Source organism: Suncus etruscus, chromosome 5 (assembly GCF_024139225.1).
Source record: "Suncus etruscus isolate mSunEtr1 chromosome 5, mSunEtr1.pri.cur, whole genome shotgun sequence".
NCBI classification, from domain to species: domain Eukaryota; kingdom Metazoa; phylum Chordata; class Mammalia; order Eulipotyphla; family Soricidae; genus Suncus; species Suncus etruscus.
Genome location: NC_064852.1, coordinates 27,078,662 through 27,335,058, shown reverse-complemented (window position 1 = coordinate 27,335,058; position 256,397 = coordinate 27,078,662). Strand labels below are relative to the sequence as shown.

The window sequence follows — 256,397 nt, the reverse complement described above, 5'->3', positions numbered from 1 at the left end:
GCTGGGCATAGACTTGATGGCCTCTGCTTCCTTCCACCCTCCAAAAACATTAAGAAAAAAAAGGTTCATCTTTGCTAAGTGAATGAGAATTAAACAGAAGGGGTTTGTCTTTTCCCTACAATTAATCGACATTTCTGCCTAGTTAGGTGTCAAATAGGAATTCTATTATTCATTAGTTTGCTCAGTTAATTAAAAAAATTTTTTCAGGCATGTGTCCGGAGGCCACGTTTCATCTTGTACCCCCTGAGTGCCCAAAATTGTGTGAGCACTGCTTTCACCACCGCTCTGGCCCGACAGTTCATCTTTCTAAAAAAAATTTAAGTTACAGAAAAATTATAGTGTTTTATTTTATTTTTACTTGAAATTGTAGTTTCCTAAAAAGTAGTTTGACTTCCAATAAAACCAGAAGAATCAGTGATACACAAAACTTCACTTTTAGTTTCAGTTTCTGTTTTATATATATGTATATATATGTATATATACCATGATGTACAAACATGACTGTAGTTTCTGGTTTTATATTCTTAATTAAAAATGATTCCCAGGGCCTGGAGCAATAGTACAGCAGATAGGATGCTGGCCTTGTACGCAGCCAGCCTGGGTTTGATCCCCAGTATCCTATGTGATCATTGGGCACTTCCAGGAATAATTTGTGCAAAGACAGGGGTAATCTCTGAGCACCACTGGATGTGGCCCAAAAGTAAAATAAACTTAAGAATAAAAGACTCCCTTTGATTTTTTTTTTCTATATATTACCAGCTTAGTTTTCTATTTTCTATATCTAATTATATCTAAGTTCTTTGTATTAGAAGCAAAGTGAGCCTTTGCATTCTATATTGCTGTTTTGTGTTTTAGGAATATACGTAGACACGTACAGTTGGAGTCGATGCATTTGAAATTTTAATACATAGATAGAGTATCTGTTTCTATAAAAAAGGCAACAGATGGTAGATAAAATGGAAATTTGAGCAAAGTATTTAGTAACCTCTCCTACAATGGTTGTATTAGCCATTAGGAAAATAAATTCAGAGCAGAATTGGGGCCAGAGAGCTCAAGAGGCTGAAGTACAGGTATTGTGTGCAAGAGACCGAGTTTGATCATGGGCACCACGTAGCCCCCTGGAGCACCACCAGTTGTAACCTCTAAGCACTGATCTGGTGTGGCCCCTGAGCATTGCTGGGTGTGCTTCTTTCCATCATCATCATCATCATCATCATCATCATCATCATCATCATCATCATCATCATCATCATCTTCAGTAGGGACAATGGAAATCGAAGGGAAGATAACTGAATTATGGAAACTGGGAAGCTGAAAGAGGAGTACATCTGACTAGGTAGACAAGGAAAGACAAATAACAAACTAATAGTGAAAATTAAAACAGACCTGTTGAGACTGTTAAGACTTTGGGATGTAGTCAGTGAGCCTTTTTCTCTGCATGTGAATAAGGGATAATATGCGCTGTTTTGTAATCCATCTTGCTAATCAGTTTATATCATTTTAATGGTTTGTCCTTTGTTCTGTGGCTCTATTGTATATTTTAAGAAACTTACCAGGATTCGAGAGTAGTAGAGCAGGTAGGGTACTTGTCTTGTATGGGGCTGGCCCAGGTTTCATTCCTGGCATCCAATGTGGTCTCCTGAGCCCTACCAGGATTGATCACTGTACTGAGCACTGCTGGATGAGTTCCCCCAAATCAAAGAAAACAAAAACTAAGCTTAAACAAAATCCCTATTTTTTTTAGTATTTCAGATTGTTTATTATTTCAAATATGAATACAAAGAAAATCCTAGACTTGTTATTAAAAGAAAAATATACCTAAAATGGAATTGTTGGATTAAAGTCTTTTTTAAAAGTCACTAATAAAAGTTATGATACTTTCTCCCTGCATCCACACCAGCACTGGTTGTTGGTTTTTTTTCTTTTTCTTTGTGATGCGTGCCAGTCTCTGTGGTGTGAGATGATACCTTGTTGATTTTTTGCTTTGCATCTCTCTGATGGCTAGTGATGTGGAGCATATGAAAAACTGCTCTGTATTTCTTTGAGGAAATGTTTGTTCATTTCTTCTCACTTTAATGTAGTCCTATTTATCTCTGCTTCCATTTGCTTGGACAGAGATGTTTCTTCCTTGAAGATGCCTTTAGTCTCAATGTCATGTAGTGTTTTGCCTATGTTTTCCTCCATGTATCTTAATGGTTTCAGGTCTGGTATCAAGGTCTCTAATCCACTTGAATTTGACTTTTATGCATGGTGTTAAAGAGAGGTCTGAATTTGTTTCTTGCATGTGACTGATCGGTTGTCTCAACGCCATTTATTGAAGAGGCTTTCCTTGCCCCACTTTGTGTTTTTTGTCCCTTTATCAAGATTAATTGATTGTATGTCTGGAGATCATTCTCTGAATACTCAGGTCTATTCCACTGATCTGAGGATCTGTCTTTATTCCAGTACCATGATATTTTAATAGCTATTGCTTTGTAATACAATTTAAAATTGGAGAAAGTAATGCCTCTCATATTCCTTTTCCCAAGGATTGCTTTAGCTATCCGTGGGTGTTTATTGTTCCAAATGAATTTCAGTAGTGTTTGATCTACTTCTTTGAAGAATGTCCTGGATATCCTTAGAGGGATTGCATTAAATCTGTATAATGCTTTGGGGAGTATTGCCATTTTAATGATGTCAATTTGCCTAATCCATGAAAAAGGTATATATCTCAATTTCCTTGACTCTTATTTCTTGAAGCAGTGTTTTTTAGTTTTCTTTGTATAGGTCTTTCATCCCTTTAGTTAAACCTCAAAGTTAACCTCAAAGTACTTGAGGTTCTGTGGCATTATTGTGAATGAATTGTTTTTTTTTAATGCCTATTTCTTCTTTCTCATTCACTTCTGGTGGGAATGCCATCTAGTCCAATCTTACTGGAAAACAATATGGATATTCCTCAGAAAACTGGAAATTGGAGACCAGAGAGATAGCACAGCGATAGGGTGTTTGCCTTGCATGCGCTGATTCAGGACAGATGGTCGTTAGAATCCAGGCATCCCATATGGTCCCCCGTGCCTGCCAGAGCAATTTCTGAGTGCAGAGCCAGGAGTAACCTCTGAGTGCCACTGGGTGTGACCCCCCCCCCCCAAAAAAAATCAACCATAAAAACCTGGAAATTGATTTCCCATATGATCCCGCAATACCACTCCTAGGGATATACCTTAGGAATGCAAACCCACAATACAAAAATGCCCTCTACACTCCTATGTTTGTTGCAGCACTACATACAATAGCCAGAATCTGGAAACAACCCAGGTGCCTGACAACAGATGTGTGACTAAAGAAACTGGTACATGTACACAATAGAATAGTATGCAGCTGTTAGGATAAAATGAAGTCATGAAATTTGCTTATACGTGGATAGACGTGGAAATTATGCTTGGTGAAATGAGTCAGAATGAGAGGGATGGACATAAAATAGTCTCACTCATCTTTGGGATATAAGAAAAATAAAAGTGTCATAATAATATCCAGAGACAATAGAGATGAGGGCCGACAAGACCAGCTCATGATATGAAACTTGCCACAAAGAGTGGTGAATGCAGTTAGAGCACTAACTGCACTGATGAACCACCAATTCTAGTGAGAAAGAGGTAGAATGCTTGTCCCAGAAACAGGCAGGTGGTGGTGGTGGGGAGGAAAATGGGGGACATCGGTGGTGAGAAAGTTGTTCTGGTGAAGGGCAAGTGTACATTCTATGACTGAAACCCAGCTATGAACATTTCTGTAACCACAGTGCTTAAATAAATTACTTTTAAAAAGTCCTCCAGATAAATATACCAAGTTATATTTGTGCCTTTATATCACTAATACAAGTCATTTCTTTTTATCTGAGAGCTCTGCACTATAAAATAAACATGCATACAAACACACATTTGTCAGAAGTGGAGGATTGCTGTTTCAGGGGACTTTATTAGCTTCAGTCTTAATGAAAGTGAAACTCATGTCCTGCTCTCTGGTCGTATTCACAATGCTATTTTCTCCAAAGAAACGAGCCCTCCTTGGATTAATGACTAATCCTGTGTCTAGTGAAAGAAATGTACAAGAATCTAGAAAACAACTCTCCTCTGAGGTCAAGGAAGCTTATTTAGAAGTCTATTAAAGATATTCAGAAACTCTCTGGCATTAAATTGGTCATAGCTGAGAAAACGGTTGTACCAGTGAGGATATGGAAAAGATTGAAGTTCACATTGTATTTTACTGTCTTGTGTTAGTAATACTAGTCTACAAAATTCATGGTTTGGGACTTTGGGAAATACTCTGGGACCAGGGAGATAACTCAGGACGGAAGCACCTTCTTTGTAGGCTGACTCAGAGTCTTGTGTTCATCCCTGGAGCTCCATGTTCACCCACGCCCAACCCAGCACTGCCAGGAGTGACTTCTGAATACCACTGAGTGTGGGCCCCCCCAAAAAAAAATCCAGAAAGAAAAGGAACCCAATTAGTCAGTTTAATATATTGTTTTTATTTATTTTTTAAATTGTTTTGGGTTTGGTGGCCACATGTGCCAGCGCTCAGGGGTTACTCATGGCTCTGTGCTCAGATATCACTCCTTGCAGGCTCGAGGGACTAATGGGATGCCAGGGATGGAACCCGGATTGGTCCTGGTTTGGCTGCTAGCAAGGTAAATGCCTTACTGCTGTGGTATCGCTCTGGCCCCAATATTTTGTTTTTAAATGATGAATATGCTGACACCTACCAGTTGCAGTTTGTGTTTATTAAGCCACAGCTAGGTGTAAGCCACTAGTGTCACTGTGTTAGCGATCTAGACAGTGATCACCCTAGTGATGACTAATATCTTGAAGCAGTCAAAAATGTGCTTCAGGCGCTTTGCCACTGAGTCATATCCCCAGTAACCTCTAAGAGGATAGACCTCTTAAGAAGTGATCCAGCCAACTGTCAGATGTTGTTCTAATCAAGCCTTTTGACTGTCCATCTCTTCACTAGAAGTAGAGGAAAAGAGAACATCGTGTTAAGTGAAACCACAGAAGAATCAGCAAGATGCAGATTGGAAAACTACAGGACAAACGGTCTTGCTTATTCAACAACTTGAGCTGCAAAGAAAAAAAGATGTATTAAAAATCCACCTACGGATATATCTAGGAATACAATTTTTTGACTAAATTTGGATTTCAATTTGAACAAACAGAAAAGCAAAAGGATATTAATTGATATGAAAAGGAAACGAACAGGATATTGGATGATCACGAGGATTTTTGTAATTATTTTAAGGTGTAAGAATGGCTACCGTGGTTATATTTTTTTAAAGAAAATCTAAATGGACATACTTTGAAAAATGAAACATTATCTTAAGATTTGCCTATGAGTTGATGAGTGAAAGCAAAATTAAACAAGATTAATCATAAATTGAGAATTTTTTGAATTGGGTAATGGGTTCTTGGGGTTCATACTATTTTTTTTTTCCCTCTTGGGTGGTGGAGGTTTAGGCCATGTCTAGTTGTGCTCAGGAGGACATGTACTGGGAATCTAAATGGAGTCAGTAGCATATATAGCAAGTTCATTACCCACCACCTGACTCTTATCTCTTTGGCCCTTATTTATTTTCTATGTTTATGTTTGAAACTTTTCATGAATGTTTTAAAAAATGTAAATCAAATTACGTAGAATCTCATTTATAACTGTTTATAATAAACTAATAATTTTAATGTATTTTTTGTAGAATTAAACTTGAACAATTTGAGCTGGCATAATTGCATTCGGCTCCACTTACAGTGAATGATTAATTGACTTTAACAGTGAGGGTGAAGGATTCAGAGCTGTCAGTCATTCAGTATCCGCAGCAAAGCAGGCCATTGCATCCTTTGTTTTCCTACCTTTTGTGGGGCTTCCTATTTGAGGAAAATATTTTCTGTCACAACATGCGAGGGAGACTGATCAGGTTATCCACATGGAACCTCTATATTGGGAGCCTGTCTCTGTGTTGCAATAAATGTTAAGTAACTCAGTTCACTAGACTACATTCTGCTCTTGTTCAGATAATGATCCTTGGAGGTATAAATGTATTTTTTAAAAGATATCCTGGAGTTGTTCATTCTCAGTGTGAAGAAATGAGAATAATCAATAGTGTGGATTGTTGAACACTTTAATGGAATGAGTTAGAAATCATTTTGGAAAACTGAAGGCTGGTTGGTAATATTGAAGAAACTAAGCAATTTATTCTCCCGCATTGCCTTTTGGGTCTTTGTATTTTTAAACTCAAAAGTCCACTTTTTGTTTTTCTAGTAGCTCCTCTGGATAAAGTAACCTGTCAGTTTTTTTTTTTTTCTTCCTGGTTATTGAAATCTCTCAGCATCTATGCCAAATCCTTCGTGGCATACTTATGCAGTTCTTTGATTTTGCTTTTGGATCACAACCACTTTTGCTCAGGCCTTACTCTGACTCTACTCAGGAATTATTCTTGGTGGGCCTGGAGGGGCCCTATGTAGTGACAGGGCTCAAACTTGAGTCTAGTGCATGCAAAGTAAGGGCCTTAACCCTTCTTAGCACTTACTGTGTTAGCAATTCTGCACCGCAGTGGTGGAGGGAAACATGCCTTCCTGCAGTTCAAAGTCTTTAAGGGGTGAGAAAGATTAAATGCATGTGTGAAAACATGTACAGTACATGAATACATTCCAGCCAGGATAAAGGCTATCAGGGGAGACTTTGGGCATCCTAGAGCTGATTGTTTAGAGAATGGAACCCAGTCAAGAATGTCAATGAATGCTCCCACGAGACAGTGGCAATTAAGTCCAATCTGAAGGATGAAGGAAAGTTGAATAGGTCTTGATGTTGAACATTATCTGTTGGGCACTAATAGCTCCTTATTTTTTCAGTGGAGTAAAGGTAATTTCACTCAGTTTTATTACATATACACCCAGGTTTCTTTGTTGATTTTTTAAAAATGCTTAATAGAGGTTTTTGGTTAGTATTGCTCTAATTTACTAAAGACTTTGTAGAGTACTACTTGACTGTTGTTCAAATACCAGCCTATCATTTTGGTTTGTTTTTATCTGGATTTTGGGCCACACCTGGTAGTGCTCAGAGCTTACTGCTGGCTCTGTATTGAGGGGTCACTCCCGGTGGAGCTTGAGGGAACCATATGGGGTGCTGGGGAATGAACCTGTGTTAGGAATGTGCAAGACAAGATCTCTACCCACTGTCACAGCAAGGAAATTATTCAACTCTGTCAGGCCATCATACTTTCACACTAGTGTGTCCCCTTTTCTCTGTGCCTCTTCCTTTTTATTCTCCAGGATCACACTTTTTGATCTCCATTTTTTCTTTAAATTTTGGCTCTAGTGTTTTGGGTCCAGAGTGATAGTGCCACAGGGCATTTGCCTTGCACTCAATGATCCAGGACAGACCTCGATCCTCGGCATCCCATATGGTCCCCCAAGCCTGGAGCGATTTCTGAGGCATAGCCTGGAGTAACCCTGAGCAATACTGGGTGTGCCCCCACAAAAAGAAACCAAAAAATTTTTTGGGGCTATAGTGTTTTAATAAATATTTGTATTTTAACAAAGGTTGTTGTTATGCTGAGTTCACAAGATAAACAACAACAAAATAGCCTCACCACAATTCATTGTTGAGATCTATCACTTTAACTCTTTTTTTTGGTTGTTGTTTTTGGGCCATACCCGGTGGTGCTCAGGGGTTACTCCTGGCTGTCTGCTCAGAAATAGCTCCCTGCAGGCACGGGGGACCACATGGGACACCGGGATTCGAACCAACCACCTTTGGTCCTGGATCGGCTGCGTGCAAGGCAAGCGCTGCTGTGCTATCTCTCCGGGCCCATTTCTTTCTTTCTTTCTTTCTTTCTTTCTTTTTTTTTTTTTTTTTGTTTTTGGGCCACACCTGACAGTGCTCAGGGGTTACTCCTGGCTGTCTGCTCAGAAATAGCTCCTGGCAGGCACGGGGGACCATATGGGACACCAGGATTTGAACCAACCACCTTTGGTCCTGGATCGGCTGCTTGCAAGGCAAACGCTGCTGTGCTATCTCTCCAGGCCCCACTTTAACTCTTAACATTTCTGATTTTATATCTCCTAGCGTCAATCCTTCCTCCCTTTGCCTATGAAGAGAAAATTTCCTTCAGAGCCTGAAGTATGTGCTTATATTTATAGACTATCAAACATAACCTTCAGGTTTCGCATAAATAGGAAAAAGCACAGCTTAGCTGGAATGTGTAAGCAACAAATTATAACTCCTGACTAAAAAAATAAATTCAAGAAGCAGAAATTAGAATTGAATGGGAAGCCCTCACTTTTTTTATATGTGTAGACAAATCCTTTCTTTAGCTCAATTGTCGATGGTATTTTTGATTCAACTATTTCATACTAAAAGTGAAATTCAACATTTTGGAGATGCTGTTTTTCTGCAGCAAACCTGCAGGTGGACATTTTTCTATCAATTTTTTACACCTGGGCCTGGAGGAACAGCACAGGAACTTTGTGTGTGCCACCTTGCAAGAGTATGGTAAGAATTCAAATTTCTTGCCCCATTCATGACTGTTGCACAAACCATTTCCTTGCTGTACTACAGCCAGGTATGTGTAAAAAGAGGGGCAAATATCACAAGGTGGAGAGATAAGTTAGGAGGGTGTGGAGATAAATTCCAAGGTCATATTGAAGTTGCAGTAAGACTGGTTTTTGGTTTAATTTTGACTTTGCTTATTGGTGACATTTTTTTCTTTCTTTAATGAGGTACTTTTTTGTTTTGTTTTGAAAGTGCTCAGGGCTTACTCCTGGTAGGGCTCAGGGATTCATACGTGGTGCTAGAGATCCACCCATGTTAATTTTTTTGCAGACAAGAGTCCTCAGTTCTATGCTTTCTCTTCAGCCCTCCACCCCCACCCAGGATAATTATTCTAGAGCCTCCAAAAATGCTGATGCTGATTGTGATTTCTAGAAGGGTGTTTTTTGTTTTTGTTTTGTTTTGTTTTTTTTGGGGGGGGGGTCACACCCAGTAGCGCTCAGGGATTACTTCTGGCTCTATGCTCAGAAATTGCTCCTGGCAACCTCGGGGGGACCATATGGGATGCTGGGATTCGAACCACTGTCCTTCTGCATGCAAGGCAAACACCCTACCTCCATGTTATCTCTCCGGCCCCTCTAGAAGGGTTTTGAAGTGCTTCCAAAGTAGCTAACTTTTTTTTTTTTTTTTTTTTTTGGTTTTGGGGCCACACCCGTTTGATGCTCAGGGGTTACTCCTGGCTATGCGCTCAGAAATCGCCCCTGGCTTGGGGGGACCATATGGGACGCCGGGGGATCGAACTGCGGTCAGTCCTACGCTAGCGCTTGCAAGGCAGACACCTTACCTCTAGTGCCACCTTCCCCGCCCAAAGAATAGTTTGTTTGTTTTTTTTTATTTTCGGGCCACACCCATCTGATGCTCAGGGGTTACTCCTGGCTAAGGGCTCAGAAATTGCTCCTGGCTTGGGGGGACCATATGGGACGCCGGGGGATCGAACCGCGGACGCGATCTTTCCTTGGCTAGTGCTTGCAAAGCAGACACCTTACCTCAAGCGCCACCTTGCCGGCTCCTAACTAGCTAACTTTTAAGTTCTTTTTTTCATTGAAGAAGTCAGTTCTTCAATGTCAGGGAGACAATTTGAAGGGTATCTGCAAAGCTCTGAGCTTCATCTCCAGCACCATAAGTCTTCCAGCAATGCCAGCTGTAACCTTGCTGGTCCACAACATTTCTGGGGAAGCCTTGAAAAACAAAGGCTTGGGACACCAGAGAGATAATACATTGGTAAGATGCTGGCTCTGCCCATGCCCAACCCAAGTTTGATCTCTAAAACCAAATAAGTTTCCCCATGAGCACTGCCAGAAACAGTTCCTGAGTGCTGTCAGGAGTAAGCCCTGAGTATGTGGCCCCAAAACCCAAAAGTAAAAAAAATGCCTAGTTTCTGCAGAAACATATCGGGATTGCTGCTTAAGTAGTAGAGAAGCACTACATTTGTAGCATTCAGCCAGGAACAGGTTCTCATTTCTAGGGAACCTCCTGAACTTGGAGTTTCATGTGTATTACATATGGCATAGGAGACATGGATTTGCAGGCTCAGGACAGGGCTTTAACGTGCTCTTAGCTCTTTCACTCTTCATCTCTCTTTTGCTGCCCCGACTACATCAGCTGCTTGCGCAAGTGGTCCCCAAATTTATTGATCTTGTACTCATCCTTATAAATCTTGAGTACCCATTTCTATATGATAATATTTACAAATTGACAAGTATATTATTGCACCATTAATTACTATATTTTAAAATAAACCTTTAAGGAGGAAGTTAAAAATTAGTGGAAGCTGGGGTCAGAGCGATAGCACAGAAGTAGGGCATTTGCCTTGCATGTGGCTGACCCAGGATGATCCTGAGTTCAATTCCTGGCATCACATATGGTCCCCTGAGGCCGAGATTTCTTTTCTTTTCTTTTTTTTTTTGTCTTTCTTTTTAACCACACCTGGCTATGTTCAGGGGCTATTCCTAGCTTTGCTCAGGACACCTTCCTGGTATGCCATGTGGGATGCCGGTGACTGAACTCAGGTCGAGCACGTGCAAGGCAAGCGCCGTACCCGCTGTTCTATCGCTCAGGCCGAGATTTCTGAGTGCAGAGCCAGGAGTACTCCCTGAGTGTCTCTGGGTGTGGCCCAACCCCCCAAACAAACAAATGAAAATTAATGGAAGCTATATTCTTGTGATCTAGTGGGCCATTCTGCCTGGATACACCTTAGTATGTGCACAACCCACCTAGTAAACCTTTAGATGTGGTGAGTCTCTTTATGATACTATTTCTGTCAACATCCAGGATTTCTGCACAAGGTTCATTTTCCTTGGCAATACTAGAGCCTTGATGTGGACTGTTAAGGAAGTCCATGGCATAATAAATGTTTATAAATAAATACATGTGATCAGTACCAGAGCAATAGCACAGCAGGTAGGGTGTTTGTGTTACATGTGGCCGACCTTGGCTCAATCCTGGTATCCCATATGGTCTCCTGAGTCTGTCGGGAGTGATTTCTGACCGCAGAATCAGGAGTAACCCCGAACACTGCCAGGTGTGCCCCCCAAACCAAAAATAAATAGAAAAATAAGTAAATACACGTGGTCTGATTTCTTTTTGTTGTTGTTGTTGTTTTTTGTTTGTTTGTTTTTGGGTCACACCCGGCGGTGCTCAGGGGTTACTCCTGGCTGTCTGCTCAGAAATAGCTCCTGGCAGGCACGGGGACCATATGGGACACCGGGATTTGAACCAACCACCTTTGGTCCTGGATCGGCTGCTTGCAAGGCAAACGCAAGCTATCTCTCTGGGCCCGTGGTCTGATTTCTTGTGTGTAATTTTGTTTTACATTTGTAAAGATATAGAAAATGTCTACCTTGTGCCTTAAACACATTTCTGAGCATTGAAATTAAGGGTTTGGGAAGAGTGAGGGGATTTTACATTTAAAAAATTTTTGCAAGTTAAGTTCTCTTCTGAGCTGTATTTCTAACACTACTCTTTTCCTTTTTTTTTTTTTTTTAAGAACCTCTTCATTTTCCATACTGCTTAAATTGTGAGCTTGGATTCTTTTTATAATAAATAATTTAAAAATCATTAAAAGCACTATGGCGTCTGATATTACAGTGAGATCTGTTGTGTTGATAATAATGACTGATGCTGTGTTTGCAGCACTCATTATACTGTTTCTGCTGGTAGATGTATTTGAACATTTTCATATGAAAAAGTAAAGATAAATAAAAATAAGTTGGACTACAGAAATAATCTCCAATTCTAGAACACATGTTTTTTTCATATTGAAGTCTGGGTTCTATCCTCAGCACCAAGTAATCTCCCAAATCCAACAAGTGACCTTGAGCAGCGAGCCAGGAGCAATCCCTGAGTATCATTTGGGTCTTGCCCCAAACACCAAATGAAATACAGTGTAGTGCAAAAAAAAAAAAAAAAAAGGTTATTAGGAATATTCTATATAACTAACAATGATTATGTTGGGAGTGAGAGAATTTGAAATAGAATTTAAGGTTCAATCTCCCACCTCCCACTCCTATATTTCCTACAAGCATGTATTGCTTCAATAAAGGGGAAATGCTTAGATACTCATTCCAGTCTTCCCAGGCCAAGGAGTTTCTCGTGAAGAGATGGAGTATATCTGCTACACGTGAAGATCTCAAGGTTTATTTTATTTTTTAATAAATGGTAAAATTATGTCCTAAGAGTGTCAGGGAGAGCTGCAAGTGGTGCATGCTGATTGCTATAGTTCCTGGGCTTTCAGATACTAAAGCACATGTTAGAATAGGTCATGGGTGCTCCCACATGGACCAAGGGAATCATGGGGAGGATGTTGTCTGCTGGGCAGTTGTGTTCACCGTGGGTTATGGTTATAAGAAGGGAAATGATGGTTCACTAATGAGTCTTCATAAAAACAAAAACAAAAAAACAGCAACAACAACAAAAGCTGAAGCTCTTAGAGCATCATCTGTGAGACATATTAGGGACAAAAAGTGGATGCAATAAAATGCTTTGGGCAAACCTTTAGGGTGGTATGTATCCTAATGCTAGCCTAGTCCCATTTTTAGGAAGCACTGCTTTGCAATATTCCCTCATGTTGAGTGTCTCTTCCAACAGTTGTGACCAGTTTTTGACTGAACCCATCACCCCTGCCACAGTGAGGAATGGGCATGTTGCCTGGGCTGGTCAGGAAGAAAGATCTGTTCTGTCTCTTTCATGAGTGGGATCATGACCAGGTCTGGAATCTGGCTGACTTGCATGAAGACAGCATAGCAGAGATACCTGAGAGAACCATCATGTTGGTGATATTATGGAGCAGTAAGTTGACCATCTCTGAAACATGCCTGCCTGGAGACACACATACCTGTGTGTACACAAATGTGTTTATACAATATGGACACAACTACATACATGATCACACATCCCTGCCCACTTGCACACACCCACACAAGTACAAACATTCTTCGATCCATTTTGAACCTCTCAAAACCTGATCAATAAAACCTGTGCCAGGGATCTGGTGGGATATTGGCACAAATTAGTCATATTTATTGAGCACTTGAGAACGCAAAATTAAATAAGAAATCTAGGCATTCTAAATGACAAGGAACAAGAGGTTCTTGAAAGCAACGGAACACAGCCTGCCTCTTCCATCTGCCAAGGAACCATCTGCCTCTCCCAGAAAAGCAGCTGCAGGGGCCCTGGGAGAAGGACGTCTGGGATGAAGGGGAAGCTCTGGAAGAATCTGAAGAGGGATCCTTTTCTCAGGGGGCACCCAGAGGATCTGCTATGAAGACACCCTGGTTCCTGGGGAGTAGAAGAAATATGCTGAGTGTCTTGACTGAGCCTAAAAGCTAAGAAGAGCAGGAAAGACAGGCTGGCAGGTAAGGACCAGGGCAAGAGTCAGGGCAGTGATCAGGGCAGGCTGACACCTGTTCTTCCCCTGCCCTAAACTTTCTTTTGGGAGGTTAATCTCACCTGGAGAATGAGACCCGCCCACACTTGGGGTGGGCAGGCTATTTTGAATAAAGGATATGAGAGTCTGGCTGGGGATCAGTAGCAAGGGAGACAGACAGAGTTCCTGAGAAAAAGACGTGAGTTAGGCAGACCTGAAGCAGAGGCTCATGGCAGAGAAGAGCCATGAGGGAATAAAGCTAGCTGACTCCAATGAAACTGTAACTGACAGCTTCTGAATTATTTCTCTGCTGCTACTACCCTTCATCAGACCTGTCCACCTGAACGGTTAGAAACATGGTGCCTTGGGCAGCCTCATACAACATGTGAACTTTATACTTTATATTTTATTTTATTTTTAGTTTTGGGGTCACACCCGGCCGTGCCCAGGGTTACTCCTGGTTCTCTGCTTAGAAATCGCTCCTGGCATTCTCGGGGACCATATGGGATGCCGGGATTCGAACTACTGTTGGTCCTGGGTTGGCTGCTTGGAAGGCAAACGTCCTACCGCTGTGCTATTTCTCCGGCCCCTATATTTTATTATTTTAATAAACACCCAGTGAGCACTACAACAGTGAAGGGAAAAGAGGAAGGAAGGGAAAACAATTTAATAAATTGAATAATATTCAATAAATTGAATACAATTTATCAAGATACTTCAATGCCTGGACCTCAGAGAGCCCTCAGTGAGAAAGCTCTGAGGTTCCAACATCTATTGAACAATTAGAAACAGAAAACCTGATAGAGAAAAAAACTGCTGATACAGATTATTTATTTACGTGTAGTATGCATACACACATACACAAAACATCTGTTTTTTGAGAGGAACAAGATTTTGAGGTAAAGGATTCAGAGATGGGTTGAAAGAGAAAGTGTTTGTTGTGGATGTTTGAATAGAAGTCCTAGAAGAGACCCAAGAGATAGAGTAAGCAGAGAGAATACTGTCCTTGCACATGGCCAACATAGGTTTGATTCCCTGACATGAAGTATGGTCTTCCAAGCTATGTCAGGAGTAATTTCTGAGTGCAGAGCCAGGGATAAACTCTGAGTACTGATGGATGTTGCCCTTTACAAAGAAACCACATATTAAAAAAAAAAACAAACCTACATGTAAGAAAATGGGAAGAAGGAATGAATAAACTGAGCTGGGACTAAGGAAATGTAAGTGTTTAGCAGAGGAATTCATGAAGGGAAGGTCTTGCATTGCCAACCACAGTGACTCCCAACCCTTTTTTCTGGTAGGAAGGATGTGCATCCTCTTGGGTATCCTGGTGGTGAACTATGACTCATGCCCAGCCTTGGATTCCAGTTGAGTTGTCATAAGGGACTTGCTTCCATCTAGTTCTGGCTCTGGCTACTGAAGCAAATGTTTCCTGCTTAGAGAGGAAAGAGTATTGTTCTGTATTTATTTGTTTGTTTTTGTTTTGGGGCCACACTTGGTGATGTTCAAAGGTTATGCCTGGTTATGTGCTCAGAAATCGCTATTGGCTTGGGGGAACATATGGGATGCCAGGGATCAGCCATCCTGGGTCAGCCGCATGCAAGGCAAATGTCATACTGCTGCACTATCGCTCTGGCCCCTGTCCTGTATTTTTTTTTTAGTCAACTAAACTTAAAATAATGAGGTATAATTTATACTTGTGATTTTGTTCTTTTTCTTTTGGTTTTTGAGCCACACCTGGCACTGTTAAGGGATAATACTGGCTCTGCACTTAAGAATCACTCCTGGCAGTGTCTGGGGACCATATGGGATGCTGGGGATCAACAGTGTTGGTTATGCCTTACCTGTTGCCTTATCTGTACTATCACTCTATATTTCCAGCCCTTCTTGTGACCTTTAAATCTTACTAATTTTATACTAGCACATAGTTATAGAAAATCTAACAGAAAAAGGGGCCGGGCGGTGGCGCAAGAGGTAAGGTGCCTGCCTTGCCTGCGCTAGTCTTGGACGGACCGTGGTTCGATCCCCCGGCGTCCCATATGGTCCCCCAAGCCAGGAGCAACTTCTGAGCGCATAGCCAGGAGTAACCCCTGAGCATTACCAGGTGTGGCCCAAAAACCAAAAAAAAAAAAAAAATCTAACAGAAAAAAAATGTGCTCATTAAATGGTATTTTTTAGAATCTTTTTTTAAAGAATGCATCAGATATCTTACTGTTACTTTGCATTTCCTAAATTAGAAGGACTAGTTTATGGATGTGTTGTATGTCATTGTAAACAATACAAATAAAAAAATCTCATTCTTACTCCATTTAGAATTTCAGGGTATAAGGCAGTAAATTTGAAGGATGTTCAAATAGTCACTAACAATGCAATGAATGAATGTTCCAATCTCTCAGAAATTACAAGAGCATAGAATTACTATAAATGTATTTTCTAAAAGGATAATATTTGAACACTTTTATTTTTTAAGAAAAAGCATCTTTAGGAGTTGAAGGAATATTAGCTATTTCCAATAATCTTTCTTGAGTGTTAACTATTTTGAAGGATTTTCATTCCCCCTTTGTTGATTATTTGTAATTTTATGTTGCACAGAGCATGAAAAAGGTTTCCTGTGGCTTAATCATATTTTCTACAAAAAATGGCAACATCTCTTTCAGTTACTGTAGAAAAAATGATTAGAATTTCTGTTTGTGATCTTTTTCCCTGCAAAGTGCCTTTATCTGCTTATTGTGATCATATATAACTTTGTTTCTCTCTTGCTCTCTCCCCCTTGTATGTCACAAAAATAATTTTAATAAATGTTTCATGCAATAAATAAGTAAAAACTGAAAACGTAAGAATATTACATGTGCAAGCCCCAAGGACCAGATGGTTTCACAGCTGAGTTTTTCTCCAATTAAAAAAAAAACCCACAATATTATCTAAACTATTTAAGAACATAGATGAAAGCTGAAGAATATCAAAGCATAGAAGAGAAAGTATCCCTCAAATAGGTGGAGTCAGTTTCACTTATGAAACACCATATAAAATTCAAAATAAAAATTTATCAAGGTCCAGCATGTTCCCTAGATATAGAGTCTAACAGTAACTATAATAAGATCCAGAAGGACCTTATAACAAGAATGCAAATATGAGCTTCAAATAATGTATCAGCTTAACTTATTTATGAATAAACCCAAGAGAAAAAGACATATATTTCCAAGGCATTTCATAAATTTCAGTACCTATTACTAATAAAGACGTAAGAAAATAATGAGATACTATAGAGCTTTCTTGCCAAACTAAAAATAAAAAGAGAAATATATAATAAAGGACATGATATTCAAGTTTTTTTTTTTTTTTTTTTTGGTTTTTGGGCCACACCCGGCATTGCTCAGGGGTTATTCCTGGCTGTCTGCTCAGAAATAGCTCCTGGAAGGCACGGGGGACCATATGGAACACCGGGATTCGAACCAACCACCTTTGGTCCTGGATCGGCTGCTTGCAAGGCAAACGCCGCTGTGCTATCTCTCCGGGCCCGATATTCAAGTTTTTGATTCATATCAAGAACAAAACAGTGGTCACCATCTACCAACATTATTGATGAACATTTTCTGGTAAATTCTAACAAACCCAGTAGGTTGTGAAAATAAAACAATGAATTCATCTTTTTTTGGTGACAACACATTCACCATTCATGTAGTACAATAAGATTTAAGTAAATTAATTAAATACATTTTTTAAAAAAAATGACAAAGGAAGATAAGTTGATGAAGCATTAAGAGGGGCAAAAGGCTAGAAGCAAAGTGAAAGTGCTCAGTATGAGACCAGTGGGAAAATCAATTTGTTAAAAAGCATATGTGACCTAATGACATTTTTTGCAAAATGCCAACTATCTAAAAAAGAAAGTGTGCGCATATCAGGGATTATGGGCATGGAAAAGTTTTGGTTCCCTTCCTCGTTGGTAGCACAGATCCAAAGGACAGCGCGCTGACCTGAGCAAAGAGAGTAAAGGAAAGATTAACTACTTCTTCCACATGTCTAATTCTAATCATGTAGAAATTAAAAGATTTCTTTCAAGTCACTAAGCAATCTCTACACTTTGGTTCTACTTTGGTAGAAAAACAACTCAAATAGCCTAGCATGTAAAGAATTGCTTGCTTCTGGATGTGTGAACGATTCAGCAGTAGACTGCTTCTGTTCTCTGTCCTTGCTCTCTGGTCTGGGGTAGGACCAAGAGCTCTGCCTTTTTTGGGGGGGGGTACACTCAGATGTTCTCAGGGGTTACTCCTGGCTCTGTGTTCAGAAATCGCTCCTGGCAGGCATGAGAGGTGCTGGGATTTGAACCACCATTGGTCCTGGATTGCCTGCTTGCAAGGCAAATGCCCTAGCGCTATGCTATTTCTCCGATCCCAAGAGCTCTGTCTTTACGCACCTGTTTGCTAATGCTTTCATTCCTTTGTAAAATGTCTTCAGAATGAGAAATTGGAGGCTGGAGAGATAGTACAATGGGTAAGATGCTTGTATTTCATGGGATTGACCTGGGTTTGATCCCAGGAACCCCAAAAGCTCGGAGCTTTACCAGGAGTAACTCCTCTGAATGCAAAGCCAGGAGTAAGCCCTCACACTTCCTTCATAAAAGAAGAAAATTTGGGGGACCAGGGAGTTAGCTCAAAGATGTGGAATAATTTGCCTTGCATATTCACAGCCCTGAGTCTATCCCTGGCACTTTGTGCACCAAGCTCTCTCCAGCACTATACTTAGCTTTCCCCAGCATTGCTGGGCATGTGCAGCATTGCGTTGTGTGACTGTGTGGACTGAGTACTGAATGAGTACAGGTGGCTTCTCAGGATCCTGCATATAGCTGGGGACCCTCCCCCTAACCCCAATAAATAAAATGAAGAAAAAGAAAAAACTTAAATTTACAGCAGCCACAAAACCCAACTCAGTTCCTCAGTACAGAAACACCCAGTCTAGTTTCAGAAGTTCAAATAGTTGAGGCATTCCTCTCGGCTCAACACCTTCTTGGGGAGACAATGAGAAAGAGGTATTTAAGCTAGGAAGATGCCCTCTATGTGGGGAGCATTTTTTCTTTAGGGGTCTTGGTCTCATGCATGACATCCATACTCCATGAGAAAAAAACTGAGCAAAATCAGCATTGGCTGGTTTCTCCTGAGATTTGTACAACCCTCGCTTCCAATTCTGGGAAAAGAAGAAGAAATCTCAGGGCTCAACTTTCAATTCTCTGAAGAATTAAAAGTAAGCATGGTAGCAAGTGCGGGTGTTGGGATAATCCTGGTGAGATTGTTATTGAGGGAAGAACACAGGGGCTGAGCTTGGAAACAGAGAGAAAACTATGAACAGGAGGTTGAGTAGGGAAGAGTTGTGGCAGGCCCAGGGCCTGGGCCAGTCTTGCTAGCTTGAAAGAACTGTAAATGAATGAGGTCTTTACGGTTTTCAAACACAGCCCATTCTGGCCTTCATCAGTATCCAGGCCTCACCTTGGACCAAGTAAGTCAAGACCTCTAGGGGTGAGACCTAGTCATCAGCTTTAAAGATTCCAAGGTAGTTGCAGAGCTGCAGCAGGCTGGGCTCCCAGAAATAGCTGTCCCCACAGTGTGTGTGTGTGTGTGTGTGTGTGTGTGTGTGTGTGAACGTTGGTGGCTGGCCGGAAGCCTGGGTAGATAGGGCGATTATTTTGAACTTTCCTGAAAGCATTAGGAAGTATTGAAGAACTTCAGGCAAGACAATGACATGGTCTTGTTAAGGTGGAAGTGGAAAGGAGGGGCACCAGGTTAACTAGTTAGTTGAATGATAATTGTAAATATTTTGAATTTGAATTTAAATTTTTTCTTTTTATTATTAATTTATTATTTTATTATCTAGATTTTGAAGCCATGCCTGGTTGTGATCAGGGATCTCTGGCAGGGCTCAGAGATTAAACCTGAGTCAATGCCTTTCCCACTGTACTATTTCTCTGGCCCCTAACTGGTCATTTCTATCTTATCCACTGAAAAGGTGTCCAGAATAGACAGGTAATGGAATGGCTGGGGGTGGGAGATAGTAGGTAGTAAAGAGAAACCCTTGTTCACTCACTCTTTTTTGCCCCCTCACCTATGCCCAGACAGATGCAGGACAGCAGGGATCTCATCCATTTGCAAGGATGGGGTACAGCCAAGAGAGGCCCAGTAACAGGTCCCAGAGCAGTGGAACTCAGCAAAGAAACACAGAGACCAGGGTTCCAGCTGCAGATTAGGAAATACACATTGGACAGAGAAAGGTGGAGGGACAAGACCAGGTCATTGGAGTAGGTAAGTGACAGTAGGTAAGCAGTAGGTAAGGTAAGTAGTAGGTAACGGACAGGTCTAGGGTGTTGTAATCTGGACTAGGCATAAAGGAACAGGACTAAATGATGTACTTGGGCTAATGGATAGGCCTGGACACCAGGGAGGGACCTGAATCCATCTACTTGCACTGTATGATAAACTCTAACTACATAAGTACCTGAGTTTTGTCTGCAAATCTTTTCTATAATTCTCAAGCACCTTGATTTCAGGAATGAAGCCCATAAAGCAATCTGATTTCACTCAGAGTTACTCTGGTTCCCATGCTGAAACTAGCTCAACAGAACAGTGGCCAAGAAGATGGAAGATGGCCGAGAAGTGGAAGACGAAACAGCTGGGGAGAACATGCAGCACACGTTTTGGACTGGGAGAAGGTGCAAAGGTGCAAGTTAGTTATTATTCTGCCATGAAAGGTCACAGGCCTAAAAATATCATGGAAGACGGTGTCTGACCCTCCTGAGTGACAGAGCAGGCACCTTGGGGAGGAGAAGGATGGGGTAGGCAGCTCAGAGTCTTCTGAGTGTAGAGTGCAAAGGGGAACTTTGGGGTGGGATCAGGGGACTGTGTGGGAGCACCCCAGGTTGCAGCTATAAAAGGGAAGGAGGCTAGTCTGTAAGGGACATGAATAAGGTGATTAGGAGGCTCGTTGATGTACTGGGCATACAAAGTAACCAGAGCTGCACCCCATCCAGGGACTGTGCTGGCTGGGAAATAAGCGGCAAAAGCAACTGGGGCTGGCCAGGAGATGGGGCAGGGATGACCTAGCAGGATGCAAGAAGGAGAGAAGAAAAGGCAGAGAAAGAAGGAATGAGTTGTGTGAGATGTGTCTCACCATTCAGCATGAACATAGCACTGGGATGTAAAAGGAAGTTGCAGATGTGTGAAATGCAATTTCAGGAGGATGTTGACTTCGGGATTCACTTCCTTCACCATGATCCTCTTACTCATCTCTTTTCCTGACTTTCCTCTAACCTGGACTCTGGAGGAGAGCTGCCCTGGGTAGCTTGCTTCTTTGCTTAATGCACCCTGTTGAGTCAATTGACAATCAAAGCTTCCATCCATATGCATCAAGGTGTGAGTGGAGGAGACTGCTTTGGGAGGGCTGAGGTGTGTGTCCATTTTAAGTTGGAACTTCTCTCTGAATCATGCACTGTGAGAGCCCAGCTGCAGAGTAATTCAAGCTGTTTCCTTCCTAGAGCTGTCTTAGGACAGGCACAGACCAGCTTCTGCTGAAAGACAAGCTGCCAGTATGCTCTCTCCTGCATGAGCTCATAAATACACATTCTTTGGAGAGAGGTGCGCATAATCAGCACTGTAGCCCGCGCTTTGCATGTGGAATGGCTGCATTATTCAGTTTCCCTATTTGACTTCCCTGCGCAGAAGCACTTCAGAGAATGTGCTGTCAGTGAAATATGTCTTCTCGAGTAAAAAGCATTCAAGCCAAGAAGAGTCTCAGATGTCTGGGCTGACCATTTGTCATAGTATTTATGGCACTCTCTACCCCAAATGTTAGGACTTAATGTGTCACTTCAACTTTTCCTAGTAAAGATGAAATAATTTCTAATTGGATTCCACAGAAAAATATTAGGTTTAAAGGCTCTTTGATGTTTTTTTTCCCATGTGGTAAAAGTGACATTCCCAGTAAAAGCAAGAGCATGAAATCAGCATTTTTATTACTTTTCATATCTATATCTACACTTTTTTTGTAGTTTGTTTTTGGGCCACACCCGGCGGTGCTCAGGGGTTACTCCTGGCTGTCTGCTCAGAAATAGCTCCTGGCAGGCACGAGGGACCATATGGGACACCAGGATTCGAACCAACCACCTTAGGTCCTGGATCGGCTGCTTGCAAGGCAAACACCGCTGTGCTATCTCTCTGGGCCCATCTACACTTTATTTTATATTTGTTTGGGGAGTCACAGCTGGTGGTGTTCTTAGTGATTAGGGGTAACTCTTGCCAGTGCTTGGAAGATCCTATGGTATCAGAGGATGAACCCAGGGTCCCTACGTACAAATAAGGTGCTTTATTTCACTATACTAACTCACTGGCCATATATCTTCACTATAAAGAGTGACAATAGAGCACATATGTTTCATGCATATGTTTCACGTTTTCATATGTTACATATGTTTCATGCTTACCTGGAAGTTCCAGGTACATGCCCTGGACACAATGCCAGGTTCGAGTTGCACTACATTGAACTTTCTGACCTATACAACCGAACTGAAATAGCTATATGTAGTTGTTTGAACCCTCTGAGTTCTACCTGAAAGTAACTTCTCCACTCCTCCCCAAAAAGGTTATAAAAGTAAACACCTGGAGGCCAAGTAGTAGCACAGCAGTAGGGCATTTGCCTTGCATGCAACTGACTCAGGATGGAGGTGGGTTTGATTCCGAGCATCCCATATGGTCCCCCAAGCCAGGAGTGATTTCTGAGTGCAGAGCCAGGAATAACCCCTGAGTGCCACTGGGTGTGGCCCCAAAACAAAACAAAACAAAAAGTGGGCACAGAGATGTGTAACTGTCATCTGGAGGGAGGACAATCTTGTCGGCACCTGGATCTCTGGTAAACACCTCTCTTCCAAGAGTTATCATGGCCTCAACGTTTCAGAGCATTTTTATTGTTCTTCTTTAGATCTGCACTAAGACTCTGTCTGTAATTATGCCTTCTAGTTTTGCTGGTATTAGAACTTCATCTATTTTTGTCTTTGTGAAAATATATAAACCATTGAGTACTTTTCAAAATGTGCCTTAGATGCCCCTGACTTCATTCTGTAGTCAGCTTTAGTCTTGGGTGCAGCTTGAGTCCTGTTTCATCTTGCTTCACAATATTTACTAAAAACTGACTGCAATTCATTTATACCTTGCACTTCTGGGCATATGTATTGCTACTACTTGTCATTTTGAGGTGGACAGGAATATTCTGGGTGTTTTTTAGTTTAGTTTTTTTTTTTTTTATTTTTGGTGCTCAGGAATTACTCCTGGTGGCCTTGGGGAACCATATGGGGTGCTGATAATCAAACTCAGATCAGTCGATATACAAGGTAAATGCACTGCCCACTGTACTATCACTGTGATCTTAGGAACATTTTTTTGTTTGTTTGTCTGGGGGCCATACCCAGAAATTCTCATGGATTACTCCAGGCTCTGTACCCAGGAGTGTACCTGGTAGTGCTTGAGGGACCATATGGGATGCTGGGGATCGAACGAGTTGGCTGCATTCAAAGCAAGAGCTCTACCCACTGTACTATTGTTCCACCTCCCCTCAGGGATATTTTTAATATACCTCCTGCAGTACATGTGTACCTACCCTCTGGTGTATAAAGCAAACAATGTCTTAATGGTACTGTTTTGATTTTGAAGCCACATCAGTGGTGCTCAGCAGTTTCTTCCAGCTTGATCCATGTGATGCTTGGGATATAATCCAAGGCTCTTACGTGAAAAGCCTGTGCTTCAGTCCAAGTCATCTCCCAGATCCTTTAAATATTATTATTATTTTTGGGGCGGCCACACCTGGTGGCACTCAAGGGTTACTTCTGCCTCTGAGCACAGAAATTGCTCCTGGGACCATATGGGATGCTGGGATTCGAACCATCATCTGTCCTGGATTGACTGTGTGTGTGCCCCTCTTTAATTATTTTTAAGGTTATATTTTCAATTCCTTCTGAATTGAATGACAAGGCATCAAACCAATGGAAATATATTTAGTGTAAAATTTTGGTGTTTTAGACACAATGGCAAGTATTGTTCATTTTTCACATAATTTTCCTCTAGATAGATACTCGCCCTCGAAGGGTACTCAGCTACATTTTCAGGGAAGATAGTGTGGGACTCAATGCAACTGTGAGTCTTTTCAAGATAAATTAGGAAGGATTTTTTTTTTTTTTAACTTTTGAATCACACCCAGCTGTGCACAAAAATTACTCCTGACTCTGCACTCAGGAATCACTCCTGGCAAGCTCGAGGGACCAGATGAAATGTGAGGATCAAAACCAGATCGAGTGGGCCGGAGAAATAGCATGGAGTTAGGGTGTTTGCCTTGCATGCAGAAGGACAGTGGTTCGAATTCTGGCATCCCATATGGTCCCCAAGCCTGCCAGGAGCGATTTCTGAGTGTAGAGCCAGGAGTAACCCTTGAGTGTTGCCGGGTGTGACCCCAAAACCAAAAACCAAAACAAACAAAACCAGGTCGACTATGTGCAAGGTAAACCCTATCCACTATACTATTGCTCCAGCCCTGGACAATTATTTATTTACTTATTTATTTATTTGTTTGTTTGTTTTTCAGGGGTTACTTCTGGTTTTGTGCTCAGGATTACTACTGGCGTATTCTGGAGACTTCGTGCAGTGCTGGAGTTTTAACTAAGATTGGCTGCATTCAAGGAAAGGGCCATACCCCCTGAACTATAGCCCTGGAAATTTAAATGAATTTAATCAACAGTTTACATCTTTTCAGCAGTTTTGCTGACATCATCCTGTTCCAGTGAAGAGCACTCATCTAGAGGATGCAAATGTTGATTGAGTTGGCAAATGGACACAGTATGTTCCTCTTCTTACAGTGGCTTAAAGTAGCCACTTAAAATAGGTTTGGAGATACACAGATGTGGATAACACATATCCAACTGATAACCATATATCTAATATTTGCTTCCTATACTTTGTGATAATATTTGCTTGTCAAAACATCAATTCACTTCTTGGAGAATTTGAGTTAGTTAGTTTGTTTGTTTGTTTTTAGCTTTTGAGCCATTCTCGAGTGCTCAGAAATTACCCTCAGCTCAGTGCTGGAGGGTTTCTTCCAGCAGTGCTGGGAGACAACATGGTGCTGGCAATCAAGCCAAAGCTCTTGTATGCAGAGTATGTACTCTGACCATTGAGCTCACATTCTAGCTTCCAGTTTGAGGTTCAATATTTAATTCGTTGAGAAAGTCCAGGTTTTCTATTGCTGCTGCAAGTGATACAATAAAAGATAAAAATTGTATTTTTAAAATAGCATTTAGCTTTTAAATTTTATTTATTTTGGGCTTGGGTCCATATGATGCTCAGGAGTTATTCCTGGTTTTACACTCTGGAATCACTCCTGGTGGTGCTTGGGGGTCCATAGGAGATGGCAGGGATCAAATTTAGGCCAGCTGGGGCCGGGCGGTGGCGCTAAAGGTAAGGTGTCTGCCTTGCCAGCACTAGCCTAGGACGGACCGAGGTTCGATCCCCCGGTGTCCCATATGGTCCCCCAAGCCAGGAGCGACTTCTGAGTGCATAGCCAGGAGTAACCCCTGAGCGTCAAACGGGTGTGGCCCAAAAACCAAAAAAAAAAAAAAAAAAAAAAAAAAAAAAAAAAATTTAGGCCAGCTGCACATGCAAACCAAGCATGCTGCCCTTTAAACTATCACTCAGGCCTAGAAATTTACTTATTAAAATGAGCAAATTTCCAACAATTTTTATTGTTAACAGTTTTAGGAGAATTCTATATCTACTTGCCTCTGTGATATAATTGTATGATTGATTTGATGGCAACCAATTATTATTATTAAATTAGAATTTTATCTGAAAGGATATGTACTTTTAGAGAGTAATTGGAGTTTTACTTTATGGAGCTCTAGTTAAATAATAAAAAAGAATATCTCCATCATCATTAAATAGCTGATCAAAATAAACTACCGAGGAACCATGAGAAATTTGATTTCACCGTAAAAGACATTTAAAAGAAGAACAACAGATCTAAAATGGCTGTTATATTTATACTTATTTGCATACATTATCATTTAATCAGAGACAGAATTGGGAGCCTTCCAGTTACACCAATATTTGCATAGAGTTATATAATATAGGTTTTAAGAGCTTAGTATGTTAAAGAGTGAAATGAACTTCTCTTTTCAATTTTATTTAAACTCCATGCGCCATAGTTTTCTGGAAAGACCTTCCAGATCCAATAAAGATATCCAATAAAGATAGTTTATTTTCGGCACCAGATCTTCATCCCAGTTCATCTGGTTTGCTTCTTATTTTTGGAGTTTACCTCACAGTCCACAAAGGTCTTCTCTTGGGTTGGGTGCAGTTGCAGGTCGTCCTTGCTTTGTGAACAGAATGTCATTCTGCACAGAGACAGAACAAACAGCATTTCAATTTTCGCTATGGTGTTTTGGTTTGTTTCAGTTTTCCTTTAATACTTACCCTGTGCAACTCACGTTAAGTGTGTTTGGCTTCTATTTTTCACAATGAGACCATAATGTTCACAAATATTCTAACTTCAGAAAAGAAAAACAAAATCTATGTTGGTGAAAGCAGTCTCTGCCAGCTGGTTAGTAGGAGCTGAAAGTCTGCATTGGTTCTCTCTTGTACTGTCCAGTTCAGACAGAGGGAAATGGCTGATCTTTACAGCACTATGCTCTGAACATTATGGGCATCAGGTTGTTCCCACATCCTGCCCCAAAGCAGCCACTTTTTCTTCCCCTGTCCTGGGTTCTGGCTGCATCCCAGGGAAGGACACGCTGGGTTGCTCCTGGAGATCAACCACTGCCTACTTCGGGACGGACCTGAGTTTGGCCTAAGAAGCTGTTTTGTGTTACTAAACTTGGACTTCACCTATTAAAAGAAAACTATCTGCTGCCATAGAAAATTCTAGCCAGTGTCTTTTTTTTTTTCTCTCTTTGAGGGGTGTATAAGATAGATGTTTTACAAGTAAAATCAGCTTGTTAGTGATTTCATTGACTCATAATACTAAAGTGTGTGTGTGTTCCTTCATTGACCATTTACCCACCCCTTCACTGGCCTGCTAGACTAATGGTCATCTGCAATCGTTATTTTATAGGTGGCTATTTTGAGTTTCTATCCCAGTGTAGAAATCTTAATGTTTGGCTGCTCTAGTACCAAGATCTTGGTAGAGTAGATAATTCTCTTTAGTCCCAACTGACTTTTTTTTCTTGTTTTTTTTTTTTTTTGGGGGGGCCACACCCGTTTTGATGCTCAGGGGTTACTCCTGGCTAAGAGCTCAGAAATTGCCCCTGGCTTGGGGGGACCATATGGGATGCCAGGGGATCGAACCTCGGTCTTTCTTGCAAGCTAGCGCTTGCAAGGCAGACACCTTACCTCTAGTACCATCTCACCGGCCCCTGACTTTCTTTTTTCTTTAATAACTTTTGGGCCACACCTGGTGGTGCTCAGGGGTTAATCCCTGCTCTGTGTTCAGACATCTCTCCTGGCAGGCTCGGGGGACCATGTGGGATGCCAGGGATCGAACCCAGGTTAGTCCCAGGATGGCTGCGTGCAAGACAAACACCCTACTGCTGTGCTATATCTCTGGTCCTCCCAACTGACTTTCATCCAGGATTTTTGCCTTTGAGTCAAAGTGGGAATCTCCTCATTAAATCCCTCCCTTAGAGGCACCAAGCAAAAATTTAATCAGTTTCTTTCTCCTCATGATGAATCGAATAAGAGAACAAAATTCAGTTTGTTTTGGGCTCTGGGAATTTGAACTGTGGAGTTTCTTAAACACAGGCAGGAGTGATTAGTTTCAGAGTAGCTGTTGTAATTCCAGTCTCTTTAGAGAGAGCCATGCATGCTTTGTAAAGTGGAGATGTGAAAACTTGGGTTTAGGGCTAACTGGGGCCTGCTTCACTAGATTCTGCCTGCACAGGGCTATATTTGCTGCTGCTCCTTTGGGGTCTCCCTGAACTAATGTCTTTCTCCTTCAACTTTCTTGTCCATGCAATTAAATTGCTCTGGCCTGAGCACCAGCAAACTTTGAAGCACCCAGGAGTATGTCACAGAGGCTGCATGTTCGGCCTCAGCCAACCCCAACTTTCAGTATGATTCCCCAATGATTGGTGAGCACATTAAGGATCGAGAAGCCTCAGGAGGGAGTACATCATTAGCAGAATTAATGCATCTGCTTTTTCTAATTGGTTCCTGGATTTTTTTGTGCTAATAGGCACTATTCAGATATTTTGCTTTTGGGACTGTGGTCCCCTCTGGCACTTTATACTTTGATGACACATAGGGGGCAATTGCAAAGTGGTATTTTGCAATAAGGGGTCCCTGTATCCATTTTGCTTCTCATTCTGGGAAGGCGTCCACTGCCTAGTACATAGATCTGCTCAGTTAGGCTCATGAACTGTAGAATAAGAGACCAAGTCTAATGAAGGAAGCGATGCTTGGAGACATTCATGCTCTGTGCAGCCAATGTGGACAATAAATCAGAGAAGCCTGAGTCATCCTCTGCTAGGACTACTAGTAGCCACATTCTGAGCCATGTCACTTCTGTGACCTGCAATTCTGAGTTCAGTGGTCTTTGCAGGGTTAGCAGACCCTACACAGTATAGTCAGTGTCCATAGGAATTGGATCTTTTTCCTTCCTGTCCCTCCTCCTCCCAGCCATAGAGGCATGCTTCATTAAAATAGGGAGGATTTCTGGAGTGATTGACAGGACAAGACATAATGGGCAGGCACCCCAACACAGGAACCACTCTTCCCATCTAAGTACTAACCAGGCCCGACCCTGTTTAGCTTCTGAGATCAGATGAGATTGGTTGTGTTCAGGGTGATATGGTTGTAAACTCAGGAATCATTCTTGAACCCAGAGAACAAGAGGGGAGTGATGCCCAAAGGAGCTGTTCTTAGAAGCAAAAAAAATTATGCAAGAACCTCTGAGCATCTAGAGGAGAAAAGTGGTTTTATCAACCTTTCCACTTGATCAGTCAGTTCAGATTGATCTCGTGGAAAGGTCACCTGGCAGAAGGCAGAGTCAGCACCCTCTGGACTGGCCACAGGATCTCTATAAGCCCCTGGGTGTGAGAGGAGGAGCTGGGAGGTGAGCGCCTTGCAGATTTTTCTCTCTGTGGGGATGAGCCAAATACAGAGGTGGCTTCCTAGCAAAGGATGGCAGGAGTGCACTGACGAGCCTTTTTCCTCTGAGGAAAGTCTACAGAAGTGTTTAGTTCTCTTTCCACAGGAAGTTGTGAAACTCTAGAAAAGTATGATAATATTGACAAGCAATGACCCCATTTGCTCTCTGGGGGGTTTCTTCAAAATTTTGATTTTCAATGAGATCTAGGGGCCACAGGAGAGAAAATTAATATGTTTGAAACAGAGGAGCATCTGTTAGGATGACTCTGTTGGACAACCTTGGGATTTAAGGGCTCTTTCTGGGTCGGTCGTGAATGACTATGAACCAGGGGCTCATCTGGTGGCTAGAAGTCAGTGGTTCTTCCACATATTCAGCTTAAAAGGCAGTGCCATTTTACTTTGCAATCAAGAGCTCTTAAAAGAATTCTCTGGGTAAATCATGAAAAAGGAAAGGTACCTTGCAGATGCTGGCCATGAGCTATGGTCCAGAAACCTGGACAATGCTGGTGATCTGGTGACCCACGGGAATTTGGGAAGTTCTGGGCTAGTGATCTAGGTCTCTAAGACCAGTAATATCATTGGGTAGCACCACATGGGAGGTGAGAAGGGATAGGCTAAGAATGGGAAGTGCTGGGACTAATCCTTTTTCTTCTTAAGGATGGTGCATAGCATCTCACCTACTTGAGCAGTTATGCTCTATTTCTAGGATATCATAAGCCCTATGACATCAAGCCAGCCTGAGTGTGAAATTAGGCACAGGCTGCTTCATGGGACTCACTGACTATGAGATGTGAGGGATGATCAGAAGTAGTACTCACCTTTTCTGGGTCTCTCCTGACTTGAACTTGATGGTCCTTAGAATCAGACCCGAATATAGGGGCCCTTTACCCCAGGGGATTATGGTCTGGACAGTGTTCCATACATTGGCCCACACTGCGCTGTTTTCCCACTTGAATTTAATCATGAAGATGTCACCGATATCCGAATCCAGAGTGATAAGAAAGGAATAGGTTTTATTACTGATGATACCTTCACCCCTGGAAGACACATAGAAAACAGCTTGTTGTTTATTTGTCATAGCAATGTGCTGGTTGGGCCCATCCAGGTTAATCTGAATGATGTGGGATGGGATTTGGGGTTCAATCATTCCTAGAAGCAACGATAGGGCTGGAATGATAGTCCAGAAAGGCTTTTGCCTTGCAAATGGATGACCAGGGTTCCATTCCTGGTACCACACAGGGACCCCAAGATCTACCATCTGAATGACCTCTGAGGACAGACCCAGGAGTAACCACCCTGAACACTGCTGGGTGTGCCTCCAACCAAGAAAACAGAGATAGAGGTAGGTGTACCCAGATAACAAGGGTTTTCCATACAAGGAATCATTGGGAAACCACACTACATTCATTAAAAGATGGTCAGTGAAGTGTTTATTTGGGAGAGGCAGACTTGTGGAGCACACATAGCTGTCGAGCTATCTGAGAGTTTCACAATAATGAGCCCCATTAACTTTGTCTAGTGCAGGCATGGTAGATACTAAGTAAATCAATCAGGAAAATCCCAGAAGAGAAAAACCCAGAAGACCCCTTTGGCAGGGGCCTTGGGACAGCTGGTTTGTAGGTCATTGTGACACCTAGAACCATCCCGCTCTCAGCAATACTCCTTCCTTTCCCAAAGACCGCACAATGCAATAGTAAGATAAAAGCCACAGATGAAAGATGCAGTTTGGAGCAACATTTACTTGTAACCTTAAGTATGAGATGAGCTACTTGTCTCACTAATCTCTAAAATGAAGACACAGGCAACTAGATGCACTCTTTAGTATTTATGCCAATTTGGGTAGAGATGTGGGGCAGTGCAGAGGAACACTGAAAGTCAGAGGTACAATCACAGGGGAGGCTCTCTTAGCTCAGCAAATCACATCTCTTCTTACAGTTGGTTGTAAAGAGCCTCTGTCCCACATATTCCAGACACATGTGTCCTGAGGGCAGACTTTTCTTATTAGGACCACAGAGCACCAACAAATGCCTGAGGGCTTAGTGCAAAGCTCAGACCCAGGGCAACCTCAGAGCAACTGAGGAGCCCCAGTTGATGGGCTGATAGGCTGGTGGCACTTCCTGTTCAAGGAACCCCAGGCTGAAGAGCAAAAAAGGCACCGAGAAAAATATTTGACCATGGAAACCCCTACTCCAGGACAGATAAAGATTGGAAGTGAAGGCTGACTGGGATGGGAATTTATGCCAAGTTGGATGTTCTTAACTTTGGGGCCTCACTGAAAGGGCCTTCAGGCACTGCCTATGTACAGCTTCTCCGCCATCAATCCCTTCCCTGCTCAGACTCCCCATCCCACCAGGATTGGATCCATCACATCCCACAACTTTTATGTCGGCGTCCTTGTAAAGTGGGGTGGTGGGGGGAGCGACTCTTCATAGGTGACTTATGTGGGGCCTGTGGGGCTGAGAAGTTCTTCGAGGTCACAGGCTTTTGGGGTGTTGAAAAGAAACTGAGGGGATTAAGTATTGTCCAGTATCATCAGAAAAAACACAGAATGTGTCCCCTTGGCCAGTACATGAACTACATCGTGTACTCACAGAGTGATGGGGATTTTATGCATTTCAGTTTTCATTCCGAAGAGAGACATAGAAAAGGTTGGTTCCACAGGCTTCTCAATTTGGTTAATGAACTGGATCTTAAACTGGTAATGATAAACTATGGGTGGGGGAGAGAAGAGGAAAAGAGAATTGAAATTTAATTTATTAATTGCATTATTTTTTTCTTGTTTTGTGGGGCCACATTCGGCAGTGCTCAGGGCTTATTCCTGCCTCTGTGCTCAGGGATCACTTTTGGAGGGCTCAGTGGACCATATATAGTTTTGGGAATTGAACACCGGTTGACTGAATCTAACTACCTGTTATAGTATTGCTTCCACCCCAACACAATCTTATTTAATATAAGTAAATGCCTCATCTTAGGCAGGAGCCCTTAAGCACGATTGTTTCACTAATTCTGTGCAACAGACCTTGGAGATAGGTATTGTTATTACCATATCTATTTTATTCAGAAAGCAGGAGAGGGGAAGAGATAGTCTCACACTTTCAGAGCAGTCTATAGAGACTGGACTTACTGCTGAGATTCTTAAGATGGCCATTGCCATGACAGCCAGCTATGCATTGTTCCATACCCCACTCACAGCCAAATTGCTGTGTTCTTGGATGTCCTCCTCTTCCTTTTCTTTTAAACCATCTAGAATTGTTTGGCTGCAAGACTAAAAACAGGCCTGATATGTCATGCCAAACCCAAATGATTGATAGTGACATTGTAGAACCCACATGTGGGGTCTTTTGTGGTTACATACTCTTGGAAAAATCAGTGTTTTCCCTGTGCAAATGATAGGAGATTTTAGTATTATTGTTGCTTCTTTGCCCTTCTTTTTCTGGAGAACGATTAATTCACTAATCCTGAGAGTGTCTTGTAAATAGTAGGTGTTTAATAAACTTATGTGGGATAAATACACTGTTACAGTTTTCTTGGGAATATCAGGATATATATTAGCAAGATAGGAATCCTTTCTTAGAACTTAAGACTGGATTTCAGGTTTTGCTACAGGAAAATTCTGACCAGAAGACATCGATAATCGAACTAACCACTGAATTATCCCTCCCATGCATTTAGCATGTGGAAATTCATTCTCCTGAGTAAATCTCAAGTCTTAAATAAGTCTCAAATGCTGTGCTTCCTATGGGGGTTGCAGTTCCACATAGACCAGGCATCCATTGCTGTGAGTGGCATGTTGCCTACATTCCAGCAACAGTGTCTCCAGCCTTTGGGGGACATTATCCAATGTTGTGGAGAGGCCTTACACTCTATGAGGTCTGCAAGGAAATTTTGTAACAAGCTAACAGCATTATGGATGAACTGAGGCAAAGAGGAAAGGTCCTCCCAAAAATACTGGCCATAAGACTGGGGGAAGGGAAAGATGTGGCTAGAACTAGGTGAGAAGATTGGCTTGGGGTCTTATGGGCTTACTTGACCCATTGGCTTATGGGTCATGCATCTGGAAGATACATACCTTCCAGAATGCTCAAAGAATGCTCATAAAAGCCAACTTTCAGTTCAGTTCGATATTAGTAACTGAGAATCTGTATATAGTCAGCTCTGTGCTAGAGACAAGTTAGAGACAAGTGAGTAAAAGATAAACACGATGGGGCCGGCGAAGTGGTGCTAGAGGTAAGGTGTCTGCCTTGCAAGCGCTAGCCAAGGATCAGGACCGCAGTTCTATCCCCCAGTGTCCCATATGGCCCTCCCAAGCCAGGGGCGATTTCTGAGCACTTAGCCAGGAGTAACCCCTGAGCATTGAACGGGAGTGGCCCGAAACACCCCCCCCCCCCCGAAAAAAAAAAAGATAAACACTATCTGGAGAGATAGTATAGGGGATAGAGTGCTTGTCTTTCACACAGACAACCACGATTCAATCCTCAGCAACCTATATGGTTCTCTGAGCACTGTCAGGAATAATTCCTAAGTGCAGAGTCAGGAGTAACCCTTGAGCATTGGTAGGTGTGGCTCAAAAGCCAACCCTCACAGGGCCGGAGAGGTGGCGCTAGAGGTAAGGTGTCTGCCTTGCAAGCGCTAGCCAAGGAAGGACTGTGCTTCGATCCTCCAGCATCCCATATGGTCCCCCCAAGCCAGGGGCAATTTCTGGGCGCTTAGCCAGGAGTAACCCCTGAGCATCAAACAGGTGTGGCCCGAAAAACCAAAAAATAAATAAATAAATAAAATAAAAGCCAGAATATGATGAGACTTAAGTTAAAAAAAAGTTACAGCAGAATTATCTGAGTAAAAATAATCCAGAAACATGCTAAATAGTCCCTCCCAGCAAAATGAATGTGGACTCAGAATGACAATGATGATAACTACCATTTAGCTCCATCTGTACTGTGTCCCAGACATTGAGCTAATGGTTTGACGTAATGATCTCATTTCTCTTTGCAACACCCTTTCAAGACGCCTTTTCCTTCTCCCTGATCATCCTGTAACTGCAATGGAAACTCAGGAAAGCAAAGTAATTTGCCTGCCTCCCTGCAGCTGAGCCTGGGTGAAGCCGCCACTAGCTGTTTCTGTAGTAACTGTTGTAACCACGTGATTCATTCTTGTGAAGGCATTGCAAGGTATTTTGGAATGCTTTAAATGTTTATGAAAGAAGATAAAAATAATCAACCCCCCCAAAGCCCCCCAACAACCAAGATACAAACTGGATATGTAACATGAAACTACCTATAAAACCAAGACAATTTAAGCAGACGATTCACAAAAATTTTAACAGTGCTTATCTCTGGAGAGGAGACATTTCTCTTTTTCTTTTCTTTCTTTTTTCTTTTTCTTTTTTGCCAGTTTCACATTTTCTACAATAAACATGTATTCTAATTAGATTTTTTTTCTTTTTCAGTGCTGAGTTCAGACCCAGGGCCTTTTGCATGCAAGGCATGCGCTCTACTCCTGAGCCATACATACTTCAGCCCATTATTAGAATCCTATTTAAAAAAAAAAAAAAAAGCTTTTAGCACATTGAAAGAGAAAACAAGATAATCTCTGATCCTAGCTTTGGAAGGACTTCCAGCTGGGAAATAATGTCATTCTGGTGACCTCTGTGACATTGTTTTTTCTTAGACTGTGGTTGTGCACTTCTTTCTCTCTCAGAGGTAGTCTTGGGGTCATGCTAATGCTTGTATCTCCACACCTCAGAGCTACCAGGCATCAAAGAAGAGTCTCAGGGGCTCTGTGTGTGAAAATGGGACAGGACCCTAATTGTGAACAGGAATATGATGTAGAGATCCCAGTGTGCGTTGGGCTTTGTGCTAAATGTTCATTCACTCACCACATTTCTGGTCTCCATAACAAAATTCTATGAGAATCGAAAGCTGTTTAGGGTAGCACAGCAGGGAGCGCATTTGCCTTGTATGTGGCTGACCTGATTTGATCTCCTCTGAGATATGCTCCTCTGAGCCCACCAGGAGTAATTTTTGCATGCAGAGCCAGGAGTTACACCCTGTGCACAGCCAATTGTGGCCCAAGAACCAAAAACAAAGCAAAAAAAAAAAAATGAACAAACAAAAATACAACAAGCCCCCCCCACCAAATCTGGTTGAAATCCCTTTTTAAATTAAAATTGCTTATTTATTTATTTATTTATTTATTTATTTATTTATTTATTTATTTATTTATTTTTAAGATTTTGGGCTATGTGGGGCTGCTCCTGGCTTTCCAGTAGGAGATATTCAGGAGACCATATGGGATACTGGGGTTCAAACTCAAGTAGGCTTTGTGCAATGCAAACATCCTGCTGTCTATACTATCTCTCTAGTCTTAAAGTCAATTTTCTGTTTTAGGAGGCAGTACATTCAGCAGTGCTCAGAGGTTACTTTTGGGGTGCTTGCATATGGATTCTATGTGACTCTAGGGATCCAACTGGATTTAGCTGTCTGCAAGGCAAGTGCCCTACCCATTCAGGCCCCTGAACTTCATTTTCTGTTACACCACCTTCTCTCCCTCCCCCTACCCCACTGTTTCCCATCTACTCTTCTGGCATGCTCTGAAACTTAGAGCATGACCTTGGGACCCATCTCGAGGCTACCTTGTAGGATAAACATCAGTTGGAGTTGAACATGCGGTAGCCACAGAGGTCAGAGTAGAAGGGGCAGGAGTGGCACCTGTAAAGAGCACCATTTATTCAGCTGACCTGAGCTGTCTCCTGCTGAGACTGACACAAGGGGGTCAGTTATAGGGGTGAATTACACTTTAGGGAGCAGATTGCAGTCACTCAGAGGATTCCAGGCAGGACTTAATCCACATGCCTGCCTGATTCCTAGGAAGTCCCCCCACTGTCTTGGGGGCTCTAGTACTGGCTCTACATGCCCAATCAGTCCTTTGGAGGAAATTCCATGAGTGGGCCAGAGAGATGGGGCAGGTATGCTTTGCATGCAGCAGATCCAGATCTGATCTCCTGACCACTACTGACTGTGGCCTCCAAACCAAAAAAAAAGAAAAGAAAGAAAAGAAGCAATCTATGAAAGAGAAGTTGTCTGGTATAAAGCCAACAAAAGACATGACCACAGCTTCTGCCTTGGGACAGTGGGTTTCTGCCACTGCTCACCTACTTCCTCCCTCATTCTTGTGTCCAGCCCCTGTATGAGGACACATGGTTTTATCCCTGTGCAGAGGTGGGGTTTTGTGTTTGGATGTGAACAAGAAGAAATAGTTTTCCCATCAACAGATGTCATGTTTCCACAGTTCAGGGTATTGGTGGCCCCCAAAAATCTCGGGCTGGGTCAAGATGGTGGTAAAGGTCCCTGGAATCCCCAAAGCCTCCAAATAGAATCCCACATGTCCAGTGGGATCTACCTGGAGTGAACCTTTTTGGGATAGTAGAGCTTCTAACCTGGGTTAGTCTGGAGGAACGGAACCTCAGTCAGCACCAAAAGATTGAATGTTGTGCAGGGCCAGTGAGTCTCTATCAGTAAAAGCAGGACTCAGCTCAGTGACAGCCCAGTACTACTGTATCCTCTGCAGTAGGAAAGATATTTCTGGAGCACAGTCTTAAAAGGGGTGAAAAAATATGAAGAGACAGTTCTTACTGAGAACTGAAGATTATTTTAAAAAATTAGTTTTGATTTCTGTGTTTTCCTTCATGCTCCTTCTCTTTAGAAAAATGATGCTCTTACAAAGATTAAGGAGGAAAGTGTGCTCATTCCTTCTGTCAGGATTAATAAGGATTAAAACAAATAACTTGGAGAAAATGCTTTTCATTCTGTGACTGCTGAAAGGCAGACACAAAGGCATTCTTCAGTGCAGATGAAGAAGTAATCTCAGATTTTAAAGATGATAAAAGAGAGTTCATTTGCCCTGAAAGAAAGCTGGCAAAATCCCCCAGGAGTATTTACAGGAGACCTCTGGAGATTTCTCTCACCAGAGAGTCCTCAGGGGGTTTCAGGCCCCTAACAACCCTGGGTTCTAATCTTATGTGGCTCCCACCGTTTCCCCTAATACTTGAGTTCCTTTTCACAAGACAGCCCTCGTGAACATCAGGTTGGTGGAATTTATGAAAAGAGAAACTGTTCTCTTTTTCAGTTTCAAGGAAAAAAATGCAAGGACACAAATCATCAGCTTATTGGCTCTGGAAGTTCTATTGTTAACTCTCTAGGTCAACATGAAAGAGGCCTTTCTGCCCCTGGGGTATGTGTTTTCTGTGGATAAAAGAGGGAAGGGCTCTCTTGGACGTCTTTGCAACACCACAGGCTCCTTCCCTGACTGGAAATGCCTCTGACGCAAGAGGGAGTTTGAAGATCCTGGGACCCACCAGTCTGACCCACCCATTGAATTCAGTGGTACCGTCCTGTTTATAGAAGACTGGAGTTACACAGAATGGATATTTATGTACCCTGTGGGTAGGGCAGGCAGTGTGTGTGTGTGTGTGTGTGTGTGTGTGTGTGTGTGTGTGTGTGTGTGTGTGTGTGTAAATGTGTGAGTGTGTAGGTAAGGAAATGTGTGTGCATCTTTGTGTGGTTATAAGTTGAGGCATAAAACAAGGTGTGTGAATGTGTAGAGTTTGTGTACATGTGAGGGGTAAGGATATGTATGAGTGAAGGAAAGGAATATGTGTGTAGTGTGTGTGAGGGCTGTGTCCATATGTGAAATGTGAGGACTAAGTGTGTGAAAGATGTGTGTGAGGATTCTGCGTGTGTGAGAGGTGCAGTGCTGTGTTGTTGGCACTCAGCTGCATTTGGATGGCAATAAAGCCTTCACTGAGATTGGGAACTCAAGTCCTCTGAGCCACCTGCCACCATGCATCATGTATACAGAAAGTCTCTCAAGCACAAAACAGGCAATAAATGCTCCCAGGGTTGCCATAAGGAAGGGAGGTATTGAATGATGTAAAAGTTCCTGTCTTTTAAAAGGCATTAGCCAGCTTTTATCCATTTCTCTTCAGAATGTCAGATTCTATGGTTCACCCCCAAATTTAAACACACACAATCACTTTGTGGCTGAAGAAATGAGGCCCAAATAGGTTTGGTCAGTAGGTTAAAATCAAACCTTGGTTGCTGGTCACCACAATCCCAAGCCTCGCTCTCTTGACTCTCTCTATAACAACTCTGGAAATCAGTGAAAATACTCCAAAGAAGTAACTGAGAATTGCTGAGGATGGACAAACTCCCCCATGTTGCTGTTTGGCCAGTCAAGACCATGAGCAATGGAAGAATAGTGGGGCTGGTAAACATAGGGTTCAGGAAGGCTAGGGCAACTTGGGGGCCACATCAGAGGGGAGGTAGGAACATACCTAAAGTAAGACAACACTTACTCTTTTTTTTTTTTTTTTTGGTTTTTGGGCCACACCCTGTGACGCTCAGGGGTTACTCCTGGCTATGAGCTCAGAAATCGGCCCTGGCTTGGGGAGACCATATGGGACGCCGGGGGATCGAACCGCGGTCCGTCCTATGCTAGCACTTGTAAGGCAGACACCTTACCTCTAGCGCCACCTTCCCGGCCCCAACACTTACTCTTGAAGTGACATGGTGCCTATAAGTAGAAGCAGGTTGAGAAACTGGAGTGACCCGAGGGCTTGACTGTGCTTGCTACTTTGAGAAGATAAGAGAACCTAAGTCTTGACTGGGAAACTCAGCCTAATCCATTAATCAACTCCAAATCTTCCCTTTCTCCTCATTTACATGATAAATGAGGTCTTTTGTGTGGCACATCCAGTCCAGCAGGATGCCTGGTCAGGATATTCTCTCAACCAAGAGGCTCCTTCCTACTTACTTTGTCCCCTAGGGTAGATTAGGTGCTTGCAGAGCTCGATTCACTCAATATCGGTTCCCTTCTCTCTCTTATCCCTCCAAAAAGAGAAAAACAATGAAATCACGCAATTTGCAGCAACAGATGGAACTAGAAGATAATATATTAAATGCAGTAAGCCAGAAGAAGAGCAAATTCAGAATATCACTTATAGGTGATATTTAGAATAACTGCATGAAGAAATGTAATGGTCTAAATGGGAGTTGTCTTGAACACTCTTAGCCCGAGAACATAGCAAGGAGAAGAAAAGAAACTGATTGGAAGAGGAGAAACACAATTATGAAAGGACAGGGGCCAGGGTCAAATTGGTCTCAGGTGCATTGGTGAAGAAAAAAAAAAAAAAAAAAGAACAGAACTAAATATCCAAGCCAAAGTCAACAACAATAGAATCAAGAGACCCAACCTCTAACAACCTAAACTTTAAACGGGCCTGTTATACTGGAGGGCAAAGGGTGGTGGTTGGGATACACTCTGGGAACATGGTGGAGGGAGGTTGACACTATTGTTGGGATTGGCCCTTGATTCATTGTATGTCTGAAACCCAGTTGGGTTTCAGAAGGACTTTGTAAATCACAATGGTTTCAATAAAATAAAATGAAATTTAAAAAAAGAGGAAAACAATGGGTTCCCATAATGGGTTTCATAATTCTCTCATGAAAGAGAGCGAGGATTATAGTGCAATATAAATAGTGTCTGTCATCTCAGAATTGATTCCCAGTCCTCGGTCACGGCTAATCTCCTCTCCCTGGATTCACCCTAGGAAATAGCTGCATGGATGGTTCTGTGAAAATGTATGGAGAAACATAGGAATGAGGGCCCAGTCAGTCAAGCTCCGGGAGACAAGAGCAGGAAGGCCCAATGAATTGGCTTAGCCAGGCTTTGCCCTCATGTATATGATACAGTGAGGGAGTCCAGGAAAACAGGGTTCCTTGGAACCAGGATCAGACAAGTCTCTTCTTGTAAGCATTTCTAAGTTAATCAAATGCCAAAGGTAGCCAGTGAAAGGGGCTTTGGAGACCAGTCAGGATAGCTATAGTCACATTGTGTGTGTAAGATTGTGCCGATGGTGGCTTGAGTTAGAAGCTTCCTGGTGTGCCTGCCAACAAGAGAACTGTAGTAATATGTAATATGAATGACATGGCAACTATACAGCCTAGCAACTGAGAGGTGGTTAGTGTGACTAAGGAATTGAATTCTTGTCTGGATTTAGTTCAGGTAAATCTGTGTGGTGGTACATGGTTTACAGCCACCATCTTGGATGATGTGGCATGGAACAGAGTACAGCTCTCCTATCTCAAGAGGCGATTTCCAGTCATGCCTGGTGTACCTCAGGGCTGCTGCCTTTAGCCAGCTCCTTAAAAGGTATGGGAGTTCAGGGTAAGGGAGGGTTTAGGTAGAGTTCCACTCTGTGCTAGAACCTCAAACTGGGCTGGAATGTTGAGAGCTAATGGTGGTTAGTGGTCCTGTCTCTCTCACAAGTCCTCTAGGTCCTATTCTCTGTTTTTTTGGGGGTGGTCACACCGGCAGCGCTCAGGGGTTATTCCTGGCTCTATGCTAGAAATCGCTCTGGCAGGCTTGGGGATAGGTCCTATTCTTGCTGTGTGTCACTGGAGCAAACTTAGCAGAGGGCAGTGGAGAGATCTAAGTGAATCTGAGGTATATATACATACACATACATACATACCTTCTCTTCCTTCCTTCCTTCCTTCCTTCCTTCCTTCCTTCCTTCCTTCCTTCCTTCCTTCCTTCCTTCCTTCCTTCCTTCCTTCCTTCCTTCCTTCCTTCCTTCCTTCCTTCCTTCCTTCCTTCCTTCCTTCCTTCCTTCCTTTTTTTTTTCCCTTTTTTTATGGGGAGGGTAGGTAGAGATTTGAGACACACCTGCTGATTCTGCTTTCAGGGATCAAATTCCTCCTGGTTGGGTTGAACCAGGTTTGGTTGTTTGCAAGTCAAGTACCTTAATCCCTATACTATATCTCTGGATCTCATTTGCATTTTGAATTTATTTTATTTTATTTTTTTCCTTTTTTTATTAATATCTTTATTTAAACTCCTTGATTACAAATATGATTGTAGTTGAGTTTCAGTCATGTAAAGACTACCTCCCTTCACCATTGCAACATTCCCATCACCAATGTCCCAAACCTCTCTCTTCCCCACCCCGCCTGTACTCTAGACAGGCTTTATACTGCCCTTATTCATTCATTGTTATGATAGTTCTCAGTGTAGTTATTTCTCTAACTGCACTCACCACTCTTTGTGGTGAGCTTCATGTTGCGAGCTGAACCTTCCAGCCCTCCTCTCTTTGTCTCTGAGAATTATTGCAAAAATGTCTTTTATTTTTTTTAAACCCATAGATGAGTGAAACTATTCTGTGTCTATCTCTCTCCCTCTGACTTATTTCACTCAGTATAATAGATTCCATGTACATCTCACACTACAGAGACTGGTACACATCACAAAAAAAAAAAAAAAAAACAAGAACAATCAGTTCTGGTGGGGATATGGGGAGAAAGGAACTCTCATTCACTGCTGGTGGAAATGTCATCTAGTCCAGCTCTTATGGAAAACAATATGGAGATTCCTCAAGAAACTGGAAATTGAGCTCCCATTTGATCCAGCTATACCATTCCTAGGAGCACAAAAATCCAATACAAAAATCCCTTCCTCACACCAATATTCATCGCAGCACTTTTTACAATAGACAGACTCTGGAAACAACCAAGATGCCCTTCAACAGATGTATGGTTAAAGAAACTGTGGTACATACACACAATGGAATTATGCAGTCATCAGGAGAGATGAAGTCATGAAATTATCCTATACATGGATGTACATGGAATCTATTATGCTTAGTGAAATTAGTCAGAGGGAGAGAGAGACACACAAAGAATAGTCTCACTCATCTATGAGTTTTAGGAAAAATTAAAGACATTGAAATAATTCCCAGAGATTAGGGTCAGAAGGATCGGCTCAAGATATGAAGCTCAGCACAGAGTGGTGAGTGCAGTTAGAGAAATAACTATGCTGAGAACTAGCATAACAATGTCAGTGAGTGAGGGATGTAGAAAGCCTGTCTTGAATACAGGTGGGGTGTGGGGTAGAGAGGGAAGAGATGGGGGCATTGGTGATGGGAAGGTTGCATGGTGAAGGGGGGTATTTATGTTATGACTGAAACCCAACTACAATTATGTTTGTAATCACAGTGTTTAAATAAAGAAATTATTGGAAAGAAAAAAAGAAAAGAAATCCCTCCTGGCTTGGGGAACCATATGGGACGCCAGGGAATCGAACAGTGGTCTGTCCTAGGTCAGCTTCAAGAAAGGTAAATGCCCTACTGCTGTGCCACTATTCCTGCCCCTTATTTTATTTTAAATTTAAGAGTTTATTTTTTTTAGGGGGCTCACACCCAGCTGTGCTCAGGTTTTACTGCTGTCTCTGCACTCAGGGATCACTCCTGGAAGGCTTAGAGGATTATATGTAGTACCAGGGATGGAATTCAGGTTAGCCAAATGCAAGGTAAGTGTCTTACCCATTGTACTATCTCTTCATCTCCTTGCTAATGTTGGGGTCAGGGATCAGTCCCTCTCTCTCGAGCGGCGTCTGGGGGGTTTCAAGGAGATGTGGGAGCCATGCAAATTTGCAAAGGGTGATTTATTTTCTGGTGCTACTTGGCACCAGGGTCAGTGCCCAGGGATGAACCTTAGAGCAAAGACCCTGAACCATCACTTAAGCAGTGTTTTCATAGAGCACTTTTCCAAAGGGACAGCATATGTCACGGAAGTAGAATTCCCTTTGTTACATATTACTTAGGAATACAGCACAACTCAGTTAAAAGAAAGAGATATTTAGTAAACAAAGAAACGATCGTTAAAGCCTAACAGACCACCACTAAAAGTTACACAAAGAGACAATTGCTAAAACTTAACAGACCATCACTAAAAGTTATATTTTGATCCTACAGGAAAATATTAAACTTAAGGTTACATTTCTTTACCTTAAAGGCTGGAGGTGGGGGTGGCCGCCTTACTCCACCTTACTAAAAGTTTTGCAAGCAAAGATAACAGAAAGAAAGCATGAGCAAATTGGGCGTATACTGCCCTCTTCGAGTAGAGCCAGGTTCTTATCTCTTTCAGCCAATGCTAACCTGTGGCTCTGAAGGTTATGAAACAGGACGCCTTGGAAACTCAAACTTAAACTATAAAAAGCAAAACCTTGGGCCTGGAGAGATAGCACAGCAGCATTTGCCTTGCAAGCAGCCGATCCAGGACCAAAGGTGGTTGGTTCGAATCCCGGTGTCCCATATGGTCCCCCGTGCCTGCCAGGAGCTATTTCTGAGCAGACAGCCAGGAGTAACCCCTGAGCACCGCCGGGTGTGGCCCAACTCCCCCCCCCCCCCAAAGGCAAAAACTTCTTGTCCCTTTCACTATGCTTTATTTTATTTTATTGAAACAATTTTGATCTACAGAGTCCTTCAAAGTTGAATTTCAGATATACAATGAGTCAGAGCCATTCCCAACACCAATGTCAACCTCCACCAATGGACCCAGATGACATCCTATACCACTACCTTTTACCTCCAACCTGCCAGTATAACAGGCCCCTTTAAGTCTAGATTGTTAAAGTTTAGGTCCCTTGATTCTACTATCGTTCTAATATCGCTTGGATATTTAGTTCGTCCTTATTAATTTCCCTGCCAATGCACCTGAGACCATTTGGCCCCCCCCCCCGCCCCCAGCCTTTCTTTATTCCTTTCTTCTTAGTTTCATAAAAAAAATGTGGGAATATGTGTTAAAATAAGGCAATCCATGTCCCAAGGTTCTATGAAAAAGTAGGAGCTCTAATGTAAAAGATAAGAGATTAAAAAATACAATAAACTAAAAAAAAGGTGTGTATGGCAATTGTTTTTTGTTTGTTTGCACAGGCACAGCAAAATATGGGGAACTCCTTGCTATTTTTTTTTTTTTTTTTTTTGGTTTTTGGGCCACACGCAGCGATGCTCAGGGGTTACTCCTGGCTGTCTGCTCAGAAATAGCTCCTGGCAGGCACTGGGGACCATATGGGACACCGGGATTCGAACCAACCACCTTTGGTCCTGGATCGGCTGCTTGCAAGGCAAATGCCTCTGTGCTATCTCTCCGGGCCCTCCTTGCTATGTTTTGAACTCAATGGTGCCCAGGGCTTACTCTTAGCTTTGTGCTCAGAGATCACTCCTGGTGGGACTTGGGGGACCATATGCAGTCCTGATATTATACAGGGATCAGCTACTTGCTAGGCAAGTACCTCTTAACCACTGTGTATCTCTTTGGCTCCTTTTTACTTCTAGCTTTTTATTGCCATATTACTTGGAGATACCTTTTGCAAATAGAGTAAACATAATTTGTTCTGTTTTATTTATTTATTTATTTTTTGTTTATCAAGTGGCCATCAGGCGCTTGAGCCCCTTCTGGTGCTTTTTGACCAACAAAGCTGGCACTTTAATGCAAGGCTGAAACATATGGAGCAGCTTGTAGACAGGGATTATCCAGTGACCCCAGTGGTGTTCAAGGTCCTCAAGGTCATGACCAGCAGTATTGGGGACTTCCAAGGTTGCACCCAGCAGTATATGGTGCCATTTATTTAACCTGCATCCACCACATGCAGAGCCCTCTGCCATTTCTCTGAATCCTTGGGAACTTCTATGTCTAACTCCTTTGATGTCTAACTCCTGGCCATACTTACTCACCTTTGAATGGAGACTGGTCCCTGGTGACCAAGAAGAGCTTCTTATTCTTTCTGCCATGTGAATCTTGTCGGGTGTGGTAGCCTAAAGTGTTGCACTGGTTCTTCTTGCAGCTCAGGCACAGACCCTGGGAGAAGCTGTCCATGTCACTGCACTGGTAGGCTATGCTTTGCTTGTTGGGGTAGAGTAAGGAGTCGATGAAGAGGTGTACAGAACGCTCATGAGCACATTTGATTGTCTGGGCGAGAGCTGGAACACAGGGCCAGAACATGTTAGCACCCTTTCTCCCCCAAAGGACTGTCAGGTTCTCAGCTTGGATTAGCAGCCATGTTGGAGGAAGTATCATGGCAGCATCATGTGACCACTCAGCTCTCCCAGTATGTGCTGAAGATAAGTCCTAGGCACCCTGAGCTGCTGAGTGTTAGATTATACCTGAAACAAAGACTTTGTTTTACCTCTTTCCTTTTCCTTTTCACCCACTCCTTTTAACATAAAAAAAGCTCACCTAAACTAGATTATCTCAAGATAATAGTCTGTCACTGGATCTCCCACTCTCAGTTGTGGATTGAGCTAGTCAATAAAGAGAGGTCAATTTGCAAGGCTTTGGGCCATGAGGCTGGAAGCCCCCTTGTCTCTATGCTTTTCAATCAAATGAGTGTCTTGATTTATTAATTCTCATGGTGACCCTGCTTCAGACCATTTCTCCTGGGGTTGGATTATGGCAGGTGAGGCCAAACATCTGGTGCCTGAACAGGGACCTGAAAACAGAAACCTAAGAAATGGTGAGTGAGATACAACATGACCCTCTGATGAGTCATTGCCGTGATGGCCCCCTCACTGGACTGAAAGTGTTGTGTCCTTTATCAGAGTGGTGGCATATATAAACCCTTCTGAGCTGCATCATGTTGCTCTGGTGCATTTATCTGCATTTTCACTCCAGACTGTATTTGCTAGGTTCTCTAAGATTCTCCTACACACATTCCCCAAGAAGGAAGGGGTGCCTTCCCAGTAGTGATGCTTTCTCGATCTAAAGGCCTTCTCAGGGACAATAATTTATCATTTACTACTGGTGTCAAACCTGAGAAACCCAAGTCTCCAAAGAGACTGTGATATAGTAGGAGCTACAACTGGAACTCTAACCAACTAGGGAAATTGCATTACTTAAGAAAACAATAGATGGACTGGAGAGAAGACAATGGGGAAGGAAGCCTTTGCATGCTACCAACAAAGGTTTATGCCTCCACATCCCTGAGTCCTTCCAGGACTGATCCCTGAGCACAGACCTGAGCACAGTACCATGTGGTGTAGCCTCCGAATCTCAAAACAAAACAGCAAAGAACTGCTTCTCGTGACTGTATAGCCCAGGCAGTGGCTTGGAAGACATGCAGCCTGCTGGCTGGATGCCAATAATGCTCTTTTTATATACCCAACTTATGTCTGTCTCTCTTGTCAAGTGGCAACTTCACAGCTGTACACTCTTGGGTCATGCTCATTGGTCCCATGAAGGTGGGGGGTGTCTAATTTTTTTTGGGCCACACCCTGTGACACTCAGGGGTTACTCCTGGCTATGCACTCAGAAGTCGCTCCTGGCTTGGGGGACCATATGGGACGCTGGGGGATCGAACCATGGGCTAGCGCTGGCAAGATAGACACCTTACCTCTAGTGCCACCAAGCCAGCCCCATGGGTGTCTAATTTTTTTTGTTTGTTTTTGGGCCACACCCGGTGAAGCTCAGGCTATGTACTCAGAAATCGCTCCTGGCTTGGGGAACCATACGGGACGCTGGGGAATCAAACCGCAGTCCATCCTAGGCTAGCGAGCAAGGCAAATGCCCTACCGCTGCGCCATCGCTCCAGCCTGACAGTGGGGTCTTGACCCGTCTGTCTCTCCCTGTCCTGATAAAGCGGTATGGCCTGTGTGGGGATGGGCTGCTGAGGCTGTAACTCAGAAACCTGCTGAAAGCAATACATTAGGGAGGTTTATGTTTGTGGATTTTGACATTTTCTTTTGAAATTCACTACATTCAAATCCAGTTTCTAGTGCATTTTCCCCCCAGAGTGGTGAGTTCAGTTAGAGAAATAACTACACTGACAACTATCATGACAATAGTAGTGAGTGAGAGAAATAGAATGCCTGTCGCAAAGACAGGCAGGGGGTTGGGGAGGAGAAAGATGGGGGGCATTGGTGGTCGGAATGTTGCACTGGTGAAAGGGAGGGTGTTCTTTTTATAACTAAAACTCAACTGCAAACATGTTTGTAACCATGGTATTTAAATAAAGATAAAACATTTGTAAGTGGAAAAAATATATTTTAAGTGGAAAATTTGAAAAGAAAAAAAATCCTCCCTAAGTCTCTGCCAGAACACTTTTTGTTATTGTGCTTTTGATTTTAGGACCATGCCCAGCTGTGTTTAGGCTCCTGAGATCTGTATTTAGGGATTTTCATCCATGTCCAGGATGGGATCAAATCTGGGTCAACCATGTGTAAGGAAGTGTCCTACCCACTGTACTATTGCTCCTGGCCCTTGAGCTGTTATTTTGGTCCTTTATCCTGTGCATACTATCAGTGTGTGAAGTGATGTTTTGATTTTAGAAGAGAGAAGCGTGGCTCACACCCTAAGCACTGTCAGGTTGCATTTCTACTTTAAGAAAAGGGCACACACACACACACACACACACACACACACACACACACACACACACACGACAGCTGTGGAGCTGAATTTCATAGGGGCAGCTCTTCAATCCCATCCTGCAGTATTGAAGGGTTCAAGTCCATAATGGTGGAGGGTTGTTTGCACTCAAGCTGAGACATGAGGTCACAAAGCCCAAACTTTTAAGGACTATTAGGGACTTCCTGGGCCCTAGAAGAGAGCAAACTCCCACAGTGAGGTAATTTCTGGAATTGGAAGAATAACCACAAGCTTCAGCATCCCAGTTTCAAAATAACCAGAGCCTAGGAGGGACCTGTTTTGGGCAGTCTCAGAAATGCGGATTCCAGGTTGTTCCCTCAGCTCAATCTCAGAGCTTGTATTCACTTCTTAGCCTGCCCAAAACAGGTCCCTCCCGCTCACAACAGTCTCTCTAGCTGGACATACTTTGGACACCCTTGTCTATGCTGGGGTAGATACCTCAAAGGCCCTGTGCCAGTGTGGAAAGTTCAGGTTCAGGTGCTCACCATTCATGCCATAGTTGGCGATGTGCTTGTAGAGATCTAAGAAGTGACAACCAGGCTGGAAGGAACCCCCATTGGGGTAGAAGTCATAGTGGCCAACAGGCTGTTGGATCCCCACACTCAGACCCATATGCTCTCGAGTGAATGTATGGATGACATCCACAAATTTGGCATCATCTGGTGAAAGGCGGTCGCTGGGGGAAGAACCCTCAAACAGAGGGCCAGCAGGGTCCATTCCTGAGAGAAGAGAGAAGGTACAAGTTAGTGGGAGATACAAGGGGATGGGAGACTGTATAAATTATAATCTATACATTATAGATTTTCAATGTTATCATGCACTCATGAGCTAGGGGGGAAGTAGCAAATTCTTGGGACATAATCCATCTCTAGAAAAATTTTGCAGCAATCTTTTTGCAGTAAACCACAATAATTTATAGTGCTGAAAATGATTGGGCAAAGAGGTTTGCTGGAGAAATACAGTTATGAGGGAGCGCTTGATTTACTTAAGCAAATCAATTTTATTTTTTGTTTTTGGTCACACCTGGTGCTGTTCAGGAGTTATTTTTAGCCCTGCACTTAGGAGTCACTCCTGGCAGGTTCTTGGAATCATATGAAATGCTGGGGATCAAGCCTAGGTGGGTTGCGTGCAAGGCCAGCACTTTAACCGCTGTGCTATTGCTCAGGCCCCAAGCAAACCAATTTTAAGTGCTCCTCCAGCTACTTTCAAGAATATCTGTACACCCCAACCTGCTGCACTGCCTGCCTACTCAGACCTACTCATCAGAGCAAGCATTGATCACTTTTGCTGGGGCTCGGAGTACCCTATGTGCTGCCAGGCATAGAACCCAGGTCTGCCATGTGTAATTCAAATGCCCTAATCCTATATCTCTCTGCCCCTAAATATTCTTACTTGATCAAATAAAAGTCACAATAATGCTTTAATTTTCTTTGAATTGTTTTAATGAAATAGTACCTTAGCTTGTCAGGTGATTTGATTGTTTTTGCATTTTTTTATTTTTTTTTTTGCTTTTGCAATGCTGTGGATTGAACCCAGTGCCTCACACATGCAAGGCATCTTCTTTACTGCTGAGTCACGTTCTAGGTCCAGTCAACTGGGTCTTGAAGGTTAAGGAGGGGATTGAAGGGGGTTGGCTTTAAGCCAGATAGCTGAGTGGCCATTGGCTCTTCAGAGTGAAGGGGATAATATTGAGAAGGTCTAGAGCCCATGGATGTGATGTGAAGACAGTGTGGTGTGGAGGAAACCAGATTGCAGGAGAAGTTGTAAAGCTTCAACATCCATCCTCCACTGAGAATCTGAACACTGCTGTGTCTCATTAAGACCACTCAGGACCTCTGCTGCTGACTGCTGTATTTTCAAACATCTGACTGCTATCTCCCCAACGTTACCTGAGAGGTAGTGAGAGGGGCAAGGTTCAGGCCTATGGTAGAGGCTTTTGGATTGGTTCTCATATTGCCTTCTAATTAAATGTCTCTCAATTGGATTCTTTGGTTTTCCTGTTAAAAAGATGCTTCCCCATTTCCTCCTCATCTGGCTTTCCCCCCATCCTCTTGGGTGTGGGCTTGGTTTATCCCAATAAAGGCTGCTCAGGAGGCCTGGGAAAGGAACTGCCATTTAGGCTTGCAGTTTCACTTGGTGGAGCGACTGGCTTGTGGGCGAACAGCTTGTGGTGTGAGTTTCTGGCCTGCTATACCTTTCCAACTGTGTGTGGATTATTTCCTGCATCAGAATTGCTGCTGGATTGGCGTCTCTTGTCTTACCCGGAGAGAGAGAGCATGGGAATCCCTTTCCCTCTCTGAGGATTGTGGAATGTACAACCCACCATTCAACACAGGCCCACTACCAAGTTAATACTTCCTTGATCCACTTGGGCCCCAAGGATGAGCCAAGTGTTTCCCAGAGGTGGAGATAAGACAGGAACACAGTGATGAGGCATCAATTTCTGGGTTCTCACAGGCAGTACCACTTTGTGCATAAATTGGGCTTTTTAACCTCGAGGTTAAAGAGAGAGATAGGACAGTGGGTGAGGCTGACCTGGTTCCATTCCTGGCACTTTATATGGTCCCCTGAGCTCTGCCAGAAGTGAACCCTGAGTGCAAGAATCCAGGAGGAAAGTCTGAGCACTGCTGGCTGTGGCCCCCAAAAGAAAATCAAACAGGAAAAGAACCCACAAGTATTGGTTAAAAAAAACCACCATGCAAAGCCCACTGGCCAGGTGATAGACTCATCTAACTCTTGAAAAAGAGGCAGCAAAAACACATGAATAAACCTTTTGTAAATATTTATTTATTTATTTATTTATTTATTTGGGGCCATACCCGGTGGCGCTCAGGGTAAATTTGGTAAATTTTCTTTTAATAAAGTTTTTTTTCAATAATTTAATTACCATTTAGTTTTACCAAGCAATATTAAGTAAATTATTCATACCTGCCAAATGGGCAGGCTTTGGGGAGGTTGGGATACAAGGGACAAAGATATAGGGAATGTTACACTGGTGGTAGGAATGGTGTTGACATATTCTATGCCAGAAATAACTGTGTTATGAGCAACTTTGTAAACCACAGTGCTTAAAATAAAGAAATTTAATATACATATAAACAAGAACACCATCCAGAGGCAAGAGGGCAGGGTGAGTGCATGTCCTAGGTTAGTTTGTTTCAGGAAAGATAATTATGAAAACTGGGCTACACTGGTTTTTTTCAACATAGCAACCAAGGGCAATGGCCATGTCTGAGTTGGTACTAGGTTTCCCTGCCATGTTCCACATGTAACTCCACCCTGGATTTAGGTGTAGCTACCTGAGACCCATCCATTTCTGGGAGGGGTCTTGGGAACCAGATATTATGTGTGACCTTACCTGCAAGATCCCGCCCATTCCTGGGAGGGGTCTTGGAAAAGGTAGATAAGCCTTTGAGACAGGGGATCAGAGCATCTGCCCTGCTGGGCTCTCTGGCTTTTGGGTCTCTGCGTTCTGGTCTTTGACCAGCATGGAGCCCAAAGGGAGATGGCTGAAAGAAGTTAAGATACAGGGCTAGCTAAGAATGGCTGTGCTTGAAAGGTTATAATAGAGACCACACCTGTGGTGGATAGGGATGAATAAAGCTAATGCTTCTTGATGCCTGTTTCTGGATGAGTCTGATTCTGCCGTTCACCTGGGCCTGGGACCCGCCGGCTGGATGGGGGTTGCGGAGCCACGTGGCCTGGGATGCCATCCACTTCCATCCAGCCCCATCGTTAATTATTTGATTCTACACCACAGAGCTCCAAAGAAATGGTGGGTGACTGGAGGTGGCATGGGAGCATTAACTCTGCTGCTGTGGAGATGTCGGGGATCGTGGTTACCTGTGATTCTCCCAATCTTGTGTTTGCTGCCCAGGTAACTGCCAGCAAATCCTGCGACATGAGCCCCCAGGCTGTACCCAACTAGATGAACCTTGTTTGGGGAGAATTGAAGTGAGTCCTGGAAGAGAGCAAGAGAACAGCCTGAGTGAAGCTTTCCCAGAGACAAGCTTGTTTGGGGCACCCCCTTTCTCCTTCTGTACTGTTCTTTGTGCCTGATTGCAAAGGAGGTGCTTTATTCCTACTCAAATCTGACTTCTCCCCTTGCCCTGGGTTTTCTTTCGTTCCCTTCAGGCTCAGCTCTCTAAGATCTTGCCTGGCACCCCCTACCCCCATCTCCTGTCTTCACTTAGACTAGAGCCTGCACAAGTGTGTTCCATTCATGGGGGTGGAGGAAGGGGAGGGTTTTTGTATTATGTCTAGATTCAAGGAGGCAAACATAAAAGGACAAGGTGGAGAAGATGGATCTGTACAAAAGGGGTCCAAGAGAGACATATGAGGAAGTCCTTAGGGTCCAGTCTTTATCCTGTGCCTTCCCTATTTATCCATTTGCCTTCCCTATAGGCTTAGCAGTTCTTTTGTCTGGGTTGTTTTAGAGACCAGCTCAATTCACTTTTCTTTTTTTTTTTTTTTTTTAGTTTAATTTTTGTTTTTTTGGGCCAATAACGCTCAGGGATTACTCCTGGCTATGTGCTCAGAAATTGCTCCTGGCTTGGGGGACCATATGGGACGCTGGGAAATTGAACCACCGTCCATCTTAGGTTAGCACTTGCAAGGCAGGTGCCTTACCGCCTGCGCCACTGCTCTGGCCCCTCAATTTTTATGTTTGCTTTTGGACTACACCTAGTGGTGCTGGGAACCATGAAGTGGCAGGGATCAAACCTGGAATTCTTGCATGTAAAGCCGACCTAATGCTCAGGAAGTCATGTGAGATTGAAGATAAAACCAAGGGCTCCTGAACTCTTCCCAGCCCTAGCAATCCAGTCTTTTTTTATTTTGCTATGTTTTGTTTCGTTTGGAGGGGCATATCCACTGTGCTCAGGACTCCTCCCTTACTCTGCTCTCAAGAATCACTTTGGCAAAACTACAGGACCCTATGAGGTGCTGGGAATTAAACTGTGTTTAGCTGCCTGCAAGGCAGGTGCCTTCTCTGGTCTAGCTCTTGGGCCCAGGGATGGAGACTTCATAGTTTCCTTTTAGAGGAGGAGCAGACATGGGCTGGGGAACTCTCACCTCCAGCCACCGAAGCAGAGCAGCGATCTCCTGGCCCACAAGGCGGGTGTTGCGGACGGCAAGGGCATAGTGATTGTGTGCCAGGCTCACCCATTGCGCCAGCCCCACATTCACGGGTTGGGCTGGCCCAGTCTTGAGAGCCTTCACCATCTGCCAGATCCAATTCTCCAGTAGGCCGTCCATCTGCAGGAGGGTTGAGGGCAGTGAGCTCCCTGGGAGGGACGGGGAAGTGCTGCACTAGCCTCTCTCTCCCCCTACTCACCTCTTTTTCTTCTTCAACACTGGGATAAGGCTGCGTCCTCTCTCTGAGATAGGGCTTAAAAAGGAGGTTTCCCACCTCAGTACTTTGATTTTTATTCAGCCAGATCTTTTGTTGCTGTTGTTGTTGTTGTAGGGGTTGTCCTGTTCACTGGGGAAGGATTAGCAGCACCTGACTTCTAACACCACTTGCTTAGGAGCCATCCATCCCACCAACCCCTGTCCCTGTTTATACAAACACAAACTGTTTCTAGACTTTGCCAACTGTTCCTAGGGATCCACTCCCACCAAAATCTCCTGTCTTAGCATTTCCCTCTTTAAGACTTCCCAAGCTTTCAATGGAAAAGTCGGGCTGAGCTAGCCTCCCCCAGGAAGCCTGTTCTGCTTTGTCTCCGAATACTGCCCACCCCTCTGGCTCCAGGAACTAGATAGATTGCATCAGAGATAGGAAGGTATAAGTGGGAAGACTGCTCCTGCTTGGAAACTAACTGGCTTGGGACACACAGCAGAGCATTTGGGGAAACATCTCTTGATGGGCAAATAGGGGTTCCTTAGAAGAACAAGGAAGCTGTGACATTGATGTTGTGTACTTGTGTGTGAGTCCAGGTGGGCCCATGGAAGGAGAACAGCAATGCAGAGGTACAAAGTAGAAGAGGGAGTGGAGGTGGGGATGCCAAGTGTGATTTGAGGGGCTGATCTCACCCCTGAGGAACATGTCCATGTGATACAAGCCCCCAGGGCCATGAAATGGATGCCCACTTGGGGTTCAAGCATGGTTCTCCTGGGCCCCTGCTCTGTGCCTTGATCTCTTCTCTAGCAAAGTTGGTGATAATGGGGTTTTCCACTCAGCTGGGAGAGCTAGATTATGAGGCCACAAAGCTCCAAGAACCATGTCAAGAATGGGGAGCATTGGGGAGGGACCCTTAGGGACAGAAGGAACTATTCTGTCCCTGAGGGGAGGTTGTGGGTGGAGGAAATTGCACCTCAATGAATTTATCGCCTAAAAGATACTTTGCTCTTTGATCCCTTTTGTGTATATCATTTCCATGAGCTGCCTGGAAAAGAGATATGATGTATGGCTGTACTCTAGCTATATTTTCTGCACCATGAGAAAGAGGCTCACAATCTCTGGATTCCAGAAGAGTAATCTGTAAATAAACTGGATCCTTGAGGGCGTCATGAGGTAATGGCCTCATGTTAGGGCATTACAACATTACATCACTCTAGATTCATATATGAAATGGAAAACTAGCTTCATTCGAACCATTGCTGGGTGGGGGGTTCTCTTAGTTACTGACTCAACGCTGAGAGACAATCCTTGGGTTTCTGCCTCCACTGTGAAGCAAGGTCTCCTGTGGGTCCTCTTATGGGTCCTCCTGTGCTCTGTGACCTTTCTGAGCGTTTGTGGAGAGCATGATGCTATTCCTGCCCTACTTACTTATGGAATCAATAACCAAATGGGGGAATGTTTGGGGAGGAAGTCATTGGGAAATGAGACTATGCATGAAGTTTGATCATCAGTTCTCTATTGGTTTAAAGTGAGCAGTCTGGGGAGAAAGACATGAAAAGCAGAGAGGAAAGGCATGCCAGCATCTCCTACCGCCCAGCCGTGGATGATCATCACCAAAGGGCGGGAGGCATTGAAGCCGCACTGCTGAAGCGTGTCGGGAGCATGGAGCCGGATTTGACAGCTGTTCTCTGTCTCTCCAGGGAAGAGCAGGAATCGGGTTGTGGTCTCTTGAAGCACTGTCTTGCCTTTGACAGCTGCAGGCCTCCTTCCTGCTGTTTCTGAAAGAGAAGGGGGACAGTGCTTACTTTGGCATCTGGCTCACTTCTCTGGGATAATGCAGCCAGTTCTAAGAGCATTGGGTGGGTCAAGCTTATATGCAGATGCAGCTTTGCCTCTGACAAGAGCATTTCTGGCAGAATGAGCAGGAAATGATGGACAGAGACATCGGAGGACCCAATATGAGAAAGAATCTCAGTCTCTCTGACTCCTTCCTTCTCCTCTGCCAGGGACGAAGGGAACAATTAGGGCATTTGGAAGGGGCCTTGGGCCACCCTCTGCAAGCTAGGAGCTATTCCTGGCTCTGTGCTCAGGGATCACTCCTATCAATGGTCAGGGATTTTTTTGGATGTCAGATCAAAGCCAGTAGGGCCATAACCCCTTGTGCTGGCTCTCTTGCCTGTAAACCCACATAGTGTTCTGGTAGCTTAGCCTCTTCTCTCCTCCATACATTGGGGCATAGAAGTCTGCATGCACTAGGGTGGGGATGACTGTAGAGGGAGTGAGGACATGTGTAGCATTAATTAATTAAAGATGGAACTGGATGGTGAAGGAGGCCTTGGTCCTTAGGCCCCGGCCACGTGGCTTCATCCCCCATGAACCGGCGGGTCTGGGGTCCAGGAAAGCGACCGGTATAGAACTCACTCACAGGCAGGCACCAGGAAGCATCAGCTTTATTCATACCCTATCCACCACATATGTGTGGCCTACATCATAACCTTTCAAGCATTCAGCCATTCTTATCTAGCCCTGCATCTTAACTCCTTTCAGCCATCTTCCCTTTAACCTCCATGCTGGTCAAAGACCAAAAGAGGCAAAGACCCAAAAGCCAGAGGGCCCAGCAGGGCAGAAGCCCTAATCCCCTGGCTCAAAGGCTTATTTACCTTTTCCAAGACCCCTCCCAGGAATGGGCGGGGTCTTGCAGGTAAGGTCACACATAATATCTGGTTCCCAAGACCCCTCCCAGAAATGGGTGGGTCTCAGGTAGCTACACCTAAATCCAGGGTGGAGTTACAGACATGCAGATATGCAGGGATTCCAGAGATGGCTTTCAAGGGGTACTAATTCACCTTGATAGCTATGTGTGTTAGTGTATGTGTCTGACTATATGTATATATGTGTATATGAAAGTGCATGTTTCTGAATGTATGTATTCTACATGGTAGAATCATTCCTAGACTACTGCAGGGCAGGTTGGGGTAGGGGATGATTATCTTTAATCTTTCACTTCAAATCCTCCTCACTCACATCTTTTGTTTTGTATCTAGGGGAACATGACCCTCTTTGGAGGCACATGAGTGACACCCAACTCTGCAAGCAGGTTCCAGGATCTGTTAGAGCCATAACTCCTGCTCAAGAGCCTGTGGAGTAAGGAGAAGCCTTGCTTGCAGATCGTGGCCCCTCTGGGTAGATGAAATTTCTGCCAGAAGGAAAAACTTGACACTTCCAGCTGAGGAACACTTCTATGTGGTCATGGGATAACCTGACTGTGGGTCATCTGTAGCTGTGGGTCCACTTCAGCCTGCTTGCTAAGCACCCTAATCTTTCTAAGCACAGAGTCATTCCAGAATTTTTCCAATAATAAGTTTTGGGTTTTTGGTTTCAGGGGACAGAGATGATGAACCTACAAAGTGTAAGGAGCAGTATTAATACATCCAATTTTTCTACTCAAAAGTTATTAATTTCCAGCAAAGGACAATGATATTTCACCATAATGACAGAATGAAACGTATCATAATTTACTAAAAGGAGACATGTAATGACTCTGAATAATTTCTCTGAGATATTGAAGAAAATCTCCTAACACTCAGTTTGGCTTTCCTGACTTGAAGGTTGCCTCAGTTTGGCCTCAGGCCCGCATGAATAGGTGCGGAGCCCCATTGCCTTGAGATGGAAAGGCATTGCTCTGCTCTGGGACTGAGTCAGAAACTGGATGCTGTGTGCAGGTCATAAGGCCTGGAGTTTGGGGGCTGTGCAACTTCCCCCACCAGACTGTGAATCTATGATAACAAAGATGGGCACAAATTATGCCCAGTAAACGCTCAGTGAGAGATGTGGCATTCAGAGCATCCAGGTTTCATAGCAAAGGTTAGCCAGGAGGATAAATGTAGATAATTTTCTTTTCTTGAGGGATAAAAATCTACACTTCCTTCTTGGCAGGGGTGTGACCATAGATGCTGAGAGCACCAGGTGAGCTAAAATGAACCAGAACCCCATCACTCTGCCTCATTGCTTCAGGCTAAAAGTGGCATTTGTCAGGAGCTCGGAACAATGACAGGCACACCATGAGCTTCCCTGCCAATGTGATTGTTGTTTGAGAAAGTAGGGATCAGAGCACCCAGCATTCTGTGTTTGTCACCTGTGAAATCCTTTATATTCTGGGGAAATTGAACTTAGTTGCCTTCCCAGGACCAGTTTTGTCTTTTGTGTTTTCCTGGCAGACTAGGTGCTGGCCTGGGGTACAATCCTATTGAGGTGAGTCATCTGGAGAAAGAGCTATTTGGAAAAGGTCACAAACCATCTAAAAGAACTGGACTCTCCCTTCCTTCTTGGAACTTGGCTTGCTTTAGCATGCGTAGGAATGAGCAAGTTATATGCGTATAAATATTTATTTGCACAAGGATGACACGCAAATTCGTGAAGCGTTTCATATTTTAAAAAAATATTTATTTGTCTTTCCTCTCTCTCTCTTCCTCCCATCCCCTCTCCTTCTCCCATCTTCCTTCCCTTCCTTCTCCCTCCCTTACTCCCTCCCTCATTTCCTTCCCTCTTCTTCCTTCCCTTCCCTCTCCTTCCTTCTCTCCTCCCTTTCTTCCTCCTCCCTTCTTCTGCCCTTCTTCCCTCCCTCCCTCTCTCCTTCCCCTCTTCCACCCTTCCTTTCTTCCTAATATAGAATGTGGTTGCTGTACATGGAGTAGTACATGTTCTGTCCTGAATGAGAGTTTGAGGAGTTCTACCAAGTTAAGATGAGGTCTCAGTTGAGTCTAGAAAAATAAAGTGTGCATATGTACATGTGTGTATGCATGTGCACATGTATGTTGCTAGGTCTTGAACCTAGTAGGTCTCAAACATGCAAGGCAAGTGCTTTACTACTGAGCTAATGTCCTGGCCAGAAAGTTCTTCAGAATTCAGAGATATAGTATGAAATGGTTGAAAATGGGTTCTGGTGGCTACAAAAAACCTGGAGAAGGATATAAGGGTGGAAGGTTTACTGTGGGGCAGGGAGTGTAGAATTTTTTGGGCGGGGGTAACTTTAGGAAACAGAAATGGAATCAGGATGGGCATGGCAGAGCAGGAAAGGTGGACTTAGGGAGATCATGAAAACTCAGTTGATGAAACTGGGCTGAAGTGAAATAAGAACAGAAGGAGAACAAGAAAGTGAGCAGGTCAACAGGCCAGTAGTTTAAAATGCTCACAAGCTGATTGCCTGTGGCAGTTGATGGGCCGCAGAACGATCATTTCATGGGCCAGATCAGGAGAGAAACAGGAGGCTGTTAGTATTCCTGTCTGGTCTCTGATGTTTGAGATTGTTCCCTCTGGGTTATTCTAAGAAAGATCACGGGACAAAAAACAGCCTCTGTCTTGAAGCAAGAGTGAAGAGGCTGCTGGAATGAGCTGTGTTATCTCCAGCAGAAGTTACAGTCTCTGTGAGTCTTGAGTCTGGAACCACTTGTGGTCACTGTTGGGTGGGAGGAATAGGGGTCCTGAAAAATAGAGCCCCAGAGCATAAATGCTCTGAGGAACACAGACCACTGGAACCTCTTCCATCTTTCCACGGCTCCCAGGATGCATCTGTACCCACACTCTCACTTCACCAGACTCCCCAGCCCAAGCCCTGCACACCCAGCTCTTGTCTAGGTAACTCTTCTTGCACATCCTTTGGGCAAATGGATTGATTCTCTTTCCCTCCAACCTGTCCTTCTTTTTTGATTTCTTCATTTTCTATCACAGTAATTCCTAAAACTATCATGCAGGCCAGAGCTGGGCTAGAAGGCACCTTTCCAACTGTCCTTGTCTCCTTTGTGTTCCCCTGGGGTGAACTGCCAGGCACTCAAGTCATCACTGGCCCACCTAGAATCTCATCCTTCATGGTGAATTCTCAACTCATGTGTCTATCTCTCTGTGGAATCAAAACACCTCATTGTACACAAACAATGTGAAAACTACGGAAATGACTAAAAACTCAAACTGCTCAAACTTTTCTCACTTTGGAATATTTCCTTCCAATTTTCTATATGGAGATAATGGCACCATAGATTCTTATGTGGTTGGCCTGTCATTGAGAGCATACTTGAGAACGGATCTATAACTCTCTTTATCTAGCATGCTAACTTAATACATTAAAAGTCTTTCAAAATATGCTTTTGGAACTGTCATAATTTATGTATTCCCTCCATTACTGTTAAACAGTAAGTTGTTTCCTAGAAAATCTTTTTTTTCTTTTCTTTCTTTCTTTCTTTCTTTCTTTCTTTCTTTCTTTCTTTCTTTCTTTCTTCTTTCTTTCTTTCTTTCTTTCTTTCTTTCTTTCTTTCTTTCTTTCTTCTTTCTTTCTTTCTTTCTTTCTTTCTTTCTTTCTTTCTTTCTTTCTTTCTTTCTTTCTTTCTTTCTTTCTTTCTTTCTTTTCTTTCTTTCTTTCTTTCTTTCTTTCTTTCTTTCTTTCTTTCTTTCTTTCTTTCTTTCTTTCTTTCTTTCTTTCTTTCTTTTCTTTCTTTCTTTCATTCTTTCTTTCTCTCTTTCTCTCTTTCATTCTTTCTCTCTTTCTCTCTTTCTCTCTTTCTCTCTTTCCTCTTTCTTTCTTTCTTTCTTTCTTTCTTTCTTTCTTTCTTTCTTTCTTCTTCTTTCTTTTTTCTTTCTTTCTTTCTTTCTTTCTTTCTTTCTTTCTTTCTTTCTTTCTTTCTTTCTTTCTTTCTTTCTTTCTTTCTTTCTTTCTTTTCTTTCTTTTTCCTTCCTTGCTTCCTTCCCTTCCTTCCCTCCCTCCCCTCCCTCCCTCCCCTCCTTCCCTCCCTCCTTCCCTCTTCTTCCTTCCTTCCTACCTTCCTTCCGTCCCTTCTTTCTTTCTTTCTTTTTTTATTTTTTCTTCTTTCTTTTCTTTCTTTCTTCCTTTTCTATCTTTCTTTCTCTCTCTTTTCTTTTTGTCTTTCTTTCCTTCTCTTTCTTTCTTTCTTTCTTCTTTCTTTCTTTCTTTCTTTCTTTCTCTTTCTTTCTTTTTCTTTCTTTCTTTCTTTCTTTCTTTCTTTCTTTCTTTCTTTCTTTCTTCTTTCTTTCTTTCTTTCTTTCTTTCTTTCTTTCTTTCTTTCTTTCTTTCCTTTCTTTCTTTCTTTCTTTCTTTCTTCTTCTTTCTTTCTTTCTTTCTTTCTTTCTTTCTTTCTTTCTTTCTTTCTTTCTTTCTTTCTTTCTTTCTTTCTTTTTTTGGTGGAGAGGCACACCTGGGTTAGCTGTGTGCAAGGCAAATTCCCTACTCACTCACTGTACTAGCTCTCGGGCCAGGTTTTCAGCACTTTTTAAAACTAATACTTAATGAGTGATTTAATAAGTGTTCCAGAAACTTTACCAACAGTCTTATGTGATTTAAGACTTTGCAACAAGCACATGAACATTGTGTGGCAAGAGTTTGTCCTAAATTCTTCTATTCACTGACCTGACTTGTCATTCTCTTCTTTGAAAGAGAGGATTTGCCAAAAATAAGAAACTGGATGAGGCTGTGGTTTTGAGAGGGCTTTACCACGATTTAACCTTGGTTTTACCTGAGGCAAACAGTCAAATTCTTCAAGACAGAAAACACTGTTAACCTGCGGTGAATTGATGGGAAGTTAGTTTTGCTCTTCCCCACATCAGTCAAGAGGAGAAGGTAGTTTCAGACATTCCATATTTCATATTAGTTTCTTTTCAGCCAGTGATTTTTCTAAACTTGTCAGCTCCATTGTAGGTTCCCTAATATTTCATGCAAGAACAAATTCTTGAATTTTCTGCTAAAAGGCCGTCATCAGGTAGGGGTCCACAGGCAAGGAGGTGACATGAGAGAGAGAACCAAGGAATGTTGCAGGAATCTTACCCTGGCTTGTGGTACCTGATCTGGGGCCATTATTCAGTTCAATGTTGGTCAAGTCTCCCCTGTGTATTGAAGGTGCTGATACAGCCATTAATTACTTGAGACAGGGACCACCAGGGTGATTTGTAAAGTATCTTCAATTCACAATTTAGTTAACTCTATATGTGTGAGTGTGCAAGGGTGTGTGTCTATATGTAGCATCTGTGTGAGTACAGCACGTGAAAGTGCACCTGTGTATTCATTGTATGTATGAGTGCATATCTTAGTACGCACATTGGGAATGCATGCACATTTGTATGAGTTTGTGCATGTGAGTGGGTATGGATATGTGTCAGTATATGGGGTGTGTGTGGATGTATACATGCATGAGCATGGAATGTGAGTATATGTGAACATATGTGGGTACATGAAAGCACATGCCAGCAAATACATGTGAGTGCATGTATGTGTGTATATGAGCACATGTGTGAGTGCATGGCTGAATGCTATATGGTTTTTCTTTTCTTTTTTTCAGGGGGGGGCACACCTGGTGACACTCAAGGGTGACTCCTGACTATACACTCAGAAATCGCTCCTGCCTTGGGGTACCATATAGGATGCCAGGGGATCAAACTGTGGTTCGTCCTAGGCTAGCATGGGCAAGGCAGACGCCTTACCCCTTGCGCCACCACACCAGCCCCCATATGGTTTTTCTATGTAAATGTGTACTGATGAAAACATTCCCAGACTGGAGCCCAGCAGCATGATCCTCTGGAACATAGTAATTTTACCATGTCTAATGTCTTCTGGTCATGTCCTCTAATCAGAAAAAAAACTGATCTTTGAAGGAAACATAGCGCTACCTTTGTCCCTGCTTGTTGTGGTCAGATAATACTAACATCAGAATTTCTAGGACTCTGGTAGGATATAAGAACTTGAATTTTCTTAGTACTGAGCCTTTAGTTCAGTTCCCAGCTATTGCTGAACTTTGGTTAAAACGTTCTCCAATTCCTGCCATCTTGAATTTTATTTTATTTTGTTTTGGTTTGGTTTTGGGCCACACCCGGTGGCACTCAAGGGTTACTCCTTGCTCTGCACTCAGAAATTGCTCATATGGGATGCTGGGGATTGAACCAGAGTTCGTCCTGGATCAGCAATGTGCAAGGTAAATGCCCTACTGCTGTACTATCGCCCCGGCCCCTTGAATTTATTTATTTATTTATTGGTTTTTTTGGGGCCACACCCGGCGTTGCTCAGGGGTTACTCCTGGCTGTCTGCTCAGAAATAGCTCCTGGCAGGCACGGGGGACCATATGGGACACCGGGATTCGAACCAACCACCTTTGGTCCTGGATTGGCTGCTTGCAAGGCAAACGCCGCTGTGCTATCTCTCCGGGCCCTTGAATTTATTTTTGACTAGACAACACACCTTTGAAAAAAAAAATTTCTCTGTCTCAGTTTCCCAAATTCTTATAATTTTTTTCTATCTCTTGTGCTTGCTTCAGCAGCTATATACTAAAATTGGAACAATACAGAGAAGATTAGCATGGCCCCTACACAAGGATGACACACGAATTCATGAAGCGTTCCATATTTAAACAAAAGATTTTTTTTATCTCTTGTGACAACCCTGTTTCACCTCATTGTAATCTTGGATGCCATTAACCAGACCATGTAAACTGCTCTGATAGAGAGAATGAAGTGCTTTTTCAAGGGGTGAACTTCTTAGGTCATTTGGACGCTGTTTTGAAGTTAGCAGAAATTCCCAAATATTTTTGAGGATATTTATTTTACAAGTGTTCTTTTAAAAGGTTTTGGTCTCTGGAGCTGCTGCAATACTTTAGATATTTTGGTTGCTGTCATCCCGTTTTCTTTTACACAACTATTTTCACCTCTGCTTTTAGTTTGTTTGGTTTTGTTATCTTTACCATTTTGCTGTTGGATAAGGTGATGAGATAAAGAGGGGAAGGGAATTAAATACATCTTCTTCACTTTGGTGATATTGCCATGATTTTGGCCATTCTGTAAACTTGAGACCAGAGCTTCTCTATTTTTTTTTTTTCAGAGAAAAAAGATACTGATGACTGTGTTTTCTTACTTATTCCTTAGACTTTATTTCCTGGCAATTCTGTCTAGAATATGAATGATATTTTTCTTTCAAGAAATATGTTTATGAGATTTGTAAATGGAGTCTTCAGGGAGGATGTAGAGGGAGAGGCTTACTTTCTAAAAGTAGTTTCAAGGTCAGGGCCATGTTCTGCCCATAAGAGGCTCTAGGTTGACTATTGATGTACCTGAGACTGAAGTGAGTAAACCATAAAACAGAAAAGCCCCACATAAATAGAGGAATGGAGAGTCTCATCAATTCAGGAGCAACTTAATGAACAGCCGAAAAGAGAAAAAAAATGTATTAAGCTTCTGTTTTCTATCGATGATCATTTTGAGAGACATTTTGTGTGGTTGATCTGTTTTGGGACTATAACAGGTGGCACTGGCAGCTATTCCCGGCTCAGTGCCAGAACTCATGTGGTATCTGGGATTGACCCAGATCTTCCACATGCACAGTATGTGCTCTAGGCTTTGAGACAATTAATTTCTTGCCCTCTTAGAGTTTCAGTCTTACATCGAATGTGCTACAATCCAAGTTTCTTCCTAATCTTTGACCTTTATCTGGCATGTTCCACTGTTTTTCTGTTTGATTAGCGAACACTTTTTCTATTCTCAGCTCAATTTTCATTTCCTCAGGAAAAGCTTGTCCAGTCCTCCTGACTTGGTCCTGTCTCCCAGAGATTTGTTCTCTTCTGCACTTTTCCACTTGTATTGTTCTAGCTGAATAATCTTTTTCCAAATATCTGTCTCCCCAGCTTGATGCTAACCCTAGGCCTTGTTTTTCTCACATTGACACTTTGGTTAATAGCAAGAGACTGCAAAGTCTAATGTGGGGCCACTCAAACGGAAACTGGGTTGCTTGGGTTTGAAGTTCATTGTAAATATTTGCCAGTTTTTAAGTAGATGACTCTAGTTTATGATATATTCAACTTCAATTTGTCATTGAACTGATATAAAGTTGTTATTCTAGTGCTTATCTTCAAGAAGCTTATTAAGTTTGAATATATGTATTAAAGTATATTTTAGAGAGGTCAGTTCATATTTTGCTACAAGTTTATATTTTATTACTATTATCTCTTTTAGGACAAATGACAAACTCTTTTTTAAATAATAATTTCAACAGAAAACAAAACTGTATCATGTATCTTCATAAACAGAATTTCATACATGGTAAGTATGAGATAGTCATTTTTAAAAAAAGCCAACACAACTATTTACCAGTTTTGTATACTTGGATAAAATTGCTTTAACCTCTGAACAATTCAATTTTTCTATCATATAATCTTTAAGATGAAAATAACAGTACTCTACTAGAGGGTTGTTTTGAGGATTTATGAGTTAGTATTGAAAAATCTTGTAAGTGCGCCAATTATTAATATGTGCTATAGAGTCCTCTACTACATTAGCTAATAATAAAAAATATATAGACATTTATTTCTGGATTTTAATTGATTTTTCAATATGGTAATTTATTTTACATAGAGTTAATCTCTATGTTTTTGGCATATAGGTACCACACATCAAACACCACCAAAATGCTTAAGCTCTCCATTAATGTCTTTATATCACTTTAAGTCTTTCCTTACTGTTGTTTTTTTTGTTTGTTTGTTTGTTTTTGTTTTTTGGGTCACACCTGGCATTGCTCAGGGGCCACTCCTGGCTCTACGCTCCAATTGACCCTAGAAGGCACAGGGGACCACATGGGATGCCGGAATTTGAACCACTGTTCTTCTGGACGCAAGGCAAACGTCTTACCTACATGATATCTCTCAGCCCTGTCCTTACTGTTCTAACTTAATCCCCACACCTGTAACCTCAGTTCTGTTGTCAAATCTGTTGTCCAATATATATATATATATATATATATATATATATATATATATATATTGTTGTTGTTGTTGAAGGGGTGAAAATTATCTTGAGATAGGCCACAAGCCTAAACTTAGAAGCCTTATATTCTGAAAAGTTCTAGAAGAACAAAAGAAAAAAATCTTTATATATTTTTATTTATATATTTGAACAGGCAGTTCTTTTACTTTTCTTTTATTTTTTTTTCAGAATACCAAGACCACAAATCACAAAACAAAAAAACAAAACAAAACAAGCAACACACCAAAAAAATTACCCAAACAAAAACACCTTGATAAGTTATATACTCTGCCTTTTGAAAGCTCCCACTGAGTGAGTGAAAAGCCAAGCCAGACTATGATAAAGTATGAAAGAGCACAAGCATCTGACAAAGCACTGGTGTACAGACTACAGAAAGAATACTTAAAATTCAAGAATAAAAAGACAGGACAGGGGTTGGGGAAATGGCATCAAGAACTGGACTGTGTGCTGTGCTTGAAGGAGACCTGGGTTCAGTTCCTGGTACTACATTGTCCCCTAAGCACTTGCGGAGCACTAAGCATGGAGCACTGAGCCAGAAACAGCCTGTAGTTATATCTTGTTAATTATACAACACCCAAGACATCTGAATACATATATCATAAAAGAAGATATATAAATAGTACGCAAGCATATGAAAAGATATGCAGTGTCATTATTCATGAGGGAAATAAAATTTTAAACTGCTATGATAAACCACATCTCCCCTCAAAATGACTAGAAGTGACAAACACTACCAAGTGTTCATGAGAATGTGGGGAAACTAGAGCTCTTATGCATCACTTGAGGTGATGAAAATATTCTTAGTGTTCTAGAAGACAGTTGAACATTATCTTTTATGGAGGTAAATGCACACTTGCCCAAAGACTCAGATATTCTCAGATTTCATATAAATAGAATAAAAATGCGTAAGAAACTTTCCAAGAGACATGAAGACCTATAATCACACAATGAAACACACACACACACACACACACACACACACACACACACACACACATATAGCAACTTTATTCCTAATTGCTCCAAAAGCATAACACCCCAAATATGCAATGTGGATAAAGTTGCGGTGGTGTTGCAACAAATGAGATACTACACAGCAATGAAACAGTGCAAATCAAGAAATGCATGCAACAGCAAGCTGACTCAAGAGTGCAAGATACCAAATGAAAGAGGCCCAACTTCATAGCCTGCCACGGTATGAGTCCACTTCCATGACATTCAGGAAAAAGCAGAACTTCAGTGATTGAAAGTGTGTCTTGTTGGTTCTGCATGTAGCCCCTTTATCTTCCTATTGGCAGCTCAACAGAAAGAGCAGGTCAGGATGGCTCTTCCCAACAGATCTCAGCTCACGAGTTTACTGAGTTTACTTGGTAAAAAAGGATACAAACCTGCCTTGTTTCATGTAGTTGTTCAGAGCCCAGCTTTGGTATGGCTTCTCTAGTCACTTATTCCCTGTTTACACATTCACTCTTCTCACTCCCAGAGTCCTCCCAGGCAGTAACCCCACTCCCCAAGAAGTCTTCTCCAGACAAATTATTTCTGGAGCAAGAATCACATTTTTTTGGGTACCACACCCTGGGGTGTGGTGCTCAGGGGTTATTCCTGGCTCTGCACTCAGAAATTGCTCCTGGCAGACTCAGGGGACCATATAGTATGCCGGGGATGGAACCGGATTCTGTCCTTGGTTGGCCGCATCCAAGGCAAATGCCCTACCGCGGTGGCCCCTAGAGTCACATTTTTTTAAATTTATTTTTTACTTTTTTTTTGATTTTTGATTCACACCCAGCAGCACTCAGGGGTTACTCCTGGCTCTACGCTCAGAAATCGATCCTGGCAGCTCGGGGGACCATATGGGATGCCAGGATTCGAACCACCATCCTTCTGCATGGAAGGCAAACGCCTAACCTCCATGCTATCTCTCCGGCCCCTAGAGTCACATTTTTGACCTTAAGTAATTTTATTTATTTTTGATCCATGAGATTACCTGAGTTTGATCCTCAACAGCAGTTGCCCCTCACCTCCCTTAGCACCATGGACCTGATCACCAAATTATCAGACTGAGCATCTTCCCTTGACAAATGCTAGAAGGTATTTTGCCATAAAGAACAAAACTCAACAGCTCCTTGGCCAAATGATAAAATTTTATTTTTCTGCAAACCGATTTTTTACCTAATGGTGCAACTATAACTGCTTTTTGTTTTGCTTTGTTTGATGTTCTATAACAAACATCCTTCAGTGTTCCTACTATGCTCTATAAAAACATCCTTCTGGGTTCCATTTTTCAAGGCTAAATAGTATCCGACCGAGGATCTATTCTGCCGTGTGCGTGTACCTCTTTCCCTTTCTGGAACAAATGGTGGATTTGCTGTTTCCACCTTCAGAAGCAGTGAGTTTATAAAGTGAGTATTTTCCGCTGATTCTTTTAGAGGGCGATTGTGATCGGGCTGAGAGATCTGGAAGGGAATGACTTGGCAGCACAGCAGAGATTGTTTTGCTGACACAAGAGCTGTAAGAATTTTACAAGACTTTCCAACAGTGCTTGCTCAATGATCTCCACCCAGAGAGCTCACTAAAACCCTGAAAGGTCTTATTAAAGATGAAGCTAGAGAGGGGGAAGAGTCAGCAAGGCTGGAATATTTATGTGGCTGCTACTAGTGTGTGTGTGTGTGTGTGTGTGTGTGTGTGTGTGTGTGTGTGTGTGTGTGTGTGTGTATTTGGGGTTACACCTTCTAGTGCTCAGGGGCCATGTGGTGTTGGGAATCAAAGCAGGATCAGCAGCTTGCAAAGCCTTCCCTCTAGCCCATAGAGCTCTCTTTCCAGCTTTTACTCCAAATGCCTGTTTTTGGGTAATTGCCACAATCTCAATGAGTAGGTGAATCCCCAAAGGAAACCAGGTCACATAGGAAATAGGTAAGGCAGTTGGACTCAGATCTTCCCCAATATCACTACTTCTCCAGCTGCTGCTTTAGCCCATTGTGATAAATCCTAGGTATGTACTTTATAAACATTCGATGCCATCCTCTCAATGCTGGGCACTAAGTGCTACAAGTAGTGATTCTTCCTTTTCTTTCTTTCTTTTTTTTTTTTTTGGAGAAAAAGACAGACAGAGATAGAGAAAGAGACACAGAGAGAGAAACAGTGTTTGTGTGTTTGTTTGGGTCAAACCTGACAGTGGTCAGGCATGGGGATGGGTTTGTTTCTGGTGGTGCTCTGGGGGACATAAAGTGCTGGAGATTGAACCAGGGCTCCCACATATGAAACATGGGCTTTGAACCATCTCCCTGGCTCAATTACCACCTTTTAGTAGCTGAGGGCCTCTCATCCAGAGGTCCTAGAACCTAGAGAAGCCAGAGGAAGAGCTGGAACCAAGTGGTCCACATCCTGGACCCATAATCTGAGGCTGTCAAATGCCCACTGCTGTTGAAGTTAAAGTCACTTCTGAGGACACACAGAAATCTGCCGGGAGGGCTAAGAAGTGTCACAGTGCCCTATATTTTTGGAAATTAGTCCTTAGGTAGCCACACTCCTGTGCCCAAGAGCAGTGCTGCATTTAGTTGAACCTGCATTTAGTCGAAAACAAGAAGTGTTTTTTGTTGTGCATATATGTTTTGGGCCTCCCTGGCCTTGACAAGTCACTGAAGTTTCAAGTCCTCAGTTTCTCATTTGGAAGGTGAGTTTGGACCTTTCTCTTTTAGCCCCCGAGTTTGGTGCTATAGGAATGTCCTTGGCTCTACAGTATCTTCTCTAGACCTGACATCTTTCCCACAACCAGCTGGACTTCAGTTTCTACCTCCATAAAGTTCAGGAAGCAGAAGATCTTGGGGTCCTTTGGGTCCTTCTTTGACTTTCAAGAACACAAAAAGGACTAGGAGAGATTTTTTTTTAGGTCAAAATTAATCAGGCAAAAAACCAACCAACCAAACAACAACAACAACAACAACAACAACAAAAAAAAAAACAGTGAGAATTGGAGTAGTAATGGGGAAACCCCTGCCTTAATTTTTTTTATTCTAACATGACTTACAAATATAATATAGTCATTTTAGGCATTAACTGCTCAAACACCACCAATCTGACATTTGTGCAATGTCTCCAATTTCCCACTCACTACCATAACTTCTTTGTAGAAACAAATTTACTACATATTATTTCTTTTTTTTTCTTCTTCAAATACTATTCCATAGACTAGTTATATGGACTATTCCATATAAATAAAGTTGCAGATTAGTGGTTTTCAACTTTTTATTTCAGATTTATTTTGAATCACTGTGACAAAGTTACCAAATTATTCATGACTGAGTTTTGGTTATATAATGTTCAATGCCCATTCCTTTACCAGTACACATTTCCCACCCCCACATTCACAGTTTGCTTCCCACACTCCCCCTCTGGCTTCCCCGCTGCCTGTCTCTTTGGCAGACAAATTTTCTTCTCTCTCTTTTTCTCTCGTTTCCTCTCTATTCCCCCTCCCCTCCCTGTCTCCCCTTTCCCTCTTAAACACTGATATACAATATGGTTATTAGGGGTTACTTCTGTGTGCTAACTTTGCAGCTGGCCACTTTACTATACAAATCTATTGTTTCTAGAAGATTTTTTGTGAAGTCTTTAGGGTTTTCAAAAGTATAGTATCATATTATTCACAAATAGGGAGAATTTGAGTTTTTCCCTTTTTATCTTGGTGAGAACTTGAGTTTTTCCCTTTTTTTTGATTTTTTTGTTTTTGTTTGTTTTTGGGCCACACCCAGTGATGCTCAAAATTTACTCCTGGCTATGTGCTCAGAAATCGCTCCTGGCTTGGGGGACCATATGGGACGATGGGGGATTGAACCGCAGTCCATCCTAGGTCAGGTGCATGCAAGGCAAATGCCCTATCCCTGCACCACCACTCTGGCCTCGAGTTCTTCCCTTCTTATCTGGATGCCCTTGATATCTTTTTCTTGCCCACTTGCTATGGCAAATTCCTTTAGCACTATATTTAATAGAAATGGTGAGTGTGGGCAGCCTTGTCTTGTGCCAGATATTAGGGGAAAGACTTAGTTTTCCCCATTAAGTAAAATGTTTGCTGTGGTCTTGTGGTAAATGGCTTAGACTATATTGAGGAAATTTCCTTTAATTTCATCTTGTTGAGAGTTTTTTTTTTTTTTTTTTTACATGAATGGGTGCTGGGCATTGTCAAATGCTTTCTCTGCACTTTTTGATCTGATCACGTGATTTTTATTTATTTTTAAATTGATATATGTATAATGTTGATTGACTTATATATGTTAAACCATCCTTGTATTTCTGGGATAAATACTACCTGTCATGGTATATAACTTTTTTGATAACTTGTTGTATTCTATTTGCTAGTATATTGTTGAGGATCTTTGCAGCTGTGTTCATCAAAGATATCAGCCTGTAATTCTCTTTTTTTTTTTTTAGTGGTGTCTTTGTTTTCTGTTGCAACTGTGTTCATCAAAAATATCAGCCTGTAATTCTCTTTTTTTTAGTGGTGTCTTTGTTTTCTGTTGGCATCAGGGTCATTATTAGCTTCATAGAAACTGAACCTGTTTCTGTTTCTTTAATTTCCTGGATGAGTTTGAAAAGGGTTGACATTGTCCTAGTAGACCCTACTTTACTATAGCTACACTCATTGCTCTTTGTGGTGAGCTTTCTACTCTGGGCTCTACTCTGCCTGGACCTCCTGACCTTTGTCTCTATTGTCTCTAACTATTATTATCATACTATCTCTTGCTTTTCTGATGTACCACAAATGAGTGAGATTAATATATTTATTTCCCTCTGGCTCATTTAACTCAATCACCATGCCCATCCATCAATAGGCACTGACTTCATTTTTTCCTAATAATTATATAGTATTCCATTATGTAGATATACTATTGTTTCTTTGGCCATCTGTTGTCAGGCACCTCAATTGTTTTCAGATTCTAGCTATTGTAAATAGTGCTCTGCTGACATAGGAGTGCAGAGGGCATTTTTGTTTGTGATTCTGTGTTCCTGGAGTATATCCTTAGGAGTGGTATTATTGCATTATATGGAAATTCAATTTCTAGCTTTTTGAGGACTATTGTTTTTCAAAAAGGTTGGACCAGTCTGTATTTCCACCAGCAGTGAATAGAGTCCCTTTCTCCTCATATTCTCACCAGTACTGGTTGTTCTTTTTTTTTTTTTTTTTGGTGATGTGCTAGTCTCTGTGGTTTGAGATGATAGCTCATTGTTATTTTGATTTGCATCTCTTGATGATTAGTGATGTAAACATTTTTTCATGTGTCTTTTGGTCATCTGTATTTCTTCTTTGGGGAAATGTCTATTCATTTCTTCTCCCCATTTTTTGATAGGGTTAGTTTTATTTCTTGTTAAGTTCAATCAGTGCCTTTTATATCTTAGATATTAACCCCTTATTTGATGGCTATTGGGTGAAAAATTTCTCTCATTCTGTGTGGGTAGTCTTTGTGTGCTATTTCCTTTGAGGTAAAGAGGCTTCTGAATTTAATGTAGTCCTATTTGTTTATCTTTGCTTCCACTTGCTTGGCCAGTGGTGTTGCATCATTGAAGTTGCCTTTAGCTTCAGAATCAGGGGATGTTCTGCCTACATTTTCCTCTATGTATCTTATGGTTTCAGGTATGATATAAAGGTGTTTGACCTATTTCAATTTGACCTTTGTGCATAGTGTTGAAGAGAGTTCTGAGTCTTTTTTTTTTTTTGCATGTAGTTGACCAGTTTTTCTAGCACCACTTGTTGAAGAGGCTTTCTTTGTTCCACTTTGTATTTCTTTACCTTTGTAAAAAAATTAATTGTTCATAAACCTGTGGGTCCATCTGTGGGTATTCAAGTCTATTCCATTGAGGGTTTACCTTTATTCCAATACCATGCATTTTTTTTTATGACTACTGCTTTATAGTACAGTTTAAATTTGGGGAAGTGCTTCCTCCATCTTATTTTTTCCCAAGGATTGCTTTAGCTATTCATGGATGTTTATTTCTCCATATGAATTTCAGGAATGTCTGATTCATGTCTTTGAAAAATGTCATGAGAATTTTATAGTGATTGCATTAAATCTGTACAATACTTTAGGAAGTATTGACATTTTAATGATATTAGCCTTCCAATCCATGAGCAGGGCATATGTCTTCATTTTCTTGTGTCCTCTTTTATTTATTGAAGCAGAATTTTGTAGTTTTCTTTATATAGCTCTTTCACCTCTTTAGTTAAGTTGACTCCAAGGTACTTGATTTTCTGAGGCACAATAAATGGGACTTTAAAAAACATCTTTTTGTTCTCTTTTATCATTTGTGTATAGAAAAACCATTTGTATATTAACTTTGTAGCCTGCCACTTTACTATACAAGTTTATTGTTTCCAGAAACATTTTTGTGGAGTATTTAGAATTTTACAGTATCATGCCATCTGCAAACAATGAGAGCTTCATTTCTTCTGTTCCTATATGGATGTCCTTGATGTCTTTTTCTTGCCTAATTACTCCAGTAAGTACTTCTAGTACTATATTGAATTGAGAGGAGAAAACCTTGCCTTGTGCCAGATATTAGTGAAAAGGCCTTTAGTTTTTCTTCATTGAGTATAATATTTGCAATATAAACAATATTGCAAATAGTTGAAACTGATAGCTGTGGACAAGAACTTGGTGCTAAAAGTGGAGAAATTAACAGACAAGGCACCCCTCCATTAACAATAGTACAAACCACAGTGTCAAAAAGCAAAAAGAGAGAGACAGAGAGTGAAAAAGGGGAGAGATTGACAGAGAGAATGAGAGAGAAGGCAAATTGTCTGTCCTAGAGCAAAGCATGAGTGGGGTGGGGGAGATGGGAAATTTCAGTGATGGAAAGGGTGAAGGATGATGTACATTGTATGACTGAAACCCAATAATGAACAATTTTGTAACCATGGTGCTCAAATAAAGCTATAAAAATTAATCTTAAAATGTGATGGCATTTTTGTATTGTATTTTTGTGTTCCTAGGGTATATCCCTAGGAGTGGTATAGCTGGATCATATGAAGCTCAATTTTCAGTATTTTTGAGGAATCTTTATATTGTTTTCCATAAAAGCTGGACTAGATGGCATTTCTACCAGCAGTGAATGAGAGTTTCTTTCTTTCCACATCCCCTCCAGCACTGATTGTTCTTTGTGATGTGTGCCAGTCTCTGTGGTGAGAGATGGTACCTTATTGTTGTCTTGATTTGCATCTCCCTAATGATTAATGATGTGGAGCATTTTTTATGTGCCTTTTGGCCATTTGTATTTATTTTTTGGAAAAGTGTCTGTTCATTTTTTCTCCCCATTTTTTGATGCAGTTAGATATTTGAGTGCAATTAGAGAAGTGACTACACTAATAACTATCATGACAATGATAGTGAGTGAGAGAAATAGAATGCCTGTCTCGAACACAGGCAGGGGGTGGTGGAGAAGGGAAATGGGGACATTAGGGGTGGGAAGGTTGTACTGGTGAAGGGGGGGGTGTTCTTTTTTATAACTGAAGCCCAACTACAAACATGTTTGTAATTATGGTGCTTAAATAAAGATATTATGAAAAAATTAAAATGTGATGGCAAAAAAATAAATTAGAGTCAATAAACACAAATGTCTAAAAGAACCATATAAATGAAAAGATAATACATTTTATAGATCAGAAGAGATATATTATCAAAATGTCTACTCAAAGCATTCTACATATTTAATGTAATCACTATCAGAATTACCCTGGTCTTCTTAAAAGGAAATAGATTCTGAATAGATAAGGCAATCTTGAGAAATAATGAAACTGGAAGTATCACCTCTTGATTTTAAAGTATATTACAAATCCATAATAATCAGAGCAATATGATACTGGCTTAACAATAGTCATATAGAAAGGCCCACAAAACAGTTGAGATCACAAAATTAAAGCTATGCATACACAATTAAATAATAGTCAATAAGGGGTGGCCGAAGCGGTGGAACAAACTTTAAGGCATCTGCCTTACCAGTGCTTGCCTAGGACAGTCCGGGGTTCGATCCCCTGGTGTCCCTTATGGTTCCCCAAGCCAGGAGCTATTTCCGAGTGCATTGCCAGGAGTAACCCCTGAGTGTCACCAGGTGTGGTCCAAAAACCAAAGAAAAAAAAAAGAGAAAGAAAAAAGAAATTTGCTTATACATGGATAGGCATGAAGATTATTGTGCTGAGTGAAATGAGCCAGAGGGAAAGGACTAAACTAATCTCACTCATTTGTAGGATATAAGAAAAAACAAGAGATAATATGGTAACAATATCCATAAAAAATAGAGATAAGGGTCAGGAGGTCCAGCCCATGGTATAAGCTTGCCACAAAGAGTAGTGAGTGCATGTAGAATAAGGGTCCACTATGATAATGATTGTTGGAATGGATTACTCTGGACAAGAACTCAGTATTGAAAGGAGAGAAAGTGACATACAAAAATCCCCTTTACAAAAAATAGTGCAGGGGCCGGAGAGATAGCATGGAGGTAGAGCATTTGCCTTGCATGCAGAAGGGCAGTGGTTTGAATCCCAGCATCCCATATGGTCCCCGAGCCTGCCAGGAGCAATTTCTGAACGCAGAGCCAAGAGTAACCCCTGAGCGCTACTGGGTGTAACCCAAAAAACAAAACAAACAAACAAAAACAAAAAAATAGTGCAAACCAAAAAGGAATGAAAGAAAAAGAGAAGAGAGAAAGAGAAAGAGCAAGAGAGAGAGAGAGAGAGAGAAGCAAATTGCCTGCCCTAAAGATAGGCTGGGGTGGGCGGGAAATGGTAGACATTGGTGGGGGAAAGAGTGCACTGATGAAAGGTGGAGTATATTTTATGAATGAAACTCAACAATGAATAATTTTGTAACCACGATGCTTAAATAAAGCAATTAAAATGATAAAATAGACTTGTAAGGGGTCAATGTCCAAAATATACTTAGAACTCATAACTCAATTAAAAATAAACCAGCCAGGTAAAAAGTAGTCAGAAAATTTAAGCAAACATTTTTCCAAAGAAAATATACAAGGGGCCAGAGTGACCGTACAGAACGTAGGGCATTTGCCTTGCACGTGGCCAACCGAAGTTCAATTTCCAGCACCCCTTATTGTCCTTAGCCCAGAGTCTAAGACTAGACTAAGCACTGAGCACTGTCATGTTTGGCCTACAAGCCAAAAAGAAAAATAGAAAAAGAAAAAATACAGATGGCTGGCAGATTCATGAAAAGCTATCTGCCCAATGTCATTAATCATTAGGGAAAAACAATTTAGAACCATGATAGGATATCATATAATTTCTCTTAAAATGACTAACATTAAAAATTGAATATCAAGTATTGACAAGAATAGAGAAAATAGAAATGTACACTTTTGGTGGAAATATAAATTGATATAGACACTGTGGGAAATAGTATGGAGGTTCTCAAAAGAGTAAAGATAAAACTTCTACTGATACATTGTCCTACACTGGTTATATATATGGGTATATATATATATATATATAAAGTTTATAAAATATTTTTCAAAGCAATTGTAGCATTGTTTATAACAGCCAAGATATGGGAACAACATAAGCAGCTGATGACAGAGGAATAAAGAAAGATATGCATGTTGTTTACATATGCGATGAAATATTAGTCATCCATAAAAGTAAATTTTGCCATCTGTGACATTATGGATGAAACTTTCAGGCATTCTGCTGAGAAAAATAAGTCAAAGAAAGACTAATAGTGTATAATTTTGATTATAAATAGGCCTTAAAAACATTGAATTCATAGAAATATATAGAATACTGGTATCCAGAGACTAAAAGATGAGGGGCAAAAGGAGACATTGGACCAAGGGTGCAGACTTTCAATGATTGACTTCTGGGGAATCGAATGTGGGATCCTGAAACATGTATTTGGAAGTTGTTAAAGTAATTGAGCTTTAGTGGTCTCACCATAACAACAATAAGATAGTTATGTGAGATGAATGATGTGCTAGCTAATCTTATTGTGGGAAGTATTTTATAATATATGCATATCAATTCATAACACTATATACCTTAAATGTGTATGATGTTTTATGTCAGTTATATCACCAGAAAAGAATACAAGTTTGGGAATTAGGCAAAGATCCAAATCTTGGCTCTGCTACTAATGAGTTGCAATTCTGGCAAATTTACAGATAGTTTCCTTGTGAGGTTATAAATAAATAAGATAAATATGTAAAGTGCCTCCGACCATGCATATACTCAAAAATGAGAAGTAACTTTGGTGGTACTGTAGTGTAGAAGCAATGATGTTACGGCTAATAGTAGGCCATTTTCTATCAAGGTCCTTCCATATCTCACCAGTTATAACAGACCAGTAGCAGATATTGGACAGTAGAACCTTGTATTGAGATGATCTGGAATCCTTGTCAACTCAAAAGATGGATGGGCCACAAGATCAGGGCTGGGAATTTACTCTGCAAAAGTTTAGATTCCCTGAAGTTGTCAGATCTCTACTTGATTTTCCCCCAACTTTCTTGCTCCCTAAGATTTGCATGGATATACCCTACTGAGACTCTCTCAAAAGGATTTTTGGGAAGTTAGCTGTGCTCGTTTGGATGATTTAGATGTTCTTGACTCTTTACTGGCTAGAAGCCCACTGGTCTAGGCTAGCATTTTTGTAGGTAAGAGTGAGCAATGAGAAAACCCCAGTGACAGGGCTTGCTTGTCAGTAAACACCAATAAAATACTGAAACAAAACACAATAACAGAAAACAAACCCAAGGGAAGGCTAGCTAAGGTAGATAATAAATATATCATGAAGATTCAGGCTTGCTTTCTCAAGTCAGTATCTTTGCTTGCTTGCTTTTTCCACTCTGGGAAAGCTCATGTTCTTTTTGAACATCTATTTCCTCTTTTTTCCCCCTCATATCTTACTAGGTAAATTTTGTTCAGTAAAAACTACCTTGTTACACACACACACACACACACACATTAATGCATGTAATACATAATAGTTTATGTAGCGATATGTAGAACAAAGAAGAAGAATACGAATCTAGGACATACAGGAATTCAATATAGGATAGAAGTCATACTTCAAATCTTTGGGATAAAGATGATTTTTTAAACAAACAACATTGGAAGACCTGGGAAAAGGTGGGAAAGATGAGTTTGGTCCATTATTTTTCATTCCACATACCATAAAAGACTTCAAAGCAAGCAATTATTTATTTTTATTATTTTTGGGTGGGAGGTTTAGTTGCCCTCACTTCTGGTACAGTACTTGGGCATTGTTCCCCCAGATGCAGTAAGGATCATGCAGTGCCAGTGATCAAACTCAGACCTCCCACATGCTAAACTTGTGCTCTAGCCTGTAGAGCTATCTCTTAGGCCCACGATACTTTATTTATTTATTTATTTATTTATTTATTTATTTATTTATTTATTTATTTATTTATTTATTTATTTATTTATTTATATTTTGGGTCACACCCAGAGGCACTCAGGGATTACTCCTGGCTATGCGCTCAGAAATCTTTGCTCCTGGCTCGGGGGACCATATAAGATGCCGGAAATCAAACCCGTGTCCATCCTGGGTCAGCTGTATGTAAGGCAAATGCTCTACCACTGTGCTACCACTCTGGCCCATGATAATTTTTTTAAAGGGATCATATAAATAATAAAAGGACAAACCTCTTTGTAACTATGTGAACAAAGGTTCTTTTGACTCAAGATTTTGAATCTGTCAATTATCAAATTAGATTATAATTGAAAACAAATAAAATATGCCTATGTATGTGTATAAAACATTATGTGTGAAGCCAAAAGGTGAATAATAAAATGAGGAAAAGCAATGATTGTAACTCATACATAGCACAAAAGACTTAGCACCTGATAGATTAAGAGCACCCAGAAATTGAGAAGAAAAAAAATAATACCCATCAATTCACAGAACATGGGGTAGGAATATAGATAAACTAAATAACAAAAGAAAACATTTCATAGGAAAAGAATAAAAATAATCCTTTAAATAACCTCAAACTCACTCAGAAGAAGGTAAGTTAAGATTAAAACTACATTGGGATACTGGCTTCTCTCTTAGATTGATTAAATAATCACCTGTGAGCCTGGGCAAGGCTAACAGCAATACTCAACAGTACAACCAAGGGCAGGGTAGGGTAGGGCTCCAGCCATCCAATATACTCTGCATTTGCATTCCTCTGCTTTTTCCTTGTAGGTGTTTGTATGCATATGAAGAAGCACAAGCTTCTTCACTATCGTGCTGCTGCCCCTAATAATAAAATATTGGAAACATCTCAAACGTCCACCTGGAGACCAGACACTAAGTTGGACATGTTTAGGTAATGTACAAATGCTCTCTACCAGTTTGAGAAGATTGTGATGATGTATAGTTAAGTGACCAAAGTTAGGTAAAAAGTGCCTTGAGTTGAGTGCAGCGCTCAGTACTTTAGATGGGTTGTTGGATCAAATCTGGGTCAGCTGTGTGCAAAGCAAGCACCTCATCCATGAAACTCTCTTCAGCTCGCAATTCTATTTTTGCTTGTTTGGGGTCACAGGGATTGAGGGCTGGTCACTCTTAGTCCTCCAGGGGGCTGCAGGAATGGGGGCGAATTATGCAGGATTGAGCCTGGGACTCAAACACACAGAACATATGCTCCAACCCTTTGAACCATGTCCCTGGCCCTCTATTTTGACACTTTTCCTTTTTTTTTTTTTTTTTTTTTTTTTTTTTTTTTTTTTTTTTTTTTTTGCCACATCGGGTGGCTTTCAGGGGTTACTCCTAGCTCTGTGCTCAGAAATTGCTCTTGGTAGGCCCAGGGACCATATGAGATGCCGGGGATCGAACCCAGGTTGGTGTTGGACTGGCTGCATGCAAGGCAAATGCTCTACCACTATGTTATTGCTCTGGCTCTATTTTGACACTTTTTTTGTGTGTGTGGTTTTTGGGTCACACACGGCAGTGCTCAGGGGTTATTCTTGGCTCCAGGCTCAGAAATTGCTCCTGGCAGGCACGGGGGACCATATGGACGTCAGGATTCGATCCGATGACCTCCTGCATGAAAGGCAAACGCTTTACCTCCATACTATCTCTCCGGCCCCTATTTTGACACTTTTTAAAGAGACTGTCATGCTGTCTAGAGTGCTAATGTTCTCTAGTGAGACATCTATTTTATATTCTTTAATTTGAGCTCTGTGAATGTTTTACTTCAGAAGTAACTTTCCTGAGAAAAGAACCTGTGTCCTGTTTGTTCCTTGCAGGAGTTTGCTGCATCCTTGCTGCATGCCTCAGGCCAGGCTTGAGAGCTTCTCAAGTGAGGAAAACCCAGAGCACACATCTCAGATCAACATGTGGGCAAATCTCCAGGGTGGAGAGTGTGCTTCAATTGCCCTTACAAAATTGGGTTTGTAAAATGGAATTTTTCCTAACATGCCCCCCATCATGGCAATGTCTGTTGCTAGGGCATTGGTTGTCAAGGAGAAAACCTGGAATTCTTGTTTGTTTGATTATTTATCTTAATTTTTTGGGGGCATCCCTTGAAGTTCTCAGGACTTAACTCCTGTCTCTGTGTTCAGAAATCATTCCTGGTGGCCTTGGGGGACCATGTGGTATGCCAGGGATTGAATCTGTTGTACTATCTTTCCAACCCATAGCCTGAGTTCCTTGATGGTCTTTTCCATAGGCTCCTTCTTTCTTTTGTTTACTTTTTTTTATGGGGCTGGTGCAGGAGATAGAAGGGAAGACACACTGAAAAGCCTGAAGGTGCTTGGGAGCTACTGTAGCCTCAGCAGTGCTTGGGGATCATATGGTGCTGAGGCTCAAACTTAGGCTTACTACATGCAAAGCTTTCAAAAGTGGAGGGCCCCAGAGTTTTCACTCAAAGAAGGTGAGCCCACATAAATGCTCCAGATAGGCAAATTCCTCTCTGGCAGAACTGGGCAGAGTATAAAGAGACAGGGGAGCCAAAATGTGGGGATTTCCTTCCTTCCTTCCTTCCTTCCTTCCTTCCTTCCTTCCTTCCTTCCTTCCTTCCTTCCTTCCTTCCTTCCTTCCTTCCTTCCTTCCTTCCTTCCTTCCTTCCTTCCTCCCTCCCTCCCTCCCTCCCTCCCTCCCTCCCTCCCTCCCTCCCTCCCTCCCTCCCTCCTCCCTCCTTCCTTCCTTCCTTCCTTCCTTCCTTCCTTCCTTCCTTCCTTCCTTCCTTCCTTCCTTCCTTCCTTCCTTCCTTCCTTCCTTCCTTCCCTCCCTCCCTCCCTCCCTCCTCCCTCCCTCCCTCCCTTCTTCCTTCCTTCCTTCCTTCCTTCCTTCCTTCCTTCCTTCCTTCCTTCCTTCCTTCCTTCCTTCCTTCCTTCCTTCCTTCCTTCCTTCCTTCCTTCCTTCCTTCCTTCCTTCCTTCCTTCCTTCCTTCCATTGTATAGGACCATCGGCATTTCTGGGAAGGCACATTTCACATAAAGCTGTGCTGGGCTCTGAAAATAAAGTGAATTCTGGAGGCAATGGGGAGATTTTCAAACGTATAACTCCCAGATGTGGTGGCTTTGAGGTGGGACTTGCAAATGAATACAACTTCAAGGTCAGGAACAATGGGGAAAACAACAAGGCAAGTCTTGGCAGGAAGGCAAGGCCATTGTACCAACCAGCAGGCTCAGCAGAGGCTGGTAAATGGGGGGCTGGCAGGAGGATGAGCAGAAGGGACTGGGGGCTCAAAGAGCTGCCCACAGGCCAGGCCAGGCCAGAGTCCAGAGGGAAGCCTGGGGCCTTGGCCCAGAGCTAAGCTGTAACAAAGTTCTAGTGTGATTGTTTGAAAGCAGCCTAGGGAGTTGTTCCTGGACTTCCAGTTCCACCCCACAGGGTAACAGGCCCTGGAGTTCTCTATCCAGCTTGGCTTTGTTTTGTGAGAATGTGCTTCTCTCCTGGTGCCAGGGTGTGGTTGCTTGGGAGCTGGGGTGGGGAAAACTTAGATCCATATACTGTGAGCCAGGATGTGGGCTGAGTACTGGTGGAAACTGCAAGATCCTTCATTCTTTTTGCTCTTCTTGTGGAGGGTTTGTCAAGGTCAGTCCATCTTGAGTAGGGATCTGGGGTGGCAGGAAATGCTAGGCCCCTAATATTCAGCTGTCTTGGCTTCTGCTGTGCCCTAGCATTGAGCAGGAAAAGCAGAGAAGTGGAACATTTTGAATGCTTTACATCAAGGGGTATGCCCTTATCTCAAAGTCTCCCAGACTCCAAACTAATCTTCATTTTTCTTTTCCTTTCTTTTTTTGAATAATTCTGCCCTCATATCTAACCTTAAAATTGGTCATAAAAAGGTGCTTTTTTTTCCCTGGGAGATTTGGGTTAATTTCAGCTGTGTTCAATGCTTATTCTTGATTCTGAGCTCATCAGGCATTCACTTCTTTTGGTGTCCAGGCTACCTACCATTCATGGTGCCAGTAATCAAACTGAGGATAGCAGAGCTCAAAGTATTACCCTCTGTATTATCTCTCAGAACCCCCCAAACAGAAATGTTTGTCAGAGATAAAAAAAAATGGGAGTCTATTAGGGGAAAAGTATTTTGGGATCAAATGAACTTGGGACTGGTTAGTAAAACTTCTTGTAGCTAGACAGAGCTGCAAGTGTAGATGTGAGTTCTCACTGTGAGTTTGTTCTCCAGTGAACACACAATGGGCGTGGTCCTTCTCCAACTTGTTTGCTTTAAAGCTGGCAACCATGACATCTTCCCCTACCACCTATATTCCTCTTTGTGACAAAGTGTTCTGGTGACAGGTAACCCATAGGACACCTGTGAGGAATACCAGTAGGATCTGTGGAGCTGTGTCTCTCTGTGTGTTGGTTGTGAGGGGTGGTCCTTTTAGCCCCACTGAAGATCCTCATTGTGGGGCAAAGGCCTGGGTTTCCTCAGGCATTGGTTATGGAAACAATAGCATACTGATTCTTATTACTAGGGAGGAACCAGCTCTGGATATTTTTGCAGTGTGGCTGGTTCTCATCAACTGGTTTGCATAGGCCATGGTCACAGTCCAGATGGGAGATGGGAGACTAATGGCACTCTGTAGTGTTCACATAGCTTGGAGTTGCCCAAAGATACACTTTTCCTTTCAGTCCCTCCTCTGTGGATATGTGTCCAGGAGGAGCTTACATGCTATCTTAAAATACAGAGGGTCAATAATTAAAATGTGTGAATGAACAGAAATGATACTGACCTAGAAATTATTTCAGCAGACTTGGAAAAGATATTTTCTAAATTGACAAATATTTAGGGCCTGTGTCCCTAAACATGTTTAGGACACTATGGAGGTGAAAAGGGAAATCAGCCCCCCCCCCCCCACCAACCTTGGTGGGTGCCCTGCCCCTTAAGGAAGTCGTCACTGCCTCGGCCCCACCTCTACCCCTACCTCACGAATCATTGGTGTTATCGTAGCGGAAGTCCAGCCCTCAAGGACTCTTCTTCCCCTCCCACTTCCCATCCTATATAAGGGGGTAACGAGGGACCCACGAGGTCTTTGATTCTGGTGGGAATTCATAGACCCTGACCATTCATAATGGTCAGTATTAAAAGCACTTTTTAAAGCATCTGCTGGAACTCATAAGCCTCTTCATTTCTTTGCGCCGGGCAGCTAAAATTAGGACTTCCGGACCTTTCATTTTGGCGAGCCACCAGGAGTCCTCACTCATTCTGCCCGGCACAAAGCTATGAAAAGGTGTCTGGTGAGTTCTGATGTGTGTATGTGTGTGTGTGAGCACGCTTTGCTTCGTGTCTGTCTTAGTCTGAGATTATGTTGTATTCTGTGTCCAGTGGGAAGCTAGCTTTGTGGTGGTTTGGCAAATGTTATGAGCTCTTTGCTCGATGTGGAAACCGAGTAGAAGCAGACTTTGTTTCATAGGGGGGTTAAAGTCCCCCCGGGTGACTAAGGAATCTTCCACCTGATGCGTTTCCAGGTGTGTGTGGTTCCCCGTCTGATGCGTATACCAGATGGGCAAGAGGTTGACGAACTTTGGCTGCTTAGGTCACGACCCTGGTGGTACCCCAGGGGTTTAGTAAGAGCAGCTGGAAGACGTTCCGAGCTGCAGAAGAGGTTGTCTGTCTGTGATTTTTGGAGCTCAAGAACTTGGTCATTGGCATAGTTGTCTGTCTAGGATTTATTGTGGAATGCAGAGATTACTTGAACGCATTTTGCTTGGTTATTTGTGGCGCCACGCTGTCTGTTTGTCTGTCTGTTTCTTGTCTGTGTGTTCTATGTTTTTTTTTTTTGGTCTGACCACGGGACGCAAGCCCGACCCCCTCTCAAGGGCCGACCCCTGGGGAAAGGGGCCGACCGCCGGTGAGCCCGCGTCTCCCTCGCCCGTCAGTCGTCCCAGCAGCGAAACGCGCAACCCCCGCTGCCCGCGGCGCGGCGAGAGGGCGCCCGAAACCCGCCTAACCCGCTCCCCACCCAACCAGGAAGCTGGCGCATGCAAGGTCCACACTAGGGACTTGGCGGGGGGTGTTGGAAATTGCAAATCCCAGATTTCTCAAATGGCCATCGGGAATAAATTTTCCTGGAGAATTTCTGAACTTTGCAATTCCCCAACTATCCTGCCATGCGTTCAGGCCAAAAAGAGCAACTGGCCGTTTTTTTTCTAGCCGAAAAAGAAAAAAAAAATGCTTTTTAACTCACCACGTGGTGAAGAAATTCACCACGCCCCAGGGCAAACTATTGTCCTCCCAGCTCCACCTGGCTGAGGAATGTAGGTCATTTACATATCAAAGAAAAATCTAGCAAATGGTTTGGAAGTCAAAAAAAAAAATTTTTTTTAAGCATTTAAATTTCTAACTTAAAGGTTTCTTAAAAAAATTAATAAGAAAATGTTGCAAATTACTGTTGTTATTTTTGTTTGTTTTTCGGTGCACATGAAAATTTTTAGCAGCGAAACCACTGCAAAAAAATGAGTGGCGAAGCTTAAAAAAAAAAAAAAAAAGGGGGAGAAAAAAGAAAGGAGCCGAATGGTAGGGCGTTTGCCTTGCATGCAGAAAAAAAAGTGGTGTAAAAAAAAATTAAAAATGTGTAATAAAAATGTGTATAATCAATCTAAATAATTATTAATATGTCTCTAGGTTAAAAAAAAATGTAAATGTTTTTAAGCATGTTCTACCAAAAGTAGTAAGTATTCATTCTTTCTGGTTTTCAACATTAATTTGTGTAACGTAAATTCCTGGTGTTTTCTGTTTAAAAAACTAAGTGAATTTCTATATTTAGAATTAAGCATAATTAAAATATTATTTTGCAATTTTTCATTATATGTTACCAAGAACATTAATATTTGTATCACAGGAGGTTTTATAAAATTGGTCATGGTTTTATTTAAAAATGTATAAAATGTTTCGTTGCAAAAAAAAAAAAAAAAATTCTAAAATTATCTAAGTAATTTAAGTAATATTTGCTTTTTCTCTTCTCCCAGAACCTTTTAGTACCATTTATGTCATGGCATCATGTTGCTTTGCACAGAATACAAGCAAATGGCTTTTCTCTCTGCATGGGGAGTAGTCCTCATGCAAACAGAAAATCAAAAAAAATTAGTAAGGGAACCCCAAAGCCCTCTTTCAGAGGAATAATTGGAGTTGAGGCGGTGTAACAAGCAGGCACCGGCGAGAAACTGAAATAAATGGCCTGAGTAAGGAAATTGAAGATTTTCCTAGAAGATTATCACAGCCTGTGGGCCCTGCTCTCTCCCTCAAGCTCAGAAGAGAATTCGAGGTCAGTCTCTTCCAAACCTGGAGAGGAGTGGAACAGACAAGTCACCTCTAAAAATTCCTGCAGAGGGTGAGATGCCCAGCCAGAAGAACCTCATGCTGAACCGACCAACTCATCAGCCAAACCTGAGTGACTGTGAAAAACCTGCAGTGTCCACAACCTATCCTCAAAAAAGCTCTGTAAGTAATGGGGGTGCCCCAGATGGAGATTTCTCCAACAGTGCTGTATATGTGCAAAGAAAAAAGCCAAGTTATTCAAATACCGGGTAAGGTACAAGGTAAAGGTGGAGAGAAAAACCATTTTTGGTAGCTAATTAAAATTCTAGTGGGCCTAACTTAAAACCCACTTCTTTAAAGTAACTCATGTAAAAATGCTCTTACTAGTTGTATTAAACCAAATCATAAATTGCAAATGCAAATGTTAGTCTAACTGAAGTAACTCAAAACTGTTTATTCATAATGCTATTATGCTTTGTTTTCTGTTAATTAATTTGTGCTATCATTACAGACAATAAGAACAGCTATGCCATTCAAGTTGTGCTATTTACTGCTCCAAGGCCTGAGTGGGTTAAGTAATATTCCCCTGTATAATTAATCTAATCCTTTTCAGGTGTTAAAACTGTAAAAGTAAACCAGTTAACTGCTCCTTTAGGGAAATATGAGATTTCACCCTATCTAGAGATTGAAACTGCAGTCCCCTGTCAGCCTGAAGTAGCTACAGAAGATTGATCTTCGACCACGTTCCCTCTAATAACTTCTAGGGTAATGAAATCTCTAAAGCAAAATGGTCATCAAAAAAAAAAAAAAAAACTATAAGGGGAAAATAAAGGCCGCAGAAATTAATAAGCCAAGTTAACTACTAAGAATAACATTATGCCTATCTATCCCAGAGGTTAAAGCAGGTAGCAAAAATTATGCTTCTCTTGGTAATGTTAAAAAGTAAAACAGTCATTAATAAAAATAAAATTTCTTCATTAGGGCTCTCTACCCCAACAGCTGTTTAAGTTGCAAAAATGAAGAAAAAAAAGCAGAAACCTCCTTATTTTCGTTGTGGAATTCACAGCCTATGTGAAAAGAACTGCTGTCAAGGTGAACTGCATGCTTCCTGGGTTCACGCCTTCCATCCAAAACCTGAAAAGTGAAGCACACTGAGGATCCTCTCAAGATACGGGTCTGGCGGGCACACTTCAGCCCTAATGCACTCACTAACTCTGAAAATGCTCTCCCTGGCACTTGCTAAGGAAGGGCTCGAACTGCTTACCTCCGGTCCTCTACTTCCCATGTGTGTGTTTGGGGGGCCAGAATGGGTGTGTAAAGCAAAACCTCAGCCTTTGCCTCCCTCTTGGGGGTGGGGGAAATTGGCCTCTGGCTGTCCCTGTCTCACTAGGTAATCTAACCTTTGCTTCTTCTACCTGTACTTATGTCAAAAGGTAATCCCGTTTAGCTTTAAATCTTCTGTTTGCTATTCATAACAGCACCAAATCTGTAAACCTGGGTCAGGTAGAAGGTACTCAGTGCTCAAAAGTCCTGCCTGATCCCTCTAGCCCAGGGTATTTACCTCCGAAACGGATATAAATATGTGGTAAAAATTTGGCTTATGCATCCCAGCATTAGTGCTCCCCAACATTAACATCATCCCAGGAACAGAGCCCATCCCTCTGCCTAGCATACATTTCTTAGGCACTCCTAGGTCTGAGCACTCTACTGGTAGGGCTCAGAAGTTGCAGGAAAATTGGTAACTGGAAAAGCAAAACTAGCAGGGCTAAACAGAAATAACAAACTCTCACAAAAGTTAATTTCAAATGTGTAAAACAAAATCAAGCACCATCAAGAGTAGCTGGCCAAGATACAAAGCTATTAAATGGTCCCTTATGGTCTTTATGGCATGGAATTCTCCCCTATCTAATACTCCTACTGGGGCCCCTCCTAAGCCTTTTTACTTCTGGTAGCCATTGGCCCATGCAGGGTTAGCTCATGCAAATAATTATGACCAGTAATATCAGAAAGTAAAGGCCCCAAAATCACATTGGCTTCTAGGATTAGAAGCCTCCAGTACAAGAAGTGGGGATTGAAAAGGGAAATCAGCCCCCCCCCCCCCACCAACCTTGGTGGGTGCCCTGCCCCTTAAGGAAGTCGTCACTGCCTCGGCCCCACCTCTACCCCTACCTCACGAATCATTGGTGTTATCGTAGCGGAAGTCCAGCCCTCAAGGACTCTTCTTCCCCTCCCACTTCCCATCCTATATAAGGGGGTAACGAGGGACCCACGAGGTCTTTGATTCTGGTGGGAATTCATAGACCCTGACCATTCATAATGGTCAGTATTAAAAGCACTTTTTAAAGCATCTGCTGGAACTCATAAGCCTCTTCATTTCTTTGCGCCGGGCAGCTAAAATTAGGACTTCCGGACCTTTCAGAGGCTGTTGGTAGCTGTGTGTGAATGTGGGGTGTTATCAGCAGTGAGGTGAATCTGGGGTGCAGAGGACTTGGCAGATTCCTCATGTTTTCTGCTGCTTTGTAGCAGATCTTTCCTGTCTGTTCCACAGTCACACATCTAGGTCAAGCCCTTCATTTAGTAGATGAAGAACACAAAAATTAAGAATGGTAGAGAAGTTAAAATGCCTGTTCATTGCCCATGTTCTGGATCCAGAGCCCATCAGACAGGCATACCATCCTGCGTACCATCATCAGACATGCCTGCTACATATGCTGCTTATGCTGCATTTGTTGTTTTCCTTCCGACTCAGCCAGTTTCCATAGAGAAGAAGAAAAGAGAGAAAGAAAGGCACACATAGTGGTGAAGATACCATGGTATCTTCATGCTTCACCAAGAAGCAAGGGGGGCTAGGGAGGAAAGGTTCAGAGCAATCCCATCTGTTCCTCATTTACTCTGTTTTGATGCATTTCAGATTCTCGGCCTGAAAAATGAAAAGAAGTAAGGACTATTTCTGCCAAAAATAACTCAAGGAGACAGTACAATACCCCAGTCTCCAGTGAAAGCAACTGTTTAATCAAAACTGCTGTGTTCTGTAAATATCCCGTCTATTGATGAAGAGCTTGGCAAACAGTGGCAGCTCATGAACAAGCCCCTGCAAAGAATTTGGGAGTTGCTAAAAACAGAGAATAATGGCAGAACAGCCTATCTTAATGGCAGGGCTGGGAGGTCCCTAGCAAAGGGGGCTATATTGAGACTTTATGTATCAGGCGCATGTGTACCCTGTAATCAGTTCAATGCCAGGTGGGTGGACAAGGGGGCCACTGCAGGGCTTCAGAAGACCTCTCCCCACTTTGGCTGACTAGAAGTGTGATTCCTTGCATTACAGTGAAGCTGATGGTTGCTGTGCACTTCCTGGGCCTAAGCAATTTGCTACACTCCACTGAACACTTCAAAGTAGCGAGAGTCAACCTCAAAGCCAGGCATTTTGGTTCCAGAGCTGACACCTCCTCTTCTCTGCTTTCTTTTCTGTTGGTTTTTTTTTTTTTAAGACACCAGGCAGTGCTCATGGCTTCCTCCTGGCTCTGTCTCAGGGTATCACTCCTGGCAGGGATCGAGAGACCCTATGCTGTGCCAAGGATTGATTGAAACCAGGTCAGCTGTATGCCAGGCAAGTGCTTTAGCCCTTACATTGTTTGTATTTATGCAGTAAGGCATACAAATCCCAAGTCCACACACCTGCAAGTTTTTAGGTGGTTACAAGCAGTGAAGCCACCCCCCAGAATAATACTCACAGCTTTTCCAATTAGATGGTACCTACAAACTTGTCTCTCTAGGCAGTACCACTCAAGAAAGGACCCTGGATCTGACCTCCCTCTCCTGATATTCCTTCTGCTATGATTCACCTGCAGGATTTGTTCAGCACATGTTGTTTGTACCCCAGTGCCTCCCCTCTGTACTCTGTGTGGACCAGCCTGTGGCCCCATGCCCACAGTCTACATTTTTTCCAGTGGGGGCCAGCACTTAGGGGGGGCAGTGCCACTGGCTTGGGTGGGAGGAATGAAGACCACTTCTGGGGATGCTCAGATCTAAGGAACCTCGTGGTTCAGTGCTTAGGGGACACTAGGACTATATATCCAGTAGAAATCAGGGATGATGGGTTTGGGATGTCATTCTGGGCCAGGAATAGAATGCAAATCCTTCCAGATGCCGATTATGTGCACCCTTATTTAAGCTTCCATCTCTCCCACCTTACTTTTAGAGCTAGTTGCTTCTCTATTATGTCATAAGCCTCTAGTCAGGCTAATTCACTCTGATTGCCTCCCTGAAGTGCCTTCTTGGGAAGGGAAGTGGTTCAGGTTTGCAGTGTTGAATGAACCTGAGAGGTAGAATGAGAACAAAAGGTTACATGGAGGGGTAGCCAAGAACAGAAGTCTTTAGGGAACTCCAGGGCACCCTGTGGCTTTCTATCCCTCATTGCTGACTTCTGGGGTTCAGCAGCTATGGCAAAAAACACAAGTACTTTTCTTGCTCTCTTTACAGAACATTGTCACTTCAACCTCCTCAAACGTGTGGGCAGTGTTCTTAAGCATCCCTGAGGGAAATGGTTTTCCTTGAGGGAGGTGAGGAGAGATTTGTTCTTTATTCCCTCAGATCCCTCCAGTCCTCACTGGGGACATCTGATAATATGGCAACATGGATGGAGAGATATTTTTGCTTATTAGAACTTGGGGAGGGTGCAGCTGGCATCTCGTGGGTAGAGACTGTAGAAGCTGTGAACCATCCTACAAAGCCCAGGATGGCCTCCCCATAGAATTATCCAGTCCCAAATTTCAGTGGAGCTGCAATTCACAAAGGGAAACTGGAAGGTATTCCCCTTTCCTACATAAAAGAAAAAGGAGGAGATGGTGGAAAGAACTCTTGACAGGGTGTTAGGAGACCCCTCGAAGCTCAATACCCCATACTAGCCATCTCATCTTGTTATTCCTCGCCCTCTGCCAGGTTGGTTGGCATTCCAGATCTCTCCATGTGCTGCCTGCCTCTCCCGCTTAGGGGCTGGTTGTCAAGATTCAGGGAGAATGTCAACAGAATTGCTTTAAAGTGTCAACCTGTGATTATTTTATTTGACAGTGATGGCAATTCCAGCTACTATGGGTGTTGTTGTGTCTAATGTCAGAGCAAGAATATTTTGCAGCCGGTTTCTATCTCCCTGTGTCCAATTTCCAGGCTCCTAGCCTCATTCTCACAGCTGCGTGGGAAAGGAGCTCACTACACAAAGGGGGTTTCCTGGAACTGTGGGCAGGCCTTCAAACATCCCTACACTCTGCTCAGGAGACTGTTCTCCACACTGCAACTTGCAGGCTAGAAAGTCTATCTGCGATTCTTGCAAGAACTCCAGAGAGATACCCTCCAAAATAGCAAGGTCGTTTTCATGCCAGACCTTGGCCTTGATAGTGCCATGTCAGGGGTTGAGGACTAGAGGTTTTCCTGGGGAAGGCAGGGTAATTGTGAAGACATTTGTCTCATAGAGTATTGCTCAGCTTAGTGTGCTGTGAATTCAGGGCAGAGAAACCTGATCTGTGCAAAGCTGTTGCCAAAGAAACACCAGGGACCATTCAAATGCTAGAAGTGCCACTTTGTGAGTAAGTAAGAGAATGAGGCAAGGCAGTTGTACACAAAGGCAATGTTAAAGAAGACAATGTGGTAATGGAGAGGGTGGGATATGAATAGTTTGTCACCAGGTGCAACTATTGAAGGGATAAATAGTAGTGCTTGAAATCTCAATGCTGGGTTGAATCCCTTGAAATAAGCAGTCTCAAACTCTGTAATTCAAATTCTGTAGCCCAAGACTTCTACTTCCAGTTGAGATGGAATCAAAGTGGTCATCTCACATTTGCATCATCTCACGTAAACAACTAAGTGCCAATTTTCTGCAACAAACATCAACCACTGTTCCAACATGGGACAATAGCAGTGTAGAATAGTGGGCTTGAGAGAGGAAAAAGGATGAAAACTCATCATGCATGGCCACAGTTCTAGAGAGACTCTCATCTGATAGAAGGGGAGAAAAAATTAAGAGCCAGACCCCAGGGCTTGGGTGTGGCACAGTGGTAGAATCCTTGCTTTGTATATGTGAGACGCTAAGTTCTATCCCTGCCCCACCCCAAATTCATCGCACAATAAGAGGAAAATCAATCAGTCAGGAATCAATCAATAGGAGCCTAAAATATACAATTCTAAAATGAGTAGATATTGGAGATTTTATAGTAAAAGAAAAAAAGGGAAAAAATCACATGAGGAAATGATTGTAGAAAAAATAAATTTTCTAAAAACCATAAATACATAGATTCATGAAGATTAAAACTAAGAAATAAGAAAAGAATCTATCACGAAGGCACAATATAATCAAACTGTTTGATACAGAGAAAATATTCAAAGAAGAGTAAATAATCACATTATGTTCAAAACAAGAATTGAATAGACACATTCCAGGAAGTACTCAAAGCTAGAGATAGTGAAGTAACAGCTTAAAGTAGCTGTGAAGCCTGTGCTACCATTTTTTTTTTTTGGGTCCAGTGAGAGTTGATGGGGTTTGATATAGAATTGCATCTCTCAGGTCTTACCCTGGGTCACTGGGAAAGGAAAAAAAAAAAAAACTGCTGAAGCAGCTGGTTGATGGAGGGAGGACTAAGCAAGTAGAACACAAAAAAATGCTTTAGGTACTGAGCTAATTAGATATTTAGAATGGAGGACACACATTTTTGCACACTCTTCAAAATTCCTGACACAATGTAGTGTGCCATATCCCTGTTGTAGGGTTCTAGACCACACAACTGGAATAAAGTTTAATACTTTAATCCATCTGCCAACAAGACCCCCAGTCTGGCCAGCCAGGGCCAACCCCCCAAGGAGATGAGCCCCACCCAAGATCATGAGGAAGATTATATAGGGAAGGGATACAAGGAGGTTCCATGTTTCTGATGATCCTTAAAATGATTGACTCTTGTCTAGGTGTACCTTCCTACTGCTCCCTTGTCCTTCTCTGATAGGCTACCTGGTATGGCCAGGTAGCTTGGGGCGGGATCTATGGAAATAGGCTTGTGAAGACCCAACATTGGCTTACACCATGTAGTCTTTACAAAATGGTGTTTCTTTCTGCTCAGAACCTGAGAAGAAGTCAGCCATGTGGCCTTTACAAAATGGCGTCCCTCCTTGATCAGAATTCAGGTCCCAACACTGTATACTACAACCAACTGTATATGTGAGCTCCAGTAAGCACTGCAACCAAGTGTATACCTTCTGGGTCCTGCAACACCAAAAAGGGGGAGGGGAATAGAATGAAAGGGAGTCTAACTAGCATCATTTAAGCACAACCAAACAAAACTAAATGGGTTGTCTTCAGCAGAACAGGATTAGGTGAAAGAGAAACTGGAACATAATGATTATATCCTGCCTCTGCAATGTCCCACATCCTAAACTCTAGCACCTCTGAAGGTGCTGGTTACCTTGAATAGGCATAAGAGACTTTGTAGAGATGCTTTAGTTAAGAGCCTTGAGAAGCAGAGACTGAGTGGTCCTAAGTAAGTGAGACTCACTCATTCACGCTTAGCTGGGTGTCCCATGTCCCCACATGGGGCCTTAAGAGAGACAGGCAGTAGAACTAATTCAGGAAGGAGATAGAAAGATGCTTGTTTTGAGATACTGCTGACCTTGAGTTACAGAGAAAAGCAAGAAAATAGATTTTACCTTGAATTTAGGATTTTGCACACACACACACACACACACACACACACACACACACACAAATAATAGTTGGCACATCAGCTACCAGTGCTGGGGCCAGTGTCAATGATGGAACTCAATGCCTGCACAAACTGAGCACATACGTTTCCACTTAAGCATCACCTACAGCTCTGATTTAAAATTTTTGTACTAATAGAACCCTAAGGTAATAATTTGTGTTGTTTTAGGTCATTAGATGTGAAGCAATTTGTTGCAGAAGCAATCGGAAAGTAATGCACAGTCTTTGTTTCCTCCATTAAGTGTTTATTTTTATAGGGAAAGACATTCAACCTTTCTGGGACTGTTTTGCTTTCAGGCAAATAGTTTTAAAATGACACATAATACTGGTTAAAATAACAAAAAAACTCTTCTAATATTAAAATTAATACTTTCAGCATTGCTTTGAGGGGTAGGCAAATGCCTTAAAGATAGTATTTCATTAAGACACCTGAACAATTTGATGAACGGAATCTACTTTAACGAGGTGGAAAACCAGGATCAGAAAAGTCAGAAAGGTTGTTTGGGGCCACTGCCTGGGTAAGAGTTGGAACTGGAGTCTGTCCCAGTAAAGATAACAAACTGGGCTCATGAGGCTTATTTGTCATGCTGGCAATTATCAATCTGATAGGGACAGAGGTCATGATGATGATGATGATGATGATGATGATGATGATGATGATGAAATGACTGTACCCCAATCCCTCATCTTCTTTCCTGTAACAGCCTCTGGTCATTCATTCCACAGCTCCTGTTCTCATTTGTTTCCAAACTGCCACACCAGTGACTGAAATGCTACCACTTCCAACTGGGCAAAGTAGGGGCCAGAATATCATGCAGCAGTAGGACATTTGTCTTGTATGATGTTGATCCAGTTTTTATCCCCTAATATCCAATATGATTCCTGAGCATCTCCAGGTGAGACCCAGAAACCAAAACCAACACACACATATACACACACATTGACACACACACACACACACACACACACAATCATGCACTTTAATCTGAGAGATTGAGATCTCTACTCCCAACCCCTGCCCTATTCTTTAGCTTCCACAATCAGGAGAAAGGTAGGTGCTTATGGTGAGAACTGTTCTTAGTCCAGGTGAAAGCTCTCTCTTAATCTCTCAGGTGTGCAAAAGTGAACTAACAAGGGTTTTTTTTTTTTTTTTGAGGGGTTTGGGGTTGGGCTTGGGGAGCTCCTAAAAAAGGTTTTAAGGGCTCCTGGCCAGGATGTTCAATGCTTCAGTCTTTCAATAGCCACACCCAGCAGAGCTCCCTGGAAGGAACTTGGGAGTTCTGACCCCAGTAATCTTCCTACCTCCCCTCTCTTATCCTTTGTGAAAGCACAGAAAATGAAGCCAATGCTAATTGCATCCCCCCCTTTTTTCCAATCCTCCTTCCCACTCTTCCATTTCCCCTTTCCTTTTCACCTTTGATTTTTCACATTTCCCCCCATTGTTTGAGGTCTATTTGTGTTTAAGGGGTTGACTTGGCTAAAAGGAATTAAGGCCAAAGGGGCCAGCTCTGCATGAGCTCTGCTCTCTGGAGCACAGAGGAGCAGTTTGCTTTGAAGATTGTTGAGAATATTTGGATTAATCACACTCGGTCTAATATTTTCCCTCGTTTCTGATCATCAAAGAGCTAGGAAAGGTTTGAGCTGGTGCAGAATTTCTTCTAGTTTGTCCTTGGGAGCAAGTGTCTGGAACAGGGTTGATCTAAAAATGTTTTCTGAGTGAAGCCTTGTTAATGGAGCAGGCTGCAAATTCACATCAAGGGAGTGTCATCTTTCAAAAACAGCTTCTTGGCAGAAAGAAGAGAAGTTGTAGAGAAGTTTGAATCTGTAAGCTTCCATTAAATGAGCTCCTTGATTCCAGACTACACTGATCAGACTCTGGGACCCTGAACTGTGAGATGTGAGTGGGTTCAGTACATGGCGCCTGGTGGCCCCCACCAGGCAGGGTCAGACGATTGGAGGGAATTTGGGGGAGGACCAGGGTTGCTGAGAGAAGTCGCATCTGGCAACATGCAGAGTCACATGTGGCTGTGGATGACTATTTATTTTGTAGGAGCTTACAAAACAGCATTCAGGGGACTGGCACCATTTCTGGTGATACTAGTTTGGCTGTGCAGGCTAGAGGGTTTAGTGCCTGGGCTTATGGTATTTGGGGGCTCCCAATACTACACCTGGCAGTATTGGGGCACCAATGCAGGACAATAGCTGAGAAGGGTGCTGATAAATATGGATGGGAGGGGCCGGAGCTATAGCACAGCAGTAGAGCCTTTGCCTTGCATGTGGTCAACCCAGGACAGACCTAAGTTTGACCCCCAGCATCCCATATGGCACCCTGAGCCTGCCAGGAGTGATTTCTGAGTGCAGAGCCAGGAGTAACCCCTGAGCACCACCGGGTATGGTTCGAAACCAAAAAAACTAAATGTGGATGAAAAAAGACACTGTCTGAACCCAAACCATCCCAAAGACTCAAAGACCTTTGAGATCTATACCCACTTGAGGAACCTAGAAAACCTAAGATGCAGAATTCCAGGCCCATAGTATGGTTGGACACCTGGGAGGAGAAACTCCAGCTGAACAAAGGCTAAATGGGGCCAGATATAGCACAGTGGCTAAGGTTCTTGCCTTACAGAGGGCTGAACTAGGTTTGATCCCTGGTATCCCATAAGGTTCCTGAGCACCACAGGGAGTAATTCCTGAGTGCAGAGCCAGGAGTAATCCCTGAACATGCCGAATATGGCCCCAAAAACAGGAGAGAGAGAGAGAGAGAGAGAGAGAGAGAATTAGAGCATGCACATGCACCTATATAATATAGAGAGAAAGAGAAAGGAGAGAGACAGAGACAGAGAGAAACACAGACAGAGAAATCACATCAACAATTTTAGGCTGTTTTCTTCAACAACACCCTAGTGTAGACATTGTGGATGGTTTGGGAAAATGGTGTAAAAGTAACTTTGCAGGGCAAAAGCACATTTCTTCAAATCTGAGATGACTCAGTACATTCTCTCTCTTGGTATTTGAGATGTGTACTTGGATTTCTCCACTCTGTAGATACCTACATTCTCTTTTGAGCATAAAACTCTTTCTCATCCTTCATGTTTCCCAAATAAACTCCCCCTACTTCACAATCCATTTCCTTTTTGAAATTTGCTTTCTGTGGAGTTAGGCAATGGACTGAATGGACTGAACAGAGATTTCCTTTTCTAGAAAAGATCAATTTCTCACTCTAGGTTGACTTCCATGCATCACCAAGATATGGTGTGGGGAAGGGATTACTTAGATGCAGTTTGACACCTGTCTTGTAGAGTTGATGTGATGCAAGGCTTATGCCTTGTGGGTGCTCAGAGAAGACTTCATTAATCTTAAGCTTCCTGGATACTTCCCTAGAAAATAGGGGGACAGAGAGTAAAGAGGGGGATCCCTCCCTGGAGTCTTCTCTTCACATCAGTCCCCTGCCATAATAAACTCAGGGCTTGACATATGCCAGGGATGTGCTCCATTCAGACTTTTGTGTTATCTCCATAACTCCTTAATTCCTGTTGTGCCATTTCATGTAGTGTGAAAGAAAAAACAAACAACAACAACAACAAAAAAAAACAAGGTGAAAAGTCAAGAATCTTGGGCTCTGGTTTTTATCTCAGACCATGGAATGGTCTGTTAAACTCTTGAAGTCCAGTTTCTCATGTGTAAAATACATATGGCTGTTGAGTCACTGACATGAGTGGTGAATATAAACCCATGGGCTACTATACTTCATACAGGAATGTGCTGCTCTCCTTCTCCAGACCATTGGACACATTATCATCACTGAGTCACTCTTGCAGGGTGTCAGGGTGATCCCCCAGAGTTCCATTGCCAAATGCAGAAACATTTGAAATGAGACGAAAGGGCTGGAAGAACGTATTTACGTACATGACAGAGGTTCAGAGCCTGTTATCTCCACCAACTTTGAGAGAGGAGGGCTATGGGAGAAATGATTCCAGTGCCCTTGTGACCTTTGCCAAGTGAGGGATGATGGCCCAGTGGAACAGCCTATTAACTGTGCAGACTACTGTCTAGGCATTTTGGTGAGGGCAGGGACAAATGGAAAACAAACAAACAAACAAAAAAAAGTGAGAAAAGCTGTAAATGCCTTGGCACTATGGGGAGGCCAAGGTAGAGGTTTCATATACATCAAATAGCCCACGTAGTGTTTGGAAAGAACTGACCAAGTCTAAGCAGAGAATGGAAAGATTTCCTTCATTTGTGGATCATAGAAATATCCCCCTACCCTGGGAAGTACATTCTGCTCCTGGAAGTATATTCTACCTGCCACCTTCAGATCATTCCTACAGAGTGTGTTTCTAGGACACAGAGTAAATTCATCCAATGCTAGCATTTGTAGGAAGGTTATCTTGGATCTAAGGAGGACAGTCCTCACAGGCAGGTTCAAGACAAGAAAGACCTGTGGTGAACTCCCTTAGGACCACTCTTGCTTTCATTTTCCCACCATGGGGTTTCGAAAGGCCTGCCCTAAGAACTTTCTGGGTTTGTGTGTGTGTGTGTGTGTGTGTGTGTGTGTGTGTGTGTTTGGCCACACCTGGTGATGTTCAGGCCACACCTGGCTCTGTACTCAACAATTGCCTTTATCAGGCTTGGGAGACATATGGGATGCTGGGAATCAAGCACTGGTCCATCCCGGGTTGGTTGCATGCAAGGCAAATGCCCTTCCACTGTGCCATATCTCTGGCATGCCTAAGAACTTTCTGAACTCCATCCCTTTGCTTCCTTGGGAAACACAGGCTTTACGAGGGACTAAATCAGAATCAGCAGCCCATCTAACAGCCATTAGAACTGTGATGTTATTCTGAGATCTATGTCACCACTGTAATTGCCTTCTTTGTCACCTCTTGCACATTTACAGAAGATAATCCATTTGAGTTAGGTCTCTTAGAGTACGTTTCCCACAAGTTGAAAATTTTCCCTCAACTCTGTCTGTCATCAGATAACCATGTTAACCATGTTAACAGTCCCGGGTGTTGGAGATGGGCTTGAGGAATAAGCACATGTTTGGAAGGCATGTGCAAGACCTTGAGACTAATCCACAACACTGATTGCCCTTGTCTCCATTTTCAGCAGCAACTATGGGGTAGGGGGGATCCTGCCGAAAAAAATTCTCGCAGAATATAGAAACTTTTTCCCATCTCAGGATATGTGCACTGGTGCTTCTCTTTGGAATGTTTTGCCAGGCATTTGTAGCACAGACTTAACTGGTCTACCCCTCATACCCTTATTATAGTGTTCTCTTGACTCTTACTATGCCAAGAATAGTATGACAAGCCATGGTTTTATACACTTCCAAAATGGGAAAAAGAAATTCATAAATTAAAGAGTAACATAATTCTTTAATGCTAGCCCTGAGTCTAATCCTGAATTGGTCACATAGTTTCCCCTTGCTCTCATCACAAGTTGCTTTGCTTTGTGTGTGATGGACAATCTTTTGCTTATACCTCATTAAAGCATGGATTCAGTGACCTTCATCCTATAATTTTCTACAAAATAACAAACAAGGGTTTTGTGGTCCCTTCTTCAAGGATATGTATAAAATGTAAAACTTTTATTGTCATGACTTTTGACATACAAATAACACATGTTTCAAAAACAGTTAAATTGGCAATTAAGCTTGGCTTATATGACCTCAGCAACAAACATAAATCCAGAGGGTTATGTTTGGGGAGTGCCTGATCAATGGTATCACTATGGTCTATCCAACGGCATTGGTGGACTATTTTCCAATTTTAATCATACTTTAAATGTGGTCAACTTTGTACTTTAGGGTGAAATGAACTGTGTCCTCAAACTCAGATTTGAGCTATTATCAATTGTATTTGCCATTGTCTTCTGCACTTAGTGCAGTGCTGGCTTACTGACGATACTCAACTAAAGGGTTCAATGATGGGGCTGAAAAGTTAATACAGGAGTAAAGGTGCTTGCCTTGCACACAGCTGACACTAATACTGCACGTATTCCCCTGAGCACCACCAGAAATGATGCCTGAACACAGAGTCAGGAGTAAGCACTGAACACTATTGGGTGTAGCCAAAACCTAGAAACAAAACAACCGAAGTGTCTATGTCCCTTCCTCAATTCCATATGCTAAAATCACCTGGATGGTCAGACCTATCCACAATTGGGAGAGATCTTTGGTTGATAGTTAAGGTGTTGCCTGGGAGAGGGAAAGAAGAAGAGGTGGCAATGACAAAGGAAAGAGAAGGAGGGAGGGAGAGAGCATCGAGAATGGATGGAGGGCAGTGAAGGAGGCTAGCATAAGAGCCATAAGGGGAAATGCACATGGTGATTAGGGACGTCAAAAAGCTGGGTATCGGGCCCGGAGAGATAGCACAGCGGTGTTTGCCTTGCAAGCAGCCAATCCAGGACCAAAGGTGGTTGGTTCGAATCCCGGCATCCCATATGGTCCCCCGTGCCTGCCAGGAGCTATTTCTGAGCAGACAGCCAGGAGTCACCCCTGAGCATCGCCGGGTGTGACCCAAAAACCAAAAAAAAAAAAAAAAAAAAAAAAAAAAAGCTGGGTATCTTCTGAAACTTCAACTGACTGTCTATGGATCATTTCTTTACCATTATCCGCTGAAGGGACTACAGGCGCCAGCCGAGCCGAGAAAGGCCTCACCTGCTTCCCCCAACACTAGGACTCTATATTTTATATTTATACAACAAGAGATGCCTGGAGATATTTTTTACATCTTATTAATTAGAAATTGATAATGTAAATAGAATAATATATATCCATCTTTTGCTATTTCTGAAAATGCTTTTGTTTGAATCCAGTTCATGTTGACACAAAAAATAAAGATGGCAGTTCTGACTGGTAGATATAGTGGTAGATTTCTATTGAAGAAATTCTCATTGTATTATGAAATAGTTTTATAATACTTTTTTATTTGTAAACTCAGCCAGGCTGTCACTGGTGAGAAAGAAGTGATCACCAAGTGGTGGAATGTAGGGAGTATAAGAGACAGAGCTGCATTCTTGTAAAATACCACACACACAGTCCCAGTTTGATGTAAAATGGCAAATAGTGTTTGTGGTGTAAGTGGCAAATAATGACTATTGTGCTTCAGAAAAGTGTTCAAGAGTAGGGCTGTGTTAGTGGTGATGGGAAATGCTTGTGTTACTGTTAGGCAGCAAATACTCTGAGTACTTACGGAAGCTCTCAGATTAAGTGCCATTGCTTTATTTTGCAAGTGGGAATATAGAGACCCAGAAAGAATACCAGCCTGAACTAGTGGGGCTGGACCTGAAATTCTAGAGTTGGTGCAAAGTCTAATGTGAGGCCAAGCATATTCAGAAAGACATGGACCAGTACCAGAATTAGAAATGGAGAATGGGTTTATCGTCTGGAAAAAAGACAAGGGTCTTGAATTGGATGAGTTCATTCAATTCAACAGCTCTCTACCTGAACAATTAGCATTGAGCTGGTAGCAGTTACCAGACAATACTGAGAAGAGTTAATTAATGCATTAGACAGAATAACAGAAAGAAATTTCTGACAACACATCTCCCACTATTTCATGCTATATTCTCTTTACTGCACTTAGCTTGGCTTATTTTTGTTCTTTCAATCTTTTGGCAGTTGCTAGAAGATGTCTTCTATAGGGTCTGCTTTGTGATGGACACCATTATTGTGGACAAAGGAGCCCAAACTACTTGAAGAAAAAAAACTGGGTAGGGAATAAAAGGAGATGTCTAAAGGAACAGTGAGAAAAAGTAGCAAGAGTGAAGGTAGAAAACCTCTCTGACCTTTCACTGAGGCCAGATCACTTTGAGTGTTTGTTCAGCATGGACTTAACTGTATGTAAAACAGAACTGGGAGAAAGGTGGCACTGAAAGCAAGTTAGGGCCTTGTTGACAGTCAGCCTTAATGACAATGGAAGTCCTGGGCCTGCATTCTTGGAAGGACATAACTTTGTTTCAAGCTATGGTGATACCACTTTGCTCACATTGGGCATAGAAAATCTGAAAGGAATGTGCTAGGGTGAAACAAGAGTTAAGGTTCAAAAAGCCACAAGCAAGGATGTAGCCGAGAGTTAATTTCTAGTTAACAGAGTGTGAGTGCTAAGCCCCTCATCTCCATAATGACCATGGAGCCATTATGTCTGGAACATTCATCATGAGAGGTGCAGACCTGACTTCATTGCTTTCTGGTGGTGGAGCTGGGTGACTCTAGGGAGGTAATGACTGGTAGATTCTGATTTTTAACCTCACTGGTCCATTCTCCTTTCTCTTTTCTGGAATTTTGAAAGTTGAATTTGGAGCCACACTCCCTTTACTGTAGAAGAGACTGCTTTAGTGAATGCATTTGACTATCTGGAGCCAGGCAAGAACTCATTTATTATTTTTTTGCTGGGAGGAGTTCTAATTTAAAGGAGGAACTCAAACATAGAAATGTCACAGGACCTGCATGCAGATGACTGTTCCCATTTCCAGAACAAGGATGATCCTATTTGCATGTTTAATGAGCTAAGTCAAGTCAGGTTTGGCCTCATATCTTTTTTAAGGACAGAGGAAAAAGAAATCATACTCTCTCTTTTTCTCTCTCATAAGAAAGACAAGTGAGAAGATAAGATATGGGCAGGAAGAACAAATTCCAGTTTTGTCAGTTTTGTCACGGTGAACCATCTTTCCTTGAAGGACAAGGTGGAGGAGATCTAGGAGCTCAGGTATCAGGCACAGAGCCCGTATTGAGAAGATACAGTCTGAGCCTGCCTCTAGGCAGATTGTTGGTGTTTTACTGAAGTGACTGGCCTGATGCATCAACATTATGTGGAGAAACAAAAACATGGAGACTGCCTGGGCCTCTAAAAAGCAGAGGTTTGGCACTGTGGATCAAACTGACTGGGAGTGAAGGGAACTAGCTGCAGGTGGGCCCTAGGTGGGCCCCTTTGCTGTATTTTTCCTCCAGTCCTCACCTTCCTCAAGAACCCACTCCCGGCTGTGCCTGTCCCTGAAGCAGCTGGTCCTCAGTGGGAACCTGCCCTTTCAGTTGTGGTGAGAAAAATGAGCCCCTCCCAATGTGCCACCCACAATGGACTGGGGGTGGCTTCTATTCCTGGGCTCTGGCAGAGCTGTGGTTTTAGAGATCAAGAAAGACAACAGAACAGTGCCCTGTCCCTGAAGAAGCCACGGGCAGAAATGAATATACAACCTTCTTCTGAGTGTGTTTCTCCTCTTCTAACTGATGGGAGCTCCCTGTAAGACACAGGTTCTGGGACCAGTAGAACCCTTGACCCCCAAGTGTTCACAGGATACCAGAGCAGGGCAGAATTGATCCAGAGGGGCAAGTGCATCCTATGCAACAGGAATAAGATACAGAATTCAGCTGTTTTTCATCATTCCCTCAAAGGAAGCTTTTTCTAGATGGGTAAGGAGAGAGTGAAGTCAGTCATTCCCTCAATTTGAGACCTGCTGGGATTGTCAATGCAGGTTACAGCAATTTTCTGTGAGGAGGGAGTAAGAGGAGCATGGTGCAAGCTTCCCCACACCTGAGTGGTACCCTACAGCCCTGAGATCAAAGTCAGAAGGCCCAGGAATGGAAGTGAGATGGAAGTGATGTGGTGACAGGTGATGATATGATGGAGGTGATGGGGAATATGGCGATGAGGTGGTGTATGTAGCTTTGCTTTCTTCATTTGGATGAAAATTGGATTTAGATATGAGTTATTTGGCAAGCTGAGCTCATTTTGAGGAGCGTGACCAAAAAGGGAGGGGCTTGGGACTCATGCCATCTATAGGCCAGTTGAAGAACTATTTAACCAATGATGGTGGTTAATCGCAGGGATAGCCTAGTGATAGAACACTTCCCTTGTTGGCCCTATGCCCTGAATTTATCTCCTGCACTGCCCCACATGCTGAGAACGATCATGCTAGGGCCACTTTCATTGGGAATCTTATGAAAAAACATGCAATGATTATTGTGTGCTGCATCCCAGCAAGTGTGCAGGAGCACTGCAACTAGAATGTGTGTCCTGCTTATTGCACCAGAACAACAAGAGGCAGGCAAGGGGAGCAATGGAGAAATGTTGCCATTAGCTCTTTCCTGTGGGAGAGGTGACAACCCATTTAAGACCTCAATAACCAACCAGATCTGCTGTACAGGAACCATTGCTGTTGGTAAATCCTGGGGGGCTTTAATGGAATTCAGAAAGAGCTCATATTTCTAGACAGACTGCCACAGGGCTGGCCTTTTGTCTTGACATATTGGATGAAGACTTTAAACTGGGTAATAGAGTTCTGATGTCAAAAGGATTTCAGCAGACTTTTCCCCCTCCTGTCCATTTGGAAATTATGTGCTGCCAGATATTCAAGTGCATCAAGGGCTGAGCAATGTGGTTCTTAAGAAAAGTACCATCCGGGCCCGGAGAGATAGCACAGCGGTGTTTGTCTTGCAAGCAGCCGATCCAGGACCTAAGGTGGTTGGTTCGAATCCCGGTGTCCCATATGGTCCCCCGTGCCTGCCAGGAGCTATTTCTGAGCAGACAGCCAGGAGTAACCCCTGAGCACTGCCGGGTATGGCCCAAAAACCAAAAAAAAAAAAAAAAGAGTACCATCCAAAGGAAAGGATGGGCAGTGTTTGTGTGCATGTGCATAAATAAGCCTACATGTGTGTATATAATGGCTCCATTACATATGTGTCTATATGTGCTTGTGTATCTATGTGTATGTATATATGTGTGTAAGCAAAGTCTGTTCTGGTTTTTGGGTGCTCTGACTGGAGAATCACAGATGGGACTGATCCACTCTGATTTCTTTCTGCTCTCTCCACTCATACTGGCTTTCAGTCATTGCTCTGTGTCTTGTTTGATTTGGTACAGAGCCAGGAGGTTGGCATTGGCAGCAGCATGTAAGAAGTGTCATGGAGGTGATGGATTCTTGCTCTGAACTTGATGGCACCATGGCCTGTTTGACACTCACAAGCCCATCTTTCCTGAGGAAGTACTTCTTTGAATGGCAGGTAGAATGAGAACTGGGATAAATGGTGGACAGGACCAAGGTCAGATTCTTCCCAGATCTATAAAAGCTTTCCTTCTCTAGATTCTGATTCATGGTTACCAAGGGTTTACAATTGATCTCTGGTCCCAGCCCTAGGCCCCCACTCACTCCTTGTCTAGTCTAGCCCACGCCTCTGTTATCTTCCTCTATACTCAGACTAACAGCAGAAAAGTCTGGGGATAAATTATGATGAGGGGGCGCAAGTATGCCTGTCATGGGGCCAAATTAATTTTGGTTCTACTATTTAACAGGCTGTTTGACATAATGACCTTTTCTAAGCCTCAGTTTCCTAATTTTTGTCTGGAACTATGACAAAATGTTCTCACTTCATTAAAAGGATTAGAAAAAAAAATCTATTTGAATGACAGATCAGTATACATCATACATTATAGAGCTATTATAAAGGTGGTAGTGAACATTTATCAAGTGCCTATATAAATTGTATACTATGTTTATTTACAATTTTTATTCATGCCTGTACATATGATGTAGGCGGTTTTATATTTATTTTCAGGCTGAGAGAAGAACTTCAGCATCTCCTGGCACATTGATTGGTTGTTGGATAATTAAGGAAGGTCTGTAGACCTTCTCAGAGTTTCTCAGGGGTGCTGGTTGCCACAAATTATTCATCTTTATGTTCCCAAAGTGCAGTAAGTGTCTCGGTGCAGGGAACAGACTGCAAGTTGCTATTGAGTTCACAAGTAATAGATGAATGTGCCAACTAGTTTGATACCTTCCCCTAAACACTGACAGTCTTCATTTTAGAAACTTTCCTTCAGCTTTTTAAATATTATGTCATGCTCTCACACAAAGGGTTTGGAGTTAACCACGTTGATATGCATGACCTTGAAACTAGAGTAATGATTTAGTATTTTTATATTGCAAAACAGGGAATACTATCTTTAGAATCAAATACCACCTTTCTGCATTTTGATTTTGTTTCTGTTTTTGTGGGTCATACTCAGCAGCACTCAGACTTAGGGGACCATATGTTGTTCTGGGGATTAAATAGGGTAAGCTGCATGCAAGACAAGTGTCCTGCCTCTTGCTCTGGTTCTTGAACAGTACATTCCGATGTCCAAGTGCAGAAGTCAAGGATGGTGCACCACAGATTTATTTTCCTTTTAATGGAAAATGTCAGCATTCACTGTATGCAAGGAATACACAAATGTGGGTCACAAGAGCAAATGCTCTGGAGGGGATGAGGGGGAATTTCTGTGCATTAAGAGAAACAGAAGTGCAGAACATCTGTAGAGGACTGGATGGTGCTATGGGGCTTTAGAGAAGTTCTGGATAGGGCTGAGGTGTTGGATGAAGAGAGGAGAGGGAGACAGTGAGAGAAAGAAAAATAGAAAGAGAGGAAAGGATGTGGGAGGGAAGGAGAGAAAGAGAGAGAAATGACATAACATGCCAGCTCCTTCTGCTGTACTGGCATAAAAAAGCTCATGCCAGCCTTTCACTCACTGAAACTCTTCAGCTTGGCCTTCAGTCTAGCCCTGAGCATCTCCCCCTTATGCTTCTCTCAGCCCACATACCGCAAAGATCCATTAAATTCTAATCTACCCAGGAGTGGAGCAGAGCTGGGATTTTACTCCCACCTTCTAACACCAGGAGCTATAACAGATGTCTGGTCTAGCTTTTCTTCCTTGAGTTTCTCTACCTACTGTAGGTTGAAAACACTCCTGAAAGGAGATAGTGACTCCAAGACTGAAGGATATCTGTATATAGAATTACATATGAAAAAATTTCAGGCTAAGAAAGAAATTTTAGTTTGCTTAGTCTAAGAAATCTTAGTAGGAAAATTTCCACATGAGAAAATCAATTTCTGCAGAGATTTTTTTTTAAATGCTATTGTGAAAACCGGTAAATATATTTATGGCAATTTAATGGAGCCTTCCATCTTGTGATTAGACCCAGTAAGATGTCACATTCCAGTTCAACCAGCACTGATGGAAGTTATAAAATTTATATAAAAGCTAAAGCTAATTAATTTGCCTTCTCTCTTCCCCAACTCCTTCTTCCAACTGTGATTTCTTTGTTTATTGACATAGACATTAAAATTAATATAAAATGTTTCTAAAATATTTGTCATTTGAGAAGATCTGTTGGCACAAAGAAGTGCTAGAATATCAAGTCTAATAGAATTAAACTGTTTCTCATAGTGATTCAATGAAAAATTTATTAAAAATAAATAAATTGGGGCCAGCATGATAACACAGCAGGGAGAGCACTTGCCTTGCAAGCAGCCAACCTGGGTTCGATCCCTGGCATTAAAAGATCCCTGAAGCCTGCCAGGAGTGATTCCTGAGTGCAGAGCCAAGAGTAACCTCTAAGCATTGCTGAGTGTGGCCCCCAGACCCATAAAAAAGGCTGCAAAACTGAGGATCCCTCCCACTCCTGTACCCCCACTTCCTGCAGTGCCCCTCCAGTTGGGCTTCAGAGTTAGAAGAGGAATAAAAAAAACTCCCATTGGGTGGATGGGTAACTGGGGACAATGGCAGAGGGAATATTCCACTGGTGGTGGGATTGGTATTGGAATATTGAAGACCAGAAACAACTATATTATGAAAAACTTTGTAAACCACATGTGTGTTTAAATGATTTATAAAAAAAAGAATAGATAATTTCAAAACTATCAGGTGCAAAACCTGTACATGACAGTCTCAGAATGATCACTCGGGGTGAGGGTAGAGGTTTAGAATATACTCAGGCTGAGCAACTTGAAATCTTTTTCAGAAAATTTATGTATACAGTGAGGTCATATAGAAGGAGATGGTAAAGACCCAGATGAAGAGTGTGACTGTACAGATGGAGAGGAGGGAGGACTGTGAGAGGCATCTTAAAGTCAAATCAATAGGATTCAGACACTGATAAATGATCAGCAAAGGACGAGAAAGGACAGAAGGACTAGAGTGGCAAGTTGATAAGCCACTCCAATAATACCTGTGCTGAAAGATAGGGACAATAAAAACTGGTGAGCTAGCTGGACCAATGCCTCACTCAATGTACCAGTGGTTGTGCCCGAGTGTCCTTGAAGGAGGGATGCTTTGACTTAGTGTTCAATGCTTGACTTTGTTATCATAATTTTGTCACTGACTTGGATAACAATACAGAGTTTAAGTTGATCAAGTTTCTGATAATAGGAAACTGGAAGCGATAACAGAAACAGATGGAAAAAGACAAATTTGGATAAGAATTTACTTGGATCCTAAGCCTGATAGCGTTAGAGGACAATGAGCTCTGGCTGATCAGCAAAACCCAGGGAGAGGCTGGGTTTGTCTGATTGTCATTGGACAATAAATAATGTTTAGTAATAGACAGTATTTCCCCCAATCCTAACTTGACTGCTGAGTTTACTGGCGTAATATGCATGCATTTGGGAAGTAGGAGGTGACAATTCTCAGTCTATTTTGGGGACACTCACAGTAATGGTTACTGGTGGCTCTGCACTCAGGAATCATTCTTGGTGGTTTTCAGGGGGATCTTATGAGTAACTGGGGACTGAACCTGGGTAGGCTGCATGCAAGGCAAGCACCTTACCTACTGTACTATCTCTCTGGACCTAGTTTTGTTTCATTCTGAGCTAATTAAGTGATATCCAGCTACCAACCCCAAACAATGGAGCATTGTATTTGATTGTGGACACAAACTATAAGCCACCTATGTACATAAAAGAACAAGCACAATGGAGAAGAGACTGGGCATACTTCTCCTATCTCAGTTTGACATCACATTCTACTGGTTTGTGCTTAATCTCACTCCATTTTTGTCACAATCAAGGCATAGACATCAATTCTATTGTATAGTATAGATAAGGGGACTAAGGCTCAGGGGATAATGGCCCTTGAGAGATGCTTCCACAATTTGCATGAGGAGATGGATGCCCTAAATTTTTTCTCTCCAGGCCTTTTCACTGCCACCTTGACATCACTCTCTGAGAGAATACTGGGGGAATCTGGGAATCTGGGCCTCTCTAAAGTAATCCTTGTCTTTGTTGGCAAGAAATACCTTGAAGATACTATAGGTTCTATTTAAGGCCACTGAGATAATGACTATTACAGTTAATCATATTACATACATTTTTCTTTACTTTTCCAGTACATAGAAAAGTTACATGTAGACCTCCCTGTAGTCTATAAAGTGTGCCACAGACATTGTCCAAATTAGTTTAAAGGACTCAGTGAACACACACTTGTTGCAAGAGACTCGCAATAATCTTACAGGATTTCCCCAGTTTCCATTAGCAAAACACTCACTGTCTGCTAAGGGCACATGAGATGTGACCCCACTTTCCTTTCTCCAGCAACATCTTACTTCTGTGTCTTCTGTACCCACTGACATCTTTGCCCCATAACTCTGACCCATCCATTTTGCCTTCTGAAGAAGCTTCAGCCTAGAACTTTGACCAGTCTTATTCACAGGAAGTTGTCTGGGCCTTTCTTAGGCAAGGAAAGTGTGGAGTGGATCTGATAAACCAGTTAATCAGTGACAGTCAGTGCCTGGGAGAATCAGAGAGGACAGGCTAAGGCAATCAATCTTAAATCAAAGCGCTGATATGACAGATGGTTCTATGGTTCTCAGCAGTCTTTCTTACAATAGAATAATCAGGAAAGTCCATATGAAGGAAGCATCATGGTCCTCCCAGTGCCACTTGTGATTCCTATCGAGCTGTGTGACTCCCTCAGCTGCACCCATTCAACTCTCCAACCCTATATAAACACTTGCCTGTTATACCGAAGGGCTCTTTGTTGGGAAAAGTTAGGTTCTGGGTCATTGAGCCAATTCAGGAATCCTCTTTAAGGATCCCGAAATCATGAACACCAGATGAGTTCAGGACTGGGGAGTGCCTTGGAAAGGGTCTCTAAAATAATTAATTCATACTGTAGGTTAGGTAATAGGCCCACAGTATTGTTCATGTTTGTGGTATTGATTTTCATAGTTGCTTTATAAACCCACCACTAAAGTGCCCATGACCTTTCATCAATGTCCCGATGTTATCTCTGGTTCATTCCCCACCCTATTTTTAATTGATAGCTATGATTTGGGGGTATCCTTTTTCCTTCCCTTCATACTACCCCTGTGCTTCAGACCTTCCACCTGGGTTACTTCAAGTCAGTTTCTTGATTCTCTTTCTCCTTCCCCACAGACCTCTCACTCTATGACCTGTATTTTATTATCCAAGATTTAATATAGATTGATGTTGCCAATAATTGATTTTTTCTTTCTATACCATGGAGATATGCAATCATTCTGTATTTTTCCTTCTATTCTCTGGATTATTTCACTCAGTATATCTCCAATTTCATCTAGGTTGCCACAAACTGCATGGCTTTATTTTTATTTGTAGCTGAATAGTATTCCATCATGTATATCTACTATAACTTCTTTTTTTTTTTTGGTTTTTGGGCCACACCCGTTTGACGCTCAGGGGTCACTCCTGGCTATGTGCTCAGAAATCGCCCCTGGCTTGGGGGGACCATATGGGACGCCGGGGGATCGAACCGCGGTCCTTCCTTGGCTAGCACTTGCAAGGCAGACACCTTACCTCCAGCGCCACCTACCCGGCCCCTACTATAACTTCTTTAACCTACTGGTGTTGGACACTCGTGTTGCATATCCTGTTCATATCCTGGTTGTTGTACCAAGAGCTACAGAGAACATAAATGTTCACAGATCTTTTCAAATTAGTATTTTTGTGTTTTGGGGGTAGACGTCCAGGTGTGAAAAGACTAGGTCAAATAGGAGCTCTGTTTGTTAGGGGCATGTGGAGGCTTGACATGGTACCAGGGGCTGAGAGAGAGGCCTAGGAGCAATGGACATGCTTTGAGAACTGAATCTTTTCAACTCAGAGCTGGAGAAAGCATCCTGGCAGGTGTCATTTGGGTTTTGCAAGAGGCACCTCCTTAGCATTTTTGTTAGCATTGGCAGGAATCATGCTAAAGTGTTTTTAAGGTATTTGGAGCTTATTTCCATCTGGAGAGATGGGTCTTATTTCAAACACTCAGTCATGTGTCTTAAGAACAGAGGTCTTGATTGATAGTGTTTGTTTTCTCTGTCAACCAGGGAAATCTGATTATCATTTTGTTTTATTCTCTTTCCTTTTTTATTTATCTCCCTCTATCCTCCTTCTCTCTGGGTTTCTGTTCCTCTCATTCAGCAAATTTTGATTCCAGACCAGGCTCTCTGTTGGGCACTGGAGTCAAAGAGGAAGCCCAGTGTATAATAAGGGATCTCCATGACAGTCCCTCATTAGCTGCCAATTTCACCTCTTTAGTATGAAAACCAACAGTGTCCCTCCCACACTATGCCAAATGTTATAGAATGAGAGACTAAATAACTCCTCTGAAGGATGGAGGATGCTTTTGATTGACCTCCAGATGGGGTGGAATGGTTGGAAACAACAGCTAAGATCAACCTGCTTCTTTTTCTTTTGGAGGGTGAAAGTTGAGCAAAGGGTCCTCCTAAGTCCTCTGAGAAGTTTGACTCTCTGTATGTGGTAGCACAGTAAACCATATTTGCTGAACAAGGAGAATTTAATACTTAAAGGGCCTAGGACCTAAATCAATGATCATAATCCATCAGCAAATTATTCAAGATGCAATGTGTGAAAGACAGGTGGAGAAAGGAGTTAGTTTTGTAGCTGTTATTGTTTGGGCTTACTCCTAGCTCAGTGCTTAGTGCTCAGGAATCACTCTAGGCACTCTATAAGGTGATAAGGTATAAACTGTGGTCAGCCACCTGCAAGGCAAATGCCTTACCAGCTGTGCTGTCTCTTTAGCCGAAGGAGTTAGTATTAAAAATGACTAATTCTGGTATATAACTGTATTATATCTTTGCATTCTGCCCTTCCTTATACAGGCTTGGTTCATACTCTCTCTGAGTCCTGGTTTCCTCATCTGTAAAAAGGAGATATGCTATATATGACATCAGAGTCAAGGTGTCTTCCTAGGAGTAAGATAACTGGGTCAAAAGGGAACTCTTGTGGTTGGGGACATATAGGGATTTGAAGAGAGGCCTGGTTCAGAGTAAGTGTTGAGTAAGGGCTAGAGGGGTCAGCTGAGAAGACTGACCTGAGTTAACAGCATGGTTTATAACATGCTCTATGCCTACTTTTGTGACATACTGAGAGTCTTACCAGTTTTTAGAAGAGAAGAAAGCCTATGGGGAGTAGGCAGGCAGAGCTGTGCAGGGCACCACCAAAGAAAGAATATTTTCTCTTGGTGGATAGGCAATGAAGGGAACATTAGTGAAGGCTCAAAAATGCCCAAGGAATAGCAGATAGGCTCTTTAGGACTTGCATGGTCAGTCCTAAATTTCTCAGGCAGTTAAGTGGGCTGCACATTGCAATACCAGGGACGAGGATTCTAACATTTACCTAGTGTTTTCCTTGTCTGATGAGTGTTGTTGGGGGTTTATCTTGAGGCACCCAGTACAGAGCAGGACCAGGGCAAGGGAGGTTAGGAACTGGGTCTCAGTGGGGTATCTAAGACTCCAGAGTAGACATTAGGGGACTTCTTGTATCTCAAAGTGGGCCTGCAGTGATGTTCTCCTTCACAGATCATGTGAAACAGAAAAAGCAGAGCTGCTAGTCAATGGCTAATGAAATGGAGAAATTGTACATGGGAAAAACAGTTGCTTTGGATAAAGAACCAGCAAGAACCTTCGGCTTCCTGTGTGCTTTCAGACGAGGAGCTAATTATAAACCAGTTCCAATAGATCATGATGGAGGCAGGGCCTGTCCAAGCTATATTTTACAGCACTCCATTACCTGACAGGGAATATTGGCAACCTGAACTATGCACTGGAACTGATTTATACAGGTGAGTATGTGTGTATGTGTGTGATTTATGTGCAACTGTGTACCTTGGCTACTGATAAAAACAACCAAACTAATGCTGCCGTACTTTGTATTTTTATCAGAGTTGCTAATTCCCAGCAACTCCGCTATCTGACCTTGATGTAATGACAAATATAGGCATCATGAGGCTGACTTGTCATTATGACTGGGTCAGGGCACTTGCTAACTGTTGGCTGCTCCATGCTCTGCCTTCTCCTTGTAGCTGGTCTCCAAGATGGCCCTGTAGTTTCCTAGTTTTTGCCATCTCCCACCCCCCACTATTGAAATTGATCTGTGTGTGTCAGAGCCCATAGCAGAAGTGAAATATGGGTATAGATGGACAGGTGGGTCTCCCATCTCGAGTTTTCTCTTTCAGACTCTATCTATCCCTGGAACACTAGCTTCAGAAGCCATGGAAAGTTCTCATTGACAAGGACCCTTCCTCCAGCAAGGGACCAACTGGCGAATGAGCATGGAAGGTTGTGTCATCCCACATGAATCTGGAAATGCTGTCATTGGTAACGTGACTCTCATAGGTGATCCTGAACTCAAGTACAACCTCAAAGAAGATCTTGAGTTTCAACTGTTGAGAATATGGTACCCAAGTATAGTTTGCTGCTATTATTTATGTTAATATTTAGGACATAATTTGTCACAAGATGGGGCCGGTGAGGTGGCGCTAGAGGTAAGGTGTCTGCCTTGCAAGCGCTAGCCAAGGAAGGACCGCGGTTCGATCCCCTGGCGTCCCATATGGTCCTCCCAAGCCAGGGGCAATTTCTGAGCACTTAGCCAGGAGTAACCCCTGAGCATCAAATGGGTGTGGCCCAAAAAACAAAACAAAACAAAACCAATTTGTCACAAGACAATAGAATCACATATTATGAACCAAAAATATGGCTCCTCCAGTGTCCTTACCACTCACAAAATTTTCCCCCTTAGGATGCTCTAGGACACAAAATTCCGGTTTAAGTAATAGGTTTCTTTGTATCCTTTCACTATGATCTCTTGGAGGTAAAAATGCCAGTGGGAGATGAATAGCTACTGAAGAAGTATCCTTTCAAATGATACTGAAACATTTTTATGGACATAACTGAAGAGAAAGCTCAAAGGCTGGAGCTCATGCCTAGAATGCACCTGGCCTTGAGTTGATCCCTGTCATTGTTCAGCACCCCCAAAACCACTGGACAGATAGGGCCCTGCTGGGCAGTGATGCATCTCTGTCCTCAGTATTAAACTTCCAGGACCCCCTGCAGATGAGTCACTGTGAATAGCTTTTAGAGCTCCCAGCCACACTGAAGAAGCCTCTCAATTAATTACTTAAAAAAATAAGAAAAAATCTAAGAGAAAATAAATATATTTCCTGTAACAAAAAAAAAAACAAAAACAAAAACAAAAGTATATATGATCCTTGGGGTAGGGAAAAATATATCTGACTATGTCTTTTAAAATTAGAACTCATATTTCTCAATATGCATATTGTGATAGACTCAGGTATGGAGCAAATATATATGTATGTAGTTGTTTGCTTTTCTGTTTTTCTTAGTTCCTCCTAATACCCTAATTGGAGGGCATGATTTTCACATGTCACCAAAACAGAGCAGCTCATAGTGATCTGCTAAGTCTTACCACAGCAGATTCTCTGAGTTGGTGCTAGCTAGCCTGTGGATTGTTGAGGGAGAAAGGGACCGCCAAAGAACAACCTCCTTCCTGCTTTTGCTGCTCATCAGAGCTTCCACATCATGTGGATTTTATTTTCCTAAAGAATCTCCGTGGAGTTTTATGATGAGGATGTATACTATTTTATGGAATCATCCCTAGTGTGAAATTATTGATCACTTTTCTTTAGGGTTGCATCAAAGGTCAGGATCAATGGGGGAACTGAAAAACATGAGAAATAAGAGGTGCATGAGAGGGAAGTAAACCTTGAAAAAGAGCTGAAATGTCTAAAATGGCTTTATAAGTGAAGTCCCACAGATCAGGTATTTTAGGTGCCACACACAGAGGCCCTTTGTGGCAAGAACAATTTGCTGGCCCTAACCTGGGTTTCTAGAATCTTCCCCTGGCAGTCACAAATTGGGGTTTGGGGTGTCCACATGTAAAGAGCCGACTGACATAGGTCAGACTGCCCGAGTGTGTTATTTGGGCTTTTACAGACTTTTGGTCTTGGCCAAACTAATTAGGCCCTCTGGATCGTTTGAATCTATAATGGAATTGAGGTTTGGATCTATAGGGACCAAGGTTCAGATCCTGAATGTTCATGAGAGGTTTAGAATAAGATAAGGCTTAGTGCAGACTTGCCATAGAGCAAGAATAAAGGTTCACCAAGACAGCTCCACATGTTTAATTTATAGCTGCATATATTGCAGTAATATATGTATATCCATACAGATATTTTTGGTGCTCATAGTGCTCAGGGCTTCCTCCTGACTCTGTGCTCAGGGATCACTGCTGGTGGGGCTCAGGTGACCAAACCCATGTTGGCTGTGTGTACAAGGCAAGCACCTCATTTCCTGTCCTATTTTTGCCATCTCTGGTCCCTATCTTAGTCATATTAATTCCAATAATCCTATTAATTTCTTGGGGTTTGAGGGAGGGATGGTGGAGACAGCAGGTTGTTTGTCCTCTTGAGTGGTGGAAGTCCTCAGGGGCTACTCCCTGTTTGTTGCTTGGGGAGTCCTCTTGGTGGTGCTAGGAATCCCACCTGGGGCCTCCTGCATTGAGAAAAGCAAGCACTCATCCCTGAGCTCTTTCCAGCCTCTGTGCTTGTGCTCTGGAGGAAAAGGACACTTGTTCCTTCTCCTTCAGAGTCTAAGGAATACTGCTGTGAGTTTTGCTATTTCAGGAGCTAGCGCTCTTGGTGGCAGTGAAGCTGATGTCAGTTTTCCCCCTGGGTGTAATGATAATTCCCCCAAGCTTCTCAGTTTTATTCTCTAGGCTGAATGTAGAGAAACCTTCCCTTCCCCCTGGGCTGAAAACGTCTAGGTCAAGTCTCTACCCCCTCCCAAGCCCTCCTTCCCCACCCCCTTGAACTCCCTCTAGTCTAGCTTTGGAGGTAAGTCACTCCCTGCCCACCAGGCCAGGAGTGGAGAACTGGAGAGGGTGATGCAGAGGGTGTAATGTTTCCTCCATCTTTCATTGTTGTGTTTTAATTTATATTCATCTGGAGAGTGGCAGATTAGAGGTTGCAAAGCTATCGGGAGAAAAGCAGCTTCTAAAAATATCAGTGTGGCTAGCCTGGTGGGCCTGGGTTGAAAGGAGGCCTCATTTTCTCTGAGGTGGGAAGACAACAGTAGAATTCTCCAGGGAGCAGAGCTGCCACCCTCCCTCTTCACCTCCCCCCCCTTCAGGATCGTGGTGCCAAACACATTCCTGAGGCCTCTGCACCCACTCAGCCACAAAGGGGCATTTGAGTGCTTTGCACGTAAGGCTTTCAGATGAGCTGGGCGGACATGCTATTGCAGAAAATGAACCATCTTTATTTGACTCCTAGGAGGCACTCATTGTACTCCTGAAGGGTGTTTGGGAGCTGGAAGAAATTGTGAAGTGGGTTGAACTGAGGTCTGTTCCTGGCAGTAATCTTGCATATATGCCTGGACCTACCATAGGCTCCAGGCCTGTCCACACTGAGGTCCTAACCCCATTACTCCTGCAGCTTTTCTGCAAATTTCCTAAAATATTTGACTTACTTTCTCAGATTTTAAGTTGCACTGTCTACTAAAAAGAGTGCTTGCTTGTTGGTTGGGGGTAAAAACTAAGTTCAGTACAGTTAGGGTTAGGTCACTGCAAAGTTCCAATGAAGACAGTATTTCTTCATGATTTAAGCCTTGAGGGCCCATCTGGCACTTAAGTGAGCCACAAAGAGTTGAATTTCAGAACCTGGCACAGATATTATTTTTGGCAAGTGAACCTTCCTGGAGGTGTTCAAATGCTGCTAGATCTTGATTTTAATTTCCAATAAGATAGAATTGGGGGGGTCATAGACATTGGGGAGTCTGTAGAGGGGAACCCTGGTATTCCCCAAAGGAGTTAATAAGGGCAGGAGGCTGTTTATTCATTTGTAGAATATGTAAAGTGCCTAGCACAATAGGATCAATTTTGGGAGAAACAGAACAGCAGAGAAAACAGGCAATAAGTGGCCACAACCTTCCCCTAAAAGCACTGCTGAGAATCTTCTACCATCTGAGTTAGAAGGAGCCTCTCTGGCTCCTTAATTTACCTGTGAGAACACTGAGGCCCAGAGCTATAGAATGATCTGCCCACTGTTTGGCCACACTGTTTGGGGTCAGAACTTAGGTTTTCCTGCCCTCTGGTCATCCTATCACAATTCCACAATGCTCCTGGACACCAGATTTCATAGTGAATCAATCCATGGTGGATGCAAAATTACCTCAAACCCCACAAATATCTCATCTGACCTTCTTTAAAATAACTGTTGTGATCAACTTAATGTGCTAGGCACTGGGGATGTGGTGGGAGAAAGGAAATCTTGCTAAACCTGCTAATTGCCCATTAATTTCAGTCCCAATTCCTGAGAAAGCTGCTTCTGCGTGATTGCATGCATTCTGGAAGTGCTATAATTAGGGAGTCTGTTTGGACCACATTGATAGGGAGCAAGGGCCATGAAGTGGGGGAAATCATAAGACTGATAAGCCATCAAGAAATGAAAATGAATTAATTTTGCATGACAAGTCACTGGAAGCTGAACCTGCCTTTCTTTCTCTCAGTTATATGGTGAGATACCTAGTTTGAGTCAACAGTTGTCTGTGCCACCCCTCTCTTCCTAATATATGGACAGTGACTTACAATAATATCAATGATAGTTTTATGTAGACTTTGTTCGAACACCACACCCTATGCTTTCCTCAACCACTGCCTTAAGAGCCTCTCCTACCCTCCCCTGCTTCTTTTTTTCAGTTAAGATCAGTTTGTAGCCAGGTCTCATGTTCAGTTTCTTTTCATTATTTGTTATTATCTTTATTAATATACCACATATAAAAGAGATTATTCTCTGTCCTTTTCTTTGGACTGACTTTACCCAGCATGTAACCCTCAAGTTCTACAAGAATTTTATAAATAGGAAACAGTTGCCTTTTATGTTTAAAAGAAAAGAGATGCTGCTACGTCCATTAAAAATGAAGACTAATGTTCACTGAACACTTAGTATGTACCAGGCACTTTGCTGAGGATTTTATTTCATTTTTTTTTTTTTTGCTTTTTGGGCCACACCCAGTGATGCTCAGGGGTTTTCCTGACTCGGGGGACCATATGGAATGCCGGGGATTGAACCCAGGTCTGTCCTAGATTGGCAATGTGCAAGGCAAATGCCCTACCGCTGTGCTATCGCTCCAGCCTCTGCATTTCATATTTTTCACCAAATCCTTACACCAAACTCCAAGGTGTAGGTAGCTGCCCATGGCTCCTTTTACATAAGAGGGGAATTGCAGCTCTGCGAGGTGAACTCATTGACCATCTAATTGGAAGATGCATAGCAGGACTTAACCTCAGGGGGAGTTGGATTCCCAAGATGTCTAGCCTCAGTCGTGAGGGCCCAGTGTCAGTACCTGTATGTAGGCAGAACTACCTTCAAAATCCCTTCATTGCTTATTAGATAAGTGCAACACTCACAATTTCCCCTCAGTGGCCAGTAGGTGAAGGTATTCCTTCAAGTTCAGAGAACAGAATGTGTGAGAAATGGGTATCTTTTTTGGTAACACCAATTTCAGCTCAGCACAATGCTCCTATAAGAAGGGAGGAGTCCCTCAGTGACCCCTGTGTATATAGTCCACAGTGCTCATCATGGAGCCCAGCAAGAAGAGCTAGATCTCTCATCATCATCATCACTATTGCCAGTTTTTATTATCATTGTCTTTCTCTCCATGCTAGGTCACTATTCAGCTGTTTGCTACCAAGCACCTATAGTTGAGTTTTTTTTACATTAAATGCACCTAAAATGTAGTTCATGAAATCTAGGGAAAGATTCCATTAAAGGATCCTCTAACCTTTCAATTGGCAAATGAAATAAATGAACAGAACCCAAATGGTCTCATTGATTTTCATTCAGTCTCAGAACAAACTTTTTGTTGAAGCTGCCTAAACGGAGTTCCCTGACAATTTTCTGTACTTTCTTGGTTTGTGGTGGTTTGACCCATCTGCCATATTCATTAGGACTCTATTCATTGTGCATCAGTATGGACAGATATGAACAGTGCCCGCATGGATCAAAGCAGGACTTCATTTCAAGGGGTCACAACTACTTTACTGAAGAGCACAGAAGAGAACCAATGAGTACAAGACAGTTTGGACATTTTCTGGTTGCAATCAGTTAAAATAATCCAAACACTAACAAGATTATTTGATTGTCCTGGTGCAGTTCAATGTAGCACTAAAGCCTACAACCCAGGGAATCCTTAGTCTCTGCTAACAGAGACAGTTGGTAAATCACTTTACATCCAGTCTAAGGAGGCTGTGTGTAAACGATCTCTTAAGAGATCTCTGGAGATCCCTAGAAGGGACAGAGAAGAAGCAAGGTAAAGGGACTGTGGATAGAGTCCATATCAAGGAGTGAGAGGAGAGAAAGAGCAGCACCCTCCTTCTGGAAACAGAGGCCCAAAATGTGTGCTCAGTTATCCTTCGGAGTGCCTGTTTATTGGGTTCTCCTATAATAGAACAGGGAAACCCCAGTACTGGATGTATGAGCTGCTCTTTATGGAACTCTGGAGACAAAGGGAAGTACTGTTCCTCCTGGTGAGAATCCTATGGTCCTTATCTGTACCTTTCACAAGGCCCTTACACTCTCCAGGGTATGTGTCTTAAGTTCTCTTCTCTAGTCTATCTGGAGTCACCTCAGAGCCCCTGGGTCAAATTCATCTTTCCTTCAGTGTCATTGCAGAGGTAACGCTGGGTATTCTTGAACTCTTCCCATCCCATCTGAAGGAATGGCCAACCAAGTTTCAGGAACCTACTAATTAGGAATGACAAAAGCTTCCTTGCATGTGTAACTTCTGAGTGCTGCCAGGTATGGACCAAAACCCAAAAATAAACAATCAGTAAAACCCAGGTTATGGAAACTACACAAATATCCAGTGATAGACAAGTGGCTAAAAAAGTTGAGGTCTATATACCATATATAATTTTCTTTTTTGGGGAGTGTCACACCCGGCAGCGCTCAGGGGTTACTCCTGGCTCTGTGCTCAGAAATCGCTCCTGACAGGCACAGGGGACCATATGGGATGCCAGGATTTGAACCACCATTCGTCCTGGTTTAGCTGTATGCAATGCAAAATCCCTACTGCTGTGCTATCTCTCCGGCCCCTATATACCATATATAATTATATATAGCAGTAAGAAAAGATAAAATCATGCAATTTGCTACAATGTGGATGGAACTGGAGGGTACCATGTTAAGTAAAGTAAGAGGGAGAAAGACAAATACTGGATGATCTCACTCATCTGTTGTCTACAGAGAGACAAAACAAGGGGGTAGATAATATTAGACAATGACAAATCCTTGGCGTTGTATTACAAAACTGCTTAGCAAAGAGAATGTATAAGAGAGTTTGGGAGAACTGACAATCAGAGAGGAGATGACATAGAGACAGTAGTGGAGGGTCTTGGGCACTTTATTGGTGTTGGGGTGCATTAACTTTGTACCTCAATACTCTAAACTTTCACACTATTGTAACCATCATGCCTAAACTATAATACTTTTGTTTTTGGCCACACCGACGGTGCTCAGAGGTTACTCCTGGCTCTGCATTCAGAAATCACTCCTGGCAGGCTCAGGGGACCATATGGGATGCTGGGAATCAAACCCAGGTTTGTCCTGGTTTGGCCACGTGCAAAGCAAATGTGCTATCTCTCCAGTCCCAATACAAATATTTTTTTAAAGAAGAATATTGCATAAGTAATTGGGACAATAGCCATGTACATGTCTTCTAAGGGAGCAATGTTCAAGCTGAATTTTGGGTGAATTTTCCAGTGAAAAAGGAGGAAAAGGGCACTCAGGGACTGGGCCCTGAAGGGCTGGAGAAATCTTATTACTAGCGCAGTGCTGATACTATTGTGTGAGAACTTACTCTGACCTTCACTCTCAAGCAAACCTATTGCCTGGGCTCCATATCCCCTGATTGCTAGATTCTTTGGAATGCTCATTGATGCCTTCCTCTCCTCATCATTCATAAGCCACCATCAACTTTTCATGTTGACGTTTCCTTACAAATCTCTTGGGAATCCATGCTCACCCACACCCAGCTCCAGACAAAAGGGACATCACCTCTGTCGTGATAACACATGATGGAGAAGAATTAAAATTCCAGAGAGAGAAACAAATATCAGAGATAATTCTGTCCTTTTTTTTTTTTTTTTTTTTTTGGGTAAGGTGTTGGTGTCAGGATGGAATCCAGGGTCTCCCACATGAGAAGCCTGCCTTGAACTGCTAGCCACTTCTCTGATGCCAAGTTTGCATGTCTATTTGCTTGTATACTTTAGAAAGACTAGAGGTGGACTCTCGTGGGTTTTATGACCTGCCCTCTTGAATAGATTGAACACTGTTGAACTTCCGTAAACATTTCCTCGGCTCTCAGGAACAGAGCTGCCTCTCCTAGACATAAATTTAAAGCCAGACAATAAAACTCAAGGAATAGCCTGGAATAGCCAGAAGCTTCACTTTAAATTAACCTTTATAAGTATGGAGGGAATTAAGATATTTGATTGTAACAGATAAATTTCCCGGGGAATACATTAGAAAAGACTCATTTTTTTGTGCTTCAATAATGCTTTCTACAGCGTTATTAACTCACCAATACTGAATAGGATAAAAAAGAGAACTCATTAAAGAAATTGATTCAGGACAACTTGTTAAGAGATATTTTTACTCAGGGAGCATGGCATTATTGGAAACAGCTGTGCTCTCTAATGCTCTGAATTTTATAGATGGAGAACCATCTTTATATGTCATATCTGTGATTTTTCTCAAATGCTTAAATGTCTATATGCTTAAATGTGGTACATAGTAGTAAGGAAAAGAAAGGTCAATCAGTTCTATTCTGCCTTTGTCTTTACAGAAATGTGTGTGTGTGTGTGTGTGTGTGTGTGTGTGTGTGTGTGTGTGTGCATATAAATTGTGTGTCTGTATTGGAAGAACCTAAGAGTGTTCCCTCAACTGAAATTTCTGAGTCTGTAGAACTTTTGTAGATAGTGACAACCTGTTTGTTTGTCCAGCAGTGCTGGGACTGAATCCAGGGCCTCATACATGCAAGATTTATAAGCCTATATTACTGAACTTTAGCTCTGGTCTAGAAAGGTTATTTCTGAACTCTTCCTAGTTCATCTGATTTGCATCATTTCACTAGTCATAAACATGAGTTAATTCCATAGATACAAAAATGGCTTAAAACATTTTTCCCTTTTGGGAAGCATTTAGTTGATCACAGTTGAAGAATTTGGTCAATGTGTGCCTGATTATACTCACAGTTTTTAATGAAGGGAATAATCACTTGGGTTGGAACTCACATCCAATTGAGACTTATCCAACTACCCTCTCCCTGAGCTAAGAACACTCCAGTCATTCTTTGTGAGATCTCAAGGCTGGTCAGTTCTTAGAAACCATCTAAACAACCTGGGAAAGTCTTAGAACAATAAATGATTGCTCAAGGGGGCCCAGATGGTGGGAGAGGCAGAGGTGAAAAAAGAGGATCTCTAACCTTAACTCTACATCCATGGTGAGGGATTAATGTTAATCATTTACCACCACATTTTCCTGCTTGTCTTGGATGTTTTCCATAGGATGTTTCTTTAATATGCATTTCTTAATGTGTTGGAGAGGGGCATTCAGGAGTGTTGTGCTTCTGGAAGCAGAAAACTCAGAGTGGATTGGCCTGAGCAAAGGACAAAGCTAGAGTTCAATGTTCCAGAGCTGCAAAACCTGTAGGCACTTGCCAAGTGAATTGCTGACTTGTTTTTTTTTTTTCCTTTCTTTTTTTTTAATCAATATTTTTTAAATTGGATCGCTAGGAGATACACAGCTACAAGGTTGTTCATGGCTGAGTTTCAGTCAACAATGTTCCAACACCCATCTCTTCACCAGTGTACAATTCCACCAATGTCTCCAACTCTACCCTCTCCCCACCTGGTTGCCTACCTCTTTGGTAGACATGGTTCTTCTCTCTCTTTTCATTTTAGGCACAGTGGTTTGTAATATTTTTACTGAAGGAGTAGCATGCATATCAATTCACCTCCTTTCCACACCCAGTTCTTGTCCAGAGTGATCGTTTTCAATTATCATTGCCATAGTGGTCCATTCTTTACCACTCTTTATGGCACGCTTCCTGTCATGGACCAGTTTTCCTGTCTCTCATCTTTATTGAGTAGAGTATCATTACCATACTATTTTTTAAACTTATCATAAATGGATATTAAATTAAATATACCATAAATGAATACAGTTATTCTATGTTTATTGCTTTCCCATTTTCATTTTACTCAGTATAATACTCATATCATCAATGAATAATCCATTGTGTAGATATACCACAGTTTCTTTAGCTACTCATCTGTTCTCAGGGACTTGGGTTGTTTCCAGATGCTGCCTATTTTGAATAGTTTTGCAATGAACAGAGGAGTACGAAGAGTTTTTCTGCATTGTGTTTTTGGATCCCTAGGGTATATTCCCAGGAACAGTATTAGTGGGAAATTATGGAAGTATTATGGGAGTTCAATGTTTAGTGTTTGAGGAATATTCATATTGTTTTCCAAAACAATATGCAGACCAGTATACATTTACACCAGGAATAAGAGTCCTTTTTATCCTGTACCCACACTCCTGCTGGCTTTCCATTAACGAACTATTTTTTTTACCTTTACCTTAGATATAGACCTTACTCACATCTGGTGCAGATGAAGCAATAAGGCTGAGATGGATTAGGTAATGCATTTTCGTTTGTTTGCTTTTGGATTACACTTGGCAATGCTAGGGCTAACTCTTAGCTCTGTGCTTAGGGTTTCCTGACGGTGCTTAGGAGAACAGATGCAATGCTGGGGACCGAATCCAGGTTGGCCAGGGGTAAAGCAAGTGCCTTACCTGAAGTATTCTATGGCTTGGTAATTATTTTTAATGTTTTGGAGTCATATCTAGTAGTGCTTAGGGGAACACATAGTGGTGTTGGGACTCAAACCTGGGCCTCCACCATATAAGTTTTGACTCCTATTCTTTGAGCCATTTCCATGACTTCCTGTTAGGTAATATTTTTATTTGTTATTATTATTTTTGAGCACATCTGGTGCTTTTTTAGGGTTTAGAAATGTCACTGGCACTGCACTTAGGAATCAATCCTGGTAGGCTCTGGGACCATATGGGATGTCAAGGATTGAATCTGGGTCAACCGCATGCTAGGCAAGTACACTACCCAGTGTACTATCACCCCAGCTCCAGCTCTAGTTTAGGTAACATTGAAGACTTCAGTCTGCTTGACTCTAAAGCTATTACCAAAGCTCCATACTAGTAGGAATAGGGCAGTGGTCGGCAAGCCATGGCTTGCAAGTCACATGAGGCTCTTTACACTTTTTAATGCGGCTCGTCTGTGTGCTGGGCTTTGGCTCCAGGAGTCAGGACTCTGCTCCTAGCCTCTGTCAGTGCGCGCCCTGTGTGGCTCTCAAAATAAATTTCAACCGTGGTTTTGGCGAGATTTGGCTCAGTTGAAAAAAAAAAGGTTGCCCACCACTGGAATAGGATATCTAAACGTTGAACCACTTGTGCGGAGATGAGAGAGACATAGCTGGAGAGGAAAAATTAGATTGATGGAAGCTTTCCTCAAGTTTTTTTTTTTTTTTTTAGGAGCCCATAAAGGGCTCCTAACAATTTTCCTTTGAGGTAGGAATTGGGAGCCTGGGGATTGCACTGTATATAACATTACAATGTTATCACAATGTTTTGTATATTTTCACACATTACTTTAAAAACTACATTACACTTGAAAAAAGGAATTAAAGAGAAAGGATGCATAAGAACACTAAAATATTTAATCTGTATGAAGGCAGTTCAGAACACAGATTCTCTACTGCTCCCCCCCTGCTCCCCATCTGGAAGACACCTCAGCCTCACACAGTACATAGGGGCACATGCCCTTTTTATAAAATGCAAATTAGATGAGGGCCTGCATATCTGGTGGCATCTTAATATACTAAAGAAACTATTCCATATCATAGATACAGGCCTAAAGGCTGTATCATACTTTTTCCTGTGCAAATGTACCATATTTTCCTTAATCACATCCAGTAACAGATATACAATCTTTCCTATTTTTCAACAATATCTAAGTCAACACTAGTCCTAGTAAGTCTTTCCAAACCATTTTTTTTTGTACTCACTGCTACCTCAAAGTAATTTGCATGCCATTAAAAAATATATACATGTAGTTTAAGATGGGAATGGTATTGCCATATTTGTCCCCTATGGAAGTCACACGAAATCCACAGAGCTATCTGTCATTTGACAACAAAGATTGAGACCTGGGGAGGTGAAATGACTTGCCCATGGTCACTCAGCTAGTGAATGGTCAAATTGGGGCTTTGGCCAGTCCAATCACCTTATGTCGCCTGGTCCTATTGTGATGCTTTTTTCTGTAGCTGCTAGAGAAATAAAACAAAAATGCCTGGGATACAGAATTTAGGTCATGCTATGAAAGAGGAATTGGGCACCAGACCTGAGGTCTATTCTTGTTGCCCAAGCTGTAGACTCTGTAACAAAAAAACTCTGTAAGAAAAGGTGACATTTCTGTGGTCTGAAATTTCACGCTTCATGCAAGTGGTGTTTATTTTTTCCTGCAAATTACAATCTGCCATGGCATTATTAAGGAAATCACATGACCCTAGCAGAAAATGAAGAATTCAATTGATTCTTTTTATTGCTGTAGAAGTCCTTTGTAGGCGGGCTGGGCAGAGACCCAATTTCATTTGCTTGTAATATTGCAAACGCTGCTAATTGCCTGTCTTTAGTAAAGGATAGAGACAAAGGAACAATCAAAGGTATTTATTAGAAATTCTGTTTGGACAAATTAACTTCACATTTCAGTGGCCTTCATCTCAGTGCAGTACACCAAAATTCTAAGTGTTAATAAACGACAGTCCTGACCTCATCTTTCTTACTGCTGGTACATTTGTTTTTGGCAATGTCTCTGAGTATCACAGCATGGTTATTTTCAGACTATTTTTTTTTCCTGTAGAGGCTGAACTATCAATGAATTGCCATTCAATTTAATTTAGTGGTTATGACAGTTGAAATAACTACATTGCATCTTAATGTGTGTGTTTCATACATAAATCACATTATTTGCCAAGAAACAATGAGGAGAACAGCTGCTAGGAGACTGAAAATCAGTACTCAGTAGCTCAGCAGATCATATTGGCTGAGGAAGTGTGAATTCAATAAACATTAGAATGTCCAATGGAGCTAGTTTTCAACCCTGGGGCCCAGAGCCCAGTGCCACATGGCTGGTGCTTTCTTTCTCTTTTCTTTTCTCTTTTATCCTTCTCTACTTGTCTTTCCACTTTCTTGTTTCCACTGCTCTCTTCTTTTCTCCTCTCCTCTCCTTTCCTTTTCTTTCTTTTTCTTTTTGGGCTATTCTCTGCAGTGGTCAGGGCTTACTCTTAGCTCTGCACTCAGGATCACTGGTAGTATCAAGGTATCAAGCCCAACTTGACTGCATGCAAGGTAAGCACTCTACTTACTGTATTATTACTCAGTCACTAATGCACCTCTCTTGACATGATATCATTTTAATGTTGGTCAAAGCTGTTTAACATTCTAGTGTGAAATGTATTTTATCATTCATTAGTTCACTCACTCATGTGTTTGTTCTTGGGAACTAATGCAGAATTTCCCTCTGTGGGTTTTGTGCCCTTTAAGTTGGCATGATTAATTTTTCCTCCTTCACCCCTACCCCCAATTACTGACCTAGAAAGTGCTTCTAGCGCCACCTACCACCCTCTTCCAGTCCTTTTGCATTGTATCTTCAAGTCCATTTCCCTGATCAAGGACCCAGCCAGAGGACTTTTTGGGCTGCTGGGACTCAGCCCCTAAGGCATGATATCATCTCCTCTTTGCCTTTTTCTTCCTCTTCTTTCCAACTGCAATGGTGCATGGAGCCTCAGAAGCACCTGAGGCTACCCAAGGATATATCTTTTTTGTTTGTTTGTTTGTTTTTGGGTCACACACTGTGGTGCTCAGGGATCACTCCTGACTCTGAGCTCAGAAATCACTCCTGGAAGCTTAGGGGACCATATGGGATGTGGGGATTCAAACCACCATCCATTCTGTGTTGGCCGCGTGCAAGGCAAATGCCTTACTGCTGTGCCATTTCTCCGCCCCCCCCCCCCAAGGATATATCTTGACAGAGAAAATGGAAGCAGATTCTGTTTAAAAAAGGAGGAAGATGACAAAGCCCCATTCCTCCCTGCAAGAAACTCTACAAACTACAGGCTCAAGCACCAAACACTCGTGGATACCAGTTGATGGGAAAATGTCTTTACAAAATAAATGAAAAAATTTTTTTAGAAGGGTGGCAGGGTGCAAGGGAGGTCCCACTCAGAGCTTGACAGACAAAGGCCTGGAACCTAGCATGATTATCCAGCTATTCTGAGATGATTGGCACATGATGATTGCGATTGAATAGGAATGAGTCAGATTATTATTGGGGTGCTGGGGACACCCTGAGTTCAATACAAGTTGGACAGAAATGGAAACAGCCATGAATTCCAAGGCCAAGTAAGCCTTTTTCTTAACTAGTTGCTAACAGGAAGAAGTTGTAGAGCGTTTTGAGGCTTGGAAATAAACACCCATTTGATGCTGAGTTCAGTCCATTAGAAAGGAAGCTTCCATCTTGTTTCCTCAACAAGGAAATTGAAGTTCAGAGGGGCTAAAGAACTTGTCTAGTAAATCACAGAGCAACCATCTGGCAGAATTAGAGGGACTCACTTTCAGCCTCACTCTTCACCAGGCTATTGTACCTACAGTGTAGGTGCAGCTTGGCCCAGATGCAATACTTTACATCATGCTCTGCAGTCATCATAGTAACTGTGCTTCAGTGTTACAGCTGCACACAGGAGATATGGCTCCAGCCACTCGATGGCATGAGAAGAAATTGAGAAAAACCAGTCAAGCCTTGCTATCTGTGGGCCAGGCAGGATGTGTTGTAAAATGTGCTATGAAACAAAAACAAGACAGTAAAGGATACCTTACTGGTCTGGAAGTAGTATAGCAGGTAGGGTTCTTGCCTTGCATAAAACTGACCCAGATTCATTCCTGGCATCCCGTAAGTTTCCTTTTGTACTGCCAGAAGTGATTCCTCAGTGCAAAGCCAAGAGTAACCATCTGAGCATCACACAGTATAGCCTAAACCCCTCATCCCCTAAAAAAAGAAGAGCAAAGTAAAGAACTGGTATGTGGGGCTTACTCCTATCTCTGTGCTCAAGGGTTATTCCTGAAAGTATTAGGGAATCATATGTGGTGTTCGGGATTAAACTGGGGTTGGTCATGTGCAAGGCAGGTGTCCTCCCTTCTGGTATATTTTTGACTCCCTCTTAGTGGATTTTAAAGCCAGTGACAAAGTCTGTCTCCTGGATTCTAGGAGTAGAGGTGGGTAGAAACTGTAGGTAGAAACTCTTGCACGTATGCAGGGAAGAGGTTTATAGAGAGGGACATGGCTGAGAGACATAAGAGAGTGAGGTTACCTAGATATAGTGCTGGCCAGATGTGGCAGGTTGGAGCAAGAAAAAACCCTCTACCTTCCTGGGCCTTGTTGGGAGAGATCTGAGCAGAGACCATGGGAAACATAGTTAGAGGAATTCTTGTTCCCCTGCCAGGCAGTTAGTAGGTGGAAAAGGGCTGGACAATAGCCCTGAGTCCACAGAGACCTGCTCCCTAGCACTGGGAGAGTCCTGAATTTATGGGAGCCTGGCTCACCAGACAATTTTCTATGCCCTGTGTCAGGATAGCATTGTTTTCAGCTTGGGATTAGGATATTGTCCTGAGGGTGGGTGGAAGGCAGGAGAGGGGTGAGAAAACACCTGCCTCCTATCTTCTTCACTTTGGCACAAGATCTGATTCTGCCTGTTCCTGAATATCAACTCAGCCTTATGCCTTGGTAGCCCACAAAGGTGCTCAATCTGGGCTCTGGATGAAAGAAACTTTATTTTCTTGTTTACAAACACAGTGCTCATAGTCCACTTCTAGGGTGAAGGAGAATAGCTTGAGAAGTGCCTCTAAATCACTCTGAGGGTCCTGGAAGGGAAGATGGACTGCCTAAGAAAGAATGCTTCTGAAGGAGCTGTTTCCCCCATTTTTCTCCTCCCTAGGTTCCCTTGGCTATCCCAATTTCACACACATACTACTCCCTGGAACTCTTAGCAGAGGAGGATTGGACTTCTCAAGAAAGAAGGGCCATGAATACCTTCTAGCTTCATCACAGAGGGACTTATGGTATGACAACTGGGTGTTTAAGCCAATAATGAGTCAATAAAGAGAAGGTAAGTTTCATTTTTTTTTTTTTTTTTTTACTTTTGGCCTACAAAAGTAAATGTTCTCAGGGCTCACTCCTAGTTACGTATTCAGGCAATACTCCTGGTAGGACTTGGAGAACCATAGACAGTACTAGGGATTGAACCTGGATTGGCCAAGTTGATAACAGTGCCTGTCATGACTTGAAAGTACAGTAGACACTGTATTATTTTTTTGACCCTGAGTTTCTTTTTAATCACATGTGCCTTGATGCAAGACAAGAAAACAAAAACACTAGATGCCATAGTTTCCTAGCAGACTGGGACCGAGCCACTTGCCTGATCTTTGATAAGATGGTAAATATCCTGAGTTCCTCTGATGCCAATGTTTGACACATGAAGAGGAAGAAGGGATTTGGGGTAGGGGACACTTGCGAAGAGACACTATTTTTGACCCTTGTGACCCTGGACAAGTCAGTTCAGCTATAAGTCTTTAAGATTGTTCCTTTTCAGCTTTGTTTCTAGAATGACAGGAGAGACTCTCATGCAAGTATGCATAAAGTATATAATAAATACACAGGAAGTTTTAAGCAAAGCTAAAGCTGAACCTGCCTATGTGTGACAGATATGAGCTGGAATAGTTTCTTCTTCTCCTACTTCCTGGCTGCAAATTCGGAAACTGTCCCCAGACATTTCCCATGGAGTTCCACCATAAGTTGTCATTTTGCTGGCTTATATTGCATCCTCTTCAAGTCTCACTAATGACACAGGAAGTGGGTGGGTAATGGGCTTCTCTGTGGTTCCGGTGATCTCCCAGTGAGTTTATCTGTTTTGCTTTTCTCCTCATGGGGGCTTCTTACACCCTCTAATGACTGTTTTCCTTATAGCATTGGCATATTTTTAGACAAAAGCATTTCCTGTGGCTCTCTTCTTCTCCCAACAGATTTCTTTTTTTTTTTTTGGTTTTTGGGCCACACCCGGTAACGCTCAGGGGTTACTCCTGGCTATGTGCTCAGAGGTCGCTCCTGGCTTGGGGGACCATATGGGACGCCGGGGGATCGAACCGCGGTCCGTCCTAGGCTAGCGCAGGTAAGGCAGGCACCTTACCTTTAGCGCCACGGCCCGGCCCCTCCCAACAGATTTCTGATTTCTTCAGTCTCCCTGCTCTCATGGTCTTGTGAAGTTTATCTCTGCAGCCAGCATACACAATACTCCTGGGCTTCCATCTGTCTTTTCTTTGAAAGATGCAGTGTTCAGGTGAGGCCTTTCAGACACTGCCCTTTTTTATTTTTTACTCCTGCCTTTTAATTAATTAATTAATTTAATAATATATTTATTTAAGCACCATTAATACAAACATGTTTGTAGTTGGGTTTCAGTCATCCAAAGAACATCCAACTTCATCAGTGCAATTTATCCACTACCAATGCCCCCCATTTTCCTCCTCCCCAACCCCCTGCCTGTATTCCAGACAGACATTCTATTTCTCTCACTCACAACTATTGTCATGATAGTTGTTAGTGTAGTTGTTTCTTCTAACTGCACTCACCACTCTTTGTGCTAGGCTTTATATCATGGGCGGGTCCTTTCTGCTTTCATCTTCGTTGTCTCTGGGTATTATTAATTTACTGTATTTTTTTCTTAAATCCTACAGATGAGTAAGAATATTCTGTATCTCTCACTCTGACTTATTTCACTCAGCATAATAATTTTCATGCCCATCCATATATAGGAACATTTCATGACTTCATTTTTCCTGATGGCTACATAGTATTCCATTGTGAATATGTACCACAGTTTCTTTAACCACTCATCTGTTGTCAGACATCTGGGTTGTTTCCAGAGTCTGGCTGGCTATTATAAACAACACTGTAATGAATATAGGTGTGCAGAAGGCATTTTTTTATTGTGGTTTTGTGTTCCTAGGGTATATCCCTAGGAGTGGTATAGCTGAATCATATGGTAGCTTCAAATTTCATTCTTTTGAGGAATCTTCATAAATCTTCCATAAAGGCTGAACTAGACAGCATTTCCACCAGCAGTGAATGAGAGTTCCTTTCTCCCCACATTCCTTCCAATACTGATTGTTATTATTTTTTTGTCATGTGTTCTAGCCTCTGTGGCTAGAACCTCATTGTTTTGATTTGCATCTCCCTGATGATTAGTGATGTGGAACATTTTTTCATGTGCCCTTTGGCCATTTGTATTTCTTCTTTGAGGAAATGCCTGTTCATTTCTTCTCTCCACTTTTTGATGGGGTTAGTGTTATTTTATTTTATTTTTTATTTTTAAGTTCTGTCAGTTCCTTGTATATCTTAGATATTAGCTCCTTATTTGATGGGTATTGGGTAAGTTTCTCCCATTCTGTGGGTGGCCTTTGTATCCTAGTCACTATTTTCTTTGAGGTGCAGAAGCTTCTCAGTATAATATAGTCCCAGCTGTTTATCTCTGCTTCTACTTGTTTGGACAGTGGTTTTTCTACTTGAAAATGCCTTTAGTCTCAATGTCATGGAATGTTTTTTTTTTTTTTTTTTTTTTTTTGGTTTTTGGGCCACACCCCGCAGTGCTCAGGGGTTACTCCTGGCTGTCTGCTCAGAAATAGCTCCTGGCAGGCACATGGGACCATATGGGACACCGGGATTCGAACCAACCACCTTTGGTCCGGAATGTTTTACCTCCATGTTCTTCTATATACCTTTTGGTCTGGGTCTAATACCAAGGTCTTTAATCCTTTTGGATGTGACCTTTGTACATGGTGTTAGGTGGAGGTCTGAGTTCACTGTTTTGCATGTGGCTGACCAGTTGTCACAACATCACTGTTTGAAGTGGTTTTTCTTGCTCTGTTTTGCATTTATTGCCCTTTTTTTTATTTTTATTTTTGTTTTTTTGTTTTTGGGCCACACCCGGTGATGCTCAGGGGTTACTCCTGGCTATGTGCTCAGAAATCACTTGTGGCTTGGGGGACCATATGGAATGCGAGGGGATCGAACCGCGGTCCATCCTAGGTTAGCACAGGCATGGCAGATGCCTTACCGCTAACGCCACTGCTCTGGGCCCGATTTGTCAAAGATTAATTAATTGTATGTCTGGGAAACATTCTCTGAATACTCAAGTCTATTTTACTGATCTGAGGGTCTGTCTTTATTCCAATACCATGCTGTTTTAATGACTATTGCTTTGTAGTACAATTTAAAGTCAGGGAAAGTGACGAGTTTCATCTTATTTTTCCTAAGGCAGACACTTCCCTTTCTGTTGATAAAGGAGAATAGATGATCACTCATTTCTGGGTTTTGTCATAGTTCACCCATTTGGTCCCCATCTCTGGCGTGTTAGCTCTAGATGGTTTGTATGACTCTCTAAGGCAAGCCTTCATTTACTGCATTCACTATGCAATGCCCCTAGACACCATACAAAGTGTTACCCCCAGACTGGTCTCTCCTCCTCCTGTGACTGGACAGACATGGTTAAAAGATCAACACACTCTCCTTGCTCAGGCAGTTCTCAGCTCCATTTCTTCACATAGCAGTCATCTCTGATAGAATAAAACTGTTGCTTCTGCTAAAAGCTTCTTATTATCTTGCTCTAGGTATTGATATCTTGCTTATTATCTAAGCTCTAGGTATATTTAAAGCTCACATGTGCTTCACCAACTCAGAATCCCTTGGCCCCTAGTCCCTGCCCCTGTCCCACAGTACCACCATACCTTCCTTTTTTTCCTTATGGATGCCCCTTTCCAAAGCACTGCTAGAAAGTTTAAAGATGAATTCTGTATTAGGGAGATGAACAAAAGGAAGGCAGAGAAAAGCACAAGGCTCCATTATTTGCTTAACTCATGTTTGGAAGGGTGGTCAAGTTCAGCTTTGAGTAATGGGTTGAATTTTTGCATTTTTATTTGGGAACCTTTGGGAGGATTTTGGAGGATTTTGTAGAGCACATGCCCCTGACTTACACTGAGTTCCTGCCTAAGTAAAAAAAAAAAAAAAAAAAAAAAACTCTTAAAAATGTGTTTTATTTAGAAAAATTTCAGTCATCACCATGTATCCTTTTATACCCTCTAAACAATAGATAATACTATCCTACTTTGTGAATAAACAGATCAAATAAGTTAAAAGCTACTCATTGTGTTTGTATATGTGAAATCTTTTCTGCTGATGAATTTCCCATGTTAAATGTCAAAGAATACATTCCACAAAGATCACGAAGATGAAGCAATCATTTCCAACTTTGGGAAGGATGTTCATCTGGGTCATCAATAACAAGGCTTTGCATGCCAGCTTTGTAAGTAGGAGTCCTGGGTCCAAGTCCCAGAACTCATGGTTCCTGCAACAAACAGAGTCCTGAGCCCACAGCTGCATGAAAGTCCCTTCCCTGCCCTTCCCTTTTCTTTCCCACTACTTTGCCTTTTATATTTCTCTTACTTTTATTTTATGTTTCTAGTTTTTCCTTACCACATTGACAGTACTCTGGGATCACTCCTGGTGAAGCTTAGGAGACTATATGTGGTGAATTCTCTGTATATGAGAATTAAACTGTGGATGGCAGTGTGTAAGACAAATAAGTACCTTAGCCCTGTTCTATGTTCTTTTTCTTCTTTTTTGTTTCTGTTTTTTTTTTTTTTTGGGGGGGGGGAGACACCCAGCAGCGCTCAGGGGTTACTCCTGGCTCTATGCTCAGAAATCGTTCCTGGCAGGCTCTGGGGACCATATGGCATGCCGGCATTTGAACCATCGACCTTCTGTGTGCAAGGCAAATGCCTGACCTCCATGCTATCTTTCCAGCCCTTGTTTCTGTTTTTGATATTGGGTCAAACCTGGAAATGCTCAGGGATTACTCCTGGCTCTGCACTCAGGGATTACTTCTGGTGTTTGCTTAGGGGACCTGATGGGATGCTGGAGACCAAAGCCAGCCAGGTCAGCAGCATGCAAGGAAAATGTCTACACACTGTACTATTGGGACCTAGATATGTTTATTCTTACACTTTACAGACTCAGTCTCATTTATGTATATGCAGGGTAGGTCTCTCCTCCTCTGCATATGTGGGACTTCACACCACCTATTAACCCACAGGAGTTAATGAAGAGGGAATACCTGCCTTTCTCAGCCTTTTTCTTTCTTTGGCCACAGGACCAAGCCAAACCCAACTCTGGCTATTGGGAGTAAGAAAAGTTTCTATTTTACTATTTCTTTGGGAATCGGTCTCCTTGGACAGTTGTGGCTCCTGTGGATCAGGACATGATTTAACTCATGAAGAAACTCATAAAGCTATTTTTCCTTTGACATTATTATAGAGAAATCAGAAGTAGGGTGGGTCAATGAGTCATGTTTATCCAAATGTGTCATAAGCTCTTTTGACCCAGCAGACCAGCCCAGGGTGTGGAAGGGCAGTCAGACATAGCTCTGTATAAATGTTAGCAGCTGGGCATATAAGTGGAATTAGGGTGGAGGGGTTGATCAGGCAGACAATCTAAGGTGCACAGCAAGAAAAGAATCAGTTTATTGTTGTGAATGGTGAAGTTCATATACCTGAGTGAAAATATTTCTAGTCATCAAATTCCACAGACTTCCACAACTTCTCAACCCAGCTGTCTCCAGATGAATCATTATCAGAGTGGATTTTGTGGCTTCTTTTTGAGGAAAGAAGGGGACGAGGCCACACTCAGAGGTGTTGGTGGGTATAATGCTACTGGGAAAAACCATGTGTGGCGGGCTTCCTGCTTGCAAAGTGTGCACATCAGCCTCCCTAGCTGTAGGACTTTTATTTTTTAAGTTTCTGAAATGATCTAATGAATGTCCAGAGGGTAGGGCCATTTTCATCATGAATATTATTGGTAAGTATTAATCATAAATCCCTGGCAAGGATAAACCCATGAAACTAGAAAGCTAACTCAGTGCTGGCCACATACATGGGCCACCCATCTGAGGAATTATTTCAAGGGACAAATGATTACTTCAGTCTTGAGTGGATGTGTCAAGCATGTTAAAGCTTGAATAGTAAAAACCTTAGAGAGGATGATGAAAATTAGATGAGATGATAATGACAAAGAAGAAGAAAAAGAAAAAAGCAGCAGCAGCAGCAGCAATGCAGTGCTGGTAATGGAGCCCATGGTCTCAGACATGCCAGGAAAGTGCTTGTCTACTGAGCTCCTCAACCCCTCCAGAGACTTTGGGTCATTAGGTCTTTGACCCTCCAAATGTCCCATCTGATAAGAACCAAGTTACTGTTGATGCTGTGGATCTGAATGAAGTCTGTATGGAAAACCCTGTGCAGAATAATAGTGCTAAGGAAGTGAAGTGGGAAGGGAGGTCAGAATGTGATGACTGAGGTTTAGGTACTGGCATTTCCCTGGCTCCTGTGTGTCTGAGTGGTTGGGAGGCCTGTGGCTTCTATGAGCTCAGCGTCCTCTGGTAGAATCTGGGGGTTAGGTGTGATACTAGAGTCTTTCCCAAGAGTCTGTGAGGGCACTCAGTGAAAACTCATTGAATATATCCAATACTGAGCATTTTCCCATGCCTTATTTCTATTCTTTTTCCAAACATTACCATGAAGTAAGTCCTATTGTTTTTAGTTTATAGGTTTAGAGATGGAAATTTAGGAACCTTTGGTACCCAGTTAAAAGCATTAAATCAGGGGTTAGGGAGATGGCTCAAAGGGCTCAAGCAAAAACCTTATATGCAGGAGACCAGTGTCAATCTCTAGCACTCTGTTCTCCCTTTAGCACTCATGAGAGCAACACTACCTTTTGTGGCCCTCACATTAAATAACAACAAAACAAAAGAGTTTTGTTTCAGAGATGTCTGTTCCAACTGACCCCAGAGATCAGGTTTCAGCCAGAGCTCTCTTAACTCTGAGACTTTCACAAAAACCCTTAGCTATGGTTTTCTAAGAGGGGATCAAGATTTTGATGTAAAGACTTCCTGGTGAGTGACTCACAGTGCAATAGTGTGAAAACTCTGATTAATTAAAGTGGGGGCGATGGGAAGCGTTCTAGAAGAAAACACAACAAAACATATCAATCACTGGTTACTCTGCCTGAGAACCAGAGCTTCAAGAAGCCTGGTCTCTAATAAAGGAGGTGAAGAAGCAGAACAAGCAGTCAGCAGGAAGGCTAGAGGGCTCCTGAAACAGTCTGGCCTCAGTTCAGGAAAGTCATTGCCCAGAAATTTGACATCTGCTCACAATGGTGGCACCAGCTTGGACATTGTAGGGAATAGAGCAGCTTTGAAGAAAGAAAGAAAAAAGCAGTCCAAGACAGAGAGAAGCCACTAAACGAGACTTAATATGTCTAAACAGGAATTGTATTCAAGAGTGAATAGGGGGTATAGGAAGGTGGCGCTAGAGGTAAGGTGTCTGCCTTGCAAGCGCTAGTGTAGGACGGACCTCGGTTCGATCCCCCGGCGTCCCATATGGTCCCCCCAAGCCAGGAGCAATTTCTGAGCATATAGCCATGAGTAACCCCTGAGCATCAAATGGGTATGGCCCAACCCCCCCCCCCCAAAAAAAAGAGTGAAATATGTTCCTTGTGCTCACTGGGGAAGAATTTCTGGTCTAAGGGTGGATGGACAAAAGATGCTTGAAGATCATTTTAGCTACTTGTTTCTTTTTATTTGGGGAGGGGAGAAAAGGAGATTGTACCACACCAAACAACACTCAGCACTAACTCAAGATGCTCAGTCTTGAGTTTAGGGATCATTGCAGGAAGCTTGGGAAACCATATGGGGACCAGGGATTGAACTGGGGTTGGAGCATGCAAGGCGAGCACTTTATAATCTGTTGGATCTCAACTCTTAGTTTCAGTGACCTCATACATATGATTTATGCTTGGTTGGTTGATCAGGTATTCTTGCAGTAAGATACAACGAATGAGAAAAAACTATTAATTGGATTAATTTTAATTCTAACATTTACTAGGGAAAATTTGTTACTATAATTACACATGGCTAGGAATGTTGTGTACCAAATTAATTAACAAAAAATGGGATTGTTGGGAGGAGTCAAATAAGGCAATGGGCATCTAAGTGGTATGAAAACTGAAATTGTTATATATTTGAGTAAGGACCTGCACGAAAATTGGGATACTTTCCTAAATGAAAGTGAAAAGTGACTTTACTGAGTAATCACAAGTACTGTAAAATAACTTTTTTATGAAATGGAAAGATGAGTGCATACATTATAGAAGGAAAAATAGCAGATGGTGATGAAATGGACCATGTAAAAGTGCATGCAAAATCTGACTTTCAACGTGGAAGAGATAATAGTGTTATTACCAAAAATTTATGCAAACAACTTATAAAGTGTTTGAATGAATACGGAAGCAGAAATTTTCTCTATGCAGCCTCTTTCTCATTTGCAATGTTACTCCGTAGAACTTAAAGTAGATCTGAAAATAATGCATTATTTTATTGATCATTTAGTTTCTCAGGATGATTATGGTTATTAGTTTTTCATGATTCATTCATACTTATTGATTTTCCTAAGTCCTTAAAGAATGTCATCAAAATTTAGATTGGAATTGCCCTGGATAATAATACTAATAATACTTTAGCTAGGATGTTCATTCTGACAATAGTAATTTTTCCAATCTATGAACACAGAATAATTTTTTATTTCCTAAGCTATTTCTCTATCTCTTTCTTAAGTTATTTATAGTTTTCATATTGTAGATCTCTCACATCTTTTTTTAAGTTGATTCCAGGTACTTGATGTTTTTGGACACTATTTTGAATAGAGTAAACTCTTTGATCTCTTTCTCTTCTATGCATTATTTATGCATAGGAATGCAGCAGATTTTTTTTGGCATTGTATGTGTAGCTGGCTATTATTGGTTAACCATTTCTGAATGGCTTTTAGGTGACTTTTAAAATTCTTTATATTATCATGCCATCTTTAAATAGTGTTAATTTAACATCTTTTTCAATTTGTATTTCTTTGATATTGTTTCCTTGCTTAATTGCTGTTTCTAAAACTTCAAATATTATATTGAATAAAAATGATTTTTTGGGTTTATTTTGGGGCCACACCTGGCAGCACTCAGGGGTTACTCCTGGTCTTGTGCTCCTGGCAGGCTCGGGGACCATATGAGATGCTGGGAATCGAACCCAGGTCTGTCTTGGGTTGGCAACATACAAGGCAAACACCCTACTGCTGTACTATTTATCCAGTTCCATATTGAATAAAAGTGAAGACATCTTTGTGTAATACTCAGAAGAAATGCTTTTGGTTTTATTTTTTTATATTTTTATCATTAAGAATGATGGTATCTGTGGCTATTTTAGGTGGCTATTTTTAGGTGGCTATTACTATTGTGGGAAAATTTCCATAAACTCCTATTTTTTTTAATTTTGGTTTTTGGACCTACCTGGTGACTCTCAGGGGTTACTCCTGGCTATGTGCTCTGAAATTGTTCCTGGCTTGGGGGACCATATGGGATGCCGGAGATTGAACCGCAGTCCCTCCGAGGCTAGCAAGTGCAAGCAGACACCTTACTGCTTGCACCACCGCTCCAGCTCCTCAACTTCTATTTTGTTGAGTTTTTTTTAATCTTAAATGAATGTTTGATTTTGTTGAATGCTTCCTTTGCACTGATTGATATGAAAATATTAGTTTTATTTTACTTTGATTTATGTGGTGTATTTTATTAATTTATTTGCATATGTTGAACCATACTTGCAACTCTGGGATGAATCTCATTTGATCTTTGAGTATATGTTTTTTGATAAATTGTTGAATTTGGTTCACTACAATTTTGCCACAGATTTTCACATCCATGTGAAAATGTGTTTCATGTGTTTAGGGAAGTTGAGCTGAAAAAAAAATTTAAAGATGTATCTCTGGGGCTGGGATGATAGCACAATGGGTGGGGCATTTGCCTTGCCAGGGGTAATTTCTGAGCACAGAGCCAGGAATAGCCCTGAGTACTGCCCAATGTGTCCCCTCTCCAATAAGAGGTATTAGTTTATCTGCTTTGGTTATTAGGTTAATGTTGGCTTCACTGAAACTGTTTTTATTTTATTATTTTATTATATATATTTTATTAAATATTCATATTATTTTAATATTTTTAAAGAGCTTGAGGAATAAAGTATTAAGGAATAACATAGTAAGCATTCTGTGAAAATTGCATAGAAGTCACCAGTAAACCCATCTGAACCAAGGCTTTTGTCTTGGGGAGATTTCTTCATTTACCCTTCAAGCTCCTTTCTTGTGATTGGCTTGTTCAAATGTTCTATTCACTTACTGCTCAGTTTTGGGAGGTTACATAATTTTAGGAATCTGTCCAATTCTTCTAGGTTCTCCAATGGAATAATATAAAGTTGTTCATAGTAACCTCATGTTATCTTGAATTTCTGAGAGGTCTGTTGTAGTTCATTTTCTTTCATCTTTGATCAATTTATTTAGATGTTTTCTCTTTTTTTTTCTTGTAAGGATAGCCTAAGTTTTGTCTATCATGTTTATTCATTCAAAGAACCAAGCCTGAAATTTGATTGACTCTCTGTATTGCTTTGATTTGTATATTATTTATTTCTGTTCTAATTTGAAATTATTTCCTTCTTCCTACTACATTGCATTGGAAATTCATTTGTTGTTCATTCTCCAGGTATTTAAGACTTTTGTTTAAATTATTGATGTTTTTATCTTTTCGTAACATACACCTCTATTACTATAATTTTTCCTCTCTACATATAGCTTTTGCTATGTCCTACATATTATGATAGTTAGTTTCTACATTATTGTTACTTTCAAGGAATATTTTTATTTTCTCCTTTATTTTCTTTGTGATCTAAATTATTTTTTCAGCAATGTCATGTCCAGCTTCCAGGTGTTAGAATTACCTCCCATCATTATTTTATGATTAATTTCTACCTCCATGGCATTCTATTTTCATGGTATGAGAGAATTCTTGGTATTATTTCTATTTATTTTACTGTCTATACTTTTTTTAGTTGTTGGGCCATATCCAGAGGTATTCATGGGTTACTCTTGGTTCTGCACTCAGAAATAACTTCTGGCATGCTCAGGGGACCATCTGGATGCCAAGTAGACTGTGTGCAAGGCAAATGCCCTATCTGCTGTACTATCACTCTGGAATCTTATTTCTATATTCTTAAATATTTCTATGTTAATAAAAGTATGTATTCTGAGTTATGTCATAATATAATATGTGATCTATCCTGTAGATTGTCCTTTGTGCATTACAGAAGAATATGTATTCAATATTTTTTAGGATGAAGGGTTCTATATGTGGCCATTAATCCAAGTTTTTATAGCTCCCCATTTAGGGCTCTTGTATCTTTACTGATAGTTTGTCTGGTTGATCAGTCTAGTGGCAAAATTATAGTGTTGAAGTCTTCCATTACTACTGGGCTTCTGACATTATGTTTCTTTAGTTTTGTGAGAAGCGTTCTAAACTTTTCTGAACCTACATTTAATGCACATATATTGATGAGTTACGACTTTATCTTTGTTCCCATGAACAATATCGTCTGTTCCTTATTTCTAATTACTTTCTTTAGACTGAATGCTATTTAGCTTAATTAAATGCTAAGTATGTCATGGCTGCCCCAGGATTTTTCTCAGCAGTTTTTTTTTTTTTTATTATTTTCCATTCTTCCATTCTGAATCTGTATTTACCTTGTGGATTTAGACATCTTTTCAGTAGAAAATAGATGTATTTGGTTTTCTGATATATGCAGCCACTTGATGCCTTTTGTTTTGTGACGTTAGTCCATTGACATTCTGAGAAATTATTGAAAAAAAGGGCTGTGTTGCCATTTGTGTGTGTGTGTGTGTGTGTGTGTGTGTGTGTGTGTGTTTTGGTTGTTTTTGCAATTAACCATTTCAGGCTTTCAGTAATTCTTTTTTTTTTGGGCCACATCCGGCGGTGCTCAGGGGTTACTCCTGGCTGTCTGCTCAGAAATAGCTCCTGGCAGGCATGGGGGACCATATGGGACACCGGGATTCGAACCAACCACCTTTGGTCCTGGATCGGCTGCTTGCAAGGCAAACGCCACTGTGCTATCTCTACAGGCCCTGTTGTTGTATTTTTGAGCCTCTTGAATCTGTGAATAAGTTTCCCTTAGAAGATGGGAAAGTTCTGAGCCATTATTTCTTCCACAAGTCATTCTACCATTTCTCATTTGACCTTCCTTCTGATATTCTTATAACTCAGGGACTATTTATAAAGCATCTTCCATTCTTTTAGTTCTCTTTTCTTTTGCCACTTTTTTCATTAGTGCTGGTTGGTATTTTGTCTTCAAGATTGCTAATAGGGCTCTCCACACTCAAAATTCTGTTGCATTGGTTCAGCATTATATTCTTAGCTCCTTTAATTCCATTTAATTCCTTTCTTTTATATTTTTAAAGCAATTCTTCTTTGAGTTAATTGAATTTCTCTTCCACTGATTGCTTAATTTCCAATGCCATTGCATAGAAGTTTGCTTTGAAGTCTTCCTTCAGGTTTAAGAGTTTTTAAAGAACTGGAGGATTTGCTTGAACTTATGTTCCTATTTACCAATGGAGCTGAATTTCTTTGTTTTCCTGTGTTCTTAAAGTTTTGGGGGTACTGACAGTGGAGCTTTAGATTCTTGGTAACCTGAGTATTAGTCTGATTTGTTATTGTACCCTAATAGGGTACTGTATATATCTATTATTTTGACTATTTCTATTAATATGGAACAGTACTTGAATGCACTGGCAAGTGAATATCAAGTTTCTCTCAGTGAGTTGTTAGGGATTCTGGCACTGAATTAAAACCAGGTAATTTTTCCACCTTCCCTTAATGTGTGTGAGGTGGGTGAAGCATAGCACTGTGCAAAAGTGTTAGAATCTGCGCAGTACTGGGTATCTGCTTGGTCCCTAGGAGCTGAGACTGTGTTTTTTCCATTGCAGTCAGAAGGGGTGGGGCCTCAGATACCATCAGTGCACATGGATTGGTGGAATTGAAATTCACAGCAACTGGCACATATTTGGCTGTGTGTCTGGAGTCTCTGGCATAAAAAGGCTTCTAAAGTCTGTGTGGTCCTTGGGGACCTGTGGCTAAGTTCGCGCCAGTATTAGAAAAAATTTTAATTTCATAGGAAAGAAGAAAAGTGAGACCACAGAGACAGGTAGTTTGTTCAAGGACCTATACATAATAGGAAAATACATTGTACACAAGGCAGAAAACATTAGATTGCCATTTTATGCCTGATAGAAGCCACTTTTCAGGTGCCAGAAACTTAGTACAGCAGGTAGGTCAACTTGCCTTGCACTTGGCTGATCCAGGTTCAAATTCTACTACCACTCTATGCACCACTCCAAGCCCTACATCTGGGTGTGGCTTAAAAAAAACAACAAAAGACTGCCTTACAAAGTAAGGGCATTTTCAGAAACTTTTATGTTGATGAGGCAGAAGGTTGTCCAAATGTTATTTCAAAATGTTCCCTGCAGGGGCTGGAGAGATAACACAGCAGTAGGGCATTTGCCTTGCATGCAGCCAATCCAGGACAGATGGTGGATTAGTCCTGGCATCTCATATGGTCCCCTGAGCCTGCCAGGAGCGATTTCTGAGTGCAGAGCCAGGAGTAACCCCTGAGCACTGCCAAGGATGACCCCAAAACAACAACAGCAACAAAAACAACAACAACAACAACAAAAGTGCCCTGCATTCCTATAGAAGACAAATTGTTGAGGTGGACAGAAACCCCATGACCGGTAAGATTTTCTACAGATTTTTTAATAAGATTCTTTAAAAATAATTATTAATAATATTATATTATTATATACTACATACTATTAATAATTAATAATATCTAATGATTCTTTAATAATAATTTTCATACAGACAGTGAGAGCATAAATGAGTTTAGAAAAGGAACATTGTTGACAATCCAAACATCTGTTGGTTTGGGGAGTGAATTTTCCTATTTTAGGACTGGCCTCTATACTTGTCAGAGATGACTCAGTTGCACTGGTAGAGGACTTTGGATTCTGTCTTGAACTTCAGTAACTTTCTAGAAGCACGAACTTCTGATTTAGGCTTCTGGTATTCCTCCTGATTTCTGTATCACTCTAAACTTGTACGTCACATCCACCCTGACCTGGAAGTTTAGTTCTTTATTTTTTCTGTCTATTCTGTCTTGCCTGTCAGTAGTTTCCTGTCATCTTTCTTTAATGATTACTTGACCTTTTCACTTGAAGTCCATTGTTCATGTGGATTTTATGAGTCTTTAAAATGTCATTTAAAAAATTTTACATCTTCATTAGAACTAAGTGAAACCATTGGCATTCCTAAGTACCAATGGAAAGTAAATAAGACCATCCATAACTGCTTCAAAGGACAAATAATTGAAGTCCAGGGAGAGGGAGATGACTCTTCCGGATTGGAAGGCTGGGAGTAACAGGGGCCAGAGCAAGAAAGCTTGACTCAGAGTCATCTTGCTGCTCTGGTCTCAGGAAAGATAAGTCTAAAAAGATCCCTGGGGCTGAAGTAATAGTACAGCAGGAAAGGCCTTTGTCTTATATGCAGCTGATCTGGATTCGATCCCTGGTACCCTATTTGATCCTTTGAGCACTACCAGGAGTGATACCTGAGCATTACTGAGTGTGTCCTCCATCCCCACCCTCTACCCCCAAAGCCCAAAAAACTCTAAAAGTCCAGAGAAGAGATAGAGCTGAAAATGACAGAATTGTTCTTGGTCCCAGTGCAAGCCAGTGATAGAAGATTTTTTATTTGAGAGGTAAATATCTGTTTTGATTTCCAGCGAAGCCATGGAAAGTTTAGAATAAAAAGAAGTTTAAAGAAAGTTTAAAGAAAGTTAAAGAAAGTTTAAAGAAAGTTTAGAATAAAAGAAGCCTGGGAAGGACCAAGTCCAAGAAGGTGAAGGAAAACTGCACAAATCTGAGCAGAACCAAGGAATGGCTTAGATAGTAAGAAACAGAAACTAGAGGGAGGGAAGGAAGAGAGAAAGAGAGAGAGACAGACAGAGAGAGACAGAGACAGAGAGAGACAGAGAGACAGAAACAGAGTCAGACAGAGACAGTGACAGAGACACAGACAGAGGCAGGTAGACAGACACAGAGACAGAGCGCAAACAAGAGTTAAGGTGTTGCCTTGCACATGGCTTAACCAGGTTTGATCCCTAGCACTACATATGGTCTCCTGAACACTATCAAGGATGGTCACCTGAATACAGAGCCAGGAATAATCCTGAGCAAAACTGGGTGTGGCCCCCAAAACCAAAATAAGAAAAAAATGGAAGTTAAGAAATACACTTTCTGGGGCTGGAGAGATAGCATGGAGGAAGGGCGTTTGCCTTCCATGCAGAAGGATGGTGGTTTGAATCCTGGCATCCCATATGGTCCCCTGAGCCTTCCAGGAGCAACTTCTGAGCATAGAGCCAGGAATAACCCCTGAGTGCTGTCAGGTGTGACCCAAAAATCCAAAAAAAAAAAAAAAAAGAAAGAAAAAGAAAAAGGAATACACTTTCTGATATTAAATGATTACCTGCCTTCCAAACTTGCTTTGAACAAAGTGCTTTATTTGTAGGCATTGTTTGTTTCTATGTACCATGTTGGTGAACAGCTCTGCTGAGTGTGTGAAGCAGACTGGCATCTGCCTTGTCTTACCAGGAGTCTGTGAAGGAGCATCCCTCAGGTACCCGTATTAGAGATGCAAAGAAACAAGACTAAAGGGGTTGCAAATTCAAGTAGGCAGTTAGTTTGGGTTTCTCTAATCATGATTCCTTTAACAAAGAAATAGTATTTTTGGCAATTATTATTTTCTCAAACAAGAAAAGCTTTTAAATTTCAGATGGATTTACTTGCTTCTTTTCGCTATTCTCTGTGCTGTTTTATTTTCTGATCTCTGACTTTCATCTTTCAAACATGTCATTGTGACTCAGTCATGAAACTATCCCTCCGAAAGCTTTTTAATCTTTGGGCCAGAGATGTTTAATTATAGGCAATTGGAATGATTTTACGTGTATCCACCACAGATTAGAGAGTCATGGAGGATGTACTCTGTGATCAAGTGGGCAAAGATAATGAATGCTTTGAATTTTTTTTTCCTCCCTGAATGAGCTCAGAGTTGGCGATTCCTATGGGAGTGATGAAGTACTGGGCTGCAGGGAAGATTCTGTGTTGGATTCCAGAAGGCAGAGGTTAAAGAGATGGATGAGTAGAGCTTAGACTCAAGGCAAAGAGGAGGTTGTTAAGTGTTTTCTCCTTTCCTTTTGGGTGGAGGAGCAGGGCTGAGGCAGGCTGGTTGCAGGGAAGAGAGGACTTGGGGCAAGAACTCTCTGTGGTTGGAGGGTTAGCCAGGGGCAGGCAGGAAGTTGAGTGGGTGGTGCTGAATGAAGCTACACAGCAGGAAGCAAGGGTAAAGAGGTACAGAAATAGAGCCAGAGAAAGGGCAGAGATTCTGAAAGCTCAAGTTGGTCTGACTCGAGGTTCCTGAACTTATTTGACTAACCGCCTCCCTTATGGAAAATAATTACTTAGTGTCTCTACAAATATACTTTCTTTTAGTGAACCAACAGAAAGTGCTTCCCAATTGCACCTGAGGTTACTACTGTTCCTCCCCCATCTTTCCAGTATGCTCTTAGGACTGGTATTGCCTACTCTGGAAACTCAGCACATAAACTCCTTCCAATGGGAGCAGGGGTTTTGGTATAGCCTTTTCCTGTTTTTGTTTGTTTGGGGGCCACACTTGGCTGTATTTAAGAGCTTATTTCTGGCTCTGTGCTCATGGATCACTCCTGGTAGAGTTTAGGGGGATATATAGAGTGTTGAAGACAAAATCCAGGTAAGTTGTAAGGTAAGTAAGTTTCCTACCCACTGTACTATTGCCAGCTCCTGGTATGGCCTTTTCTAAGACCTTAATAAAACAAATTAAAAAACTAATTAAAAAATGGGACTGGAGAAGTAGTATAGATGATAGGGCACTTATCTTTAATGTGGACAGCTTGAGTTCAGTTCTCAGCACCACATTTGGTTCCCCAAAATTGCCAATAGTGATCCTTGAGCACAGTCAAGAGTAAGCCTTGAGGTCTGGCTCAAACCACATGCCCTGCCCCCTCACAAAAATGGGCCTGTAGCAATGGTAGAGAACTTGTCTTGTAGGTGTGAGTCCCTGGATTCCATTCCTGGCTTTGCCATTCTTCCCGCCATATCTCAAAACATAAAATACAAAATTTTAATTAAAGTATTTACAGCAAAATTTCTGGGAGCAGCCATCTAAATTATTAGAAACCATAATCTAAACTTCAGTCTCCCTTTATGAGCGTTGGTCTCCACAAGCTTTAGTGAAAAAGACAAAGGACTGGAATGAGAGTGAAGATCCTGTGGGACAGGACAGGAAAGGAGTAGGGCCTTTGCTGGGACTCCTTGATCTGGGCAGTGAGCTGGCATGATTCAGGAAGGCAAGTTCAAACTCAGAGCTGCAGACTTGATAGATAGCACATCTTTGCACTGACTTTGAGTCAGGAGCCTTACTCAGAAGCAACCAATTCTGAGTAAGCCACATAAGCTGTTTGAGCCTTAGTTTCTTCATCTGACAAATAGGGATCCTTGGGAAAATGACAGACTCCCTCTCAGGTATGGGCTGCAAGTCACATGCTTCTTGGAGAATTGGAGGCCTCCTGGAAGAGATGAGGCCTGAATCTCATCTCTGCATAGTGTTGAGGCTTGAGGGAAAGAAGCTCCAAGCAATAAAGTAGAGCGAGCCTTGTTTGCAGCAGAGGGTCATGAATGCAGTAGGGGCCAGGGCTCTAGACTTGGATCAGAGAATATGGTGAACATTGGTTGGGAGCAGGTCCAGCTCTTCCTCAGGTCAAAAACATGGTGCCCCTGGTGGTGGTGGTGGTGGTGGTGGTGCAGTCAGACAGCCTAACTGAGAAGACAATACAGCCTTTGAGACAAAAATGACCCCTTAGCAAAGGGCTGGATCCAAGGCTGGCCATATAGTGAATATGTGTGTGTGTGTGTGTGTGTGTGTGTGTGTGTGTGTGTGTGTGTGTGTGTGAGTCAGTGTGTGTTGATGTGACGATTTGAGGGTGTGGTATGGGATGGTTTACAGGATGCTTTCAGGGGGTGTGAAACCATAACGGCATTTCCTTACTTTCCTCTACATCCTCCCAGATGCAAAACAGACCTTCACACCCATAAAATAAATCAAGAATTACACCGGATGTTGAACCTGGATTACTGCCAAAGACCTTCAGTTCCCATTTGGGGATCTGTTGTCTGTGAGGTAGCACAAGCCCCAAGATACTCGACACTTCCCTTCTTTTCTCTGAAAGTCCCTAAGGTCCTATCTAAAATGAGCCAGTAAAGCACCTGCTTAGGCACCTGAGAGCCACAGCCCTGGGCATGGTCCTTGGTTCTTTGTCCCTCCTGTATGAGCATATGAGCAGCAAGGGACTCATATGCTCCTGGGCAGCCCAGACCTTTATTCCTGCAAGCTGTCCTCTGTAGGGTGCCTGCAGAGTGGAAGAGAGTGGAATCAACCTTTTCTTTGAAAGTTAGTGGGTAGGGCACTTGCCTTGCACAAAGCCCATCCAGGTGTGAACTCTGGCTTCCCAAATGGTTCCCTGAGCACTGTCAGGAGTGATTTCTGAGTGTAGAGCCAGAAGTACTGAACATTGTGGCACCCAAACAAAAATCCCAAATAACCAAAAGTCCCTGAATTCTGCAGTGTTCTGAGGACCACTTAGCAACAGGAATCATTCCAGACTATACACCAGTGCTGAAGAGGATCTGGAATAATTGCTGACCTGGGTGGGATTGTTCTTGAGGATTCTTTGAAGAGGCCAGAGCCCAGCCAGAATGTGTTCTTCACCTGACAAAGGAGTGGGGCTCATTGGCAGAAACCTAAGGGCCAGACTGTGGCTCCCTCACACTCAGAGCAGGGAACTATATCAACCAATCAGCAGTGACCTTCTCAAATAAGCTGAGGGCCCACCATGATGGCTTTTGCTTCACTTTGGCCTCCTCCATTACCATTTTTGTGCTTACTGTTAATTTGTCTAGGTGGGAACAGTAAAGGGTTGCAGTCATTGATGAGTCAGAAGTATTCCTCTCTTGAACCTTGATGTTTAATCATCTTTCAGTAAATTATGTTAATTTCCTCATCAACATATAGTCACACTTGATGAGGAAATGAACACCCAACCCAATCCAATGAACTAATTGGGAAATGCCCTGAATGAGGGAAATCCCACTCACTTAGTGGTGGTGCCAAGGCCTCAGGAGCTTGGGGCATTAAATATATAGAGTCTCCTGAAGTTCTTAGAAAACTTCTAGAATAGACCCTGCAAGACTGGAAGATGAAGGGGCTGGAAGTTGCTGGTCTTTCACCAACACGGCAAGATGAACACGTTGAGGTTGAGGAGTGGGGTGGGGTTGGTTTTCCTTTCTTAGAAGAAAGGGCGTTGCCTGTTCTTTCTAGGTGTGAGCCAGCTGCTCCCTCATTGATAGTGCTTCTCTCCGAAGGACCTAATAGGCAAGTCTCCTCTGATTCCTTCCCGTGACATCTGTCCTTGAGCCAGTTCAAAGTGCATTTAGCTTGAGGCTGCTTCTCAGACCCTCACAACCAAACCCAATTTGAGAGATGTTTATTTGCATTCTCCTAAGTGTCAGAATGGATTTAGTAACTCTGGGGAACACGGAACACCTGTTTGTTGGTCAGAATTCATTGTGTTTATCTTTTCCGGTTTTAGGATCGGGTGGGACTTCCTCCAGCAACAGCTATTTTCCTGAGAACCTGCAGCAGCAAGTCAAGGACTTTTAATGTTGTTTTGACTTGTATTTGATTTATGTTTGCCTGATTTTATTATTAGTTTTCAAAAAAGAGACCCCTAACGGAAAAACAAAATACCAAAACCTCACCAACAATAAAGCCAAATCTTCAAAGAATTTGTAAAGATGGGCTCACTCAAACTTAGCAAAGGACTGAAAGGCAACCTTACCAGCGAGTATTTGCCATTCATTGAGAACTATGTAAACCAGAATCTCCAATAAGATCTTTCTGTGAAAGACTAGAGGTCAGCTACTAGATTTATTTTTTTAAAGAACTTTTTATTTTACTTGATTTTCCAGCAGTCTTATACAGGAATCACTGACTTCCAAGGCTGTTTTTGTGGTAACAGAACAGAATTAGCAAGTGCACATAGCTCTTAAAAAATAAGAATCAAGATTTCATGTCTCCCTCCTAGAATCTATTACAGCCACAGCAGAGAGGAATTCATGGCCCTCTCAATATTCTATGATCTATTACCTTCTCTTCTTAAATATTCTTAAATATTCATTAGAAAAATAATGAAGTCAAGGGCATAAGAGCCTCCAGGATGTTATTAGTGGCAGACTTTGGGGTTGACCTAATGCACAACTTTAACCATCTGCTAAGGATCAGAGAGGTGGTTGGAAAGGGGCCACAAAATTAGTTCTTCCCTTTATTTTAGGTCCTGGGAATTTAGGAAAAGAGAAGGAAAGACATAGGTACCAAGGTGGGTGTGGCTTTGTGTATAATTCCTAGGCCATAAGGATCATACAGATTATATTGGAAAGAACTGGGAGATAGAGAAATAAATGTTTGCTTTCTGAGCTTTTCTCACAGGGAAAAGAACTCCAGAGTGTTATTATCTCTGGTGGAAAGTCAGTTCAAAAGCTGAAAGCACCAATCATCAGAGGATAAGGGGTGGGAAAGCCCCAATGAGGCTTATTTTTGATATGGTATCATCTAGATGTTTTGACTTGGTGGTAAGAGTTGGGGAACAGAACTATCTTTCCATTATAGATGACAATAGTAGCCACAATGATAGAAAAAGCAGCCCAGTTCTTATTTTCCTCTTTTCCCTTTCCATCATTGTTTTGGGTTACACACTGCATTGCTTGGGAGTTCTTTTTAGTTTAGTGCTTGAAGGTCACTTCTGGAGATGTTTGATAACCATGCCGTGCTAGGGATGCAACCCCAGACTCTTGTCCACATAGTATTTGCTCAGTCTATTGAGGTATATCTTTAGCCCTCTTGTGGGCAAGTTTAAAAGAATTGGGCCACACCAGGTGTTGCTCAGGGATTACTCCTTGCTCTGCACTCAGAAATCACTCCTGGTAGTGTTTGAAAAACCATATCCAGGAATCCAACTTTGGGTTGGTTGTGTGCAAAGCAAGCTCCCTTACCCACTGTATTACTATCTCTCTAGCCCTACTGGTAGGTTTTAATTGGCCCCAGACTCAGTTACCTGAGTGTGGGAAGCATAGGAGAGTCTCTATAGATGGATTCTCCATGGATGGTTTGACCATAGCCTATGCTGATCCTATTAGAGGAAGTTTATATCTAAACTTTGAGCTCAGTTTGTGAGCTTTACTTTTTTGTCTGTTTGTTTGTTTTTTGGGCCACTCCCAGCGGTGCTCAGGGGTTACTCCTGGCTGTCTGCTCAGAAATAGCTCCTGGCAGGCATGGGGGACCATATGGGACACCGGGATTCGAACCAACCACCTTTGGTCCTAGATCTGCTGCTTGCAAGGCAAACACCGCTGTGCTATCTCTCCGGGCCTGAGCTTTACATTTAGAAAAACTCTAACGGCACCATTGACAATTTTATTTTATTTTTTTTCAAGAGGTCTGGCACAGGATATATGAGCACAAGTTTTTCTCTATGATTTTTGCCACTTCTGTAGGAGTGAAGAAACTGAAAGAGGTGCTTATTTATTTATTTTTTTAAAAGCTCTTCAGCTACCGGGAGCAGCCAGAAATTTCCATTTAATTTTTATTATTATTCAGCTCATGAAAATGTATTTCTTAATCCCCTGACTACAGATGTTCCTATCAGGAAAAAGCATTAACTGATATGCCCCTGTTCTCTAGGAGTGTATGATTTAAGACTAACAACATGGCACATATACAGAGAGACATGCAGAAAATCCCCAAAGAGCCAGCCACAGTGGCAGGAAAAAGATGTGGGATGTAGCCCAGGAGGGAGTGGAAAGAGCTGTGTGAATCACGGAAGCTGCTAGGTACTTAGGTGCAAGATGAAAATCCTTACTTTATAACCAGTTTCATCCAATTTATAGGGAGGAAATGTTCTTTATCCCTATTAATCATCAACTAGGATTATCTGACTAGTTTGCTAAATAAAGAAAAGGACAAAGGAGAGATCACAAAACCACTTGGTCTCAGAAAGAAATTATGAAGAAAATGCCTCCTCAAATAGAAATGTTGAGAAAGAGCTCCAGTCAGTGGGTCCTGAAGCTTTTCCTCTGTAGATAAACCCTAAAGAAGAGGCACATGATAAGCTGAGGGTCTTGGTAGAATTCTTGCTCTCCATGGCTAAGCCTGAGGAAGTATTTGACTCTGCCAAGCTTAAAACCTTGGGCTGACCACAGTTCCATCAAGAATTTCTGCTCTGCACTCCCCTATAGGACCTGGATGCTGACTGAGGACGTGCCTCGTAGGATTTTCCCTTACATGGTCTAGTTTCTATCTCCATGCCCTTGATTAGACACTGACCTCTTTAGTCCTATTTCATCCCATTAGTGACAGGAATGAGTTATTGGGTTTGGGATTAGTTCAGCTGTAGAACTCACTACTGATGTGTGGAACCCTGGCTCTCATCCCCATCACTGGAGAAGAAAAACAGACAAATAAAAAGTTAATTGGCTGAAGTTCCCCTAGGACTTCTTCACATTTTTCATGCCTATGAATTAGGCTAAAAAGAGTTACTTTGGGTGGAGAGACAGCTGGACAGGAATATATGCTTTGCATGCAGGAAGACCAGGTTTTATTACAGGATCTCCTAAGTACTGCCAAGATGGGCCCCAGAGAACCAAGCACCTCCAATGTAACTCAAACCATTATTTTAAAAGCTTTCTCTTCATGCTCAAAAAATTCTAACAGTGAAGTGGGAAGCCTTTGTAAAAAGGTACATAGAAAATGGAATGAGACATTTACCTAAGGTGTGATTGGGGATATATCCCCAATGTGTTCCTGCATTCTTCTGGGGGGACAGGTGCCTCATCAGAGCCTCCAAATTCTTCTTTAGCACTTCTTTCTAGGGGTTCTTGGGCCATACCAGGTTATCCTAGGTATGACTCACAGCTCTATGAATATAAATGTTTCATTCTTCACATTAAAAACCTTTTCTCGATGATTATCTAAGTGATATCCCCAACTTCTGGATAATGGGAAAAATATAGAAAAGTAGTAAGAAATAACCAGCAATAATTCAATTTATAGGAACCTGGATGTTCAAGACCTGTTAGATGATATATTTCATGGTGGAGACTCATTTTACAATGTCATTATCATACAACTTAGTATTTTAGACTTAAAAATTATGATAGTTTTAAGAATGCTCTATGCACAATTTACCCAGGAAGCCTTTCTTTAGTAAAGTTTATCTCACCAATGATGATATTTACCTAGAAAATGGAAAACCTTTTCATCTGACTTGCTGGATTTATATTTTTTAAGCATTTTGACCCATTCCATCTGGGTCAGCTTTTCAACTGTGACCTATGGAGTGATCTTCATTGTCTCTCTATGTGTGTGTATGTATGTATGTGTTGGCCACCTCTATGTCTGACTAATGTCCATCTGCAATGTTCATAATGTCTGTCTATAACTATATATGTATATAGTTCTTCCTTCTGTTATATATAAAACTCTTCCTCTCCCATCTCCCACTTACCACTTTACAAATACTTTTCTATCCTTTCAGTCTCTCACCTCTCATCTGTTATTTCTCCCTATTTAACCCTTTTACTGTCCAGCTCTTAACTCCCCAGGAACTGGAACATTCCCCCACCCCAACCAGCTGCCAACCAGCTCCCAAAGCAAAAATACAGCTTCCAAGCCTGCCTTGCCTCAGCCTGGGAAGAAGCTGCCACCATTGCTTCTGCTGATTTGCTCTTGGTGGCTCTTTTTCTCCCACCTCCCTTAGCTGTGGACTGGTGCTCGCTACCAGATTCAGTTTCTGAGAGACTCTCGGCTTGAAGATATTTTCTGATCTGTGACTGCTGGGAGCCTTTTTTTCAGACTCCACAAGACCATGTCACAGGCTGAAACTGTGCTCTGGATTTTATTCCCCCTCCACCCAGACTATTCAAAAAACTTAAAGAGGACATGTCTATTTCCATCTTATATTTCCTTAAATGTATTTTCTTAATAGGTAAAATTCTTATTGTATATTTCCTTATGTAAAAGTAGCATATACACTCAAGTATAAGCCGAGTCTTTGAGACACAAAATTTGTGCCGAAAACCCCTAACTCGGTTTATACTCAGGTCATACAGGTTATGACAGACAGCAGTGATGATGGTATCTGAGACCTCAGTGATGATGACAATGTCTATGCTGATACCCTCATATCAGATACAACTAAAACTCTGTTTGGACATACAGATGATGAGGAGGAGGAATCCAATTTTGAAGGATTTTAACCTTTGTGTTAGCTTGGTTACCTGTTAAGCTACGGTTTTCTGCATTTATTTGAAGTTTTAAAGTTATTGTTGCTAGTTTACATTTTTTCTTTAGCAATAACTATTGAAAAGCAATAACTGATTTCTCAATTATTGTAATTGTTTTGGGTATATATTTTTATTTTTGAAATTTACCAGAGGCTGCTGCATTTTCCACCTCAGCTTATACTCTAGTCACTAAATTTTCCCAGCTTTTAGGGTAAAATTAGGGTTGGCTTATATTCAGGCTGGCTTATACTTGTGTCAGCTTATACTTGAGTATATATGGTAGTTTTCCTCATCCTTTATTTTGGATTTATTTAGTAGGAAATTCTAGTAGATAAGTTTCTCTTGGGTTCCTTTTTTGGGTGAGGGGAGGCCATACCAGTGGTGCTCAGGGGTTACTCCTGGCTTTAAACTCAGAAATCGCTCCTGGCAGGCTCAGGAGACTATATGGAGTGCTGGGGATCAAACCTGGATCCATCTCAGGTTGACCGCGTGCAAGGCAAATATCCTGCCACTGTGCTATCACTCCAGCCCCCTCTCTTGGGTTCTTAATTCATGTTATAACCAGGTTATAGGGATTCTTTAGCTTGTTATTTTTACCCCATATGCACTAGTAGTACCATGTGGTATTATTAATTTTTGCATGGACACATTAAAAAGGGAAAATACTACATCAGGGGCTGGAGAGATAGCACAGTGGTGTTTGCCTTGCAAGCAGCCTATCCAGGACCTAAGGTGGTTGGTTCAAATCTCGGCATCCCATATGGTCCCCCGTGCCTGCCAGAGGCAATTTCTGAGCAGACAGCCAGGAGTAATCCCTGAGCACCACTGGGTGTGGCCCGAAAAAACCAAAAAAAAAAAAAAAAAAAAAACCCAAAAAAGAAAATAACTACATCAGAAAGTTCTTATCAAATATGGATAGGAATTGATAAATTATATATTGCAGGGGAGTCTTTCACCCTGGACATTTATCACAGTGACCTGACTTAGGCTTCAGTTGATCGGGCATCGACCATTCACCCCTAAACCTTGGACCTATCTTTGGAATCAGCATGGTTTTCTGCACCAGCATCAGGATTTGAACTTCTACCAGGGAAAGCCCTAATGCTGCCCTGGCATTGTTTTGCTCCAGAATGGGTTTATATGACACTCTGATGACTTGGAAACAGCAACGACTTGCTTTCAGGGCAGATTTCTCTGTATCGCCGCCTAATGGTGAGATTAAACCAGAAGACACTCCATGACACCTGATTTTGACATAGGATTTGTGCACAAACCAAGATCTCTAATTACAAAAGCCTGACCATGACAACCATGATTAAGGAGAACTTATACTGGGGCCATGAAGAAAGATTTTGGATTAGACAATTTAGTATGCCAGGAGTCTGTAGTTGGTCTTATAGTAGGATTCTTCATGGGTAGGGTCTCCCTGTTTTTTAGGCTAAAGGTTTTTCCTTACTATTTCCCCAACTTTTGCTGCACCTATTAAAAAAAATACCACCCTTTTGTCTTATTTATTTATTTTTTTCTTTTTTATCTCTTAAATAGGGGCTCCTGCATTTTTCATTGTACCTAGGAACACAGATTATGTTGTTTAACCTCATATTTTGCATTTTTCTATAAAATTAAGCAGAAAGGAAAAAGAATGGATGGGGGCCAGGGGCCAAGTGGTCTCAGGTGCATTGGTGGAGAAAAAAGGACAGAACTAAATGTCCAAGCCAAAATCAACAACAATAAAATTAAGAGACCTAAACTTTAACAATCTAAACTTAAATGGACCTATTATACTGCCAACCCTGGGGGCAAAGGGTGGTGTTATAGGTTGCACTCAGGGATCATTGGTGGAGGGAGGTCACCACTGATGATGGAAATGGTCCTGATTCACTGTATGTCTGAAAATCAACAATAAAGGACTTTGTAGATCATAATAGTTTCAATAAAATAAAATTAAAAAATAGCACAGATGATGGTTATAGTAGATGTATTTAAAAAAAAGAAGTTATCAATTGAAAATAGGAAATAATATTATCCTTCTAAAAGTTATAGGTTTTCCTTTCAAATAGTAATCATTAATATGTTTATTAATTGCATAATTGTAACTGTTTTATAAAAATAATTTTAGAACTAAACAAATAATTCTATTTCTCAGAGCTATCTACATTTAATGCTTTTTATGCTGGCAGTGTACAAATTATATAATCTGTTTTTTGGGTTGGTGGATGTCTGGATACGGGGTGATCCCAATCCCAGTGGTACTTTGCTAGTAGGCTCAGACAAATTCCATGATAACATAGCTCCAGTTCTTATGTGCTGGTGGGCACTCAATGGTGCTCAGGTTGCCCTGTGGCACTGGGGATCGAGCAGGATATCACATATACAAAACAAGCACCTTTGAGCCTGAAACTATTTCCCCAACGTTGATTCTTCTTTTTTTGGGTTCAGCCTTAGGGTATATATCTATATTGATAAAAAGGTCTTGAATGTGATATAAGTGTATATAAGGTTCATTCTCTGACAAAGATAAATAAGTGGGGACCAAAGTGGTAGTAAAACAGGTAAAGCAGTCACCTTGCATGCAGCTGAACTGGGTTTGATAACGGGTCCTCCATATGGTTTTCTGAGACCATCAGGAATGAATCCTTAGCAAATATTCAGGAGTAAGCCCTGAGCACTGCCAAGTGTGGCCTAAAAACCAAACCAAATAAAAGATAAATAGGTAGATATAAATACTGATAAATAGGTGGCTAGAGAGTTGGATAGATAGAAAGCATAAAGGTAGATAGTAAATAAATAGTAGATATAGTATAGTTGATGGATAGCATATACATAGTAAGTAGATAGGTGATACATAGGTAGAAAGGTATGTTGGTGGTAGTAGATAGAATGGTAGATAGGCAGACAGCTAACAATCTGGCCCTACTTAATTATTCACTGCTTCCCAGGCAGTTCTCTACTCTACTTCAGACAGTTCAGACTGCTTGAACGTGTTCTAGCTGCCTCATCTACTCTTGATAGGGACCTGCCTGAAGCATAGCCATACTCCTTTACTTTTAATCCTACCTACCATATGTCAGTGCCCTTTATTTTCCATGAAGCTTCTCCTAACTCTCCTAATGGGATCTCTCACCTGGGCTCTGGATCCTGCCTTTATTTAATAATGTTTCTTGTTCTGCACTGTTAGAAATCTCCATATAGCTACTCCCCTGATGGGAGTGATGACAGTATTAAAACCCTACTCCCTAGAAAGCAATGCACATTCATCTATCGAGGCATAATGCATGAGTTTACTGTATATTTCAGTGGGACTGAGATGAGTATGACACAATGTACAAGTAAATAAATTTTTTTTTCCTTTTCAATTACACTCTACAGAGCTCATTGATTCTCATAAGATAGTCTCAATTGATTGTTTTGGACTCTATCCCTAGACAAACAGTGCTTGAAAATGAAAAGCAAGTAGAGAGATATGATTATATGTTGGTTTATATATTCATGAATATTAACAAGTAAGACAAAAAATGAAGCAATGAATATATTGGAACTTTGACCATTCAACAATGACATGAGCTTCTTTATTGCTATAAGATATAATGTTTGTAACACTAGGAGAGTATTCCTCATGCTTGGTTTCAATTTACAATTGGTAGTACAGACACAATATAGTCTGAATCTATATCTTTGTTTTTAACTTTGACTCCATAGTTTTCTTCAGTTTAACTCAGTAGCTAGAAAGTCTGCCAAATCTAATCTACCACTTGTTTTTGTAAATAAAGTGTTAATGAAACATGGCGATTTATTCATTCATGTCTCTGTTTTCTATAATTGCATTTATATTACCTGTGCAGATGCAACAGAAATTTTACAGTATGAAGGGGAAAAGATTTACTACCTAGATCTGATAAGAAAAACGTTTGCTGATTCTTGCTTTATATAGTCAACAAAACAATAAATCAATCACTAATTAATTGATAAATTATACTGATTTATTTGCATGCTTATGTAAAACACACTTGTGATATTTGCCAGTGTCCATGTGTAAATTCAATCATTATGGCTGCTATTAAACCATCAGTGTGATGTCACTGAAGGAGAGTTGGAAAAAAGAACTCTTGAACACGTTATATAGTATTTACACAAGAGGCTAAATAAAGCAGTAACAACACAGAGATCATAGAGGACAGAGATAGGTAGGTAGGTAGGTAGATAGATAGATAGATAGATAGATAGAGAGAGAAGATGGAGGGAATTAAGACACTTGTGACTAAAATCTAACTACAATTATGTTTGTAATCATGGTGCTTAAAGATTTTATAGAATAAAAAAAAAGACACTTGCCTTACATATGACTGAGCCCTCTTAATCCCTGTTACTACATCTCCACTGTCAGAGATAACCCTGAGAACAGAGCCAGAATTAAGTCCTGAGCACCACTGGATATGGCCACCCCCAACGACAATAGAAAAAGGCAGTCAAAAAAAAAAAAAAAAAGAAAAGAAAAGAAAAAGAAAAAAGAAAGAAAAAGAAAAAGGCAGTCAAAGGAGATACCTAGAGAAGATATAAATATTTAACACTCTTGTTTTCAACATAATTTCCTATTTAATTTAAAAATCATTAATGTGCTTACTAATCAGCTTTCACAATGCATGAAAAATAGGCAATTGGTTTTGTCTATAAAAGGGAATCATGTCTCCAGCCCAGCCATCTTACTCCCAGAGACCCTGAAGAAAGGTCTTGCCCTCTGTGCTCTCCTAAGTCTTCAGTTCGACCTGAATAAAGAGGCTCATAGTGCAGTCCAGAGGGTTAGCATGCACAGGAACCTCCTCTCTCTTCTGTTAGAGAATTCCTAAAGGCACCATCCAGAAGATGGTGTCATGACCTCCATGGTCTGGTCTGAATGTCCCCCAGGGCTAGAGTGTAGGGCCTGGTCAGAGAGCTCTGGATACCAGCACAACTTCCTTTTTCAGGAGTGCCCAGTTCTATTCCCCTGGCTCCTACCTCTGAGGAGAGGTCAACACAAGATTCCCTGAAGACAAAAGGCTGGAAGGACTGGGGTCAGTACCTCTTGAGTCACTTGGTTCATCTAAGGACACACCATTCCCCCCAATACCTAGCCCCCAGCTACCCTCACCATCAGCTGCTCTTGGGTTTTGGACAGGAGACAAGTGGTGAGTTATGCTTGCCATCTGCCTTAAGACTATGATTTTAGGGTACTTGCTTAATCCCTCTGAGCCAAATCCCTTGTTGTGAGATTTGCTGATATTGTGTGTGAATAGCAAGTGAAGAGAGCTAACAGCAGCACCTCTAGGAAACACTGAGAGCTGAGAAATTCAGGGTCCCTCAGTGAGGTCATGTCCCATAAGCACAAGACTTATAGTTCTCGTCATCCAACCCTCCTGGGGCCATGTTGGGAAATCAGAAGATGCCCGTAACAAGCAGCTAGTAACTCATTGCTCCTAAGAGGGGTGATGGAGACATACTAAGACATCTGGCTCTTCTGGTGATGGGGCATGGTGTGTGAGCTTGGGGAGAGTGTTTCACAAATACTGATAAGGGCTAAAGGGACTTGAGAGTAGGGAATCATTCATCTCAGTTCTCTTGTGCCCTTAGAGAATCATCAATTTCTGGGTGCTTAAAGGAAGGCAGAGAGGGAGAGATAGGTCCTGCAGCACAGACAGAGGGGCTCCAATGGTGTAGGGTGATTCACTGGGCCTTCAGAGACCACCCACCAGGACTTTCATGTACAAACAAGCTTGACTGAGTTCAGACTGCCAACAAGCTGTTAAGAAGTATCTCCAAAATAACAACACTGAGAACTATCATAACCATGTGAATGAATGAGGGAACTGGAAAGCCTGTCTAGAGTACAGGTGGGGGTAGGGTGGGATGGAGGAAGATTTGGGACATTGGTGGTGGGAATGTTGCCCTGGTGAAGGGGGGTGTTCTTTACATGACTGAAATCTAATCACAATCATGTTTGTAATCAAGATGTTTAAATAAAGATATTATAAAAAAAGAAGAAGTATCTCCAGGTAGGGGAACCTATCCCAGAATCTGGTCTATCTCTCACCCTAGCCCACGGAGCCATGAGGCAAAGAGGAGTGAGCTAACTCCCCAGCTAACTCTGAAGGAGAAAGGAGTCCAGTCGAGTCAGAGGTGATAAGATGCTCTTGATTGAAATAAAGATGACTAGAATGGACTTCAAGAGCACATTTCTGTTTGCCTAAGACAAACTTTAGCAATAATTTTATGACCCTTTGACTCAAAGTAGGTAAAGTATATCTTATTAGTATTTTATTTGTTTACTTATTTTATTTATTTACTTTTATTACTATTAAAATAATCAGATCCAGAGTGATAGTACAGTGAATAGGGTACTTCCTTTGCATGCAATTGACCTGTATGTTCTCCCATATGTTCTCCTTAGCTTTCTGAGTGTAATTCCTGAGCACAGACCCAGGAATAACTGCTAATCATTGCTGGGTGTAAGCCCCGAACAAAACACAAAGAGCAAACCTAGCAAGAATAAAACTTGACCATTTAAAAAAAATCTAATGGAACTGGTAGGACTAAGTGGGATGGATAGGTTAGAAAATAGATGCAGTAAGGAATGGAAATCTATAATTTGCTATGTGGGTTGCAACCAAAGATAGGAGAAGCGAAGTGCAGAGCCACAAGTAAGGCCTGAGTACATTGGATTTGACCTCCAAACAAACCCACCCCTCAAAGAAGAAGAGGGAGTAATTCTAGCATGGTTCTAGGTGGTGGGAGTGTGGATGAGGAAGGAAAGATGATTTTTAAACTATAGTAGAGAGGATTCCATCACTGAAGTCTGTCTTTACCCTTGAGGGTATGCTGCCTTAAGGATATGATTTGGAAACCAGTGCTGATGTTGTTTGTTTTAACTTGGTTTTCCTTGGGAGGAGTAGCACTTAAATTTTGCTGTGGTGCCTCCTATGTTTTTGTTGGAAATGCGTCACCTTGGCATAGTCAAATCTACCCAGAATTTCCCCCACCACATGGGGAGGGAGTTCAGCTGCTACAACATACAATTTTTGAGCATAGAGCCAGGAGTAACTCCTGAATGCCACTGGGTGTGCCCCCGAAACAAAAACGAAAAGAAAAGACCAAAGGAGAGAAATGAAGGGAGGAATGAAAAGAGGTAGAAAACAAGGTAAAGGGTAAGGAACTTGACCACATAAGTGATATAGAGATATATGATATTTATCTAAACCACAGAGACATTGATACTGAAGCATGAGACCCAAACTATAATAGTCAATTTTGAAAAATTGCTCTGAATTACTTTTCACCAGAGAAATGAAAACCAAAACAATATCATCTCACATCAATGACACAGGCACACATCAAAAAGACCAAAAGCAATCAGTGTTTGTGTAGATGTGGGGAGAAAGACATCCTCATTCATGGTGAAAATGTCAACTGAACCAACCTTCTAGAAAACAATATGGACATCTGTCAAAAAAAAACAAAAAAGCAACTAAGAATTGAACTTCTATATGAGCCAGAAATTCTACTTCTAGGCATCTACCCCAAGGATTCAAAAACTCCATGTGTTGGGGCTGGAGAGATAGCATGGAGGTAAGGCATTTGCCTTGCGTGCAGAAGGTCGGTGGTTTGAATCCCGGCATCCCATATGGTCCCCTGAGCCTGCCAGGAGCGATTTCTGAGCATAGAACAGGAGTAACCCCTGAGCGCTGCCAGGTGTGACCCAAAAACCAAAAACTCCATGTAGCTGGAGCTAGAGGATATCATGCTGAATGAAATTAGTCAGCAGGAAAAGACAGACACAGAAATATCTCTCTTATATGTGAAATATAAATAAACAAAATAGGAGAATAATAAATACCAAAAAAAAAAAAATAAAAGGCAATAGAAACTAAGAACTTGTCTTTAGTAGGAAACTTTCCAAAGGGGGAACAGTGGGTGGATGAGGGATTCTAGGACTATGGTGGAGGGAAGCAGAAACCTGGGTGGAGGGTGTGGTGCTGAAATAGTTCATGTATAAAATCCTACTAATAACAGTTCATAAAGCACAGTGTGCAAAATAAAGCTAACTAATTAAAAATGCGCCTTTTTAGTAGGCAGACTGTGAGAGGATGTAAAGAATAGTTGACACTGGTGGGATTGGTGTTAGAGCATAACTGAGAATCTAGTGTGGAAACAAATATAAATCATGGGGCCTAAATTTAAAAATTACTAATAAATAAGAAATGCCAATTTGGGGGCTCTCCCCTAGCCTCCTGAGGGAAGTGAACGAGTCAGAAATATATGCTGTGACAAACCCTCCTAAATGCATAAGCTCAAGCTTGAGAACCACTGTCAAAACTACTAACTGCAGTGAATCTGCTCCTACCTCAGTTTCCACATCTTGCACAGCAATATAAGAGACAAGAAACATTCAGGAAGGGACCATCCTCACTTGTTTCTCACATGAGCTCCTTACTGGTTTAACCTCTAGCCCGATTGTATTTTTGTCATCTCTCCATATTGTGATAGTGTACTGAACATTGGTTTCTCTGGTACTGATCCTCAGATACATTGGAACCGGAAAGGGCAAGGGGCAGGTGGGACTAATATCACAGCTCAACCAGAAGGAGGTGGAATAAAACTGTCTCCACGGGGAGAAGCAATGAGCTTCCCCTCAAAGCTGGGATTACGATGTCACATTTATCTGTCAAAGTTAAGAGAAATAAGTGAGGATACTTTCAAATAATGGCCGACATGTGTTGATATTAACAGTGACTGATAAATCTCACTTTTGGAGGAAGAGAGTGGAGGTGGTGGTATTTTTATTTCATGCTGTGTAGTAAAGAGAAGAGACTTGCATTGGCAACTGGCACGCTGAGGTGAGGCGCCTCCTTAGAAACTATGGCCTCAGGGCATGGTGCTAAGGACTCAGCGTGCCAACCCTGAATAGTGCCTAGAAGTACTGAGTTCTGTGCTTGCCTTTAACTGGGCTCTAGGGTCAGCTGGCCCTTCACCTTCATGGGCAGCATCACTTAGGTGTGGAAGCAGTCCAGAGAGGTCTGTGTCCTCTGGGGGAGATGATGGAAATGTCATAATCCGCATCTCTCACTGTGCCCTTGGATGAAGACATGCCTCTTCTCCTTTCCATTATTGTTCTGGGAAACCTGGATGACATACTTTGCATTGTTCCATGCGTGCCTGCTAAACATGGGACTGTGGGCCATTTACCCAAGTTCTGCCAGCTCTACTTCCTTATCTTTAACCTGGCGACAGTGACTGCACATCCCTTGTGAGATGCCAGGGAGATGGATTGAAATGTTTTAGGAAGACCCTGGCATGTAAGTGAGTAGGCAATTGCTCACCCTGCCTGCCCTGCCCTATGCTGAATTAGGACCCCACACTCTAGATAACTTGGTTCCTTTTCACACAGCCACCACAAGGGCCTGAGATTGCGTCTTTCTGCCTTTGAACTCCCCTCACAACCAATTCCTCCCAACTCTGTTTAGGATAGGGCAGGTGCTCACTCAGTATGGGTGACTCAGGAGTACAAGTAGGACAATTGTGGGATGAACCCCAGAAATGCTCTGTGTGGACTGATGTCAGCTGGTAGATCTTAAGTAAGGGCCTAACAAAGAGGCTTTCATTGGAGTGAGGGAGAAACTGGAGGAGAAATTAGAAACTCCTAACTCCCAGCCAGCAGGGGCCAGAATTCTGGGCACAATTCACGACAGAAGCTTGGCTGGTGTGGGCTCCCTTCCATCCTGCACAGCAGGAAAAGCTCATAGCAAGGCAGTCCTGGAGCATGCTGGGTTCTAACACTCTCTTGCCTGCTGCTCTACCTCCTTCTCAGTGCTGTGGCGTGACTCTGCCTGCCCTTGGCCCTGGGTCTGAATAGGTAGAGAAATGTGAGTGAAGGGTATTATGGGAAATTTGTCTTGGTGTCATGGTGACCACAGATCAAATATTACTGCCCTCCTTGGCTAGTTTGGACAAGAGGTAGCCTGGGTGAGTCCCTGATTTCTCACCTCTATATATCTGCAGTCTTTATAAAAGGGGATAGGTCATTGGAGCAAACCAACTTATGTAAAGTACCTGACATACCAATTAAGCAGAGCCACAACTAGACTGGAATTGAGAAACTGAGGTCTCTTCAGCTTCATATTCTCCAGTTCCCTGTGCTTCTGGGACGGATTCCCATCCTCCACTGCAGGTTCTCCTTTGTTAGTTCAGGGAGCAAATGAGGAGCTAGTTGACCTGCTTTCGAACTCTACTTCTCAAGTGTGGTTTTGGTCCAGCTGCCCTGGCCTGACCTGAATGCTTGTGAGAAATGAGAGATTTTGGAGCCGATCCCAGATGTAGTGAAACAAAACATTCAAGTCCCTTTCCTCCACGGGTGATCCCAGCCACATTAAAGGGTAAGAAGTTGCTTTGAAAAGCAGCCTCTGGCTGCAGGCAAAGCTTACAAACTCCTGGAAAAGCAGTGAGTGGTATGGGGGAATTTATAGGCAAGAAAACAAAACAAATAGGCTGTGGGCCTCCCCTGCTCACTATCACTGGTCTGGAAGTAGTTTCCTGGTTCCATGGAAACCCAAGGGCTTAGAATTGCTTCTATAGGAGCCTTAATGGGAACAGCCAGTTTCTGCCTGGCCTTGTGTTTGTTTTCCAGAATAACTTGTACTCTGGAGACCATTTATTTCTTTCTTTCAAATACATCACCCTGTCACAGGTGTAGAACACTGTGTCTACCAGAGCTCCCAGTCACTTTTAAGTCCCCAAACTTTCAGAGGCAGGATAAGGGACATTTGCTATCACCTCCAGATGGGGTAAGACTTTGCCAGGAGCAAGAGCTTAAAACTTACTTCTTTAGAAAAGTACAAAGTTTGGTTTGTGTACCTGTTTTATATAGAAGAGGTGCATAATATTTTCTTAGACGAAAGAGGATTCTCAGGAAGATAGTACAGCATGTAGCGTGCTTGCCTTGTATGTGACCAACCCAGGTTCAATATGTTGCATCACATACGGTCCCTTGAGCACTGCCAGAAGTAATTCCTGAGCCTTACCAGGAGTGGCCCAAAAATACGAGGCCAGAGATAGCATGGAGGTAAGGCATTTGCTTTGCACGCAGAAGGACGGTGGTTCGATTCCCGGCATCCCATGCCTGCCCGGAAGGATTTCTGAGCATAGAGCCAGGAGTAACGCCTGAGCGCTGCTGGGTGTGACCCAAAAAAACAACAACAATAAAAATAAAATAAAATTAATGGAGGGACAATGGTCAAGAGTGGAAAAGTGTAAGAACTTATTTTAGCTCTTGGTAAGGAGATGTAGACAATATTCATGTTATGGCTACTTTAGGTCAGTCTTAGAAGTGCCAGTGCTCATGAACTGCTCCTACTGGCCAGTAGATTGTTAAAAAACAATGAGGGAAGTGCAGTGGATCTGAGATTATGGGAGAGGGGGAAGTTTTAATTATAGGAGAAGAGATATTATATGAATGTGAGCACATACACCAACTCTCTCTCTCTCTCCACCCCATAGAGACAGCTAGAGAGATGATTTTGCACACACAGAGAGAAATATTTATATTTATAGCTATTGCTTATCTTTAGGGAAAGATTAAGCAGTTTTACACCATGTAACTAAAATATGCATAGGGAGAAAAATAGGAGCTGGAAGAGATAGCTCAAAGGGCGGGGATGCATGCTTGACGTTCCTGGTTTGATTCCTGGCATCACATACTTTCCTATTCAAACTCCTCATACACTACTGTGTGTAGCTTTATTGTTTCCCACTCATCACTGGACTCAAGAATTAAAAAGGTTTCAACCCTCATAGGCTGAGTGAGCCACGTGTGGTCTTTATGGGCCCTTGAGCACTGACAGGTAGGCACCCAAGAACTAAAAAGGTTTCAACCCTCATAATCAGGCTGAGTATAGCCATGTGTGATCTATGGGCCCTTGAGCACTGACAGATAGGCTTCCAGTCCATAAATATAGAACAAATAGAGAGAAAGCAAACATATCATAATGCTAATACCAAATCTGGAGGAATACAGTCATTCTTCATGCTACCTTTTTATTCATGCTTTATTCTTTTCTTTCCCTGCCCTCTCTTGCAATATTTAGGACTGTGTACTTTTCATTGTGAGGTGGGCATATACACCAAGATCATACACTTCTTGGGATGCTGGGAGATCTCAAGGGCAGAATGGCTCATGTGTGGCATGGTTCCAGGGATTGAGACTGCAAGAACCATATCATGGAGTCATAGCCCTGAAGCTTTAGTGTTTTCTATGCTTGAACACTTTCGTAATAAAAAGTGGGAGAATGTGGTGAGTCATCCACACTGACTATAATACTGTTTACCAAAACTGCTTACCAAAGTTGGTCTGGGGACACCATGCAAAAAACTACTTCCATCTAAGTGATTCCATTTTATCTTCAAAACAGTTCATGTGGTTTTTAGTCACCTCACTCACTCATACAACAGAGGCCTGCAGAGCTGATGATCAACTGCGGTCACCTGGGGGATGTGTTGGAGATCTAGAGTTTTAGAGTTTATATCTAGAGTTCATATCTAGAGTTCATATTCCCCACCCACGTTTTCTTCCAGAATTTGGAATTGTTTTCTTTCAGGATAGGGACAGAGAACAGACTTAGAAGGGTGCACGAATTGCTGGCATGTTGGCCTGCCTGGGTGACATGATAGGAAGCAGGGCTCCAAGGTGATGGCTGTTAACCTGGAGTCTGATGATCACAGTCAGGGTGGGCAGGGACTTGGAAATGACCTAGGAAAATCAGGAGCAGAGTAAGGGGAATTGGGGAGAGCTAAACACATGTCTGTAAGGAGTGTTGGTCCCTCCAGTATAGCTCCAGAGGGTGAGTTTTAACACATTCTTTCAAGAGAAGCCAGAGAAATGGCTCCTTGTTGTTCTCCTGCCAGTTATGGTCTGTGCTGCCAACAGATCTTAATTGTGAGGCTCAAAGGAGCCTAGCCTCATTCCCTTGTGTTGGCTCCTTCACAGGGTCCAGGATGAAGTTTACAGCATTGCCATGGCCAAGGCCCATGTGAACCAGGTGCAGAAGCTATGGATTTTATATCTTACTAACTTCAGGCTTATCTTGAAGCCTCTTCTACTGATTCCAAGCAACCTCCAGATATTGTTGAGGCTACAATGGAGCCATGAAAACTTATAGGGCTTCTTCCCCTTGAACCTGTTTCTGCTTCCCCTTGATCCTGGTCCAGAACTTGGTTGGAGGAGGGATCTTGAAAGTGATGAATGTTAAGGACTAAAGTGAGTCCTCCCCTTCTCACCACCAAATTCCTTTGTTGAAATGTCCTAATCTTTAGCATGCTGGAATGTGACTGGTCTTTGAGACAGAATCTTGGAAGAGGTAATTAAATGAAAGGAAGTTTAATAAGCCTAAGAACCAAGTAATCCATCTCCTTATGAGAAGAAATCAGGACATAGCCAGCCCCAGAAGGAAAAGTTGTCTTCAGGCCAAGAGCAAAACTCACAGGACACTGGAGAGGAGTCAACCTACAGACCTGTGAGAAAGGACTTTGTAGTTTGTTTTTTTGGGAAAGAGCCAGGGATGAGGGCACTATTTCTGCTACAAATGATAACATTAGTCATACTGATAGATACAACCACCAGCTCTTATGTTCATTTCATTAATTTGTTTGGGGATTAGCACACCTGATAGTGCTCAAGGGATAGTTTTAACTCATTCTTCTGGAGGCCAATGAACTAGGGATTGAAGTGGGGCTCCTCACATATATAGCAGGTGCTGTGGCCAGTTGAATTCTCTCTCTAGTTCCAGAGAAATACAGTCTGAGTCTTTATCTGGAGTCCCGCTGGGGCAAATTTATTCCTCAGATGAATACAGTCTAGGGGGAATGCAGCCTGAGGCCAGGAACTGAGCTGGGGTATGACTCAACCCGTGGACACATCTATACCTCAGTTTTATCCTCTGTAGATGGGATTTCAGCATCTTGAGTCATCAGGGTGTTTTCTGGGTGGGGGTGGACTGGTTGGGCCCCAAATCTCCCCCTATCTTTAGCTCTTCTCAAGCAGAGAGGATCTTCATGGGACCCAAAGCTTGTAGACAAATTGAGGTTAATTAATACTTTATTAACATTAGTAATTGTATTAATTATTAATAATTATTAATTATTAATAATTATTAATATTAATACTTAATATTGATCCCAGAGTTTTGGATCTGACACTCAGGGTCTCTCCTTCTTTGAACCTGAGCTACCTGAATTTGTGTCCTGTCCTTGTTTCCAAGCTTGACTTGGGGAAGAGCCTGGATAGAGACTCAGGACCAGGGACTAGGATTTCTAAGATACAGTTTCCTCTTAGGTCACTAAGAAGTGGTTACCCTTTACAAGTGGGCAAAGTGAATGTAAACTTGGCATTAGAAGTGGCCAGGTGTGGAGAGGCTCAAATATATCTAGCCCCAAGCTACTCCCAATTTCTACACTGACATTCACAATGGGCACTTCTGATGCCCAGAAACACAGAACTCACAGAAACAATCAGCATAAAGGGATCCAGGGCCCTCTTTGGAAGTTTCTCCTGCCCCTTTACCATTCAAGGAAGTCTGCATTTGTGTTGAATTGACCAAGATGGCCAAGTTTCCCAAGAGCACCTTGGAGAGCTTTGGAGCAGGTCTGGCCAGGGCTGACCCACACAGGCCACTCTCCTGTATCACCTTGCTGCAATGCCCCCATCTGTGATAGAGCAATAGCCACATCTGTCCAATCAGGCGGTTGCAGGGAGTAAAAGGAGTGAAATGCTGAAAAGTGACTCTTGTGTCTTCTTGGTTCTATTCCACTTTAGCAATGTTGAGAGTCTCTCCCAAAAGGACTGAATGTGCATTTCCATTACATGATTATCTGGCCACATGCCAAAGAGCATTTAGAGAGTAATGGTCCAACGGTCACTGATTACTGGGCTATTCTTGCCAAGTTATATTTTAGTTCACATGGTATTTGGTAATCTTAATTTTTTGAGGACTCAGAGTCTCCCTACGGTTTTTAGGGGAAGAGTTTGAAATGTAATGAAGACTCAGGATGTCAGTGCAGGAAGGGACCTGGCCTGCTACACGGGAAGCTGGCAAAGAGGAAGCAGGCAAAAGGGAGGTAGCGATCAAAGGGTCAAGTGCCAGCATGAAGGTATTGAGAAACTTCAAAAACATGACCCGAGACTCTTGGTGTGAGAGGAAATGAAAACAGGACACCACAGCACGTACTAGTCCTTTGGCAGGCCGGTCACAATGTTCCCAGAGGAACACAGAAAAGCCTATAGAATATAAATAATATCTGTACTTGCAAAAGGATAGAGTGAGGGTGGAGATGGTATGAAATCATAAATGTGACCCGGCATTCCTTTCCTCCGATGGACGGGGAGAGATGACTGCTCAATACTAATCAATGGCTCTCTGAAAGATTTTCTGTCAGACTGACATTCATTAGAGGGGACAGTTGTGAGTTTACAGTCGATCATTGAATTGCTCCTACCACCAACTCTTTGTCTCACTCCAGTCCACACTGTCCCTGGCTTCCAGGTGCTTCATGTAAGCTGTCTCTGTGGGTTTTCCTGGAACGTGTTTCTCTTGCTGAAGTAAACCAAATACCCCAACTTTCATTAAATTTCATGAAGTGTCTTCCTAGACATCTTTGGTTGGTTAAGTTTCTTTGTGGAGATGTTGGGATAGTGTAAGAAATCAATGATATCATAAAGGTGAGGATGAGTTTTAAACTCAGAATTGCTATTGGACTATAATTTTTTTTTTTTGAGAGGAGTACATGCAGTGGTGCTTATTTCTTATTTCTTGCTCCATAGTCAGGTAGCACTCTAAGTGTGTCTTAGGTGATACATACGCCAGGGATCAAATCCAGGAGGGTTGTAAGCAACTATAACTATTTATGCTATAACTATTTCTCGGGCCCCATAATAGGGTAACTTTTACATAGATGATTCTTACTCAAACGTCTATGAATTAGGAGTTCCTGAATTCCTAGCTCAGGCTCACTTGTGTGACCCTCTATTAACTCCTACCTACCTCAAACTTGTTGGGAACCTCGATTAGGCAGAAAATTTCAAATAGGTGAGCAGATGGCAGGCTTTAAACAGTTTGAGGGTGCAGTTAGGTAGGAAGGCAGAGATGGTAGCTTCTGAGTGCGCGTGCGCACACACACATATTTTCTCTCTCTTCTCTCTTCTCTCTCTCTCTCTCTCTCTCTCTCTCTCTCTCTCTCTCTCTCTCTCTCTCTCTCCTGGGCCACATTAACTTGTTTCAATAATTTCAAATTTTACTCTTCTGTTTGAGGGGTGAGGCCACACCTCGAGGATCACTTCTGGCTTAGTGCCTGGGGGTTGCTCTCGGCAGTGATGGGGGCCCCGTGGTGCCAAAGATGGAACCCTGGCTTCCTGCATGCAAATCATGTACACTGGCTTTTTAAGCCATTTTTCTTGCCCTGCACTCACTGTCCTTTATAAGAATCTAAAACCAGGTCTGATTTTCTATATTTGTTTTTCCTTTATGAATTAATTCAGATATCACTTCTGATACAAAGGCTTCTGGGCAAACCCTTTTGAATCAGGAACTTGTGATGCATGAGACCTAACTGTGCTTTATAACATGGCATAGAGAGCATTGCTTTTTCAATATGTGATCTAGGCATGCACAAAAATGCACATGTGCATGTTCGCACACACACATACTATCTGCTGCATAAGGCCAGAGACTTGTCAGATAGAAAACTCCTTGATGAATGGAAGTTTGTTTTTTTACTTTGGATCCTTGAGGATACATGCTTGCTCTCCTGGTATACTACAGTTCGTTGTTGCTCTTGCTGGGCTTCAGTATAAAGTATTATGTTTTCACTATTTTGGTTTCTCCTGAGAAAAAGAAGCTGAAACATTTATCACTGGAAGGTTTTTTGCAATTACTGAAAGGTCAGTCCTAGGCAAGTGAAAATCACAGAAATTCCCAGCTTCCATGAAAAGAATTTTCTTGATCCGATTTACTGGCCTGCTAAGAAGTGATTTAGCACGTATGATTAATTAGTTATTGCCACCAGTGTTTTCCATCATTTACAAATAATTCTCAGTTTGGGGTTTTTCATTTCAAGAACCACATTTTTTAGTATTATATTTTATTTTGAAGGAGTAAATTCACCCTAATACATTGGTATTTTCTGGTTTTAGGCATTTGGCTAATCCTGAGGTCCGCTTATCTCTCCCCTGACAGGAGAACAGAAATGAAGTTAGGTTGTTCTTGAATTTTGTCCTTTTCCTGTGTGAAGTCAAGAGTCCTGGTTTCTAGTGGTTTTTTTTTTTAAATTAAATTTAATTTTATTTATTTTTAGTTGTTCTCGAGATTTAGTCTCCAGACCTCAAGTATTTGGGGAACATTTAGAAATTAAAGTGCCTGTTTGCCCGAGGCCATTGACCGACACATTACATATGAGACGCACAAATATTACTTGAAGAATATTAATTAAAATAAATTTAATAATATGTTTATTTAATAGATTTAATTATATTGAATATAATTTATCTCAATAAGTCTTTGGTATGTCATCTTTCAAGAACCACCTTATTAATTCCTCTGTCATATCATTTTAACATAAATTAATTGGTTAATTTTTAAAATCATTAAAAGTGGGGCTGGAGAGATAGCACAGTGGAAAGGAGTTTGCTTTGCATATAGCCATTCTTGGACAGACGCTAGTTCCAATCCCAGCATCCCATATGGTCCCCCGAGCTTGCCAGAAGCAATTTCTGAGCACAGAGCCAGGAGTAACCCCTGAGCGCAGCCGAGTGTGACCCAAAAACCAAAAAAAAAAATTATTAAAGAAGAGAAACTATCCAATGGAATTTAGAAGAAAACTTTAGATACCAACTCAATGGAAGTATATTTTGTACATTTCTTATATTATTTTCCCTAAACCACAAACATTGCATTTAATGGCAGAAATTGGTCAATTCAGTGTTTTTGTTCTGTTGAATATTGAAACATTAATGAACCCTGCTCAGCATAGTCACCTTTATTTCTTCATAAACACTATTTTTCATGGGCTTACAACACTCCATTGAAGAGTTATAATAGAAAGTATTTCATGGTGCTCTGGAAGACCTCATGAATATGGAGCTACTGAATGTTGAACAGGGCTGGAGCTACAGAATAGAGAATCAGGCTCTTGCCTTGCATGTGGCTGACTCAGGTTCTGTCCCCAATATCCCATATGGTTCCCTGAGCACCACCAGGAATGATCCCTAAACAAAGAACTAGGAATAAGTCCTGAGCACCACAGGGTATGGCTCCAAGACAAACAAAAAGAATGTGGGCTGTTCTCTTGTTCTCTAACTTGTCCTACTCTGAGTCCCCAGGCTCATGGTGAACAAATATGAACTATAAGTATTTTCTAAAACCATGTCCTAAATGAAGATCAAAAGGCACTGAATTTTTCAGTATCCAGAAACTTTCATACCTTAAGTCCTTTCTGTGGTCCAGGGGTGTGCATATCCTTATGGCTGTGTCTGAGAACTGCATTTTTTCTTAGAAAACAAACATGACTGACACATTGAATCCCACAGGGCAGAAGCCACAGTATCGTTTGTCCCTAATCCTAAATTGGATACTGAGTGTGAGCCCCTTTCCAGCTGTCCCTACACCTTGCAGCACCAGCGAGGTACTTCCCATTATTCTGGCTTTCACATTGAAGCTCACATCTGCCCTTTGACTTCCAGTCTGCTTGATAGGGTGAAGATTTTGCCTGCTCCTGGCCAGTACCTTTCCCTAGTGGCTTGGATCTTGCTCTGAAATTACTGACACTCTTCTTGAAAGCAGTGGACAGCCCTCTTCTGTCTGATCATTGCTTTGCTAACTTGCCTTGACCTAATTAAGGCCAAGGACAACCAGAATATCAAGAGTCAAGGGAAATCCAAGTCACTTAGGAATTCACATTTCCTTGGGGAAGATAATTGGAACTTCATAGCCCTGTCAGTGGATTAGGCCTAAAAATCCTGGCAAGCATCTGGATGAATCCAGCCTCTCCTCCTTAATTCCTTGTACCCTTGCAATGAGGACCCAGCATGCTTTGCAGCAATGTGGCTGCTGAGAGAATGGGGTTTTGGGATCATGGTACTGAGCAGTGGCCTTTGGATGACTTGCTGAGTCATAGGTTTACTTTCACTTTATAGTTCTCATTCCTCAATCATCAGTGGCTCTCAGCCAGCTCCTCTGAGAAATGAACTCTTTACCTGGGCTCAAATAGAGGCTGTGTGTGTGTGTGTGTGTGTGTGTGTGTGTGTGTGTGTGTGTATTCCTGCGGTAGAGGGTTGATTCTAGCTGTCTTCAGTTCCGAATCAGGCTGAGTTCCATTTTTGGATGCTCCTCAAATATCAATTTATTATTAATTTTATAATAATAATTCTCAGCATTGATACTTTCTGAAGTTGTGGAAGGCATGTCAGGAATTGGTAGGCCTTTCTGGAGGAAGAATTCTGGACCTGACTGAGCCCACCATGGGAATTGGAGGTGGTATCTCTGAAGGGACAGGATAAAGTTTCCCATTTGCTCCCTTGGGACCACCAAGTCATGCCAAATAATTGCAACCAATCAAGATATTTTGATTTTAATTCAGATACTTTTCTCCTTATTTAAGTACTAAATACTTAAATAAAAACAACAACAACAAAACAAAATAGATTCACAACCTTAGAACTCTTATAGATCTTTAAATATACTTCTGAGCCCTAGAATGTGTGCATTATGCTGTTTTTTTAAATTAATGTGATCCATTATATAGGTAATTTTTCTCTCCTCTACTTCATTGCACCCAAAATTTCCTTTATTGAATTTCATGTGATAAGACTACTTGTTCTTGAATGCATGTGAGGTGACAGTTCCCTCTGATAAGTTTTCTAATGTTATAACAACATCTGTCCACACTCAAAATGCAATTTGTGTGTGGTCCTAGTGGCTTGCCAATTCCCCAGAATCCAGGACCCTTAGAGGTTAAAATCCTGAGTGTTAAACCAAATATCTTGGCGCCAGCAACACTGTACATTATTTCCACATTCCATCATTATCACACCTGCAAATTCACAGAGCTTTTTTAGAAGTAGTAATTTAAAACACTGCTTATTTAGAGACAGACTTAGGAAGGACCTATCACCCCATTCTCAGTCATCCTGCTAGGAATTGGGGTTGACTCCAGACTCGAGTGGGTGGGATCTAGTGTTCCTATCAACACTTATCAACACTTTGTTTTGTATTTTGCTTATTCATCTGCCCAGAATTTTGGATTTGGAAGGTACGGGGCTTCAAAGTCTTGTATCCTGTTCTGGTTTTGCCTCTAGTCAAGGTGCCAAGGAAGACTCCTTCACCTTTTTTTTTTTTTTTTTTTTTTTTTTTTGGTTTTTGGGCCACACCCTGCGGTGCTCAGGGGTTACTCCTGGCTGTCTGCTCAGAAATAGCTCCTGGCAGGCACAGGGGACCATATGGGACACCGGGATTCGAACCAACCACCTTTGGTCCTGGATCGGCTGCTTGCAAGGCAAACGCCGCTGTACTATCTCTCCGGACCCAGACTCCTTCACCTTAACCCACTTTCCCTGCATAATAGCCTGTCTGAATGCCGACTCCTCCTAGGCCCATGTAGGATCCAGATTTGGAAGAATTTTTTCCTGCTTTTCTACCTGTTTCTTTTCTCTGTCCAGTTGTGTTTCTGGAACAAAGGATTATAGATAATGACAGGAATTTACTTCCTACAATTCAGGGCTGGAAGCTGAGCTGAGGGTAGTTCTAGTGAGTATCTGCTTTCCATAAAAGATGCTGGAGAGTATCATTTATTGATTTATTTATTAAATGTTTTCACTGATGGAGGTTCTCTGATTTACAGTAACAGTTAGCAACTGTTAATGTTAGTTTTCCATGCACAGAATTCCAACACCATCTGCATCATCAGTGTACCCACCTTCCACCCCAAGAACCCCAACATCCCTCTTTCAACCCATCTACCTCTACACACACCAACTCAGCTGTGTGTATTAGTTTTCTTGTTGACTCTTTGTTGTCACCTTGCTAAGTGTATTTAAGTTCATGTTGTAAGGGAGATCATTCTGTATATATATATCTCTGGGTTCCATTTATTTATTTTTGGTTTTTGGGTCACACCCAGCAGTACTCAGGGGTTACTCCTGGCTCTATGCTCAGAAATTGCTCCTGGCAGGTTAGGGGAACCATATGGGATGCCAGGATTTGAACCACCATCCTCCTGCATGCAAGACAAATGCCCTACCTCCATGCTAACTCCCCTGCCCCCGTCTGGCTTCCTTTTAAAAGGCACTAACTCCACTAATGAAGGTTCTTTTTTAATTTATGACAGAACTACCTTCCTAAGGGTTCTCCTCTGAACTCTATCCCAATTTGGGGACAATTATACAATTAATTGCACTCTCCTGTGCTCAATCACTTTCCATGTTTCTATGAGAAAAACTCAACCCCATTCCTCTAGATCCCATCTACTATTAGATACTATGAACCAGGCTGAATTTCTTTTGGATAATTCTAACAAATGGAACACATCACAACAGGCTGATTATGGAAACATTTAAAAGAATAGAATTGTCTTCTACTGAACCAGATATTGAGGATGTCATAGAATTTCTTTGCAGGCAAAAAGCACTCCCTGACTTGCTGTTTGGGTGGGTGTTTAAAAAGTTATTTACCATGTTATACCTGTTGATAATGTGATGAGTATGCTGTTATTTTCCAAAGATTTGAAAATTAGAAACAAAAATTTTATTGTTAATTTTGAATATGGCAAGTATTAGAAACTGTATTCAAGGAAAGGAGTTCTTTTGGGAGAGGTGAGAGATAGTACAGAGGTTAAGGCATTTATTTGCTGACGACAATTTGATCCTGGCACTGCAGACCCAAACATCAGTGGGAGTACAGAGTCAAGGGTGGTATAAATACTCCTTATCCCCAGTCCCAAAGAGTTAATTTTGGACCTAAATCATCCTTTATGATAGTGTGTGTGTGTGTGTGTGTGTGTGTGTGTGTGTGTGTGTGTGTGTGTGAGTGACATCTGGCAGTGCTTCCCTTTTCTGTTCTGAGGATCTAACTGGGATTGGCTGCAAGCAAAGCAAGCATATTACTCTTGTACTATTTCTCTTACCCCCTGAATCATCTTTAAATAAAGTCATTGGTATTTTTCCTGACCCTGGAAAATTTGAGAAACAATAACTAATGCCACACCTGTTCACAGCAGGTGTGTGGTCACCCATATTAAATGAATAAATAACTGCATGGATCCCAGCTTCTTCTAGGTTTCTAGGCTCTGGTATTAGAGGAAGGGTAGGCTGCTGTTGTCAGGGTTGGTGGACTGAGACCTGCCTCCTGGGTCTGGAGCTGTATCATCATGAGAAGCAGCATTGACATCTTTACATAGATTTTACAGTGGGTCTACACAAAAAAAAGTAAGTCTGGGATCACAGATTTTACAGTGGGTCTACACAAAAAAAAGTGAGTCTGGGATCACAGATTGGAAGAAACTGTAAGAATGGTTCTGATGAGAAGGAACAGAGTAGACCAATTTTGAGAGGAATCATTGTTGGCAAAATCCCAGAAGAAAGATCTACAGCTTTGGTAGGATAGACTGAGCTCTGGGCTATACTTCTTGCTTTCCCCTGAACACCTGGAGACCAGGAAAGTCTTGGTGAAGCTGATGTCTTTAATCACAGGGTGAAGTGGGAGTAGATGAATCAGGAATATGTTTATGCATGAGTGGGACCATTAGAATGTGGCATTAATAATCTTAGAACAATAATAGGGTAGAGCTAGGAGGAAGCAACTTTGAGGAAATTCTTCCTGGTCCCTGACTGGTCAAAACTTGCTAAGGAGTATAGCTGTTCAGCGTTATCACTCTTGCCATACGTGTCTGACAATTCATCATGGTGAGATATTTTGTGCATTGCAAGATGTTTCAGCAGCACCACTAACTTCAAAGCTAAAAATGCCAAAAGCAGTCTTACTGATGGTGACAACCAAAAATGTCTCCAGATGAGGCCAAGAGTATCCACTGGACATCACTGACATGAAAGGCCCGAGAAACCGTTCACTCATCATAACTTCTTCCCTCAACTCTTACACAAACCAGGATCCTTGGAAATTGGCAACTGACCAGCATAAAATTTTATCAGGTAAAAATCTAGATTATTCCCTAGTTGTTTAAAGAAGACCAACAGGTAGCCACAACCTCAGTATCCACTACTTTCAAGTCTTCAAGTTTCCTCCAAAAGGATCCATCCTCTCAAAAACAGAATGGCTAAGGCCGGGTGAAAGAAATCACACAATAGCGTAATAGTGACTAGATAGAATAATTACCACAATCACATGACTGGATAGAACCTTTACCACAACTGCCACCTTTGGATAAATCTTATCAATGTGACACATATGAAAGGCAAAAGAGTTTGTACTATATTTTTCCAGAAAGCATAAAAGCTCCCAAAGCAAAATAGACTATGTTAAGGCTCCAGCACACACAGGTACAGTAATCCCATGATTATGGAAAGTAAAGAATATTCACTAGAACATTTAAGATGCGGGCATTTATGTGTGTATATATTTCAATACAATATATATTTACTTCAATACACATAGAAAAAAGTAATATCTGTGTCAAAGAAGCAGCATAATTTTCATGAATATAGGGACTGAAAATAACCAGCTGTTTTGTCTCCCCAGCACTAAATTATTATGGTCATTTTTGTATATAACTTTATAATATGCTATATGCAAGACAATCAGCACTGTGCATGGCATACAGATGCTCCATGAGAAGTAATGACTAATGTTTAGTAAGCTATACATTGGGCCAGGATGCCAGACCTAACTAAATACAAAGCAAACAACCCCTTTTCTGAAAGGGGGAGAAAAGGCTGTGAAATTTTCAGGTCTATCTCTAGTTAGTAAATTTCTGTTTCTTGGAGGAGATGGTACTTCAATTTGAGTTGTTACCTTAGACTAACCAGTAATCAGAACAAAAGCAAAGTCCCAGTGTCCCAACTGTTCAAATGAGTCAAATTATTCAGATCATTTCATGTCTGTCATTATTCATCCAAATCAGCATTTTGCCAGGAACCCAGAATGTACCTATTGTATTGAACATGGAAATTAAATGGATTTGATCATTCATCTAGTTTAGGACTTTCCAGGCCAAATGGACTGCCAAATTCCTCAGTCTTAATTAAAAGTAGTAGCAAATCTGTGTGATGATCTCTCCTTTAAACCTGGTTGAAAACAAGCTACATATTACTTTCTTCTCAGAGATCCTGGCAACTCGAGAAGATCAGCAAGACAAAGCATTTCATTGAGAGCACACTTCTCGATAACAAATTAGAGGCCAAATGAACTCAGGAAGACAGAAAACATTTTGAGTGTCCTCTACTGAAGAAATCTAGCCTGACTCTGAATTACATCTGAGTCAGTTTAATGCTTGCTTTAAGCACTTTCAGAGAACCTCTATCTCAGTGTTTCCTAACTTGCTGATAGATGACTATATCCCTGGGTCCCTTGATACCACTGTAGAATCACCCAACTTTGAAGCCAATTTTGGCCCATATTAAAAAATAATTGAATTCGTTGTGACCTACATTTAAGAAAGACAATCTGTGCACATCTTTAAAGAAGGCAGCCTCTTACCTGGTCTTGGGCTTTGTCCATAGGTTTTTGACAGGACCCAGAGACACAAAATAAAAAAAACAGAAATGTTCCTAGGGCTTCCCATATCTCCTCTTTGCTCACGCTCTGAGGTCTTCTTGCTAATTGTTGAAACTAGAAAATAAGATTGCTTACTGATACTTCGTTAGGGAAGACTGCCCATTAATGATTAACTTTCCAAATATTTAGTCTTCAGACTAAATTCCTGCTACCCCATCTCCCAAAATAACTATATCTAATGCAAATGAAAAGGAGTTTTAATCCTTCTGAATGATAAAAAGAAAATAGCTCATCATGTAGTCTTACCTTGTTGAGCAAAAGTTAGGGTTCCAAATGATTCAATTTAAAGTGAATGTGTTTGTTTAGAAATGCTAACAAAGGTCAAGGTAGGTGACTGTCCCATGGTTGCCTAAGTCTCTTCTGACTGCCCTGCAAAGGGGATGTAACCTCAGGAAAGGGGCATATCCAACGACAGCTGAAGCTCACAGAGAAAGAGTAAAATTCTGTTTGCAGAGAGTCAGAAGTGTAGTATTTTTGTGGAGTTCAGCGAAATTTCTAGTGTCCATGGTCAAAGTGGCATGGAGTGAGATTTCTGCAGCCAAGAGGGCTAGGAAACTGCTAAGTTCAGTGTAAAAACAAAAGCTGATGAAGGTGCAAAGATGTTCCTGCCTTTTCTGGAGTCCCTGGTGAGAGCTGATTTAAATCAGCACACTCTTTCCTTTAAGTTTATCAGTTCTCAAATGAAGTGAAAGACTGAGGGTTAAAGTCATCCAGAAAAGTCAGTCTAGAGAAGTGTGAATCTTGTAATTTTCTTTGAGTTTATTATTTTATTTTAACATAGAAATTTTATTCAATTCTTCTTCTTCTTCTTCTTCTTCTTCTTCTTCTTCTTCTTCTTCTTCTTCTTCTTCTTCTTCTTCTTCTTCTTCTTCTTCTTCTTCTTCTTCTTCTTTTTCTTCTTCTTCTTCTTCTTCTTCTTCTTCTTCTTCTTCTTCTTCTTCTTCTTCTTCTTCTTCTTCTTCTTCTTCTTCTTCTTCTTCTTCTTCTCCTCCTCCTCCTCCTCCTCCTCCTCCTCTTCCTTCTCCTCCTCCACTTCCTCCTCCTCTTCCTCCTCCTCCACCTCATCTTTCTCCTCCTCCTTTTCTCCTCCTCCTTTTCTTCCTCTCCTCCTTTTCCTCCTCTTCCTCCTCCTTTATTTCTATATTTACCAAATATCAGGACCTATTCTAGGCTTTTGGAATTTAAAAGTCCACAAAATAGACTACAATTTTAATTCTTATGGTGTTTATGTGTCAGTGGAATTGAAAAGAGTCAGACTGCAAATTTAAAAAAAGGTATTAGTATAATTAGGAGAAGGAAATTAGAGCTATAGGAAAAAGACATAAGATAAAATAATTTTTAATAGTGTGATTAGGGTAAGCATTGTTAGGACAAAACTTTGAGCAAAGATTTGAGGGAATTGACCCTGTGACATTTAAGAAAGGAGAAATTCAAGTAATCAGAGAATTCAGTGTAAAGGCTCTGCATAGTGCAAGGCCTTGTGTGTTCTGGAAACAATAGGGAGGCCAGTATTTAGGAAACATTGGTATAAGAAGTTTAGATTATAGACTGAGACATGGGGAACAATTCAGATCAGTAGAATACTCGGGGCCAGAGAGATAGCATGGAGGTAAGGCATTTGCCTTTCATGCAGAAGGACGATGGTTCGAATCCCGGCATCCCATATAGTGCTCTGTGCCTGCCACGGGCGATTTCTGAGCATAAAGCCAGGAGTAACCCCTGAGCGCTGCCGGGTGTGATCCCCCCACCCAAAAAAAAGAAATGCTGTAGTCTGTACTCTATATTAATAAGATGATTCTTGTTTTCATAGCTAGGAATAAGAGTGAGAATGCATATGTTTGATTTGTTAGAGGGATTCACTGAGAGGGGATTGTGATAACAGTGAAATTAGGAAGTGATAGATGGTGTTGTACAGTTGTACATATCTTGCAGGTAGGTGCTATAGAATTTTCTGACTATTGGCATTTGAGGGAAAGGGAGGAGTTGAGAATGACTTTAAGGCTTTTGGGTTAAGTGAAGTGGGCAATGGAGTTAACATGAGTAAAGATGGGCAATGTTTTGAGTGGAGCAGGTTTTATGTATGAAGAATGTGAGTTGTTTTGGACATGTGGAGTTTGAGATGCCTCTTTAACATCCAGGTGAAATATTGAATGAGATATTTAACAATGTGGTGATCATTTTCTGATGGACTTAGAGACTTTTGCATGCTACCAGCAAGTTTGATGTTCTTGATCCCAACCCCAAACCTGTCACTGTACAGTCTTCAGTTGCACCTTCTTGCAGAGGATTATAGCCTGTGCATCATTTAATCAGCTACACAATTTCTGAACAGATGTTTTTGAGCTGACTCTCTGGATAATTGTTTCTTATCTTGCCTTAAGCAGGATCTAAAGTTATATCTTACAAAGAGTAGCAAAATGGGTCAAACAGCTGAGTCCAACATTCTGCTACCTACAAGAAACACATCTAAATAGTCAGAACAAACAAACTCAAAACCAAAGGTTGGAGGACAATCATCCAAGCTAATAACTCCCTTAAAAAAGCTGGAGTGGCCATATTAATATCAGATGACACGAATTTTAGATTTAAAAAATCTATAAGGGACAAAGATGAATGGCAATTTCATAATAATCAAGGGATATGTAAAACAAAAAGAAATCACACTCCTGAACAAATGCATACCCAATGAGGGACCAGCAAAAATATTTAAAACAATTGTTGACATATTTGAAAGAAGACACCAATAGCAGTACAATAATAGTAGGAGACCTCAACACAGCCTTGTCACTCCTAGGGTTTTCCATCCCCAGAAAACTGGATGCACATTCTTCTCCAATGCACATGTGTCATTTTCTAGGATAGACCACATGCTGACTCATAATATATACCTCCAGAGTTTTTGCCAGCATGGATTGCTGAAAGGTTCTATGCCAAAGGCTTTTACCCAAGCTTAGGTGGTGCTGTGCAGGCTGTGAGCCCCAAGCCATCTTTCCTCTCCTTCCTCCAGGACTCCAGGGCCATCTCTGGGTGCCCACCCAAGGGGCCAGTAAGGTGGGTGACAGGGAGGAGACTAAAGGGGACCCCACGCCTTGCCCAACTCCCACCCAGGACAAGAGGGGCGGGCTTGGGGCAGTTGCTGGCAACTTTTCCCCCCACCAGTCTCCATTTTCTAAACCGCAAGTATAGTTTAATAGGATTTCCTAGAACTTAATGTATATTTGCAATATGCATAATGTCTATGTTGTATTCTGTTCTTCCCCGCTTGGCTCACCACACTGCAAACTCATTTCTAATCCTTCACTCTCTCACCACCACCTGCTATTACCCCACATTTAACCCTTTTTTACCCTCAGTTCTTGGCTCCTCAAGAAGCAGATTATTATCCCCACACAAAGCCAGCTGCCAACCAGCATCCAAAATATTATACATACAAACAAGTTCTTAACTAATAGAGATAGGAACACACAAATCCTGTAATGCTGTAGGGCCTTACACCATGAACATTGTCATAATGACCTGACTCAGGCCTCAGAAGAATGGGCATTGTTTATTCATTCCTGAACCAAGGATACTATCTACAAAACAACCAAGACTGTCTATAACATCACCTGCAAGCACACCTTTACCAGGAAAGACTCTACCACTGTCCTGGCATCAACTTGCTTCAAAAAGAGTTTCCTTAACACCCAAGTGACTTAACAACAACAACCTGCTTTCAGGGCAGGGCTCTCCACATTGCCTTCTAATTATGAGGTGAAACTAGAGGACACTTCACATCATCCTGACTTCAGTGTAGGATATGCACAAAATCCAGGATCTTTAACTACAGAAAACTGACACCAACAACAGTGATTGTGTGAAAACTTTTTTACTGGAACCACAGAGAATGACCCTGGGGTCGGAGAACCTAGTACGCCTGGAACCCAGAGTTGATCTTATGCCAGAAAACTTCAGGGGTAAGACCTCCTTGTATTTAGGCCAAGGATTTTCCTTTCCATTTCCCCCATATTTTGCTGGACCTATGCAAACAACAATTGCCACTCTCACACCGTTTTTACTGTATTTCTTTAACTCTTATCCTTAAAAACAAAAAAGAAGAGCTCACTAAACCTTTTGCTAGGACTTTAAGAAGTCCATTGGTGATTCAATAATTTTCAAAAATATACTTGCTACTGAACTTTTTTCTTTTCTTTCTCTTCCATCTCTTTAGTTTTTCTTTCTATTTTCTATTTTTTAAAATAACTTTGCCTTTGGTATTTTTGAAACAAATGTATTATGATCAATTGTGTCAACTATGTGATGAATTTTCTTTAAATAAATGAAAAAATATACCTCCATAAAATCAAGAGGCTAGAAATTGTACAAATTACCTTCTCAGACCATAATGCACTAAAATTAGAAATGAATTACAAAAGACAGAGAGGAAAAATTTTAACACCTGAAAATTAAACAGCTTACTGCTGATCAACTAGTGGGTCAGAGATAAAATCAAAGATGAAAGCAAAAGATTCTTGGAAACAAATGAGAATGAAGACACAAATGATCAGAATTTGTGGGACACAACAAAGGTGGTACTAAGAGAAAAGTTTATAGTTTTGCAAGCACTCATCAAGAAGGAAGAAGGGGCCTACATAAATAACCTAATGACACAGTTTATAAAATTTGAAAGTGATCAAAAAAATAAACCAAAAATAGGTGGGCAGAAGGAAATAACAAAGTTTAGAGCAAAAATTAATGAATTGGAAATCCAAAAAACAATCCAAAGATAATGAAAGCTAAAGTTGGTTTTGAAAAAATAAACAAGAAGGATAAACCACTAGCAAAACTCACCAAGAAAGGGAGAGAGTGAAACTTAACAAACTGAATTAAAAATGAAAAGGGAGAGATCACTACAGACATTACAGAGATTCAAAAGGTTATTAGAGACTACTTTGAGAAACGATGCCACAAAACAAGAGAGCCTGAAAAAAATGGATAAATTCTTGGGCTCATAATATTCCAGTTGAACCAAAATAATCTAGCATATCTAAACAGACCCATCACTGTTGAGGAAATTAAAATGGTAATCAAAATTTTTCCCAAAAACAGATGGCCCAGATGGATTCACTAATGAATTTTTTTCAAACCTTCCAAGAGGACCTACTACTAATTCTTTTCAGGTCCTTTCAGAAATTGAAGAAACAGAAACACTTCCAAATAATTTTTTTTTTTTTTTTTTTTTTTTTTTTTTTGGTTTTTGGGCCACACCCGGCAGTGCTCAGGGGTTACTCCTGGCTATCTGCTCAGAAATAGCTCCTGGCAGGCACGGGGGACCATATGGGACACCGGGATTTGAACCAACCACCTTTGGTCCTGGATCGGCTGCTTGCAAGGCAAACACCGCTGTGCTATCTCTCCGGGCCCCCAAATAATTTTTAACATCACCTAACATCACCCTGATACCAAAAGCAAAATAAGAAAACTACATGCTAATATATGTGTTAAAGAAATACACTTAAGTATACAAAGGAAACATACATATATCTTATAAGTCTCAAGAAATTCTTAAGTATATAAATTTTGGACCATAACTTCAGTCAGCCACATAGTCTTGAGGAATCTGAGAAAACAGTTTGCAGCAGTCACAGATTCGGAAATGTCCTAGAGCCCAGGATTTCTCAAAAACCAAAACCAGTTGTGAGCAGTCTTATGGTGAAGTGGCAAATAGGCAATACCAAGAACATCAGCAATAGCAGTGTGCCTGCTGAGATTGACTCATAACTCAATGACTTGAGCGACTATGACACCATCAGCAACCAGAGAATGATATAGAACAGGAGATCTTCATGCAGGACAGGACAAGCCACTGGAGAGGACCAAGAGTATTTCACAAGCCACCCTAGCCTTACTTTCCAAGCAGTGGGGGCATCATCTCTTCCCAGACATATACGGGAGCCAGGCTGGAGGTGGGTATTCGTACCAGCAGCATGTATGAAGGGGGTTAATAAGTTAATAACTAAAGATAAAATAGTCAACTAGGGAAATTTAATAAATCAGAGTTTGGAGAACAAAAGAAAACAATAGAATATAGGAAATAGGACATAGAGTGCTGGAGTGGATGTGGGGAGAAAGGAACTCTTTTTTTTTTTTTTTTTTTTTGGTTTTTGGGCCACACCCTGTGACGCTCAGGGGTTACTCCTGGCTATGCGCTCAGAAGTTGCTCCTGGCTTCTTGGGGGACCATATGGGACGCCGGGGGATCGAACCGCGGTCCGTCCTAGGCTAGCGCAGGCAAGGCAGGCACCTTACCTCCAGCGCCACCGCCCGGCCCCCGAGAAAGGAACTCTTATTCACTACTGGTTGTAATGCTGTCTAGTCCAGTCTTTCTAGAAAACAATATGTAGATTCCTCAGGAAACTAGAAATTGAGCTCCCATATGATCCAGCAATACCACTCCTATAATGTATCCTAGGAACACAAGAACACAATATAAAAATATAAAAATGCCTGCTGCATGGCTATGTTTATTTCAGCTTTATTTACAATAGCCAGACTCTGGAAGCAACCCAGGTACCTGACATCAGATGAGTAGGTAAAGAAACTGTGGTACATATATACACTAGAATACTATACAGCTGTTAGGAAAATGAAGTCATGAAATCTTATACATGGATGGATATGAAAACTATTATTCTAAAAAATACTATTATGCTGAGTGAAATAAATCAGAGGGAGAGAGATAGACGCAAAACAGTTTCACTCATATGTGGTATTTAAATAAAATAAAAGACAGTATGGTAGTAATATTCAGAGACAATGGAGATGAGGGCCAAAAGGACCAGCCCATAATATGAAGCTACCACAAAGAATGGTGAAAGAAGTTAGAGAAATAACTACAAATAAATATCATGGCAATGGTAGTGAGTGAGAGACAGAATACCCATCTCAAAGACAGGCAGTAGGTGGGGGAAGTGGGGGATGAGAGGCATTGGTGGTGGGAAGGTTGCACTGATGAAGGCGGGGTATACTTTTTATGACTGAAACCCAACTACATACATGTTTGTACATACATAATGCTTAAATATTGTTTTTTTTCAGGACCATGGTTATTATGTGGTGCTTGTCTTTATTGCTGTAATGCTCATTGTATTTTTTTTGTTTGATATCTCTTTTTTGTATTGTTGTGGTGTTTCTCTTTCTTTTTTCCTTTCTTCTCTCAAACAGATGTTGAGAGCCTCTAGAAGGACTCCACCCATTTTTGGCTTATTTGATTTTTACCCCATTTTATTGCTTTTCTTTTCTTCAAACAGAACCACATAACTTGAACCATCCTGTTCCACCTCTCAAATTGAGGGGGAAATAATGAAGGATACCAAGACCAAACAGTTGTATGATCACTAAGTAGTAAGGTAGACACAGAGGGGACCACTTACTCTAGCAGCCCGGGGGGTGAGAGTGGGGAATATGGGGAGGGAACGGGGTTGGAGGGAGGACAACTTTAGTGATGGGAATCCCCCTGATTCAATGTTAATATGTACCTAAAACATTACTGTAAAAGATATGTAACCCACTTAGGTCAAAATAAAAATTATTATAATTAAAAAAAGATATGATTAGAAAAAAAGTTGTCTCTTTTGTAGTTCTCAGAATGCTAGAAATTGTTAAACAAGGAGCAAAATGTAACAAAGACAAAGAAGTCTCTATTGGGGCTTTGAAGAGACAGAAGCCACTGAATAGTGTTTTTAGATTTATCAGAATGGATAGGAGTTGTATACACAAAGAAAGAGCAGGATATTTCTCAGTCAGTTCTTTTGTGCTTCCAACTAGTCGAGTTTTAATAAGGACAATAATATGAGAATTAAGTCAGGAGGTAATGAAGAGTGATTGGTCCAATTTTCCTTCCTGCTCTCTTTTGAATGTATTTCTAATCAAATCTAAAACTAGCCTCACAGGTTGTCTACTCTTCTTTCTAGAGCCCAACTCTTCTCATTCTCTGCATACTGATAGCAACCACACACATTCCCCAACTCTCCATGTAGATAAACTCAGGCACCAGTGATTCAGGTGTTTCTTTAATAACATCCCTTTCTACTCCCCAACACCCCAATTTCAGCAGAGTATATCTTCTTATTGAGATTTGATGAGGATTAGGTAATCCATTCTCTTAAAAAGAAATTATTTCCTTATGCTCCCCAGCAGCTTCCTAGAGTCCTGCAATAGAAAGGTCAATTCTCCTTATCCACTTATGACCAGGTGCAAAGAAAGATCAGAAAAGATAAGAAAGTAACTAGCGATGGGTCCTGTGGCACCATCTTTTGGGCTGTGATTCCAATGACTAGGAAGATATAAAAGGAATTTTACCTGACTGGAGAGTAAAAGATAAAAAGGAGATAAAGACCCTGATTTATTATAGTGTCAGACTGTCCACATTCTCATCTGCAAATCTCTATAACCTTAAGTTTGGACTCCCTTCTGGGAGTTAGCCTACTGATCAGTAGAATGCTCCCTATTCTGCCTTCCTCTTTTTTGCTCAATTACAAGCTCATCCATCAATAAACTTCAGGAAAGGTTTATTAGTGGATGTGATTGTAGCCATCCCCCAATGAAATCTCAAGAGGTTCTGGTCTCTTGTAAATTTCTAGTCTCTTGTGAGTAAAAAAACAAAACAAAACAAAACAAACTGGGCCTATAACATGCAACCTTCTACACGAGAAGAGAACTTTAAAGTTGTTCTAATTTTTTCACCCTAATTCCTGTCTGGTAGATTTTCTGTATTCTCTTGGCAATTATGCTGCATAATGAATTTGCTGTAAGGTGATTTTATTATAAAAGATAAATAAATATTTGATGGTTGGTTTCAAATCATGCAGTATTCTCATTTAAAAAACAATTTTATATATTCATTTATAGGAGTTGTATCTGGAAGTGCTTGGGGTCAGAGAAGGTACATGCCAAGGTCTAAATTCAGGGACTTGCACATGCTAAGCTTGTGCTCTATAGTTCAATTCATTCACTGGGCCTAATTTCCCAATTTTTGTGGAAGATCTCTTAAACAATGCTCAGGAGGCCTGATGCCATGCCCAGCAACACTTGGACAACTGGGTCTGATGACCCAGTGCTCTAATCAGGTGATAGTATGATACTCAGGTGCCATGATGAACGAGGTCACTATTGTTATACCTTGTGGTTCTACCTGGGGATTGAACTTGGGGTCTTGACATGCAAGAAGTGGCTTTCAGCCATATGGCTACTTTACCAGATTAGCACCTCCATACTTATATTTTAAAAATACTATAATAAGCTTTACTGTGTGTGAAGTAGAGTCTAAAACAAGGCTGAACACTATGCTTCATGTGATAATATTCCAGTTTATGAAACTTTGTAAGTAAAGTTATTTCTTCCACATCAAGAAATAAGATTCCAAAGCTATGGAAAATGTTAAAGGAGAAGGTAATTATTCTCTACAGCCCGTGAGAGCACTAATGATCAATTTTTATTCAATTTAAATATAAAGTAGTCAGTCAAATGGGGATGTGCTGGAGTGGAAATAACTTCTTGGGAAGTAATAAAATCAAAACGTGATTTTAATAAAGAGTTATTTTATCACTAATCCTAAAGTAGTCAAGTAAGCATGAAGGCCAACTGGACCCAGTTTGTAAACACAGGAACTGAGGTCATTAAGTCTCTAACTGGTACTAGCACTGGCCTGGACATGGCTAGATTCCATTTGTAAAGGAGAAACTCCAGCACTAACAAATAAGTCATAAGAATGATTAAGAGAATCATTAAAGGTTCAAAGTTTATCCCCTTGATAATGCCCTACCAATATACTCTATTTATATAGGAAGTCGCAATCAGGGGGAGTTTGAGAAAAAAACAACTACAAAACAAATTTTGCAAAGGGCAAGTGACATCATTTTAGCATTCTTGGGGGTCACCAATATCTCAACTTGAGATGTATAATTCTTTTCTTTTTGTGAAAATTATTTTATCTTCAATGAGGTCATTAGGAAATACATTTATTTCCATATAAATGAGAGCAAAGTTAATGAAAAAAGAATAAAAAGAAAAAAGTAAAATAAAGAGATCACCTTCCAAAAGCCACCTCTGAGTACCACAACTTGACATATGTTCAATAATTTATTAAGTGGCATGAGAAAAATATGTATGTTGTCATTTTCTTCTTTTTTCCCAAGAGATCTCTCAAGAACTATTCAGGCAATGATTCTCAAATTCAGTGCAATCAAGAATAAGCTGAAGACATTGTTTGAAATGAAGGTTCTCCAGATCCAACTTTAGGTGGTAGGATTGAGTGGTTCCTAATAGGTCTTTTCCAAAGTCCTCAAGTACACTCAAATGTGTTAACTCAGATCTTTCTCTTTACTTTCTTCTTCTTTTCTTTTCCAAAAAGGTATTAAGGGAGCCAGAGGGATAGTGCGGAAGTTAAGATGCTTGACTTATACTCACTAGGCTGGAGTTTGATCTCTGGCACACCATATGATCACTCAGGAATTATCCCTGAGCACAGAGTCTTGATTAAGCTCTAATAACCCCAGGTATATTCCTCTTTTTTTTTTTTATTAAGGCACCATGATTTACAAAATTATTCAAGTTGAGTTTTAGGCCAGTCACACCACCAATATTAACTTCCCTCTCTTAATGTCCCCAATTTTTTTTTTTCACCATCCAGCCTGCTTAGCCACTCTGGCCTAGACCAGAATTTCTGTTTTCCTCTTACATTTCTTTTTCAGAACTTTCATTACTGTGGTTTTAATGCTGTTAATTTCCTGGACATTCTCTTGAGCCCCTATGTGAATTTAAAATAATAGAAGACAAGATGGGGGAGATGACTCAAAGTTTTGGAGTAGATGTTGAGCATAGAAGGATACCTAGTTCAAATCCTGACACTAAATAGTTCCCCCAACACTTCTATTGTTCAATTTTAGTAAGTAAATAAATAATTTTAGTAAGTAAATTTATTGGAGGGCAGAGCAATAGTACAACAGAGAAGTTGCTTGCCTTGCACCCAGCTAATCCAGAATTCCATATAGTCATCCAAACCCACTAGGAGTAATTACTGAGTGCAGATCCAAAAATAACCCCTGTGTCAAATATGGCCCAAAAACAAAAAATAAAAGTAAATAAATAAATTGGAGGGTGGCATACCCAGTGTTGCTTAGAAGTTACTCCCAGTTCTGACTTAGGAATTACTCTTGGTGGCTCAGAGGACCATATAGGATGCTGGGGCTTGGATCTGAGTCTGCCATGTGCAAAGTAAATGCCCTACCCACTGTTATTCCAGCCCCAATAAATAAATTTCTTTTTTAAATAGCTGCCACTTACTGTTTTCTACTTGGGAGGAATGCTAGGGTTTTTTTTTCTCTTTATATTACCTCTTTTAATTTGATCAGGTAGGGATCATTAGTCCCGTTATGTAATGGGAAACTAAAGCTCAGAGCACTAATGTCTCACCCAAGGTCACAGAAATAAGAAGTGAAAGATAAAGGATTTAAACCTCAATTTGTCTGATCTTGAAACCTGGGCTTTGGATCACTGAACGTGTTGGCAACAAAATAGGTTACTATAACTTTTCAGCCTTTACCACATGAGGCCCCTGAGATGCAAACCTCAGGTCATGGCATTGTGTATAGCATATGAAGGACAGTACATGAATTCTGAAGATCAGGGAAGGCTTTTGTTTTTTTCTGGAGCTTATCTGAATGACTAACTTAAAATTCCTAGTTTGCAGACCTTCCTAGATCCCTTCTTCCCATCCTCACCCTTAGGTCTGGATGAGATACAAGCCCAAACATGGTGGTAAAGCTGAACCCCTGGTCATCAGATCACATATAGAAACAAGATGATATCCCCTTCATCCTCTGGCCCATAGACAATACCCCTCTGCACTCAATAATCACTTCGGACACATTTTGGGGCTGGTATGGGGCATCATAAATTGAACCCAGATTGGCTGAGTGCAAGGCAAGTGCCTTAGCCATTATAGTATTGCTCCAGTTCAGAAAAAATAATATTAAGTGACTATCTCCAAAATTATTGCTATTATCTCTGGCTCATATAATTCCCATTTTACATGTGAAGAGACAGGATTGTCTTAGTTTAAACAACATTTTGCACAGCTGGGGGCAGGAGAGATGGCACAGCGATAGGATATTTGCCTTGCACATGGCCGACCCAGGATAGAGGGTGATTCAATTCTCGAAATTCCATATGGTTTCTGAGTTTGTCAGGAGTGATTTCTGAGTGCAGAGCCAGGAGTAACACCTGAGCACTGCTGGATGTGACCCCCTCCCCCAAAACAACATTTTGCACCACTTGTAGGGAGCAGACACTGGATAACCAAACTCTACAAACCTCACACTTTTTTCTCTGCCCACCTAGAAACCAGTCCAGCTGAGAGGAAACACTGACACATTCAAGTCTCCACAAGAAGATGCTGCATGAGATGGGGTACAAGCAAGCAAATGTCCCTCACTCTTCTAAGTCCTGCCCAGTACTGTCTCCCAGAACTAGAATGGACATGGGTAGAGTACAAGGATTTGTGATGAGAAAGAAAAAAACTGACAAGGACACATGTTGTTGGCCAAGAGTTCTTTGAATAAGTATTTTCACTGCAAATATTTTTTTTTATCTCTGTAAAGCAATTTTGCTATACAATAAAACCACATGCCCAAAAGAAACAGAAGGACTAACTTAAAGGGACATAATTGTTCACTTTCTCTTTGTTGCAAAAATGTCTTTCTTCATTAAAGATGTTTCATTAAGGCATCAGGTTAGAGATAAGAGATATAGCACAGGAGTTTAGATGCTGACACTGATTCCATCCCCAGCATAGCAGACAAGCTAGTAGTAAGTCCTTAATACAGCATGTTATAGCCAAAAAAAAAAAAAACAAAAACAAAAAAACAACCACCAAAAGATTAGAGAGAGAGAGAGAGAGAGAGAGAGAGAGAGAGAGAGAGAGAGAGAGAGAGAGAGAGAGAGAGAGAGAGAGAGGGGAAAGAGAGGCACAGGCAGAGACAGATTTCAATTTCCAAATACTAGAATGTATATTTATAACTAAACTTTGTGCTACATTATGAAAGGTTTTTACTCTGATGTTTGACACATGATGGACACTTCCTTTCTTATCATCATATAGCTTATATCTGATCATTTATAAGTTCTGCATATTTGCATTGAATGTTCCAAAATACTCATCAGTCCTTATATTTCACCAAATCATCCAAGCTATCTTCTGTGCACAATTTCAGTATTCTGTCTACATTGCATTCTCAACTATCAAACAGTAAAACATAGTCATAATTTTAGGAAACTATTGCTCCTCGAATCATATAGTAATTTTTTGGAGAGAAATTGAAAGGGTCCTAGTTGGTTGTTGTGTTTTTTGTTTTTTTGTTTTTTGGGGGTTTTCTGTTTGTTTTTGTTTTTTTGTTTCGCCTCTAGCTTCCAAAATTGATGTGTTTTTTTTTTTTACCCAAAGTAAAAACAATTAAAGATCAAGCTATTGTATCAGTTGCAGTTAACATATGAAAAGTGTGGTGAATAAGGGAAGCAGAAGCCTCAAGAAAGGGTACTACCACTTTCCTTTTCACCTACCTCCAACATCCAGGAAAGTGCCTGGAAGGGTCAAGACTGAGAATGCCAAGTGCAAGTACCAAATGGCATGATTTCCTATGTCCAACCAGCTCTATTCAGCAATTTTCAGGTTGCACCTCAGTCTCACTTGCTCTATACAGGAAGTCACCACCATCAGGAACTGGAACAGGGTCCTTCTAGAATAACTTTGCACAGATCCCTTTTTGCTTCCTTTATATGAGGCTGCAGTGGGAATATACAAGCAGTAGCTTCCATCAGATACCAAATGTGCTAGGACTTCCTAAACTCCAGAACTGGAAGTAAATGATTGTTTGAGTATAAGCCATGTAGTATATGGCATTCTATTACAATAGCCCAACAGACCAAGACATAGCGTTAGATCATTTTGTTTGTGTATATACAAGGCTTATGATACATTTTCACATAATGACTATAAACAACACTGCATGCTATCTTAGCATTTTATATAGATTTATAAAAATATTTGGGGAATAATTTAATATTTTTTAACTGTAAGGGGGGCTCCATTAAATCCTGCTTTTTTTTTTTTTTTTAAATCTGCATGGAACAATGGCAAGGTTCAATCTCATTGTAATGTGGTTGACATCAACATACTGGAACCATCAATAGATTATTAAGAAGGATCTTCTAAGTTATTTTCTCAGCCCTGAAATTTTTAGGTATTTTATTGAGCGCTCTTTTCCTGACTGACGATGGGACTTGAGCTTCTGGAAGGATAGAGCCTCTGGAAAGTTCTCTAGACTCCCCTGGCAAAAGAGAAGAACCAATTTTATTTTTTTGTCTGAAGTTCTGGGCCTAAATAATGTAGGTTTTATAATAAGGTTTTCAAAAGCTGTCTAGGTCTTGTTTTCCTTTAATTTAAAGATATTCTAGAATACAAGGAGATATTAAGTCTAGTGTTGTGTATGTAAATATTTTGGGGGATTACTATGTTACTCACCCTAAACTGATTGGTGATTGTGCCCTACCCTAGGGTGTGACCTGGCATTCTGCCCCCACCCTAGGGTAGGACCTGATTCTGCTTCCACCATTGGTTGGTATCTGATCCCACCATTGGGTGGTACCTGACTCTGGGGGATAAAAACAAGGGTCTGTGGAAGGCCGGGGCTTTTTGGGCGGGAACTGAAGCTGAGTCTTTGGACTTCAGTTTTGTCCTCCGAATAAAGCAAATATTTCCACGAGCCTGACTGTCTGCGAGCTGTTTACCCGCCGTTTCACCTCAGAACCATGGGCTAGACAGGGTGGCAGACGCCTGCTCCGAGCTGGAAGAAAAAGGCCTCATCCTCCATCCCACCATCAGTCAACCTCTTCAGGGGCTGACTTGCTACAGTCTAGCTTCTGAGGACCTAAGTATAGCCCATTCTTTGAACGTGGTGGAGATAAGGAAGTTAATCAGGAGAAAAAGAATACATATTTTACAGAAATAAAGCAAATGAGGCCCACAATAGGAGACTATGAGTCACAGTGAGGTTCCCTGGAATGAGATTTATATTCAGAATCTGATTTCCCAGCTTTCCTCTTCAGAAGATAGATAATAGGCTGATGGCCTCTTGCTGAAGTTTTAGATGAATCATTGAGATAATTGTTTTTCAATGGTTGCTATATGTGCATTTGCACTATAAGACTTCAAGAACTGGGGCAAATCTATATCTTAACTGATAAGATGCCTGCAAAGGGAAAAATCTGAGCCATTTGAAATTAGGGTCAATAGTCCCTCCACTGTAAGTCCTTAAATTTTGGCTTGTTTCAGTTCTCATGTACTACAAGGTAAAATGGTAATGTTTCAGGCTCATGTCATTAAAAAATGTCTACCATCTATTACATCTGCTTGGGGCTAGCTGCCCTGTGATAAATAACCAAGTTTTTATTGAGTCACAAGTAGGTCAGTGTGGATTTCCTTGTACTTTACAGGAATATCGAGAAAACAAGTTGGAACACCTCATTCGAGTTGGCTTTGAGTCTGTCCTTATTTGGAAAGAAGTTGGAGTTTAACCTTTTCCTTATCTATTTTTTTTCTAAACCAGCAAATAAATGTGAAAGGTGAAAACAAGATTGCAGCTAGTGTTTAGACAATTAAAAGAATGGAGTGCTCCAAGCAGGTATCAATCAACTTTAAGCTTTGTATCAGCTCTCTGATTAATGTGTGACCTAGGACAAAATGTACAATGACTCTGCCTTTGGGTATTATATTGACATGGTTAGTAACTGATTCCTTCCTGGGCAGGTCCAGAAGTCAGGGGTTAGCAATCCTAAAAACAACCTTAAATTCCACAATTTCACTGATGTCTTTGAAACAAGTTTGTGGTGCAGGTACGAGTATTCCCTATGGATAGAGAGGAAAACTGAGATTGCTGAGTTCATCGAAAACACATTCCAGTAAGCGGAAGAAAAATTTTGAGTGAAGTTTTTTTGGTTTTGGTTTTTATTTTGGTCACATCCAGCAGCGCTGGGGAGTTACTCCTGGCTCTGTGCTCAGAAATCGCTCCTGGCAGGCTCAGGGGACCATGTGGGATGCCGGGATTTGAGCCACCGTCCTTTTGCATGCAAGGCAAACGTCCTACCGCCATGCTATTTCTCTGGCTCCTTGAGTAAAGTTTCTTCAAAGCCCACACACCACCTTTATCAAGTATAATAGAAACTGACTGTGCGATCAGGTTTTCTTTCCTCCTCTTTCCTTCCCTCCTTTCCCATTCCTTCTTCTCTTTTCCATTTTTTCTTCCCTTCTCTTCACCTCCATTTCCTTTCCATCCCTTCCTTTCCCCTTTCTTCTCTTGCTCCTCTCTCTCCCCTGCTCTCTTCTCTCCTCCCTACTTTTCCTTTCGTTCTCTTGCTTTCCCTTTCCTCCCTTCCTTTCCTCCCCTCCCTTCTTTTCTCCTCCCTTCTCTCCTCCCTTCTCCTCCCCTCTATTCCCCTCCCCTTCCCCCTTCTTTTCCCTTTTCTTCTTTTTCCTTGGTGAAATTGTGTGATGATAAGGTCACATATAACTTTGATTATGCTACCTGCAGGGGGTCATAAGCCTTTGTTTTTAAGGTGTACAAGTGTGTCCACAGTGATTACACCCTTTAGTTTCAGTGCTTGAGTATACCTGGTTGTGATGTCACCAGAAATGCTTTTGGCACATGAAAAGCAGGTAGTAGAGTCACCAAGATTGAACTTGAACCCTATGAGCATCAGCAGGATTAAAACTTTAGGTATCATATGTGCAAAGTCTGCCAGGCACATTAGTCAGTGAGCCACCTGCACCTCAGTTGTGAGACTTTCATGTACTTCAGGTTAAACAAACAAACCCATGGCATTCTGTTATGCTCTTACACTGTTAAAGACATTACCAGATCCCTTGACTGGTAATGTGTCCCTTATTATAATTACTTTCTTAAAGTGTCTTTTAATTTAATTTAATTGTTTACTTGAAACAATGCTTTATAATACTGCTAATGAACAGATTTTTTTTTTTTGCATATAATATCACACCAGGTGTTTGCTTTCCGCTATCACTGTGTCAGGGTCCCCTCCCAACCATTCTGTTCCCTGCCCCTCCTAATCACAGCTCTGTAGACTAGCACTTAGTTTCTGCTGTCTTTGCCCATTGTTATTCCGAGACCATATTTCTTTATACCCCACAAATGTAAGTGACTTATAGTAAGCTGGGGTCAGAGAGATGGCAGCCTCGAGAAGGGAGTCTACTCACTTCCCTTTCCATTCACCTCACTCACCTAGGGCAATGCTCAGGGAAATCTAGGACTGAAGTAGGTTGGCAAAGAGCACCTGACTGGTACAGAGTTCACATCTTATCAGTCCCATGAGGCTGTTGTCAAACAACACTTGCGTTCCACTTGTCCTTCCTCACAAAGGTAGCTGTGGAACTCAGGCTGGAGAGAGGAAGTTCTTACTGCAGGATAGTGTTAGGCAAAGTTCAAGGAATTGAGATTGCAGGTGGGTACAAGAGGAAGGAGTTTATTCTCACAGACCAAGAAATCAGGTAGCCCTGCCAACTGTTGGCTCTGAACAAAGGGTCTACTCATTTTTATGTCTTCAGACTCAGAAGCAAACAAGGAAGTGTTGGGGACTGTGACTTGTTTGAGGTTATTTTGCTATACTTTCTGCCTTAGTTCAGCCTTTCACCTAAAGGCTACATGCAGTCTTGCTGTAAGTTCTTGGGCCAAAGAGAAAGGAATGTGCAGCTGCAAAGTATAATTAATCTTGTAGCCCGGAGGAGAGCAACACGGCCCGGTACCATTCCCAGAAATGAGGTCTTACTCCCTCAACTACATTCCGGAGTCAACAAGGCAGTTATTATGTGTATATGTTACATTGTCTGTACAAAATTATTTCTGTAAGAACATTGCCCCCACCTTATATCTGTTAAAAGTTTAGATATGCAGCTAGAAGGTCACAAGAAATTTCCATGGAAACAGCACGTTCATCATGACTTGCAGGTAATCCTGCCTCCTAGCCCACTGCCCATTTCCTTATTTGGAGAATGATTTACTTTCTTTGTTCCTTGTAACCTGATATGTATTCTTGCCTTGTATGGGCCTTCGCGCCAAAAGTATGACTGACATCACCTTTGTACTGCCCCCTTCTCCTTCACTATATAAGAAGGAGCTGTAGCCCAATAAAGTTGCCTTTGAGCAGTGAGACATTGCCTTGGGTCTTTATTATTATATTTATTTTTATATATTATTATATATCTCTCTATATATATATTATATATCTCTCAGATTTTTTACAGGTGTGGTTGCTCTTCTACTCAGCAAAATAGGAGTGCGGTTGTCTGAGAAGCCTTCCCAGCTAATTCCTGCTGGCCGGGTCCCCCCTGGGGGGGCTTCAGGACCCCGCAATTTGGCGCCCAACGCTGGGCTCGAAGACCACCGCCACACCCCGAACGACTACGGGTCGGCGAGTCCGGAGCTGTTTCATAAATCGCAGGAATACCCCATCCGGGTAAGCGTTGAAACGAGTTAGCCTTAATCAAAAATTTAAACTGCAGTTTTTTCAGTCGTTCTGATCACCGCCCCTGATTGGCTCTTGGGGCTTCGCCCGTTGGCTTCACTTCCATGGGTGTTTCGTTGAGTACTGAACTTAAATTCATTAAATATATACAGTCTGAGTTGAAAGCCAGACATATAGAGGTTACCAAAAAAGATATTTGTAATTTTTTAATGTTTGTTCATGATGTTTGCCAGAAATCTAGTGTTCCTGGGCTCCCTCTCGCTCTGACTCTGTCTCTCAGTTTCCTTCCTCTTCTGACCCTTCATCTTTACTTCTGCCACTGCACCCTCTGTGCAAAATCCTAAACAGCCCTTCACTTCCCTAGCTTTAGCTTCGTCCCTGTCTCACCACCCTCCCCTCCTTAGCCAGCAATTGCAACAATACAAAGCCTTTAATTGGAAAAGCCTCAAAGAGCCGTTTCAAGCCGTAACCTCCTATGGCCCCCAAGCCCCTTACACGCTCTCCTGCTTAGAATCTAAAAGCTGAACTCTTTGTCTCTTGGGAAGTTAACTTTTTTTTCTGCTGCAAAGCCCTTGCAGATAGGCAGGAATCCTGATCTCTAAGCTCTTATAGCTGGCCTCGCCTCTTTTCATACCTTAAAGGTACAGCACACACTTTCCAGGTCCCAGCTTGCCAACATGGCTCTTGCTGCCCTCTATGCCTGGAAGTCGCTCCCCAGAGCCAGCATTCCAGCAGCTCCCCCACACGCGGCAACAAACTGTTGCTGCTTTCTTCCCCCCCCCCTTTCTGACTTAAGCTCCCAACTCACCACAATTACATCCATGGTGTCTCACCTCTCTAACAAACTTGATAATGCTCTTAGCTCAAAAACCAGTGCTACTACCTTTCCTGTCTTTCTCCCTCATGGAAAAAGTCTTCCCCCCCCTCCCCGCCTGCTCAGCAGCCTCCGCAGCTACCTTCTCAAACGCCTCCCACTGATCCCCCGCACCCCAGGGGAAAAATTCTAAATGCCCAAGACGCTCAGTCCCTATCCATGGCAGATTCCCTCCTCTCACCGCTCCCCCTCTTAAAGCTATAGATATGAAACTACTTGGCCAAATTAAAAATCAAACAAATCTTAAGCCTTCAAAAACAGGCTGCTTCTCTTAATTCACAGGTTTCTGCCCTTCAGGCGTTTCCCCCCCCTCCTAAATCTATAGTTGTCTGTCCTCTGCCCACTGCATTCTACGGCCAGGCCCCCCCTCTTAAGAATTCAAAGAAACAAACTAATAAAAGTCAGGCTGAGTGCCATAAAACAGAAACTGCTGCAGTGCCTACAAAAAATTCTAAGGGCACAGTGAGCAGGATAATTACAAAGTATCATCTGCTAAGCCATAAAACCTTGCGATATCTACACTTTGCTGTTAAAACTTCTGAGCCTAATGTACTCAGTACATTTTGCTCAAACCAGTCCTCAGCCTCCTTCAGCCTCTTTCCTGCCAGCCTTGGAAAACAGCCAGCTCAGGCCCTGCCACTCCCACTTTAAGCCTTCCAATTCACCTTGAAATACCCAATCTTTGTTATTCAAAAGAAATCTGAAAAGTGGCATCTCTTGCATATTCTCAAATCAATTAATAAAACCATGATCCCCATGGTACTTTTGCAACCCAGACTCCCCTCTTCGGTTGCCATTCCCTCTAATTCCAATAAATTAGTAATTAATCTTAAAAGATTGCTTTTTTTTCTCTATATCATTACACCCTGCGGACTGTAAATAATTTGCCTCTAGCCTTCCTGCTGTTAACTGTGCTAGCCCCTCCCCGAGTTATCAGTGAAAGACTCTGCTTCACCTTGTTAGCCCTACACTTTGTCAGATATGTGTTATTAGGTTTAGTGCCTTAAGTGGTGTAAAGTAATTATTAAAACATTAAAAAGCAACAGGAAAATAACGGCAATAAACTTTTTTTTTCATGCCTCTCAGAAAATTTTACAGCAAGGTCATAATTCTGTCACTTTACAGATAACAAAATATTAGTAAAAGAAAAACTTCTTTGTGTTTTAAAATCCAAACGAACACAAAAGTGTTAAATTTAAGTCTTATATTTCTATTAAAAGTTTTATTTTAATTTTTAAAGTATTTACAAAATTATGTGAAAAATAATGTGGTTAGCCTTTTTAAACAATATAGTTAATTTAATGCACAGTGAACACCTAGGTGTGCTTTATAGTACCCTTAGTTTTAACTTTGTGCTACAGCAATGGTTGTTCTTTATTTCTGCATTGAAAGAACTATTATTTTAAGTGCATTCAAAATATCAGCACATTATACAAATCTGTATATTTGTGTCGCAGTGAAAAAATAATATAAATGAAAAAATATATTATATATAATTTTATAAGTAATATATAAAAGTAACTAAACTTTATAAGCAAATTAACTAGTATTAAACATAATTTTAGTCTTAAGTTCTAGGTGTGTAAATGTATCCAATGTCTTTAACTATATTTTATAATAATCTAAACATTTAGTTAATTTGGTATATAATATTTTTTACAAATTATTCACATAAAGTCTTCATAGTAAAAACAGTTGTTTGTTTTTTAAAATCAGTTTTTATACCTTTAATAATCATAGTTCATGCTATTGTGTTTAATCATAAAAATTTTAACACTTTATTGCAGCTGTCTTACTATTCTACTGCAAAACCAATTTAAAGAAAACCTATTCATTTACAGCAAATCATTTCATACTTCCAAGTAGAGACTCTTTCTACAGTGCTCATTAACCATTTTACTTAATGTTTTAAACTTCAAATTAAAATTGTTTTAAAAATGTTTTGTGTTAAATCTAAACCTTACAATTTATTTTCAGCAAAGTTCCACTCCATCTACATTAAGTACTTCTCAAAACTAAAAAAGTTTTTCTACAAAATTTTTTTCTTCTCACAAACATGCTAGCTAAATATTTAAAAGCGCTTGTCAATTTTTTATAAATAAGTCTTAAATCAATCCTTTTGTCTGTTTATGTGTCTGTTGTGATGAATGAAAGTGGCCACAAGTGTAAAATGTTGTGTTTAGTGTTGTTTTGTTTTGTCTGTTTATTTGTTATCTCTACATTTTATAATAATACAATTTTTAAAGCCTTATCCATTTTTCAAATTTCAATTAATTTTTTCAACCTGGTTCAGTCTGGTCAGTTCACAGACTAGCATCTTACAACTAAAAATCATGTGTTAAAAATTATGTATTAAGCTAGCTTTGTCCTTCTAAGAACATGGCGAAAAGTGTGGGAGATGGCAAACCCCAGATTTCTCAATGGCCATCGGGGATAACTTTTCCCTGGAGAATTTCTGGACTTTGCAGTCACCCAGCTTTCCTGTTATGTGTAAGTTCAGGCCTATAGAATATGTATTTATGGCTAAAAAATAGCATCCAGCTTTAACATAATAACTAGAAGTTTAAGAAAAATCCTTTATATTCAGTTTAAAATTTTTTTTTTAATTAGCAATTGTTAATTATAAATTTTCTTTTATGCCAAAGTCTAACAGAGGTCAAATAACATTCCCGTGGTATTCAAAAATAACTAGTGTAATGTAAATTGCTAATGTTTTCTGCCTGTAAACCCAAGCCAGAGAACTAAGTAAATTCTTAATTTTTATATGAAGTAACCATTTTGCCTCCTGCCAAGCTGTTTTCTTATAAACCTCCTGCTAGCCGCCATTCCTGCAAACCTGTTTCTAACTGACTCCACCTTTGACAATGCTGAATTAGACACTCTGCCTAGCTGCCTTGGTTGCCCACCATTGCCACCAACAACCTCCATTGCAAACAAGTCATGGTCGTGGAACTTTGCTTAAGCCCCCAACTCCACTTATTTTGTTTGCTCCACTAAATTTTCTCCCCATATTGTTACTGAAATGTTTCTTGCTTATCATGATTGTTATGTTTTAGCTTTGTTAATGCCTAGAATAACCATCAAACCTGTTGGTCGGTTTCCACCTCGAACCTCATCCTGCAAATGGTCAATGCCTCTGCCCAGGCACTCTCTAACACCAGCTATGAACACTGTTGGATCTGCTATTCACCGGTTTTGCCGTTTTATGAAAGCATCACAACGTTTAAATCTCCTATCTACACCAATGACTCTAAACTTCTTCTCTGGAAAGTTCAGCCTCAGCGTCATTAACTCACTGTTGGGCAAGTTGTGAGCTACGGACTCTGCCTTCTGGCCCATCCTCCTCCTCTCAAGTTATTTTAAATATTATAAATGCCTCTGCTCTAGCCCTCACAGACCCATATTATGAACACTGTTAGCTTAGCTTCTCTCCTCAACCCCTACGATACTGTTAGTTCCCTTGCTGATATAGTTCTTCAAAATCGTCGTGCTCTATATTTTGCCCTTATGTAAGAGGGGAGTCTGTGTATCCCTTAAGGAACAATGTTGTATTTTCAAAGATAAACCTGGATTAGTTAGGAATAGCGTTCAACACATTGGTGACGGTATAAAAGACTTCCAAAAACATTTCGATGAAGAACAAGGTTGGTAACAGGGTTGGTTTTTCTCTTCTCCTTGGATACATACATTACTGTCCACTATTTTGGGCCCTCTTATTAGCCTCATGCTGCTCCTTTCCTTTGACCCATGGGCTTTCCGCAAACTTACTGCCCTTGTTAAAAACCAGGTAGATGAGACGGCAAAAACCTCTGTTCAAGTTCACTACCAACAGTTAACCCAACGTGACTCCTGTGAAAACTTGGCTTTTGTCACCAAGCCGCCCTTCCAGCCACTAAGTTTTCAGGAGATAGAGCGCATAGCTAACAAACGGAGCTCGCTCCGGTACTTGTGCTCTCGGCTGTGGAGACACCTACGACGGGATTAGCAAGGTCCCAGTTAGGGCACGGCCCTAAAAAGCTACAACGCATAATTCAAATCTCCGCGCACACCCACGGCGTTTGTAGCCACCTTTTAAATGCGGCTTTGGCCGTGTCCGACCTGGTCAAACCTTGTAGCCTAAGACACGGTTCTTCCACCCGTTCACGACTTTCCTTCTTTTATTAGAAGAGAAAGGGGGAGATGTTGGGGACTGTGACTTGTTTGAGGTTATTTTGCTATACTTTCTGCCTTAGTTCAGCCTTTCACCTAAAGGCTACATGCAGTCTTGCTGTAAGTTCTTGGGCCAAAGAGAAAGGAATGTGCAGCTGCAAAGTATAATTAATCTTGTAGCCCGGAGGAGAGCAACACGGCCCGGTACCATTCCCAGAAATGAGGTCTTACTCCCTCAACTACATTCCGGAGTCAACAAGGCAGTTATTATGTGTATATGTTACATTGTCTGTACAAAATTATTTCTGTAAGAACATTGCCCCCACCTTATATCTGTTAAAAGTTTAGATATGCAGCTAGAAGGTCACAAGAAATTTCCATGGAAACAGCACGTTCATCATGACTTGCAGGTAATCCTGCCTCCTAGCCCACTGCCCATTTCCTTATTTGGAGAATGATTTACTTTCTTTGTTCCTTGTAACCTGATATGTATTCTTGCCTTGTATGGGCCTTCGCGCCAAAAGTATGACTGACATCACCTTTGTACTGCCCCCTTCTCCTTCACTATATAAGGAGCTGTAGCCAAATAAAGTTGCCTTTGAGCAGTGAGACATTGCCTTGGGTCTTTATTATTAACCTCTCTCAGATTTTTTACAGGTGTGGTTGCTCTTCTACTCAGCAAAATAGGAGTGCGGTTGTCTGAGAAGCCTTCCCAGCTAATTCCTGCTGGCCGGGTCCCCTCTGGGGGGGCTTCAGGACCCCGCAAGGAAGCAAGCAAGTGGGCTCACACAAGCTAAACTGCAGTTAAGGTTGATGTGGCTTTGAAGGGAAAAACGAGTTTTGCACAAAACTGTTTTGCTTTAGTTTCTTTTTCTTTTTTTTAGGTTTTATTTTGTTTTACTTTAATTAATTAATTAATTTTTGGGTTTGGGAGCCACACCCTGCAGCACTCAGGGTGGCTCTGCACTCAGAAATTAATCCTGGCATATTTGGGGGACCATATAGGATGCTGGGGATCAAACCTGGATTCATCCTGGGTAGGCTGTGTGCCAGGCAAACACTCTACCACTGTGATATCCTCAGGCTCTGCTTTAGTTTCTGTGCTCTATAATTTAGGCCTTTCTTGTCCTCAGAATTTTTCATCTTCCTTCACTTCTACTTTATGCCTATAAATCTCTGCCATTTTCCTCATATTCCCAGATTTTCCTCAACTTTCCTCACAGAAGGAAGTCAGTCCTAAATATCGCCCAAACTCTCCAGATAGGTGTTTTTGTCTTGCAGAATGAATTTAAGAAGAAGACAAATAGTGAATTAAAACAATTTTACTTTGAGATTACAAGGAAGGAGAGAGAGACAGAGACAGAAACAGACAGGTAGAGAGAGAGAAACAGAGATAGAGACAGAGACAGACAGGTAGAGAGAGAAACAGAGAACAGAGAGTGAGAGAGAGAGAGAGAGAAAGAGAGAGAGAGAGAGAGGGACAAGCAGAGAGAGAGAATATTGCATTCAAGAGATTATGAGGGCTTTTCCAGAGGGGTGGGCCAAAAGGGAACATCTCAGGAGATGAAGCCACTAATCCTCACTTCAGAATGGGGACGTGCCCTGCTTGCTTTTTGCAGAGTGATTTTCAGTTTTTTCCCAAACTATTTTCATATGAGAGTTTCTATGGAGATAAAAGTCTATTGCTATAGTATTATCAAGGGGAAGTGATTAAACTTTTGGTGTACTCCTTCATATCCTTATCACATCCTCTTAGTCATGATGGAGAGAGAGAGAGAGAATGAGAGAGAGAAAGAGAGAGAGAAGTATGTGTGGGGTGTGTGTGTGTGTGTGTGTGTGTGTGTGTGTGTGTGTGTGTGTGTGTGTGAAGCCTTCTCTGGTCTGTTTAGTGGTGGCACCAGCTAGAGTTTTATCAAATCTCAATTCTTATAACCAAAAAATAGTTCTGGTCTCTGGGACTCTTGCTTTTTGGCTACTTTAGGACTAATGACAGAGTAACTTCTTCAAATCCTATCTTTGTTTTATTACTTTCTGAGAAATCATTGCCCACAGGACCAACCTGCCAACTCCCCAATGCCCCATCCACCTGCTTCCTTGCTCAATTCTGTATCTGTCTAGCTCCTGTTTGATTTCACTCAGTATACTACTTTCCAGTTCCATCTCTGCTATTTGTGGATATTGGATGATTTTGTCCTTTCTTATAGATGAGTAGTATTCCATTGTGTATATAAATATCAGTTTTTTGCTCATCATCACTTATCATTAGGGAAATGCAAATCAAGGCAACAATGAGACATTATCTTATACCAGTGATAATGGCACATATCAAAAATAATAGGAACAATCTCTGTTGGCAGGGATGTGGCGAGAAAGAAACTCTCATCCACTGCTGGTGGGAATGCTACCTGACCCAACCCCTAAGTAAAACAGTATAGAGAGTTCTCAGTAAACTCAATATTGAGCTGCCATTGACCGAGCAGTCCCTCTTTTGTATTTTTTTTTTGGGTCACACCTGGCAGTGCTCAGGGGTTATTCCTGGCTCCAGGCTCAGAAATTGCTCCTGGCAGGCACAGGGGACCATATGGGGCGCCGGGATTCGAACCGATGACCTCCTGCATGAAAGGCAAACGCCTTACCTCCATGCTATCTCTCCGGCCCCCTTCTTTTGTATTTCTATCTCCAGTACAGAAAAAATTTCACACCACTATTCATCGCAGCACTCACTACAGTAGCTGAGATTTTGAATCAATCTAGATGTTCAACAACAAATGAGCGGCTCATGAAGATGTGATACAGATATACAATGGGATACTATATAGCTGTAAGGAATGATGCAACCATGCAATTTCCAGCAACATAGATGGAACTGGAAGATATATTAAATGAAATAATTCAGAAAAAGAAGAATAAATGTAGAATATCATTTATATATATGGTATTTAGAATAAATGCATGAAGAAATGCAATGGTCTAAATGGGAGTTGTCTTAAGCACCCTTCACCCCAGAGCATAGCAAAGAGAAGGAAAGAAACTGAATGGAAGAGGAGAAACACAATTATGAAAGGATGGGGGCCAGGGGCCAAGCAGTTGTTAGGTTGGTGCTATCAACCCAGTGATAAGACAAATAGACCACTCGGCAATGCAAGTCACAAAGCGGGGTGTTATATGCGTGCCTAGCTAAGGGCCCAAGACTTCCATCTGGGAATAGGCTTCCAGTCAAAGATCTTGAGTCACTTTTCCACTCAGGTTATATAGCAATCACATCCATGCATCGGAGCTGAATGTCTTTTTCCCCTTCGTCATCTTTCAAACCGAGGATGAGAGCCTTCGCCCATTTTCGGCATATTTGATTTTTACCCCATTTTATTACTTTTCTCTCCTTCAAACAAAACCACATAACTTGAACTATCTAGTCCCGCCTCCCAATTAGAGGGGGGATATAATGGAGGTACCATGACCAAACAGTTGAAAGATCACTAAGTAGTAAGCTAGGCACAGAGAGGACCACTCATTCTAGCAGTCCCGGGGGTGAGGGTGGAGGACATGGGAGCAGGATGGGAGCGGAGGTGGAGGGAGGACAATTTGGTGGTGGAAATTTCCCTGATTCAATGTTAATATATACCTAAAATATTGCTGTGAATGATATGTAAGCCACTATGATTAAAATAAAAATTATAATTAAAAAAATGGAATATGCCATTCAAATGCCACAAGACACATAATTCAGATGTTACAAGGCTCTGGGGAGAAAAAAAAGGACAGAACGAAATATCCAAGCCAAAGTCAACAACAATAGAAACACCCAAACTCTAACAATCTAAACTTTAAATGGACCTGTTATACTGGCAGGCTGGGGTGCAAAGGATGGTAGTTGGGATACACTCTGGGAATATGGTAGAGGGAGGTTGACACTATTGTTGGGATTGGCCCTGATTGATTGTATATTTAAAACCCAACTATGAAGGACTTTGTAAATCCCAATTGTTTTAATAAAATAAAATTAAACATTAAAACATCTCATTTTCAAAAAAAAATCTCATTTTCTTTATCTAGTTATTACTCTTAGATAGTCATGGCTGTTGTGAATTTTACTGCAATGAATATAGGGCACAAATATCTTTTTAAATAGTATTGTTTTTTTTTGGTATTTGGAGTAGATTTCAATAAATGGAATTTTTGAGTCAGATGTAAGTTCAAGTCTTAGTTTTTTGAGAAGTGTCCATAGTGAAAAAAAAATTATCTCCTTTTCTGTTTTGTTTTGTTTTGGTTTTTGGGCTATACCTGGTAATGCTCAGGGGTTACTCCTAGCTATTCCAGAATTGCTCCTGGCTTGGGGACCATATGGGACACTGGAGGATCAAACCGAGGTCCGATCTAGGTTAGCATGCACAAAGGTCCAGCCCCCCCCCCCCCGAATGTTCTTAAGCCCTTCTGTTTAGTGGTAGAAACCTGAAAGAATCCATGAAAAATAGCAGAAGACATAAACATTATAGTAGGTAGCAGTATAAAAATAGATATGTAAGTTGATTTTCCTATGCCAATAATAAAAAATTATCTATGCTTGGTGGCATTGAGCCTAACTCATAAAGCTTCATCATGAACAGAACAAAATGCTAGAAAGGAAATTGTCAGGTCAAAACTATATTATAAAGAACTAAGTCATTAATTAATTAACCTTTTTTGTTTTGAGACCACACCTACAGTACTCAAGGTAAGGACTGAGCCAAGGTTGGTGGTGTGTGAGGCCTGAGCTTTAAATCCTATACTATCTCTCCAGCTAAGAACAAGTTTTTATACTGTCATTGATCATTATTTCATTTACTTTGGAAACCAATTTAGTTATATCAGCCTAGTTTAATCAAAGATCAATAGTGAGATGTTCTGAGAAAGTTATGCTAGCAGGAAAAAAAGGCATTTTTAAAAATTTTTTTAAAATAAATTTTATTTGACCATAGTGAATTACGAATCTTTCATATTAATATTTAAGGAAAAATGTGACAATGAATCAGGGGCATTCCAACCACAATTGTGTCCTCCCTCCACTCCTGTTCCCAGCATGCATCCCATATTTCCCTCCTTTACCCCCCCTCCCCGCCCCGGAACTGCTAGTATAGCCTGTTGTAGATTGGGTATCGATTCTGTTGCTGTTGACTTTGGGTTTGGTGTTTAAGTCTGATCATTTTTTTATTTCTACTCAATGTTTATACGACTGTTTAGTCCTGGTACCATTCATTTTCCACCACCCCCCAATGGAATTTTTATAGGACCACACCATGCTGTGTGGGCAGCCCACTCCCTGAGACCTTCAGGCCTGTCTGGCAACATAGGTTCAAGGTCTACCTGGGAGCATTTTAGAGACCTAGCAAGGTATTTACTCTACCACTTTCATCTTGTTAGGGAAAGTCAAAGAATCAAAATTGCAGTCAAAATGAGTGGAAGAGAAAGGCATTTATTCCTGTGGACCAAGAATTCTGTGTCAAACAGAAGGCCAATACCATCTTATCATCTTTATACTCTCTACTATGAAAATAATAATCAAACAAGCAAAAGTTCTTTTATGTGTAGTATTTGGACCACTTCCTGTGTTGTTCAGGGGTACTCCTGGCTCTGAGCTCAGAAATTACTTTTTGTGAGCTCGGGGACCACATGGGATATTGGTGATCGAACCCAGGTCAGCTATGTGCAAGACAAATAACCTACCTGCTATTCTACAGCTCAGGCCTCAATTAGCAAATATTCTTATACAAATTAAATTTCAGTAAAAACTGATGTGATTTTGAAGAACAGAGTTTTACATTAAACTAATTTAACTAACTAACTAACTGACTGACTAACTAACCAACTAACTGCTTTGCTTCAGTTTCTATGATCTAGTAATTTAGGTACCTCTATATCTGTAAATCTTCTGCACCTTGTTTTCACCTCTTCTTGTGACCATAAATCTTGTTTTTCTCTCTTTGATCCACTTAAGTCCTTTCTGCTACTTTTCACTCTTCAGATTTCCTCAATTTCCCTCACAATTTGGTTTTGTGAGGCCCATTTTTCTAAGACATAAAAAAACTGGCTATTATAAGCAGTTCTTGATAAAGAATTGTCTAGAATGTGCAAATAAAAGCTATTTCCTCAGGTGTGGGAAGCAAGTTAGGTTAAGCCACTACCTAACAGGACTGGTAGAATTTGCGTTTTGTATTTCTATTAGTTATCTACAGCCCAGGGCAATGAATGCTTGAATTAGATCATTTTGGAAGACTGTTGATGAGGCATAGTTTTCCACCAAAAAGCAAACTATTTCCTAATAAAGAATAAGAGGGAGTAAGGGGAAATAAGGAGAAAGAAGGGGCTGGAGAGATGGCATGGATGTGGGGCCTTTGCCTTGCATGCAGAAGGATGGTAGTTCGAATACCGACATCCCATATAGTCCCGGGAGCCTGCCAGGAGGAATTTCTGAGCATAGAGCCAGGAGTAACCCCTGAGCACTGCCGGGTGTGAACCAAAAACTAAAAATAAATAAATAAATAAATAAATAAATAAATAAATAAATAAATAAATAATAAGGAGAAAGAAAGGGGCTTTCTGAGGGAAAGATGCTTTCCCAAGCTTTGCTTGCAGAGGAGGTTTTGCCTTAAAAGACAACTATATTGGGGCCGGAGAGATAGCATGGAGGTAAGGCGTTTGCCTTTTATGCAGGAGGTCATTGGTTCGAATCCCGGCGCCCCATATGGTCCCCTGTGCCTGCCAGGAGCAATTTCTGAGCCTGGAGCCAGGAATAACCCCTGAGCACTGCCAGGTGTGACCCAAAAACCAAAAAAAAAAAAAAAAAAAAAAAGACAACTATATCATTTCTTCTTCCAATACTATGCTGGCTTCGTTTTTTTCAGCCCCCATTAATGGACATATAATTTAAAAGCTATATGCTTCAGGTTCTCTATTCTGAAATAAAGAAGTACTATTATTTACTTAAAAGGGTTTGGGGGCAAACTAAATGAAAAAATATTATGTACTGTGCTCATTTTACTCAACACATGTCTATTATAATTACTTTCATGTATTAGTCTTTCATGGTGCTTTTTATATCTTTATTTTTAGAATCTCCCTTCTTGTCTGTTTTTTTCTGTCAATTATGTGGCCATGAGAAAGAATAGAAGAATTATTTATGGTGGTTTTATTTTTTTAAGTATAAGTGGTATAGCGACCCAGGACCGCTGCCTGAGTGTTTCAGGAAAGAGAGGAGAGAGAGAGAGAGAGAGAGAGAGAGAGAGAGAGAGAGAGAGAGAGAGAGAGAGAGAGAGGAGAGAGAGAGAGAGAGGAGGAGAGAGAGAGAAGAGAGAGGAGAGGAGAGAGGAGGGAGAGAGAGAGAGGGAAGGAGAGAGGAGAGAGGAGAGAGAGAGGGAGAGGAGAGAGAGAGAGAGGAGAGAGAGAGGAGAGAGAGAGAGAGAGGAGAGAGAGGAGAGAGAGAGGAGAGAGAGAGGAGAGAGAAGAAAGAGGAGAGAGAGAGGGGTAGGATGCCCCCCTATAATGGCCAGCTGGCCTTGGCCGGAGATAAAACATCTGTGAGATGCTGCCTGCTCCTCTATCTTTCTCTATTCTCTCTCTCTCAAAGCCCTGACCTACAGACCTCCCCCACCCTCTTTGGTCAGTAAATTACCTATCTCCCTCTCATAGCCCCCTGTTACCCCCCCACCCCTGGCAGGGGCAGCTTTCAGACTGGAAATAAAACGATGCATTGTTTCTACCTCCTTCTCTCTTCTCTCTTTCAATGCCCCCCCACTCCAACCACAGCTGGGATCCTGGCCCTTGCAGCTTTGCAAAATGATTCCTGCTTCTACTTCTTGAGTTTGAAATTAAACACTTAAGTTATATAGTATTCCCCCACCACTTTATTTGTTATTTTGAGTTTTATTTTAAATTTCATTTTTTTAATAATTCTCATCCCTTTGGACAAGTAAACCTGAGTTTAAAATAAAAAATATGGTTTAAAAAAAAAAGAAAAATAACTTACTAAAAAAAATATGGCTTTGTTACAGGGAAAGACAGGTCAGGACTAATGTTGGGATCAGGAACTAGATTCATTACTTTGCTATAAAAAGAACTTAAAAGAGAGTCAGAGAAATGAACCAGAGTAAGTTGTTTATTTGAGCGAGAGCCTGTACCCAAGAATTAGAGGACTAAATAGAATATAACCCTGCTTTTAATATTTTAGATTATATTATTAGATAAACAGAGTGGGATCTATATATATATATATATATATATATATATATATATATATATATATATGATTTCTGAGAATCAAAACCACCTGATTTGGTCACTTTAGGGAGGTTGCCATGACAATTGTAAAATATCATGTGTGGGTGATTATGATTTTTACCATCTAAATGCATTATATTTAAATTATGACAAAGCTGAGAATCACATGTCTGTTGTGTGGTCCTCCATATTGGACTTGAATGGGTCCAGCCCATCTATACTTTATAAAGAAGTTGGTTTTGCCTTTGGTGTCCAGATCTATAACTTATCAACTCCATTGGCATTCAGACTTGTGTGTAGATATACAGAACCCAAATCCAAAAAAAAAAAAAAAAAAAAAAAAAGCCAACCTCATAAAAGTTGAGAATCCATGAAAAATGAAGTGAAAGTTGATCATTACTGATGTGTAACTACAAATAGAATACATATTTGTCTGGGGTAGCAACAGGATATATCATTAGGCTTTGTAATATTGTAAGTGGAAATATGCTCTCACAAAAGGCATCTAGTAGAGCAGTTAGGACATAGGCCTAGCATACACAGACTCAAGTTTGATTCCCCAGCACCATGTATTCCTCTGAGCACCACTGGGGTGCCCTGGATATCCCCAGAACTGTAGGAACAGCACCATGACATCCTTGTGCCCTGAGCTGAACCACCAACCTGATTGTTGAAAATCACTGTTTGTGGGACCTTCAGGCTTCTTGAGCATCACTTAGAAACCTGTCCTACAGCCTTCTACCCAAGTTCAAACTTTTAATTTCTTTCTTTTAGGTCAATTGTACATTGCACTTCCATGAGCCATTTTTCCTACCTGTCTCTTTTCTTGGGTTAATAACCAGGGAAAAGAGAAATGAAGAGGGGGCAGAGAGATAGAACAACAAATAGGCTGTTTGCTTTGTATGCAGCTGACTGGAATTAGACTCTCAATTTCATTTAGTTCCCCAAGAAATCCCCTTAATTCTTGAGTGCAGAGCTAGGAGTAACCCTTAGCATTGCTAGGTATTGCAGTGCCCTCTCTTCTCCAAAGTTAACTAAAGAGTTGAGATGCCTATAGGAGACCTTTTAGAGATGAAGGGAAGGGATCTTGTCCCTTGAGGAAGTTACGCACTCAAATCAGAATAGAAATTCAGTGTAAAGCCTATAATGCCTCAGATTTGACCCCTGGGGCCATATCCAAGGACCTATGCCCCAAGCATGAGCATTGACAAGACTCAGCATGTATATGGAACCAGACAAAGCTGCACCACAAAGCTGCTCCTGCCCAATCTAGTTGGTGAAAACAAATATTTGGGAAGTGCATTTGCTTTCTTTTGGCTCAGATGGAGCGAAGTCTTTTCCACATCAAAGAATAAATCCTGGATATCTGGAGATCAGCATATCTCTGAGGATTTGACCTCTCCAGTCTCAATTTTTTCCCCCTTTGTTTTTGTTTTTTGTTTGTTTTTGTTTTGGGGGGCCACACCCGTTTGATGCTCAGGGGTTACTCCTGACTAAGCGCTCAGAAATCGCCCCTGGCGGATGCCGGGGATTGAACCACTGTCCTTCCTTGGCTAGCGCTTGCAAGGCAGATACTTTACCTCTAGCGCCACCTCTCCGCCCCCCCCCCCCTTTGGCTTTTGAGCCACACTGGCAGTGCTCAGGGGTAACTCCTGGCTCTGCTCTCAGAAATCGCTCCTGGTAGGCTCAGGGAACTGTATGGGATGCTGGGGATCAAAACTGACTTGGCTGCATGCAAGGCAGATGTCCTTCCTGCTGTGCTATTGTTCTGGCCCCTCAATTTCTGTTCTTATGCCTTGAGAAAGGGTCTGATTTTTTTCAGGTAAACCCCATTCCCTTGCCACCCTTTCCTTGCTGCTTACTGGCTGCAGGTAAAAAGGCATTGGAGTGAGCAAGTGTTAGATCTGAACTAGCCAGATTGGGTTGGGAGCTTCACCTCCAGGTTAAGTTCAGGTAGAGATATTGGTGTGCAAATGCTACCCTCAAGTTTATGGTCAGAGAGTTGGGGCCAGAGACTACAGGGGTTAATGTACTAAAATTGCATGTGGCTAGTCCCAGTTTGATCTGAATCCTGGTGAGAGTCATGGTGGCTACCAGTGAAGGAGAGAAGGGAATCTACAGATACCTATTTTGGTCACCTGGGAAAGTGCCTAGGGGAAATCTAGGACTGCTGAAAGTCTGTGATTAGCACCTGCAGGTAGACCTCATCTCACCAGCCCCACAAGGCAGATAACACCTGAGTTCCCCTGTTTTGCCTGGTATGGGAGATGATTCCTGTCATGCAATTTTTCTGGGAGACTGAAGTGAGAAATGCTCTAGTGAGTAATTGCTCTTTGTAGGAAGGAAAGTCAGTCCTAAATCTTATCCAGGTGTTGAGGTCCATTGCTTTCTCTCGAAGAAAAGAATTTTAGGAGATGAATAGTGAAGAAAAACAAGTTAATTAAGAAAAGGAAAAGACATAAGGGGAACATAGACTTCTCTAGAGTGGATAATGCAAAGTACATATCCCAAGCAGTGTAATGGTCATTTCCTCCAAATGGGGGAAATGCTCTCTTAAATAAGAAAGTCCACATCTCAGTTGGATATATAGGGAAATGCCTATTTCCTCCGCCCCTGCCATACTAGTTTATATACAGTTTATCCAAACTGTCCCACTCCAAGTCCATTGCTAGAGTGGTTTTCAAGGAGATTTGTTGGTGTTCTTCTTTTGATATTCTTTGTATGGTTTTTATTGCAAAGGTGGAGCTTCTCTTGGGTTGGGGCCAGAGACTACGGGATGGGGTGGGGGTGAGGGACAAGGGAGACCCAGTTACTCTCAATGCACTTGACATGAAATTCTGCATTTCAGTTGGGCTGAAATTTTCATTTTCTGGGCTCCGGAAATGGGTTGTTTGTTTCAAAGATTTTCATGTTTTTGCTTCAAGATAATGTTTTTCTCGATATAGATTGTTAGGATTCCCCTATAGTCCTGACTGCAACTATTCCCTGCACCACATGTGGTCCCCAACATCTTCAGGAATCCTGAGCAAAGAACCAGAAGCAAACTCTGAGCATAACAGGGTGTGGCCAACAACCCCCAACCCTGTCATACCTCCAGGAAGATGCTTTTGGTGGAAGTTAGCTATTTTATTTTCAAAATTTTAGAAACTAGCTTATAGCTTATCAGATAAGGAAGACCAGTAACTGTAATTGGGATCTTGGAGCTAGGAGATCAGTCAGAATTACATAGAACCTTGCCTCAAGAGATCAGTCAGAATTACATAGAACCTTGCCTCCAGAGATGCTCCTTTTTTATCTCTCTTATTATACTGATGAAAACTGTGCTTTAACTCTTGACTAAAAATAATTTCCTTCTTCAATTTCACAGACATGATCTCAAAAAAAAAACACAACAAAAAAACAAAAAACAAAAAACAAAAAACCCAACCCCCAAACTAAAAAGGGAACAGTAGTGCTGTTGAAATGCAAAGCAAGACTGTCTTGAGTAACTTAATGCCTTTGTAGGAGATAGCTTCTAAATAGTGGCACAATAACAACAATGAAAATAAGGAACCCAAGGGAATGTTGCAATTTTTGTTTGTTTGGGGGCACATCCAGTGATGCTCAGGGGTTACATCTGGCACTGTACCAAGAATTATTTTGGGCATTCTCAGGGAACCATTGGGATGTTGGGAATCAAACCTGAATTGATTGTGTGCAAGGTAAATATCCTACCCACTGCACTATCTTATCAGTCTTCCAGTTCAGTTCTTCAAACTGAAATTGAAGAATGGAAAGAGTCTAAATATCATGAAGCAATAAAGAACCCAAGTGAAGTGATAGCTTTAGGTTTGGTTGTCAAGTGGATGAATCAATGTGTTTTTGGTGCCAAAAAGTCTTGTGGGATTTTGGAGCCATCCAGTTGCTTCTAGACTGCAGAGAGAGTAACTGTATAGTCCAGGGACCATGAGGTCTTTAGTCAGCAACAGAGGAACTTGCAATGACTCCTAATAGGCAGGAGATCATGTTGAGACATCCCTGTAAGTGGTAGGATGTCAAAGCATGAGTATCCTGCTTTTCAAAATATTCTTCTAACCCCCCTAGAATTTGGAGGTGAGTTAAGGGCAAGTTGACTGCTAAAATAGTCTGGGTAACCCCAGAAACCTCCTAGGTGCTTCCGAGTGGATAAAGTCTGGGACCAGGGCCCGGAGAGATAGCACAGCGGCGTTTGCCTTGCAAGCAGCAGATCCAGGACCAAAGGTGGTTGGTTCAAATCCCGGTGTCCCATATGGTCCCCCGTGCCTGCCAGGAGCTATTTCTGAGCAGACAGCCAGGACTAACCCCTGAGCACCGCTGGGTGTGACCCAAAAACTAAAAAAAAAAAAAAAGTCTGGGACCTTGGATTACAGATAGAATTATCGCAGGTCATTAATATTAAAAAGTTCCTTTTAAGTGGTCCACTGACCTGCTATGTTGGTCATGCTGGTCTTCATTGCCACCTTCAGTAGAGCGCAGAACCTTCACTTTCTCCTCAAGATCTTCCTCCTCAGTCTTGCTCCCTGCCCCTGGAAAGTATCTGTTCTGGTCTTCTTTCTCCAATACAAAAGCAGGAACTATATGAATAGGCAGGGTCCTCCAAATGATACATGCACAAGGCAAAGAAAAGGGGCTCAAGCACTGAGCCTGATAAGAAGGAGTCAAGGACATGAAACAGAACCTTTATGGTTTTGCCAAATTATTTCTTTATATAATACGTTTTTAAATTTTAGTCACCATAGTTTATTATTTTACAGTATTTTTTTGGAGATGAAGTCATGAAATTTTCCCATACATGGATATACATGAAATCTATTATGCTGAGTGAAATAAGTCAGAGGGAGAGAAATAGATGCAGAATAGTTTCACTCATCTATGGGTTTTAAGAAAAATAAAAGACATTCTTGCAATGATTTTCAGAGACAAAAGAGAGGAGGGCTAGAAATTCCAGCCCACTACATGAAGCTCACCATAAAGAGTGGTGAGTGCAGTTAGAGAAATAACTACATTGAGAACTATCATAACAATGTGAATGAATGAGGGAAGTAGAAAGCCTGTCTAGAGCACAGGCGGGGGTGGGGTGGGGAAGAGGGAGATTTGGGACATTGGTGATGAGAATGTTGCACTGGTGAAGGGGGGGTGTTCTTTACATGACTGAAACGCAACCACAATCATGTTTGTAATCAAGGTGTTTAAATAAAGATATCAAAAAAATACTGTTGTTGGTAGGATTTTATACATACGACATTCCAAAACTAGATCTACTAGCAGTGGAAATCCCAAAAGATGATTCAACATGAATAGGTAGGATTAATCAGAGGCCCACAGACCTTCTGAGTAGAGAAACAATGAGAAAATCAGGTACAGCGTATCACAGAAGCCAGGAGGGGAAGAGGTGGGCACCAAATCATTAATTAATAATAAATTCTTTTTTTTTTTTTTTTGGTTTGGTTTGGGCCACACCCAGTGACACTCAGGTTACTTCTGGCTATGTGCTCAGAAATTGCTCCTGGCTTGGGGGACCATATGGGATGCCAGGGGATTGAACCGAGGTCAGTCCTAGGTCAGCCGCATGCAAGACAAATGCCCTGCCATTGTGCCACCACTCCAGCCCCATAAATTCTTAGCATTTCTAACTAAAAGGCAAGGAAGATATTGCTGAAAATGAATATGAGTCATTTTCTGGGAAGCTTCAATGTCTTTGTTCATTAGAATTCAATTTTTTGATTCCTTCAGAATATGTAAATTTTAATCTTCACACTGCTTTCATTTACATTTCTTTGATTTCTTATGAACATTAACATTTTCCCACTGTCTTCGCTAATTGTATTTCCCTTATGGGAGTGGTCGTGTCTTTTACCTATTTATCTTTTGAAATATTGACATTTATTTTACAAATTTCAATTAGCTACATGTCATAGATCTCAATATTTTGTAATGCTTAATAGAAATGCTTTCCCTCTTTAAAAAATCTTTAGAAATACTAATTTTATAGTAAAATTATTTAAATGATTTAAAGTTGTGAATGTTAAAACTCTCTCTAGAGAGGTGATAAAGTCTTTTTAAATTGTCTGCAAGTTTTTCCATAATTAGATCTTACATCTCAGTCTTTAATCAACCAGAGATTATTTTGGTGGCTTTTATCTTTAATAAACATTTTTAGTATGACAATCAATGTTTATTATTTTAAAATAAAAAGAAAGTACAGCAAAGATGATACATAATGTTAGCATCCAGAGGTAAGCACTGCTGACATTTTGGTGTGAATGCCTACAAATGATTTTTCTCTGTGTATTTATTTTAAAATTATTATTATTTGTTTTTTTTTGTTTGTTTTGTTTTTTTGGGGCCACACCCGACGACACTCAGGAGCCACTCCTGACCATGCTCCCAGAAATTGCTCCTGGCTTGGGGGACCACATGGGATGCCGGGGATCAAACCCAGGTCTGTCCTGGGTCAGCTGTGTGCAAGGCAAACACCCCACCGATGTGCCATAGCTTCAGCCCCTATTGTTATTATTATTTTTAGTCAAACCTGGAGGTGCTCAGGGATTACTCCTATCTCAGTACTCAGGGATTACTTCTGGTGGGTTTGAGCACATGGGATCATATGGGATGCTAGAGATTGAATCAGGGTCATCTGTGCGCAAGTTCCCATTGTATTTTTTTTTTTTTTTTTGGTTTTTGGGCCACACACGGCAGTGCTCAGGGGTTACTCCTGGCTGTCTGCTCAGAAATAGCTCCTGGCAGGCACGGAGGACCATATGGGACACCGGGATTCGAACCAACCACCTTTGGTCCTGGATCGGCTGCTTGCAAGGCAAACACCGCTGTGCTATCTCTCCGGGCCCCCCATTGTATTTTTAAACATGCAGCAGCAAACATAGTATACAAGCCCTTTAATATCCTACTTCTTAACAATATATTAATGGCCCATTTCAATGGTGTTAAATATTCTTTAAAATATTTGAAATTGTATATTGTTTGCTTGCTTGTTATTTTGGCTACACCCAGTGGTGCTCAAGATTTAGTTCTGGCTTTGCACTCAGGGATCACTCCTGGAGGTGCTTGGGGAAACCATATGGAATTTTGGGAGTTGAATCTGGATCAGATGCATGCAAGGCAAACGTTCTACCCTCTGTACTATTGCTTTGGCCCTAATTATCATATTTTATAAAATATAATATTTATTAAATGTACCATGTTTTTAAATGCAATAAATATCAAATATTTAAGCATGTATTGTAGGTCACTATCTTGCAACAATTGTTTTTTGGGTGGTAGTAACACCCAGCAGTGCTCAGGTCTTACTCCTGTTTTTGTACTTACAGATCACTCTTTGCAGTGCTTGGAGGACCTATTTGGTACCATGGATTTGAACTGGGGTTGACTGCATCCAATGCAAGTGCTTTGAGGCCAGAGAGATAATACAGTGGATAAGATTCTTGTCTTGCAGGTAGCCAGCCTGGATTCGATCCCTAGTATCCCATATGGTCCCCTGTGTCCTCTCAGGGGGGTTATCCCTGAGTGCACAGCCAGGAGTATAAGTTCTGAGCATTGTTGTGTAATGCTAAAAAACAAACAAACCAAAAGAATAAATGCCTTAGTCTTCATATCACTTGCCACCTCTCTTTGTCATAAGTTTCTCTAGGTGGAAATGCTGAGGCAGACGTTATAATGTATACATGTGTATGCATGTAATTTTCCTTTTAATATACTTATAAATTATATTTATATCACCTTAAGTTCCAATTGGAAATAGTAATTCATGAAACTCAGAAATCTTAGTAGGGAAGGCCCAAAAGATATGATAACCAAATAGATGCTGAACACAATAAAGTTTGTAAATAAAAATACAATAACAGAGCCCTAAAATTTATATCCTGAGTACCTAAATTTATGAATTTAGTATAGAGCACCAGAGAGTTTAGTAAGTCTAACAACATAGGAGGAATTAAAAGCAGAAAACTATGCAAAAATCTAAGAGAATTCTTGGCTCCCAAACCTTGAGAACAGCAAGTATTGGGAGGTTTCTAGCAGTTTCTGAGCAGAAAACCTAAAGATTTATAATATTGACTTGAGCAAGATAGTTATTAAAATCACTCAAATTTACCTCTAAAGGCACTACCATGGGGGGAATGGACCAGTAGGAACAAAAAGAGACATATGCTCATCACTTCAGAGAAGAGATCACACAGTATGTGTGACTTCCCAACTCAGGGAAGCATTTGTGACTGTGTGGATCCATCAGATGTTACCACAGGTTACAGGAGGACAGGGCAGGACCTGGGGGGAACTTTCACCTTGAAGCAAATTTAAAAATAATGCTAAACAAAGAAGAATGAGGGTCGTTGCTGCTCTAGGGAAAGAACTGTTCACATCTCTCTGGTGGGCCTACATTCATCAACAAACTTCCTTTTCACTTCACAATTCTAACTGGTATCTCCTCTCACTATGTGCTGTCATCTGGCACTTGCTGTGGAGTTTGTGTGTTACTTGGCCTAATTCTTTGGTTAAGATAGATAAGGACCAGGGTATTCTGCAGTGTGTGTATAAGGAGAGGTTTGACCCTCATTATTTTTCTGAAAGTACCTTTAGTGGAGGTACTTATAATAGGTATGCTCTCCCCATTGTTGACATTAGTTATTAATGGTTTTATAATTTTTGTTGTTGGAACACCCCTAGTAGCTTTCCTTTGGTTCTGTATACAGGGATCACTCCTGGTGGTGAATATATATATATGTGTGTGTGTGTGTGTGTGTTTATATAGTATATGATACATGTACATATTTGCATATTTACATAGTAAATTAAAATTAATTTATTACTTTCATTGTATTGGATATTTATTTATTTATTTATTTTTTGGGAGGCCATACCCTGTAGTGTTCAGTGATCACTCCTGGCAGATCTTAAGGGAACGTACATAATGCCAGGAATGTAACCTGGACCAGCTACATGCAAGGCAAATGCCCTACTTGTTGTACTATGGCTTTTTATAGGGGACATGCCAACTGTTCTGCCGGGTTTATCATACAAGAATAGCCTTCTTTAGTATGCTGTTTTTTAAATTGCCTTCTGCTCAAAATAATCTTTCTGCCTAAGTGACATATTTGGAGATGATATATTCTGCCACCCTTCAACCCTTAGTGTCAACATTTCATCTATGGTTAAAGTATCCTCCCCATACTCATGAAAAATTCTTTTATAGAAGGTTTTCTTCCTAGAAGAAGCATTTTTTTTATAGAGGGATTTCTTCCTAGAATTTACCATTAGTGGTTTCCATTGTGTAAATGAATTAAAAATCACTCCTCTGCCTCTGCTTTTGGGGGGTTGGATGAAATGAGAGATCTAAGTTTGGAGATAGGTGCAAACATAAGCCATTTCTGACTCTGTGCCCTTCACTGACATTGCTAATTAGTTGCATTATTTTTTTTTTCAGGCATATACCTTAAGTATATGAAATGTTCATTCATTCATTCACTTACCCAACAACTATTTTTTGTAAATTCTATTATGTGATGAACTTGGTTACAATCCTTTATATCTAGATTTTTTGAAACTTATGCTTGTATTTTTTCCCCACTTTGAGGTTGTGTATCTATGTGTCTGTATATACATATGACATTTTCTATGCACTTGTGGCTGAGGATAATTTGTATCTCTTAGAACAAATGATAAAATTTTGTTTTACTATGATTTGAAACCTACTGCATAATATGAAAAATGGTTCTCCAATATGTGGAAATGTTAGTAAATTTGTTTAGACCTTATTCTTTTGGTGGATGAGATATTTCCTTAACATCTCTAATATTCTGTCTGCATTATTTTTGTAAATTTTACACGTTCTGCTTCACCAATTCTATTTTGGTACTATCCATTGGTTAAATATTTCAAATTCATTAGCAACAATTGTGCATTGTAATTTATATTGCACATACTTTATATCAATGATTAATTCACCAGCCTTGCTTTTAATTTTGTTTATCTATAACATTTATTGTCTATAACATTTTTCTATAACATTTATAAACATTTGACATGGAGGAGTTTGGGTCACACCTGGAAGTGCGCAGGGTTTACTCCTGGCTCTGTGATGGTCTCATATTATTCAATTACATTACCTACTATGATATCTTTCTAGTGCCATTATTTGTTTTATATAATAAATTTCCAATGGTCCAGGCCAGTGGTGTGCAAAGTCAGCATTTTACCCACTGTACTATCTCTTTGGCCTCTTCTTATATTTAACGTACTTACCATTTTTATGTTTTGTTTGCTTATATTTTTCCTGGGTTGGCTTATCATTTATTTTCTTTCCCTAAGGCTTTATTTCGGAACATTTAAGGATAAGTTACACACGTACTTCAATGCCCCAATGCATATTTTCTAAGATAGATGAGATAGACATTTTTGCTTTTAAAAATTAGGAAATCTTACAGTTAGCAAACATTAGAGAATTTTATATTAATGCAGTATGATTATCTAACCCCATCGTTCATAATCAGTTTGTTAGTCATTCTTTTTTTGGAGAGGTTATTTAGTTTTTGCTAATCCTGGTTGTTCCAGAGCTGCTTCCAGCTCTGTGATAGGGGATGAGGGGAGAAGCTCACTCCCAGCAGTGCTTGGAGACCAGGCAATGTCTGCGATAGAACCAGTGTTCAGCATACAAAACATGTACTCAACCTGTTGGACATTGCTCCAGTCTCTAATTATTGTATGATTGAACTTTAACATAATTACATATAACATACATGCTATAAAATACATATCAATCACAGATAGCCTCTAGTATACATAGTATATGGGATATGTTATATAATACTTTCAGTTATTGGTATTTGATATATGGTATATAATACATGCTATATCATGTATATGTAATAGTAAGCATAATACATAACTGCATTACATTTTACTTACATATTGGATTATGTAATATATGGAATATATGTGATTTTTAGTTTATATAATTATGGAAATAAATTTAAATAAGTTATATTAAGCCAAAATTAATTTGTATTTTATTTAAGAATTTGTTCAAATTCTTATTTTGGGGAATTTGGAACACACACCCTGTGGTGCTCAGGACTTACTCCTACTTCTGTGATCCCCGAGGATCACTCCTGATGGGCTCAGGAGACCTTATATGATGTCAAAAATAAAACTTGGGATGGCTACAACCAAGGCAAATGCATTACTGACTTATTATTTTTCTAGCCCCTAAATTTATATTATATATATTATTTATAGTGTGATATACTTACAGATATTTGGAATTTTAGATATGTAAAATTTGGAATATTTTAGAATTTATAACTAACAATGGAATTTTACACATTCACAGTATTCAATATATTAATATTAGTACTGTTCCAAGAAAGTTATATTCCTTTTTAATGCTTATTTATTTATTTTTTTAAATATGGAACACTTCACAAATTTGCGTGTCATCCTTGCGCACGGGCCATGCTAATCTTCTCTGTATATTTCCAATTTTAGTATATGTGCTGCCGAAGCGAGCACACTTTTAATGTTTATTTTTGCTTCATTGTATACTTACTATATATTCCTAGTAGAATAAAAAGCAATGCAAAGTCACCAGAAATTTCAGTACACAAAGATAAGCATTGTTTAGATTTATATTTTATGTACAAAACTAATTCTAGTTAAGCATTTGAATGTACATTTTCTAGACTAAATAAATATGTGAAATGACTGCGAAATGACATGTTGTATTACATAAATTTAATTTTTTAATTCTTTGGAGGTTTTTGTTTTTGTTTTTTTGTTTGTTTTGGGGCCACACCTGGTGAGGCTCTGCACTTAGAAATCACTCGAGGGACCATATGGAACACCAGGGATCTAACCCAGATCCATCCTGGGGCAGCCATGTGCAAGGCAAATACCTTACTGCTGTGCTATTGCTCTGGCACCTAATCTTTTAATTCTTAGTTTTATATAATGTTATGCATTTTACAACCAATCTTTATAACAGTTTTACAAAGCACAAACATTTTAGAGGAACATTGGTTAACAATTTTACCAAAAGCTCTGCTAACTTATATCATTATCATTTAACTTATGATAACAATAATGAGAAAAGTATATCTGCATAAATTTCCATTTTATTTTTTTCTGAGCTATATTAGAGAATTACTATGTACCAATGTGATATATATGTGTGTGTATATTTAAAAAAGTCATGAACTAGAGGATAGTACAGTGATCTCAGTACTTGCTTTACACACAGCTAGCTGAGTTTGATCCCTAGGATCAAATATGATTCTCTAAGTCCAACCAGGAGTTGTGGTCTCACACCAAAAAAAAAAAAAGTATGTGCTTGCATTGGGTTCGCTGTATGCTTGTTGGTTTCTACTTATTAATAATATTCTATTTGTAAACACTATTTTTAATATTTACATATATTTTTTACATCTTTAAAATCTCCTAATTTTTTATCTATTTAAATTTGCCCTTTTTATAATAAATTAACACTGCCTATTAGAGATGATTTTTTTCCACATGGTCTATTTCTTTTTACATTGCTAACTTTGATGGCATATATCTTTACTATTGATTTTAAATATTTTATTATAATAAGGAGAGTCTTTGTACCCTTTTACCAGTTTGGCTATGATACTTAGACATTATGTTTTCTTTTTGTAGTATGCTTTCTTGAAAATTTTTCTTTGTTTTTAGCTTTTATGTATCTTTCTGTTATTCCCTATGTATATAAACAAAAGAATATATATATATTTTTTGTTTGTTTGTTTTGTTTTTGGGCCACACCCGGCGATGCTCAGGGGTTACTCCTGGCTGTCTGCTCAGAAATAGCTCCTGGCAGGCACGGGGGACCATATGGGACACCGGGATTTGAACCAACCACCTTTGGTCCTGGATTGGCTGCTTGCAAGGCAAACGCCGCTGTGCTATCTCTCTGGGCCCAAAAAGAATATATTTATATAAAATATTTTTAATAACTTTTATTGTGATCAAAGTGAATAACAAATATTTTACATTAATATTTAAGGTACATAGTGACAATGAATCAGGGATAAAATATTTTTAAGCAAAAAGCATACTCATATTTTTTCAAATTTTGGGAAGGGTCCAGACCCAACCATGCTTGGGTACTACTACTGGCTCTGCATTCAGGAATCACTCCTGGCAAGCTCAGAGTACCATATCGGATGCCAGTAATTGAACCCAGATTGATCGTGTGCAAGGCAAATGCCCTATCTGCTGTATTATCTCTCTGGTTCCTGATGGGTTTTACTCATTATTTAATTATGAGAATACAGCAAGCTCTGGACATTTTATAAATTAACTAAAGATCCTGGGAGGAATCTACCAGGTGGTCCCAAGCCACATGGTTGTTATGAAGATAAAATGAGCTGAAGAACACTCAGGAGTAGAAATATATCAAAGTGTTATTTGTGTATGTAATCGTCTTTACTGGTATTCTGACATTATACCTTGATTATCAGTAAGACAAGTTTTTAGGAAATGTATATAAAGTCAGTTTCTTAAAACAAATATCTCCAATTAAAATAAAGTCATCTAGGGGCCAATGAGGTGGCGCTAGAGGTAAGGTGTCTGCCTAGCAAGCGCTAGCCAAGGAAGGACTGCGGTTTGATCCCCCGGCATCCCATATGGTCCCCCCATGCCAGGGGCAATTTCTGAGCACTTAGCCAGGAGTAACCCCTGATCATCAAACGAATGTGGCTCCAAAAACACACACAAAAAAATGAGGTCATCTACTCCACATTTCAAACTTGGTCTCAAATTTCTCCCTGAGCTAAAATGAATAAAGAGGGAAAGTAGCTGAAGGGCAGAGTCCAGCTCCTTCCATACACTTAAGCATCAGTTTGTCCTTCACCTCTAGCCACACCAAAGAAATCTACAGCTCCCCTTAAATCTAATTCTGTCAGGAACACCACTTTGCTTTCTAGTTAATTTATTTAGTCTATACAAATGAAGTTTTTTTTTCCATGATGGGTATTGAAACTGCAGACTTAGTTGACCTCAGATCTTCTCCTAAAGCAGGGGTCTCAAACTCAGTTTACCTGGGGGCCGCAGGAAGCAAAGTCCCCTGCGAGGTTTGCAACATGTAGACTGGTATATACTCCTCCCACCATCAGTACCCCAGATTTACCCTTCTTAACTTCAGTAACACACAGTTCTAATCTCAGACCAAAGACATACAGTGGATCTAACAATCCCAGAACTATTTAGAAGGACATAAATTGAACACATATTGACACATATATCTTTTGAATATTTTATGTGTATTTTCTTTAACAGCTGTAACTCTCTATATATTCTTCTACCATGATGTTTCTATCCACTTTTCATCTTGTCTCTTCTTTGTAAGCTGTTCAGTAAGGATTGTTGGTGGAACTGTCCCTCAGTTTAATGCCTATGATTGAACTATGTCATGGAAATTGCTGGTCTTGTTCCTATTGCCTCCAGATGGGCCGATAACGCTTCATGGCATTGATCCTTGTTTGCATAGACACATTAAAATGGGAAAACACTATACATACAGATAAGTTCTTATCTAATAAATCTCAGTACAATGTACCTTACACCCTGAACATTGATATAATGACCTGGCACAGGCCTCAGAAGAATGGGCATCCTCCATTCACGCCGGAACCAGGCAAGCTATCTACAAAACATCCAAGGTCTTTTATAGCAACAGCTGGAAGCAGTCCTCTACCAGGAAAGACACTACCAAGGGTCTGACATCGACCTCCTAAAAAGAGACTTCCGTTTACACTGAGAAGACTTGACAAAAACAATGACCTGCTCTACAGGATATGATTCTCTCTAGTGCCCCTTAAGTGTGAGGTGAAACGAGAGGATGCTCTGCACCATCCTGACTGCAATATGGGATATGCAGACTCCAGGATCTTTAATACAGAAGCATGATACCAACAACAGAGACTATGTGAGGAATGGAGGTGTATTGCCACTACAGACGATGACTTGGATTGGACAAACTAGTTTGCCTGGAGCCTAGAGTCAGTCCTGTGCCAGGAAACTTCAGGGGTAGGGTTCCCTTGTATTTAGACCATAATTTTTCTTTCCATGTCCCTTATATTTTGGTGGGCCTATGCAAACAAATGCCACTCTAACACCATTTTTTACTATGTTCCCTTGACTCCAATCCTTAAGAAAAACAACCCACTAAAACTTTTGAGGTTAACTTAAACTAGTAAGCATGTGCATGGAACTAGATAAATGTACTTTGCCCTCAATGTTTAAGGAGTTACATAAGTCTAATGTCTTTAGATTATATTGTGTGCTGCTAAGAAATAGTATGTACTACAACTGGGGATTTGAGTGACAAAGTAATTGTATTGTACATGGATTCAGTTTTGTTTTTCTTAATGTTCTTTGGCTGAAAGTTCAAGGCTGGGATATCATCGATGGGACTACCGAGAATTGTTTATGGGTGATTGTGCTTCCACTGTAACTTTACCCTGTCCTCTTTCTTTGCATCTTTGTTGTTATAATTAAAATAAAAAAAAAGAAAGAAAAAGAAAAAAAATAGCATCAACATATTTCTCACCACTGAATGGTATGCCTGCATCCACAAGTTCCTTGCATGCTGGGAAATGGCAAAGGTTTGTCTGAGAGAGCTGGGATTTCCATAACACAAGTTTTGTGGAGAATGCTCTCACATTGTCATAGGCAGCACTGATAAGCTGCCCCGGGCCTTGTAACATCTTGTTTAGTACATTCAGCTTATGTGTGATGTCAACAAGAAAAGCTAAGTCCATGAGCCGTTTGTGATCACTCAACTCAGAAACAGCATTCCCATCCTTCTCCATGAAGACTTTCACTTCTTCTCTCAACTCAAAAAATCATTTCAGGACATTCCCCTGCTGAGCCAACATACCTCGGTTGCTATCTCCCAAAGCACAAAATATATATGAGAGAAGTTATTAGTGACAAGACATGTAAGTTCATATTGCAGGCTGTCTTTCTTGCTTGTTTATTTTTGGGCCACACCCTGTGATTCTCAGGAATAACTCCTGGTAGCCTTAGGAGGCTCTATGGGATGATGCTAAGGTACTATCTCTCTAGTCCAGGGGTCCTCAAACTACGGTCTGCGGGCCACATGTGGCCTGCTTGAGGACATTTCTCCTACTCGCAGGCCCACTGAGCTGGCTGCTGCCTGTCATTTTATTTTTTTTGCAGAAGGACAGTCATCCATGGGAGAGGGGGCGGGAATTCTGGGAATCGATGTCTGGCCTTCTCACTATTCAGCTTAGACATAAATATGTTACATGACTGTCTGTGTGAAAAGAACAAAATGGACCTATTTTCTTTCACTATTGTAGGGCTCATCAAATAATTCCGATTTTTGATGGATGGAATTCATTAATCATGTAATGGGATTCATCATATATATATTTATTTACATTCATTCCATCCCTCCATCTTTCCCCAAGTAGATGAAATAGCAACTCATACTTACATTGACATGTATGTTTGTCGATGACATGAGAAACTTCTGAGTTGGGGAGCAAGCCAACATTTATGTGCAGCCTAATTTTATGAATTCATGACTGAATTATAATTATGGTTAGGCTGTGCATTGAGGAGTTGAGCAAAAATCAGGGTAAGTATTATGTAAAAATAATATGTCTACATCCATTTACAAAAATATATTTATAATAATTTATATGACTACATCTTAGTTATTTTAATCAGTTTTGTGCATGAACACATACACGATTTTCTCTACCTCCCAAGAGAGCAGGTTTTCAAACACTCTTTATTTTTATTTTTATTTATTTTTTTTACAGGAACCGAATCCCATCTGGGATATCCTGAATCATTTTATTACTTTTCTCTTTGTCAAACAAAACCACATAACTTGAACTATCTAGTCTTGCCTCCCAATTAGAGGGGGCAGTAATGGAGGCACCAAGACCAAACAGTTATAAGACCTCTATGTAATAAACTAGACACAGAGGGGACCACTCATTCTAGCAGCCCCTGGGGTGAGAGTGGAGGATATGGGAAGCAGGATGGAAGCAGAAGTGGGGGGAGGACAAGTCGGTGGGGGGAATTTTCCACCTGGAATATTATTGTGAACGACATGTAAGCCACTATGATGAAAATAAAAATTAGGGGCCGGCGAGGTGGCGCTAGAGGTAAGGTGTCTGCCTTGCAAGCGCTAGCCAAGGAAAGGACCAAGGTTCAATCCCCCGGCGTCCCATATGGTCCCCACAAGCCAGGGGCAATTTCTGAGCGCCTAGCCAGGAGTAACCCCTAAGCATCTAACGGGTGTGGCCCGAAAAACCAAAAAGAAAGAAAAAAAATCACAAAAATTATATTATTAAAAATAAAATGAAAGGTAAAATATATGAAACACTCTTCAGTACAGCATTGGATATATGAGAACTACTGCCGTTTTGACAACGGCTACCTGAGCCTGTAAGTAGCAGCGTAGAACATAATCAGAAAAGGAGTGAGGGATGAAGGGAGAGAAAGGCTATGCTGAGATGACTGATAGACTTCAGGTTATTCATTCTCTTTTTTTGGGTGGGGTTATTTAATTGAGTTTCTCGGGATTTATTTGTTTGTTTTGGAAAGGATATTCTGTTGTGTGATTTTTTTCTGTTTTTGTTTCTTTGTCTTTGTTTTCTTAGGAATAAGCATTCAGAAAGTCTAGAAAAATGACTTCAAGTGTCCCCTAGAAAAATGTCATCCCATTATTGAGACTCTGAGCAGTACCTTGCTACAGAGCCCTAAGGAGAGCAGGCAATAGTGTCTTTGCCACCAAAACCACATTTTCATGAGACTCCCTGGTGGGACTCCAGGCACCTGTAGCCTGAACTTCTGCTTCAGGACTGTAGGAATTCCGGGGAAATGCACCCGAAACTGGCAAGTACAGAACTATTCTGGTATTTCCTAAATATCACCCCACGATAGGTGACTATGAGAGGGGTCTCTTGTGTCTTGTCATCTAGACAGCAGAACCTACTAGCACACCTCGGGGAGGGGAGGCTATGCCTGGCTACATCCCTAGTCTTCCTCATCACCGACCTACAGACACTTCCCAAGAGGAGCAGGGCGTTGTGTGGGGCATGATGGTCAGCATCCGGGGAGGGCTGGTCCAGCTATGGAGGTGTCCAGCAAGGCTGAGAGGGACACTGAAGTTCCATGCAGGGCCACCTTCCCCCTCCAAGACTCCTCACGTCGCCACTGTGCACAGTCCCAGGAGCCATTGCTTCTCCCCTGCCACCTTTTGGACCCCAAGGGTAGGTGGCCAGTCAGTGCTTCTTCCCAACACCTCTTTAACATCTCCTCTTGGAGCTAGGGGTTGTTCTGGGAAGGAAGGGCCTCACTCGTCGTGTGTCCTTTCCAGGGCAACAATGACAGACACTCATGCCGCCCTCACACCTGAATTCAGAGGCATCTGCATGGCCACCTCTGGTTCCCGCCTTCCTGCCAATCGGGTCCCACCTGCTGCTTCTGGGGCCAACGGAATCCTTGCTTCTCTTCCTGAAAATGCTCTAGAACATTGTCAGGGGCCAGGGCTGCTTCCAACGTCCTCCAAACGGAAAGCCCCTCGACCTTGTGGGAGGAGGTGAGGGAGCACCGGGTCCATGTCTGCTCCCGAAGGAGCTCCAGGAGGCGGCAGGGGTCTCTAAGAGCTGTGTCACCCCCACCTTTCCCCTGAACCCCACCACTCGCCGAGTCAGGAAAGCCAACAGAGTCAAAGGAATGTGTTTTATTCCTCCTCTTCAGAGGCAAGGCAACAACAGCAGCGCCTGATGGCGCGCAACAGCCGGTTTCTGCGGCTCCGGGATCGCACAGAGCCCAGGAGCTCAGGAGCCGCTTCCTGCCGGAGATCCGGCTCGGCCCCCTCCAGGCCGCTGGAGGCTGGCACCGGGGGCTCGAGGGTCCCTGCGCCCTGGGGGAGCAGGGGTGGCTCCGGGAGGGCCAAGTAGGGAACTGGTGCCGGCAGGGCCAAGGGGGTGCAGGGCTCCGGCAAGGCCAAGGGGGTGCCAGGCCCAGGCAGGGCCAAGTAGGTGGCTGGGGGCAGCAAGGCCAAGGAGGTGCAGGGCCCAGGAAGGGCCAAGGTGGTGCAAGGCCCAAGCAGGGCCAAGGATGGGGCTGGTGCCGGCAGGGCCAAGGTGTTGCAGGGCTCCGGGAGATGTGCTGGGCTTGCCCTCCATAGAGGGGCCCCCAGGGCCCGGCATAGGAAGGGTGCAGCCCGGTGGTCGGGGCGCCGCCTGGGGTTCCCTCGCCGCCGAGGCTCAGAGAAGTACACAGAAATAGAGTACAGGAGAGGCCTGTGCTGAGCCCCGGGCGGGTTTTCTCTGCAGAGAACAAGAGCACAGGATGGAGCAGGAGGGAGAGGAGAGGACCCGGGCCTGGTTGGGCTGAGGGGCTCTGGATTCCTCCGCCCTCCCCCAGCGTGGGGCCACCATGTCCCCACACCCCCAACGGCCCCATGACTCACGGTCCCCCAACTGCCACGGGCCACCACACCCATCCCCATGGCTCCCAGGCCTTGTAGGCCTTGTCCAGGGGAGGCAGTCCCCACTCCGATGGGGACTGAGAATGGGGGATTCGAATACTCACCTCACAATCATAGACAGGCACAAGTGCACGTCTCCTCTCCGCATATAAAGAAATTTCGCTGCAGGGAGAGGGGCACTGGTCAGGGGCGGCAGCAAAGCCGCTGGTCGGGTCCAGGATCACCCTGACCTGTTCTCTCTCTCTCTCAGACCCTTAGGACCTTCCAAAGGCTCCTGCTTCTGGGCAAAGGCCTGTCAGACCATCTTGGGCTGTTCGAACCACCCCAAAGCCCCGAGAGGACCTGTCATCCAAGCACTCAGGGAATGTGACTAAGTCCAAAGGCACAACGGCCCTGTACCCCTCTCCCTATGCCCAACTGGAGCAGCAGTCACTGCCCTTCAGAAATACCCCAAAGGAGCCAGCTGGACTCCCCAAAGTCCCTAGGTTCTGTCTGCCCTTCCATGGGCTGCTCCTCCCTGGGCTCTGGGCTCTCTGAGGGATGGCGTCTACACTGACATCCTCAGAACTCATGGCCTGGGACTTGAGGACAGGGAGGAAGGTCCCCCTGGCTCCTTACTTTTAATTAAGGCGTGTCTCCTCCTCCTTGCCCTCCAAAGCTGAAAAGAAAAGAGGGAGGTGGGGACTCTTGGCACTACAGAGAAGCCTCTGCAAGGCAGAGTAAGTTTTCTTCCGGAATCATTGACACAGTGGTCCAACTGTCTCCTTCTCCTCAGTAGGTCCAGAAAGCTCTGCCAAGGAAACTCCGAGAAGGCCACTGATCCTTGGACAGCCTTAGGGAGAACCCTGGTCCCCTCTGCTGAGCGGTGCTCAGAAACTGGTCTCCACTGTTTGAGTGGCCCCCTAGGTGGGTCTGTGACTTGTTATGCAGAGCTGAGACTCCAGTTCTCCAACAGCCCTGCACGTGGTACTCACCTCAGACCCTGCCACAGAACCCAGAGAGTCTCTGAACTTGATCTAACAGGCTTCCCTGAACCCCTACTCTTGGCACTCTGCTCTGCTAGAGGATTGAGGTGCTTTACAGGCTTCAGACGCCCCAGTCCCAGTGTGTCTCTCAATTATCTCCTTCTGATACACTTCCCTACCGTGAAATCCTCAGGAACTCATCCTGCGTCCTTACCTGGTAACATGCCAGGCCTTTATTCACCAGCACAAGCCAGAGAATATAAATCCCCACCTCCAAAAGTACTTGGAGGTACAGAGACCCGCCCAGGGCCTCTTCCTCCGGGACCGGTTCAGGGCAATATGGGGGATCAAACGTCTCCATTTGAAAACACAAGTTCGCATGCCGCTTGCCTACGGCAAATGAGACTAGAACACGCAGGGCCTGTTTCTATAGACATCGGTGACATCACCAGCCACTGAGGTCACAATAGAGTACAGGGATTCCATGCTTATGGAGGCCACAGAGCATATAAGTTTATGAGTTTTCACTTTCATTCCAGTATGATTGCAGTTACATTCATTCACTTCCAGAAGAATTCTCTCCTTAAGTCTACTTGAAATTATTGATTCTAAACTTTAGTTTTGGTGGCATTTCTTAGTTATTAAAATGTTCTTACTTTTACATAAATAAAAAAACTAACTACCCGGAGAGATAGCACAGCAGTGTTTGCCTTGCAAGCAGCCGATCCAGGACAAAAGGTGGTTGTTTCGAATCCCGGTGTCCCATATGGTCCCCCGTGCCTGCCAGGAGCTATTTCTGAGCAGACAGCCAGGAGTACCTCCTGAGCACCGCTGGGTGTGGCCCTAAAAAAAAAAACACAAAAAACTAACTAAATAAATAATAAAAATACAAAAATAAATTGAATTGTATTACTTTCTTTAAATACTGTGATTACAAGTCTGTGTATTACTTTTGGGGGTGGGGCTATATGTTCTGTGGCTTGTGGTGGTGAGAAAAGGCATGGCATGATACCAGATAAGGATGCAGGACGAGTTCCTGAGGATTTCACGGTAGGGCAGGAAAGCCAGCATGGTTTAACAGACATAAATCAATCAACATAATACACCATATCAACAGAAAAAAAAAAAGAAAATCATAGGATCACATCAGTAGATGCAGAGAAAGCATGCAGTAATGTCCAACACCCATTCTTGATAAAAAAAAAAAAAAACGAAAAAGAAAAAACCTTTCATCAAGATGGAAATGGATCCCCTCTCCCCCTTCAGAAATATGACTATCCCTTCCTCCCTCAAACCCACACTTGATTTCCCACCTTATTTAAACTCTTCACGCTCAGTTCTTAATCCAGTAGGCATTAAGACCGACCTCCTACCCCAAAGAAACAGTACCCAGCACCCAAGTGAAGAGACACCCACTCAAACCCACACCTCGTTCCCAGCAAGAAAATACAACCAACACCCCAAAACTGATTCATACTTTGTGGCCCTCCTTATCACCACTCCCTAACGTGGACTGTGGCTTGTTACCGGATTTAGATCCAAAAGGATCCCCTCTGCAAGAACTCTACCCAAGACCTCCCTGCAGCAAATCTTTTCTAAATCTCAAGAAGCCTAGGGGTGTGATGAAAAGGTGATCTGGAACCCACACCCCACAAGAAAATCTCAAAGGACAATGGGAAAGCCTATACTTCCAACATCATTATAAGACCTCTAGAACACTACCTCTTGACTTGCTTTTCCCCAACTAAAAGGTAATCTCCTGCATCACTTGGTTCCTTTAATTACTTTTTTACTTAATTTTTAAATAATCTTTTTTTTATATTTATAATATGAGCACATATATTTTTATTTTTTGGCTTGTTTCTGTTTTGTTCTCTTTCTACCCCCAAATGCACCAGCAACATAATGGAGCACCACTTCTTCCTGCAAAGGCATACTAAAGAAAGGGGGATATCTCACGTATAAAAACAAGCTCTTATCTACTCCGGACAAAAACTCTTACTTTTTTACAAAACAGGGGCATCTCCCACCTTGAACACACGTCATGTGGACTCAGCCTAGGCCCCAGGGAATTAGACACCGGCCGTCCAGCCTTGACTCCTGGAAATGACACAGTTCTCCACGACTGCTCCAGGAACCAAACCCCCTCGGGGGCACCCTTAATACTGCTCTGACTCCAACATGTGCCAGTTCTAGAATGATATGCTGAGAACGAGGAAATGGGATCAACTTGATATAAGAGCAGGTTGTCGCACATCACCAGCCCTCTGTGGTATCTCTTCAGCCCTTAATCATTTGGGGGGGGGGATGCACACTCAGCAGTGCTCAGGGCTTACTCCTGGCTCTGCATTTAGAACACTTTTGATGGGTACCCCTTGTGCGTTGCTGAATATTGAAGTTAGGTTGATGGTGTCCAAGGCATGTGTCCAACCTGGCCCCATTAATTATTAATTAATTTTTGGTGTTTTGGGACAACACCTGGTGGCATCAGGGGTTACTCCTCTATCTACACTCAGAAATTGCTCCTGGCAGGTTCAGGGGACCAGGTGGGATGCAGGGAACCAAACCTTCGTCATTCGTTTGCAAGGCCAATGCCTTACTCACTGTGCTATCACTCCCGCCTCTCCGTTTATTAAATTTTTCTTTTTGGTAGTGGGAGTGTGGCCTGAACCATCTGTTGTTGAGTGGTTTCTTTTGGTGACAAATGGCAAATCCCAGACTCCTGAGAACGACCCTGGAGGAACAGAGCAGATCTGAAGATGAAGTTGAGGGATTCAGACTCTGGGTTCCACCGTAGTGAGGACCTTCAAACCAAAGGAAATACTCTGTAATATCTGCTTTATGGAAAAGGGGAGGAGATGCTTTTTGTGTTAGTGTGTGTGTGTGTTTTGTGTGTAACAAGATAGAGGGGAGGAGAGGCTTTTTGTGTGTATGTGTGTGTATGTATGTGTGTGTGTAAGAGGGTAGGTAGGTAAGCAGGACTTGAACTTTTAAAAACTTGTTTTGTGGGGCCAGAGAGATAGAATGGAGGTAAGGCACTTGCCTTTCATGCAGAAGGACGGTGGTTCGAATCCTGGCATCCCATATGGTCCCCCAGGCTTGCCAGCGGTGATTTTTCAGCATAGAGCTAGGAGTAATCCCTGAGCGCTGCTGGTGTGACCCAAAAGCAAAACTAAAAAAAAAACTTGTTTTGTTTTAGGACCACACCCAGCAGAGCTTACTCTTGGCTTGGAGCTCAGGGAGGACTCCTGGCAGAGTTTGGCGAACCCTATAGGGTGCTGGGTATCAACCTAGGTCTGTTGCGTGCAAAACAAATGCCTTCCCACAGGATCATCTCTTCAGTCCCTGTGCTTTGGATAACTTCAGAGGATGCTTCATGGGGTCTTTATTGGGGGGGGGGTTGTCAGTTCCTAAGTCTGAAATGAATACATCTTTTTTGACATGAACTCCCCTACCCCTACAACTTTCTTTTAGAAGCAAAAGAGAACCAAGCCCAGAAATACAGCTGGCCACTGGTGGGACCCTCCTGAGTCAGTGTGGATCATGCCAACTTGTCATTGAGGGCTACTTGCTTCCTAAACCAAAATCCTCTGCCCAGTGCAGCCCTGGTAAACTCTCACAACCATAGAGACAAAATCGGCTCTCAGAGAAGTCTCAGAGAAATCACTCTGAGACTGGAGTTATTGGTGAGCTTTGGACCACCAATCTTCTCTTTTTATTTAGGGGCAGAGGGTGCTCAGGATTTACTCCTGGCTCTACACTCAGGCATCATTCCTGGTAGTGGTCTGGGGACCATATGGGATGCTGGGGATCAAATTGATTAGCTAGTTTTGCATCTTGGGGATCCAGGTTTTAATCCTGGCACTGTCAACAATCCTTTAAGCCAGGGGTCTCAAACTCAATTTACCTGGGGGCCGCAGGAGGCAAAGTCAGGGTGATCTTGGAGTGCAAAGTCAGTAGTAAGCCTTGAACATTGGGGGGTGTGACCCAAACAACTAAAACAAAACAAAACAAAACAAAAAATGATTCCTCTAGGGCAGGGCCAATAAATGTTGTACAGAGGGCCGTTTGCAGCCCATGGGCCGCGAGTTTGAGACCCCTGCACTAAGCAGAAGCTCCTTTTCACCGTCTGGTGTGACACACCATTAAACAAACCAGAATATTTCCTGCCAAGGACTTAAATGCAAAAAAGCAAGGCAGGTTAGGGGCTGGGGAAAGTATAGTTGCTAGGGTACTTGCCTTGCACATGGCTGACCCAGGTTTTACTCCCAGCAACTGGAAGACTGCCAGGAGTCCAAGAGTTGGCTCTGAGCACCATCAAATTTGTCCAAAACCAATAAAATAAAATAATGCAAGGCATGTTAGAAGTCATCTTTCATGTATCACCTCTATGCCTCATGGTCCTGTTAGCACTGACAGCTAAGACCCCCACCCTAATAAATGGTTTGTTTCTGTTTTGTCATGGTGCTTAAATGCAGAAGCTGAGTTTGATAGTGACATGACTGGCATGTAGGTGATCCCGAGCAACATTCTCAATCAAGACCATCTGGTTGTGAGTCTCTGCAAAGAATGCAGTACAGAAATCACCAGCCAATAGCTCACAAGAAGCATTAGCATCAAGTAATGAGATGTAGCACCACTGAGTCAGCAGAGCAGGTAGATGCAAATGCATCACACAGGGGTCAGAGCAAACAAAGAAAGGCCCCTGGGTTGGAACAACAGCAGGGAAAGTGTTTGCTCTGCATGCAGCTGACCCAGGTCTGTTCCCCTGCAACCCGTAGGTTACCTGGGTACTGCTAGGAATGATCCCTGAGCACAGAGTCAGGAGTAACTCCTGAGCACTGGCGGATGTGGCTCCCCCAGTCCCCAAAAAAGAAATACCCCTGACTGCTCTTTGACTAGGAAACACAAATGTCCAACCTCCCTATCACATTAAGAGGAAAGGGTGGGCAGAGCTATAGCACAGCAGTAGGGCATTTGCCTTGCACGTGGCCAAAACAGGACAGACCCTGGTTCGATTCCTGGCATCCCCTATGGTCTACCAAGCTTGCCAGGAGTGACTTCTGAGCACAGAGGTAGGAGTAACCCCTGAGCACTGCCGGATATGACCCAAAAACCAAAACCAAAACCAAACAAAGCATAACAGAGAAAAGTGGGACCAGTGCCTTATGACTGATCGCGTTCAAGGGTTTCCTGAGTGTAAACTTGGACAGTGATGGGAGTCCGTACTCAGGCAGCCTCTGCTAGTGAGACTGCATCTTTTTTTTTTTTTTTTTTGGTTTTTGGGTCACACCCGGCAGCGCTCAGGGGTTACTCCTGGCTCCACGTTCAGAAATCGCTCCTGGCAGGTTTGGGGAACCATATGGGATGCCAGGAATCGAACCACCGACCTTCTGATTGAAAGGCAAACGCCTTACCTCCTTGCCATTGCCTCTAAAGAACGTGTAAAGAACAAGTGGTGGAGACAGAGCAATCATACAGTGAGTAGGGAGGGTACTTGCCTTGTGTGCAGCCAGGTTCAATACCTAGCAACCCTTACGGTAGATACCCTAAGCCCCATCAGGTGTGATTCCTGGGAGCAGGAACATCAAAAGGCCAGACATGTCTAGGGACTTCTTAGCCTCTCCCTTAGCACATTCTCCCCATTCTCTGTACACCTCCAAACCCAAACTCAGGTCCTCATCAACTGTATCCAGCCCAACATGCAACTAGGAGAATGGAACTGGCAGCACATGATCTTTGTTTCACTGGCTTCAGTGAATCAGAGATCTGGACTCCAAGCCCTCATTCCCTAGGTACAGAAATCAAACAAAACAATAGGACAGCAGGAGGGTGCTTGCCTTGCACACAGAGGCCTGGGTTCAATCCCCAGCAGCACCCTTGATCCCCTCCAGGAGAATCCCCAGGCCAAAGTGGAGAGCCAGGAGCACTTCTGGGGAGTGGTCCCGCAAAAGAAGACTAAAGAAGAAAGTGTCATCACAAGTGGCATTTCCTGTGTCTTTGGTTGAGTGATAGCCTTCTACAGAAGGTAGCAGAGATTGCCCTAGGCTCATCAACCCACAAGCAAGTAGAATTGGTCCCCTCGAGGCCTGGATCAGGGCTCTGTGAGACAAAGAGCACTGCCATGGGCCTGGAGAGATAGCACAGCAGCCTTTGTTTTGCAAGCAGCCGATCCAGGAACAAAGGTGGTTGGTTGGAATCCCGGTGTCCCATATGGTCCCCCGTGCCTGCCAGGAGCTATTTCTGAGCAGACAGCCAGGAGTAACCCCTGAGCACCTCCGGGTATGGCCCAAAAACCAAAAAAAAAAAAAAAAAAAAAAAAGAGCACTGCCAGGGTGATTCATGCTGCTTCTGTTTGTATGGAGATGAGGGGATCTCAAAGTAGACCCCACCCCCAATCCCCACCCTGGCCTAAGGATTTGGAACCTGAGTAGGACCTGCTTGTAGGTCCCACTTGTACCACGCCTAAGGCTGGAGATGGCCACTATTTGCAAGTTCTAGACATACCAATGCTCAGAAAATATTACTTGCAGGTGGTGCCCAGTGATGCCACCAAGACTGAGAGCCCGGATGTCATCTGAGTGTAAGTATCGGGCCCAGCAAGCACACATTTCCCTTCACTGTCACTTAAGGAAGCTGAGTTTTAGTGGCGATCGTGATTCAGTACTCGCAGAGGTCAGGTTGTCACACTGTCACTGCACCCCCTGTAGTGTCACAAGCCAATGTTGCATCAGAGCTTGCTTTAAAATAAAAACATTAACAATGGGGCGGGAGTGATATACCTCAGGCAAGGCAGTGGCCTTGCATGGGCTGACCTGGACTCATCTCCAGCACCCCACAGAATACCCTGAGCCCTGCCAGGAGTGATCCCTGAATGCAGTCATAAGTAAGCCCTGAGCATATGAGGTCTGGACCCAAAACAAACAAGCAAAGAAAGAAAGAAAACAATATATATGTAGGAGCTCAAGTGATAGTACAGTCAAGGTGGCTCTTGCCTGTCCAAAGATCCACTCAGGTTGGATCCCTGGTCTCCCATATGGAATCCAAAGCCCACCAGGAGTAATTCCTGAGCACAGAGTCAGGAGTAAACTTTAAGCATCAGCCAGATGTAGCTCTCAAACAAAATTAAAGAAAAATGTATGAAGCTTAAGGAAATGAACACAATCACCCCCGCTCCATAACTGTCTCTTGGTAGTCAAAATGTCGTATATTTCAAAACCAGTTTACATTTCAGCCACTTGCTACATAAAATACAGTTTTAAATTTATGCTTGGAAGTGGAAACTGGGGAACTACTGAACCTTAAACTTACTCTCAGCCAAAGAGATATAATAGGAGGATGAGGTTATTTGCCTGCATGCTGCCGACCCTGGTTCGATCCCTGGCACCTCGCAGAGTGGTCCCTGAGCACCAATAGATGCCCCCCACCCAGAAAAACCGAGCAAACATTGCACTCCCTGTCTCATTGTTTTTCAAATAGAAATGATCTAACTCTCATCTCCTTACTTTTCTCCCCTATGCTCTGGGTCTAATGCTTAGGGTACTTTTCAGCTGGTTCTCAAAGACAGATCTCATGCCTTTCTCCACAATTCTTCAGTCTAGAAAGAAAGTGCTCTTAAACATAGAAAAGAAAGAGGCCAGAGAGATAGCATGGAGGTAGGGCGGTTGCCTTGCATGCTAAAGACGGTGGTTTGAATCCCCGCATCCCATATGGTCCCCTGAACCTGCCAGGAGCGATTTCAGAGATTAGAGCCAGGAGCATCCCCTGAGTGCTGCTGGCTGTGACTCAAAAACTCAGAGAGAGAGACAGAGACACAGACAGAGAGACAGAGACAGAGAGACAGAGAGAGACACACAGAGAATGTTTTTGTCTGAACTGGACTCAACTGCGTTTTCAACTACACCAGAATGCGAAAGGTCTTCCATGTACTATTTATCATTTTCACTAAAGATAAGTGAATGGAAAGGTAATCATTGGAAAGGTGTATGAACATGTTACGAAAATGTCACCAACACTGCAAACAGTTCCAGTATATCAGAAATCTGGAACAGTGATTAATGTGTGTGCATGCATTTGATTGCAGCCAAGGGATGATCTGAGTGAAGTTTTGTTCATTTCATTGCTTTTGGGTAGTAAGCAAACTATGAGTAAACAAAGGAAGATACCTTTGAGGTATCTTTGCAACCCAAAGACCCCAGGTCAATTCCAACACCCATGATGCCCTGGAGGCTACTGCACAGAGGTGAAGGGTGGTCTCCAATAGCACAGGGAACATGCAGCACTGCCTCCTCAGACTGTAAGATTAAACTCTGACCCAGTTGGTTGAATTTTGCCAGGAGTGGTCTCCAGTCCCCATCACTATCTCTTGGAAATCTCCTGCATACATACAAACACACATATACATAAACAATCAAGTATATAGAAAAGGCTATAAGAAGTATATTAATTAACACAAATACTACAAGGGTTCAGAAAATAGTACAACAGGTGGTTAACCTGAATTTGATTCCTGGCACCCCATATGGCCCCTGATACCCCACCAGAAATGAGCCCTAGGCACTGAACCAGAAGCAAGCACCGATCATAACCAGGGTGGTCCCAAAATATATAATACAAATTACAGAATTAGAGAGCTAGAGAGTGAGATACCAAGAGTGTGACTTAAAAACTAAGACAAAAATAAGTCATTGGAGGCTGGAGAGATAGCTCAGCAGTAGAGCATTTGCCTTGCACACTGCCGACCCAGGACGGACCTGGGTTCAATTCCCACCATCCTATATGGTCCCCTGAACCTGCCAGGAGCTATTTCTGTGTACAGAGCCAGGAGTAACCCTGAGTACTACCCAAAAACCAAAAAGAAGTGACTGGAAAGAGATTATCCAAGTGGTCAGCGGGGTCATCGAAGAACTAGTGAGTTAAGACAGATTTAAGAGTTCAGACAGGTTCGTGCGTTAAATTCATCTGCTCCACAGAATCTCAAAGGCAACAGCAAGTTTTGCACTATGCTACCTCGGAAGTTATGTAAACTCCTGGCTTCCAAAATTAAGACCTTGGAGTTGACTACAGCATCTGTTTTGATTTTTTTTTTTTTTTTTTTTTTGGTTTTTGGGCCACACCCGTTTGACGCTCAGGGGTTACTCCTGGCTATGTGCTCAGAAATCGCCCCTGGCTTGGGGGGACCATATGGGACGCCGGGGGATCGAACCGCGGTCCTTCCTTGGCTAGCGCTTGCAAGGCAGACACCTTACCTCCAGCGCCACCTACCCGGCCTGATTTTTCTTAATTAAAAAATATTCTCTAGGGATGGAGGACTGGACTGCACCTAAGAATGCTCAGAATATGCTCAAGGGATCATGTGTGGTGTGAGAGGTTCACACAGGGTTAGAGCTATATGCAAAGCAAGTAACTTACCTCCTATACTATTCTCCAGCCACGGTAATTTGGGGTCCTGGGAGATGTGGGGTGCCAAGGACACACCCATGATGCTCAAGGCTTACTCCTGTTTCTATGCTTACTCCAGGTTCTATGCTCAGAGATCACTTCTGGTAGTGCTTAGGGAGTCATATGTGATGACGTGGATTCAACCCAAGTTGGCTGTATGCAAGGTAAGTGCTTTACCTACTGTTCAATCTCTCCAGCGCCAGCATCATTATTTCTTTGTTTTCCTTTATAGCCCACACTCAGAGCTGCTCAGAGTTAACTCCTTTGTTTTGGTGTTGGTTTGGGTTTTGGTTTTTGGGTCACACCTGGCTGCGCTCAGGGGTTACTACTGGCTCCATGCTGAGAAATCGCCCCTGGCAGGCACGGGGGACCATATGGGATGCAGCGATTCAAATCACCTTCCTTCTGCATGAGAGGCAAGCACTTTATCTCCATGCTATCTCTCCATCCCCGGGTTAACTCCTTTGTATTTAAGACACTTGCCAATGCTTGGAAAACCATATGAAGTACTGGGGTGATTGAATCTGGGTCAGCCACATGCAAGGCGAGAGCCCTACCAGCTCTACTATTGCTCCAACGCCAGCATTAGTGCTTTGTAAAGCTTTTCCCCAAAAAGCCAACGTGTGGGGAAAGGTTGAGAACCACTGCTCTATGGCATCATAAAACTGAAACAAAACATTAAGAATTGTACCTAATTTAAAAAAAATCCAATTATAGGGAGCTGAAAAAATAATCGTGCATATTATTGCCTTGTATATATGGCCAACTTGGTTTCAACCCCTGTCCTCCATATCCTTCCCTGAGCACCACCAGGAGTGATTTCTGAATGCAGAGCATGGAGTAATCTCCGAGCACCACTGGGTATAACTCAAAATAATTCCATTTTTAGAAAACTGCTCATATCTTATCTACTGCAAACAAATGGAACCTACAGTGCTAATTGATTGAAAGGTTATATGATAAAGAACAAATTCAGAGAACAAATTATAACCAATAAGTCATTGCCTTGCTTCATAGCAACTTACAAATCAATATAATTTTTACCATTAGGAAAGAATCCAATAGCAACAGAAGGAATGCCAGCATATATTCCAGCCTTCTTAAATCCCTTGGGATTCTGTAGCCTGCTTTTAATGGTATCCAGTGGAAATAATATCAAGTCAACACAAACACCTGCTACTCCACCAGCCTTCAAAAAGTGAAAGAGAGAGAAAGGAAAAAGGTTATAACAAAATCTGCCAATCCTTTGCACAAAAAAGAAAAAGTTACAATAAAATAAGCCTTTTGCCACTTTTGGGGAGAGATTTTTTTCGTTTTTTTTTTTTTTTTTTTGGGTCACATACTGCAATGCTCAGGGTTTATTCCTGGCTCTACGCACAGAAATCACCCCGGCAGGCTCGAGGGATCATGTGGGATTGCGGGATTTGAACCAGCGACCTTCCGCATGTAAGGCAAATGCCTTACCACTGTGCAATCTCTCCGGCCCCGGAGTAGAGATTTTTAAAATATATTCATTTTAGTATCTTTATTTTTTTATTGCTATACCAGAATTTGAAATATTGTTAATTGCATTTTTCATACCTACATTATTTATATCTACATGTAGGTATATATCCACATATCTATATCACATCACCAGAGAGCCTATAGCCCAAGAGCCCCTTCCCTCAATCCCTCCCAGATAATCTCAGTTCTTCTTTTTTTGGGGGGGGGGGCACACCCGGCGGTGCTCAGGGGTTACGCCTGGCTGTCTGCTCAGAAATAGCACCTGGCAGGCATGGGGGACCAAATGGGACACCGGGATTCGAACCAACCACCTTTGGTACTGGATCGGTCAAGAATTCTGTCTGATGTGAAGACAATATTTTTGAAATAGACAAACTTTCAGGCAGCTCTGTTCATAAGGGCTTTATCTTTATTCAGTGTTAATGAAAGAAATACCCATGCTGCGATGACAGGAGAAGATAGCAGAATGATTGCTGACCAGGCTTTATCCATTAATCCACCATATTTCTCCAAAAATAAGACCTACTTATAAGTCTCCTTCTGGGTAAAATATAAGGCATCCCTGAAAATAAGGCCCCCAGCCTATGTCTCAGAAAAAATATTAATTTACAGTAAATTGGTTGCTAGGGCCGCCCCGACTGGCATCTGTAGGATTCACAGTTTGTCTGGTTTGTGTTGACAACTACCATACCATATACAGGTAATAAATTTCCTTTATTTAACAATAAATGTGCACCATATTCTTCTTCATGGAAAAAATAAGACATCCCCTGAAAATAAGGCCTAGTGCATCTTTGGCAGTAAAAATTAAAATAGTTTATTTTCGGAGAAACAGGGTAGCTGCGAAGGCAAAACTAAATGGGAGTAAAAAGAGGAAATGGAGGAAAAGCAGATAGAAAACGATTTAGATTGATGCATGCCTCCTCTTCTGATTTGGAATATGGCTTTCAACGAGATTATTATGACATGATGTCGTTATTCAGCACGTATTATGCCTCCTACACCTAATGCTTCCACTATAGTGCCCTCAAAACCCGAGCATGTATCAGGAAACACCTCACAAGGGGCAAAAGTGGGCAAGAATGGCTAAGAGTCGACAGTGAGAATCTTCCAAGCCTGGAAAGCTGAAAGGAGATATTTGCGCTATAAAGAAGAGTTAGCCCAGATCACACAAAAAGTGGATTCTCTATTTGAATACCTGGAACATTTGAAAAGGAACAGAGCAAACAAACAGTTGAGATGAATGATCTGTCAGAAGAGAAACAGAGCAACAGCTACCTAAAGATTAAACTAATTAAAAAAACTTTGTAATTCAAAAGGAAACCACAAAGGTTTCAATGAAATAAAAAATTTTAAAAATGATTAAACTAGGGTCAGAGTGGTGGCACGGAGCGATAAGTTGCCTGCCTTGCCTGCATGAGCCTGGGACTGACCCAGGTTCAATCCCCCAGCATCCCATATGATCCCCCCAAGCCAAGAGTGATTTATGAGTGCATAGCTAGTAGTAACTCCTGAGTGTCACCAGGTGTGGCCGAAACAAAACAAAATAAAAAAAGAAGGTCTTGCACAAGGAAATTTCACGTTTGATCTTGAGCACTTCAAAAGATCCTGCAAACTTATCAGGAAGGATCTCTGAGCACTTTGGAGTGTCCCACAAACAAAGAAAAAAACATTAAAACTAAAGTAAAGGTCTGTGGCCAGAGAAACAGAACAGTGGTAGGGCATTTGCCTTGCATGCGGCCTACCCAGGAGAGGACCACGTTTGATTCCTGGCATCCCATGTGTTTCCCCCAACCTGCCTGGAGTGATATCTGAGTGCAGAGCCAGGATTAGGCCCTGACTGCACTGGGTGTGGTCCCCAAACCAATCAACCAATAAATACATAAAGTTTAGAAAAAACTAGAGGTCTACCCATAATGTTCTCTTCTTTAACCCATAAGTTTCTAGTTAGCAAAAGTGTTATATTTGAATAATAGAAGACTACATAGCATTTTATTCATTTTAAAGGAGTATCTATTATATTTGTAGATACAAAGTCTGGAAGTCGCTATACCTTAACACCTTTATATAAGATTCTTTTTTTTTTTTAATGCATAATTTTTTTTTATTTAAACACCTTGATTACATACATGATTGTGTTTGGGTTTCAGTCATAAAAGGAACACCACCCATCACCAGTGCAACATTCCCATCACCCAAGTCCCAAATCTCCCTCCTCCCCACCCAACCCCCGCCTGTATCCTTAACAGGCTCTACATTTCCCTCATACATTCTCAATATTAGGACAGTTCAAAATGTAGTTATTTCTCTAACTAAACTCATCACTCTTTGTGGTGAGCTTCCTGAGGTGAGCTATACCTTAACACCTTTATATAAGATTCTGAATGAGGAGCATTTTTCACTACTTTGATTTTTATATTGCTCATGTTTTATTAGTACTACTAACATAAAAGTAAATATTCAAGGGGCTGGAGAGATAGAACAGCAAGTTCTATTTAAGCTATTTATTGTGTGTTGCCTACGTAAGTTTGATGACCAGCATTCCATATGGTTCCATAGCCCACCAGTAGTGATCTCTATGCCAAGAGCCAGAGTAAGCTTGAGAGCCCCTGAGTATGTTCCAACCTTCAAAAAAAGGAAACATTCAAAATCAATAGCCCACCGTAAACATTCTATTATACTTAGTGCATTGTATATATAATAGGCACTCAGTTAAGGGGAACTTAGAATCCTACTCATGGGCCCTAAGTTACCACTTTAGTTTCATGTCACTTTAGTGAGCTTTGAGTTTCTGACTATAGTACTTTAAAATCCTACTACTTTACCAAACAATAAGTCTTGCCTCCTGCATAATGCAACGAGCAGACACAAATGCTCTCTCTCTCTCTAAATATATATATATATATAATATATATAATATATATGTGTATGTATACATACATATATAATATGACCTGGCCCAATGGCTCATCCCTCAAAAGACCTTTCTCTTAGCCTGGAATACCCTTTCTTGATCTTGACTCTTGCACAATGCAGCTGACCAATACACACATACATACAATCTTATTTGCTGTTGATGCCATGACCTTATGCCATAGCCCTCTCAAATCCTTTTCTTATCTGCTAGTAAGAATTAAAGGACACTTCCTTGACATCCCATAAAACTTGGTTTACATTTCTAGTTTAACCAGATTTACTAACTTAATGTAATGATAGTTACCTTAGCATAACTATATTGACTAAATTCACTTTATATTCATGAACTTAATTTATAGATTTTGGTAAGACAATTCTATCTGGCATTGAGATCCTACAAAATGGATGTGAAAGAACACAGGTCAAGGCATACAACAGGGAATAATGCAGGGATATGCAGCAACCCCAGTTCTAGCCCCTGCTCTATGTAGCCCCCAACAGACCTCTCTAAGCATCCCTGGTTCAGTCCTGGAGGCTCCTTGCCCTCATGGAGACCCTGAGCACTGACAGAACTGCATCTTGAGGACCTTGCACTGAATCAGTTCACTCTGAATCACCAGGAGTAGTAACTCAGAAACCGTGTGTAGTGCATTGGCTAACTTTAAGGAGCCAGAGAACTTGCCTTACATGCAGCCAAACTGCGTTCAATCCCTGGCATTCTGTATGGTCCCTAGAATCCAGCAGGAGTGATTCTGAGCATAGACCCAGGAGTAACACTGAGCACCAAAGTGTGGCCAAAAAAATAAATAGGGCCAGAGAGGTAGTATGGAGGTTGGGCATTTGCCTTGCATGCAGAAGGATGGCGGTTTGATTCCCGGCATCCCATATGTGTTCCCAAGCCTGCCAGCAGCTATTTCTGATCATAGAGCCAGGAGTAACACCTGAGCCCTACTAAACATGATTCCTGAGCACTTGCAGGTGTTGTTATAAGATAAAATAAAATAAATTCTTGAAACTCGGCCCGTTGATCCTGAACCCCTGAAACACATTGACAAATTTATATTTTCACACATAAAATCCATACTGTGGGGCCAAAGAGATAGCATGGAGGTAAGGCGTTTGCCTTTCAAGCAGACAGTTGTAGATATTACTAGAACAAAGGCTGATACATTTAGATTCAGACTTCAACGTTTTGAGTCTCCAGCCTGCCTACTGTATGGCATATTTAGATTTATAATGTCTCTACAATGGCATAAGTCAGTTCCTCAAAATTAGTCTCAATAAAGATAAAGATAGGTAAATATCTATAGCTCCTTTTGATTCTGATTCTTGAAAAAAATGTTTACCAAAACATCTTGTAATATTATATATTACATATATCTATAATATATATTATATGAGTAAATATACAGAAAGTAACCTGGGGAGATTTCCATGATGTACTAGATGAGACAGCAGCATATAGGTATATATGCTGTAAAAGAGGTAGAAGCAATTTTTCAAGGAAAATGAGGAAAAAGCTTTGAATTGTGATGGGAACAAATAAGATCCTGAGTATCCAGTATTTTTTTACAGGTTTTTAGAGTATTTATTATTTTTGAAGTTAACATGTGCATAATAGGAAATGAGAAATAACAAGAAGCAAAGAACATAGTCACAATTACAGTTACGTCGTCTGACATGTCCTTCTAGGTCCTGTTTACCTACACTACTAAGCATTCATTGTGTTATTAAAATTATAGGCTATGGATCATGCTTCTTTATACACCATGAGTATTTACCATTTCAAAGTCCCATAGCCATATGAGTATGTGGTAAACAAGAATACACATCACTAACTCAGTTTGGAAGGAAAAATTTATAATCCAGCCTTTCTTGGCAATAAAAATTTCTTAGAAGACAAAAACAGTAACAAGGCCTCTAGATAGATATTGGCATAGTTACAATTAAAATACTGCATTCCCTTAAATTCAAGTAAAAATGAGCAAAGCAATCAATAAAAGTATAAACTTCTAAAATAATTCATATCCAATCAATCTAATAAAATGTTAGCAAGGAAGCCAAGTGCTAACCAAAGTACCAACACCATAGTCCTGCGTGCAGCTACAGACATACACACACACACACACACACAAACACCAATGGGCAACATCAAATGCCACCAAGCATAGCCCCTTCCCCTTTCTCATCCTCCTACCACTCTGCAGGAATAAGCCTGATGTTTTATTATTCCGAGATGGTTTAACAAATCTATGTCCAAGATGCTCCCTTTCTATCAGTTATAAGAGATAAATACAAATTGGGTTAATTCACTAGTCCTACTTTTTATCATATATTGTCACCTCAGGACATCTAAAAGCTTAGATGCTGCAAAGTAATCAATGAACCTTGTCCTCAGTAAACACAGGTCCTATACAAAAGCACACATATAGACCTACAGTTAGAATCTAGAACTGTCTCCTAGCTGAACTAGCAGAGCCCTTTCCTCACCCTTCCTCTTCCTCCACCATTTCAGTGAGCAAGTACAGGACCGTATCTTGTTCCAAGAGGTGGATTAACAGACTCTCCCAGAAGACAGTCCTTCTTAAAAACTAAAAGGAATTATATATATAGGAATAAAGTTTATTAATATTACTTCTTAATATATATGGTATTAGCAATTATCCTCTAATATAGTCATATTAACTAAAATGCATATATAAAATAAAAGACAATCTGAACCTGCCTAAAGCCTCATGGATATAGAACCCTTCCTCCAAGAAACCCCTGAATGGTTCCATCTCCAGATACAAACCTTCCTATAGATTTTTTTTTTAATTTTTTTTTAATTTTTGGGTCACTCCTGGCTCTGCTCTCAGGAACTACTAGCAGGCTCAGTGAACCATTTGGAATGCCAGGTATTGAACCCAGCTCAGCTGAGTAGAAGGCAAATGCCCTACAACCTGAACTATTGCTCTGGCCCCCTTTTCTCTACTTTTAAGTTATATGTTTTCAAACATCTATAAGACTAGATGTTTCCAAGAAGGATTTGTCCACTGTATTCTGAATACCTTCTTTCTACATAGGGACTATCTAAACTAGATTTTTTATTAAAAATGTTGGGGGATGGGGCCACACCCAGCAGTGCTCAGGAATTGATCACTTGTGGCACACTTGGGGGACCATAGGGCGTGCCATGGATCAAAGCTGGTTTGGCTGCATGCAAGATAAGCACTCTATTTTCTGTGCTATAACGTTGACTCCTCTAGCCTAGAATCTTGCCTCTTCTTAACCCCATCAACCCAGTGAACAGGTTGCAAAACAAATCTAATACCAAGTGGATACTGACAATTTCACTTTCTCAAATATTTTTCATATTTCTTTACTTTGACTTTTAAAAGTATACAGTATACTTGTTAACTCTTTTACACTGGCAACCTCTTAAACATCTAGAAAGACTAGATGTTTCAAATAAGGATTTAAGTGTGTCCACTATATACATAGTAGTGTTGAATAAACCACACACATGTAACAATGGTCATATCCCAAAGTGTCTTCTTTGTGGTCTGAAACTCTTCATTTTCTCCAATTCTTTCTCTCCATCACCAACCCCGGTAAGGGAAAGTGCAATTTCATTTCCAAAAGTCCTTCTCTAAAGACAGCTCTGGATGAATTTTAACACAAAGTATACAAAATGTGTTAGTTTACTAACTCTACTTTTGTCATACATTGGCAACCTCTTTAATATCTGAAGATATCTGAAGGACCCATTTGCCCAGTTTATACACAACATATACAGAAAAGTTACAGATGAAATGCAAATAAAGTTTAGGGCAGCAAGTAAACTGAAAATTTCTACTACATCCCAGAAAACAACTTCCCGAATTTCTTCCCCGCTACCTCCCTCAGTCCAATGAATGAGTATACTGTTGGAAGAGATGGTTTGTTTACCAATTCCATTTCTAAGGATATTTTCCACCAACTTCAATTTATATACAAGAATTATGCTAGTTTTTTTTTAACTACCCTCAGCACTTAACTTATCCACAATGTACATACAATTAAATCCAAACTACTCACACAAAAATGGCAATATTCTGAGGTATCTTCTAAATATGACCATTTGGGCCTGAACTTTTCCCTTATTAATTCTTCTCTTCACCACCAATCCAATCTAGTGGACAAGTATAGGAATGTATGGCATTTAGAGGTGAAACTAATTCATATCCAATTCATTTACAGAAAGCCTTCCTGTAACAGTCAACAGTTCGAAAGTTTTTTTTGTTTTTTTGTTTTTTTGCCATACACAGGCAACTTCTTTAAAATTCAGAGCTGAGGTTTCCAAATTTATTTCAGTTTTCATACTATGAAAAAGTTCCCAAACTTTTCAGGGGGTAAAAAGAAAAAATCACTCAGTACCCTACTGGAAATCTACTTTTTTAAACAAGCAAAGCCCCCCCCCCCCAATTGCACCGAAGGCTACTACTGCCTTCCCAATCCTTCCCAGCACCCCCTAGGAGGCAGTAACCACCCACTTAAAGAATCACTTTGAGCTAGAGACTAGATGTTTACAAAAATTGTGTTCGTTATATACACTATACACAGTAAAACCAAATGTGTGTACATACAAAAATGATTGTCTAAAATATGTCTTTGCATGAACAAACACACTAGCACATTCACTTTTGCAATTCTTTCCCTTCCGCCTCTTCAAACAACTTAGCAGGCTAGCACACTGTGCACAGAAGTGATGTGACAGTCCCACTCCCAAGACATTATTTCCCACCAATTTTAGTAAAAGTGATATTTACAAAGTGATATTTTACTCCCTCTACATTTAACATACATCGGGCACTTCTCAACATCTAGGTGGACTAGATGTTTCAAATAACGACTTAAAACTTTCCACTATATACAAGCAGTCTTGAATTAACTGCACATATGCAACAAAATCTGTCTTGGAAACAATGAACTTTCAGCCAAATATCACCTTTCCCCTATTTCTCTCTCCTCCAACTCAACCTGTCATAATGCTCACATTTCAGAAGACAGTCTTTCCAAGATGTTTTAGCATAAAATGTACACATCTACTTTTGTTGTTGTTAAACCTCTTAACGTCTACAAAGATGTGGTAAACTTAGGACTCATACTGTACTCTATACAGTAATGTGAAACAAAAGAAGGAACAGGAGGGACAATTACTCGGCCTCACAATAACCACCCGGGCCAAAAAAGCTTTGCAGCTCTTCCCTCTCCCGCTCCTGCCTGACCCATCGCACAATGCACACGGCTCAGAGGTGCTTTGCCATCCCCCATCCCACCCGTAGGAATTTACATTTTTACAAAGCATTCTTTCTACCTCTACATTAAACATCAGGCACACAATCTAGAAAGATTGGCTATTTCAAAAAATAGAAGCACTTAACATGATCAAACCATGTACACAACAATAAGGAATAAAATGCAGGCATCCAAAATGGTTATACTATAAAAATGTCTTCTAAAAGTGACCAGCAGTTATGAAATGGGAAAAATGTTTAAATTGGAAATATCGTACTCCCAAACTATACTATCAAGAAGTATAAAAACAGTATGTCATTAGGACACAGAACAAAAACAGATGCCCAAGCTATTAAAATAAAATAAAATAAAGAACCTAGAAATAAATTTATTCATATATGAACATTGAATCTATAACAAAACCTTTTCAATAGCCCTTCCATCAAATACAGCCAGTGCTGAGAACAGGGATTTCCCTCAGCCTCCTTTCAGGTTTGGCCACCAGTCCTGATTGTCTAACTCCTGAGGCCATTTCAGGTCGGTGTCTGGGTGGACACAGGGACGCTCTGGCCTCTACATCAACCCTCATTTTCCTAAACCAAATGGACATGAAGACATTTCAATTTCTATCATATAGTTCCAGGCAGATTGGATCACATAGTTCTTTCTCTTAGAAAATATACAGCTGCCCCGCCATGCCGGAGGCCTAGTTAAGAAGGTGGGGATGCGGGATTTGGGTAACCCCAGCACCCCTCTACCGCCTTGCTCCAGATCTCCAGGGCTTCCCCGGGCCACGTGCCTGGGCAAGCCAGCGAGTTGGTCCCCTTGGTGGAGGTTGAAGGTACCCTAGGCTTTTCCCCATTATCCATTCAGCTCCTTAGGGAGGGTCTGGGTGGGGCTCTGAACTTCTGGCCTCCCAGCTTCTTGAAGTCACTGGTAATCTCTGTTCAGTCTATATTTTCAAAATCTCACAGGGGCAATAGCCCCCGCGCACACAAGAAACATTAATAGTACTCACTATCATTGAATTATGTTTTTATGTATGCAGAATGTCCATTTTGTACTCTGCCCTTTTGCATACCCCTTCATAAGATCATATTTCTCTTTAACTTCCTTAACTCCTATCATCATTACTCCTCATTTACCCTTTCTAACTTAAGTACTGTAGAGTCCAAAGTCACAGACCAAAGTGGTGCCCCGGAGTTAACACCCACCCAACTATTTTAAAAGGCATAAAAAGACACTTATATCTTTTCAACATTATATGGGTGTTTTCTTTGACGGCTATAAACTTTTGCTGAATATTTTCTTATACAGTGACGATCCCCCCTCCATGTTTTTTATCTTCTCTTTGTGAACTGCTCAATATGGAATTTGGTGTGAAAGAATCCCTCAGTTTAATGCTTATGTTTGAACCAAGTCATGGGTATTGTTGGAAATGTTCTTACGCCCCCATATATTTGATAGCACCACGTGCTTTATTTCTTGTTTGCTTAGGCACACTAAAATGGGAAAATACTATACATACCAATAAGTTCTTATCTAATAGAGATGGGAACACACAAATCTTGTAGTGCAATGAGACCTTACACCCTGAACATTGACATAAAGACCTGGCACAGGCCTCAGAAGAATGGGCATTCTCCATTCACCCCTTGATCTACAGAAGACATTTACAAAACATCCAAGGTTGTATATAACATCACCTGGTGGCATTCCTGTACCAGGGAAGACCCTACAGCTGCTCTGACATCTATCTACTCAAAAGAAACACCCCTTAACACTGAGAAGACAACAAGAACAATGACCTGCTTACTGGACGGGGCTTGCTGTATTGCCCCTTAATTGTGAGGTTTGTCTATAACATCACCTGGAAGCAATCCTCTACCACAGAAGACCCCACCACTGCTCAGACATCGTCCTGCTCAAAAGAGACTTCCCTTAACACTGAGAAGACTTAACAACAACAACCTGCTTACAGGAAAGGGCTTCCTGCATTGCCCTTTCATGGTGAGGTGAAACGAGAAGACACTCCACATCATGACTTCAATGTAGGACATGCAGATTCCAGAATCTTTAATACAGAAACATGATACCAACAACAGAGACTGTGTGAAAAGTGTGTTGGCACTACGGACAATGTCTTTGATCGGACGATAACTTGCCTGAAGCCTAGAGCTGGTCTTATGCCAGGAAACTTTAGGGGTAGGATCTCTTTGTATTTAGGCCAAGGTTATTCCTTTCCATGCCTCTCATATTTTGGTGGGCCTATGCAAACAACAATTGCCACTCTAACAACGTTTTTACTGTGCTCCTTTGACTCTAATCCTTAAAACGCACCCACTTAAAATTTGAGGTTAACTTAAGCTAATATGGAAATGTAAAAAATACTATGCCTCTAATGTTAAAGGAGTTACGTAAGTTTGATGGCTTTAGATTGCCTTGTGTGCTGTTAAGAAATATTATAATGTGCTACAATCTGGGGACTCGAGGGACAAAATAATCGCACATGGATTCTGTTTTATTTTATCTTAATGTTCTTTGGCTGAAAGTTCAAAGTTAAGATATCAGCAAGGGGACTTCTGAGAATTATGTTATGGGTGATTGTCCTTCCACTGTAACTTTACCTTGTCCTCTTTCTTTGCATCTTTTGTTCTCATAATTCAAAATAAAAAAATTAAAAAAAATCCCCAAAAATTGCATTAAACATTTGTATACCCCGAATGGAACTGCTTGGGGTATGCGAATGTTAAATGCGATTTTTCCCTTACTAATGCGATTTTTATTGCGATTATTCAGTAAGCGAATAATCGCGAATACTGTAATATTTGAAAGTCGGCTGCGGGCTTCAAAATGTTGCACCGAGGGCCGCAAAGGGCCCGCTGGCCACGAGTTTGAGACCCCTGTCCTAAAGCATGAAACAAAACTAAACAAACCAAGTAACAATGAACTTTCCTCATTATTTGTCCAGAGAAATCCTTCTGGTGCCCAACTGGTCTGAGGCCTATTGTCTGGATGTCCTCTGCTCCTCTCAAACTCTGTCTCAATGAATTTTTTTAGAAATTGAAACTGAACACTGAACTCCAAAGAACAACAAAGACATAGAGGAAAATAAAAGCAAATTGTGTGAGATTTTAATAAAAGCATATTTCATGGGCCAAAGATAAATCAACAAATTAGAGTTCATATTTTGTATGCAGGAATCCTGGGCTTGATTCTTGAGAGTTCATGGTCCCCTGAAGACCACTAAGCACTTACCTTTGAAATTCTCAGTGTGACCCTAAAACCAAAAACCAAAAACAAGACAAAAAGCCAAAATAAACTCAAAAATTCACAAAAAGCCATTTTCCACTTTATAAAATGTTTTTAGTATTTTTTTTAAAAATCCAGTAAACCATAAATTAGATAATATTACATTATCAAATAAATATAAATATCTTATAGTGAGTTGGCTTCCTTTAGTTATGGATTCAGTTACTTTAACTGGGGTGTTAATATATCACAAATATTATCCACATAAAATATTTTGGGAGAGACCACAATCACAAACCTTTTATATAAGCATATTGTTATAAATGTTCTATTTTATTATTAGTCATTTTCATTAGTATTTTACAGTATCTAAGTTAGAACTTAATATTTGTCATATGTGTGCGTGTATAGAAAGAAATAGTGTACAAAGAAGTATGGTATAATTGGAAATGACATATGTAAAAGAGAGAAGAGACATAGCAGCTTAGAAAGGGTAATCAACCAGTTCCCTCTCTATGTACTTTGGTCACAAGGACAGGCACCTGGGAAGTTTTGGCTGGAGGAAAACTTGCTATAAATTCTCACACAGACCTTACATATGATTAGTTCCACATTACAGTTATCCAACTGAGATCCACTTGATCTACACATCAGGGGAATTTATCTCAGCCAACAAGATTCTCAGGGAACCATGGAACTTAGGCTGGAATGAAAACTTTCCCTTTTTAGAAAAGAAAAACCAGTTTTGTCCTTGCCCAGGTGTTCCAAGAACGTTGTTTTCCTAATAGAAAGAATCTCAGCAGAAAACAAATAGCAAAGAAAAAGAGTTTTGTTTACAGAATATGAGGGGGGAAAGAGAGAATAACACATTTAAGATAAAACAGGAATGTCTTTAGAGGAAAGATCACTGATTGGCTTTTGAGGTGGGATTATAAATAAATATTCTTAAAATTTTATTGACTGGAGTTTGCTGTAGATGTAAGAGTTTTTCTATCAGGGTATTGTCATGGTGGAAGAGCTTTGAACTTTTGATGAGTTTCTTTTAAGTCTTTATTAAAGCCTATTTTGCCTTAAGAGCTTCTCCTATCTAGAGTGTGTCCAGCTAGAATTTTCCAGGGCCAGCACTGGTGCCATTTGATTCTTACTTATTGGTTCAGTACCTGTGTCCACCAGGTGGAATATCTTTCATGTTTTTGGCTTCTTTAGGGCTAATGACACAGCAATTTAACTGATTGAACCACACCTTGGTTTTATTACTTTTCAAGAACTCTACCAGTCACACCACCCCCATCTATCTGCATGCTTTAGTACTCTCTCAATTTTAAGGCATTACATAGGAGTCTTGAAATTCCTTTATAAATGTGCAGAGACTGCTGTATCAGAATTTGATAAACTCAGAAATTATATGTCTTATTTTTAGTTGTATGATACTGTAATCCCTGTTGACTTTGATTCAATCAGTGAGGAGATTGGGGTTCACTTCCTACCTTGCACAATAGGATATTTCTCTTAAACTTTTCTGGTCATCTTAGTTATCAATTTTTTCTATTTAAACACATCTTCCAAATTCCCTCCTAGATATTTTGTTGCAATGAAACTGAGAAAGGACCTCAGGCATATAGACTTATTTATTTGACTTTTGGGCCATACCTGACTGTGCTCAGGGCTGACTATGGCTCTGTGCTCAGGGATCACTGTTAGTGGAGTTTTAGGGTACCATATACAATGCAAGGGACTGCACCAGGTCATCTACATGCAAGGCAAATGCATTAAACTCTGTACTATCTCTACAACCCCTATGTTATTAACATAAAAAAAACTTGGGGGGGGGGCGGCGAGGTGGCTAGAGGTATGGTAAGCGCCTTGCAAGCGCTAGTGTAGGACTGACCGCGGTTTGATCCCCCGGCGTCCCATATGGTCCCCCCAAGCCAGGGGCAATTTCTGAGTGCTTAGCCAGAAGTAACCCCTGAGCATCAAACTGATGTGGCCCTAAAAAACAACAACAACAAAAAACCAAACTTGGAAATTACTGGTGTAGATTAAGATAATAGTAGTCTTTTTTTTTTTTTTTTTTTTTTTTTTTTTTTTTTTTTTTTTTAAAGCTTGTGAGTTCCAGGCTTAAAATTCCTGGGTCTTCTACTTACTTATTATCTGGTCTTTCACAAATTGTTAACCTTTCTTAACCTTATCAGAAAAAAAAGTGGAGATAAAAAAAATCACTTCAAAGTGTTTAAAGGATTAAAAAGGTTTAAAGCCCTTTTCAACTTTCATTTTCCTGGTGTTGCTTAAACAATTTCTATGTGGGTTAATTTGAAGATCATTTGTGAAATTATTTAGAACACAGACATAACACCATTTCAAATTTTTATCTCCTTGGCTTTGGTATATAGTTGTCAAGCTTTTATTGTATAGAAAACTAGGCTTCCCAGAATGCTCCCAGAATGTACACTGACGATGTGGCAGTATACATGATCTATCCCACGATTTTGAATAGATGATATAAATGTCTTTCTGTGAGTGATTTTATAGTGCTAGCAGACTTCTAATTTATTTGGAGGGCTTCAAAACTTAGAAGGTTCTGTCTTTATCTCACCTTTGCACGTGAAATTCCAATTTGAATAAGTAGAATCATAAATATATATACATAGACTCAAATACACACACACACACACACACACACACACACACACATATATATATATATATATATATATATATATATATATATATATACTCTATAGTTGTGGCAGTTCCTTTCCTTCTCAAGCTTTACTGAGATATCATTGACATAAAACAAAAAATTAAAGGTGTACAAAGTGTACATTAAATACATAATCAAATTTCACAATGATTGGTGCGGTAAAGTTAATTAACATATCCCTCACTTTGATAGTTAAAACTAGGTGTATGTACTGGCAACATTTAAGAGTTATGGAAAATATTTGAGCAGATCATATAATATTATTTAGTTAATTATGTTTACTGTGTTGTACATGAGATCTATAGATCTTATTTTTCTTGTAGTTGAGAGATTGTATTCTAAGATTAACATCTGAAAATATGGATGAACTTTCTATTTTATCCTGAAAAAGGAATATTAACCTTCTCTGTTTCATCCCAGTTTTAGTATGTACTCTGTACAAAGAACAACATGTATGCATATATGAACATATATATTAATCAGAGATACACTTAAATTATTGAACTATTGACTACTACACAATTATTACATTTTATTAGATTTGAACATATTTAAAGTGCTTTACATATGTGATTTTTTATTTATGGATAGAAACTCATTATACTTTTTTCGTCTATTGTAAGAACAAGAACCTGAAAGGTTTCTGAGAAATATGATTATACTTTCTTTGATAGTAAATCTTATTTCAAAAGGAGTTAAGGCACTTTTAGTTATTTTTTTATATTTTTAAATAACAATTTCTTTATGATTGGTTCTTTATGTACCATAGTTATAAACATGTTCCTCCTTGGGTTTCAGCCACTAAATGTCCACCCCCCTTCACCAATGCAACTTTTCGACCACTAATGTCTCCCATTTTTCTCCTCCCCCATCAACTGCCTGTCTTCAAGACAGGCATTCTATTTCTCTCTCTGTCATTGTCATGGTAGTTGTCAGTGTAGTTATTTCTCTAATTGCACTTACCAGTCTTTGTGGTAAGCTTCATATCATGGGCTAGTTCTTCTGGCCCTCATCTCTATTGTTTCTGGGTGTTATTACATATTGTCTTTTGTTTTTTTAAAATACCACAGATGAGTGAGGCTATTCTGTGTTTATCTCTCTCCCTCTGACTTATTTCACTCAGGATAATAGTCTCCAGCCATGTAAAGGCAAATTTTGTAACTCATTTTTTCTAACAACCGTGTAGTATTCCATTGTGCATATATACCACAGTTTCTTGAGCCACTTATCTGTTGTTGGGACTCTGGTTTGCTTCCAGATTTTGGCTATTGTAAATAGAGCTGCTATGAACATAGGAGTGCAGAGGGCATTATTGTAGTGTTTTTTTTTTTTTTTGGTTTTTGGGCCACACCGGGTGATGCTCAGGGATTACTCCTGGCTGTCTGCTCAGAAATAGCTCCTGGCAGGCACCGGGGACCATATGGGACACCGGGATTCGAACCAACCACCTTTGGTCCTGGATCGACTGCTTGCAAGGCAAACACCACTGTGCTATCTCTCCGGGCCCAATGTCCAGTTTTTTAAGGAACATCCATATTGTTTTTCAGAGACTGGATTAGATGGCATTCCCACCAGCTGTGAATGAGAGTTCCTTTCTTCCCACATCCCCATCAGCACTGGATGTTCTTGTTCTTTGTGATGTGTGCCAATCTCTGTGATATGAGATGATATTCCATTGTTGTTTTGGTTTGCATCTCCCTGATGATTAGTGACATGAAGCATTTTTTATGTGCCTTTTGGCCATCTGTATTTCTTCTTTGAGGAAATGTCTGTTAGTTTCTTCTCCTTATTTTTGATGGAGTTAGATATTTATTCTTGTTAAGTTCTGTTATTACTGTGTATATCTTATCTGATGGGTATTACATGAATATTTTCTCCCATTCCATAGGTGACCTTTTGCCCTGTCTCTGTTTCCTTTGAAGTGCAGAAGCATCTCAGTTTGATGTAATCCCATTTGTATATCTCTGCTTCCACTTGTTTGGACAGCGATGTTTCCTCCTTTAGTCTCAATGTCATGAAGTATTTTAAATGTGAGGCACTTTTTAAGGATTTAAACTATACATGACACATTAAATAGAAAAAGTAAGCAGGAAAATATGGGTGTGGTAATGGTAGTTTATGAATGAAAGTATTTGTCAAGAATGAATTGTATTCTTCTTTTCACCTCTTGAGATGGGCCTGTTAATTTGACTCCATACTCAAAAGCAACCATTGCAAATTATCTGCAGACAAAAGATGAAGGGGATAACCCCAGGTGAACTATTGGGATGATAATCTTTATAAATCCTAAATGTTTTCCCACGTGCTGAAGACTTGCGGCCATTATTACTATATTACTTGGGGGTCAAAATTAGGGTCATTGAGAAACTGTAAAATAGTCCTGAAGGACAGGCAAAATGGACTCACTAATACTGTAGTCAAATATACAACGGATTGGGCAATTGAGAGGTCTTTTTTTTACAGATGGGAGGTGGAAAGAATTGGAATTGGACTGTCATTTCCTTGTTCCAGAAGCCATAGCCATAGCAATTTTAGCGATGACACTTCCTCTCTGACCAGCACAATACCCTTAAGAGACTCCAGCAAGGAAAGAGATCTGGCTGACTTCTATATTAGGCTCCTAGTGATGAGAAGTTTATTTTTGTGCAAAATTACTGAAGGATAATAAACAGTTTCTACAAAGTAAAGAAAACATACAGCCTATCTCCAACTTGCCTTTTATCCTTTTTTTTTTTTTTTTTACTTTCTAGTAACTGGGCTGCAGAGGACTTTAAACAAGAAAGCCCAAAGGAAGCTGGTTGCTTTTGAAACCACTCCTCTTGTCTGCCTCATTCATTTCAAACAGAGCTACTGCTCAAAGAGATGAAGGCCTGTGTACAAACAACAATGCCCACTGCATTCTCTTACCATCTGTGATGGTAGCTTTTGATTCCACACACAAGCTGGTTTGTTTT

At 41.4% G+C, this 256,397-nt stretch overlaps 1 protein-coding gene, 3 non-coding genes and 1 pseudogene across 4 annotated transcripts; 3 read left to right on the top strand and 2 right to left on the bottom strand.

Moving 5' to 3' along the window:
* Positions 1-25,475: 25,475 nt before the first annotated feature.
* Positions 25,476-176,105, bottom strand: LIPC (lipase C, hepatic type). Its single transcript, XM_049773664.1, has 9 exons — positions 175,959-176,105; positions 53,788-53,975; positions 51,930-52,112; positions 50,700-50,817; positions 47,342-47,575; positions 44,168-44,413; positions 31,191-31,308; positions 29,418-29,636; positions 25,476-25,850 (listed from the first exon to the last, which is right to left on the bottom strand). Exons 1-9 carry the CDS (start codon positions 176,041-176,043, stop codon positions 25,742-25,744), a joined length of 1,500 nt encoding a protein of 499 aa, XP_049629621.1. The 5' UTR covers positions 176,044-176,105; the 3' UTR covers positions 25,476-25,741.
* Positions 61,495-61,598, top strand: LOC126010634 (U6 spliceosomal RNA). The gene has a single exon (XR_007496653.1). It is a non-coding gene; the product is annotated as a U6 spliceosomal RNA (small nuclear RNA).
* A 20,675-nt stretch (positions 176,106-196,780) lies between the features above and the next one.
* Positions 196,781-196,910, top strand: LOC126009985 (small nucleolar RNA SNORA22). Its single transcript, XR_007496131.1, has one exon. It is a non-coding gene; the product is annotated as a small nucleolar RNA SNORA22 (small nucleolar RNA).
* A 22,402-nt stretch (positions 196,911-219,312) lies between these two features.
* On the bottom strand, positions 219,313-219,419 carry LOC126010551 (U6 spliceosomal RNA). The gene has a single exon (XR_007496574.1). It is a non-coding gene; the product is annotated as a U6 spliceosomal RNA (small nuclear RNA).
* Positions 219,420-240,173: 20,754 nt separating this feature from the next.
* On the top strand, positions 240,174-240,626 carry LOC126008564 (heterogeneous nuclear ribonucleoprotein C-like 2; annotated as a pseudogene).
* Positions 240,627-256,397: the final 15,771 nt, after the last annotated feature.

Bases quoted from the DNA above. Each gene is read 5' to 3' on its own strand.
- LIPC (XM_049773664.1), bottom strand. From the start codon at position 176,043: ATGGGAAGCCCTAGGAACATTTCTGTTTTTTTTATTTTGTGTCTCTGG. The intron at 52,113-53,787 runs GTAGGAGATGCT...ACCCTCCTGCAG, and splicing joins TGATCATCCACGGCTGGGCG to ATGGACGGCCTACTGGAGAA. The intron at 44,414-47,341 runs GTGAGCACCTGA...CCTGTGTTCCAG, and splicing joins CGCCAACTATGGCATGAATG to CTCTCGCCCAGACAATCAAA.